Here is a 230,634-nt window from a genome sequence, read left to right as displayed (position 1 = left end):
AGTAGGTGCTATTCTTCCGATTAGTTTATTCTTTCCTGCTGGAGTGTAAGCTTCCTGAGGGCAAGAACCATTTTTATTTTTATTTATTTTTATTTTTTTAAAAGATTTTATTTATTTATTTGACAGGCAGAGATCACAAGCAGGCAGAGAGAGAGGAGGAAGCAGGCTCCCCGCTGAGCAGAGAGCCCCATGCAGGGCTTGATCCCATGACCCTGGGATCATGACCTGAGCCTAAGGCAGAGGCCTTAACCCACTGAGCCACCCAGGCGCCCCAAGAACCATTTTTATTTTATTCAGCATTATATCCTCAGTACCTAACAGTGGTAATCTTTTAGCTGAATGCATTTATGAGGATATAAAAATAAAGTGAACAAACACAATTTCTGCCCTCAAAGAGCTCTCCATCTGGTAAAGGAGACTAGAGGCAGAAGACAATTTGGTGGCTGCTGTTGGGATGACCGTGTAATTTATTGGTGTGAGACAAGTCTGATCATGAAAAGGAGTACCATTCATAATTAGGCTGTGATGGTCGGTGTGAAAAAGGACCATCCCCGGCTGAGCAGGTTGAATGGTCATCCCAGCTATATGGGGTGTTTCATTCATTCATTTAACAAGCATCTGTTGAGAATTCTCTTGTGTGATGTGTTGAAGGAACTATGAGCTGTTTGATTTCTCTAGAAATTGAAGTATGAGGCATTGAGCAGCAACAGATAATCAGGACAAGTGGGGCAAATCACAAAAGGCTATATAGTCTAAGTTAGGGAAAGTGGACTTTATCCTGTAGCTGATGAAAAACCCCTAGAGTGGGGCGCCTGGGTGGCTCAGTGGGTTAAAACTTCTGTCTTCGGCTCGGGTCATGATTCCAGGGTCCTGGGATCGAGCCCCACATCGGACTCTCTGCTCGGCGGGGAGCCTGCTTCCTCCTCTCTGCCTGCTTGTGATCTCTGTCTGTCAAATAAATAAATAAAATCTAAAACCAAAACAAAAAACAAACAAACAAACAAAAAAACCCCTACAGTGTTTTTCAGGGGTATGACATGGTAAGATTTCTGCTCAAAAAGAGTACCAGTTATTGGGTGAGCATGGTGGAGGTTAAACAGGAGGCAGGAAGACCAGTTAAGATGTTTATGACAGGTAAATCATTTGGGATCTGGTAAAGCCTGAATCAAGGTACTGAGGCAGTGTATGGAGAAGAGGGAACACACTGCAGTGAGATCAAAAGGTGGGATCAACAGGATTTAGGGGTGCCTGGCTGGGTTAGTGGGTAGAACATGTGACTCTTGATTTCCGGGTTTAAGTTGGAGCCCCACACTGAGTGTAGAGATTACTTAAAAAAAAAAAATTAAAATTAAAATTAAAAAAAGGCAGGGCCACCTGGGTGGCTCAGTCAGTTAAGCCTCCATCTCTTGATTTCAGCTCAGGTCTTGTTCTCAGGGTCATCAAGAGTTCAAGCTCCCCACCCCCATTTGGCTCCATGCTGGGTGTGGAGTCTATTAAAAAAAAAAAAAAAGACAATAGGATTCAGCCACTTTCTACGGTAGATGAAGCAAAAGACCCTCTATGAATCTGAAATAGCATTTTATTATTTGGAAGACAAGATGCTATCAGTCCTTTTTTTTTGAAGTAGGCAGAGAGACAGACAGAGGAAGGGAAGCAGGCTCCCTGCAGAGCAGAGATCCTGACACAGACCCATCCCAGGACCTCAGGACCACGACCAGAGCAGAAGGCAGAGGCCCCAACCCACTGAGCCACCCAGGCACCCCAGTACTTTAATGTTCATTAGTAGTTAAAGACTTCTTCAGATCAGCTTCTAGAGTTCTCATAAATCCAGTGGACATTCTCACGAGGAGATGATAGCCCTATGTCAATCATCAAACCAAACATTTTTGAAATGCTATCATATTCAGTGCTCTGCACTATGATGCAAGTACTTAAGAATTAGATGAAATAATGAAAAATTAAATCCACAAAATCATAGCAAAAATATATAATGCAAAATTGAATATGTAATACCTCACGAATTCGCGGGTCATTGTCCAGCAACCTCAGCTATCCAAAACACAATGGACCAGGAAATAAGCAAAAAGGGTCCCAGAATAGCCAAAATAAACATTACAAAGTCCTTGCACTAAAGTTAACACATTTTACTCCTAGGAGAATTCCTCAAGCTTTCACTCAGAGCCGATTTACTCTTTCTTAGGTACAATTCTAATAAGCTTGATTATTTGGCTTTCCCATTTACAGCTGATTAAGATTGTCAAATTAAAAGGGGGCAGCCATTAAAAAGAAGGAGATAGACTTGGATGAACTGACACGCAAGGATACCTATTGTATACTGTCAAGTGGGAAGACCAGCAAGTCATATAATAGCATACGTAATATGATTGGATATTTGTATGTACCCAAGTACATACACATATTGACAGAAATGGCCTGTAGGGATATACATTAAACTGCCAACAATAGTTATGCCAGGGAGTGGGAGTGGGAATGTGGGCGGGAGAGGGGAGGGGGGAGCGGGAATAAAGAAGGGGCTTTTTGCTTCAAATGCTTCTGTTTGTTTGTGTTTCGAACATACATTAGTTTTGTAATTTTAATATCCATTAAAAAGCATATAAAAGAAGCAAAGGGCAATGTGGTTAGAGTGAGCACGTTCGCAGCCAGAAGCCGTGACCAATACACAAGAAGCAAGCACTAAAATTTACAAACTAGAAGACGATGGGGTTCTTCAGTGTGGAGGCAAGAAGCCCTATCCCATCAGTGGCCCCAGAGGATGTCACAAATTCCAAACCAGCAAAACCCTAATGCTTGAAGGGCTAAATCATCAAGGAACACATTACGCTTAGTATATTTTACTTAAGAGAGCAAGCAAATATGAAAAACTTAGAAAAATAAATTCCCACCCAAAGCAGATTTTGATGCTTTAGGAAGTCTATTGCATTTGTCTGGAAAATATACATTCATGGAACACACCACTCCCTGAAAATGAGAAGTAAAGGAGATAATATTTTAGGTAAGAGCAGAGCTGATGCAGAATAAGGAATGGTCCGTATAAATAACATTCAACAAGAGTCCACCCCTGCCCTAGAGAAGCTTCCAATTCCAGCAGCAGAGACAAATGAGGAAGCAGCTGGTAAGGAGTGCTATAGAATGTGAGCAGGGCTATAATGGAGATCCTGAGTAAAGGATGACCGGGAGGCATTGGCTCTACCTGGAGCTACTAAGAAAGGAGGCAGGGACTGAAGTGGGTGTTCAAAAAATAACCATTATAAGGGTGCCTGGGTGGCTCCATTGGTTAAGTGTCTGACTGGCTCACGTCATGATTTCAGGGTCCTGGGACCAAGCACCAGGTCTGGCCCCCTGCTCAGTGGGGAGTCTGCTTGTCTCTCTTCCTCTGCCCTTCCCCCTTCTTGTGCTCTCTCTCAAATAAACAAGTAAAATCTAAAAACAAAAACAAAAAACCCCAAACATTATATAGGATGACATTTAAATTGTGTTAAAATGACTATTATGAGGAGGGGGCTCCTCATAATATGGCACAGTCAGTTAAGTATCAGACTCATGATCTCAGAGTCATAAGATGGAGCCCTGCAATGGGCTCTATGCCTGCTTGAGATTCTCTCTCTCCCTCTTCCTCTGCCTTCCCACCCCACCTCCCCCACCCATTCTCTCTCAAAAAAAAAAAAAAAAAAAAGACTATTATGGGATGACATTAAGTAGGACATTGAAGTATAAAGTTTATCTAGGGAGGAGAAGAGTGAGTTTACCTATGGAGAAGAGTGGGATGAGTCCTCTAGGGCAAGGGAACAGCATATGCTAGGGCTCAGAGACATGAAAGTTCTTGGCGCATTCAGATAGTGCATTTCAAACTTTTCTAAAAGAAAGGGGTGATGGTGGATAGTGGTGTCTAAGGGCAAGCCTGAATTTTGCCTTCAACTCCACAAATATATTGTGTTTGAATATAAAACAGTGTTCTCGATGATTTATCAGCTGATAAAACTGATGCTCCAGAAAGATGCACCACATTTGTCTAGTCCGTTCTCATATCACGTGTGTAACACTAAATAATCCAGAGGTTATTTTTTCTCATTTGAAAAACAAAGGCATAGAAGATATAAGAGCGCATTGAGAAAGCAGATCAATGGATTGTGAAGGGGTATTTTTGTCTGTTAAGGATCTAAACGATGCACTATCTAGCCAACTCCTACTCCTACTTCAAGCCTCTGCTTAGGCCTGGTCTCTTCCAGGAAGCTGCACTACCACCAGCCTCTTTTATTCCCAATCCGTGTTATTGGAGCATGCTATGCATTTATCTAAACACTTACCACATGGTGCTGGAATTATCGATTAAATTTTCAGGCACCTCCACTAGACTTTGATCTGCTTGAAAGCAGTTGTTTTGCATAGGACTTAGCACAATAGATACTAGTATCTGTTAGATTGAATTGATTAAAAGATAAGGACAAGATTCAGGAAGTACTATCTGGCTTTCCAAGACAGGACAAGGTGTTCCTCTATACACTCCCACAGAATCGTGTGCTTAAAGTATTAAAATATACTGAAACTGCCTACTTACTTGTCTGCTTGTCTGTCTCCTGGTCTAGACTGCAAGCTTCTTTTATTATTTTTTTTTAAAGATTTTACTTATTTATTTGACAGACAGAGATCACAAGTAGACAGAGAGGCAAGCGGGGGAGGGGGCGAAGCAGGCTCCCTGCTGGACAGAGAGCCTGTGGGGCTGATCCCAGGACGCTGAGCCAAGGCAGAGGCTTAACCCACTGAGCCACCCAGGCGCCCCTAGACTGTAAGCTTCTTAAAGGGAAAGACGGTTTGCTCACCACTGCATCCCAAACACTTAGCAATCATGGTAGGTGATTGATGATTACATAGAATAAATGAATGAATGAATGAATGAATGGCCACTACAAATTCTCATGACAGAAATGACATGATCAGATCAGAGTTTAGAAAAATAGCTTTGGAGGCAATTTTAAATGTAGGCTGGAGAGGGATAAGACTGGAGACAAAGAAATTGGAAAAAATTGAAAAAGAAACATAGGACATACTGGTAAAAGACTGTCCTTTCTTAATAAATGTCTTTCTAATTGGCTAATTTGATTAGATGTTTATATGTATTTTACAAGGCTGACCTCTTTAGTCTCTTAGGATTCCCTAAGGGAGGATATTCAGTTACCTCGTTGAGGAAGCCTTCCCTGACCCCAACCCCCACCGAGTTGGTGCCTTCATGTACATCTGGAGGTCATTGAGGGCAGTGACTACATCTTATTCATCTTAGTATCTCCAATGCCTAGGACATGCCTGCTCAATAAATGTTTGCTGAATGAATGAACACATAAATTGATCTATTAGTATACTGTACTCAAGCTCCGACCAAGACACAGAGGACCTAATGATCCCTAGTGTGCAGGTTTCTGGATACAGGAAACAGAACAAATAAAACAAGACTAGATACAGAGATACACCTATTCCACAGGTAACACAGGGTAAATTTCTCTCTCTGACCCCTCCATCCTCATTCTGAAGAATAACTCTCATTGAGTGAAAATCAATAAAAGTCATTTTAAGGGAAGTAGGTTTAGAAAAAGGCTCTGAAGGAGAGAAAGGAGGAGGGGAACATCAAGTTCAACCAATTTGGGCTTTTTTTTTTTTTTATGAGGACTTGTAAGCTGCAAAAAACCTTTACAAAATAAAAATTCTGCTTTTCTAAAGTCCCTTTCAAAGGAACCCCCCCATACACATACAAACAAATAGTCTCTTTGAGATTCCCAGTTTTAACCAAAAAAGAAAAACAAGATCCACAGCAGAAACAATAATAAATCCTGCATTTCTCAGACTGACTTATCAATAAGAAACTTTCTGAAGTAGTTGAGGACAGTTCTCAGAGACATTCAACCAATATCCATGGTGAGATTGACCCAGCAATCTTAAGCAACAAATACTGACTGCAAGCTATGGACAAGGCACTAGGAAAAAGTTTTAAAAGATATTTAAAAAGGAAGGAAGGAAGGAAGGAGAAAACAAATAAAAGGACATGAGATGTACTTCCCACCCCATAAGAAGCTTGTGGAATTGTGGTGTTAAGTTAAAATCATAAAATAAACCTATCGAAAGTTCAAAAGAAAAGTTAACATTCTCAATTACAATGCAGAAAAAAATTCTTCAAATGAGTAACACAAACTGTTGCAGGATTTTGAAGGACAGAGAGACCATTAGGGTTTGAGGTATCCTGACGTGTTTAGGAAAGAAGTAGGATTTAGACAGGGCATTAATGGCGATAGAATTTGAATCTTGAAGAGAGCGGAATATCACAAGAATAGCGCCCATGGCATGTCAGGGAACATTTTACTCATGACCGCATCATGAAGAGTGTCTATAATGGTTAAAATCTGAGGGCACCTGGGTGGCTTGGTTGGTTGGGTGACTGCTTTCGGCTCAGGTCGTGAACCTGGAGTCCTGGGATCAAGTCCTGCTTCCGGCTTCCAGGTCCATGGGGAGTCTGCCTCTCCCTCTGACCTTCTCCCCTCTTGTGCTCTCTCTCTCTCTCAAGTAAATAAATAAATAAAATCTTTAAAAAATCTGAGATGGATCCATATGGCACTGCAGTTAAGAACAACTGAAGGCATGGGGCACCTGGGTGGCTCAGTGGGTTAAAGCCTCTGCCTTCAGCTCAGATCATGATCCCGGGGTCCTGGGATCGAGCCCCACATTGGGCTCTTTGCTCAGCAGGGAGCCTGCTTCCTCCTCTCTCTCTTTGCCTGCCTCTCTGCCTACTTGTGATCTCTGTCTGTCAAATAAATAAATGAAATCTTTAAAAAAAAAAGAATTAAAAAAAAAAAAAGAAAGAACAACTGAAGGCAGATCTGGGTTTGGATCCTGTTTCTACCACTGAAAGGTTGAGGGGCCTTGTCACATTCATTGTCTCTGAAGCTCAGTTTTCCCCATCTTAAAATGGGGACAGTGTTAATGACACAGACCTCATAAAGTTGACATGAAGATAAAATGAAAGTTACTCTCATTAGTTCTTGGCAAATAAGTGCTCAGTAGGTAATAGTTCTATGCTCTCCCCCCAGAGTCGCAGTTTGTGGTCTGAAACTTCTAGGGATCGAAAAAGAATTTTTAAAATTAAAAATACAGAACAAAACAGACCTGTATAGAACAGGCAGTCAGCCTTTTTGCTTTCCCTTCATTCAACAGAGCAGCGTTATCCCTGCTGATTCCCTTTTGGATCTGACTTTAGCATACTTATTGTTTGATTTTGAAACATCCTTTCTTGAAAGGTATTCTTCCTAAAGGCACTCTTCCTAAAAATATTCTGAATCCTGCTCACCTCCACTATCATCTCCATGTTTTTCTAGACAACAGAATGCTTCTGGAGGAAAACAGAAACTGTGTGGATTTCAGATTTGTGTTACTTGCATTTATTCATTCATCGACTTAATAAATATTTATTGAGTACCTATTTTTGAAAGATGAAAAGCTATCAAGGGGAACTTGCTTCACTTCCCACCTCCTACCTGCACCTGTAATTCCCTTTCTTTGTTCTCTCCTGTTGCAGAAAGGGAAGAAGAGCCCCTCTTCCTTTTAAAAGCTGGACACTCCACCTGTGCTTTGGAGCCCTGGCTTTCATTGGAGGCCTTTGCACTAGTACGGTCTCTTTCCTGTTTCCAACCTCGTCCTCTTTAATGGTTCCTTTCTAGTCAATATTTAAACATACTCAAGTATCCCTCATTAAAAGAAAAAAAAAAAAAAGATAGATCCTCCTTAGTCTTTCATCCACATCCTTCTCCAGCTCTTGTGTTCTCCCTCCCCTCCTTCCCAAAGTATTAGCCCACAGTCTCTGCCTTGATATTATTAACCACGCCTTAGTCCTCAATCCCATCAACCTGGAATTTGTTCCTGCCATTCCTCAAAAACTGTCTCAGTAAGATCATCAATTTTTATTTCTCCTTTTACTTGGCCAGTCTCTGTTTGAAATGCTTTCTTCCTTTAACGTCTATGACATCACACACTTCTGATTTTCTTTTCTCTTCTCTAGATGTTCCTTTTTGACCATCTTACATCTCTTTTGTGCAACCAATAAATGTTTTTCACATTCTGTGCTAATGCACACATTTCTTCCTACTTTGGTTTTTACCTAAGGTAAATGCATTCACTCCCGTGGCTTTTTTTTTTTTTTTTTTTTTTTTTTTTTTACCATTGGCATACCTACAACTCTCAAATCCATAGTTTCACACTCACATACCCAACTGCCTCCATAAGCCCTCTACCTGAATTTTCCACTGGCACCTTAAACTTGGCATATCCAAATCTAGACTTATCATCTTCATTCCCAAACCTGGTCCTCCCCTGGTGTTTCTCAGCTCAGTACATGTTAGTACCAGCTGCTCTGAGAGTCATCTTCGACCATTCCTTCTTCACCATTCATTACAAATCAATGACTGATTTTGTCATTATAGGTTCTAGATATTCTGAAAAACATCTTCTTTTCCATTTTTACCACCAACATCTCTTATCTAAGCTACTGCAATAGTCTTCTTTAAAAAAGGGCTATCACTGTCAGTGCTTATGTGTAATATAATGGTTGTCCATTGACTTTGGGATAAAGTCCAAAATCCTTAATATGGTCTACAAGGTCTTGTAAGTTCTGACCCCCATCTGAGCAACCACCTTCATTCTATGTCCCTTTTCCCACTTCTCTCTACCTAAAGACATGTTCATCTCCCATTAGTGCTTCAATGCATCATCCTGTCTCCTCTTTCACACCTATCTCTCCTCCTCTCTCCTAGCAATCTCTCCCCTTCACCTAACCACTCCTATTCATCTTTTCAGGTTTTGGCTTCAATGAAAGCAGAGTCGGTTAGTTCTCCTTCTATACATTCATATTATGACCCATTCTTACCTTTTCTAACACTCCTCACTTTTGTATGGTCTATCTTCACTAATAGTCTCTAAACTCCAGAGTCCTGCCCTGCCTATCAATCTATTCTTAGTGCATAGCATAGTGTCTAGCAAATTTTGGTAATAAAATATATATTAATATTTTTATAAAGTAAGTGACAGATCAGTTTCAACTTTATTTCTGCAAAGTCTTCCTTGACTCATTCAAGCAGAATCGATAACTTCCATGTTAACATAACCACTATACCAAAGATACTATCTGTATCTCATTTCTCTTTGTATCCCTGGCACTTCACTTGGAGTCTGGAACCAAGTGAATACTCAATATATGCTTATAGAATTGAACTAACAGACTTTGCCAACCAGCTGGATATGAGATCTGAAGGAATAAAAAAAGTCAAAGATAAATTCTGAAGTGTGGGCTATCCTTTAACAGAAATGGAAAACTTGGTAAAGGAAGGTGGTTTAAAAAGTAAATATACGTAGTTCTGAGCATAGGTATTGATAGTCATAGTGACAGAGGGAAGGATTTATACAGAAGGTCAATAAAGCAATGGAGTCCTGAAATGGAAACGTGAAGATAATTCCCATAGTAGGAAGTAGTCTGCTTTAGCCAGGAGAGGGCTAATGGATGGGATACATTCTAATTTGCTTAGGACAATCCCAGTTTACATCTGTTATCCTAGCATAATAATTGATGGTGCTGCCCCCTTGTATGCTTATAGGTGTCCAAATAAATTAGGGGTGCCCAGCTGGCTCAGTTGGTAGAGCATGCAACTCTTGATCTCAGGGTCTTGAGTTTAAGACCCATGTTGGGCATAGAGCTTAGTTTAAAGAAAAAAAAGTGTCCAAATAAATTATATGAGCAGCCAACCAGAAGGCCATATGAATTTGTGAGAATAGTGAGTTAAGGGCAAGAACATTTAGGACAAGAGCATAGCAAGAAATTAGAGTGATTTCAAGTTGCAGACAGTGAAGGAATGTACTGAACTGAATGAGATTTTTTATTTTATTTTATTTTATTTGACAGAGAGAGAGAGAGATCAAGATCACAAGGAGGCAGAGAGTCAGGCAGAGAGAGATGGGGAAGCAGGCTCCCCACTGAGCAGAGAGCCCAATGTGGGGCTCAATCCCAGGACCCTGGAATCATGACCTGAGCCGAAGACAAAGGCAAAACCCACTGAGCCACCCAGGCGCCCCTTGAATGAGATTTTATAAAGAGCTATGAAATGAATGAGCTAGCCGCTTCTGGATGAGCAGTGTCACAAAAACCGCTGATAGGTGGGCATTTTCATCCATATTTTACAGATAAACTAAATGAAGCTTAGATTAAATAGCCCACTCAGAAAGTTAGCTAAAATGTAGCTTATAAAGTAGAACATAGCACCTTTTTCTTGCTCCCAGCCATCTTGGTGGCTGCTCTTGTTTGGGGTCTGCCCACACCTAAGGCATGAAGATGGTGGTTGCAAAGAAGACGAAAAAGGTACTGGAGTCTCTTTACTCTGGGCTCCATCTCATTATGGAAAGTGGAAAGTATGTGCTTGGGTACAAGCAGACTCTGAAAATTATCAGACACAGCAAAGTGAAACTGATCGTCCTTGCCAACAACTGTCCCGCCTTGAGGAAATCTGAAATAGAGTACTATGCCATTTTGGCCAAAACTGGTGTCCATCGGTAGAGTGGCAATACTATTGAATTGGGTTTAGCGTGTGGGAAATACTGTGGGGTATGCACACTGGCTATCGTTGATCCAGGTGATCCTGATATTATTAGAAGCATGCCAGAAGAGATTGGTGAAAAGCAAAACATGCAAAATTCATCTTTAATGAAACTGGCCAGAGCTTGTTTAAAATAAATAAATAAAACATAGCTAGAAAGCTGAACTAACAAACTATAAAAAAGTAATTGAAAAAAAAGTCAAAGGGGGAAATAACTGGAGGTCACGAGAGGTCCCTTCTCTGATAACTTGTAGGCATTTTGAGTGGGAAGGCAGAAATAAGCATCAATATGATGACTTCCCCATAAAAGAAGGCAACCACTACTACAAACATTCTTCACTAAAACTTGCAAAATTAGTGCTCACTAATTTTCTGGAGTCCTGAGCTTTGCTGAAAACCACCCACCCTTTTTTTTTTTTTTTTTTCCAAGAGAGAAGCAATTCCAGGAAGTAACTTTAGTGAGATGAAAAATAGACACCTCTACCCTGGGACACACCTGACTTCAAAACCAGCTTGTAGGTAGAGAAAAATCAAATATTCAGGGGGCAAAAGGAAGTTAATCTTGGCTAAAATGGATGTCAGAGAAGATATCATTGCAATGAAAGCCAAAGCAAGAAAGGGATAACCTAAGGAGAGCCTGGAAATATATGTGTAGGAGTGAAAATTACTCCCAAAGTCAAATCACAGCGAAGCAGTGGAGTGACACCACCGCGGTATGGGCAGAGAAGGTAAAACAAAGGAATATAAACATTTCATGAGGATGACTTAAAGGTTCTAAGTCAGAAAACGAGTTGACACTTGTGATCATACCCACGAAGTGAGTGAAAAATTGCATTTTACCTGTAAATATCCTTCAATCTTTCCCAAGAGCTAAATAAGGTGCTCTTTACTATGTAATAATAGGCGTTTCACTTTTTACAGCCTCCCTCATTGAACGGTGCCTACTAAGCAATTATATTTCAGCGGTGCTGCATCTTTTCCCTTTTCCCCTTCTTCTGAAGACTAGAAAGAGATGAATGCACATAAGCAGTAAGAATTTCACTTTAAGGCTATCAGTTTTAAGAAGCACTTTGCACAAGTGCACTGCATTTAAGAATGCTTTTGATACATCTGTCCTTCCATGGAACAACCCAGCCTGGTGTGAAGAACAAGTACTATAAACCAAGAAACCAATTTAAATAAATTTAGAATTTAGATAAATTTAGGTAAATCTAAAGTTTAAAAAAAGATAAAAAGAACTTAGATAGAATTTAGTTAAACTTCTCTATTATCCATTTTTTAAAGTTTATTTATTTCAGTAATCACTACACCCTATGTGGGGCTCGAACTTACAACCCCAAGATCAAGTGTTGCATGTTCCCACAGCTGAGGCAGCCAGGTACCCCATAAAGTGAGTGGCCTTCTTTTTAAAGTTATCTCTAGGCCCAATGTGGGGTTCAAATTTATGACCCCAAGATCAAGAGTCGCATGCTCTACAGACTGAGACAGCCAGGCATCCCTCTATTATTCTAATAGTCACTTTTTTTCTATATATATCATATGGTTGGTTGTTTTCGTTACTGTTGTTTGGTGACAAATGCTACACAAAAGTAAGGTTAGGTATTGTTAAGGAATGCCTTGTAAATATTAAATCCTTTTAAAAATCATTATAAAGGCAGATAAATTATTATGCTTTTCTTTATTCCTTTCCTCTATTTTTGTAACAACCTAACATTCTCTTGAATAAAAAGACTCATGCAACTTAAAAGTTTGAATAAATGCTGGAGGTCAAGTTAAAATTGGTATTTAAGAAATAATTCAACTTGTACGGCCTCTTCTTAATTTACATATTAGTCAATCAATAAACAAACATTTGTTCAGTGCTTCCTGTGTGTCAGAAATTATGTTAGGCTGTGGGAGGGGAGGGATCATCAAATCAAAGATAGTTTGGATTATAAGAAACACCTCAATTTTCTGAGCTGTTAAAATGTGGAAAAATATGCATCTAAGAAGTGATTTTATATGAGTAAAAAACAATGAGCTTCCACAGTGAAAAAACAGAATCTATCCATAGTCTATCCATATCCAAGTGAGAGCTAGAAACACAAAGCATCTCCAGAAGTTTAGCGCAGTGAGAAGTCCCAAGGAGCTGAGTGAGGGCCCTGTGTATGACATTGGCCTAGTTCTGTTAAAGCATTTTCTACCGATTCTATAAAGGCACTGGCAGGAAAAGAAAAAGTTAAAAACTAAGATTTATACTTTCCCCCCTGAAATGGGACAACTTTAAGTTTTGTTAAGACTCCTGAATTCTATAGTTATACCAACCAGAAACCATGATATCTCTTGTGTTGGAAAATTTAACTTACCAACAATTACGTAAATTATGAATTAAGCAAATACATACTTTGCTAAAATAAGAAGGAAACTTGGGGGAAATGGCCCAAATCATTTCAAATTTGAGCTTGTAATAATGGATGAAAATACTCTGAGATCAGAGTTCTGGAATCATTTCTATGCTGGGAGAGTGAAAATCAAAGTTGTTCTCCAGCGGAAGTTCTAAACTGTATCCGCATTTACAGCTCTAGATTCGTTTCCCAGGCCACTACTAAGTCCCTGTTTCCCCACCTCCACCTGAAGCTATAAGTATCAAGACCTCCAACCTCTGTTCAAAGAGGATCCCAGTTGATGCTACACCGAAGAATTCAATCTTAGGACCACTGTTCATTCCTCCCCTCAAAGAACCTTGAACTTCAAGCTTCTTAGCTCCCACTACTGTCCTCCGCTGCATCTACTGAGACTAATCACACTTCTGCATGAGAACACACTTCTGCATGAGGACGTTCCAGACCACAGCCGACTTTTACTAAACCTTTGTGTCCACTGTTCTCCAGGAGTCAGCTGTGACTAAATCGCCAAGCTTCATTCCACTTTCCATAGGTCAAAGCTCCAAACAGAGTTACCTGATCTCTTCCCAAATTTGTCCTCTATGGAACTGTCGTTCCTAAAATGTTCTACACTTCCTTAAGCCTAGTGTAATCCCTCTCCTCCTTCCCTACACAAACCCTCCATTTACCTTCTGGAATTTCAACTCCTCTACACACTCAATCATTTCCTGGAATGTTCTTTCCACTTTGGTACTTACTTCAACCTGGACTTCTCTAGGCCACTTCCCAGGCTGCTCCCTCCAGTGAGGTCTGTTCATATTTTTCACATCTATTTAGTGTCAGGAGAACAGGATACTCCCCGGTGCTAGTCAGAGTCCACTGCCCCGCACCCTTTTTTTTTTTTTTTTAAAGATTTTATTTATTTGACAGAGATCACAAGTAGGCAGAGAGACAAGCAGAGAGAGAGAGAGAGAGAGAGAAAGAGAGAGAGGAGGCAGCAGGCTCCCTGCCTAGTAGAGAGCCCAATGCAGGACTCGATCCCAGGATCCTGAGGTCATGACCTGAGCAGAAGGCAGAGGCTTAACCCACTGAGCCACCCAGGCAGCCCGCTCCCGCACCCTTTTGTAAAAACCCCTGCCACCCTCTCCCTGATTAGTCACTGTAATCCACCTGTCCTGTGTGGGCTCATTGTTCACAGAAGACACTGGCACTTGGTTACTGTGTTCTCTGGTCTTGCAGGTCCTTCTGTTATCCTAAGTGAGTTCGAGTCCTCATGAAAGACCCACCTAATCGCTGAAGTCCTCCTCCAATACTGTTTGGCCACCTATCCCCCACAATCACTCATCACCTAAAACCCCTCTATTTTCTTTATTTTATTTTATTTTTTAAGATTCTATCCATTCCTTTGACAGACAGAGATCACAGGCAGGCAGAGAAGTAGGCAGAGAAAGAGGAAGGGACGCAGGCTCCCCACCAAGCAGAGAGCCTGACTTGGGGCTCAATCCGAGGACCCTGAGATCACGACTCGAGCCGAAGGCAGAGGCTTCAACCCACTGAGCCATCCAGGTGCCCCTATTTTCTTTATTTCTAAAACCACTAATTATTTTCCCCTCTCCCCTAAAATCACTAATTCTAATAGTCCACTTTCAGTTCAGTTATTACACCAGCCTGATGGCAAATGCCCTTCCCTCTGTTCGAAAAGATTATCGATCACTTCACTTCCTTTCTATCACCCCCTTCCTATTTTTACTTCTCCATTTATCTAGTTTAGTGTTCATGGTCTATCATTTCACTAGCTCTTAGAATTACCCTGACCTCTCTCCTTGAATGCATTCTTTCCTTGTCTTCTAAGACACCACACTCTCCTGGTTTCTCTTGCTTGTCCAGCAGCCTTTCACAGACATTTTTACTGCTTTCTCCCTCCTCTATTACTAAATGTTTAAATGCCAGAGTGTTTCAGGGACCTGTCCTAGGTGCTTTTCTCTTTTCATTCAATACCTTTTCCTTAAGTAATCACAGCTCTTCGAATGGGTTCAATTACTACTACCAGTATGCTTATGCTCTTCAAATTCATACCCGAATTCAGAATTGTTGTTTAAGCTCCAGATTGATGTAACTAACTGCTTACCTGACATCCTCAGATGAATACTTCTAAGGTATCTTCAACTCAGTGTGTTCAAAAGTAAACTCATCACTTTTCCATAAAAGATATTCTTTCCAGAAACCTGAGTCACCTTTGACATCTCACTCTCTTACTTCTCCCCATATTTAAGTAAGATCTGTTAAGTCATTCTCCAAACTATTTCTCAAAATTTGTCCACTTTTCTCCATCCCTACCACCACCTCTCTGGTCCAAGTCATTATCACATACCATGACCAATAAGTGCTAGAATATACAACAGCAAAGGGGTCTCTTGCATGGATCACTTAAATAACTGGTCACATTGAAATCCCTTTTTTCCCTCCAGTCTATTTTCCACTTTGGAAACAAAGATTCATTCTTTTTTTTTTTTTTTTTTTTTTAAGATTGTATTTACTTGTTTATCAGAGAGAGAGTAAAGCAGAGGGAGCAATAAGCAGAAAGAAAAGTAGGCTTTCTGGGGCGCCTGGGTGGCTCAGTGGGTTAAGCCGCTGCCTTCGGCTCAGGTCATGGTCTCAGGGTCCTGGGATCGAGTCCCGCATCGGGCTCTCTGCTCAGCAGGGAGCCTGCTTCCTCCTCTCTCTCTCTCTGCCTGCCTCTCTGCCTACTTGTGATCTCTCTGTCAAATAAATAAAATCTTAAAAAAAAAAAAAAAAAAAGAAAGAAAAAGCAGGCTTTCTGCTGAGTAGGGAGCCTGATTCGAGACTCAATCCCAAAACCCTGAGATCATGACCCCAACTGAAGGCAGATGCTTAACTGACTGAGCCACCCAGGCATCCAAAAACTTTTATTTTGTTTTTTTAATGCAAATCTGATTTTGTCATCTCTTAATGTGTGGATTAAACTAGATTATGCATGTAAAGGACTTAGTGTCTGGCACATGATAGTCAATAAATGTTAATCAGTGGATGTATGTTGAATAGTTCAGTAAATGACTTTGGAATAACTGGCCAGCCATTTAGAAAAAAATACAGCTTTATCCCTACCTCACTCCTTAGACCCAAAGCATGTGGGGGGCAGGGAATGAAACCATAAAAATACTTGAAGAAAACACAGGGAAATAGTTGTATAACCTTGGAGTTGAAGTAAGCTTTTAAAACATGTTCCAAAAGTTAGAAGCCATAAAGAGAAACTAGTAATCCCATACCAGTGTTAACATTCTGCATGGTGAATAAGTGACTCTTAATCTCACGAAACAAACTGTGGGTTGCGGGGGGGAGGGGGGTTGGGAGAAGGGGGGTAGGCTTATGGACATTGGGGAGGGTATGTGCTTTTGGGTAAATTGGAAGGGGAGATGAACCATGAGAGACTATGGACTCTGAAAAACAATCTGAAGGGTTTGAAGTGGCGGGGGGGTGGGAGTTTGGGGTAACAGTGGTGGGTATTGTGGAGGGCACAGCTTGCATGGAGCACTGGGTGTGGTGAGAAAATAATGAATACTGTTTTTCTGAAAATAAATAAATTGGAAAAAAAAAACATTCTGCATGGTGAGAAAGGCCATAAATAAGACTGGAAGACAAATAGCAAATAGTGAAAATATTTATCATACTTAATTAAAAAGAGTAAATAACAAATATCTAACTAGCTCTTATAAATCAACAAGAAAATATTAACAACCCATTAGCAAAAGGTCAAGCTGCATAAATAGAAAATGCACAGTCTAAGATCTACAAGTGTCTAAGAACCTAAAGAAAATATAAGTAAAACAATAAGCTATTACATTTTACCCATAGGTTGGCAGAGATTAGATAGAAAGACTGACTACATTCTGTGGAGGTAAAGAAAATGGGCACTCACCTGCACTTTAACATAAATTTGGACAATCTTTCTGGAAACAGTTTGGCAATGCGGACCATAATATGAAATATGTGTACCTCTTGATACAGTAATCCCACTTGCAGAAATTTACTCTAAAGAGATCATTTAAATGGTTCAAAAATATGTATGCTGAGAATGTTCACTGCATAATTTATAAAATTGGAAATAAATATTTATTGAAACAGCAATGGTCTTCCTTGGCACTCTTCATGATATGGGAGATACAGAAATTACAACGGAGAGATAAAATTCCTTTTCTCATGGAATATACTTCCCAAGGGTTAGAAAGACATTAAACTAATAAACAAATGAGATACTTTCAAGTAGTGACACATGCTTTGAAGACGTAAAACTGGGTGCAAGAACGTGATAAATTAAAAAGGTGTTTTCATCTATAACAAGAGAAATTTTTCCTGATGTGAAGAGCTGAGGAGTACTGAGTCTACACATGAAAAGGACACACTGTGTCATAAGAAAACCAACAAAGAACAATTGAAACCAAGATATATCTTTATTAAGTTCTTCATCTTTCAGAATAAAGGAGGAATTCTTCAGCTATACAGGCAGAAAAAGCAGATCACTTGTAAGAAGGAAGAATCAGGTTGGTCTTAGACTTCTCCATAGTGGCATTTGGTGGCTACAAAGTTTCTAGGGCAATAAAGTGAGCCCAAGAATATAATATCTGGTCAGGTTGTCATTTAAGTCAATAAGCCAATAAGACACACTCTCAAACAAGCAAGAACTTGGGGAGTAAATACAATACAATCCTTTCTGAAAACAAAAAACAAAAAACAAAAAACCAACAACTTCAGATAAAATCAAGCCAACCAAGAGATGAATGAAAATGCTGGACTAAAAGTAGAAAAACAATGGAGCATGACTTCAAGGGTGTGAGGGGAAGCAAATGCAAGCCATGAATTTTATTCTTAGTCAAGTTGTTTTTCAAGTAAGGCATACCCTGTTTTATTGTGCTTCGCTTTATTACATTTCATAGTTTTTTATGAATTGTGGCGACCCTGCATTGAACAAGTCTATTGGCACCATTTTTCCAACAGCATTTGTTCATTTTGTGCTCTGTGTCACATTTTGGTAAAATTTTTTTAAGGTTTATTTTATTTTATTTGAGAGACAGAGAGCTTGAGCAGGAGGGACAAGAGGGGACAGGAGAGAGACTCTCAAGCAGACTTCATGCTGAGCAGGGAGTCTATTGTAGGGCCTGATCCCACAACCAGGAGATCACAACCTGACCTGAAACCAAGAGTCAGATGCTTAACCGACTATGCCACCCAGGAACCCCTCATTTTGGTATTTCTTGCAATATTTTAACCTTTTTCATTACTATTATTTTTCATTTTTTATTAACATATAATGTATTATTTGCCCCAGGGTAAGGTCTGTGAATCGTCAGGTTCACACACTTCACACTTCACAGCACTCACCATATCACATACCCTCCCCACTTTTTCATTATTATTATATTTGTTATGGTGATCTGTGGCCAGTGATCTCAGAGGTTACTATTGTATTTGGGACACCATGAACATTTATTATGGGGTGCTATGAACTGTGCCCATATAAGATGACAAACTTAAACCATAAATGTTTAATGTATTCTAACCACCAACTGGCAGTTCCCCTAGTCTCTCTCCCTCTCCTAGTCCCTGAGACACAAAAATGTTGAAATTAGGCCAGTTAATAACCCTACAGTGGTCTCTAAGTGTTTGAGTAAAAGGAAGAGCTTCACATCCCTCACTTTAAATAAAAAACTAGAAATGATTAAGCATAGTGAGGAAGGCATGTCAAAGGCCGAAATAGGTCAAAATCTACGCCCTTTAAGCCAAATAGCCAAGTTGTGAATGCAAAAGAAAAGTTCCTGAATGAAATCTTAAGGGCTACTCCGGTGAACACATGAATGAAAAGAAAACAAGAGCCTTATGGTTGATATGGAAAAAGTTTGAGAGGTCAAACCAACCATAACACTCCCTTAAGTCAAAACTTAATCCAGAGCAAGGCTCTCACTCTTTTCAATTCTGTGAAGGACAAAGAGGGGAGGAAGATGCAGAAGAAAAGTCAGAAGCTAGGAGGGGTGGGTTCATGCAGTTGGAGGAAAGAAGCCACCTCTGTAACATAAAAGTTCAAGGTGAAGCAGCAAGTGCTAATGTAGAAGCTGCAGCAAGTTCTCCAGAAGATCTGGCTATGAGAATTCATGAAGGTGGCTGCACTAAACAACAGATTTTCAATATAAGCAAAACAGACTTATATTGGAAGAAGATGTCATCTAAAACTTTCATAGTTAGAGAGAAGTCAATGCCTGGCATCAGAGCATCAAAGAGCATCAAACGACTTTTTTGCTAGAGATTAATACAGGTGGAAATTTTAAGTTGAAGCCAATGCTCATTTACTGTTCTGTTTAGAACATGGTTTACCGAATATCTGAGGCCCACTGTTGAGACATCCCACTCAGAAAAAAGATTCCTTCCCAAATATTGCTGCTCTTGATGGTGCACCTGGTCACCCAAGAGCTCTAACGGAGATGGACAATGAGATGAATGCTGTTTTCATGCCTGCTAACATAGCATCCATTCTGCTGCCCAAGGATCAAGGAGTAATTTCAATCTTCAAACTTATTATATTATAAATAATATAAACTGATTTATAAATAATATAAGAATTATATTATTATACAAACTTATTATTTTGTATTTACAAAAGAAATACATTTTGTAAGGTTATAGCTGCCATCGAGAGTGATTCCTCTGAAAAATCTGGGCAAAGTACATTGAAAACTTTATCAAAAGGATTCACTATTCTAGATGCCATTAAAAACATTTGTGGTTCATGGGAAGAGGCCAGAATAGCAACATTAACAGGAATTTGGAGGAAGTTGATTCCAACCTTCCTGGATGATTTTGAGGGGTTCAAGACTTTAGTGGAAGAAGTAGCTGCAGATATGGTAGAAAGAGCAAGAGAACCAGAATTAGAAGGGAGCCTTGAAATGTGCCTGAATTGCTGCCATCTCTTGATAAAACCTGAACCGAAGAGGAGTTACATCTTAGGGATGAATAAAGAAAGTGGTTTCTTGAGATGGACTCTCCTCCTGGTGAAGATGCTGTGAAGATTGTGGAAATGAGGGGCACCTGGGTGGCTCACTGGGTTAAAGCCTCTGCCTTTGGCTCAAGTCATGATCCCAGGGTCCTCGGATTGAGCCCCGCCTCGGGCCCTCTGCTGGGCAGGGAGCCTGCTTCCCTTCCTCTCTCTCTCTGCGTGCCTCTCTGCCTACTTGTGATCTCTGTCTATCAGGTAAATAAATAAAATCTTTAAAAAAAATTGTGGAAATGACAATAAAGGATTTAGGAAATTCCATAAACTTAGTTGATTAAATTTGGAAGGATTAAGTCCAATTTTGAATGAAATTCTACTGTGGGTAAAATGCTATCAAACAGCACTACACGCTATAGAGAAACCTTTTGTGAAAGAAAGAGTCGATCAATGAGACAAACTGTCCTATTGTCTTGAACTTATTGTATTGAACTTGAACCATTCTCAAATGTTTGTGACACATTATTATTAGACATATTTTCTGTAACTTTTCTAATTCATATCCTCTGCCCATTCTTGGGTAGTCTTTCCTTTATTCATTATTAGGTTTTCTTCATATACTGTATCCACAATATATCTTCATCTTCATATATCCACAATATATCGATCAATCCATCCTTTATTATGTAACTTGCCAATACACATAGAATCACATTCTAGTCTATCATGTCTTTCAAGTTTGTTGATAGTGTTTTTCTTTATATAGAAGTTAAGTCTTGTACCTAGTTAAATCTTTTCCTTTATAGATTCTAGATGGTATGTCTTACTTAAAAGGAACATTTCAACCACATGATTAAAAAAATATATATTCAGGGTGCCTGGGTGGCTCAGTCTGTTAAGCATCTGCCTTCGGCTGAGGTTGTGATCCCAGGATCCTGGAATTGAGCCCCGTGTTGGGCTCCCTGCTCATTAGGGAGCCTGCTTCTCCCTTTCCCTCTGCCTGCTGCTCCCCCTGCTTGTGCTCTCTCTCTCTCTCTGTCAAATAAATAAATTTTAAAAGTCTTTTAAAATAAACAAACAAACAAACAAATAAATAAATAAAATAGTCTGCTATATTTTCTCCTGTCTCATAAGTTTCATCTTTTTCACTAAGATATTTACTTTATCAGATTCACATAAACTAAGATTGTCAGACTCACATAAATTGACTGGAATGCTTGAGACCCTGACAGAGGTGCCCTATCTCAATCTGTAAATACCTGAAAAGCAGAATTAGTAAATAAGCAGCCTGATGAGATCGCCAGATCTAGTAATTTAAAACGGGGACTTTTTCATCTAGGAGATCCAAGACGACAAGAATGCTGAGTACCTTTACTGGAGACATGGAAGGGAGGGGGACTTCTCCTGGCCAGAGGAAATAACTAGCCCTGAAGCCTTGAAATGTTCAGGTTCTCCTGTTTCCGGTATCTTTCTTTATCCCATGATCAGTGCTGGATGCATTCAGCTAACATTTATCTCTGCAGCTTTCCTCTATTTTGCATTGTATAGCAGACCACATTGAAGCTTTCTTTCCTTAGATGTGTCCATACCACTGATTAGTAATTAAGTAACTGTTCCCAAGGGCCTAGGAGACCTTGGGTTCTTTTCATCACCTGCCCATTAAGTTAAATTCTCTCAGGGGCAACCTTATTTTCTTTATTTGTAAGTTCTAAGTCCTAACTACAACAGTTTTATCTGGGAAGAGAAGTCTGAATTGAAGAAAGATTGCTGAATAGTTCAAAACAGTATATAACAGAGAACTGTGTAGTGTACGAGTTACTGAAGGTTCTTACACATGGAAATGAAGGAAGTGATGGACAGGTCTGCCACTCACAGGGAGGTGGTCGCTGGACCCAGGGAACTGTGGGGGACAATGAAGCTAGGGACACTAGTTGGGAAGAGGACAATTGTCCAGTTGGACAAGCCAGCTTCAAATTCTAGACCATAGAGTCTCCATCAAATTCCTCTCCGGATTCTTAGCCCTTAGCCCAAAGTGAATTTGAACCTCCAGGTACTTTAAAATATGTTGCACCAGGGGACCTGGGGGGCTCAATTGGTTAAGTGGCTGCCTTCTGCTCAGGTCATGATCCCAGAGTCCTGGGATTGAGTCCCGCATCTGGCTTCTTCAGTGCAGAGCCTGCTTCTCAGTGGAGAGCCTGCTTCTCCCTCTTCCTCCTGCTCTACCTACTTGTACTCTCTATCTCTCTGTCAAATAAAGTCTTTAAAAAAATATGTTGCACCAAAATATTGTCTGTTCTATTAACTTATTAAACCTCTTAATTTGTTTTTTTTTTAATTTTTTTAAAGATTTTATTTATTTATTTATTCGACAGAGATCACTGTAAGCAGAGAGGCAGGCAGAGAGAGAGGAAGGGAAGCAGGCTCCCCACTGAGCAGAGAGCCTGATGTGGGGCTTGATCCCAGGACCCCAAGATCATGACCTGAGCCAAAGGCAGAGGCTTTAACCCACTGAGCCACCCAGGCGCCCCTAAACCTCTTAATTTGACTTAGCAATACCTTCCTTTATAATGACATCAGCCATTTATCAAGGGCCCACATTGTGGACATTTGAACATTTTTCTGTAATCTTATAACAACCATATAACAATTTACAGATAAGCAAAGCAAGGCTCAGGAGTTTTAAGACACTCGTATAAGGTTTCACAGATAGAAAATGACAGTCCACACACCAAATAACATACCATAAATTAAGAGAAGTGAAGTATTATCCCATCACTTTTCTGGAAAACAACAATCATTTTTGACAAAACCTGAGCCACAGATAAGCTGAAATAGTGGTCTCCAAACTTCTTGACCATGCATACTTATCAGTAAAAAAAGCACACCCTCTCCCAATATATGTGTATTTATTTCTGAATTACTATCATCAGCTAATATCTCAAGACACAATATATACTTAGGGCAGAATTCATTATAATGTATGTAAATCCTTACTTCAAATACTCTTCTGAATAATTTCAAAAAGTTTTTGCTGACTTCTTGTCAGATCTGATTAGCTTATGATTGTTTGTATCTGATAATCTGTCTAAGAGCTCCCATAGGAGTAGAAGTGATTGATTGTGCTTGCATTTTTCGGTATCATTTAAAAGTCATGTTTTCTTTGTAGGAATTTTTTAAAGCCTCTGTCCATTCCATGAAGAAATTTAGCCAAAACTAGTTGATATAATTAAATCCCTTAACTGGGTGCACATTAACTGCAACACATCCTAAGAACCTCTGTCAATCCCAAAGTTTATAGCAGCAATGTCCACAATAGCCAAACCATGGAAAGAGCCCAGATGTCCATCGATAGATGAATGGATAAAAAAGATGTGATATATATATATATGAATACTGCTCAGCCATAAAAAAATAAATGAAATCTTGACATTTGCAACAACGTGGGTGAGACTAGAGTGTATTTGCTAAGTGAAATAAGTCAATCAGAGGAAGATAATTATACGATCTCACTCATATGTGGAATTTTTAAAAAATATTTCTTTTTTTAAAGATTTTATTTATTTATTTGACAGAGAGAGAGATCACAAGTAGGCAGTGAGGCAGGCAGAGAGAGAGGGGGAAGCAGGCTCCCTGATGAGCAGAGAGCCCGATGCGGGGCTCGATTCCAGTACCCTGAGATCATGACCTGAGCCGAAGGCAGAGGCTTAATCCACTAAGCCACTCAGGCGCCCCTCATATGTAGAATTTACGAAACAAAATAGAGGATCATAGGGGAAGAGAGGGAAAAATAGAAGATGGAATCAGAGAGGGAGACAAATCATAAGAGACTCTTAATCATAGGAAAAAAAAAACTGAGGGTTGCCAGAGGGGAGGGAGTTGAGGGGCTGGGGTAACTGGGTGATAGACATTAAGGAGGGCATGTGATGTAGTGAGCACTGGGTATTATATAACACTGATGAATCACTGAACTCTACCTCTGAAACTAACAATACACTATCTGTTAATTAATTGAATTTAAATTAAAACAAAACAAAGCCACAAACAAAAGCAGAAGCGACCCATACAGAGCACAAACTGATGGTTACTCAAGGGGAGAAGGATGGGGGTGATGGGCAAAATAGGTGAAGGCAAGGGGGAGATATAGGCTCCCAAACACGGAGTGACTAAGTCACAGGAATTAAAGGTACAGCATAGGCGGGCGCCTGGGTGGCTCAGTGGGTCAAGCCGCGGCCTTCGGCTCAGGTCATGATCTCGGGGTCCTGGGATCGAGTCCCGCGTCGGGCTCTCTGCTCAGCAGGGAGCCTGCTTCCTCCTCTCTCTCTCTCTGCCTGCCTCTCTGCCTACTTGTGATCTCTGTCTGTCAAATAAATAAATAAATAAATCTTTAAAAAAAAAAAACGTACAGCATAGGCAATATAGTTAATGGTATTGTAACAGCGTGTGACGAGGTAGTTACACCTGCGATGAACATAGCATAAGGTATAAACTTGTCCAAATCCTATGTTGTACACCTAAAACTAATGGAATGTTGTATGTCAACCATACTGCAATAAAAAATTCCACTGTGCATATATATAAAGAACCTTTGTTTATCTTCCATATTGTTGAATTCCCTGCTCCCCATCGGGATACATCATTTCTCTTCAGACAGGTGACCAGGTGACCTACCAAGTAGAGAGCACATGGACATCTGGGCCTTTTTGTCCACTTGTATGGTGGGTCGGTCTGGGTCTGGAGTGTGGGGCAGGACCAGGATTTGGCCTATTCCTCTCAGTTTTAAGGTTCCAGAGCTTATCAGTGTCATAGCAAGGCTGTAGAACTCAGGTCTGCTCCCTCATTTTCCTTTCCCGACCACAAACTGAGACAGAATCTCATACAGGCTTGCTGCTGGAAGAGGCTTTTAGGGGAAACTTGTCAGAGACCCCCACCCCCATTACACTTTAGAGGGAGATGTGGGATGAGGTGCCCAAGCCTCCCAACTCCAGGACCCGGCCAAAGGTCAGGTTTCCTTACTTACTGAGCTCATCTCCACCCCATTACCACTCCGGGTCTGGGCCAAGAACCAGGATGTCCTCTTTCCCAGGAGTGGTCACTGCTCCCTCATCCCCCTTGAGTTTCTAAGAGGCCCAGATCCTGGAGGCAGCAGGGAAAGCAGGAGGAGGCCAGCTAATTAGCCGGTCACTGTGATTAGCCATGAGAGCCACTCTCCCTCCAAAATCTGGACAGTAAGGCAGGGGCAGAGCAGCGGTGCAGGGCCACCTGCCCACCGCACAGATGTCCTGTGCCTGGGACAGTCTCTGCAAGCCCACCCCACCCACTCCCCTGGCTGGGCCTGTAACCTCTTTCCTCCCATTCTGTACCACCTTCCACAGGTTTCCTAGACTGTGCTCAGAAAGGCAAGAGAAGAGGCATTCCCCCCACTACTCTTAGGGGTAACATCTAGTTTGGTCAAAGGGGGTTCCAGGCTATCCCTACTCCTTAATGTACACTGTAAGGTTGTGGGTCTTTAATGACCTGGAACCCAGTCCTTTCCCTTCCACGACACCTATAGAGATGGAATTGTCTGGACTTCACCAGGAGTCTACTCAGCACCCCACCATACACACTGTTCCTGCCTAAATCGCGAGTCCCTCTCCTCAACTCCCCTTCACTTTGAATGACTTAGAAATTGACTTTCGAACACCCAGTTTGGGCACCACAGCCACCCCTAGGTGCTCTCAAATCTCTTCCAATAAGTAACAGTAGCTAGTAACTAGTAACCCTCAAAGAGGACTTACTATATGCTCAACACTTTATACAGATTAACTCATTTAATCCTCACAAGTCTGTGGGGTCGGCACTATAGTTACCCACCTTTTATAGATGAGGAAATTAGATCACAGAGAAGTTAAAGTCCTTGCCTAAGGCTACCTCGATGATTCATGGTGAAGCTGAAGTTTGAACCCAAGCAAATACAGATCCAGAGGTCTGCCCTTAACCACTGTACTATGCATCAAGATAAATCTTATATAGACAATTGATATTCTCTCCACTTTTGTAAAGTGTGACCAAAATCATCAGGAAATATTGATCTGCATTGTATAAGCTATACAAATTCAGCTTCAAGTATAGTCCCCCAGCTGCTTTCCAGTCAAATTGCTGCTGCCCCAAAGGCCTTCCTACACAGAAATTCTGGAACTGCTGCTGCAAATGTCCTTCGTTTTGCTCCTTCTTGAGACCCTCGATATCCTGTGGATACCTTCATTGGTGGTCTTTTCTGCTTTCAGTGATATTCCTTTCCACTCCTCAAGGGAACACCTGCAGTGCTCACTAGCTGAATGTTTACTCCTCTTTCTGGAAGGAAGATGAAAGCGAGTAAGGAGAGCTGGGTACACAGACATCCATCAACTGGGCTTTTGATCTCTCTGCCCGGGGAAGCAGATTTCACACCCAAGCCAACTGCAACAAGTTTTACTAGTGAAGTTTCCTGCAATACCCCATCCAGTCTGGAACTGAATCTGCACCGCGGTGAGTCCCTTCAACGCCATACCCCTTCAAGGGCCTAGGGCTGGCTCTGGTGTGGGTGCAGTAAGCTCACCATGGATGATATGACAGGACAAGCCATCGGCTCCTGTGGAGTTTGAGCAGCGTCAGGCCCCAGACTCAGAGTTCCTACTGTGTGCAGAAGCCATCGTGTGTCCATACTTGCCACCACCGCCAGCGTGGGAGAGAGACTTCCCAGACACCAAGGCCAGCCCTGCCCAGGGCTCTTGCCCTTGGGCCCCTGAATTCTGATGCAAGGTCAAGTAGGGAACCTGGGCACAAGGGAAGAAACTGTCTTTCGGCACTCAGACAAAAGAGATTCGGTGAACAGATGGGGGGGGGGTCGCCAGGTGGGACTGCCAGGTGGCGGTTGGAGGGGAAGAGAAGCAGTCAGTGCAGGCAAGAAAGGCAGGGGACCAGCTGTGTGGCAGAGGCCAGACAGCTGGCTGGCCAGAAGAAATGCTTTAGGATGTCATTTGGGCCCGAAACGCGCCCTCGACAGGGGAAGTTATTGCGACTTCCCTGCAAATATAAAGTGCTGTACAAATACTAAATCTAAAATGGCTAATAATTTTGTTATGTTAAAGCATTCATGTCAGGTAATTAATGTACTCATTGTGATCATTTAATTTTATGGCAGGTAGTGTAGGGCTGGACAGAAATAGGGCTCTTTGGCCCAGTCCTCTCATTTCTCGTTAGATAAGCCAGCAGCACAGTCTCCCTGATCTTCTGCACCAAGGGGCTGAAGCTGGGGTTGGGGGTGGGGTTTGTGACACCCGACCTGGGTCTTCAAGCTTCTGGGATTTAACGTGCCTTGGCCCCTGGTGTCTAGAGGCCCTAGTGCCCCCTGGTGGTGCCTGAGGTACCACCATTTCCTCAAAGGAAATTCCTAGCTGAACTGGTGAGGAAAAGAGAATTGTCCTTTCCTAATGGAAACTTCTCTCTTGACAAGTATACCTCCTAGGCTACCAGGTGCTGTGCCCAGTAAAGAGGGAGCTGGCATTGCTATGTGGTGTTCCGTGGGGGGGTGGGGTGGTAGGGGTTTTGTAGCAGTTGGGAGCTCCTGGAGGGAACCAAGAAGCCCACCCTTCTTGCCCCAGAGAGCCCCAAAGGGAAGCGGTTGAGGCTCCAGCCCCCAATGCGGGCCACCATGGAATTCTACGGAGAGAGTAACTCTTGCTGCTCTTTGCTCAGTCTACTGAGGGTCCAGCTTGCGGCAGTGACTCCATCTTCCCTCTGCTCTCTGTATTCCTTCTCCCTGCTCTCACCCCTCTGTCTCCTCAACATACCCTGGGCCAAGGCAACTACTCTCATTCCTTTCCCAAAACCTTTTAGTAATCTCTTCCATGGGGAGCCCTTCCTGGTTAAGCAGGCTCCTAAGAAGAACCTCATCTTCTATCAGTTCTCAGTCCCATTCAGCATGCCAGTCTAGAGTGGGGCTCAGGAGGGTGTAAGGCTGGCTTGCTTTTCTTTGCCCTGAATGAGCCCCCAGTCTCAAACACGCCTACCTCCACATAAATGCACAGAAACCTATCTCCATCTTGACCTTCCCATTGATCCCTGTGTGCTGAGACATGGTGACCAGAAGGCTTCTCCATACTGGAAATATTAAGATTGGCTTGGCTAGATACTGAATTATAACTTACAGAATCCTTGAATCCTTGATTGTGGTCAGTGCACACTCTTGTTTCTCTCGTTCTCTTCTCTCCCCCTATTCTCTGCCAGACTTACCTGCCATTTCAAGAGACTGTGGGTACAGCTTGCCCAATAATTAATATATTTATTGCTGACCCAGAAAGATTTGGGATCTACCCTTCATAGTGGCTTTCTTTGCTAAAATCAGCAGTAGCTGCCTGGATGACCCATAAGGTCCAGGTTACTTGTAACCAGGTGGGCAGGGCCACAGGGAGGACAGCGAGTTCAGCCAGTGGACCATGACCTTGCCAGTCTCAGAATCAGCGTACCCCACTCAGTTGAAGGAAGGATAGGACTACTGCGTTCCAGACCTGTATTTAGCCTAGAGCTCCATGCTCATTAGCATAAGTCTGACAAAGGAAAATCACCATTCTACTCTCACGGAGGCATCACCGCATGCCAGGGACTGTACAAAAGCACTTTATATATATTTTCTCATTTCATGCATCCGAGTTTCCTATGTCATGGGTGCCATCTATGGCTTCATTTTACAGATGCAAGAACTAAGTCTCAGAAAGGTTAAGTGGCTTAAAGTCATATGGTTGCTGGGGGGTAGAGCTGGGGTCTGAACTCAAGCAGTCTTTGGCAGGAATCCACGTGTAAACCACTACTCTGTATCACCTCCTTTCGTGCCATGTCATCTACAAGTCCTGGCCTTCCATTCTGAAATAATTATTGTTGTCTGCTCTATGCTGGGCCCTGTGCTGAGCCCTTAGGAGGGATGGGCATTATCTAAGAATGACTGATTGGTTGAGGTTTCCCATTCCCAAGTCCTTGTTGTAAGTTGTACTGGAGAGTCATCTGTACCAGAGAGTGAACAGTTACCCCATCTACAGATCCTTGCTAGGAGAAGGGGCTCTGCGTGCTTCCTTCTGCAGAGATGACCGTGCTCTGCGTCAAGTGACTTTACTACTCTGACCACAGCTAACTGGGTCAGGGCTGGACATGTGACCCAAAGGCAGCCAATCTATTTGTTGGTCAGGAGTCCATGAAGTGGCCTAGCAAGGAATTCTGCTCAACAGAGTTACGGACTGGGATGTGGCCAAGCCAATTAGATTCTTTTCCTTGGAAAATAGAAACTCACGTTAATTCTAAGTGCTAGGTCCTGCAGAAGCAAGGGCAGAGTACTAAGTGACTATACGGGCGAAAGACAAGATTGGAGATCAATGAATGCTCACTCAGAGGCAGTAATGAAAATACCTCATTTCTAGAATTACACTGTATCCTGAACAACAGTGTTCTCAGAGTTTCTAAGGGCTCTGTGAAGTCTCATGGTGTGGCTATGTCTCAACTTCCTTATTACTTTCTATGTCTTCACAATGATCCCCTATTACCAACACAATCTCAGTGTGTCCTCATGGAATTCACGATTAAGTGGGTAACACAGACAGACAATGAAGCAATTATGGCAGAGTGTGATAAACGCAGCCATGGCGGAAGCCCAGGAGCCTGTGAGAGCACAGAGGAGGCACCAGGAAGAGCACATCTAGTCAGAGACAGTCAGGGAGGGCTTCATAGAGGAAGATGAATTAGATACAGTTGTCATCTTACTCAAAGCACAAATCATCACCCTTAAAATCACCCTACATTATCTGACCCTCACTGCCTTTCCATTTTCTATTTCTGTCATTGTATTCCCCTTTTGCTCATCCTATTCTACCTTCACTGACCTTCTGTGTGCTCCTGAAACACATTGCCTCCTGCCTTAGGATCTTTGCTCTTCTCTTTACCTGGAATGTCTCCAGATACGTACTTGTTCAACTCCCTTACTTCCTTTAAATTTTACTGAAATCTCATCTTCTCAATGAGGCCTACTTTGGCATCTGAGTTAATACTGCCGCCTGTCTGCTAACTCCTGTACCCAGACAGTACTGATCTCCTTACTCCACTCTTTTTCTTCTTCCTTAGAACTTATCATACTTACCATCTTCCAACATACTTGATGATCTACTTACTTATTCATTTATGGTTTTTTCCCCCAGGTCCCCACTTGCCTGCCCCAGAATGTAAGCGCAACATGGATAGAGGTCTTACTTTGTTTATTGACTGTTTCTCCAGAAAGCAGATTTTGAGACAAAGATTAGTATGCAAGATGTTTAGTAGACTGCTCTTGGGATCAGCACCAATAGAGGCAAGCACAATTAGGCAGAGGGAGAAGCTGAACTAGGAAGCTTCTAGGAACTTCTAGGAACTTCTAGAAGCTTCAGAACTAGGAACTAGGAGGCAGTCCCAACAGGACCTCAGCCAGTCCAATAGGAAGCCCTGGAGCTGGGATGATCTTTCAAAATTACCCAGAGTTGGGACAAGTGGATCTTCATGCCCCCGTATAGATGAGTCATTGATGCAACTGCCTTTAGAAAGAGGCAGGACCTTGGGCAAAGAAATTTTCTTCAGCTGAGCCATCCTCCAACAAGGCCAGCCATTGAGGGCTGCTAACAGCGCTCCCAGCAACTGGTGGAATCAGTCCTTCATTCCTGAACAGGGAGCGAGGCAGCAGATGACTGCATTCCCTGCGATCGACCCTGGTACCACTTAGATTCACTTTCTCATACTGGTTCTGAGAGCACCTCCTCCAGGATTTCCGCAGGCCTCTCTTTCCAGGGGAAACTTAGAAGAAGAAGTTTCGAAGAATGAACAGCAGACCCCACTGTTGGATCTGGTCTCAGAGTCGCAGATTAGATCCATTATACTCCTCCTCTGCTCAAAATTTGTAATTCCTTTTGCCCTCAGCTAACGCATGTGTTTGTCTCGATAGCTTAGCTGATGGCATGACGCAGACTCTCATCCTTAGGGGAGATCTCAGATTGTTACTATTCCCTTCTCAGGCTGAGGTTGTTGCACTTGTCCTTATATGATCAAATTAGGAGAAGGGAGTACCAATAGATCAAGTATCAAGTGGATTGCCTGGCTATTCCCATTGTGTAATTGCAGCCCTGCTGTCTCCTGATGATCTGAGCCAATTACCTCTGCCAAGATAGAGTGACTTTTCTTCTTGCCTGTTGTCCATGGCATGGCGAACCTGAAGAACCCAGGCAGCAGTCATAGTATATAGTTTAATGGGCCTCTTGCTGTGTCTTCTAACAGAAGTGTTCCCCTTTGGGTATTAGCTCTTCTAAATTTCCAAAGCCCAGCATGGTATATTTCACACATAGATCACTGGGAGTAATTGTAAATGAGGCTTTGATTTCTGGACCCCACTGGGGACACATCTCCATATAAAGATCTTTGATTTAAAATGTATACTGTGTCCTAAGCGGCACCTGGGTGGCTCAGTCAGTTAAGTGCCTGACTCTTGATTTTGGCTCAGGTCATGATCTCAGGGTTGTGAGATCAAGCCCCACATTAGGATTCATGCTGGGCATGAAGTCTGCTTAAGATTTGCCCCCCCAACTTGCCCTCCTAAAAAATGTACACCATGTCTTAGAACAGAGTTTCTTAATCTTGGTACTATTGACATTTGGGGATGGATAATCCTTTATTTGGGTGTGGGGGGGAGAGACAGAGGTTGTCCTGTGCATTGTAGAATGCACGTCCCTAGCTTCTATCTACTAATTGCCAGTAGCACTACCTCTCCTTCTCCCTTCCTCTAGTTGCAAAAATGAAAAACATCTCCAGATATTACCCAATGTCCCCTAGGGGGCAAAATCATCCCCAGTTGAGAGCCAGTATCCAAAAACATGGTGCCCCGTTCTCAAAGAGTATCATGTCCTAGCTGGTGTTTCAGCTGTGCCTCCAAAGAGCCATTTCATTGTTCAGTTAGGTTAGCAGCTTCTGGGTGCCATAGCATGTGATACAACCAACAGACCGCTTGTTATGGGCTCACTCTTGCACCTCCATTCCTGCAAAGTAGGTCTCTTGGTATAACATGGTAGATAGGATATGAGATTGTATGCTGATGGTTCAGATATTCTGTAAGCCTTCATTTGACGGTGCTGGCTAAAGCTCTAGAGGCAGGAAAGGCAAACTCATATCCAGAATATGTAGCTATTCCTGTCAAAGTGAATTTATACTTCTTCCAAAATGGAAGGACCCAAAATAATCAACTTGCACCTAATGGGTTTATGGATCTCCTCAAAGGATTGTGCCATCTTGGGGACTTAGCATTGGTCTCTGCTACTTCTAGGCTGAACATTGCACAGTGGCAGTGGCTAGATCAGCCTTGGTAAATGGGAACACATGCTATCAGTCCTGTGTGTAACTTCCTTCCACCCTGCCATCATTGTTACTCCATCCATGCATTCATCGTACTGGCGCTGGGGTAGCCAATGACAGAAGCTGGTTGATGTCAACGGGCTGAGTCATTTTATTGACTTGATGGTTTAGTTCCCTTTCCAATGGTGGATATTCACTGGTGGGCCCTAACATGTCATACAAAGATCTTCCCACTTTGTGTTCATTCTCTTATGCCCATTCACGGTCTACTGCCCCAGACCTCCTTGTCCGTGATCTTCCAGTCTTGCCCCTTCCAGCAGCCACAGTCATTACCCACGGTCCTTGAGTCCATAAATATTCTATCCTTGAATCTCCTTTCTTTCCACATAAAGTGGGTGACCAGGGGACTCTGCCCATTGAGAGGATTTTCCCTCACCACTGTTTCAGGGTAGCCACTGTCCATTTCTGCTTGTAATCACACATTGCATCAAGCCATCCATAAACTAAGGTAGGGCTTTTCTCTGCTATTTCCTCATTATAAGGAATCCTTCTATACAAGCTAGGTGTGAGCAGAGGAGAGGCACTGGCACACCAGTGGTAGATGACATGGGATACTACACTGTAGCTTTCTTGTGCACTCCATTTCTGCTCATGCTCGACCTCACATGGAGTTCTTCCATCTTAGGATGGATTCTCACTGGGCCTGCCTAACCCCATGACTCGGTGGATCTCAGAACTCAGTTTTGGTGAAAGGATGAAGTTTTAGGACCTGCCTGAAAAAACATGCAGCAGCAGGGGGAGTATGGGCCCGCAGGGAAGGTTTGAAGAGACACAAAGTGGAGGTGAAGGGAGAATCAAGATATTTTCTCTACTACTGTTTTAATTTTCTCTACTGTTTTAATAGTAATTCTTTCCGTGAGCCAGGCACTATAGTAAGTCCTTCATATGAACTGTTAGGAATTACGCATTTAATCCATACAACATACAAGGTGGACACGATTCTATTATTCACACTGTTATTATTCCCATTTTACTGAGGAAACTAGGTCCTGGCAGGGGTTAAGGAGCACAGAACTGGTAAGTAGTGGAGCAAAGTCTGAATCCCAAGACAATCTGACTCCAAGGCCTAATCTTTAAATAACCACAGTATCAGCCATTCTCTTCAGGCCAGCTGCCTTGAGATAGAATGAAGAAAGAGAGTGTGTGTGTGCATGTGCGTGTGTGTTCTTGTGTGCGTGTGTGTGCATGTGTGTTTATGGATGGTGGCCAGGGAAGATTTTTCTAGCTCTGGCTGTACTCTGCTATGCTGAAGAGCTTCAGGATTTTTACTGGTTCATCCATTCCTTCATCCAACAAACATTCAATGAATACCTAGTTACTACAGAATTATAAGGAGTGAAGGAGATGTCTTGCCACTTGCTACTATACCCTTAGGGAAGGTTCTCCTACATGGGGAGGGTGGCTGCTCAGGACAAGAGTAGAAAAGGGAGGACCGCTACGGGGAAGGCTGTACTCATTGGCCCAGATAGCTCTGAGAGCTCTGAGAGGAATAAGGTGACTTGGCTATTTGGCTCAAAGATGGAAACTGCTTTCCTCTGCTTTAAGAGCTGCCCCTGATGGGCCTGGTCAGAAGTGTTGATGGTCTGGTCTTCAGAGTTCCTTGGTTATAGCCTATGGTTCACCTTCCCTTTCTTGGGGCTCTCAGTCCTGATGTCTCAGCAGCCCCCTGCCCCACCGCATCATTAGAGCGATTGATTACTTTCCATCCCACGGGCCCAAGTTTCTACCTGTTAAGTAACCACCTTTCTGCTTGCTCCCTGCATGCATTCTGGAGCCCCAATCTTACCCTGGCTCAGGTTCTGTTTTTTGTTTCTTTTTCATTCAGCCTAGAAATATTAACTACCAAAATCATCATAATTTACATTTAGTAAGCATGTACTGTGTGCCAAGCCTTGTGCCCAAAGCTCTAGGGATGACATCATTTAACTCTGTGTCAACGCTTTGGGGAGGTCCAGGCCTACTGTTAGAAGTGGAACAGGAGGTCAGCATGTAGAAGGGGCTCTTCTGGCCAGGACTGTGCTGCTCCTGGGCCTGTCCTGCACAGTCAGACCACTACAGGACCACCAGAGCGCCTGGGTCCACCAGCCTCACCCAACACCCAGTGTCCCCAACTGAGCCCTGTGGTGGGGTACACAGGGCTTTTGGCTGGGTTCCGCTTACCCCTTCCATTCCATGAACAGTCATCTCTGCCAGGTCAGCTCCCTTTCCCTTGGTTTCCTTTGTGCTTTTCCTGGCCTTGGCTCATGCTGTTCCTTCTGCCCAGAGTCCCTCTTTTCCTTTTTCTGCCTGGCAAAATCCTTATTTTTCAAGCCTTGCTTTAATGTCATCCTGACCTCCCTGCCCTCCCCTGTCAGAATTAATTGCTCCCTCCTTTTGTGTTGCTCAACAGCACTTATCACAGCGAACTGTAGTTACTTGTTCCGCCACTCAGCCTCAGGGAAAGAGAGGCAGGGGCCCGTTTCCATTCACCTCCCGGTCTCTGGGGCTCAGGGGCCGCCCAGTGTTTGCTGAAGCCCACTGGGACTGGGGCAGGGGGCTGTGAAGCTTGACTGGGGACACCCCCTGGGACGGGACCCGGGTTCTCTCTGAATCCCTGCTGTCTCTCTAACCTCTTTCTCTCTGGCTGGCCCAAACAAGATTTCAGGGACTATAACAGGATCCCCACCCTGAGCAAGAATATGTCCGTCCTCTCTCCCCTCCAGATGACTCCCCTTCTTCAGTGGCCAGCCAGCCTGCCTCCTGGCACCCCCTCTAGCCTGGTGCTCCCCGCTCTCCCCATTTAGCGGCATCTGCGGATTTCATTAACTTGCTACTTAACCCCTCTCGCTCGGATCAGCTCTGAAGATGATAAATCAGGCCCAGGGCTCATCCCTGCAGCGGCCAGCCTCTCCACAGCCCCCTCTAACGAGGCTCTGGCCGCCCCTATTCATCACTGGCCACCCTCCCTTTCTCCTGTGGTTTCACTGCTCTTACCACCCCCCAACCCCCCCACCCCCGTGCAGACAGTGTCAGTAGTGTTACAGCCCAGCCACTTGGGGTTGCATTCTGGAGGTAGATTCAGGACAGACCCTGGAGCTGATGAGCTTCCTAGGCCAGACTGCTCTTGTCCCTGGGGGGCTGTGGGCCTTGGCTTCTCTGGGCAACTGGGGTTAGCCCAAAGGCAGCACCCAGGGGCTGCAGGAGATGGAGGCCCTGGCCTGGAAAAGGATGGGAGGGCTAATGGAGCAGAGGGCTCCCTTCCTAGCTATAGGCCAGCCTTTATTTCTATGTAGGAAGGGGCTGGGGGTGGGGGGCTTAAAGGGATAGACCTGCCTTCTCATTCCTTCCTTTCTTCCACACGACATTCCACTCCTTCCCTGCCTAGATCTTCCCAAGAGCCCTCCTTTCAATGTCCTTCTCTGTGATGCTGCCCATCTCACATGCCCCCCACCCTCTCCTTACATCCTTATAGAGCATGGGTGGGAGGAGGACTGCTGTAGCAGTGACCCCATGGCAGGGTGTGCAGAGCAGCACCCAGAGACTTTTCCAGAGAGCACCCCCACAGTGGCAAAGCTTCCCCTGCTCTGGGACTCCTTTCTCACCCACATCTTTCTAGCACCCCCCCTTATTTCTTGAGGTTCCTCTGCTTATGCTCAACCTGTGACCCCTCTATCCTACCACCACCTGTCACTGAGGCTGCCATTTTGCTCAAGGGATGGATCACCTGTGCCTCCGTGGCTGGCCAGCAGTGTGGTTTTTCTCCATTTAGCAAAACAGCCCTTTCCCTCCCACTCTCCCCCTGGCCGCTTCTCTAAGCCTTGCCTAAATACCATCTTTAATTTTCCTTTCTCTGTACAGTTACCTTTCCCTCTCTCCCTCAGGCCCCAGATCTCTCTTCCTGACTTCTCTCTCCTTCCCTCCCATGACTCTTCTCCTGTTCCCTTCTCCCATTTATAGGCATAGACTCCCTAAAAGGGACGCCCCCAGATTTGTCAGGGGTCTAGCCCTTTTGCAATTCTAATCAGGGTCCTTCTGGTTTTCTCTGCCTTTAGAGATCTCCCTGGGCCCCTTCCTGTCACCTCCATCTGCCCTCATCGTGTCCCCTCCAACCCCCATTCTCATCTTCAGGGGACAGTGTCTTGCCCTCAGCCCCCACCCCCATCCCAGTTCCCTCCCTACCCCTTCCCAGGCCCTGCCATGATCTCCTGTCCTCCTCTCCTTCAGCATTCTTCTTCTGAAGGGGTCAAAGTCATTGGATGTTCACTCAGCAACCCCGCCCCCCACCCCCACGTGTGCTTTTGTCAGGTGCTATTTCTACGATGTCTTCATTACCTCCTAATTGGCCAAATCTCTTTTCTTTATTTTTCTTGTTAAAGACAGATTTAAGGAATGAGTTCAGTAGCTCAGCCATTTTCAGACCATCATTAATTTCCCGCCTTCTTATTTATTAATGGAGCAACTTCCTTGCTGGTATTTCTTGTTCCCCTGGATATCTCTGTAAAAGCCTGCCCAGCTCATGCAGCCCCTGGGACCAGTGCTAACTCACTCTGACTTTGTGCTGCCCTCAGCTGCTCTGGCATTCTCTCCACAGCCCCCCTGCTCCTGCAACCCTCCTTGCTCAAGACCCACGCCCCCCACGTTTAGGCACAGAGCCTTCCCTCCTACACATGGAGAGGCCAGAAACTCCCAGTTCTCTCCTCCACCCCTTCTCCCTTTCCACAGTGTTTCAGGTTCTACTCTAAGCCAAGCAAATGTGTGCATGCTGTCTCGTTGACTCCTCAAGATCTTAAGAATGAAAGAACAGACTAGAGCTCTGGGAGCAACACTGACTCTGGCAAGGTCACTTTGCTCAGAAAGGTAGCGCCAGGATGTGAACCCAGTTTTACCTGGCCTCATGGCTACGGCTTTTCCTCTTTGCCAGCCCACCTCCGGGAAGCCTGCAGAGAAAGGTCGTGTTTAGGGTAAGTGGTGACCCAGAGGGAAATCCCGGGACCAGGTAGAAGGCAGCAGCACGGTGGAAAATAGAAGGCAGTGGCCCAAGCGTTAGCAGGAGTGCGGGCAGCAAGCAGTATCGGGTGAGCGGTCTCCTTCTTCAGGCCCTGACCTCTCTGGGTTCCACTTTCTAAATCTCCCACTCCAGTTAGCTAAAAGACTCGCGTTCTAATGGGGACATTACTAACACGTGGGAGCAGCCATCTGGGGACTCTTTCTATGCCTCTGAGAGCCTTTGCTCTTCTGGAGGCCTTTTGATTCCAGTTCTCCGGGAGCCTCAGCCCTTCTCCAAGGTGAGGGGATTGGTCCAGCTGCCGCCTGCCAACCTCTGCCCATGCGTGGGTGTAGGTGAGAACCAGTAAGCACAGGGCTCCTTGAGCAGACAACTACCACCCTAGAACCCAGGCCCCAGGTCTAAGCATATGCTGACTCCGCCAATGGCTCCTAAGCCTTCTTGAACATGAGAGATGGGGACTTCTGGTATGGTCTTGTTAAGATCTTTCCATAATCAGGAATATTCCTGTAATCCCCTAGGCTCTGAGCCCAGACTCTGGGTGAGGCCCTCGCATGCCCAGGGCTCAGTGGCTAAGGCTGTAGCTGCTTCCACAATGCCAGCGAGAGGTGAGACAGTGATGAGGATGGTGATCCCGAGTCAGGGTGCAGGACTTGAGGACCCCGTGGCTGCAACTAACTGCCAAGTCATTGCTCTTCTCTTTGGAAAAGAAAGCTCTGGGCACATAGCAGGATCCAGGGAAGGAAAAGAAGAGAAAAAACTCAGGGCAGAAACTTCCTGTCCAATCCGGGGCCTCAACTAACCCTCGGGCACCACCGCAGTCATAGCTGGGAGCAGCGGTGTAGGGAAGGAGTCCCCTGAGGCCAAGCCCTGGGAGCCATGTTTTTACACTAAAAGACCTTGTTTCTTGTCTCGTCCTGGTCATAACCCTGCTTAATAGAGACATTAAGATGAATGATTGAAGCTGCCTCTTTCCCTGCAGCCAGAAGGAGGGACAGCCTCGGTGACCCTGTACAGAGGGGACACTGTGTGGGATGGGGTTGGGGTAGGTGGGGATCCACAAAGCATCCCCCTCCGACACAGAGCCTCAGCTTTTGTAGGCTGAAACCTCCTGTCCCAAAGTGTTCCCCAAAGGCTGCCTCCTCCAGCAGCGCTTCTCTGCGATGACTTCCAAGGCTGCCTCTGTCTTCCCAGCATTAAGGAGGGGCTGATGCCAGCAGGAAAAAAACCATCACAGGTGGATAAGGGATGACCGAGACAGAATCTTGTTTATATAGACTTCCGAGAAGGCTTTGATAAGCTTCTAGACACACAGGTTTTCATATTTACAAAATGATGGCTAACAGTGATTGGGTGTTCTCTGTCTGTTTCAGGGGCTGTCATACCGACTCTCACAACAGCCTCGTGATACAGAGAGAATTATTATCCCCAATTTATGGATGAGAAGACTGAAGCTTAGAGACGTTAAGCCACTTGCCCAAGGTCACCCAGCTAATAAGGAGGCGGGCTGGGCTATGAATCCAGACAGTCTGACTTCAGAGCCTGGGCTGGGAGCTGCTGTCATCATATACTGCCTCTAGTCTTAGAAACTGTCATAGTCTGGGAATGGGAGGCGGGCCGGGAGGATTGGGGTTTTTGTATCAGACAGGGAATTGATTTAGAGGTCAGAGACAACCGTTAGGGATAAACAGGCTCATCTATGGATGGGGCTACAGAGGCGGTGGGAGCCCCAGGGAGAACCACTGAGACAGGCCTCATTTACCATGTTTATGACAGGTCTGGCAGAGGGCAGCTCAGGGAAAGCTGCCCCTTCAAGATGATGCCGAACACTTTTGGGCAGGAAAATGTCTTGCTTTTTGTTTTTCCCCAGTCTCCTCCCCCACCCCCCGCATCCCCCTCACCTAGTCCTAAACTGGGCAGGCATGGAGCAAATAAATATTCAATAAATAGCTTCTAAAAGATAGCGGCTACTTAAAAGCAAAGAGCCACAGCAGCCTTGGACCATTTTCCGTGGAAAGGAGAATGCTCTGTGCTTGCAGATGTAAGCAGATGAGTGTTTGGGGAAGGTGGGAAGGTGGGCCAGAGGGATTGCTACTCTGTGTGTGGCCTGAGGGCCAAGAGCAACAGCACCACTGAGGAATTTGTTAGAAATGGAGAATCTGGGGCGCCTGGGTGGCTCAGTGGGTTAAGCCGCTGCCTTCGGCTCAGGTCGTGATCTCAGGGTCCTGGGATCGAGTCCCGCATCGGGCTCTCTGCTCAGCAGGGAGCCTGCTTCCCTCCCTCTCTCTGCCTGCCTCTCTGTCTACTTGTGATCTCTCTGTCAAATAAATAATTAAAATCTTTAAAAAAAAAAAAAAAAGAAATGCAGATTCTGAGGCCTTTCCCAGACCCCATTATCAAAGTTTGCATTTTAACAAGATTCCCAGGTGACTGGAATGCACACTCAAGTTTGAGGAGCAATGATCTAATACAGAACACACCGAGTCACTGCTCTGCTTTAAACCCTTTGGCTCTCTATTGCTCTCAAACTCAAGTCCAAACCCATCAAGAAGGCTCACTTTAAAACTAGGGATGGTTTAACTTTTGCTCCCTTCAAACTTCCCTTTCACCACAGGCTCTGTCACACTTTCTGCTCCAATAGCACTGAGTTTCTTCCCATCCACATGGGAGTCATTTCTTTGCCTCATGGCTTTGCTCAACTTACTCTCTTTGCCTGGACTGGCTTCTCCCCTTCACCATTTTCTCCCTGTCCTCGCCCTTGGCCTGGGAAATTCCTACTCAAAAAACACCTGACTTCAATGCTAAACTTTTCCAGCCATGATCGGTGCCTCCTCTTCGAACTTTCACAGCAATTGGTCTGTCTCTCTGATCACAGTTATCATTCTGAGTGACACACTTCTTTATCAGTGTCTCCCTCATTTCAGTGTAAGCTCTATGAGGGCAGAACTGTGTCTATTGTTCATGATCTTGTCCTGTGCTTTCAAGGAGCCTAGCACAAAGCAGGAATTAAAGAATGTTGTTGAATCTTGAAAAAGTACACACCTTGAGAAGGATGAGCTCAAGCTCTTAGATCAGCTGGGATGCTGAAGGAGATCCCCTGAAGGCTTCAGATGCCTCCTAAAAGCCCTACAGCATTCTCAGGTCCTGGGAGTGCGTATAGTATAAGAATGCTGAGGGGTGCCTGGCTGGCTCAGTTGGTAGAGCACGTGACTCTCCATCTCAGGGTTATGAGTTCAAGCCCCACGTTGGACACAGACTCTACTTTAAAAAAGAAAAAATTCTGAGCAAACCCTTGCCCTATGGATTAGTGAGTGCCACACTGGGCAGGACACACCGATGGGGCTTGGGGACTCAGAGGAGGGAAAGGAACAATCATTTGGGGATCAGGAAGTGCTTCCTGGAGCAGGGCACATTTCTCAGGGAGTTCAATGGTAGAGACGGAAACAGGGAAGGCACTCTTAGTTGAGAGGCTACCACCAGCAAAGAAAGTCTTGGAGGCAGAGAAGTGCAAAGCACCTTGTTGAGTAATAATTAGTTCTTTTGGCCTGTTAGAGAAGGAGAGGTAAAGAACTACTAGGAAGTAAGACTGGAAGTGTAGGTTGAAGCCTGAGTGTAAAGCACTTGAAGGCCGAGTCGAGATCAGGAAGGAGGAACTATGAAATCACAGGGTTCCAGTGGAAGGATGAGGCTGTATTTGTCTGGGAAGGCCAAGGAAAGGGAAAGGAAGTACAAGTTTATTCATTGAAACCTGGGGAGAATATGCTGTAAAATGGGGGTCCTAGTGGGTTGGGCCTGATACTGGGCTACATCCACTATGGGGAATTAGGCAACATCCCCTGACTCTATTTGAATCTACTGTTTTACATGGAGCTACAAAGCCAAACAAATATATTTGAACCAAGCCCGAACCATGCTGGACCAGATATATATCAGCATGATTATGGTGGGGGTGTGTGGACAACCCAGTGGATCCCAGATTGCCAGAAGAGCCAGCAGAGCTTGAGAGAGACAGAGGCCCGATGACAGAGAAGGGAGGAGGCTGGCAGACGAGCCAGTTTCCACAGTAAGGCTAATGGGTGAAGAGGACCACAGCTCTGGTTCAGTATGATGGTTCTTACATAAACTTGCCCAATCCTGGCTACTCTCATGGTAGTGTGTTTGCAGAATGAGAGGAAAGAGGAATGGTTGAGTAAGTGGAGAGAACTGTCTCTGAAACACTTAAGAGCTCAAACACCCGGAGCTGGGCTTCATGTCCTCCTAGCTGAATGTAATACGGAGGGATTCTTCTTACTTTGTGAAAGACTGCTGTGCTCACACTGTCATGGTATCATGAGAATTGAGCACATCAGGCAGAGGCATTCAAGGCCAGCATCTATGATGCACTTAGCGACAGAAGCCAGTGGAGCACCGTAGCTTGGATGGAGCCATGGGCACAACTGTGGCTTTTTAAAGAAATATTGCTGGGGACTGGTATTTCTATAGGAGCAGGTGGAGCTAGCATTAGCAAGACTGGCATAAGAATGTTAACATAAACTCATTGGTACCGCCAGCTGGAAAAGCCTTGCAACAGACAAACTACAAGGCCAGCTAGGGAATAGAAACAGAACCACCAGGAGGCAACACTTTGTGAGTGGGTTTGGAAAAACTGAGGGAGTCCGGCCTGGAGGAGAGAAGACATCAGTACCACTCCAAAGGGTCCAGGTTGAATGCTGGCATTTGATCAGTGATGAGAAGCTCTAATAGGCAAACAGGAGAGAGCTGAACTTGAAGCGGAGATGGGAACAGGCAAAAGGCAGAAGTGGGAGGCTGATGGCCAACCTGAAGAGAAACCTGATGAAGGATATTTGACTCCCTGAGCACATACCTTACGGTGCTTTTTTCGCTTTATTGGTTACACAGATATTATCTCCATTTCTGAGTGGAGGAAACAGGCCAAGGTAAGACGACTTTGCTTATTCATCAAATATACACACTTGGAATATAAAGATGATTAAGACATAGTCCTCTTCTTTGAAGACCACCGAATATTGGGGGTGAGAGATACAGGGGCAGACAAGGGCAGACAGAAGCACGAAGTACAATGACACCACAAAGAGGTTCCCCAAGTCACAGAGTCATTAAGTATCAGAGCCAGGATTCAATTCCTGGTCTGTCTGGATCCAAACCTTAGCACCTGCCACCGCTTTAGCCACATGGCAATAGTTTTAGGCTTAGTCAGAGCCCAAGTTCTGAGGAAGGGTGGGAGCCCATGCTGCTGGCAGGGAAGTTGTAAGAGCAAGACGAGGATATTGGGAATTGGGATGGGACATGTACAGGTGACCCATCAGTAGCTCAAGTCCAGAAGAAGAGATGATGGTGGCCTCAGGGTCACCAGGTCAGGGAGACTTTCCAAGGACAGGACTGATCCCAGCATCTAGAAGTGGCAGTGTGTGGTTCTAGTTATGGGAGCCACTGGAGGCAACAAACCAGACTGGTTCTTAGAGTGGCAGATTGGGACTAGAGAATGGGGAGGAGAGCTCTCAAAAATCAAGTTGGGATTGAGAAGAGAGGCCATATTGGGAGTGGCTAGTGGCCGTGGGGAAATGGGAATGAAATCAGACAATTTGGGAGCTGGAAGAAAAACTTGCCCAGTTTCTTTTTTGCTTCTGTTGAATTCAATAGATCCTGACAGGATTGTCTGTCCTTTTGAAAACAACTCTTTTGCTTTAAAAACGTGTCTTTTCCCTCCCCTCTGAGCCCCAGATTCCAAGAGGTCTGGGGCCCCAGTCTTTTCTAGGGATGCTTTTCCTCTGACTAGAGTGACTGGATAGCCCAAGCCAAGCTTCATAGTTGGGGTGGGGCTTTGAGCCACACCTCTGGGCCATGGGAATCGGCACGTTCTCTGGAACAGTGGACAAGGCAGGGAGAAGTCCGGACGAGAGGTGGGGAGGCTAGGACAGAGAAGGCAGAGTGGAACAGCTTGGGGAAGAGAGCCTCCCTGGGCAGGTGGCTCCATTTGATTTCCGATTTAAAGGGGAGGCTTAGATGGCCAAGAAGAAAAAGGCTAATAAGAAAAATATTAAACTGCAGTGTGTGTGTCCCCAGGGACTTCCTGTTGCCATGACTGACCTCCCGGAGAGCGCCATTCGTCCCCGAGCATGGCAGCTTTATAGGCACTTGTAGGCCTGCAAAGAACACCAATTTGCTGCTGCAGTTTGTTTTGATAACTGAAACTTTCAATAAATCTATATTAAAATCAAAGGGAAAATTAACTAGGCCCCAGTGAGGGGCACGGAGATAAGGGAGCACATTACCACCCTGGCCTCAGCCACCCCACATCCATCTCTTAGTTCAGATTCAGGTCACCAGGGAGATGAATGGCTCAGGCTCATGGGGAACAGCCCTGGGGAAAGCAGGGCAGAGAAGGCATGGCCAGGTCTGGCTCCCACTGCTCTTGCAGCAGAGACTGTGGGGGGGCAGGGCATGGGGGTGTGAGAAGGAGGGGTGGTTGTGGTCATGGCGGGAAGAGGAGTTGGACAGAGGCATGGAGGAGGGGTGAGAATAACAGTAATAACAGCCAATATTTACTGAACTCTTTATGCTGGATGCTATGTTAAGCATGTTTGTATTTAATTCTAATAAGTAGATACTAGTATTATCGCCGCTCCACAGATGAAGAAACGGAGCCTCAGAGAGGTATGTGGCTTGCCTAAGGTCACAGATGGAGTCAGGACCCCAGCCTGAACAGGCTGTCTCTGAGCTCACACTCCTCCTAACTGCATGATGCTGTCTTATGCAGCTTACAGGGATTGTGAATGGCAGAAACATTTTCAGTTCTTAGATAAAATAGTTTTAGACCCAGTCTGGTTTCTCTCAGCTGTGCCAAGTCTAGGGGCTGCCATGCTTGCATTGTCCTTGGGTCCTGGATTCTCTGCCCTTCCAGTGCTGGTTAAGGTACCAGGTTTGCTGGCCATCTTGCTATTTTCTCTTGTGGTTTCACAGGGCAGCAGAACCAACTTGGCCCTCTCTTCAGTTCCTGCTCTGTGTTCACTTTAGCTCAATCACTTAATCCATCAACCAGGGGGCACCTGGATGTCTCAGTTGGTTAAGCGTCTGCCTTCAGTTCAGGTCATGATCCCTGAGGCCTGGGATCAAGCCCCACATTGGGCTCTTTACTCAGTAGGACTGCTTCTCCCTCTCCCTCTGCCTGCTGCCCCCACTGCTTGTGCACACGCTCTCTTTCTCTCTGTGTGTCAAATAAATAAATAAAATCTTAAAAAAAAAATCTATCAAGGGTGGCTCAGCAGGTTAAAGCCTCTGCCTTCAGCTCAGGTCATGGTGTCAGGGTCCTGGGATGGAGTCCCGCACTGGGCTCTCTGCTCAGCGGGGAACCTGCTTCCCCCACCACCTCTCTCTGCCTGCTTCTCTGCCTGCTTCTCTGCCTACTTGCGATCTGTCTGTCAAATAAATAAATAAAATCTTTAAAAAAAAAAAATCCATCAGCCAGGAGGCTGCCCAAGGTATATCTGTGTCTGTGTACCAGACTCAGTTCATCTGCCTCCAAAGATTTACTTGCCCCATTTGTAACCCCACCCTGGGCCTTGGCCACCAGTTTTTTGCACAGCCCAGCTGCCATTACCATCATCTTATCTACTAACACATCTGGTTGTCTTAGCCTCCTCGGGAGAAGGGTTAGGTTTCGACAGAGCTTCCATTGTGCCCACTGTGATGGGACTGCAGTGGGCCTAATTGGCCAAACCAGGGGCTATGACTCCTCTCATCATTTCTAGTCTCAGATGCACTGCTGTGCTTTAGGATGTGGGATCTGGCACCCCCTGTGGCTACTGGTGTGGTGGGGGTAATACAACCTCCTTTTTCCCTTATAAGTGGTGGTTCTTTTTTTTTTTTTTTCTTTTTTTTTAAGATTTTATTTATTTAAGTGATGGTTCTATAATGCCTCAATGACTAGCTGTGTTTTCTATGAAGCTCTGGTCAACTTTATAATATACAACCTTATATTTTCTTCTCTGCCTCACTTCCCTTTACCTTTTCAACTCTTGCTGCCCTGGGATTATATTTCCCAAAGAAGTTTTACCACATAAGCTTACCTCAAGCTCTGTTTTCTACAAAATCAGAAAACAGAGGGAATCACATCAGAGCCAAAGGCTCGAGGGAACCAAATGCTGGGTTAGGCAGCAGTGTAAGGTACCAAATATATATCGATTTCTTTTTTTTTTTTTATATCGATTTCTTAAACTGTTTATTATTTGAATACATTTGGCCTTGTCTTTGTCCAAAAAGAGCTTATATATAATACAGTCTGGTGAGGTCCTGGAAGCTATAGGGGTGAGTTCTAGAGCACCAAGGAGGAAAGAGCACATTTCGGGGAAGTTACGAGCACCATGGAAGGCTCCATGGAGGATATTGGTGCTAGGCCTTAACCTCGAATCCATACAGTGTAGGTTGACTTCATTCTTACAGCCAAAAGGGTTGCTTGTGCCCTATTCCTAGGCCAGACTCAGGACATGTGAAAACCAGGGACAGGAGAGACCATCTCAGAGCCTCTCATTTGTCTAATTTAATTTATCTATTTACTTATTTGTTTATTGTCTGTTCTGCCTCTACCTTCCCCTTCCCAAAATAAAGGCTCCTCAAGGACCAGGTTTTGGGTGCCTTATTCACCAAAGCATCCTTACATCAAAAACAGTTGCTAACACCCAGCCAAGGCACTATAAATATATGTTAACTGATAAATCAACTGGGATTAATGTCTAGATGACATTAATGGGAGGAGGAAGACCCAATTCCAGCCCCAAGAATCAGAGAGGAAGATGCACTTTACTGACCTTGGGTTAAGTGACATCTGTCCCTACTGATCTTTATTTCCTCATTTGTCCACAACCATTTACCAGATTCCTGCTTTATATTCGGAACTGTGCTGGGTATTACTGATACACCATGAAGAATACAGAAATAATGCTTACCTTAAATGAATTTACAGGCCTGGGGGAGAGACAACAAGGAAATACACAATTATAAAACAGTGCAATAAATTCTGTAGGTGCAGAGTAGAATCACCTAGCCCATTACATGGGATTAAAGAAGACATTCCCTAATATGGGTATTACCAGGCATTCCCAGCTCAGGCAGGAAGCATTATGTTAACGTCAGATCTCACAGAAACGGTGGACCCAGAAATGACATCATTTTCTTATGTGAAAACACACAAATGGAAGACAGAGGGCTTGGTGATCAATGCTGGGCCCAGAAGATGGTTCCTGGCTGACTGGGAAGCTGTCAAAACCATCACTGGTTTGGCCAGGGTGGGGGCTTCCCGCCCCAGAACCTGTTACCCATGACTTCCCAACGTGCCATAAACCAGTTGAAGAAACACATTTCTGTCTTTAGCCAGACTTCTCTCCAGATGACAGAATAGACTGTCTGTGGTAGCTCCCTATAGTTGAGGCCAGAATCCTTTCAACTCGGACTTTCCCTCCGGAGCCGACCCAAACAAATCAGTCCCCTCTTATGCAGGAAGCAGAAATCTAAGAATTTTCTTCTTAGCCTAAAATCTGCCTCCTCTCAGCTCTCTCCAGGCCCACCTCTGAGAGTGGATGGTAATAATGACTTGTTGAATGAACAGATCATGAGGAGTTATCTAAATATAACACGTCATCTTATGAGCCTATACTCACCTCATGAGTATATTGGGAGGTGGGAAAACGGAAGTGGGGGACTTGGGTCGCTTTAGGCCTTAGAAAGTTTTCGTTATTTAAAATATTTCTTTCCCAGCTCGGAAGGGGAGCTCCCCCTTCACTTTCTTCTGAGTACGTGCCACCCCAAAACTACAAGTCCCATAAGGCCAGCCGCGGGGAGTCACCATCTTGACACACCTTAGCGCGCATGTCGGCGGTAGAGCGAGCATTTGGGGAGAAGAAGCCCCGCCCCCCTGAAGCCCACTGGTCGAAGGAGCAAGCGGCGGGCTCAGCGGTTGGCCACCGCGCCCGCCCGTCAGTCGCGTCGGTCGGGGTCAGAGTGCGCGGAGGTGAGTCGGTGTGTTGTGGACTCGTGGTGCTGGCTGCCGCTGTTGAGGCGGCCGGGAACGGGCGGTGGGGAGCGGGCGGAGCTGGCCTTGCCTCTGCCTGGCTGGCGCCGCAGTCGGCGCGGGCCGCGCCCGCCGCCGTAAACTGCCCTGAGCGCCTGCTGAGGCCGAGGGAGACGTCGGGGCCTGCACCTGGAGGGAGCCTGCCGCGCTGGCCCCGAGGAGGGGGCGTTGCCATGGCGACAGCCTCTCCCGCCGCTGACGGGGGGCGGGGGCGGCCCTGGGAAGGAGGGCTGGTCTCCTGGCCCCCTGCCCCTCCACTTACTCTCCCCTGGACTTGGATGGGCCCAAGTTGGGGGCAACACCCTGGGGTGGGTGATGCGGAGAGGCCCCCCAGATTGGGCCCTCGTTAATGCATGCGGGGTGAGGGTCGCGGCGCGCAGTTTGTGCAGTCTGGGTGCTAGCCCATGTGCTCACCCTGGATGCATGATCTACTGAGTAACGTTCTGGCCGAGAGGGAACGGGGCAGGGCTTTGCCAGACCGACTGGGTGGGGTGATTAAGGGTACTGACTTTTTACCCGGGATTACTAGGGAAGAGGAAGAGAGGTTTGACCACAGTAGGTACAGAAACTCAGCAAAGAGGTAGTAGATAGAATAACCCCATTCCTCCCTCTCCACATACACAAGGTTAGCGCTTTACCTCCTTGTAAATCTGTAGCAGTGGTAGGAGCAGTGATGGTGGAACGAGTGAGTAAGGGGCCTAACCTAGCTAGCTTTCTGTTTGCTTTTCCTGCAAGTGTTCCAGCAACAGGTGTTCTCTTAAAACAAAAAAGTATGAACTTGAATTGAGGCTTAACTGCGAATTCTTGCATAGTGTAACTTTTCCTGGTTGACTTGGAAGATGGTGCATGTGGCTCCTTCCTGGGGGTTTGGATTCTGCCCTTAGGGCTGGATTTTGCAACGGTTAATGCTCATCATTGTCTCTGCTCTAGGTTTCTGGCCACCTCTATGGGATTAGCTCTTATCAGACATTTTATCAATCTTGGAGCTGAAGGGCAAAAAACCACGAATCCCATTGGCTAAAGACTGTACACTATTTGAACTATAGTAGGTTGTGATTGGCTGAATGATTTTTGATTGTAGAGTTTCTACCAGAAATTGGCTTCATCAAATTCTGCTTTATTCTGACTTTATCATACATGGCATGCCTTGTTTTAGTGGGTTCGTTCCTGGAGCTTAAGTATATTATACCTGAATCCCCTAGCATTTAAAAGCCAATTTATAAACAGGGACTTGGAGTGTGACTCCACTAATGTGTATGTCTGTGATCTTGGTTAGAAACCCACTTGGCTGCCTTTCCTCAGAGAGGTGGGGTGTGGGGGAAGGGAGCTGCCGGGAAGTGATTGATAAGGTTTCCTTTATGGATTCTGTGGTGCTTCACTGGAGCTCAGAGCACTTTGGCAACTTAAGCACTCCAAATTAAAAGCTCATTAACAATTCCTGCCCAAAGATCCTGTAAATAATCGGCTAGCTAGGTCCTAGAGCTTGGCTGAGAGCTCTCCTTCCAACTTGAAATTTCCAAAGTGCCTTTATTCCGTTTCATTTTGAGAAGTGTTTTCTTTGTGGTGGGGTAAGTCTGTAACTGGTCTTTCCCAGGGAATCTGAGTAGCATAAAGTCTTAAATGAGTAGAGTGGCAGACAGGAATAGATTGGTTCCAAACTGAAGTGTTTTCTCTGCACCAGGGGCATTGCTAGCTTACAGGAGCACCTCTGCAACTTCTAGTCTTTTGGAAAATCTGAATTAGGTGATAAATATGATAGGTGTCCATTAATGTTTTGACTTAGGGTTTGGTTACACTTTGACTTTCTTAGGACTTGAGGTAGACCTGGAAGTATACTGTAAGCGTGTAATGGTTTGTTTGGCCATTTTCAATGTGGCCTCTGGGTTTGTGGCAGCCAACCTCTCCCCCAGTCCTGGTCTCAGTTCCTGAGTTCTGAATATTGTCAGCCTTACCAGTGTCTCCTCCTTTTATAAATTTTTTTAAGATTTTATTTATTCATTTGACAGAGAGATCACAAGTAGGCAGAGAGGCAGGCAGAGAGAGAGAGAGCGGTAAGCAGGCACCCTGCTGAGCAGAGAGCCTGATGTGGGGCTTGATCCCAGGGCCCTGAGATCATGACCTGAGCCGAAGGCAGAAGCTTAACCCACTGAGCCACCCAGGCGCCCCACCAGTGTCTACTCCTTGACTAGACTAGGATTCTGGTGTGATCCCGAGAGACACCATTTCACGGCCATCTTTCTTAGGCCAAGCTCAGCTATTATAAATGTTTAGTGTTTCTAGGAGATAACCTCCTTAGGAAGAAAAGTGTGCTATTAGAGAACATGAAATTCATCGTTCCAAAAATATATAGTGCTAGTAGCTTCTGAAAGCTCTGTTTGGGTCTTGTTCTTCCTCATAGGTAACTGTTACCCCAAAGTAGTTTGAGTTTAGGAGTTTGAGGTTTTGGGTGGTCCTAAAATTGTTTCAGATAGCAGCCGTCCCCTGGGGATTTGATCCTTTATACTGAAATAGACTTGTTGCAGAGATGTGTGTTTATCCACAGCATTGGGGGTTTCCAGCTCTCACAGAACCTTCAGCATCCCCAGCTGGCAGTCTTGGCATCTTCGAAGTAAGGAGAGGTGAGAATCTTGTTGCATGGTCAAGTTTGGCTTGACTTCTTTCTTATGAGTATTTGGGTTTAGAGGGTGAAGGGGTGGTGGTTGGTGCAGATTGTGTTTTTCTGTAGTTTTATCTGATTAGACACCATGTACTCAAAGACCAGAGAAATGTACCCAATGTCTATAAAGTGGCAAGGATTAGAGGTGGGGTAGCCATACTCTCAAGTTCTGTTAGGATTTCTTTGTGGGCATTGCACGAGCACCCCACAATAGGTTCAGAAATAGTCCTTCATCCTGAGAAATACACAGCTTAAGATAACAGGAAGAACACATTGATTTGGCTTTTGATAATGCATTTGACCAAGGCCTTTGGGATCTTGGTTTGGTTTGGTTTGGGAGTCACAGTTGGATGGATGGTGAATCCCAGCCTGTCTCCATTTTGCAAGGATCAGGGCTGGCTGAAAAGGCAGACTCTGACTAATTTCCTGGATCTCAGAGGCTGTTTAGTAACAAAGGGCCAGACACTTTGCTGGGACCAGAATTGTAGTGGTGAACAAGACAGCTTCTGTCTCTGATACCACAGGGCTTACAAATTCAGGGGAGAGATGGGTAGTAAAGAAGCAGCTCTGGTACACTCTGGGAGTGCTATAATAAGGTAAATGTAGGTGCTTTGGAAGTATTCAAAAGGGTCCACAACCCAGACTTGTAGGCTCCTCATCTAGAATTAAATGAGGACATTAGGGACCAAGTGTAAAGGTCAGAGTTTTGTTGAGTTTGAGAAACTGAAGTTCAGTGTGATGAAACAGCATATTCAGTGGACAGGGGTTTAGAGAATATGGTGAGAAATGAAGCAGGAGAAGTAAGTAGAGGCCAAGGCCTTATAGGCTCTTAGGATTAGGTTAGACTAGATCTTTTTCTATAAAGGACCAAATTGTAACTGTTTAGGCTTTGTGGTCTCTGTCACAACTATTCAACTCCATTCAACTTTGCTGTTACAGCACGAAAACAGCCATAGTATGAAAATGAATGAGCATAGCTACGATCTAGTAAAACTATATTTATAAAAACCAGTGGCAGCTGGATTTGGCCCATGGAACATAGTTTGCCAACACCTGGATCAGACTATCATAAGAGCAGTAAGAAGCCATTAAAAAGCTTTAAGCTGTGGACTGATAATTAGATTTGTGTTTTAGAACCTTAAGAATGAACTGAGGGGACAATACTGGAGGTAGAAAACAGTTAAAGGAGCTGGTGACCATTGCATGGTAGCATTTTATATTTAACCCTTTGAGGCAGTATTTTGACACTTAAAAATTGAACACAACTGAATTTTTGCATAATGTGTATACTGGTTATCTTTATTAATTTCCCGGCTATTGACTAGAACTTAAAGCATGTTTACCAAAGAATTTGTTGGTAATACCAGCTCCTATTTTACAGACTAGAAAAGATGTAGGAAGGGAAAGTAGGTGTGGAATGAATGAAAAGGTTTGGGGACCTCTTTTCTAATCAAAGAAATAGGGTATAAATGGAGAGCTGGTAAGAATGTTGGTCTTCAGGCTCCTAGCTTAGTGTCAGTTGCTTTAAATGTTTTGAACTATACAAACAGAGGAGGACACATTTTCATAAGTTTTCCAAGGAATTGTCCTCATTCTGTTGCATGCCCTAGTCAGTCTTAACTTTCCTTGCTTGTAGCTACCTGATGACCTTTTTTCTGTTTTGGGTATTGTCTCCTGGTTCAGGTACACCGGTATATGCCAGGCACAGGAGCCAAAGTGTTTGTTGAGTGTCTGATGAATTGTCTTCCTCCTCCTGCAAGCCTGCTTGCCTTGTTGAAGGGAAGTCTATAGGTTTCTGATAACCTGCATTAAGGTGTTTGTGTAACCTTGGGCAAGTGACTTACCTCTCTGACCTTTACTTTCCCATCTGTAAAATGCAGATTATGGGTCTTAAGACGGTCGATTAATGGATTTAATGAGATAATGTATGTAAAGCTCTTAGCACAGTGTTTTAATAACTTTAGTTACTAATATTATTTTACACAATAATTTTTTTTTTAAAAGCAGCCCACAGTTGGGTGAGTTGGCCTTTGCCTTCATATGTTTTTGGGTCCTCACAGTTGCCATGATGGCTGTATGATCGAAACATAATCAATGGGTGAGAGCCAGTAGACAGAAGGGAGTTATAACTAATGGAAAGGGCCACTTTTCATAATGGAAAATTTTCAGCCATCAGGAGTCCAGAAAATCAGAACTTTCTTCAGGGTGGACCTTAGCGCCAGTACCGTCAGTGAAGTGAATTGAATGAGCAGCTGCCCAAAAGAAATTCACCAAAGTGTGACCTGTCATTTCTCCCAATTCGTCAGGGTCATTTATTAGTGTTGCCACCCTTGTGGCCCTACATCTTTGTAAAGTGCCTCTTGAATTTTTTTTTTTTTAATTACTTTTCACCATCACTCTGGGAATGAGTTAGGTAGTCAGTATTATTGTCCCTGCTTAGCCCTGTGAGGAAACTGAGGCCCACAAAGGTTAAGTATGTTGCTCGAGGACACGCTGTGAGGTACCATCGGAGCCAGTGCAGATTTGCCTCCAGAAGAAATTGTGTTTATTGCTGTGATTTCTCTTCCTTTGAGTGAGAGATGTGTCGTCATTGCGGAACTGCAGACTGATGCATGCTTTGTCCAGATGTGCTAGGAGTGATTTGGGTCCCACTTTATCCACTTGGTCCTGTTGGGTTTTAATTGATGATTGCTTGGACCAGGGAAGCAGATTCCCTTTGGGTCATTGTTTTTAGCCCCTCCTCCTTTGGGGACATTCTTGGGGGAGCCTTGGGTTACAAGAGATTGCTTTGATATGTTCAAAATTGTGCCTTGTGCCCCACAGCTACAGGTAAAATCAAAAGGCGGATAATTTATGGGAGTGTCAGAGCTGGCCGCTGGCACCTCAGGAGGCCATTAGTATGCCTGTTCAGACCCTCTGTGTCCTTGCAATTGATTCCTCTTTGCATGAGCTTGATTTGGGAAGCTGTAGATCTGTGGGTAGTGATTGGATGTGACAGTCCAAACACCGGTCCCTAAATTAATCCTTTTAATAGTATTCTAGCACCAAGGCAATGTGGTGTCTTTCTGTCTTTAACTGGGGAGGACAGAATGGGGTGGGCTAGGAAGAAAGAGGGAAAAAAAGAAGCTTTGCTTGGTGCTTAGGGTCTGCTCTGTTCTAACATGTTCTGATTCCAGAGCAGTTGACATTGGGACTTCGGGCATAGTCATTCAGCAAACACTGATTCACACTAACTTTGTGCCTGGCCCTGTGCTGGGTGCTGGGAATACAGAACTGATTAAAATGTGATCCTTGCCCTTAAAGATCTATGGGAATCTCAGTGTTTTTCAGAGTTTATAAGCTCATGCATGTGAAAAATTAATCTGATGCGTTTCTTTAATGCTACTTGAAATTTTAAAATACATCAATGGGTCTTTAAAAGAACAAGACAAAGAAATCATGCTTTTTTTACACACACATGCACACATACCTCTACCTGCTATCTTACAGCTTTCTCACCAAATGCTCTGAAAATTATAGTAGGAGAACTAGATTAAAATTTTAGAATATAGTGAAACAAAAAGTTATGTACAGTATAGTGAGACAAAAAGTTATGACATAGGAATAGAGTGTGTTACACTTAAGTAATTAACTTTCTGATGGAGTATTGGAGAAAGCTACTAAAAGGGAGTTTGGAATTGCATTTTGAAGAAGGAGCCTGGTGAAAATGGAAGTAACATTCCAAAGCAGGGGGAGTAGCATTTGCCAAGGCACAGATTTGTGAAAGGAAACATTACATTTGGGGAAGCATCACATTGGGGACCTGAGCAAGAGCTAGTGTCACCCTGGCTCCTGCTAGTTTCTCTGCTCCTCTGGAATTGTGTTTGAGAAGAGGCTTTGAGTTTCTTGTGCTCCATTTGTTTTAGTCCAAGGCAACCCTTCCTTTTTCTGCTTTTTTGTACCCAGGGCTGCAATTTATTTTTCTTGTTAAAATGTGGTAAATGTATTATGAGAACAGATTTGGGTGATTTGGACAGACCCGATCATTGCTTATGGCTGAGCTATTTTTAGTTAAAGTCACACCTTACCTCAAAGGAAAAACTGAAGTTGATACGTGTTTTTAGCCCTTCAGTGGACAGGGGACTCAATCAAGTGGGGAATGTGGGCCCGCAAACATGGGAGAGAACAGGGCCCTGAAGAGCTAAAGACCTCTGAGGCTTAGTTTTCTTGTGTGTAAAATGGAAATACTGTTCCCCCATTTTGCTTGAGAGTTAGGGGGATGAAATATGTAGATCACTAATACAGTGCCTGGCTTCTGGCTTGTAATTGTGTTTCCCTCTCCTCTTTCTCATGCATTACTGACAGTAGCTCCCTTCCGTTGAGTGCTTAAACTATACAAAGTGCTTTATTTATGTTGTGTGGTTGCACTGAACCCCAAAGAGATAGGTATTGTTATTATAGCTGTTATTATTAAAAATATGTGGTAGAGGGGCTGGCTCAGTTGGTAGAGCATGCAACTCTTGATCTTGGGGTCATGAGTTCAAGTCCCACGCTGGTGTGGAGCCTACTTAAAAAAAAAAAAAAAAAAAGAATATGTGGCAGAGTCAGGATTTGAACCTAGATTTGTCTGATTCCAGTGTTTAAACATCTGGGCTGTGTGACTCCTTGTTTCTATACCAGTTCCATCTTGGAAGCAGGGGAATGGCAGGTTCTTGGTACCTCTCCTCTGGGGTCAGGTGCTGTCTACAAGTGTGAGAGGTGCTTATAAAGGGATAAGAGTACCATGCTCTGCCCTTTGGTCATTTCTGTCCTACTTACGGTGTGTTAGAAACAAACCTTTGTCCTGTCTCACGTGCAATGGACATCACAGCTGACTTGTAGGACATTGCAAAGAGATGTCTCCCAGCTTTGGCCCCTCGAAGGAGTTTGCCCAACTATTGGTGTAGTGATTAGTTAGCAAACAGCAGGCAAATCACAATAATTTCTTTTTAGGTGCTGCCTTGAGCTGCTGAGACGGCTAATTGAAAAGGAGAGTAGGCCTCCTGTGGCCTGTGATGTTGCCATCGGAATATGGTGTTCCCGAAGGTCTTTAGTGACTGTAGCTCTCCTGGTATTTAGGGTTAGCAGCTGCTTCCGATGCTGAGAATGTTCTCCCTCGCTCCACCTTGTAACAGAAGCAGCTGTAGCTACTGGCCAAGGGAGTGACAGGTTGTAGAGAGCAGGAGAGTGTTTTGCTGAGGTGACGACAGCTTTAGAGTTCCTGCTTCCATTCTACTTTGGGGCCATCAGGAAGCTGTGTAGAGAGGTTCCAGGGCATGTCAAGCTTTGTTCTGCCTCAGCCTCTAGCTTTCAGCAGACTAGGCTGAACCCTCAGGCCCCCAGCCTCCACGGTGAGACTGCAGAGAAGCTTGGGACGTGAGCGGTGAGGCCTGCTCCTTGTGTTGGGGCAGTGGTCTGAGACCCTGGTGTGGGAGTCAGGAGCGCTGAGTTCTGTTGTTGCAGTCCTTTACTCTTCTTGGGTCTCCTTTTCCCTGGCTGGCGGTACAGTGTCTCCCCTTAGGTTTTCTTTACCTTTAACAGTCTGTGATTTTCACAGAAAGTGCTCTGGCAGCAAGGATGCATTCATTAGCTGGAAGATGATGACATTTGAAGGCCTGCGGTTTATTTAGATTTTTCCCAGGCCATTTTTAGCTGCCTAATACAGAGCCTGTGACTGAGTGGTTCCAGACACGTATTACTGTGCTCTCTGCTGATGCCTCCGTGCCTCAGGTACCTGAGCTCTTGTGATACTGTCGGTCAGATTGGGTCAGGGACTTGCCCTGGACTGGGACCTCGGGAAGCTGTAGCTCTCTCAAGTGCTTCTAGTTGGCTGGACTCAGAGCCTGCCTCTAGTGCCTTAGAGTTTCTCTGGCGTGTGCTTCTGCCTCCCAGTCTAGTTTTTAATGGAATGGATTGAATCCATGGATGGTACCAGCCTAAACCCTCCCCAGGGATTCCAAGTACGGTTGACCCTTGAACAACATGGGTTTGAACTGCGCAGATCCAACTCACTTGTCGATTTTTTTCAATAAATACAGTACAGTACTGTCAGTGTACTTTCTCAAGATTTTTTTTGACATTTTCTTTTCTCTACCTTTATTGTAAGAATTCAGTGTATAATACATATGTAAGATATGTATTAATTGACTCTATGTTATTGATAAGGCTTCCAGTCAACAGTACTATAAGTAGTTGTTTCTGGAGAGTCAAGAGTTATTGGCAGATTCCTCTCTGTATGGGGGAGTCAGTGGCCCCAACCTCTGTGTTGTTCAAGGGTCAACTGTATGGGCCGTTGGGGAGATGGGGTGGGTGTGGACCCCATATTTCATGATGGCCCTCTCTTCTTTCCTATCCCCCACGTTCCTGTGGTCTGTGTTTGTGGATGTTCAAGGATGGCCCCTCCCTTTGCTCTCTCTTCCTCCCTCAGTAATGGAAGGCTGTAAAATGTCTATTTACCCAAGACACCAGAATGACTCCTCTGTGGTTCCACTAATCTGGTGATTTGGTGCTTCTCTGGTCTCTCAGGTAAATACAGATTGAGGCTTTTTATAAAGGCATATTATTTCCCTCATTAAATGTGTGTTTTGGCACATGCGTTATTTACCTGACCGACAGTAATGGCTGCAGAGGAGCCATTGGTGTCTGTTGTGTAAATACTGTGCACAGAGACCGTCCTCCAGGGGCTGTGGCGCAGGCCTGTTTCTCCAAATTGGACTGGCCCCATGGCAGTCCCTATTTACCTCTCCCCTGTCTCAGTTGGGGGCTGGTCCTTTCATTTTGAGGAGGGAATCATTTATTTTCCTCCTTGCCACGGGCTACTTACTACCTTTAATTGCTAGGAGAAGAAAAAGGGTGTCTGAGAATAAAGGTGTGTAAGTCTTGGTCTCTGATGAAAGATAGCATGCAGAAATACATAGAATCATAAACTGTTCCTTTTGAATTCTGCCCCTTGACTAGATCCTTGAAGTCCCAGTTGATGATACAAGTTATAGGCTTAGAGTCTACAAGCTTGGGACGAAAGTATAAAGCAGCAGTAGGAAAGGGGCATCTCCAAGAGGCCAGAGGGTACAAGGCAGGGAGTGCAGGGCTGTTTCCTGAGAATGGTGGCAGGAATGCCCAGTGAGGAGGCATTGAGTGGGGGCTCTTAGCATTGAGACTTGATGCTTTACGGACTGGCTTTGGCTCTTAAGGTAGACTGTAGGCTGTATGCACAGCCTACCTTTCATGGGCAGTATGGAGAGATTGAGCCCTCATATACCATCTCTTCTCCCGCTCCCTTTCCTCCCCCCACCCCTTTTTAAAACCGCATTGCAGCATATAGATTTAAAAAAATTTTTAAAGATTTTATTTATTTGAGAGAGAGAGAGAGCATGAGAGGGGGAAGGGCAGGAAAAGCAGACCCCCTGATGAGCAGGGATGTGGGGCTTGATCCCAGAACTCCAGTATCATGACCTGAGCTGAAGGCAGTAACTCAACCAACTGAGCCACCCAGGCACCCCTAAAAAAATAATTTTTAGACAGTTTGGAATAGGCCAAATTTACATGCAGGTTGGAATTAAGAGTACAGAGAATTTTTTGTGGAACAATTTGAGAGCTAATGTTAACTTAATGTCCCATCACCCTGAATACTTTGAGTGTATTTCTTACATGCAATGACATTTTCTTACCTAACCATTATACAACCAGTAAAACCAGGAAATTAATATTGCTACCTTACCTCCTTCTAATTCTGAAGTTCCATTCAAGTTTGCCAGTTGTCCCAGTGATGTTTTTTGTAGCAAAATGATCTAGTTCAGAATGTGCATTGCATTTAGTTATCGAGCCCCTTTAGATTTTGCTCAGTAAGTTTTTTGACATTCATGACCTTGATACTTCTGAAGATTATAGGCTTGTTATTATGTAGACTGTCCCTCAATTAGGGTTTGTTGGATATTTTCTCATGATTAGAGTTAGATATGCATCTTTAACAGAAATATCACAGAACTGATGCTTTCTTCTCATGGCCTCCTATCATGTGGTGCATGATTTTGATTTTTCCCATTGTGTTCATTTTGATCACTTGATTAAGGTGATGTCTGCCAGGCTTCTCCATTGTATACTTCCTGTTACAGTTAATAAGCATTCTGTGGGGAGATAGTTTGAAATACGTGAATATCCCTCACCAGACTTTTATTTATTAATTAGTTAGTTAATTTGTGTATTTTAGATTCATGGTTTCCTTTTTTATTCAATGCAGTGTAATCTGTTAATATCATTATTTACTGCCAGTGGGAGCCCCTTCAAACTGGCTTCTGCATCCTTTTGATTAATAATTCCCATCATTCTTTTAGCATTTCCTTGCTTTCTGGCCCCAAAACAAGATGTTCTAGACTCATCATGTACTTTCCCTGCCATAGTTGCAGAATTAGCCATTTCTCCGAAGAGTTCTGGTTCTTCCACTGAAGAATATTATTTAGAAGGCAACGGGTGCTAGGTGTGCTTAGTGCTGCTGGAGTGTTGCTCTGCTCCCTGACCCTTCAATAGAGCTAGAAAACAGATGTGTGTGTGGGTGTGTGTGTGTCCATACTCACAGTTATGTCTAGCTTATTTATTTATTTATTTAAAAAAAGATTTTAGTTATTTATTTGACAGAGACACAGTGAGAGAGGGAACATAAGCAGGGAGAGTAGGAGAGGGAGAAGCAGGCTTCTTGCTGAGCAGGGAGCCCGATGTGGGGCTTGATCTCAGGACCCTGGGATCATGACCTGAGCCGAAGGCAGATGCTTAATGACTGAGCCACCAAGGTGCCCATGTCTAGCTTATATATATTATTATATATATTATATATATATTATATATCAGAAACCATGAGTTCACACTGTTTCCTCCAATTTCAGTTTCACTCCATGTATTTTTTTTCTTCATTCCATATTTTAATTCCATCGTGTTAACAGTGAGAAACCTGGTTCTCATTACCCTTAATATATGCCCTTTGATCAATCCCTCTGTATGTAACCAATCTCCCATTTGTTACCATTGCTCCTTCCCCATCTTGAATGCCTCTTTTACTTTGCCTGTGACTCCCTGCATCAGGCTTGCTCTCCTCCTCCCCATACCCTCCACAGCCCACATGGGCTCTGACTTGCTGCGTCACATCTTCTTGCCTCTATACAGATGCCTTACTTTGCATGGGCTCTGATACCCTCTACCCCCATGGCCAGACTTGTCTGCTCCCCCCCATTTCAACTTGTAGATACTATGTTCCTCTGCCACAACTAATGACTCTAAAGCCATAAGAATAAATTTTTTCAGGAAGGGAAGAGGAAGAGCTGCCCTCTGTTTCTTGACTTGAGTTGAACTTGGTTTTTAGAAGTAGAGGAAGTGTGGAATCCAGTGATTACTGACATGTGGAAGATTGGTCTCCTACTATTGTCTATTCTCAAGATTTCCTGTAAGAGAATTTTTTTGATGTGGGTGAAATCAGTTGTGAAAGCAAGGCCTGCAGGCAAGAGTACTCCTAGTCATCAATGTGTCATTCATGAAAAGGGATAGCACACATATAGTATGCCGTATGGGAGGCCTGGAGCATTCTGGGCATGCAGGAGATTTGGCTGTTATTCTCTGAGATTGCTTTATGCATTAATTGGATATATAGGCTCCAAGTTAGGGGGGTCCAGGCTTGGCCAGGCAGAGGTAGTATAGAATAGTAGTAATAGTAATAATAGTAAGCTATATTGAGCCCCTATGTGCCCAACACTGCTCTTAATGCTTTACATGTGTCCTCTCATTTCATTCTCACTTATGGAATAAGAACTATTGTTGTCATTTTACAGGTGAAGGATGGAAGAACAGAGCTTGGCCAAAGGTGCCATGGCAAATGAGTGGCTCAGCCAGGATGCAAACCTGGAAGGCCTCCTTAATCATGATGCTTAATTGCCGGTAGTGTTTGACAGATGGGATCTGGTTGACTACATATACTATATACTCTCGCTGTGAATATTGACAAATATTAGGACTCTCAAAAGTCCTTATCCATACAGCCTGACTTCAAGGAGTTAGAGGAGCATTCTAAGGCCCTGCGGGACTTTGGGTCCAAACTGTAATGCATAATCTGAACAGAGTGGGTCTCCCATCTCAGCAAGGCTTCCAGTACTGTTCAAGGCCGGGGGACGTGTGTGTGTGTGTGTGTGGGGGGGGTGATGTGAAGTTATTTTGGATTCTGGGTTTCAGAGGGATGTTGGCCCCTTTGCCTTTTCAAGGGATTCCATAGTGAAATCCAAGCCAGCCTTTGTCTACTCTAAGCTGAAGAGTTGGGGCTGCGTTTTTGGCAATGCTGTAAAGCCATGGTGAAAGCAAACACTGTACTCTGTAGGATCCATGAAGAACTTCAAATACTTTTCAGTCTTAGAATCCCCATGGAATCTCACTACGGGGATGGGGAAATCGAGGACCCACATGTGTCCTAGTAAATATGCAGACAAGTTATTGTAGGTCATTCAGTGAGTCAGGGAAGAGCCAGAAGGAAAAGTGATACTTGGCATTGTATACGTCCATTCAGGCAGTGGTCACCTCATTGCCTCTGAGTGTGTCCTGGACTTCACAGGCTGCTACCCCCCTCAGCCCTGCAGGAAGGAGCCAGTGCCTATCTGCAGCCTTTCAGAGGCAAGCTTTTGGCTCTATTAGAATGGGGCTTCGGAAGGCATAAACTATGGCCATTTCTGCATTGAGCAGTGAGATTCCTCTTTTGACTTTGAGGATTAAAGTTGAGGGAATTTGAATATTGGGTTTAAGATGGGTACAAAAAAAAAACAACAAAATTTCTTCTTTGTTCCTCTTTTTTTTTTTTTTTAAAGGAAGCCTGAGTTATTTGTGAGTAAAACTTAGGCTTTGGTTTTTAAATTTTCTTAACCCTCTAAAGAGCAGACATTCTGCAAATTTAAAGGAAAAACTTGAAAAGTGATTTGGATTTTTTTTTTTTTTTTTTGCACATGTTCACTCAGAAAACTTTACTAGACCTTTTTTTCTTTTTCTTTTTCTTTTTTTTTTCTTTAAGCAATGCTCCCATTACTGCCACATCTGGGTTTTCTCTTTTACTTCCCTATTTTAAAAAAATCCCACAGTCATTCAGGTCTCTAGTAGAGAGTGAGTCTAAAGGCAGCAAACGGGAAGGGAAGGCCTGAGGCTGTTGCCAGCTGTGCTCTCCAGGCGTCATTCATTCCCCAGGGTGCCACTTAAGGTATGGGGGCTGGGGAATCACCAGCACATCAGGAGCAAGCTCCCTGGCTGGGCTGTGTTCCATTTCACCTTGGGAGACCAGAGGGAGGGAATGTGGAGGTGTGCCATATGGACTGGAAACCCAGGGGCAAATGGCTTGTCATGAGCTGAGGAGAGAATATTTGGCATTTTCCACTGTTTGAGGCTCCTTAGCTCCCAGGACGGATTGTGTGGCTTGGTCACCTCATGTGACTTTGGGAACCTTAGCTTTACATTAACTGTTGCCACCCGAGAAATGACCACAGAATTTTTCTCTCTCTCTTTTGAACTTTAGAGCTCCATTTAAAGATGAAGGCCAGCGTGGCAGATTGTTCTGAGGATGGTCTTGGAGACTCAGAGCTGTCATAATGCTGCGGGGGCCAGTATTAGGGTCTTGAACTGCAGTCACGAATACTGTTGATTTCGAAAAGGGGTCCAGAAACACTGGGGAGTGGTTCATGTTGTGGGACTATTCCTGAAGACCAGATGGAACAGGGCCACCGTGGGAGGGGAGTAACCCAGGCTCTTTGTTCTTTTTTTGTTTTTTTCTTTTCTTTTTCTTTCTTTTTTTTTTTTTTTAAACTTTCCTCCCCTAAGTTTTAGATGCTTCTGGATGTTCAATGCTAGCACCTTTACAGACTGGAGCAGCTCGATTTTCTTCATATTTACTTTCAAGAGCAAGAAAAGTGCTGGGCTCCCACTTATTTTCTCCCTGTGGTGTCCCGGAGTTCTGTTCCATATCCACCAGAAAACTGGCGGCCCACGGCTTTGGCGCATCCATGGCGGCAATGGTGCCCTTCCCTCCCCAGAGGTATCACTACTTTTTAGTGCTGGACTTTGAGGCCACGTGCGACAAGCCACAGATTCATCCTCAGGTAACTGTTGCATCATTGCTTCAGAAAAGTGGGGGGCGGGCAAGGAGGGAGGGAGGCTAGTCTTGCTTTCTGGGTTCCAGAGGAACTTTCTCATGTCTTCCTGGCTTCTAGCTACTCATTGGGAATTCCTGCCTAGGAAGCTGGACTTGGTTCAGGCATGCTTTAGGGTAAGGTAGACCTGACAAGTCTCTGGAGAGAATTGGGCATATTGTTTCTTGGCCTTTGGAAATTGAAATATTTCCTTATGTCCCATCCTTCCTCTCTCCTTTCCCTTCCCTCCTTCCTTCTGCTATTGCTGCATGTTATTTTGTGGAAGTCAGCCCCCAAGATGGCACCCAGTGACCCTTGCCTCCTGAGATTCCTAACCCTTGGTAGTTTTTCTCCCACACTGAATTGGGTTAGCCTTGTATAACCAATAGAATAGAGAGGAAAAGCCATAGTGGGATTTCTGAGGCTGAGTCATAAAAAGCGCTATGGTTTGCCTTGCTCTTTTGGATCACTTGCTCTGGATCACTTGCCACCATGCATCAAGGGCTCTCAAACGGCCTGGGGAGAGAGGCATGCATCTATAGGAACTGAGTTTCTTAGCTAAAAACCAGTACCAGTGCCATTCATGTTTCTTGGTGCTGTCTCAGAAGTGAATCTGCCAGCCCCAGTGACATCTGACTTCACCTCAGGAGAAACCCTGAGCCAGGCTGGTCCGCAGAGCCACTCCTTCCTGGCTGGCAAAAACTGTGAGTTAAGAAGTGATTATTGATGTTTTAAGCCACTAAGTTTGGGGATGATGTGTTTTGCAGCATTCAAGAACCTGAAAAAGTACAACTGTTGGTTTGTTGGAAAGGAAAATTTCTTTGCTTGCTTTTTTTCCTGTCATCAACTGAGTTCAGAGACCTTTTACCTTTTAAGGTAGTTCTACTAGGAGGTTTGGATTAGCAGCACAGAGGCACCTGTGCTTAGAGATATTGGCATGCTTGGTGTCTCTTTGGGGGGAACGATTGGGGGCTGATGTGGCAGTTCATTGTGCTGTGGGGACCTTTAGAATGCCCAGCTCTAGGACTGTTACTCTTCCCTGTGGGCCTGGGTTATTAGGAGTGTAATTTTGGGATGTGTAGACATGTTAGTCTGGAGCAGCATTCAGTGTTAGGGAGGAGGGGGAAAAGGGGAGGATGGTAGCATCAGGCACTTGGGAGACAGGGAGGAGTGTGGTCCATTCAAAGATGAACTGGGTTCATTTCTCATGGTTGTTTTTTTTTTCCCATGAAGAGGTTCTGTCTTTAGAATAGTAGATTATTTTCCATAAAGCAGATGCCACCACCCTTTTACCTTCCTCCTTCTCTCTCTTTTTTTCCTGTTCTCCCTTCAAGTAGTGGTCTATCTTTGAGAGCATTGGAATTAGGCCTATGGAGGTTTGGGAAGACAGGAGCAAGATGAGGAGAAGGTTCCGAGGGGAGGAATTTTGGATAAAAGGAATATAGCTTGGGTGCTGCCTGAGCCACACTTATTTTCTCAGCCTCTTGCTCCTGCCCATTCTCTAGAGTCTTCTCTGCCTCCCCAAACTATTAGAGACTCTTTGCTGGCTGTTTCTGGGTGGTGGGTGGGAATTTTGGTTTTGTAGATTCTCCCAGCTTAGGAATCAAGCATCCAAATCATAACATACCATATTATTTCCCTTACTGATGTAGATTTCAGTTATTGAGTAAGCCCTAGTGGACCTGAGTCTAAGATCCAACACATCCCGATTGCCTATGATTCATCCCTCTCTGAACTCTTGTAATCACTTGGCACCTCCTTTGTGGCATTTTCTTTCTGGCATATGCTTGTATATGCTTATTTCTGAACTTTTCAGTTAGACTGTAAGCTCAGATAATTTTGTAACTCTGTCCTACAGAGAGTCCCATCAGTGTTGCTGAAGGTGAAGCTTGATTCATGTCTCAATTTGGTCTGTCAGGATCACCTTCCATCTCTCTTTGAAGGGCATTGTTCTTTTTAGTTATTTATTGCAATGCTAAAGATATAATGCAATACAGATTTAAATCACTTGTATGACCAACTTCCCCCCCAGACTTAGGCACCAAGGCCTTCCTGACCTAGGCCGAGGTAGGACTTCTTGCTGTTTACCAGGTTCTGGGCCTGATTGAAGATTATCTCCAGAGTCAATGAACCCTGATGATGTGATTCCAAGGGCACTTAAAGAATTGGCTGCCCTGGTTCATTATTAGGAAGCATTAGCTGTTGCTTTAGAGAACTCAGGAAGAAGCATTTGCTGTCTTGCTTATCTTTAAAAGGGGAATACGAATGATCTTGGAAATTACAGACCCGTTAGTTTACTGTGATTCCAGAAAAGATACTTGACCTGATCGTCAGATAATCAATCAGCAAACAGCTAGAAGAGCATAGGGTACTGAGTAATAACTTACATGGGTTTGCGAAGAAGAACAAATCCTGTCAGATCAATCTAACTTCTTGCTGTGACACAGTGATGGATTTGAGTGGATCTGGGGTAAGTGATAAATGTAATGCATCTCTACTTCATTAAGCCTCCACAATGCTGTGATCAACAGGTGGGAAGGTGAGTTGGGGCCAGGCAGCTCTGTTGGACTACCCATTGGATCATTCTCAGGAAAAGGATGGGTAGCTCAGGAGTGATTTGAGACTTGTTTGTGGCAACTTAAAGCCTATCTCTCTTTGAAAAAAAAAAATCTTCTCTAAAGTTTGCAAGTAGCAGGATCCTGACAGGATTCTGAGGAATCTTAGAAGATGGTTTGGAGAATTTGTCAGTCCCACGTAGGCTAGCGTCCTTCCACTGAGGTTATCATAGTCATGTTGTCATTAGAGCCTCTGGGCTGTGTAGGTCTTCCAGTCAGCAGGGGCAGTGGAGAAATTGGAAAAGCTCAGGATAAGAGGGGGAAAAAAATCATGAGGGGTACAAAAATAGGACTTAGAAGAGAGGAGAAATTGAATATGGTTTTAGTGACTTATTTCTTCACATGGGAGGTGTTCCAAGGAGTATACTAATAACTTGCTCTTCATTTTAATAAGGATAAAAAAAGAAATGAATTTAAATGGAAACAGATTGGGATTTGGGATGAGAATGAACTTTTAGAAGAGACTGGAAAAGATGGGCTGCTAGCTGAATCCAGCCCTCCCTGTTGCTCTCTCAGAATAGCTTACTGGCTGTCCACTCGACAGAGATGCTTTATAGGCAAGGTCTCTGTGCCTCCTGGGGATGAGCTTGGGACTGTGAATCAGCCTTCCTCCTCCCTGGCTCCCAGTTGCTTTGAATACTCAAGGCATCTACACAGTACATTTCCAGTCCTTATGAGAGTGTGCCGTTACCCCTTGGGGGTGGGGTGTAGGAGGGAGAAATAAGTTTGGGTCCAGGATCTATCTGAAGGCTTGTTACAGGGTTCATTTTTCTGATCCATCTTTGGTCTTCAGAAGTTCCCGAGTCAGCTTATTGAGACTGTTCTTAAGGAATGGCACCGTGAAAATGAACACATATAAGCTCTGTTTTACTTGGGTGAGTAACAGTATTGGTTATAAATGTGGTAAAATATCTGGTATATTCCATTTGTCATCATTTTTGCTGTTTATTCTTGTACTTTGTTCAGCTAGGTGTAGCTGGAGTGGTTGGTTTACCAGTGATAGGCTTCACTTTTTTGGGTTTTGCACTCATTTTGATTTACATTTTAATTCAGATTAATATGGTAGATATTGGCAGAATACGAGACTTTCACATTTGAAAACCTTTTTCTGCTTAAATGTTAATTTAGATGGTTTAAATTGCTTTAGAGACTCTAAGTTTGAGGAATAGGATTCCTTTCTTACTTTAGGAGTTGTTTCCTGATAGGTAAGTAGGTTTTTATCTGGTTTAGGAGAATCCTGAGTCCTTTCTCCTGGTTAGCAGGAGTTCATGTGCTCATTTTGGTGTGGATGTACATCGAATAATGGTGGTTGTGACCCTGAGGCCCAGGGAGCAGCCTGAAAGCTTTGGTGGGATCTTTAATTGTCCATCTTTAACCTGGGGGCAAGTTCTCTCACCACCTCACTGTTTAGAAAGGAACAAAGCAAATGTGAGGACAGTGAGGTGTAGGCCTTAGCCCACGAGGAGAAGGAAGCCATCCGAATGGCCAGGGAGAGGGCCGCCCTGCTCTCCTTGTCTGTGGAGCAAAGTCCTGGCCACTGCCTGCCCTCCCTCCCTGAGTTCCCTCTCGCCATCCATGAGGCTTCTGGGTATGGTCTTTTTCTCACTGCTCTGCAGCAGCCTTCTGACTGTTTTCCTTCTCATCTGTATTCAAGTGCCCATAACTTTGGAGAAAAATGACCTTTGGGGTTGAGGTTTTCTAGTGTTTGGTCTTTGTCCACAGGGGCCAGCCTTTCTTTCTTTCTTTCTTTCTTTCTTTCTTTCTTTCTTTCTTTCTTTTTAAAAGAAACCTTGAAGAAACTCCATCTGCATTTTGAGTTAGAACTATGAGTAAAGGGGTTTCTCTTTTATAGAAAATTGTCCAGATGCTGGGTTATTTTGGGAGGGTAGGTGGAGGAAGGTTAATGGTGACAGGAGAAGGAATAATACGGAAGAGAGGCATTTGGAGGATTTCAGTATGACTTAGAATTGGTATATCATTATTAGTCTTCTGTGAGAAAGACATTTTGAGAAACTTTACAGGAAATTGTTAAGCTCCCTACAAATCAAACTATATTGATTCCCTTATCCATTCAGGGCTAAAAAGCAGGATCCCCCAGTCCTTTCCCCCTGCTCCCAAACAGTGTGCACACACATACTATCTTCCTATGTAGTCACCTTTCCTTCTCCCTGCTCTTGGTTTCTGCACCCTCCAACTGGACGGAAAGGCAGTTCTCTAGAGAAAGAACCCACCCTTCCTGCCCCATTCACTTGTCCCAGTCCCAGCTCCTTCAAGTAGGAGGGGTGCAGCCAGGCTTTCTGTTGGGAGGGCCCAATTGTTGGGTTGTGGGCCATCTGCCTGTGGCCCCAGTCAGCCTGCACTTTTTTTCTCTACAGACAGGCGAAGGCGCTGACGCTATTCTTCTAAACTGGGAAATGAAATGCAAAACCGACGTTAATGTAACATTATGGTTGAGATTAAATGCACCAAAATCAGGAAATTCAAAGTTATGCTTCCCACAGCAACTATAATTCAGCCTCATCTGGCGTGTGTAGTATTTTGTGTTAGTGCGGATGGTGTTATATGTTAAGACATTAAAGTTAACACCATAAGCAGAGCACAAAATGCTTGAGGGGGCTGAGTTATGACGACTGTGTGAGCTGTAAGTGTTCTTGCACAGGCTCCTGACTCCTGGTATAATTTTTCCCCTGCCCATCAGACCAATTATTGCCTTTCTTTTTAGTTATATTTCTGCTTTAACACATCTCTTTTTCCAGGGTCACCATAAATGAATTCCTCTATTGGTGGCCAGTGATGGTGGTGGGAGTGGGACAGCCCACTAGGCGCTTTTGTCCTTTTTGTTGCTGCCTCCATAAAAGTGGTGCTTCCCCCTCCACCTCCAAAACCCCCCCTCCTTCACAGACGGCTGTTTCCTGGTGGTCCCTTACAGGGATCCCCACCCCCAACCCCCACCATCCCTTCCCTCTGACCGTCACTGTGGCTCCTCACAACTGCTCCCTGAATGGGAACAAGCATTTGCTGTGTCCGGGTCTTGGCCTTGTAACTTCACGTGAAAGCCGAAGGGCCCTTCTTTATTTGGAGCAGACATAGCAATGTCGAAGTAAAATATACATCCCCGGGAGTGGAGCACCGATGCGTGGTGGTGCTGCCTTATGTGTTTGGCATAGCAGAGGCAGAGATCGAAGTGGGTTTATTTGCTCTATTCACACTGCTTCTCTATCTTCCCCAGGGTTTATACCTTTAAGCTGCTGTGGTGTGTAGTTAGGGCTGTGGAGTCGCCTGGGGGTGGGACCAGGAACTTTCCTTGGGGAGCACTGGGTCATTGGTAACAAAATCACCACATAATTTAGTACAAATCAGGAAACCTCCCCCTAGCCTCTTATTATCCTGGTGGCCTCCCCAGGGCTGAGACAGCTGTTGGAATGCAGATTTTGTTAGACACTGGGCTAAGGTTGGTGGTGGGGAAGAGCTGTAAAGAATAGGGCCATTGATAAATGATGAATGAAATCAGGGACTGTAAACGAACAGTGACACTGAGCTGCCTTTTAAAGTTTTTGTTAGATACGACAAAACCAACCAAGTAAGCAAAGGAATGGGGAGGACCTCATTGTAACTACCTTAGAGGCAATGAAAAGGCCTCTTTTTACGCTTTGGATAGCAACTTCAAGCTCCTTGTTAGATGCTGGGAACATAGAAACAAGAAACATTCCCTACCCTCAAGGAGCTGGTAGTCGAGGATAGACCTGCATGTAACCACTGTTAAGCATTTGATTATATCCTGTAGATAAGTACTTGGTGCAGTGGGGGCTCAAAGGAGGGGAAAGATCAACTCTGCTCATAGTGTGGAGGAGGGGTCACATAGGCCTGATGTTAGTTAGAGAAGTTTAGGAGATCCACAAGAGCCAAGTCAGCCTATGGCCTCTAGAATTGTTGTAGCAGGTGTGAAAGAGGGTGCTCACAGAGTAAGCCAGGATGAATTGACCTGAGTCTGAAAAACTGACATGGATTGCAGGGTTTTTTGTGGAAATGTTGAAAATGAGGAAGAGATAGAGTAAAGGCTTTGAATGTGACAAATATTTCACTGGTTTTTTAGTAGGATTATCTGTGTTGGTTATATGTTATTTCTCATATTCAACTGAGAAGGTAGTTTTTGTTTGTTTTGTTTTTGGAACAAAAACAGGGCAGAGAGCCTGATGTGGGTCTCCATCCCAGGATCCTGGGACCATGACCTGAGCTGAAGGCAGACACTTAACGGACTGAGCTACCCAGGCGCCCTGCAAGCTAGAAGGTCTTAGTGGGATCTCTGAGAGTATGAAGTCTAGCAGAGGTTTGAGAGAATTTTAGCCAATAAAGTGTGAGCAAAAACATAAGGATCAACAAAAAAATATGTAAGCTGAAGCCTTGAAGCATTGCTGGGGAGGGCTAATCGGATACCCCGGTGCTATTTAAGGTAGCACGGGGTTGGGCTACTAGGCCTTCGGGGAAAAAGAAGGGCTAGAGAATGACACAGCGGCTCCCTCTGACCCCCCAAAGTACTGGCAGTTTGGATCTGGATTTGCGAGACATCCCTTGGGAAGAAGCTACCTTCCTTAGACCGGATCCATCAAACGGATAAGCTGGCTGACTAACACCGAGAGATTCGATGGAAGGGTTAAGGAAGAGGCAGGCAGGCCTGGGTAACAAGAGAAAATGTGCTAGAGAAGAAGTGTCGAGATGGGGGTAAGCTCTCCCTCTGAGCAGGAGCAACAGGTACACAGCCATAGAAAGAAAATAAGTAGTTTGGGATGGGGGTAGTGAAATGAAATCCAGAGGCGTATTTAGCTAAGTCTGTAGGCTTCACTTCTTCCTGCCTCCATCCTGTCTTGTTTTTTCTTCTTTCCGGTATTGATTACATTTCTTATTTTGTAGACTGATCTCAGTTGTTTGACATGAGAAAACTGATACTAGGAGATGCTTTCTCCATCCCTTTATCTTGTTGGGGAAAAGGATCCTGCATCATTTTGATTAAGATGCCACTGGAGTGATTATTTTTTATTTTCTTAATGCTGGGTGTTCACAATACTTAAAAAAAAAAGAAAAACAAAAACCCCACAGCTATACATTTATGTGATGAGTTTTGAGCTCTAGCTGTGAAAATTGAGTCATAGCCTAAAAGCCTGAAACAAGAGTGTTTTCAGATTGACACTAACACCCCACCCCACCCCCCCACCGGCCGGCAGGTCTGCAGCGGAAGGGTGAGCAGGCTGGGACAGGCAGACTAGGGTTTGTGAGTGTAGAGTGCTGCCATGGGCGAAGCCCCATACATTGCTGAGAGAATCAAAAAGGAGGTAAGTGGACCCTGGAGGGAGAGACAAACATCAGCAAAGCTTTTAATCTGATGTGCAGGTACCTTGGAATAGCCTGCTGTTTTGGTCCTATCCCTGTATGTAGTGGCCAGTGGATGATCCTGGTTTGTGGGCAGGAAAACACATCTGTTATGTGATCAGTCCACTTCTGTTCCAGTACTGTGCTCGGTGTCTAGTCCTAGGGAGGCCTTTCCCAGCCAAGGGTTGGCCTGAAGGTTGAATGCTGGCAGAGGCTCTTATTTGAAGATGCTGATGTTGCTGAAAGGAAGGGAGCATACAGGGTCCCACAGTGAGGCTGGGGCAAAGATGGTGAGCCAGAAGAGAAAGTGTGAAGGTGTTATTGAATGGAGTAGAAGAAAACAGGAGGAGATGTTGCAAGCCAGAGTTCATGGGAATGGTGGGGAAGGTGTTCGAAGGTTTTATATAGAAATGGACGTGGGGAACCTGATTAGGAGGCATTATTTGAAAGAGTTGTTCATAGGTTGGATTAAGGGTAGTGATGGTGGAGTTGGAGAGAAAAAGTTATGTGTTATAGCTTTTAGATGTGCTGGGAAAGAAGTGAGCTTGAGAACCATGCTTTAAAGTAGCCGGTGGCTTCTTTGGATACTGGTGGGCCCCTGATCAGTGGCACTGAGATTTGGCAAGGAGTAAAAGTGGAACCTATGGTGGTTGTAAAAGGGGTGCTCCGAACTGAAGAGTCCTATCAGGGAGCACCGATAAGCTGAGTTCCTTAGTGGTGTTGCAAGTAGGATCTTTTTGATGAGCCATTTGGCCAGAAGCCTAGGGGAGGTAGGTAGTGATGATTAGGTAGATAGGATGATAACTGGAAAGAAAGCTTGGAATCTTGCTCTCCAGAAGTGTGATAGAAACTGAGTCATGGGGCACCTAGGTGGCTCAGTGGGTTAAAGCCTCTGCCTTCGGCTCAGGTCATGATCCAGGGTCCTGGGATTCAGCCCTGCGTCGGGTTTTCGGCTCAGCGGGGAACCTGCTTCCTCCTCTCTCTCTCTGCCTGCCTCTGCCTACTTATGCTCTCTCTCTGTCAAATAAATAAATAAAATCTTAAAAAAAAAAAAAAAGAAAGAAAGAAACTGAGAATCACGGCTTGAGATTGTGGTGTTTTGAAAGTGGAGTTCCAGGGAGTCTGTCTGAATTGTTCATGGGTTGCTTTTTTTTCTTTCCCCAGTCTTAGCAGCATCGAATGGAAGGCCAACTGATAGACTGAAAGGGATTGGTAGTTAAATGGGACAGAGGAGGTAGGCATTGAAGAATGGGTATGAAACATGCCATTTTGATAAAGTCTGCTTTCACTGGAAGGGTAAGTGGCTAGAGAAGCAAGTCCAGGGGTAGACCTTAAAAGGGACTTCATGATGATGGTGTTGAATGTAGCAGTTGGTTGATGTTGGTGAGGAATCCCCAGCTTGGGGGACCCTGTTCCGGATCTGTGCCCACAGTTAGGTATTTCTCAAGAAATCTTCATTAGAGAAGGATCCAGAGCTGCTTATTAATTCATTTGGATAGAAGGAAGGTGTTTTTTTCTGGAGAGGAGCACGTATTGTCATGAAAAAAGACCTCTTGTTGGCTCTCTAGCAGAGAATTGCCAGCTTGCTCAGTAGAGCTCTGGGGTGTGACTTGCCAGTTTTTCTCCCCTGGATTGTGGCAGCAAGGAGAATGAAATGTCTGATGGCTAGAGCCAGGAGTGGTTGGCAGATCTAAAGGGCTTTTCCCAAGTGCTTAAAAGTGGGCCAAGTAAGGGTTTGCTCTAAGAAAGGAACTAAGACTTGTGGCACAGATTCTCACTTGGTCAGTATAAGGAGATAATCTCATAGATGTTCTAGACTCTACCTTTGTTTGTCAGTGTGGTGGGAGAATTAGCAGCATCCTCATCATGTAGGAGCCTGTTAGAAATGCTATTAGAATATCAGGCCCTACTCCAGCACTAAATAGAATCTGTAATTTGACAAGATCTTTGGGTAATTTGAAGTCTGAGAGACACTGCTCTAGTCTAGACCAGTGGTTCTTAAACTTAGTCAGAATAGTGATCAGAATTAACCTGGAGAGCTGGTTAAAACATGGATTATTGTCCTAACCTCAGGGTTTCTGATCCAGAGTCTGGGGTAGAGGCTAGAAATTTGCATTTCTGGTAAATTCCCTGGTGATGGGATGCTCCCTGTGAGGGAACATGCTTTGAGGCCCACTGACCTCCCAGGCTTTTTCGTCTATAAAATAGGTCAGCGATTCCTGCCTGGCTTACAGAGATGTAAGATCAAATGAGCCAATGTGTGACAAAAGTGTTCCATGCATTGTAGGCAGGATGTCAGTCTGTGTATTGCTTGCTCCATGGTCAGTGATTTTAAAAACCTGCTGTCATGCCAGCACAACAGTTTTCCTGTCCTGGCTTCTGGCCAGCAGCTTTGTACAGAGAACAGGGAATCTATGAAGCACCCTATGGAACTAAGTCTTCTGTGAAGAGACCAGTAGCCCTTTCAGGAGCAGAGCCTCCTGAAGCCCAGCCAGTTTCTCTGGTCTCCTGCCCAAGTTGTCTGGCCAGGACCTCTGTCTGCCTGAGTGGGCCTGGGCCTCTCCCGATCACCTGTTACCCCAAAGTACTGGATCTTTGGTGCAGTATTTGCACTGATTGGGAAAACACGGTCTTTGACTAACCAAGCCTCTGATTCGTCTTGTGATCCTGAGCATGTTACATGACTTTTCCTCACCTTACTGGTTGAGTAAATGAACAGTCATTGGCTGCATGTGCCAAAGTCCCAGAATGTGGACTTTGGATCCCCAAAGTGAGGGAAACTGAGGGAGAGGCTATTCTGATGAGAAGTAATACAAGGTAATGGTTCGGAGCATAGATTGCAGAACTAGACTCTGGATTTGAGCCCAGTCTCCACCACTTACTAATGGTATGACTTGCCTTGGGCAAGTTACTTATACTCTTCATGCTTCAGTTGCCCTACTGGCAAAAAGGGGTTAATAATAGCACCAGTCTCATAGGACTGTTGGAAGGATAAAGTGTAAGTGCTTAGAACAGTGCTTTACATGTCATAGCGATAGGAGTTAGCTTTTCCTAGTGGAATTAGTACTAGTAGTCTTCTTAATCATGGTATCATTGCTGGGTATTGAGATAGAACAGGTGGCTGGGAAGAAGGCCCTTCTGGAAGCATAGAGAAAGCCTTTAGGCCTTCTATCAACATAGTGGGTAGAGCTGAGGCACTACCTAGAGATATTTTTTTTTTCCTGTACTGGAATGGTAAGTTGGACTTGGAACCCTTCCATTTCCATGCCCTCCCTTAGTCCTGCCTCTGGGGGGCCTCTCCTGCACACAACCCCGAGATTTGCTTAAATTAATTTTATGACCAATACGTATACAGGTAGCTACAAAGGAATCATTTGGTTGTTTGCTGCCCTGGAGGGTTAGCTTCAAAGAGGCCACTAATATCTGCAGTTATTTACAATTGAGTATGTAAAAATGCTTGAACTGAGGTGGATCCAGAGTCACATGAAGGTAGACACAGGCAGGCACACTCCTGGGTGAGGATGCAGTTTTGAAAACTTTTGGGCCCCTTCATTTATTGGTATTATTATTTTTTTAAATTCACATTATAGTAAAAGTGAATTATAAATCATTCTGCACACCGCCCCCTGCCCCCCCCCCCAATAAAGAATAGCACTGTCTATTTTCAGCCTCTTTTCTACATTTTAATTGCTTTGGGGTCTGTAGGGATAGTGAAAACGGACATATAGGTGAAAAACCAGTCTTTTAAAGCTCCAATTTTTTACCCTTCCTTGTCCTGAAACTTCGAGCATCAGCTCTCATCTGTCAAAGTGTAAATCAGCAATTAAAACCCAAACAGCCAAATGCCAAAGATGACCTGAAGCACAAAGCAACTGACAAACAAGTCCGGACAAATCGACGGGTAATTTATAAGCTTTGCCCTAAAATCTAATTATTTGGCAATTCGAATTTGCAGCCAGCCAGGGCTCGGCAATAAATTTAACCCGCCATAAATTATTTAGGAGCAGGCTGTGGTGTAAATCAAAACCACGAGTGTTTGTTTAAGAAATAAGCTCCTTGTGCATAAAATGTCTTTTTTTTTTCCCCCCAAGGGAGAAACTGTTAAGCAAACCGTGCCCTGTTCGTTGCCCAGTGCAGCTCTCACTTTCCCGTCTCAACTTCCCCTCTTCCCTGTGGCCAGGAGGCTCCTCAATCCCTTGAGGAAGGGCCTGCCTTTGCATGGGACCTGTCGGCAAAACCCAAGTATTTGCAGAAAACTCATGTTTTTGCCATGTACTGCTTTCTCTACCTTGTGGTGCGATGTCGCTTTTGGATTTATCAAACCTTTCCTTGCAGGGGTGTTGCACAGTTTGGTATTTTATTCTGAGGCTGGAGGGAAGGGGTAGGTTAGTTGTTACCATCTCTAAATTGAAGGAATGCCAGTTCCTGGGTTGAGAGAAGGAAGCCATGAAAAATGATTTGCTGATTCCCTTATTTCAGACAGGATCATAGAGCCATCAGCTCAGGCAAAGGAGAATCTGTGCTTTGGAGAAAAGGTCTATAAGAACGTGACACTATTAAATCTTCTGTCCCATTGTCAAGAAATTCCAGCAGTCTAACCTAAGTCCCTTCTCCTTAAAAATCCTTTTGTTATTGTTGTTCTATCTTCAAATACAATCTTATCACTGAAGACACATTAGTTGAAAGGAGTTTGAATACCCTGAAAGCAACCTACACATTTATTTCTTATAATCTGCTGATTGTAGGTGTGAAATTTCACTTGAGATGCTATTACACTTTTGTCCTCAGTTAATCAAGACAATCTCTGGTATTCCTCGTTGAGCAACTAGAAAGCAGTTCTGTCTAAAACCTTTGCTCCAACTTATACCTCTGCTCACTTAAGAGTATTTACTTAGTTCTTCCTTTTTATCTGTCTTCTCTCCCCTTAAAAAAACAAAGAAAGGTTTGCTGCTGGCATTTTATTGAGGGAGACAACAGACACAGTAGGTTTGGAACCCTGGATACTTTGAACAATTCAAGTTCTGAGGCTTTTGTCCTGAGTTGTCAAGTTGTGGCTAATTCCCATCCACCATCAGCAGACCAGCTTTTGGGGACTATTATGCTCTATCCTTGGACAACCTAATGGTCCAGGTAGCTTGTGGATAGTGAAGGGTGACCAGCTGTCCCAGTTTTAGCTCTGAAAGTTCTGTGTTCCAGGGAACCCTGGGTCTGGACAGACAGAAAGCTGGATGCTGGTGGTTTGTAGCAGTTGAGGGAGGATGAGAAGCCGCTTAAAGATGAGAGACAAGGTGCTTTGGGGTGTTCTGTGTCTGCATTTGAATCCTGGCTCCACCACCACCTTCACCCTGTTCGTCACCTTCAGTAGATCACTTCATCTCCCTGACCTGTGGGGAGCTGTGTAAAAGCTGAGATGTTTCTCTTAGAGCCAAGTGCTTGGCTTCTGCCTCGCCATTTACGGCCCCCTCTGGTGTTACTCATCAGAAGTGGAGAGAGTGAGGTCTGTGTGCCAGGACAGAGCTGGGTGCTGGAGATGCAGACCTAAGGCTCTGGGTTCCCACTGTCCCTGCCCTCAGAGCATAGTGCCATCTGTGTCACTGAGTAGCAGTGGTCCTCCAGGACTTTCTGCCCAGGGAGGCTACCTTCTGTGCTCTGGTAACTCGAGAGCAGCCTCTCTTCCGAGGAGATAGCAGGCCAAGCCTCCTAAAGACAGCCTTTCAGCCTGGAAGAATCATCTCTTGACCTGTCAGATTCTGAAAGCTGGGAGTCCTGTTCTCTTAAGTCTCCTTTCCCCATTTGGAGTCCCAGCTCTGCCCCTTACAAGGAGTATAACCTCGAGCAAAGCACCACTTCTTTTTGGGCCCGAGTTTATCTGTAAAATAAAGATCTTAGCGATTCCCACCTCCTGAGTTGTTAGGAAGCTTCAATGAGGTCATTCCTGTTAAGCATCTGGTGGAGGGTCTGCCATGTAGTAAACAACAAATGGAAGGAATGAAATGATTCCATTTTCCACGTGGCCCTGAGGGCGTTGGGGCCAGCTTCTCTCTATCCTTTGCCCAGACTCCAAGCCCCTCAGACAGAGGAGGAACATCTCCTTATATTTGTTTCTATGTCCACACCCAGCCCCTGCCTGGTAAATAGTACGTGCTTAATAGTGTTAGTTTATGAGCTGCTGCTGCCGCTGATATAACCTGTCTTCCAGGATTAATAAGGGTAAGATAAGAAAATGTATTTGCAAGCACACCTGTAAGTTGAAAGTCCTAACACTCAGTATGTCCCTCCACTAAGATATTTATCGTAGTGCGTTGTTCATTAGTTGTTCAGTATCTTCTCTGCTCACTAGTCTGTGCACTTCTCCAAAGCAGAGGCTACATCTTCCCTCTAAATCCCACTCCCAACACCCGTACAGTGCTCCCAGTAGATGCTGCCCAGGTAGTTAAATTGAATGCACATGACCTACGGATATAAGGAATTGGGAAACTGTTAGAGGAGGAAGAGAGGGCTGGTGAACACACACTGGTTCTTTCCTTCCTGGTGCTACCGCTGCGTTAGCAGACACTCAACTACTCCTAAAAACTTCCTCCCAGGAGAATGAGGAGATTGAGGGAGGGAAAAGGAGAAGGGGCAGGAATAACAGTTTCATCATCATCAGAGCGCCTGCCTCCCAAAGCTAGCATGGAGGCACAGCTTCCTAAGCTCCTGGTTGGAATTAATGTGATCAACCTGTAACTTTGGTGTTACCTTTCTGATCCTTATGAGCCAAAAACTGTTGGCCTGCTATGGTTGCACTGGCTGCAGAGTCATGCCCCCTTAGTTGAGATTAGGGTTCCTCTCCCATGAATGGGCTAATGGGGCCAGGATTTTGCGGTTCTGGGCTTGGATGGGTAATATGCGAAGGTAAGAAGTACCTAAGTGAAATCCCTTGTGCTCTGACTGCCCAGAGAGTCTTCTATCAGAAGCTCTTCTTTCCATCCTCATTGGCTTAAATGAGTATGCCAGTGTGCAAGGTTATTGACAACAGCAGCCGCTGATGGTCCTGAGAAGGGGCGCATGCAAAGTCGTGTTCTGAGATTGGCTCTTGGAAGTCCCTCTTCTTGGGCTTGGGGAGAAGGCCTGGTTGATGGACCTTTGGAGAGGTATGTTTAGGATAGGTCCAGTTTGCTGTGTCCCTGGCCCCCAGGTATCTCTGGGATCTCCCTTCTCAGTTTGCTTAGAGCTGAGGCTAGCTGCTGCTTCATCCCTGGAAGGGTACTACTGAGTGTGAGCACAGGTTAGCTCCATTTCCCTCGGGGTGAGGGAGCCAGCAGCAGGAGAGGTGGAAGAGCAAGCTGCAGTGGGGAAACCCAAAGGCCATTTTTAGAGAATCTACCGGGGATGCCGACTTGGGGCTGGTCAGAGCAGGAGCTGAAGCGCTTACTATTTTATAATAAATACTAATGAAATTCTAGATCTGTAATAACATTTCAGATATCTAAAACAAACCATGTGCTTGTAAAAAAGTGGAAAGAGATCAACTTTAAGCCATAAATTCTTGGTAATAGAGGGTTTTTTTCTATTTATGTTTGATAGATATTTTTGTTTCCAGAGGAATGTCAACTCCTAATTTCATAATGTATCATGGGCTTAAGAAAATTGAATTTAATAAAAGCCAGAGATGAATGGCATCCTTAAAGGTCCCAACACTTGTCTTTATTAGCAGGACAAACTGCAGGTCTCCAAACACTGCTTCTCTCCAAATGAAAGTTTAAATGAAAAGTACAGTTGTGTCACAGGTTCAATTTCATTGTGGGCCAAGCTAACATTGTTAGTGAGGAACTGGCTGTATTTGTTTCTTTAGACACCAGGGCAGCCAAACTCACCAGGCTTTGGAGCTCCTTCTGGGGAAGTGCTGCTTCTCTGTAGCAGGAGAAGCAGGATACATCAGAAATTGGGGCATCCGGTGAGCCCCGCTTCAGAGGGAGTGCTTGGAAATCTTGGCTGTCTGGTTTTTCAGGGGGACCAGTATGTATTTTTGTGTATGTGTGCCTCCATTTTATTTTTCAGCACAAAACTGTCTTCTGCCAGGTCTGCTAAAGAGTGTTTTGTGAGGAGTGAGAAAGGCCCCGGGGTACTGGGGGAGTCTCCTCGTCTCAAGTTGGGAGGAAAGATATCACCTAACCTAAGCAAAAGCTGGGGCCTCCTTGCCATTGCCCCCTCTGCCTCAGCCTTGTTGCCCTTCCTATCTCAGGGGGCTCCTGTCAGCTTCCCCATTTGGGGGGATCAGCTGGGGAGGCCAGGCAAATAGAACCTCTGGGTTTTTCTGTCATGAAATCTCACTGCCTTGATTGGGTCTTCAGACCAGCTTTAAGGTATTGGGTAAAAATAGATGCTTTAAAAACAAGCCCGATATCACAGGTGCGTTTGAGGGAGAGGCTGCCTGGCTGCCCTGCGACATCAAGGAGATTGGCCATTTCTCCCATCTTCCCACTCGTCCACGTCCTGCACACAGTCAGGTGTCAACAGCTTCCGTGCTGCTCCTCCAGGCTGTCCCTGGAGAGAACCAGTTTGCCTTGATTTTAGTGATACTAGAAAGCTCCCCTCCAGGACTGGGAACCTGGGGTAGGGATTACGCTGGAGCTGACTACTGGGGGCACGGAGTGGGCAAAGCCCCCCTTCGCTCTCTGCAGTGGAGGCCTTTTCCACATGCTAATTTTACTCGGAGGATTTTGCTTTTATTTATTTTTTTTATTATTTCCTATTTGTCTCTTCCAGATGTTTTCAGGGCAGTTTTTTTGTGTTGTAAACTAATTCCATTCATGTTTTAAAAATTTATGAAAGCGCTAATAAAAATGTCAAAGTGGTAAAAATGTTAGCTTTTCCTCTGCTTTGATTAAATTTTGCAAACTGTTTTTGAATATTAAAAAGCAATAATTTTTTTTATTCTCTCTCTTCGCTTTCCCTTTTCTCTCTGGTGCGTGTGTGCTCTCCTGCCCTCTCCCCCCTCTGGTGCATTCCTCCCTTCCCAGGAGCGATGTGGGAGGCGTGCTGCACAGCCAGCATTCTGCAAGCCTGTTTGCACACCAGGACCTTGGTGCTGTGCATCTCTATTAAATAACGGAGACAAATTAATCTTAGAGACACCAAACAAATTGTCACTCCTCCTCCTTCTCTTCCATTACGTTCCAGTGGACTGGGAAGGGCTGGCTAAGTGATTGGGGGGAGCATGCTGGGGGAGGGTGTACTGCCTGAAAGAAAGGTGGGAAGCACTAGCTCCTATTACTCTTACTCAGTTTTCTGCTTCTCTTTAGTATCCCCTTTGGCTTTATTTATTATTTATCTTTTTTTTTTTTTTTTTTGAAAAACGAATGAAGAAACTCATCGGTTCTGCTTAAACTTCAAATGCAGAAGGCTCTGATTGGTCTTATGGCTGGTTGTCTAGGTGACTGGAGTTCCAGGCCCATCCAGGGCAGAGGCCTGGGCAAGTGGAAGCAGTGGGGCTACTTTTGTGGGCTCCGGTAAATAGGCCTCTGGCAGAGAACCAGTTGGGGAAACTGGGGCAGCTTGTAGTACTGTCTTCTTTCCTCTTTCCAGAGGCAGTGGGAGTCGGGTGTGTGTCTAGTCCCTGCCACCTGTGAGGGTAGTGATAGTGGGAAGGTTAGGATGGAAACTGAGCTGGTGCCATTTCAGTCTTGGGTCTGTTCTGTCAGGAGTTCAGGAGTCCAAGACAGTCCCTCATTCTTGAGTTCCTTGAAATGGTTGGTTAAAAAAGTGTATTCTTCTTTTTCTGTGCCTTTGCCATTCCAGGAAATCATCGAGTTCCCCATCCTGAAGCTAAATGGTCGGACCATGGAGATTGAGTCTACCTTTCACATGTATGTCCAGCCCGTAGTCCATCCACAGCTTACTCCCTTCTGTACAGAGGTAAGGGCCCTGGAGTGGGGCAGCCCGGGCTGCTGGGACAGGAGTTTTGGGTCACTGGTACACTGTCCCTGCTGCTTAGGGGCAGCTTGGGTCTTACTGCTGGTTAAGGCAGGTAAGCATGGGACCCAGCCAAGCAGCTGGCATTTTACAAAGTCTGCCACTCCACTTGCACTGCTGTGGTCACTGGGGACCCAAGAAGTGGCACAATCTGTCCCCAGCCTTTTCCCTCCAGCTTCCCCAGCCTTTTCCCTCCCTTATTGTCCTTATTGTCCCTACCCCTCCTGGTGACCAGCACTTGGAGTGCTGCCCCACTCGAGCGTGGTGCTTCCGGGGTTCAGTTTCTCTTCAGTTCCATTTCCCTTGGGGCCTCTTGACAAGAAGTAAAGATTTCAGCTTCTTGGAAGGAGAGGTTATGTTAAGGCTCTCTTAGCTTCTGGTGATATTTTTCTGTTCTAGAGCAAAGTGGCCCTGCTTGAGGTTGTGGGAAGCACAACCCTATCGTTGAGGAAAGAGAAGGGTGGTCTAAGTGGTATATGAGGCTGAAATGGCCTTACCCTTATGCTCTGCTGGTGTTGGACTCAGCCACTTTGCCAGCAGGTTAGTATTGGCCCCGTTCTGCAGATTGTGAAACTGGGCTAACTTGAGATCTTGTTGCTTGCTAGAGGCTTAAAAGAGCTAATAGCGGAGAACAGGTGCCTTTGCAGAGTTCTTACTCTGAGGATCTTCTGTGACTGGTTTCCCCTGTGACATGTCATGTTTTGCACTCTGTGGTAGCCACGGGCTTTAGTGGAATCATGGGCCATGTATGTGTGGCAGCAGATGTAATGGGAAAACATGAGTGTTTCTGGAATCTTTTTTTAAAGAATTTGGGTCTGGGATATATTCAAGATAGTGTGCCTTTGTTTAGAGATCTACTTTCTGCATATAAGTGAAACATGAGGAAAAAAGTTCTTGAGTGATCCTAAAACCATTGTTTTGGTGTGGGGAATGCTGGGAAAGGGGCTGCCTGCCACTGGTTGGAGGGCCCTATGGACTCTGAGATTGACTCAGCCCAGATACAAAGTTTCGGGGGGTCGCTACTGGGCTTGATGCCAGTGTTTCACGCTCAACCCAGATAAGCCTTTTGGTGCAGGCATCCATCTCCCAAGGTGTGTAGTCTCTCACCCCCTTTGTTGTTCCCACTAATGATGATTCTTGCTCCCTCTGGAATCGTGGTGGTTTTTTTTCCCCCCTTGTCCCCTGGAAATTACCTGTACCACCAGGGGGCGCTAATCTGTTCTTTTTGCCCCTTTTGGGGGAAAAAAGTCACCATTTTAATGGTGAAGATCCCCTTCCTTGTGGAAAGGGAAAATTTTCCTTAAGCAAGCCACTGGCCTGAAAATGCAGTATCCTCTTGTCCTTCTCTTCCTTCTGTCTGTGTGCAGACTCCCCATGGGTGTTCCAGCTGCAGCTAGGCTACCTGGCACAGCTGGGCAGGCCCAAATTTGGGAAAGGTTACTCTTGTTTTGGCATGGAACAGTGCTTTTGGAGCTCAGCCCTGGGCAGGAGTGGGTATCTGAGAGTATTGGGAAAAGGGATCTTTTTGAGATCAGGGCTGCTGCTCCTGCTTTTGGGGGGTATGGGGAGGAGGGATTGTGAGACTATGATGAGAGCTATTCTTCTTTTTTCTGGAAAGTTTCACCCCAGGACACACACACATAATTTGGAGGGCAGGAGGCATGGTGAGGTTGGGACCCTTGTCCTGAAGCCTTATCTGAAAGTGAAGATGTGAGTGAGCTGTGGCACCAAGGGTGCGATTTCGCCTCAGGCTTCTGGAGTCTCCAACTCTCCTTGACCTGGTCCTGGCCTTTTGTCCAGCCTCACATCTTCCTGCTTAATGCCCCGCACTTTGCTCACCTAAGGTCGCCCCCTCACCGTCTCCCTGTGCACGTGATGCTCTTGCCTTTACGCTGCTCCCACTCTTGTTCTCCCCCTCCCCACCCCCAACACTTTTCCTCTAGGACTTTGCTCAGGGTCACCTTCTCTGGGGAGCCTTCCCTGAGCCCATGGCTGGTGCCACCACCCAAAGACCTGAGCAGAGGCATTATACTGTATTTACTTATGTGTCTCCCCACTAGACCGTGCATTCCTTGAGGGAAGAACCTAGGTCTGATCTATCTCTGGCCCATCATTGGAGCCTAGTGCCAAGTAAGCACTTGACACGTGTTCCTTAAATGAGTGAATATTGTCAAAAGAGTATTCAACCACACCTTGCTGCCCGCTGCCCTGCCCCTGCCCCTAAGTAACTGTCCTGCTCACTCGGTCTTTTCGAGCAAGTGAAGTCTTCTTTGGAAAACCTCAGATCATCTAAATATTGCCCTATTTCCATTCCAAATGGAGTTGGAATGTGGAGAGAGGCATGGGCACAGGGTGTAGGCCGTCATTGTGCGACCTTGTCCTGTGTGGCAGTGGGCTGCCTTTGGGGCAGAGAGAGAGATCATCACGGTCAGAGAGGATCTTTCTTCAGTAAGGATTGTGCCTAAGCATCTCCTCCAGTAGGATTCCCTCTTGTGCACAAGAAGTTCTTAAGAACCCTGACCTGTGTGTGTATGTGTGTGCACACACATCATGACACATAAGTACACATATGAGCACATGCTCGTGCAGGGAGAGACAGGCTCAGTGTTGGGCAGCCAAGAAGAGGGATGCTGCCTTGAGTGGGTCTGTGACCCACATACAGACACTTTTACTGCTCTCTGTAATGGGCATGTTAGTAGCCTTCTTCACATCCTTTCTTCATTCCAGTTCATAGTCTGACTTGTTTCTAACAGAGACAGGATGGGATAAGTTTCATTCCTTCCCAAGCCCTTTCTCTCCCACATCTAGAATCTGCTCCAACCTGTCAGATCTCTGCTTCTAGCAGCTGGGCTGCTGCCATAGTCCCTGACCATGTGTAGCCTTTTTTGTTGTTGTTGTCATTGTCTTGGAAAAAAAAATAAAACCTAGAAAAAAATACCAATTTTGCTAAATGCCAGTAAAGGGCTTTGTCTTGCACCTGTACTTATAAAGGGTGAGATTTATTGGTCTCTTTGTCTGAGGAGAAAGAGTGGGTCTGATTATCAGATTGTACACCAGAGACAAGTGCTTATGTAATCAACAAACTGTCTTGGTGTCAGAATACGATTGTGTTGGAGATAAACTGTGAAAGGAGAAAGCGCTGGATGCTGACATGCTATTGGCATTGAGTGTCCTGGGCTGCTTCCTGTAGTGGCTAGTGTTTGTGATGAAGCCAGCTCATTCCCGGACAAAGCCCTTGTGAGGGTAGGGGATCTCAGTAACCAGTCATGTTATCAGTCAGGGTCAAAAGCCCCTCGCCTTGTGGTTTCCGAGTCTGGAGAAGCGGGAGTTAATCTGTAATCCCTTGGTGAAAGGAGCCATAGAGCACACATTAATTCTTCCTCTCACCTCTCCAGCTTTAAGTGGTTAAGGTCTTTGAGCTCTGTTTAGCCTGTGAGCCCTGGTTCTCAGCTTAATAATACTTGGCTTTGCTCTAGTACCTTTCATTGTGAGGATGTAAAAGCTTTTTACGAATATATATTAACCCAAGTGGGATTGGGTTCAAACTGCAGCATGAAGGACTTAAGTTATGCCTAAGGTAGAACTTTCCAGTATTTATTAAATTTATTAAACTAGCTTTCATGGCTTCTGTTGTAAGTCTTAGAGATGTCTTAGGTTGTATCAGATACAGGGACTGATTTCTTAATTTCACACTCTTCTTCAACTAGTGCCTTGGTCGAGCCAGTAAGATGTAGTCTGTCCTTGGAAGGATTCATACAGGGGAGTGAGGGCTTCCCCTGGAAGGGTGCCTCTAGCTGAACCAATAGTGCAAGCCCATGTGTCTCTGGAGGTTGAGTTCAAGCCCTTTAGGAGGTCAGCTGTAAGCTGTGTCTGGCTGAACCGCGAGTGGTCTAGGAAGCATGGAGAGAGAGAGGGAGATGGGCTCGCTGGGCCTCTCCTAGGCTGATGATTCCAGGCTTGCTGACCGCTGGACAGGAGTGTGAGAAAGCCCCAGGACCCTGCCCTACCGCCTACCACCAGGGTGGAAAAGGCGGGCCTAGTCTGTAGTGAGAGGTTGTGCAGAGCAGTGCCCTGGTTTTCCTTTATAGTGCAGTGACTTTCTCTCCCCACATTAGTGATTTTCCGGGGGCCAAGAACAGGTGCTTGTGGAGTACATAGATGCTGACCCAAGACCCATCGCCAAGGAGGGAGGTCTCTTGACAAGGGTGCCAGTGGTTTTTTCTGTGAGTGAGCCTTTCTGGAAACCCTTCAGTGCTCAGCTCATCTCAGTGACCCTGAGTGTAAGGAGTCAAGAGAAAGACCTAACCTTGCCCCAGAAGACTCAGATGAGACATGGGAATGTCTCACACAGACCACCCCCCCCCCAGAGCTTTCTAAGAAGCACAAGTGGCTAAAGGTTTTCTAGGATAGTCCTTACTTAGCTCCAAGCTTGGGGGTATGGATTGGTCCAGGAAGAATGAAGCAGGAGAGAAGCGGGGCCAGGAAGAGCAGTGGTGGGTGCTCGTTAGTCACCTGGGTATTGCACCTAGAGTCAGCAACAAGCCCACTCTGGACTCTGGACTCTGTGTGCCTGAGACAAAACACAGGGCTGCTGCCAGCTCAGGGTGTGCTCTGGAAGGTGTGCAGGCTCTGGGTGCTGGCAGGGCTGGGCCTAGAAGGGGCTGCCAAGAAGAGTGCAGATTCCATGAGGGCAGGGATTTCAGTTTTTCCTCATGGCTGGATCCCTAGTTCCTGGAATGGGGCCCAGTACATTGTAGGCTGTCCATGTAGTTGTTGACTAAATGAAAGGAGGAGTGTTAGCCCTCGAAGATTAAAGCTGCTGACCCAGAGGTCTTCCTCACCCCTCACCCCCCCAGCCCCACCCCTAGCCCTCAGTGGACCAACTTGCCTTCTCTTTGGCTCAGGCCCTCCCTCTGCTGGGCAGTTCTTCGGTCTTCCAAGCAAGGAAAGGGTGTGGAGGGGCCAGCCGGGCGGGCCTGCTGTGGGTTAAAGCCTTGCGAAACAACAGTGTAGTTAATCTTTCTAATTTATTTTCCTTTTAGACCATGGGAAGTCTGTAGGCAGCAGCTGTTACCCAATTAAAATACAGATTAATATAAAAACAGTTTCTGGAATATAAAATAGAGTGGCTGTGTCCTTACACTTCCTTAAAATACCACCTAATAATGACTTGATGAACTACAGAAACCCACCTAGAGGAACTCAGCGTTCTTAAAATGAAAATTTCTTCCCTAAAAGGTGTGTATTACCATTCCATGTAAGTCGCTATGAGAAAATAACCTTCCTTCTTAGAGCCAGCGGTTCCTGTGAGTTGGGTATTTGATATTCATTAAATGTAATTATAGTTTAATTGGAGTTTAATCCCCCCCCCAACACTTTAAAAAAAGGAAGAAGAAGTTCCCCAGCAAGCCTGAGATGCAGCTCTCTGTAGAAGTAGCCCCGGGCACATTGGGCATAGTGATTTCCAGCAAGGTCCAGGTCTGTGGATAGGGGCCTCCTGCCTCAGATCCCTGAGGCAGTCTGTCCTCCTCTGTGTTCTAAGGATATTTTCACCTTAAAACAAAACAAAGCAAAGCAACAAGCCTGTTTGAACCTAGGTCTGAAGTGGGTGGAGCATAGACCTGTGAGTCAGAAATTCTCTAGACCAGGTTCCTTTATTAGGCCTTTGCATCTGTGTTTCCCTGTCAGTTAAAGATGTCTGTTTCTTGCTTGCCTAGTTGGTTTCGAGGACCCAGGTGTTCAGGGTAAAGGGTAGATGCCTGTGGGGTTCCCCTGGCTCTTCTCTGATGTTAGAGGGGAAAATGCTGGACATTGAGACCCAGAGAAGGGGTGGACTTGAACCCAGGTGTGGCTGTCCTGTGTGAGTATTCCTCAAGGTCTACAAGAACTTCCGTGAAGCTTGGAGGTAAATGTATTTTAGATTATAATTTGTAGGGATTTATTGGAGTTTATTGAATACAAGACACATAAAATCTTTTTCCTTTTTTTTTTTTTTTTTTTTTTTTTTCTTTTCAAAGTGAAAGTTGAAATAGGTATGAAACATACCCTGTGGTCAGCATGTGGTTGTGTTTCCCCCTCTTGGGGCAGGATGTTGTGGAGAAAGTTCACCTTATGTCCTGGGACTGTATTCCCAAGGCCTCTGGCAGGTTCTGAGCCAAAAGCAGTGCAGGCCAGTCTTTTATGGCAGGAGAAAGGAGAGGATCCAGTCCGGCTTTGAGACCCTGTGTCCTGCTGTTTCACCTATTGGCTATTTCTCTTTCTTTCAGCTCACCGGGATTATTCAAGCCATGGTGGATGGTCAGCCGAGCCTGCAGCAAGTGCTGGAGGTAGGTTGAGTGACCTTTAATTCCTGACCTCTGACCCTTTCCCGCTGCCTTTCTCTCCCTCCCCTCCTGAGAATGTAGCCGTGTAATTTGACTATGATTATGGCTTGATTAGAATAACATTTGCTGTCACATCAGTGACATGCTGTTGAGAGTATTGAACCATTGATCTGTCATCTCCAGCTGTTCCCGTCAGGGTTACTGGCAAGATGTCCGAGTGCTGCCCTGAGTTCCACGCGGGGTCCCCGCCCCCTCCTGGCCCCTGGCCCTGGGCTGGGCAGCACGGGCAGCCGGCGCTGGGCGCATCGGGGAGGAGGGGAGCCGAGCCGTGGCACCACAGGGCTGGCCCTGGAGACTGAAGGTGTTTTTGTTTAGCTTTAGTGTTGGCTTCTTGTGGCATGTGAGCACTTCATTAACTCACCCAGAACTCCCCGTCGATGGCTTTTGTTTGCTGTCAGCTCCTCCAGGAGGTGCGGCTGGGCCCGCCTGCCCCACTGCAGCTTGCCGCTGGATGCACTGTGCCTGTCAGGGGTGCAGAGGCTGCACTGGGTAATGGTTCCTAATCAGAATAATTACAACAATTGCCTATGTGAGGGAAATCAAATTAAAGGCTTTAGAACCCTTGGCAGAGACCACACTTCTAGGATGTTCTCCTCAGGGAGCTGGAAAAGGTTAAGATGCTGCTGCTTGTGCTCCAGCCTGAGGGAATAAGCAAGGGCTGTGCTTGGCCTCAGCTTTTCTCCCACCCCTTCTGGCCTGGGGGAGGTAGAAGGTCCCTTTCCCCCCTTCCTCCTCTCTAGGGGGAGGGGAGAAGAGAAAAAGCCATGGATCTTATTAGGTGCTTTATCTTTAAGACCAGTAAACCCAAAGCTCAGCCCCTATCGAAGCACAGGAGGAAGCAGAGTTGGGGGTGGGTAGCAGGGCACGTCTACATTGGAAGTAGTCAGCCTAGAGGAAGCTGGGGGGTAGCCTGGGGAGGGAAGATCTAGAGGCCCTGTCCCATGGGAGAGAGAGATACAGACTGAATTTCCTGGGATTCCTCAGGATGGAGGCCGGGTGGCCGGTATGCTCCCTGTCCCTGGGAGTATACAAGCCTGGGTTCTCTGATCAGTCAAGCTCTGGGTTGGGTCAGTGTTAGGGTACCTGCAGTAGGTTGGGAGAAGAGAAGATGAACTGTGAGGTGTCTCACAGCCCCACTGACCCTCTTTTTTTGAGGGGAGATTTGCTCCTATGATTGAGGGGGCACCTCAGCATTGATGCTCCCTATAAGACCAGACTCATGGAGAAAGAGGGGACCAACCTATCCTTTCCTGTGTCCCAGCCAGGGCCTAGCCCCTGAGGGAGGCCACACAGTTATTTCCTGGAACGTCTCCGGCCAGGATCCTAGAAGGAAGACGCCTGCTGTAGTCCAGCATCGAACCAGAGCTATTGAGGTTATGGGATTTTTTTTCCCTCAGTGGTGCTGGTTGAGGGAGCTAATGGTCTTCAGGAGGCTTCCTCCTGCTAATCTCAGGCCAGCCTGGAGCAGAATGCTAGGGGGGATTCTGAGTTTTATCCATGAGGCTACTTTCTGCTACTTCAGCATACTTTGTGGGTGAAAAGGGAAGACACCTGGCATCAGCCTGAAAAGGGAGTCTCTGGCCAGGAGACCAGAATGGTCTCTGCTTTGTCTCATTAGGCCTGAGTTGGTCAAATAGCTATAGCTTGTCCTAACCAAGGCCCTGAGCTAGTGGTCAGCTAGATGTTTGTCTGACTAGTTTGGTTCAGGTAGGACTCATGCTAGACCTTCAGTAGCTGGGAGGGTGGCCACAGCTGATTGGGGATTGTCTTGGTAATTCCTCTAACTCTTCGTCCATTTAAGCAGAGAAGGGAAGGAAAAAGACAGACTTTATTCCAAATATAGTATCACTTCCCTGGACAGCTCACCCTAAAAGGTTCTCACTAAATATCTGTTGCACCAGTGAATGGGCTGGGTCCTAAGCTTCCAGGGAATAACCCCATGGAATAGTAAGTGCTTCTCATGGGGAAGGTCCTGCTGGGCACTGGCTCCTGACAATCCTGTCTTGCTATCTTTTCCAAGACCACTGTGGAGGAGTTGGGGCATTGGGAGCCCCACCAGCAGATAGGGCACTTACCTTGGGGATATAAGGCCAGTGACCTAGAGCAAGGTTGGATGACACAGGCAGCCCTAGGATTGCCTTACTTCCTTTCTTACATAAAGTCTTGGGAAAGGATACATGAGTGTGAATGTGTACATGTCCTCTGTGCAAGTGGGCCATGGAGGCTGGGGAAACAAGCCATTCAGCAGTGGAAGTTCCAGAATTTAGCTTGCTTGGGAGACTCTTTGGCTGAGGGGAATTCTTTGGTGTGCAGACTGTGAGAAGGGTCTGCACAATCTGGCTCAAGGAGCAGCCCTGACCCCCTGAGAGGTAGGACCACTCTAGCCAGAGAATGATCTAGGACCTTTGGCCCTACTCAAAGACTGCTTTGGCGTGGACCAGGCCTCCAGTATCTCTGAGATGTCCCAGGGAGCCAGCCTACACCTGCTAAGAGTTAACTTCCTTCATGATTTCAGTGGGCTCTCCATTACCCACTGGAGTCTTCACAGTCTGGCCCATGTATCCCCCAGTGTCATATCCTGTCCTTCCTTTCTACACACTGGACTTTGGTCACACTATTCCCTACTCATGTTTTAGTGAATCAGCAGGAATCTGTTGAGAGGACCCTGCTGGGTTAAGGATTTACACAGTGAATAAGATGAATGAAAGTCCCTGCTTCACGGTGCTTCTAGTCTGTTGGGGGAAGCAGATACCGAGCACACAACTGCTTCTCAGATACAAAATGATTGCGCCTGTGCTTTCCTTTGCTCTGCTCCACCCCATCATGCAAACCCAGCCACCAGGTCCCCTAGTTGGGAGTGGCATCTTTGTGAAGCCTTCCTTTCTGACTCCTTTCTCTGTCAAAGGTAGAGCTGGTCACCTCCTCCTCTTGGTCCTATAGCATTCTGGTCGCTTCTCCGTGGCTGGATCTATTTTATTGTATTCAGATGATTTGCCTTTCTCGCCTTCTCAGCCTACTGTCTGTTTTGTGGTAGGCACTTAATACATTATTACATTTAATTCTCAAAACAACCCCGTAAGGTTAGTCATGCTACCTCGTTTTATAGATGAAGGAAGCTGAAGTTCACAGAGGTTAAATGACTTTTAAATGACTTCCCATCAGTGACACAGCCAGGATATGGAAGAGCCAAGGTTAGCACCCAGATGTGTCTGACTTTCAATCCTGCATTTGTAGCGACTTTGCAATGTAGCCTTTAAAAACGAATCCTTCTGTGTGAGTGGCACGGTGGTCATCTGCTGTACTCCCACCCCATGCCTGGATCTTCTGAAAAATAGGCAATGCTTCAGGAGCGCTTTATGATAATTATCTCAGTATATACTGATTTTAGTATCTGTACTTCCCATGTGAGTGCAAATGCTGAAACGGATTAAAGGGATGAAGGGAAAGAAATACTTAAAGTGTGTTTAGGAGCAGTTTTTAATCCCTGTCTAGGCATTGAGCTCAGCTTTGAAAAGATTCTCCTGAATCTGAATTTGAATCCTCAACCAGGAGAGGAGAAACGTAAAATGTGGGGCCAGTTTATGAGCTTTCAAGAGACCGAAGTGGGCAGTGCCACCCCAGGGATCAAGGTGGAGTTCCAGCCCAGCAAGGGAGCTTTTTCTGCTAAACTCACAGTGAATATTAACTTCATCCTCACTTGGGAAATTCATAAATTTGGCTAATAAGCCTTTGGTGGGAGGGTGAAATGAACAGGTGAATGAATGAACCTGTGGATTGGAGTCCCTGCCTGGGGCCTCCTTCCCGCCTGTCCTCATGGCCCAGGGCATCCTGTGCCTTGCTAGGCTTTGCTTTTGAGGACCAACTTATTGGGATATGTCCTTATCCCGTCTGGGGTTAGGTTGCCAGGCATCAGGGCAGTGGAGGGACTCCCTTCCTCCACTCATTCAGGTTTGTGGATCTTCCCTGCAGGGATCACCCTCCCGCTGCCCCCACAGCCCTGAGCCAAGGCTGAGAGCCCAGAGCAGAGCCATGGCCAGATAAGATTACATTTTTCTTCTGCTCTGATTACAAGCAGTTTATCTGCATTTCTTTGGTGTGGCTCTTCACAGACTTGGGAAGAAAAAAAAAGGAAAATCTCATCTGTTCTTGTTGTGTACTTTTCAGAGGGTCGATGAGTGGATGGCGAAAGAAGGCCTCTTAGATCCAAACGTCAAGTCAATTTTTGTCACCTGTGGAGACTGGGACTTGAAAGTCATGTGAGTATGAGAAGGACTGCTTTACTGGCAGGGCTTGGAAACTATGGGACCAGGTCATGCCTTTCACAGGCCAACACGTCCAAGCCTACAGGGCAGCTGGCTCAGCGAGTCCCTGGATCTTTGGGGCTGCCATGGTGCGAAGAGGGCTGGGAACCCCGCCTTCTGACTCTGGAGCTGGGAGTAGACCAATCAAGGACCCTACTGGGACTGCAGTTGTCTGGACCTTCCTGCCTTTGCCAGGTCCCACTGCTCAGGACAGCCCTTCTAGTTGTGGGGCTGCATGTTACTGCCCTGGAAGGAAGGAATTAAAAGAAGATCCTTTTTTTTCCCTTACCAAATGTAATGTATTTCCCCTACCAAATGCTTTAGAAATAGTCATTTGTTTAATAAACCTTGGTACTTTTATTCCTGTTTTATAGATAAGGGAATTAAGGCACAGAGAGGTTAAGTAACTTGCCCAAGAACACACAGAGCCAGGATTCAAACCCAGGCAATCTGGCTCCAGGGTCCTATCTCTTAACCATTCTGCTATGCCACCCTTTTATCTGGGGTACAAGGCCCTGATGATTCAACTGCAGGCCCATTGGTGGGATGAGAGAGGGCTGCTTCTAGGGAGCTACCCAGTTCCCCAGCCTCCTCGTCCCTCCTTTGTCTGCACTACTTTTTCTCCTCTGTCTCCGGGTCTTGCCCTGGTCATGGAAGGCAGAACTAGTTCCGTTGCTGGGTTGACACTTGTGCCTCTTGTCTGTCCTCATGGATACCTGGCTTCAGACAGCCCCAAGGGAGCTAAAGCGGGGTGGAGGTGGTGGGGGCACTGTTTGCTGAGGATTGATAGAATCGATACCTCTGTGTTCTTTGTGACCAAAGGCAGCTGCAGGCATTCTGGGAGTGTGTGTGTTTGTGTGTGTGTGTGTGTGTGTGTGTGCGTGCACACTTGTGCGCATACTTGGGGTGTTGGTGTGGGGTGAGGAATAGTGGCTCTGGAGTGACATTTCCTACCAAATTACGCATGATCTTCTCACCAAGGTCCTTTTTTATGCCTTTTGGATGCTGGGTATTGAGGTGAAGTTACAACTCAGGTGGATATCAAGCCTGCTGCTGGACACTGACTTGAGACAGGAGGAGAAGCAAATCCAAAGCACATAAACACCCACGCACCTCATGTCCACATCCCTCAGGTCATGTACACACACTGACTGGATACCTCTAGGTGTATGCACAGGACTCCCAGAGCTCCAGAGGATCTGTTCCCACGACACTCATGGGGCAGAGAAATTACAGAGACTGGATCTGGAAGCAGATATGAATCAGGGGGAAGGTTCTGTGGGGAAGGTGAGGAGGAAGAAGGCTGTAGCTCTTATTTATGGCATCTGGGCCACTCTGAGTGCCTGAAGCAGAGAAGGGATTTAGGTGGAGCTCTGCAGCCTAAGAGAAGCTGTTTGGGGTGGGCACGGTTCAGGCCATACCCAGCATCTGGAGCTCATGTAACCCAGTCCAGAGGCCCAGTTTCTCCAGATAGCCTCCCAGGACTCCCACTCTTCCAGGTGGATTTTGCTCTTTGGTGTATTCATATCCCAGACACCCATATTCCAGAATCTTCTGCATTAACTGGGAATGGCATGTACGTGTGTGTGTATGAAAACGTCCCTGTGCATCCCTGTGGGGACTGTTTGGCCAGGTCTCCTCAGTTGGTTTCTCCATGAGACAAAGAAGGAATTTCAGAGGGTGTTCTCTTGGGTCTGGCCATTCTGACCTGTAGCACCAGATCAGATTTATTTTAAAGAGAGAAAGACAGCATGAGCTGGCGTTGGGGGCTGGGGGGGCGGGGCGGACAGCAGACTATACACTGAACACAGAGCCTGAGATGTGGCTCCATCCCAGGACCCTGAGATCATGACCTGAGCCAAAACCAAGAGTCAGTTGCTTAATCAATTGTACCACCAGCCACACTGAAACCAAATTTTAATGAGCATGTACCATATTTCATTCGGTCCTCCTAATTATATTCCCTTTCATAGAGGGAAAAAACAAAACAGAATTCGAAACCGAGGCCTAAACTGGTAGACTCGTAACTAGACAAAATTGAATTCTAAGACCATGTTGCTTCTAAAAGAGAGGGATTGGGCAGACTTTGGTAGCTGGTTTGGGTTAGTATTGAAAAGACCAGTGAAGCTCTGAAAAAGAATATGCAAGAAGGAAGCAGATGTCAGGTGGTAGGGACTGGAGGAGGAGAGCTTTGTGGCTGCCTTTTAGAAGCAGGACTCCGCATAACTGCTGGGAAGGCTCTTAATTAAATGTGTAACAAAATAAAAACAGCCAGAGAGGAAACCTAAGTAGTGTTTCGTGACAGTGCACAGCTTATCCGTGTTCCTGGAACCTCTCATCAGATGGCTCTCGTCAGAGCCATCACCTTTTTATGCGCCCAGTAAAGGCTGCTGAGGAACCTGACAAGGGTGGTGGTAAATTGACACCCGCAACTTGTTAGTATGGGGCTCGCTTCTTATTCTGACATCCATTTTCAGATTTAACTAAGTCTAAGGAATTCAGCAAATATTTTCATTTCCCACTCTAGTTTCCTGGAGCCATGGCTTTTTCTCATTGCTGCTCTTCCCCTCTCTCCCAACACCCACCCCCAGCCAGCTTCCCATCACTTTCATTGGAAAGGGCCTGATTAGTGAGGCACTGAGAAATGGGAACTGAAGTGGCAGCAGAAATCCCACTGGAGAAAAGAAATCTGCTCCGGTCCCGACAGAATCATTTTGTGTCCATCTTTTGTCAAAGCCAGATGAGTTGATACTCTGTGGGCTTTTGATGCTGTAGTCACAGATCCTGCCGAGGTGGGCTTTAATTTAGTGGGCACGGATTTAATTTTCCTTCTCAACTTGTTTAAGAAATGACACTTGTTAGGGCTTTGGCCCTTGGTCGGCTTCCTCCCCTACCTGACCCACCTTTCCTTTGCCTTACCTCATGGTTCTTGAAGCTCTTCATGACGTTTAGTATTCTTTTTCCAATTTTCTCTCTTCTCTGCCTACCCAGGCAGGGAATGTCTCTGTAAAGGGGTTCCATCTTTGACATGGCAGCAGAGATCCTGCTGGGAAAAAGCAGTCTGCCTTATCTTCCAGCTGAACTCCAAGCTTTGACATCCAACTACCTATTCTGTATCTCCACCTGAATGCTTAAAGTTCAGGTGTCCTCCTTCTCCCAACACTTAGTCCTCCAACTTGCTCTCAAGTTGTGACTGGAACCAGTCTGGTAGTTCTGTCAGAAACCCGAGACTCATCCTTGATGCCTATTCTCTAGCCACAACCAATTAACTGCCAAATCTTGTTGATTCTTCTTGCCAGAGGTTTCTCAAAGCCTTTGTCTTCTTTCCATCCCCGCTACGGCTGCTGTAGTTCAGGTCACCAGGTGCTACCTTTTTTTTTTTTTTTTTGATTTATTTATGTGAGAGAGTGAGAGTGCAAGCAGGGGGAGGGGCAGAGGGAGAAGAAGAGAATCTCAAACAGACTCAGCGAAGCATGGAGCCTGACACAGGGCTCGATTCCACAGCCCTGAGATCACAACCTGAGCCAAAACTAAGAGTCAGACTCTCAACCGACTGAGCCACCCAGGTGCCCCTCAGGTCAACATATTCTTCTTGGATTACAAAAGTCTTCTAAGTCGTCTCTCTGACTCTAGTTTTACCTCCTTGCCATTCTGACTATAGCAAATTATGTCACATGCCCGCAAAACACTCTCAAGGCTTCCTCTTGCCCTCAAGGCAAAGTCATGTTGCTTAATGGGTCCCTTGCATACTTCTCGAACCTCATCTTTTAATACTTTCTGTGCACCCCCAACCCCAGCCAGGTGCTCTAGCTGGCCAGTTCCTCATGATCCTTCAGAACATCAATTTCTAGCTGCCTTCCTGTGTGTTTCTGGAGTACATGTACTTATCTATACGTGAAATTGTATTGTGTCTGCCTCTACTTGTCTGTCCGTCTCACTAGACTGTGGGCACCGTTATAATCCTGAACAACATTTGGTATGTAGTAGTTGTTCAATAAATGCATGTTGAATAAATGACAGCTCAGGAATGGAGTAGGCCTGTGGAATCTGTACTCAGGAAGAATGACAGAGATCAGTGGAAGGTAGATTCAGGGAGAATGGAACAGAAAAGGAAATCTTGGGCCTTCCTGCACCAGGCTGAGTATGAAGGGTTGGAGAACTATGCTGCTAATGCCAGGAAGCTCCTGGATTTTCTCACTGCCAGCACAGGGTGTTGGGTCTTCCTTCCATGGTGGGTACTGGGTGAGATGGCCCACAAGCCTGGGCCATGGAGGAATTTGGTCCTAGGAGCTGGCTGAAGGGCTCTCTCAGAGTTTATGCCTTCTAAGACTGAGGGCTGGGATTGCTCTGGAGACATTTACATTAGTTAATAAAGATAGCCAGCATGTATCAGGCATGTATTACATACCAGGAGTCCTGCTGTTCTATTTACACATTATCTCACTTAATTCTGCCACAGTTCTATGAAATAAATTCATTTTATAATTTTTTTAATAAAATAAGTGATGAGGAAACTGGCGTCCAGAGAGGTAAGTAATTTGTCAAGGGCACACAACCAGTTTGTGGTGGGGATTTGAACTTAGACATTCTGGCTCGAGAACCTGTGTGTTTAACCACTGTGCCATCTGCCCTTCATGGCCGATGGCTTTGTGATACGGTGGGGATTCCCTTCCCTCTTTCCTTTGTTTGCAATGAGTGGCAGGTGTTCTCTGACACCCTGGGCTGCTGGTACCTGGTATTGGTGGAGGTCTGGACTGTTAGGTTTATTTTGATATGGGGGCATGGTTGGCCAGGAGTTGTGAGGGATGGTTTGGGGTGTCCAAGAGCTTCCTCCATGAGCTACAAATGAATGAGTCCTCTAATGTGTTCTAAGGAAAACACTGCCAGTGTCATTTTGGGTACTTCTTTCCTATAGTATGTTTGGAAGCATGTAGGGGATCTCATCATGTCACCAAGCTCATGAAAGCCTTGCCCCTTGCCCATGGGTGTGCCAGTTGGTCCCAGTTCTGAGCTGCATCACCTCTGATTAGCAGCCTGCTGGGGGAAGGGCCTTGAGTAAGAACTCCCCGGCAGTCCTGACTTGTCTCATTTCCCGATACTTTTATCTGTCACTGCAAGTGCTTGGGCTCTCCTCCTGAACTAATTAAGTTTGCATGTGTTTAGACACATTGCCAAATAGGGCTTAGCAAAGCGGAACTGAGCTACATCTCTTTCCGAGTAGGGAAGGAAGGGTAAATGAATGCTCTTCCACAAGGGCCAGGGAGAAGCGTGGATGACATGGAGTGGGTGTGTGTACAGATGATAGGCATACTGCCTTGGCCTTCCTAGGGATGTGGCAGGCTTGCGGAGCAGCCTTCTGATTGGCTGGCAGGGGCAGGTGAGGGTCCACTCTCCAGCTCTCTTAGTGAATTGGGCATTTCTGAGAGGGCTAAGGATGGTTAGAGGACAGGCTCTGATGTATGATTTTTATCCCAAGCACAAGAAAGACTGGATGTCAAATTCAGTGGGATTTACAGGGCGGGTTTGTAGGGCTGTGTGCTGTTTGCTGCCAACCTGAACCTACCTAGCCCCCAGGCCTAGAACCACCTGTGTGAATAGCAGCATGCAGGGTAGACTTCTGAGTCTCTGAGTATGCTGGACATATGGATACCCTTTTGCCCTGAAGACCCCACGTCCTCGTGCTCAGTCTTGTGATCCCTGTGAGACGGCCTCAGAGGGAGGTGGAGACGAGCAGTTTTGTACAGAATCTCCCCACCTTGGACGCTTGGTGAGGTGATAGCCGACAGCATGTTTTAGTGTCAGACCAATGCCTGCCTTTTCCCTGGGGCTGGGTAGCCTGAGGTCTGAGATGCCCTATGGCAGAATGTTCTTGGATCCTGTCCAGATAGCAGATATGGGGGCATTACTATGTTGTGCACTTGTCCTCTGAAGTAGGGAGGGAGGGTGTTTCCTACACAAAGTAGTTAGGAAAGCCAGCCGCGGGCAGCCCTCTAGCTCGCAGGCCAGTATGTCAGCTTCCTGGCTGTGCAGAGGCTCTCAGTGGGCAAGGCGAGCTCAGAGTCAGGCCAGGCTCCCAGTGTGTGTGTGTGGTGGTTGGGGAGGGGGTTCTGGAGGTTGTATAGGAATTCTGGGCCTTCGAGCTATAGCCTAAGCCCAGAGAGAACAAGAATCAGACCTTCTGCCCTCCCTTCAGCTTCCCTAGAGCCCTCTCGTCAGCAGAGGTGCATCGGGTTAGCCCCAAGAAGGCAGCTGGAGTTGATGGGGTCATGTTTCAGCTGCAGCTAATCCAAGTCACTCGATATAAATCTCTCCCCGCTGCCTCTCCCCTCCCTCCCTCCCATCCCCAGCCCACAGACAGGGAAATGAATCCTGGCCCTCGCCCTGAATACATCATGGCAGGCCTGCCTCTAATGAGAGAGGGCCATTCATTGTAGGGTGAAGCTCCCTGCAGAGCCTGGGATGCCATTAATTAAAGAAGAGCCACCTGAAGCCAGTCGTGCGGTGCAGCCTGCCATGCTCAGATGGAGTGGCGGTGGGGTAGCCTCGTTAGCCTGACAGCTCCTTGGGCCGAGAGTTCTTGGGCTCCGAGGAGCGAGGGGTGCCCCGCCTCCCCCTGAGAGCCTGCAGGCCTCTGGAGCCAGCCTACTCACAGACACGTGAGACATCCCTCTGGCACATGTCCTAGTGTCCAGCACTAGTGGTAAAGGGGCTCCTGAGTGTGGGCTTGGGATTATCCCCTTTTCTGTGGGTGGGTCCTAGGGCAGGAGCAGGTTTCTCTGGAGTGCCCAGGGGACTCCTAGGTCCCTGCCCAAACCCCCTTTCCATTCTTCTCCATGTGGTCCTGGAGCCGCATGTCAGCAGGCATTTCAGCCCGTGTCCTTACCTGGGAGCCTGAGTTTGGGGCAGTTGGTCTGGTCTGGAAGGATTTTGGACCTGGAGGGGCACTGGGGAGAAGTTCTGTTGTCTGATCAATAAGTTCGGCCCCTCCTTGGCAGGCAGAGCATCTGGTGATCCACTTTCTGGGCACTTTTCGGCCCATTGGTGGGACTGTAATGTTGGCCTCCTCTCCTCATCTGCTAGGAAGGTGTCCGAGGATCTAAAAGCACTCTGGTGATTTTTTGGAACCCCTGGAATGGAAGGTTTGCTTGGCTAAAATCCCGATAAAAGATAAAGACATTTGTGTGGTAAGTGATGAGGCTCTGAGGTGTGTGTGGTCAGGGGAGCCTCGTGCTGCTGCTGGGCCGCTGACTGGAGGATGGCTCTTAGCTGCTTCAATGGTCCTGAGGCAAGAGCTGCTGCTTAAGTACTGGCCCCGAGTTACACTCCCCTTGACCATCTGTGAGGGTCTTACCACCTCCTCCTCCCTGGCAGTAGGGGCTGTAGGAATTGAGACCTTTGCGTAACCCAGAGTTGGGGTAGCTCAGCCAGTGTCTGCCTGGCTTGTCAGGAAGACAAATTGGTCTTGTGGCTCTTGGAGACTGTCTCTGGAAGTCTGGTTCTATCCTTTGTGGCAGTCTCTGACAGGCTGCTTCAGAGAGCCTCAGAACCAGCTGGAGCCGTGGCTTGACCATATGTTCCCTCTCTGCTTCCCTGAAGCTCACCTGGTATGGAATAGAGGCTGTTACTACCTCCTGGGCTGGGGACTCGGGCTGCATTCCTTTGTGTTTTCAGTATTTCTGAACCTTCCCAGGCCTTGCCCATTTGGGCTCCTCTGTCCTCTGGCAGCTAGAGAGTGAAGGCTGGAGGGCCTATCCCCTGAATTCCCAAGAAGGAGACACTCTTGCTCCTGGAAAATGTTTTACTCTGGGTGAGATATTTCTGTGTTTTAAAAACAACAACACAACTCTGTGTGACTCTTGAGACCTAACCTTTTTTTTTCCCTAATATTTTTCGAAATCTTGGTATGAAATAGGCACAGTATGGTACATAAAGCATACAAATGTGAAATGTACAGCTCCATAGGTTTTTTTGTTTTTTTGTTTTTTTTTAAAGATTTTATTTATTTATTTGACAGAGAGAGATCACAGTAGGCAGAGAGAGGGGAAGGGAAGCAGGCCCCCTGCTGAGCAGAGAGCCCGATGCGGGACTCGATCCCAGGACCCTGAGATCATGACCTGAGCTGAAGGCAGCGGCTTAACCCACTGAGCCACCCAGGCGCCCAGCTCCATAGGTTTTTATGCAAATACACCCCTGTGCAGCCACCATCCAGCTCAAGAATAAAAAAAAAACCTTTCCATCATCCTAGAAATCCCCTTGTGCCACTTCTCAGTAATGCCCTTTGCTGTTAGGTACCACTGTTCTGACTTCTGTTACTTTTGGTTCGTTTTGCCTGTTCTTGACTTCCGGTGAGTAGAATCCTACAGAATGTAGTCTTTTATGTCTGACTTCCTTTGCTCAACATAACATATAAGAGTCTTCCACAGCAGTTCAGCCTTTTCATTGCCGTATAGTGTCCCCTTGTATTTCTGTACTGTACTTTATCCCTTCTCCTTTTGTTGGACTACATACCTTCTTTAGCCCTTCGGTACATGGTTGTCAAATGAGTATGGGAATGTTCAGTTCGTTATGAGAATCTCCCAAGGCCTATCCAAATCTCCCTCATCTTTTAAAACCTAACGCCAGTCCTTTGGATATGTGGCCTCCCTGTCTCTTCTGGAATCTGCACTGGCTTCCCTCTTCTCTGAGGGAGAGGCTGGCCCCAGACCTGTGAAAGTGGACTTGGAGCCATACTGACCCATTTCGTTATTCTTTCAGCAGATGTTGATTAAATACCCACTCTGTCTCACACTATTCTAGGTGAGGAGCAAAGTTAGGAGATAAAACTTCTAAAACATTCTGCCTTCATAGAGTTTACATTCCAGTGCATGCAGCCAGCCCTGCCCTCTGCCCTTTGGACCCTGGTGCCAGACGAATCTTGATTTTGCCCAGGCTCCTCTATCCTTTGGGGCTCCAAGGGAGCTGGGTGGCAATGGCCCTTGCCAGCTTGACAAGGCCTCTGTATGGCTTTTGTCTCCCTCTCCTGCTGTTACTGCTTGGCAGTGAAAGGGTTTCTCAGTATTGGTGCTTCCCTTCCACTGTCCAGGAGTCTGATTCCCTCCGTGAGAGGAGAGAATTAATCTCCAACTTTCCATGCCCGTAAGGTGAGTGACCTCTGTTTTGTCAGCGCTTGCCAATCTGTCCTCTAATTCCCAGCCAGGGTAATGGAGACATTACTCTGTGCTAAAGCAAACCACCAATTCTTGTGTGGATACCGGACCGATCCAGGCACTAGGAATGAGGGACAGTCTGTGGGGATCTCCTCACAGGTGCACAGGCGTCTAGAGACTGCAGGGGCATTGACACCGGAGCAGCTTTGGTCCTGAACTGTGGTTGGCAGGTTCAAGGAGGGGAGATGCCCTGCCATCGTATTCTCTTTAACCACTCTCAATGCCAGGGGGGCAGCTGCTTCACTTTGGTCTGAAGTAGGTTTCCTGTGTTGGGCTCCTAACAGCACATGAGAGGCTGCAAACACCCCATTGGGGGAGAGGAGTCAGGAGGCAAGGGTCTTGGAAGATGAAGGCTGGGGAAGTTGAAGCTGCATCTGGCGTAATGGCCTAGGCCTGTATGATCTGTGGACTTCGGGGGCTTAACTCAGGAGGCCTTGAGAGAGATGGCTGTGAGTAGGTGGGGTAAATTTTCAGTGTCCCTGGCTAAAGGGTGACATACTCAGACTTGATAGTTCTATAAAACTGTTTCTTCCTAAGCCTGCAAGGATGTTGGTTTGGGGAAGAAAGCCAGCCAGCCCAGAGAATCCCGGGAGCCTGACAGGCCTTTTTCTCTGCGATTCTTTCTTGCAGGCAGCCTGAGGCAGCCTGTCTCTTTGTTAACAGAGTGACAGCAATGTGACACCATGGAAATAATTACTAACAAATCACGGTGCTGACTGCAAACAGCTCTCTGTCTTCAGAGGCATGTCAGGGTGCATTAGAGCAGGACTGGAGGAGTGAAACATGTGGGGGCCGAGGCGCAGCCTGCACTCAGATGCCCTCCTCTTCTTCCCCAGCCTGACCCCTTTCTGCTGTGGCTGACTCTCCTGCCTGTGGCCTTTTCCTAGAGGTCAGCTGAGGAACCCGCTGGATGAGTGACAATGTGGCTAGTCCCATGTCCTCTGGGCAGGTTGCTAGGACTCCCATCTTTGCTAAGGAACACCTGGGTAGTGATGAGATCCAGGAGTTTTTCAATTAGAAAGCCCCCAAAAGATGGAGCGAGACACCATTTCTGATTTACTCTGCCAGTTGGGACCAGCTTCTCCTGCCATTGGTCTTGGGGTGTTGGGAAATATTTGCTCCAGCCGGACCCAGAATGTGGGGGAAGCCTTGCATCTCAGTGTTGGCTCAGCTCCCTTCCCCCACAGCCCTGGTTTCTTCTTCAATTGCCATAGTCAATTTTTGGTAAGTCGACTTTGTCCATTCCCTCTTGGTTAGCAGAGTGATTGCTCTGACTGTCAGGGCTGTAAATAATGTTCCTGGTGTGTGTGGCTGGAGGCAGCCGTGTGGGGTGGGGAACAGAGTGGAAGGAGGAGCAGCGCTCTGAGGGCTCCCTCGCTTTCCCCCCTCCCCTCTCATACAATATTTATCCAGGGATGGGAGTCAGATGCAGCGACCTCAGGGGTCACCCAGTTAAATAGCTTCTGAACCTCCCTGCATTCTAATTGCTGCAGTTGTCCTTTGCTCTGGAGACTTCTCCTCCCCATTGTCTGCTGAGGCACACACTAATGGCTCTCTTCCCTGGCCCTGCTGGGAGGCATATTGGGGGGGGGTGGCGTGCAAGGGAGAGGGCTCATTGCTACCTTCCTTTCCCCGGGGATAAGGGAATCTAGGCCCTTTAACAAGTGGCTTTAGCTAGGAGGAGCACAGACCCCTGCCTCCCTTCTGCCCCTTCCCCAGAGCTGGCTGGAGGAGGTCAGGCAGTGGGGTTGGTTTATGGGGCCAAGGGGCTTCACCCATTTCCAGTGCTACAAGCAGAATTGTGGGACTAGTGACTCTTTTCCAAGGCCACAGACCCCGAGTACTCAGCTGATGAGCATCATCTTGTGTTTCCATGGATGGTCTCACATTCATGGTTTGGAAACTTCTAATGAGTGATATTTCCTGTTGGAATGTCTGCATTTTGCCTAAAGATTAGCCATTTGTGAAAGTCTCTTTGGTTCCCCCAAAGGTCGATTTGGGTGATCAATGATGGTAGTGGGTGTGTCCCACGTGGTGATTTAAGAGTGACATATGCCACGTGTGAGTGTCACCTTCTTTGTGAGTGTCTGTCATCCTCCACTGCAGCTCTTTTTCAGAGAAGTCTTTCAGAAACTGCCCCTGAAGGTGCTGGCCACTGTGTCTGCTGCAAGTGCTGGTATTCCAGCAACAGCCCAGAGTCAGCCCCCGCTGAGAGCCGCTCCAGCCGGAAAGTCGGGAAGTCCTGTGCTGGGGACCGTCAGCAGCACAGGTGGTCGGGACAGAACGTGGCATGCGGGTGACTAACTATAGGCTGAGTGAGTGGAGGATGGGAACGCTACAGAGAAGATACAGAACAAATGCCGTGAGAGCCGACAGGTGCACAGTAGAGAGACTGAAGGAGTAGTAGTTTTTAGCAGGAAACCTTTTTTAAAAAACAAATATTAAAGAAATCCCAATATTACAAAGTGTATAAAAGTTGAACTGCTCTGGTTGAAGCTAGGGCAAGACCCTGTCCTCCTTCCTCCTGTTTCCCCAGTCCACAGAGTTGCCTCATGTGCCCTCTAGAGTCCTAGAACCCCATTGAGCACAGTTTAAAAACCGCTAGCCTGGTCTTATGCCCACCCAGAAGTGCGACTCTGTGTAGGCCGAGTGGTTACCTGTTTTAAGGGAGCCAGGGGAGCTGGGATCAGGGCAGAGATCAGCCAGAGGGTAAGGGGAAGAGCTGTGTCCTTGTGTATCACAGCAGAGATCAGTCTACATCCCGGAATCTGGCCTCTTGCAGGATGCCTCTCCATGGAGCCTCCAGAGGGCATTGTAGGCCACACAAAAGCAGCCCAGGCAAAGGGTCAAGATGGCCACAGGCCAGGTGGAGACTGTAGTGGGGGGCAAGTGAGATGTCTTGGAAACAGCTCAAACTGCTAAGGAGCTCTTGATTTCCTTGGCCAAAAAAGAGAATAGTTCATCAGCTGAGACACTGACCAAAGTGCCCTGGAAACCTCCTATCACCTGCTCCCCCTCCTCCCTCTGCCCTCTTCCCTGCTGCCTGCTGGGGCCATTCCATCCGGGAGAGGGCTCTAGCCAGGACCTGGTGGCAGCTCTGACACTTCCCATAGTCACAACAGGTGGGGCGGAACTGGCCTTGGCTCCCCAAGGCCAGTTCCTTGGAGGAACTCCAAGGAACTCCAGGCCTGCCGTCCTGCTCTATGGGCCAGTTCCTTGGAGGAACTGGCCTTGGGGAGACCCTGGAGGGATGCTTGTCTTATTGTTTCATTGGAGAGGGGGTGGGGAGATAGAAGGTATTTGACTTCCTGAACTGTTTGTGGCACAGGGAAGTGCATGTTATACTTCATATACATCTTAAACACCACGGGTGCGTGTGGCGCTTGTGGCACTTGTGGCACTTGTGTGCTTGTGGTCATTTCTGTGGGCTCTGTGGGGGAGAAGTGGTGGGCCAGTGGGCCAGCAAGCAGCAGAGCTGGGAGGGGTTGTTTATGTATCAGTGCCTTTGGAGGCTTTGAGCAACTGCTTGGCAATGGGGATTTGAGGTTGGTTTTCTCAGGGATGACCAGCAGCCTGGCCTATGGGGTGTCCCTCTGCTCTGCCTGTGTTCTGGTTTCTGTTTGGGAACTCTCCAGAGCAGCATGTCTGGGAACACTTCCAGCTGTGCCGCCAGACCCAGACGCAGGTGACGGCCTTTCGTCTGTACCATAGGGAAACCAAGAGGAAATTAAATGTCATTTGCCCCCTGCACAGCAGGTCGCTGCCAGATCTGACTCTGCTGATCAGAGCTGTGCAGAGGGTACCCAAGGGAAGGCTTAGGCCTGCAGCCATGCCCTCTGAGCTGTGGAGACTCCCAGGTGATGGCCTGGCTCGCTCCCAGGGCTTTCTCTGCCAGGCTGGGTTCACCTTGGCCTGGAGCCCAGCCCTGTGCTACATAGCAGCTGCGGCCTATGCCAGGCCAAAGGTGCATGTGTACCAGTGGGAGGGAGTGGCGGGGCCTGGGAATAGAGGAGACACAAGAGGCCATGAGGTGATTGGCCCTTCCTCAGAGAACCTGCATAGTGCTGTGGAAAGAGATGGGCCTTTAGAATTAAGAGACCTGGGTTCGAGTCCTGACTCCATTACTTAGTAATTGTAGGATCTTGGGAAAGTCACATTCCCAGTCAACTTCCATGTCCTCATCTATAAAATGGAGATTACGATAAGCTCTGGATCCTGCCACCTATGGGGGAATACTTCCTGTTGGGACTGGTGCCAGAGTTTCCTCCCCCACCTTCCCTCGATCTAGGAGATCTAGAAGCCCCAGCAGTTCCTTGCCCATGGGCCTCCCTGTGAAATGAGGTAGCTAAAGTTGATGGGGAGTGGGGTAGACAGTAATTCTGGCCTGGAAGACACAGCTGGTGATCTCCCCCAACCTGAGGCCTTTCCTTCCTGTCCTGGTCCTCTGAGCTAGGCAGCCCAAGGCCTTTATAAGATGAGCATGGGTCATGGTGGTCACCCTCCCAATTTGCAGAGCCCAGCTGGCCCCCTCCAGCCTCACACTTGGCATTCTCCTTCTGTTGGGAGGACCTTAGGGCTTGTCACTACCCCTCCCTTGCCTTGAAGTCCTAGTGGTAGGCCGCAGTTCTCGGCTCTGCAGTGACATTTATTAACAGGGCTTTGGGAAAAGATGTTTTAATACTGCGAGGTTCTCCCTAGAAAACTCCCCACCCCCACCACATCCCCCCTCCCAATCTGAAGCATGGCTGCTGGTGGTGAAATTCATTAGTGTTCCCTGACAGGCAGTGGCGACAGAGGCGCTCGCTGTCTGCTTCCCGCTCCCTCGCTCTCGTGCTCCTGCTTCACGCACACTGATATTTAAAGCTGATGGGCTGCTTAGAGACTTCTTGTACCATGACAAGTTTGGGGAGGGGGGTGGGGGAGGAAGAGACAGACAAGGAGCCAGCTGTCACGCTGGTATTTCAAACAGTACTCTCTCCTGACCCTTTGCAGGCTCCAGCAAGTGTATCATCTTTCTAAAGCCTGTGGTTGGAATTGTAACCTGCAGCTGTCCCAGAGGATGGGAGCAAGTGTGGGAGCAAAGTGGGCTGAGAAGTAGGCACTCTCCCAGGGCTGTGGCCAGGCAGAGAAGAATGAATGGAGGGAGGGAGGGAGGGAGGGAGAGAGAGAGAGAGGGACACTGTGTGTGTGTGTGTGTGTGTGTGTGTGTGTGTGTGTGTTCTAACAGGGGACTAAAGCGGAGTGTTTGTAAGTGCTCCCCAGCAATGCTCTCCCATCACCAAAAATAGGATGGCCCTTTCTGTCATCTTTCCTGGAGTGATCATTAGGTTTCATGTTGTGATTATCTTCTGGGTGGTCTTAGAAGCTCCCTGAGTCTAGGAATCAGGCTTGATTGGCATCTGCCCTTGAGGGTCCTGGGTCTCAGTGATACCCTTAAGTCTGTAGTGTCAGTTGAGGTAGAATGTTCTTCAATTTTGTGTCTAGACTGTGGCCTTGATTTTTGTTCCCTCCTATTTGTGTGCTGATTCTTTGGATTTGGAGAATGAGTCCCAAGGTGCCTCCTTCCTTCATCCCCAAATGAATTCTTGGAATTCATTTTTTGAAATTGTTCAGTGGTTTTAGAATGTCCCCTTTCTGTGTCATCCCTAGCAGAGCTTCTCTGGGGTATTTTTCCTGAGTAAGGTGCTGTCTTCTCGAGGCTGGTAGCCTGGAAGGCTCTCCAAAGGCTATTGCAGGTTTGGTCACAGCTGACCTCTTTATAGCCAGATTCCCTTGTACAAGTGCTTATGTAGGAACGTGTTTCCCTTGGCTGGCTCCTACAACCTTCATAGAGCAGGGTGTGAGGGTAATGTAACTTGCTCGAGGACATGTGGGCACTTGACCAAGTTGTCTCCTCATGCAGCCATGGGCTGGCTGGGGATTGTGCTGCCCTCTCCTGTCCCCCTGTCCCCTTCTAGCTCCAGGGTCTGCAGTGGGGGAGCCACTGGGGAATGGGCCTGACTCCTCTATTCCTGCTCTTTTAGCCTTGTCATTGCCATCAGTGCTGCCTTTGGCTTCCTCAATTTCAGCACAACTCTGTATGTGTGTGTGTCTTATCTGTCTGGGGTGCAGAGAGGGGTTACAGGACACCCCTCTTAAAGCACCTTGGATGTTGGGTGGAGAGTGGAGCCAGAATGCTGCTTCTGTCTGAAGTATATTCTTGAATTGTCCAGAATCATCTTTAATGTGATTACCTTCTACTGCCCCTTTCCCTGGCCTGCATCCTTCACCCCACCCTGCACTCTATCCTCTAGGCTTCTTCTTCTTTTTAGATTTTATTTATTTGGCAGAGAGAGAAAGAGAAACTGAAAGAGGGAATACAAGCAGGAGGAGTGGGAGAAGGAGAAGGAGGCTTCCTGCCAATTAGGGAGCCTGGTGTGGGGCTCGATCCCAGGACCGTGAGATCATGACCTAAACCGAAAGTACACCCTTAATGACTGAGCCACCCAGCATCTCTATCATGTAGGCTTCTAGAAGGGGTCGTTGGCATGGGGCTGCTGTCTTGCGCAGCACTGTTGTCTGCCTTCCTGACCCTGCTGATTCCCACATGGTCTTAAAGCACTAGAAGCTCATCCTGCAAGGGTGGCCTAGATTCATGTCTTTTGCCATAGTGCGTCTCGCAGGTGAGATGGAAACTAGCCGGCTTTGATAAGTAGGAGGCTCCAGCATTCATTTTTTTAAACATCAGCAGTGGCCAAGTGAGTGAATTCAGTTATGAGTCTGCTTTCTGTCCACCCTCCTCCTTCCAATGTGGTGGTTCAGAGCAGAGACTAAGGAACCTGTTGAAATGAGAAAACCCTATTTCCTGGCTTGACCCCTTCACTAATTCGGGTTAAATTGCTTCGCTGTTGCAGTGGTGACACATTGTGCCTGCCTCTGTTTGTACAAGAGGATGCGGTGGGGGAGGAAGGACCAATTTGCACAGAGATAAAGGTGTCGTGGCAGATAACTAACGTCCCAGCCTTGTGCCCGCTCTCATTGTAGCTCAATTTGCTCTGTGTGGAAGCCCAGCCTTCCCCTCTTTCTTCCTTCCCTCCCCTTGCTCATATTTTACCTCGATGCCACAGTGTAATGATGCCCTGCGTAGTGGGGGAGGAGATAGGCACCTCTGGCTGACAGCCCTTCCCGATAACCAAATTCCAGCCCATCCATCACTAGCTACTCTTCTCAACTTGAGGAAAAGTGATCGTGAAAGGCGGGCCGTTTATCACCCAGGGTCTGTTTATCTCCTCTGGTTGGGGGGACTGGAAACAGGAGAGACAAAGAGCTGTGTCCCTGGCTAAGTGCTGCCTCGCCTATAGCCTGCCTGTGCTGGATGCAGACTCATCACCCTGGCCGTGAAGTCTCCTAATGGGTGCACTTCCCCGACTGGGATCCGCTGGGAATGGGACCTTTCCCAAGGCCTCAGAAACATGGCAATTCTGGAACGCAGGACAGCCAGCATGACAACACTCCACGTGCACGTTTGTATCAGAATGAGCAAGCGTAGAGACCTCACATGGAAGCAAGCCCCACTCCCCCTCCAATGTGTCACTTTGGCAGGAGCACCCACCTGGCTGATTAGCTTTGTCTGTTGGCCTACCCCTTGCTAGGCTGGGCCTTCCGTCCCTCTCTGGCACAACTGTGGCTTGGGAGAAGACCGAGCCTTTCTCCCTACTCTTCCCTTTGCCCCTCAGTACCCACCCCCCCATTTCTGCATATCAGATGGGACAAAACAGTGTGCCTTTGCAGGTGAGCAGTGTGTGTCTCCTCGAGCTTTTGGACGCCAGGACAGACGGCCTACATTACTTCAAGATCTGGGTCTCACGGCCTTCCTAGAGAGGCAAAAAGGGATTGCATGAGGCTCCAGATCTGGCTGGCCTCCTGCTCTTTCAGGGCTCAGGTCTGCTAAAAGTGTGAGTGACCTGTATCTCCCTCATGTGGAGTTGCTCCTTAGAGAGAAAAGCACAGAAGGAATTCCGTGCATAACCTTTGCCAGCACTGGTGCCTGTGCTCCTGCTCATCGTGGCTGTTGGTGTCTGTCCGACCTCCGCAAATGTTGCTGGCCTCCTCAACTCAAGCCTAGCAGTTCTAGCAGAGCCCCCAGCTCTGCTTCACCTAATCTTCAAAGCTGAGCGACTGTTCACAATGGCTTCATCCTGCCCTTACCCATTAGCGAGGGTGGTGTTCCCTTAATGAGCTAGTCCCCTGCCTTGGCTGGCGCCGAGCTGGTCACACCTGTTTGCCATCAGGGCTGTCTGGGCCCAGCCCAAGCACTGGGCTGCAGGTGGTGGGGCTGGATGAGAGGTGGGTGGGGAGGGCTGGGTTCCTTATGCTTTGTGCCCTATGCTTATTGGAGGGGGCAGTTTCTTATACCCCTCTTCCTCCCACACTGTTCTTTCTAAGTGGGGGAGGGCTCTCTGCTTTCTCTTTTGTTATTTGAAAGGAGTAATAAGGGAACTTGAAGAATACCTCATCTTTAACTCCTGCCTGAAGTTTGAAGTAGTGAGGAGCTAATCAGGCATCTTTGAGGAGAGTTTGATGTTCTGTGCTGATGACCCCAGGTCCCAGTGTGATAGGAGCATTGTCACATGGTGAATGCGGAAGGTGTAGCCCTTTTCCAGCCCTAGGCCCCACAGTATTTGGAAAGCAATCGTAATCCCTCGGTTTAGAGCCCACGGCAGGACTGGGGGGCCCTTCCTTAAAGGGGGCCCCTTGCATTCATGAAGCTGAAGGAAGTTTTGATTTGGTTGAAAAAATCTCATTCCTTTTTATGGCCTGGACATAATTGGTTCTTTTCTATTGGCCATCAGTGATGTCATTCCGACCCTCATAAAGAAGGGGAAATCACACCTGTGGACTCGGTGCATAAAATTTCATTGGGCAACAGTAATAAGCATGGCCAGATGATGTTTGGGCAGTTGAGGAGCTCTGTGCCCAGTGATTCCAGCTGCACGGAGACCTGGGCACCATAAACCTGCCTGCACGTTCATGCCCGCAGGCTAGTCCAGGGCCCACTGCCAGTGGCTCTTTTCCTGGGATCAGTATCTGGTAGGAACTCACGGCTTTCAGACCATTTATGCCAGGGGGACTTTTGCCCTCTTCCTTTCCAAATTCGTGGAACCATGTACCCCCTGTTACCCATGGACTGTAGCCTTAGGCTCCGTGAGCCCTCCTAAGAACCCTGGAGCCAGATGTGACCTTGAGCAGTAACCACCATGCTTACCATGCTATCTGCCTCTCTCAGGCTCCAGCACTGGCCTTCTTAGGGACTGTAAAGAACTCCATGTGCATGTGCGTGACTGATGCCTTGTGTAGTCGGAAGCCTGAGGTCCTACTTTTTTTTCTCCCCTTGGCTTGTTTTGTGATCAAGCAAATCCTTTTTCTTCTTTGGGCATCACTTTCCTATTTTATATAGGGGATGACAACTGCTCTGACCTACCTTTCTCACCCAGTTTCTCTTGGTGCTCTCTCTGAGCTAGAAATGTGTGGCTGTCTTCCCATGAGGTAACTGGAAGTTCAGGTTCTGGCATTTGGCTCTGTGTCTCTTGTGGACATGGGCCTGGACGCTGCTGCATCTCAACTGCTTGTGCCTTGGAGTCACAGGGCTAGGACCAGCCACAGACTGAAGGACTCCGCAACCTGAGTGCCTGTGAGTCTGCAGACTGCATGTAGACCTGCAAGTCCTGGAGCCTGAGCGAGAATTATAGTCCCATCGTCCCCTGCCTCAGTCAGCCATGGGTACAGATAACGTGCAGGGCTGCTGCTGAGCTGTATCAGAGGCTGACCAACCTGCCCAACGGTCTGTCTAGTCTGTCTTTGATGCGGCCTGTCTGATACAGACCCTCCTCCAAGAGGGTCAGGTCGGATTCTACTGTGCCAGACCTTCCTAGACCTGGGTAGAAATGTCTACCTTTGAGATCTTGCTGAAGAGGGAGCCACCACCCCACGAGCCCTCCCTGCGCCCCCCACCAGTGTAAGCCACAGCCAGTAGGACTCCTGGTCCATGTCATCCAAAAGAATCAGGGCACTGGGAATGGCTAAGGGAGAATATGATAGGTAGCTCAGGACCCCTGCCTTTGGCTGGCTGGTGCCCTTGACCTAGTCCTTTGCAGATTCTGCTGCTTCTGGTGGCCCCTTCACTTACAGACTAATGTGGCTTTTCAAAAATAGCTGAGCTCAGCAAACATTTTCACAAATAACAAGGATAAGGAACATAAAAGAAAAATGGAAGGAAATGAGAAAGTTATCCAAACAATACAGTTCTCCTTAAGCAATCACATTGTAGCTCCTAAGGCTATCTTTCAGCCTTCAAAACCTTTCCTAGTATCCTTATATTCTTGGTCCTCGGTTCCCATGTGGGGACGGTCTGTGTGGATACTCCTTCATCATGGTCTCAGCCAGAACTTACTTTCTGGGAAATTGACTGATTGTAGTTAATGTTCCTGTGCCACCTGGATATTTGAGAGGAATCTCCCCTTCAAGTAAGATATCTCAGGTCTTAGAAAAGCGAATTCTTACTGTACTGCCCTAAACATGGGTATCAGTTTCCTCTCAGTGTCTGCCAAACAATGGAGTAATGGAGGGGAGGCTGGACTGCCCTGGAACTTTCTGGGCTGGAACCAGTCATCCTAACTGGAATCTTAACCAGATTTCCTCAGAAAGGACTTTACACTGTGGTCTCCACTTTTTTTTCTCTTACTCACCTTTGGACATGTTGCATGCTACCTTTTGCTCCCACCAACCCGCTGATGCCAGATTCATTGGATTTTTCTCAGCTGTCATTTTGCTTGACCACTCTGTGGCATTTGACACTAATGACCTGTAATTTAAGCTCGAAAATCAGTTATATATATTCCAGAAAAGGGAAATGTGCTTTTAGGTTGTTTAGGTTGACCACAGGTTGACACAAATTGAGGTCAAAAGTACATGTGTAACTCTGGGTATCTGGTACCTGAAAAAGGTCCAGGAGCTCTGCCCTCTAGAAGGAGGGTTGATTGGGTGAGTCCTGATTCATGGTACATTACCTGCTGTGGAATTCTGGAAGGGCTGAGAAGGGATCTCTGGGGGAGGAGGCTTCCTGGGCCCTCAGATCTTGGGAGTATTCTGTAAGGAAGAGATGGAAGTCTTTCTGTCCAGTTTCTAAAGACTCATGGGCAGAAGTTAGAACTAAGAGAGATCTTAGTTCAGTATCAAGAAAGGATGTTCTAGAATTGAAGTTCAAAACTAGAGCTGATTGCTACGTAAAGTAGTGAGTTCCATGTGTGTGGTGGTGATCTCCTGGGGAGACCTGATTGCATATTTGCTCAGTAACACTTTCGAGACATTAGCCTGGGCCCTCTGCTTATCCTACTCCATACTCTTCCCTGTTGATCTATTCTCGTGGCTTTAATTTCATTTAAATTACATTAATGATTCAGCAGTTTATATCTCCAGTCCAGACATCTGCTCAAAACTGGATATGCGGCCACCTCTGTAGATATCATTTGCCTGCCACATACCTCATGGGCACTTTGAACTCAGCAGACACTGAGTACCCACCATGTACCATACATGTACGTAAGCTGCATTCCCAAATTTGTGCCTCCTTCCAGCAGTGCATCAGGGGTGAGGCAGTAAGCAGTGCACCGTGATTTGGGTAGAGAATTTAGAAACAGCCGTAAAATTTACAAAAATGCTGATTTGCTCTGGGTGTCTGATAGCCTCTCTCTCCCCTTGCCTCCCTCTCTCTATCTGATTCAGAGAGTAGCATGAAGCTAGCCAGGCCACAAACCTTTGAATTGGGCTCTAGACCACTTCCTCTCATTGGGCCCCACATCCCATTTGTTGCCAAGGCCTCCTTCACATCTCATGTCTGTTCCTTGCTCGTTGTTTCTACAGCCTCTGTCTAGCTCTCGGCTACTATCCAGCTTTTTCAGGGTATTGTTTTTGTCGTCCCCAGATAAATCATTGTAAATCACAACTCTTCAGAGGCTCTCCATTGCCTAAGGCCAAGCTCTTCTTTTAGCAAGAAAATCCTGTGTTCTGTCCCAGCTAATATTTCTGGTATCTTCCTCCATGTTTTCATGTATCCCAGTGCTCCAACTTAAGGCTGTTTAGTCTGTTTCTTTTATTGTCCATCTCACTGAACAGATTGTGAGCCCCTTAGGGGCAGGGGCTGAGACTTTTGCTCTGAGCCCTAGGTGCCTATCTATTATTAAACTTCAGTAAATGATTGGTTGAATGGATTTATGCAGGCACAACATCCTATTTACAATGAAAGACCATTTATAAGTGACAAGGAAAAGTAAAAACGGGCTTTTGGTTTAAATTCTGACCTTTTATCCTTTTGCACGGTCTCTTCTCTGTCGGCAGAAAACCTCTTGCTAGAGACTTAACGTGAACTGGAGCCCCTGTCCAGTTATCACCAACTCACATGCTCCTTCTTTCTCTCCTCCCATCTTAGATGCCTGCATCTCTGCTGTAACAAAACAACTGCAAACTGGTACACTGGAAAGAACATAGGCTTTGGGGTGAGATAGACCTGGGTTCAGTTCTTGGCACTGTCAGTTTTTAGCTGTGGGACCTTCGGTGACCCCTCTGAATTTCATTTTCTCATCTGTAAAAGGTAGGCAATGGTACCTCCTAGCGCCATGCTGAAGAATCACGTGCCAATGCAAGTAAGAGCCTTAGCATTCTACAGGCCATCAGAAAATAGTGGCTGCTTGTGTTAGTTTGAATAGAGGCTCCAGGTGCTCACATGTAGATCTGCAGCCCAGTGTCCGGGGTGCTAGAGGTGGGGTGCCTTTCCTGGGCAGGGTGGGACCCATGGCTAATGGGTTAGCCTTCTGAGGAGGTGTGTTTGCATTTCCTAGATTCACAGTCCATACCTGGGACATGGATATTCCCAACTTGTTCTCTTTTCCCTTTCTTGTAGGCTCCCAGGCCAGTGCCAATACTTGGGCTTGCCGGTGGCGGATTACTTCAAGCAGTGGATTAATCTGAAAAAGGTACTGTGTCTGAGCCCCATTCGGGTGCTTCCTCTGGGTCTCCTGTGCCTTAGATCCCCTCCCCCCTTGCTTTCTTTATTCTACTCATCTCTGTTCTCTTTTTGTTGTCACCTTTTTCCTTTTCTTTTTGTTCTCTTTTCTCAACATCCCTCCTTCCTCTTTCCTAGCTAACATGCACTGGAAGTGGACCTTTCTGGAAGTGGGGAGCTGTTTGGGGTAGAGTATAACATTGTCCTATGGCCGTGTCATCCTGATGTGCAGAGAAGTCGCAACGAAGGGGACTTTCTCAGTTCTTGCTCAGAACTGAATCACTGGGCTGAGCCACATTGTCTTTAGGAGAGGTGTGGTGCTAGCTGACCGTCTGGGAAAGTATCCTGCTTTGATGTGATCATGAGTATGGCCTCTGACCATTCTAAATGGCCCTGGTATCTCCCTCTGGTTGGGAAGTAGAATTGGTTCAGGCTAGCTTTGGTCCTGCCTCACCCCAGCAGAGCCTTGCTCATGTGAGAAGGACCGTGGAAGCTGGAGCCCAATTCCCTTCGAGTATGAGGAAGGAGTCTGGCCCTAATATAGCACCAAGTACCTGGGGAGTGCATGCTGGGGCTATGGGCTGGGAGGGAACCCCAAGTGGCTACAAAATTAGAGCCTGGCAGAGAATGAATTACCCAGAAAACTGTACTTTTCTAATACGTGCTATACTTCTCAGGTAAGCAGAAGAAAGGAGATGTAGGAATAGACTCCTAAGATAGGGATTCCCATCACTCTTTTTGATTGCTTCCTCCCGGAGCCCCAGTCTGCTAGAGAGACTCACCCCCATAATTCTCAAGTAAGGGCAACAGCCCTGGAGCAGCCTCAAGAACCCCATGCCACTGATCAGCTTAGTGACCTCCAGGAAATCAGAGAAGAGAGAAGACACCAGGGGTCAGAGTAGTGGCTCCCAGGGGGTCTTAGAGAAGAGAGAGGTCATTGAAGGGTAAGACTAGGTATTGTAAGGATTTGGATCATGAACTGGGCATTCAAGGCAGGTGGAATATGAATCTGAAGAGGAAAGAAGACTTTCCATGTGAGGGGAACAGCATGCTTTTGATGTGTGTGTGTGTGGACTGGAGCTGAGTGAACATGTAGGGGAACAGTAGAGGAGAATGATCCTGGACTTGATTCCATCAATCTCGGGGCAGCCATTCTTTGTGGCATCATTTGTGAACTCCTTTGCTTTCCTCTGGTACTCAGGTCCTTTACCCTTGGTCCTTGTTTATATTTTGACCTTCACCCACCTCTCCAGCTGACCTCCCTTGGACCTGAGCAGTAGCTACTTAACTGCCTTCCATCTGTGGGTGAGGGGCCAGGCTCTGTCCTACCTTCAGGTCTTGGCCTGTGGCCTTATCTCTGCCTGAAGCGCCCCTGGTCACCTTCATAAAGTGCATTTGCTATTCTTGAGGATTCAGCTCAGGCATCATCTCTTCTGAGAGGTCAGCAGTTAGTCTCTAGTCTTGAGACCTCTTGGCCCTTTGGATATCAGTGACTTTTGAGTATTGAAACCGAGTCCCTCTGTGTTTCCTCACAGACCTGTCCATCTGGAGCACAGAGACTGAGGCTGCTTCCTCTCTGTGTCCAAGGCGCCCAGGCCAGGGCTAGGTACAGAGTACATGCTCAGCAAATAGTGGCTGGCTGGCTGGTTGATCTTTGAGAGCTGCCTCCACAGGCCCTCTCACGCAGGGCTTGGCGGGGCTCTGCACGAGGGTGTGGCTGGGTCTGCACTCCTGAAAGACAGCGTGCCAGCTGTCAGCGCGCATCTGAGGCTGCTTGCTGGCCTCAGCAAATGCAATGTGAAGGCCCGGCCAGGCGAAGTGGGCGCTGACCATGAACAATTGCTCTGTGAAGTTCACTAGATTTTTTAGTGTCCAGATAGGTCCCTGCCTCCAGGTTCCTTGGCAGAGAGGCAGGAAAAGAGCCGACCCGTGTGTTAACATTGCCACTCAAGGCTGCCTTGATGCTGCTGGGGTTGGAGGAAAGCTGTCCTGAGCCTGTTCAGCGTGGTTCTCTTCGGGCTGTGCCAAGCTATAAGAGGGACATGGGTACCAGTGGACACTGGAGACCCTGTTCCCAGTTGGCCTTGTGATTGTGTTAGGAAAACTAAGCAGGTCTAGGAAAAACAAGAGTGGCATAAAGCAAGTGGCATTAGAGAGGCCTAATCCCTTCCTCTCTGTCCTCTAGCCACGTCATGTTCCAGATGTACCTGAGAGCCCAGCGGGAGAGATGACTCAGTTCCAGACTTTGGGCCTGTCTTTGCCAGCAGCCATTCCAGACAGAGAGGCTGCAGGGTCCTGGAGTTCCAGGGGCATGTTGATCTTTCTGACCTTTTACAGCATGAGTTAGTGCAGGCTGCACAAAGATTCCTGCTCCCTTAAAAATAGTAACAATAAGAGCCAGCCAGAGAGGTCATAGCCAGGGTTGTGTGGATATTGTGCAACGTATTACTCTGTGCCCTTCTTTCCTTGTGTGTGACCAGGCCCTGACTGTCTCCAGGGCCCTCTCCTGTCCTTGATCTGACTCTTTCCTCCGCACTTTCCTTCCTTTTCCTCTCCTCCTCAACTCCACAAGCAGAACTTTTTACCCATGGAAAAAGTAGAGGGGGAGGGATCGTGGTCTGTTTGGCTGCCAAGACTTAGCCATTGAGTGAACTGGGACTGAATTCACCATCCCCCTTTCCTAAAGCCTCTCCTGTCCAGAAATGGTGTGTACTGTGTCAGGGAAGAGCAGGTTCTCAGTGGCCAGGCTGCCACACTGCCCGCCTCCACCCACTTCCCCTGTAGCAGAGTGAAGCAAGCCAGTGTTTGCTGACATTTGGAGTGTCATTGAATGATCTTACACTCTTATTGAACTGTCAGCTTCGAGAAGACTTGGGGCCCTGCTCCCAGCTCCCTCCAGGAGGTCAGAGCTGTCACTGAGGAGCCAGAAGAACACACACACACACACACACACACACGTGCATGAATATACACGTGTTTACTCAAGTGAATGAATATACCCAAGTAGGCATATCCAAAATTGTATGTATGTTTCCATTCATACATATGGGTATAAATATATAGTTATATATTCACCCTCAGAAATATATGGAAATATAACACAGGCATGAATGTTTATACATACATATTCATAAAGCATGAAGACATGTGTGTGTGTATATATATATATATATATATATATATATATATAAACATATATATATATAAACATACACATCACATACACATCTTCATCAGTAAACACATATTACTGAGTGCCCTCTGTGTTCCAGGTACTGTACTAGGCCTGAAGATACAACAGAAAAGATGGATATTAAATAATTCTAATTGTGTTGTAACACAGATAAGATCCAGAGTCATGGCATCATTTCATAAGGGGGCCTGACTTAGGGAGGCAGAGAATGGTTCCCTGAGGAAGGGTGTCTAAGCTGAGATCTGAAGGATGAGTAGGAATTCGCTAAGAAGCGTGTGGCAAGGCCCTGAGGTAAGGAGAAGCCTGGGAGCTTCATGGAACTAGAATGTGAATTCCATGAGAGTGGAGAATTTTTGTCTCCTCTGTTCACTGTTCTGTCCTCATCATTTTGAATAGTTCCTGGCACACAATGATGTTTAGTCATTATTTGTTGAATGAATGACTGCCTGGAGCATAGTGAATGTGGGGAAGAGAGGAGAGTGGTGAGGGATGAAGCTGGAAGGGGAGATTTTTTTTTTTTTTTTTAAAGATTTTATTTATTTATTTGCGAGAGAGAGACAGTGAGAGAGAGCATGAGCGAGGAGAAGGTCAGAGAGCGAAGCAGACTCCCCATGGAGCTGGGAGCCCGATGTGGGACTCGATCCCGGGACTCCAGGATCACGCCCTGAGCCGAAGGCAGTCGTCCAACCAACTGCGCCACCCAGGCGTCCCTGGAAGGGGAGATTTTAATCCTTGAGATCACACTTGAGATTTTGATCCTTATCCTTAGGGTAAGGGGAAGCCATTAAAGGCTACTAAATATAGGAGAGGTGTCATCTGATGTGGATTTTGAAAAAGCTCTTTCTGGCTACAGTGTAGAGAGAGCTGAGTGTTGATATGGGGGGATCAGTACTGATTTTTCTAAATGGGTCTATAGTTGGCATCTTGGGGTGGGAGAAATTATGGACAGCATTGCTGAACTTGTAGCATTCTTGTCCTGCTAGTAGTGCCTTGCTCCAAGTTGTTGCTCCAACCAAAAGTGCTTTGTCCACCATATGCACATACATTTCCAGTGGCCTAGACAAGAGTAGGAGTGGGGAGGTCTTGTCCCTGGTTGAGAACCACAGAATTAGACCATTGCTACAGTCCAGGTAAAAGACTATAGTCACCAGGATTGAACTGATAGGAGTGGAAATGTAGAAAAATGGATTGATTCTAGAGGGTTAAATGGTACAGTCAGTTCTGCTATAAAGCAACATAGACCTTCTTAAAAATCACCATGCTATGAAAAGTTGTAATAAAAAGTTGCAATAAAAATGGGGTTAGGAGCACAATACTCAGAAACTTCATCAGTGACGTATGAAAAAAGATAAGAACCTAATAAAAATGGTAGCATAATTTTACACATGTTAAATGGCTAAGAAATACGTAAATACTACAAAAGATATGGCACTCTACTTGAAAAAACCATGAAGTTTGCTTGGCAGTAGGCATGAGAAAGGTTGCAGCTTGTGAGTTATTGCGAAGTGGTAGAAGGAGAGTTCTCTGGAATTGGTTGGAAAGTTGGAGCCAGGGGCGCCTGGGTGGCTCAGTGGGTTAAGCCGCTGCCTTCAGCTCAGGTCATGATCTCAGGGTCCTGGGATCGAGTCCCGCATCGGGCTCTCTGCTCGGCAGGGAGCCTGCTTCCCTCTCTCTCTCTCTGCCTGCCTCTCCATCTACTTGTGATTTCTCTCTGTCAAATAAATAAATAAAATCTTTAAAAAAAAAAAAAAAGCAATATAATTTATAAAAAAAAAAAAAAAGAAAGAAAGAAAGTTGGAGCCAGATGGATGCATGTAGTGTTCCAGGAAGCTATGATAAGTTTGAAGTGTAAGCGTGTGTGCATTCTGCATATTCTTACACAGCTCTCTTCAGCTGGGTATACTTTCCTGTGCCTATCTGATATTGATTATGGACAAAATCACACATAAACAAAGGTAAAATTCACATTCTGCCAGACTGTTTTCCTAATATATTGACTGCATTGAAATGAATGGGCTCTTGCAAAAACGGTTATTATAGTAGAACAGACTGTACCATGGACAGGAAAGAGTGACTGATTGGTTGTGACGGTTGATGATGAAGGAGGAAGCCACAGTGACTCTTAAAGTTTATGATTTGAGCAACTGATGAAATGGAAGGAGGAGATTAGAGGAGAAGATCAATTGGGACACAAAGAATTTAGATGCTTTCAGATGTTCTTGTGAAACCACAGAGTAGTTGAATACATAGGTCCAGGGCTCAGGGATAGGGTCTGAATAAGAGCTACAGATTCAGGGGAGTTGTTGGTATAGGAATGCTCACCGAAGCCATGGGAGTGTAGAATATACAGGGCGAGAAGGAAAGAGGGCCTAGGATGAGCACTGAGAAACGCCAGTACTTAATAGAGGAGAAAGAGTCAGACTAGAGAAGGAGTGGTCACTGGTAGTAGTGGTAGAAATTCTCATTTATTGATTGCATTTTGTGTACTCTACCTGTATTGTCCATTATAGTTGCCATTTTTTTTCTCATTTTAAAAGTTTAGTTAACTTTTATGTAAATAAACTTTCTTGAAGAACTTCTTTTAAGTACATTTAGAACAACCTCTGTTGGTGAGTTTACATTTTCAGTTGTTAGCTGCTTAAAATCTAAATAGAGATCTAATATTTCTAATGAAGACTTAGCATCTGAATTGATATACTTTTTTTTTAAAGATTTTTTAAATTTATTTAACAGAGATCACAAGTAGTCAGAGAGGCAGACAGAGAGAGAGGAGGAAGGGGGCTCCCCACTGAGCAGAGAGCCCAATATGGGGCTCGATCCCAGGACCCTGGGATCATGACCTGAGCCAAAGGCAGAGGCTTTAACACACTGAGCCTCCCAGGCGCCCCCTGAATTGATATACATTTTAAGTATAAGTTACATACTTAAATACAAAATAGTTTATTAATTTTTTGTTCGTTAGTAATTTTTATATTGATTACTTCTTGAAGTCATCTGTTATTATTTGCATATCTCTATTTTTCATGTTTTAAGGTTGAGAAAACAGGTACTACCTTGTTGAGAAAACAAGGGAGTGAGGATGCAACTTGCTCAGTGTCCCACATTGATACCTGGTAGGGGTAGAACTGAAATTTAGTTTTTCCTAACCTTTTGTGCCAAAGAGAGGGTAAAAATGAGAGAGTAAAGAGTGGTAGAAAAGGGGTAGACCAGATGTGGTGCCACAAAAGCCACAGAAACAAAAGAATTTTCAGAACAAGAGGACCAGTCGGGTCACAGGGAGCCACATAACAGAAAAACTGAACCCTGAGCGCCTAGGATGGAAGAGCTCGGCGACCTTGGTAAAAACTCAATGGTGAGAGAGGAACTGGAGCCAAACTGGAGCGAATTGGGGAGTAAATGAGCTGACAGAGATATTTTAACCTTTTCAGAAACACAGCTTTGAAGGAGAGAGAAAGGATGAGAACTGGGATGGGGCAAGCGTGGGCTTGAAGCAGGTGGCGTGTCCTAAGATGGGAGATGTGCTTGGTTGTAGGCACTGTTAGAGAAGGAAAGTTTAAAAATACAGGAGTGAGAGAGGTCTCTGAGAGGATGAGGAGGAGAAGGGGTGGAGAAAAGGATGGAAATCAGCTCTCTGCAGGAGGAGGACCATTCTTTTGCCACGAGGGGGAAGGGAAAGGTGGGTGCGACAGAGGCAGAAGGCATGCGGATTTGACGGCAAGGTGAAGTAATTCCCTTCTGATGGTTCGTTTCCTCTATGAAGTAGATGAGCCACTTGCTAATAGTGGAGGACTGGGAAGGTTTGTGGAAAGGATTGCTGTAGTTTTAGCAAAGAGTAAAGAGTAGAAGTTTGAGCCAGCTTGAGAAACAGAGTAGGATTTCTTGACAGTATTGAGGGTCTCTTCGAGGTTGATGGCATTTATCCATGGTGGAACCACTCTCTTCTGCTGTAGGACTTGTCTTTAGAGAGTTCAGCTGCCTGGTTGTAGGCATACCGGCAGCAGACACTTAATTCATCCAGGGTGAAGACTTTCCCGGGGGAGTATGATGAACAAAGGAGTTGAAAATACTGGCAAGACGGTGGTTGCCAAGATGGACTAGGAGATCTCAGCTGGATACTGAGGAGAAGGAAGACAGTAGGGGCCTGATGGATATGGAAGAAGTAGCTAGGTCCTAGTAAGGCAAGGAAACGTATGTCAGGTTTAGTTGAGCATGCCACATGGAGAGATAAGAGATTATGGTTAGCATAGGGTGTGTGATTTAGTGATTTCAGACATGGGCCAGTTCTCCATGTTGGCAGGTTCCAAGGTGTGCCCATGGGAGTGAGTAGCTAAGATTGGGTGGAAGAAAATATTACTGTAAGCAAGAGGTTAACAAAGGGATAGGTCAGATGCAACTTCCATAAGGAAGTGAGTATGTGGACACACACACACACACATCATGTATATATTCTCTCTGCATACGTATGGACGCAGAGGAATAAATGTATATACAAAGATATGCCCATATGTATGCATATACAGTTCACGTACATTCAGACCAAGCCAGGTAGGTGCATGCACATACGCTCACAGATGGTCTGGAATTCCCTCTGGGCCTGTTTAGACGGGGTTTGGGGGAAGCAGGCAGGAGTCTTAGGAGGATTCTGAGCACTGACACACAGGGCTCAACCAATCACACTCAGAAGTTGTAGGGAGGGAGTCACCTAAAATTTAACAGACCCAGATGTGCCAGAGTGTGAAGACTGTTGTTCCACTTTGCCTGTGCCATCTGTGCTCTCCACCCTGCTGTAATTTCTGGGTGCTCTGAAAAGGGTGGGGTTGGGGCCAGCTGTGAAAGAGAGAATAAGGAGGAGGAGACCTTTTTGGGTCCCTCCAAGAAGCATTTCTATCTCCCCCTCCCCTGGGAGTGGACAGCAGGAAAGACTGCTGAAGGGGAGGTTGGTGTCTACGATTGAGCACGACTTTTCCTGACCTTGGAGCATTCAGAGTCCCAATCAGTGCAGTAATAAATTAAGGGCTTATGGAGGAATAAATTCTTGGCCTTAATGAAGTTCTTTGCTGGGGGCCATAGGCAGGTCAGCAGGTCGGAGTGATGCAGATTGGAGGCCCCAGCGAGTAGGCTCAGCTAGCTGGGAAGCCATCAGGAGTGAAAAGATCTGAAACTCTGTTGGTCAGGTCACTATTTTGGAGCTCTGGGAATTAAGCTACTCAAGTGATAGGCAGCCTAACAGAGGCTGGGACTCTATAGAATGGTGGCCACATGGTGCCTCCTGCAGAGTCCCTCCATTGGGGTTATTCACAAGCTAATTTGGAAAAAACAGACCAAACAGAACTGAAAACTGAGAGAGGGGTATGAAGATATAGGGGCCCTGCAAGGTGTTTTATTTTGGAGGGCCGAGAGGATTTGCATCAAGACAGATGCTTCTGGACCACTCGGTGGTCAGAACCAGATGGGCTGTGGTCCACGTCTTTGGCATCATCCAGAGTACAGAGCATTGTGTGGGGCAGTTATGGGCCACTATCCTGGTGGGAGCCAGCTCTGAGGCCAGGGCCTCTGGCTGTGTTGGGGAAGAAATATGTACACAGAGGACAGGACACAGAGCATCAGGTATAAATGAGGGAGAAGTGGGGGCACAGGCATGGGACAAGGAGGGGGCGAGTGAGAAAACAACCTGGAGCTTTTGCGGCTGGGTTTGATGCTGAAGCCCTGGAAAGAGCCAATCTTGGGGGTGGGCGGCTCCTGGATTGTAGAGCTGAAACTAGAACCCAGGCCTCAAGATTCCATGTGCTGAGCTCTTTCTCCTTTCATCCCACCCTCTGCAATGTCTGCCCTTGGGCATGAGTTCTTGGGATGTGGTCCAGAAGTAGCAGAGGGAACAGTGCTGTGTTTGGAATCGGGGCAGCTGGAGCTGAAGAGAATGTCTCCTTTCTTCGCATCTCCCTGCCCCCATGGTGTAGTGCCCTGCCCGGCTTTTCCTTTAAATATGTCTTACAGCTGTCTGAACTCTGAAATTTCTTTCACTCCTTCCCTCGCCTTGTTAACATGTGTTGCCTTTGGGGTAATCAGGGAAAAAATATTATGTCCTTTTACAATTACCGGGTTTTGGAATATTAAAATGTCTCGCTGCATCGGCACTGTTATTTTGATTGGTATTCTAACCTTTGACTAGCCCATAAAGCGCGCCGCTCCTGAAGCCAATATTGCAGGACTGAAATTTAATTCCGAAATGATTCCAGATAATAGGGAGACAGATAATATATGCATGAAGGATATTATGTTTGGACTAACTGCAGCAGGGCCAGGGCTGGGGAGCTGAATAATAGCCCAGAGTGAGTTATAATCTGTGGGACAGAAATGCCTTACTGTCAGGGCCAGGAGAGGAACTCTTAAATCAAAGGCACAGGAAAGGGTGCGATTGCAGTGTGCATGTTTTGACAGGAAAAGCACTGGAGCCAAGAGGGTAGGTATGGAAAGCTGTGGCCCATTCTTTCTCTTGAGCAAAGTACCCAAGGCCCTTTGCAGCATCCCTAGCTTCGTCTCTCCTGTCCCTCTAACATTCTGACCATATCAAACTTCTTGCCATTCTTCAAATACACTCTTCAAAGGGACTGTTTCACTTCCCTTTGCTCGTTCTGTTCCCTTTGCCTACCTTGCCTTTCCCCTTTTAGTATGTTGAGAAAACTCCTGTTCATCCTTCAAAACCCTCTTCTGTGAAGGCTTCTCTGACCTGACCCCTGGTAGAAATAGTCAATCACCTCCTCCTTTGGATGGTTTCACACTTTATAATGAGTGTATTGCATGCTCTTGCAATTATCTGCTCATACATTTGTATTTTCTAGTAGACTGTGAGCACTTTGAGGCCTACATGCCACCCATCTTTGTATTTCTGGTACTCAGCACTGGATGGGACACACACTGGGCATCAACAAGAACTACTTGAAGCCACACTGAATATCGGGCTGGACTAATGAGCTCAGGAGTCCATGCCTAGTCCCTTGCCAGATCTCTCAGACAAATAGGCTTGGAGAAGTTAAGTAACCTGTCTGAGGGCACATAGCCAGGAAGAGGTAAAGCTAGGATTTGAGCCTGGGTGAGGTGCTCTTTTCCCTGACCATATAACTTAGGCAGGTGGGCAGGGAAGGAGTTGGAAGCCAGAGTTGGAAAGACAGACTCACTTCTTTGACTCCTTCCTTCCTTTCCTAGCTCCAGACTTGAGTCCCCTTTGCTAGAGATGGCATTGGTTCTTAGCATTCATGTCTCAAGTCCTTGAAGGGATTGTGCCTCCTGTCACTGCTAAGGACCTTTGGACAGTTACTCCATACAAAAGACTCTTCTCTACTGTGTGCTTGTAACTAAGGATGGGGAAAAGTGCCTTGACAAAGTGCCTGCCTGCGGTTGCAGAGAGCTCTTAAGTTGGTAAGCAGGCAGAGTACCTGGAGCTGTTAGTAATGTTGGAAAACTTCACAGGCATTCTTCCCTTCCTACTCCCCTCAGCACTTGGTGGAACTGATGTTTTGGGTGTTTAAAGATAAGATAAGGAAAGTACTAATGGAAAAAGCTACAGTGAATGGATTTGTATTGTTAATTACAACGTTATCTGCATAAACCTACCTAAATACCAGGCCTGGCTACATGTAAAATGGACCCTTCACTTAGTCTTCAGGTGATGCTTGGTGTGGACACTGGTCGCTGGGGACGTTGCTCACAGGCTGGAGACCATTTGTGCAAGAAAAGGAGCTTTAGAATCAGATGAGTCTGGCTCAGACTTCTAACATTGCTCCCAACTAGCTCTGTGATCTGAAGCAAATTCCTGAACCTTCCTGAACCTGTAAAAGACAACTAATACCACAGAAACAGGCTCCAGAGTCCAGTAGGCTTGATTTAGAATCTTGACTGCACTTACTAGCTGTGGGGCTTCAGGAAAGTCTCTTCTTTAAGCTTCAGTATCATTCTTTATAGAAGAAGAAAAACAATACCATCACTCCTAGAGTTGTCTTGGACGTGAAATGTCCTCCCCTGTCCTTGTACTGGCCACTAGGGCCGAGGTGACTAGATGTGGGGGATAAAGGAGAGAGGAGCTCAAGGCAGACTTTGTGTGTAGGAGCTAGGAGAAAGAGGCCCCTTGGCAGAATTCGTCGGGGTACAGGGAGGAGGAGCCTCATGCCATCTGTGGACGAGCTCACCCTGCGTGTGAAGGTAGTGAACGGAGCTGTCCATCTCCTCTTCTTGGTTCCAGCTGCCATCAGCGTGGCTGGTGTATAGTGGAGTGCATGTTCACATTTACCTTCAGACGATCCCTGGCTCTGTCACTACCTGCATTATGACCTTGGACAAGTTACTTCCCTTCTCAGAATCTTGGTTTCCTCCTTTGTAAATAAAGTAGAGGTAATTAATAAAAATGAAGAGGTACTGGTCTAAATGCTGTCTATGAATTAGGTCCCTAGTCCCCCATTCTAAGAGCTAAGCACTGGTATTGGCATCTTACAGAGACAAAGATCCAGAGAGGCAGAGCACCTGGCACAGGGTTCACCTGCTAACGAGAGCCGGAGCAGCCTCCGAGTTTAGGCGGCAGGCTCCGAGACTGTGCTTTTACTGCTCTTTTGTCTCCAGCGCAGAGGAGGGAAGAGTCGTTTTCATCTGGGGGCAGGAAAGAAAGTAAAAAAAGATTTCATGGGAATATTTGACTTGGGCCTTGAAAGTGTTGGGGAGATAGGGTGGGAAGGGCATTCCAGGTGGAGGCAGCAATGTCCACAGAGGCCTGGAGGAGTGCAGCAACTTCTCGAATTGGGGACCTGCAAAGTAGTTTACAGGGTTTTTAAGCTACTGATGTGGGCCAGCCATGTGTATGCCTTCTCCCAGAGAAGCTGGGAGAGTAAGGACAGGCAGGTACCATTGCCCAGTGTCTCAGTGGAGCTAGCCTAAGCTTCCTTCTAAGAATGGGGCAGTAGCTCCAGAAAAATGCCACATTTATGTCCATGTGTGGGAAGAAAGAGTCCATGGGCGCAGGATAGCAGGATGGGAAAGAGGGCACCATGCCTTGTAGCATTATTGGCTCTGGGCAGTCTTAACACTGCTGTGCTAGAGGACCTCCATATCCTTCCAGTAGAAGGTGGCAGATTACAGTGAGGAACCGGGGTGCCTACTGGCTCAGTTACTTACGCATCCAACTCTTGCTTCTGGCTCAGGTCAGGATTTTAGGGTTGTGAGATCAAGCCTCGCCACCATGCCCTGCTTAAGATACTTCTCTTGCTCTTCCTCTGCCGCGCCTCCCCACTCTCTCTCTCTTTCTTAAGAAAAAAAAAATGCAGTACAGTGTGAGGAATCAATTAGGTGATGTGTGTAAATCTTTTAGCATGTGCTGGCACTTGGTGTGTGATTGGCCAGCCTAGCACACTCGCAGCTAAGGGGCCATCCCTCCTTGTTCTGCCTCCCCCATGAGTGTGGCCACAAGGGGAAACTGAACGAATGAGGGAGTCCGCTCAAGCCAGCTAGGATTCCTTCTCCCTCCATGAGGGAACAAGCAACTCTGCCCTGGAGTTGCTTGCAGTGGCCTCCATGGCAGGTCTTTGCAATGAGGCCCACCTCATGGTCTGCCTCTTGCTGGCCGTGGCTCAGAGTCTGTGTTCTGTCAGGTGATGCCACCTCTATCTCCTGGTTCCACTCTGTAGCTCCTCTGTCTTTCTCTTGTGTCCTTAAGGAAGTGAATCCTGAGAACAGGGGAGCGTGTGAGCTCTCCTGGATCTATGTGGGGCTTGGATTTAAGCCTAGGCATCCTGACTATCAGCCTGTACTGTAACCCTCAGGCTATCCTCTAGGTTATTTTGCAGTGTAACCCAAGGGCCATGCCTCTTGGTTATTTTTTTTTTTTTTAAAGATTTTATTTATTTATTTGACAGAGAGAAATCACAAGTAGATGGAGAGGCAGGCAGAGAGAGAGAGGGAAGCAGGCTCCCTGCTGAGCAGAGAGCCCGATGCGGGCCTCGATCCCAGGACCCCGAGATCATGACCTGAGCCGAAGGCAGCGGCTTAACCCACTGAGCCACCCAGGCGCCCGCCTCTTGGTTATTTTATGTGGCCTGGTCTGTCCCTGTGCAGGACCATGAGTCGCTCAAGCATAGGGACTAGATCTCATTCTTGAATCCATCAGAATTCTTGATCCACAGAACTAGGCCAACAGAGGAGATGTCAGGAAGACCCTGTGGAAGAGCTGAGGGCGACTAGGGAGAGAGGCGAGGTAAGGGAGAGGTTGACTCATCTACACTCCGTGATAAGTCGAGAGAAGTAAGGGAACTGAGCTACTCTGCCTTCTCCCAAGTTTTTGTTTCATTTTTTTTTTTCTTTTTGTGTTTTGTTTTGCTTTGTTGTTATTGTTACTGCTACTCTGGACCCTAGAAACCAAAAGGAGTTACAGAAAAGGAGAGAAAAGGATAAGGGAACTTTCTTGAAGGCAGGAGGCACAGCCCTGCCTGCCTCCCTTGTCCCTCCCCGGTTGCCCTGCTGCCACTTTGGAAAAGCAGGGCTGACCACGTCTGTCACTGTCAATAACAGAGCACCAACGTTTGGAGCCCCAGTTGGTGCCAGCCTCCGTACTTGGTGCCTTACATACGTTCATTCGTTTCATCTTCACAACTATGCGGCAAGGGAGGGCTGTTGTCCCTGTGCTATGGGTGCTGAAGTAGAGACTCAGAGAAACTAAGCTTGCCCAAGGCCCCATGACCAGGATGTAAATTCAGCTTCTCTCCTTTCATGGCCTCTTTCTTGTCACTTGTCCTGTAACAGATACCACCTAAAGGCAGTTCCTCTGGTCTGGCCTGGTTGGAACAGGAGCCTAGGGCAAACACATAGCTGGCCATTACTGGTTGTATGGTCAGTGAAAGGCAGTGACTGGGGAAGGATAGGGATTGGCCTCATGATCCAAGTCTCTTGAGAGTGGCACTTACTTAATGGGGATCTATATGTGTATGTATGGGGTGTGCCCAGGTATACGTGGATATCTATCTGTATTTAAAGAATTGTATTTGTCCATGTGGGAGGCTTGTGTCTATGTATACTCGGGTACTTGCACATGCCCACATGTAGGGATATGGAAAGTATGTAAATAAGGGTTCTGTGGAAATACATGTGCACCTGAAGGTGAACAGATGAGGCCCTTACCTCTGGAGGACAACATGGAACAATACAAAGACTCCTGGGCCGAACTTGAAGCTGGAAGATTAAAGACTCTGGTGTTGGGTCTGGTGTTGGCTGGGCTCTGGTGTTGGGTCACTTGCCTTTTCTGAGCCCATAGTTTCCTCATCTAACAAATAAGGGGGCCAGAGAAGGCAATCTCTTCTCCCTTTGTTTCTTCTTTTTTATTCTCAGTAAAAAATGAGACAGATGTAAGGAAGGTGAGAGAAGTTTCCCTTAAACCCCTACCTACTTTGATCTCCAGCCTTGGGACTCTTCCACTATCCCACTGGGAGAAGTTGAGGGTCCAGGGAAGGCAGAGCATTGCCTGGCATCCGCTCAGAAGGGCTGGGGTTCAGGTATTGGATAGCTGTTCCTGTCACAGTTTGGGATGGCCTGGACTGGAGTTGAGTGCTGTGGAGGCTTTGGACTTCTCCATGAGAACATGGGGTGAGGTGAAGCTTGTTGTCTCCCTGTCTTCCTGCTTCTTTGCGGGGGGTGGTGGGAAGGGGGCCTCTCGATACCTTTAAAGGCAGGTGCAGCCCAGGCCTTTCCTCTGGCCTTTGATCCCCATTGTTAATTGTCCTGGCAGGTGCAGAGAGACAGTCAGGTAGAGACCAGAACAAAGAGCTGGATGTGTGTTCACCTTCATATGGAACTTGCTGGTTCAACCCATAGCCTTTGTGTGAGCTCACTTGGCCTGCTCTCAGCTCTTTTGGGGGAAGAGTGGCTTAGGGTTGGGTGCTTTAATTTCCCCTGACTGATTCCTCAAAGCTGATTAGGGTGGCTTCGAAATATGGGACCTTTGGCCATCTCGGTCTTCAGATGGGATTATAGCAGGGGTTTGTCTATTCTGTCCCATGAATTAGCCACCAGCTCCCTGAAATTTCTGAAATTGACTGGCTGGGTGGTCACTAGAGAAGGAACAGGCATTGTGTAGACTCACAGTGAGGTGTCCTCGGTGCTGGGAGGACGTTTATCTGTAAGCTAAGCTTAGATCAGCCTGAACCTGGTGACCTGTGCCCTGCCTGCACCAGGACCTCTGCATTCACATTGAGCCACCAGTCACTCTCTAAAGCCCTGTGTATTGGGCATTTAGACTCTGAGATGAATCAGGTCTAGTCTTTACCTATACAGGGTTCCCAGTCTGGCAGGGAAAATGGGGAAATACACAATAGAGGTAGTTAAGTACAATAATAGGAATTATGTGTATGGTATGTTTAGGTGTGCTTTTAAAAATAATTTATTTTGAATTCAGCTTTGTACGAGTTAGAATGCACAAGAGAGAGAATCCATGTAGGCATGTCTTTGTGTATATATGTCCTTTGCCTGTGTGACTCAGTAAGCTCAGAGCTACCCAGGTGAGCTCATCCCAGTTGCATCTGGGCCAGTGACTTTTTCAGGGGCCTTAATGCAGGGCCCCAGGAGACGGTAGGCTGCCCTATGTGGTAAAGAGGAGTGGTCCTTCTGGGAAGATGAGGTCCAGGCTAGCTGCTTGGGAGGTACTTCTGTATGGGTGCAGACAGCTGTGGCTGTGAGTGCATGGGCATGAGCCCAAGTGTGCATAGGGCAGCAGCCAGGGGCCCATCTTCAGCACCACGACCAGGGCTTATGGCACTAGGCCTGGGCTTTGCACCTACTTGGCTGCTGGCAGGAGGACAGGCTGCAGGCAGATCCCAGGGCAACCCTGAGGCCTCCCCAGTGGTGTGTTTGCTGTGCCTAATTACCCGGCAGTTGTTTAACTATGCAAGCTGCATGCCTGCCTTTATTGCGCTGTGATTGCCGAGCTGCCTATGGGGAGTGTCATAAAAAGATATAAAATGCCCATTATCTGTCTGACGCCCTCCTCCTGGACTGTGGGTGTTTGTGTTTTATTTTATTTTTATGGCTCAAGGGAAGCTCTGCAGGAAGGAAAGGGAGGGAAGAACAGGGAGGGGAGGGGGAGGCCCTACAGGAATTGGGGGCTGGGAGACTGAGGAGCCCCCTTCATACTGTGGTCAGCCGTGAGCTGAAGGGTTCTCCTGACCGGAGGAGAGAAGTTGAAATGGCCGACCTCTGGGGTCAGGACAGGTGCTCAGGAAGTAAGGCCAGACCTTCTCCTCCTCATCTACCTGCACACCCCACAGCTTATGTTCCCAACTTACGTCTGTGCTGGCCCCCGCCCTGCTTGGGGGCCTTGGGTGCAGGGTAGTTTGCAGAGGATTCTGTGAATTCCCACTCAGGTCCTCACGGGTTTTGATAACTGGAATTGCCTGCTAGCTTCCTAGAGCGCATGGCTTGCTGTGGGACAGATACCTTGGGTACCACTACCTGCTCCTGAAGCCTTGTACCCCAACAACTTCAGGTCACCTTTTATTGCCCACCACCACAGTGTGTTTGTGCCACACCTATTCAAGAGTCACTGCGCCTGAGGGAAACCTCCCAGACCAGGAGAGGGAGAGGAATTAATACAATTCAAACACTTGCCCCGTTCCAAACAAACTGTGAGTCACTGAGGCAGAGATTAGACAGGGACCCTGCCCACGAAGAGCTCACACTGCATAACCAGTGCGAACTTTGCAGTAGATGGTAAATCAATGTTTGTCAAATGGGACTGGATTCAACATATTCATTCATTCACTTTCATTCAGTAAACAGCTGTTGACCACCTACTAGGTCAGGCACTCTGCCAAGCACTGGGAATAAAATAGCAAGCAAAATAGACAAAATTCCAGCCCTCATTGGTCATTCGAGTTTATTGGGAGAAAAATTGAAGGATTTAAATGCTGGACATGTGACTCCAGAAACCATGGCCTTTCACCTGCAACATGTTGTTTCCCGCCTAAACAATCAAAGCCCAAGCTATTCCTGTACTACTCTTGAAAAATCTTGGCTGCTAGGTATAGTACAAGCTCTCTAGCCTATCTCTTGAAACCCCTTTGGGTTTTTAGCTGTGCAAAGACCGCCTGCATGGTCACTCGCAGGTCTTATTCATACTTGTGTTCTATTTATCTAGAATGCCCTTTGCTGCATTTCTGCCTCGTGAACTTCTACCTACCCTTCAAGACCTAACCCCTTTATGTGCTCTTTGAAGACTTGTGTTTCCCATTGGCAACTTCTGCTCTTTCACACACGTATTCATTAAGTGCCTATGTACTGTGGTAGAGCTTTCTGGTTTTGTTTACTTAGGTGAGCCTGCTGTGGGCTCTTGGCACTTCTTCTGTGGTAGTGCTAAAAATATATATATATATTGTTGCGCTGTAATTCACATACCACACAATTTTCACATTTAGAGTGTACCATTCAGTCTTCCTTAGTATATTCTTAGGGTTGTGTGGCCATCATCCCCATCTGAGTTTAGAACATTTTTGCCCCCAACATTTCCCATTTCCCCAAAATGCCCCCACCCTAGTCAACCACTAATCTACTTTCAGTCTATGAATTTGCCTATTCTTGCAGTTCTGGGAATTTTTTATATGTGGTCTTTTGTGACTGGCTTCTTTCACTTAGCATCATTTCCAGCGTTCATCCATGTTGCACCGTGAATCAGCACTTCATTTCTTTTCATTACCGACTAATACTCCGTTGCATGGATATATCACATTTTATTCATCCATTCATCAGTTGGTGGACATTCAGATTGTTTCCACTTTTTGGCTGTTACAAATAATGCCGCTATGAATATTCGTGTACAAGTTCACTTTATTATTTTTGCATTTTGGTGTTTTGTTTGTTTGTGTTACACCTGTCTTTCAAGTAGATTGTGAGCGCCTCAGAGTAAGGGTCACTCCTGTATTAATTGCTGTATCCCCACCACTTAGGCGTGGTTAGCTCTCAGTAAATATCAGTGAATGAGTACATGCATGCCTTCTAATTCTCTTCCCTCTTGAGATGTGATAGCAGTTCCCCAAGCCGCTCTGTCCCCTGTATCTGTATTCGCCTATCTGCCACCCACACTGAGGTGTAAGCTCATTCATCAGTGTCCCAGACCATGCCCTTCTCATTTCCACTGTTGGCCTCTCTGGTGTAAGTTCATTGCCCAACAACAGCTAGTCTGAGAAGCTTTCCTGAGTTGCCCCCTTGATGGCAAGTAAGGTCAATAAGGTCTCTGGCTAGCTCAACACTGATGAAGAGGCTGACTGTACCCCCTCCTCTCCCTCTTCTCCTGAGGGGCCCCAGATTGTTTTGTACAGGGAGGGTAGGATCTGTGGAAAGGCCCTGGAGGGGCTTTTAAGCTGGGTGGCCTCCTGGCTCTAGACCAGGCTGGCTTTGTGACAGCTCCAGAAACCTGGATATCTGAGGAGAGGAGGTTGCCTCTGCCATTTTAGTCAGTAGCCCATATGAACCAGGTCTATAAAAGAAAAGGAATTTCTAGAACCAATAGCCTCTGAGAGATTGGTAAAACCAATATTTCTCTTTTCTTTGCATTTACTCACCCTAATAGTTTGAGCCCATAATTAGAATTGGGCTTTATTAGGCTAATTAGGAGGTAGGAATGATGGCAGGAGGGCATGTGGAGATGCATCAGGGTGCTGGGCAGTAAATCTAGGGTTTTAATAGGCTTGCTCCATAATCAGGTGGTCTGAAAGGCTGAGTGGGTGGCTGGGCCCCCTCCCCTCCCTTCCTTCTATTCCCATCACTCCTTGAAGTGGCCTTCACACTTTGCCGTCCTTGTCCTCGATACTGGCAGGAGCGCTGGGATATGGGGAACTCAGGAGGGAGGGAGGAGACCCCACCCGGAGCTTCATTGCCTATGCACGCGCCGTCCAGCCTGGCGGCATGATTACCTTGCTGAGAAATCCGTCCAGGCGCAGGGCTGCTGATAGCAATCATTGATTAAGAGGGTAATTGTCCTGAAAATTCAGATTGATCAGAAGGCAGAAATGATAACTTGTGTAACTGTGTTTAAAGCCACGTCCTGTCAATAGACGAGACTGAGATGTATCGCGCCAAGAGGGGGGCAGAACGGATGGGTGTGTGCGGGCGGGCAGGCACTGCCATCCTTCTCTCAGGGCTGAGCAGGATGTTTCTTGTCAGTAACCTGGACTATTGGAGATTCAATCACTTTTATCTCCCCCTCTCTCTCAATCCAAATGCCTTTTCATATTAGGAAATTAGAATCGGCCCTGCTCATGCAAGATTTATTAGCTCTGCTGAGCAGTCACACCGAAGAGTAAATGATTTTGCTTTGCTGGAGCTTTTTACACATTAGGACCCAACTTCTTCCTGCTCTGTGCCACTGGCTGCCTGGAGGAGTGGGCTCTAGAACTGGAAACTTCGGGGGTGAATTCTCCAAGTCCGGTTCAGAGGAAAAGCATCACTGGGATCTAGTTTCTTGACCTGACAGAGACCCTGTTGTGTCTGCTGACGTCCTTCTATATGCTCCTCAGACAGGTCCCTGACTGGGATCTAGGTTGTCCCTCTCAGTTGAAGGAGTCAACCCCCCTGAAGGAATGAGGTTCATCCCTCAGAGTTGGGTGCGTTGGGGCAGAGTCTTACCTACAGGGGTGGCAGTGAGACTGTGTATTGAATAAGGATTGGCAGCAGAAGCAGAGGATGGAAGGGCTGCCATGACTTGACTTCTCAGACTCTGGGGTTGTCTTTCTGTCTGGGATGGGGCTGCAGCAGCTAGAGCATCTTGCTGAGCCCCTGGGAAAGTTGTCCAGGAGGTTGCCTGGGAATTTAGAGCATGGGAGCTGATTAGAGCAAGTTTAGGGGTGTCTGGACCTGCTGGTTGCCTGTGACTAGAGGGCTGCAGGGGCGTTGACTGGCTAAGGCTCTCTGATCTGCCAGTAATGTGGACTCTTAGGGAAGGGAGGTGCCAAGTTCCTTATTTCTGGAATTCTCCTGTGGCCTTGGGTTTGAAAGCAGTATGGGCCTGTGTGCCAGCTGCACCTAGCCTGCTCCAGAGTTCAAGGTATAAGTGGGCTAGGTTGGTTGTAGGGAGGACCATTCTCCTTCACTGAGACTGTATGATTCCCCCTCTTACCCAACTCCTTGGGTCACTTGGACCCATGGACAAATGTCAGTCGCTATCATTCCTTCACCCTGTCTATTGTAGGTGTCTGATCTTAGAGGTCTGGTGGCACAGGTGAGTGCGGAGAGTTCTGATACAGGGCTGAAGGAAGGTTAACAGATTCTCTGGGGTTTTTTTTTGTGAGAGGGATATGATCCCAAGGACTACCCTTTGCCTACTTGTTTCTTTTACTTAGCCCTGTGAAGCCTCCAGTTCTCCAGTTCTTTGAGCTTTTTCAAGTTCCCCAAACCTGAGGGTTGGAGTTAGAAGTAACGGGGTCTCCGGGAATGAATGGTGGGGGTAGGTAGCAGCCATTTTGATCCAAAAGCAGGGCTGTGTTTGGGAGCAGGGGATAGGGGGAGGCTTTTTAGAGTAAAGTAGCTGACAAGTGTCTGCAGGATATTTCCTAGATAGGACTTGTCTCTAAGCAGACCACAAGGCCACCATCTTTTTACTGAGGCTCTGCTTCTCTCTACCACCAACCTCCATCCTTGGAGAAGCCTTGACTTCCTTGGACAGCTTCTCATACTAGGCTGGGTTGGGCAAGACAGGCCTTTGTTCTGTGCACACACCTCCCACGTCCCACCATAAGAGTATACTAAGGGATTGAGAAATCTGAGGAGCTTAATGTAAAAAATTTCTTCAAATAGATAAAATGTATGTGGTACAGACATAAAGTTTTCTTTGTAAAAAATTCTGTACAGCTTTCTGTAAATATTGATTCTCATGTGGCATATTCTAATCAGGTTTAAGTCATTAAAATCTTTGGATTATTTTTTTAAAAATCCACATTGTCCCGTCTGGTGAGTTGTGAAAGAAGTGGGTACTCAGAGCCGAGAGAGCTTCCCAGGGCTGAATGCCTCTGCCCCTGCCTCTCAGCTAGGCCTGTGAACTCCCTAGGAATACTGTGCAGTCCAGAGGGAGGGTCAGCTCTTGTTTGGCTTAGTTTTCTGCTAGGGCTAGTTTGGGCAAAGTCAAGAAAGAGCGCAAGTGCCATGGGTAGCTTGCACCTCGGAACAGAGAACTCAAAATGCTGAAAGACTCCCAGTGGAGTGAGGGAGACATTCACTACAGGGTGATGTAAATGGTGTTGCTTTCCAGAGCCCAGAAGAGGGAGTGGCTGAATTCTCCTTGAAGAGCTCAGACTGGCATCCAGAAGCCGGGGTCATGGGAAGAAGGGGGGCTCTTGAAATCAGTCTGTGAGGAGGATGGGGAGTATGCTATGGAGACAAGTGTGGGCGAGCCTCTGGGCAGAGAGAACAAGGAGAATCGTCACAGATCAGTTGTGTTAGGACTAGCGCTGGGACCCAGTGGGATTTGTTTTCCCAGCACACTTCTCCATCATAATTTGATTGTGGGCCACACCTCAGTTTTAGCAAGCCTTCATGAGGCCTACTTCCACCATCTAGCTGGGACTGGGCTGCTGGGGGCTAGGAGCCTTGGATTGGACCAGCCAGAGCTTTAGGTCAGAGAACTGTATAGGACAGAGCCTTAGGAAATGGACCCCGGAGCCTCCCTCTCCTCTGTTTCCTCTCCTGGTCAGCCTAAAGTGAAGGCAGGGGGCCCGGCTAAGGCAACAGCTCTGGGGAAGCTTTAGGCCAGCTTACCCCTCCCTTGCTAAACCCATTCCAGCCCTGCCTGTGCCTAGATCCAGCCCTGCTGCCAGGGGCCCGATTGGTTCCCTGGGCCTGGTAGGGAGGCTGGGAGGAGCCCGGGAAACCGCGAGACTCATTTTCACTAGAATTTGACCTAAAGCAGGATTGGAAGGGAAGAAAAGAATCTGAACAAAAGTGCAGGCAGGAAGGAGCTGTTAACGAGCCTTTCTTTCTCTTCAGGGACGGAGCGCAGCGCATAGCGGGGCGCAGCGGCCCGCTCTCCTCAGCGGCTCTCTGAGGTAGCTGTAGTCTCCGGCCGCTGCCTGCTCTCGCTCGCTCTCCTTTTTTCCCTCTCCTCTTTCTCGGCTCTCTCTATTATGGGGACTTGCTCCAGCTCTTTCTCTCTCTTCTGTCTCTCCTTTTGTTCTCTCTTTGTCTATTTATCACACTGTGAAGGTTGAAAGAGATGTTATTAATCTGGGAGAATGAAGGCAGGATTAGTGGTATGAATCGGATTTTGAGAGGTGTAATGATAGAAAGACTCGCTCGGCTGGCGGCCTGCGTGAGCTTGATAAATGGGGAGCACTCCAGACTGACTCGCGCCTTCCCCGCGCTGTGCGCCCTGCCCGCTGGGGCGTGCCGCGCTCTCAGATCTGCCAGCCGGCCCACCCCGCTCCTACCTGAACCGGAGCAAAAAGCCAAGGGTAAAGCAGACACAAATATCTCCCATCGCACTTGGAGACATCATTGCTTTTAGCACCCTTTTCAAGTGGAGGCCTGTCGAGTTCTCAAAGGACTATGGGCAGAGGGAGTGGGGACCCAGACTTCTGCCTGCCTCTAGGGCCTGCAAGAGTGGAGCTCCCCTCCTGCCTCTGAAATGGATGTCAGGGGTCGGGGAGAGACAAGACAGTCCCCAGACCAGTTGAGTAAGAGAACCAGACCCCTGTGATATGTAATTAAGCAAACTGCTGTAGGGAGAACCATAGTATGAACTGTGGAGGTCAGGTGGGACATGGGGGAGGGAAGAAGAGAAATCCTGACAGGCTTCCTGAAAGTGGTGTCCTGGCAGACAAGCAGGATTTGGAGAGGGTGGAAGGCGGCCAGTGTTTTGGAGGTAAAATGGTGTAAGCAAAGACGTGGGATCAGAAATAAACCTGACTTTTGTGGGAGTTTCACCTCAGATCCAGTGAAGTCAAGTAATTAAGCCCCTCACTTTCCAAAGCGAAGACAGGGCAGGGGACTAGCATTGCCTGAATCATGTCCTGGAATGATTTCCTATTTAAGCCCTATTGCTTCTTCTAAAGGTGCCCCTTGCATCATCCTAGGATGATACAGTGATCCTTTCCCTCCTCTGTAGCTTTGGTCACATCCTTCTAATTTGTGCAATCAGAAGATCCTGGCTTAAGTTCATTGCTGCTTGGTATCCAGCCCTTTCCTGGGATCCTTGGCTCAGGGTCCTCCTTACACTGCCCAGTGTGCAGTCTGTGTGGGAGTGCTTGTCCCAGCCAGCCAGCTGCTGCTTGCAGTGAGGAGAGGACCAGGAGGCAGCACACAGATTCCGGGCTCCAGATGCCTCTGGGCCTAAGCACTTTCCTCCTTCGTAACGCTCTTGCAATTCTCACTGATCACTTTGTCACAGTGACTGGGCGCTTCATGGCATCTGTATTCATTTTCCTGGGAAGGACTGTGAGTTCTTGAGGGCAGGGTATACATGGGATTCAGTTGAGGTGCCAGGGTCTGGCAGGCCTTCAGTGACTGTATGAGTCTTCAGTGAATAAATGAATGAGTTCAGCTGCTTGTGCAGTTTCTCCCTCTCCTTTCAGAAGAAAATGGTCTTGGTTCTCTATTAGCTTTTCCCGGGCCTGACTGCCCTTAGGAATGGGGAAGGAATGGGGAGGGGTAGGTGTGCACAGCAACTAACTTTTGACTTTGGTATAGCACCCTAACATCACATCACATGACAGTGGTAGACCCTCGGGTGGCTTCCCATCACCTTAGGAAACAATAATGAAGCTCTTTATTGTGTCCTCTGAGGCCCTGCATATCTGGGCATCCCCTGTCTTCCTCATCAGTCGCATCTCATACTTGTCTCCTGTGCTCCAGAGATAACCAAGTGTTTGATTCCTTCCAAGTGCTGTTACCCTTTGCCCAAAGGCCCTAGCATGCATCATACCCTTGACCGCAAACACCTCTCCCTCCAGTCCATCAGTTTCTGCTTCCCTGTCCTCAGGGAAGTGTTCCCCATCTAGGTCAGGTTTCCATCTTCTGCCCTGTCTTAACAGCCTACCTTTCTTCTTTGAGTCCTTACTGTAAGTCCTTAGTGGTTATTTACATTGCTCTTTATTTAACGTCCGCTTTTTCCAATAGACTGAAGCTCTCTGAGGACAGTACTGTGTCTCTATTGCTAATGTATGCATGTGACCTCGCATACGATAGGCTGTCCATAAATGTTTGTCATGAGCGAGTCAGTGTGATTGCAGAGCCTGCAGTCCTTCATTGAACCACATCTAGGCAGAGCAAAGGTGGCAGTGACAAGAGCCTACAGGGGACAGGGTGGTGGGCGTGTCCAGAGAGGAGGCTCTTTGGATCAGTCCGAGAGGCTTTAGGGTTTCAGCCTTCCATCTCTCAGCCTTTCTCCTTTCTGTCCAAACATCAAAGAAGAGAGGGCCTCTTGTGACCCTCAAAGGTTTTTTATTCTCTTTCTGGGTGATCTTAACCTACTCAGTTTCAAGTGCTGCCCCTACACATTCTTAGAACTTTCTTGTCTCAGCTCAGACCTCTGAACTGAGCTCTAGGCCCACATGTCCACCATGTCCACCTTCTCTAGGCACCCTGCCTTGGATGTCCTACGGAAGGCCACATCAGTCTTCTAGCTGATTTCCCTCCAGGCCTGGTTAGGGTTTCTGCCTCTTGTTACAGGATCTAAGCTCCCCCTACCACTGCATGTAAATTTCTGTGTTTCTTCTTCTAACTTGGACACTCCTTGAAGGCAGTGGCTTAGTCCACTTGATCTTTGTGTCTCCAGCACCTAGCACAGAGCTTGGCACGTGGTCATTGCTCAGTAAGTGTGTGTTATATGAGCAAGCCAATGAAGATGCAGAGAGCTCTGAGGTGAAGGTTTTGAACACCCTTTTTTTCATTTTTCCCAGGGAGAAGGAAAGCGAAGGTGTACGTGCTATGTGCAAGCAGGCACATGCTTTCGTGTGTGAGGGGTTGGTGGTCGTGGTGGTGGTGTCACATGCTCAATAAAGGATTATATTTTAATTTGGAAAGCACTTTAGAAACTTAAAGTGCTTTGCCTAAGTGCTGACTGCTATTAGTGTCTCCTTTTTATTAGGAAAAAGGACATGATTTTTCTCTTTTATCTTCAGGCCTGTCCAACTTCTGAGAGTCAAACTTAGCAAAATGCCTGCCCCTCACTGAGGACTAGTTACATGCCAAGTTCAAAGCTTTGGACTTGAAACACAGAATTCTGCTTTGCAGACTGGTTCTGACACCCCTGAGGGGATTAGCCCTAACAGCTCAGTATCAGGAAGGGGGGGAGGAAGGTGGGAGAGACAGGGTCATTTGACATAGTTCAAGCTGTAGTCCCAGGCCCCTCCCCTCTCCATATAGGTCTGGGTGGGAGGACGTAAGAACCTGGACCATTCTGGGGGATGGGGGAACAACCCCAGTGGTTATCAAAAACCCCACTTGTCATGCAATATGAAGGGACAGGCTTCAGAGAAAGAATTGGGGAGGAATGGACCCAGGGCAAATTTGGTTTTTCAGCTCAGGGATTTTAGGACCAAGAGGTAGCGACATCACAGCTGCTGGACCTGGTGATATTAAGAGCTGCCACCACAGTGGGCCAGGTCAGAGAGAGGGAATGTATGTAGCAGTAGCAAGAGGAATTCTGATCTAGGAGACCATGAGGCAGGAATTTGCCTTGTGCCTTGCAAGCACCTTTGAGAACCTTGCTGGTTGGAAGGAAAGGTAACACCCCTCCCCATGGAGAAGATTTGGTGATGCAGGAACAGGAGGTCTAGAAGGCCCAGCTGAGCCTCATCACTGGGCCTCTCTGTGTGGCCTCCACCCCAGGCTCTTTTCTGAGCGTCTGCAAGATGCTCCTGGTCTCAGTCTGTCCTATCTCTGCCAGCCCTGGATGCTAAAGGCTCTGCCCATGGCCAAGGCACTGGGAGGTGGAAGCTTTGGCCCATCATGTTGGTGCCCTGCAGTTCCCAGCTCCTAATCGGGCCCTAATCTGGGGAAGCTAGGGCATGGATGGGGTGAGGGGAGTACATTGAGCCTTCTGCCTTAACTGAATTTCCATACCTCCTGTTGTTAATTATAGAGATGTAATAATGCGATTAGTGCACGATTAAAAAAAATCCCTGATATGATTACCATGGATTTAATATCACATGATATATCATTATATCGTTATGCAGTGACAGATGTAATTGAAATACACTTATTGGAGCCGGGGGTGGTGTTTCATTCAATCCCCAGCACCCCGGGGAGGAGAGGGCTGGCTAAAAAGAAGCAATGGGAGAGGAAATTGTAATGAAAACAAAGAAAATTCACAAGGTAGCTCTCACCCTGGGCAGCTGGCTGAGACCTGCTGCCTTTGACTCTGTGACAGTGCGTGTGGGGCCCCAGAGAGGCCAGCCTCTTCTGTGGGGGCTCAGGCAGCGTGGCTCAGGAGCTCCTTATCTGGTTCTCACCTCAGAAACCTCGGTGTCCCCAAGTCCCCTCTGACTCAGCAGTGAAGCAAAGGCTCTGGATTACTCCACCTGAAAATAGACTCAGGACCCTCATGGGATCCAGCTAAGTTGGCAGCTGTCCTCCCAGTGCTGCAGCCCCAGCCTTTGCTGTAGTGGTGGTCCAGCTCGCTGGAGGCAGCCGTCCTGCTGTGGGCCGTGTGGAGGAAGATTAAGTACACAGAGACAATAATCATCCCACTCAAGGTCTGTTGATGGGATGGACAGAGGCGGCGACAGCTCTGGGACCCCTGACCAGGGAACACTGTGGACATACTATCCACCAGACCTAGAGAGGATGGGATGTGTCAGCTGATGTGAATGTCCATCCTCTTGCTGCTCTGCTGGGTAACGGGAATGGAGTAGGAGCTACCCGTAAAGCCAAAGAGCTCAGAAAAAGAGAAGGAGGGACAGGAACAGTCTCCCCCTCTCTCCTAACACAGACAGCCGAGCCCCCAGTTCTAAGGTTGGCTATGGGGGCATTGCTAGTCTGCTGGGCAAGAACAGCAGTGGTTCTCGAAAGAGACCAGATAGGGTCAACAGGAGCAGCAACTCTGAAAACCAGGCTTTCCTGTTTGGCAAAATTAGGCCCAAAGAGAGGTCTTACTTTCCCTTCCCCTCGATGAAGACCATATGGAGAAATAGCAGAGCCAACCCCTGACCTTCAGAATCTCCCAGCACCGTTGTGGGGTAACAGTTATATGAACAAATCTGGTGTTACAGATGCTCTTCAGAGTGTGGATGGGTTTAAAGAAGGGACAAGTCAAGGAGGACTTGGTAAAGACTTTGAGTCAGCGGTGAAAGAAGAATACAGAAGAATACGTGTTTACTAGGACAAAAAGTGGGAGAAGGCCCAGGGGCATTCTAGGCAGGCTGAAGGAATTGCTCAAGTCAAGTCTTGGAGGCATGAAACAGCAATCCCAGGACTCAGGGTGCAGTAAAGAAGAAAAAGGACTTCTGATAGACCACAGAAATGATAATGGCTTTCACTGGGATTTGGGAACCCAAGAGAAGGATAACTTGGGAGAGGAGATGTTGGAACAGGTTTTTTTAGTTTGGGGTTTTTTGTTTGAGAATGAAGTACCTGGCTGAAATCCAGGTAGAAATGTCAGGTAGGCAATAGAAAATATGTGTTTTTACTCAAGTAGTGGCAAAGAGTATCGATTTGGAAGGTGGAGAGTTGGAAGACAGGAAGTTGAAAAAGTCATTCGGAGAGAGGGTAGGTAGGTAGAGTGTAGACAAAGACAGGAAGCGAGAAGACCTGAGGGTATGAGGAGGATGGTCTGCACGCAGAGGGGACTACAGGGAGAGTATGAGGAAAGTGGCGGGGCAGAGAGGTAAGAGAACTCAAAGAGAACCAAAGAAGAGTGTAAAAGCTGAAGCAGGCCACAGAGAGGCGGGGACAGCAAAGCTCTGAAACCGTCCCTAGGTGTGGGCAGCGTGAGGAGGACTGTTGGCTTTAGCAGGAGCTGAATGACACTGGTCAGGCCAGAAGGCAGACTGCAGGGGTGAAGGAGCAACAGGGGAGGTAAGTGGAGGCGAGTGGAGATAACCTCGAGAAGTTTGGTTATTAACAGGAAAACAGTCAGTTGCCAGGTGGGGACCTGGAGTAAATGGAGGGCTTTAAAAATAATAATCTAATAGTGACATAAATTTAAGAGGGCTGGGCATTGTTTTAAACATTTTACACATAATAATTCATTTAATCCTCCCATCAGTTCTATGTGATAGAAACTGTTATTACCCCCATTTTATAAAGAGGAACCTGAGACACAAATTCTATAAAGTTGATAGAGATTCAGGCATTTGCTAGAATGCTAGTGGTAAGGAACCAGCAGAGAGGGGGGAGGTTAAAGATTAGAAAGAAAGGGGATCCCAGATGGAGGAGGACCAAGCAGGCAGGAGAAGGGTGAGAGGTCAAGCACAAGTACCAGATTGGCCTTAGACAAGAAGCGAGGTGTCCCTTCTGTTGCAACAGCATTGATGGAGGAGCAGGTAGGGAAGGGTACAGACGCATCTGTAGACGAGGGGCATGCAGTTGAAAGAGTTCTGCGCCACAGCTTTTATGAGCTTTGTGAAAGTCAGAGAAGAGTAGGAGTGTTGCATACCACTGAGAATTGCTCAGTTTGTGATCTTGGACCCACTGTGGCCACTTTCTATGCATCAGAGTAACTTTCTGGCATCGTTTAGCTCAGGTACAAGTGTGGAGAAATGGAGTCACCATTGGGTTTTCTCAGGGAAGGTGTACTTGGATAAGTGGGCAGGGGGCTTGAAGACCGTGAAGTGGGTGCTTGAACTGGTAGATCCTGGGGCCTTGTTATCAACCAGAACTGCTCTCCCTCAGAAATCTTACAATGACAGATTCCACTCTGACCCCCATCCTCCTATCCTGCCAGCTTCTGTACCTTCTCTTGCTCTTTTCCTAGTCTGTCCATTCCCTTCTGGTCTTGATCCTCTGTCTACCAGGCCTGGAGCCCTGGGATCTACCACTTCAAGCACCCACTCCCTATGGATGGCTGAAATAGGTAGAGGAGAAGGTCATTAGAACACAGAAGTTGAGAAACTGAAAGGCCAGGTTCATGGCTGGGCTGTCCTGTAGATACTAAAGTTACCCAGTATGATGATGATCTGGAATGGAGTCCCAGAGGGAGGGGAGGAATAGTCTCAAAGCAGCAAGAAGTTGAAGGGGTATTGGCAGAGTATATCCAGAATTACGTAGGTACTGGTTTTCTAGCTAGTATTGCTACATAAATAGTCACCCCCAAATTTAGTGACTTAACACAATAGCTGTCTGATTTTATCTCATGGTTTCTATGGGTCAGGAATTTAGGAGGGGCTCAGTAAATAGGTTCTGGCTCAGCTTCTCTCATTCATTTGTAGTTGGTCCTTGGAGCTGGCACAGGGTGTGATTGGATCAGCTGGGAGCTGGCTGCGGGCAGCTCTCTTTCCTTGCCTATTCTCATGGCTTCTGTATGTGGTCTCTGCACAGACTAGTGTGGGCTTCCTCACAAGATGGCTGCCCTGGCTATGTACAGAGCCGCACAGGGCTCCCCAGCAAGTGTTCCAGTGAATGAGGAGGAAGCTGCCTCCTCTATTTCTGAAATCGCCTTGAAGTCACATAGCATTACTTCTGCATTACTCTGCTAGTTGAAATAGTCCCAACAGCCTACGCTGTTTCAAAGAGAGGGGCATAGACTCCCTCTCTTGATAACAGGGGAGTCAAAGTCACACTGGAAGAAGAGCATATGAGGTGGGAGATGGTGTTGCAGCCATCCCTGGAAAACACAGTCTGCCACAACTGGTGCTTGCCTGAGCCCAGGAAAGGGAGAGGGAACCGCATTCTCAAAGGCATTTCAGGTGACAGCACCAAGAATATCTGGGAGTGGATGTTCTGAGTGACCTCAGGTATACCCGGAGAAAGAACTGTCCTCCCATGTTATAGTATAGGGGACTGAGGCTCAGAGACATTTGGTAACTCCTCCCAAGTGACAGTGCTAATAACTGGCAGACTGGGAACTGAATTCATGCTTGTCTGACTCCTGAGCCCAACCACACTGCCTTTCTCCGAGGCTGGGCTGCTGGGTCTGCCACCCTTGTGTTTACCTCTGTCCTTGGTACTTGGTTCACCAGCTAGAGAAGTGCTGGCCAATTAGATAAGGACTTAAGTAGTAGTTGTGTCTGTCAGGTTTTCTCTTTCCCATCGTCCAGAGCATCCCCCTTACAGCTTCATCTGTTGGGTGTTCGTGGGAATGGCAGGTGATTTGATTGGCTTCCTCATCTTGGGAAATGACCCATCAGCCTTGGGTCCACCAGGTGACATGTCACCCAGAGGTCTGGTTAAAGGCCTGCTCCTCCCCCCATCATGAGGAAGCTGGGTAGGTCCCACGTGCTGGTTGCAGCTTGGAAGCTCTGGGTTTTCCGGAAGTTACAGAGCCGCCTGTGCTTCTGTGTGCAGTCTGAGCTGGGTTCTAACCCCGCCACTGCCCTGCCCACTCAGTGGCCACCCCCCTTCAGGGCCCTGGCAGGTAGTGAATGGGTGGGCAGAGGCACCCTCGCAGCCATCGATGCCTCTTCCTTCCTCTTTGAAGGATCTGATGCTGCTGCCGATGAGGGCTACTTCATCTATTAAACCCAATACACTTGTCGCAGCTGCTAAGCCCCCGTAAGCCGCCGGGCGCCGTGTTTGTGATGGGACTGACAGTGCATGGAGGAGGCTGATTATACACGATTCCATTTCGCGGGCCCAGCAATGTAATTTCACAGGGCGATCAGCGTTTGCATGTAATAGCAGGCTGTGCTGAGGTGTCAGAATATTAAAGGCGCTAATGGCAAAGCTCCCTGTTACACAGGGGGCCACCCGCCGCGCCTACAGCAGGGCTGCGCGGCAGGCCCGTCGCAGATGGCTGGCCACTAAGCTAATGGGGCAGCAGCCAAGGCGGGCAGAGCCGCGAGAGAGAAGAGCCAGCCGGGAGCAGCTCGGCACCTGCTTCCCTGCGCATGGAAATTACAGCAGCCCAGGGGATGGGAAGTGTGTGTGCCTGTCTGGCACAGGGCTGCGGTGGGGTGGTTTGGTAGACCCAGCATCTTTCACCCCAGCTCCACCTGCCCCACTCTTTGGCCAGGAAGCCACAGCTGGGCAGGTGGGTCCTGGTGGCCAGGAGAGGGGCAGCTGGGGAAGTGGCACCCCAAGAATTTGGAACCAGTATGGAAAAGGGGCTTGGGCACAGGCTCTTGGTGAGAGCTCTTAAAACATTTTCCCACCCCTTGCTGACTGAGGTCAGAAAACTCCTAGGTCCTTGCAGGCTGGCAGGAGAGAAGGAGGGAGCAGGGAAAAGGAGCAGGCGGAAAAAAGAGGATGGACAAGTAATAGGGTCCCTTGATTGATGCCAGTGTTGCCATTGGAACACAGAGCTGGGAGGCAGCACCTGAAGATGGGGCTCTTTCTGTCCTTGTGGGCAGCCCCAGCCACACCCAAGCCCTGGTCTGTGCTCTCACCAAGCCTGCTCCTGCCATTCTCCTTTGTCCTTGCTGTGTCTCCTGCCTGGAGTGCTGTCAAACCCCTGCCCAGCCCTCCACTACCACTCCCTCCAGGAAGTTTTCCTAGCTGCTTCCAACCTCACACAGGCCTGCTTCTCTCCAGTGCCCCTGTGGGCAGCCGCAGGGGATAGCCTCCCTGATTCTCCTGTTCTCCTGGTTCCATAGGTCCCAGCCTTGACTTCTCAGTCAGAATCTCCGAGACACAACCCACATCCCCTTGTCCTGAGTGGGGCTCCTGGGAAGGCTCTGCTCAGATTCACAGCTGGATGTAATCTTGGGGAGGATGTCCGGAGGGAGTGGGGAGTGGAAGGATGCACCAAGTAACCCAAGGGAGAGTTTGGTTCCTGTGCGGGTGTGCGCACTTGAGGGTCTATGTATCTGGCAGCGAGAGACTTTAGAAGTGAGTGCTGGGGCTGGTGGGCATGTGGGTACAGGTGTAGAAGGGTAGCAGGTGTGAGGATCCAGACCACACGAGTAGGAACACAGATTGCTGAAGGACCCTGTGTTCTCTGGGTGGCTTTCGCATCTGCTGGCTGTGGCTGAGGGGTACCTCAGATGGCAGGAGTTGGAGGGAGCTTGTGAGACTGTGCCCTGGGACTGTGCCTGTGGGGGTTCCTTGAGGCTGGTGGTCACTTCTGAAGGTACAGCTCTGCAGGGTGTGTGACAGTACCTGGGGGAGACATGCCAGGGTTCTCAGCAGGGGCAGCAGGGGGAGAGCCCAGGCTGAAGGAGAGCAGTTTTAATTAACCGTTTTTAATATCATTTTGGACTTTGGCTGATATGTGAAGGCCCCGCTGGAAGCAGCATTTGTAAAAATTAAATCCCTCTTATTAGGAGCTTGGCAGACCCATGTGCACGTGCTGCCCCCTTCCTCCCGCCTGTGCCCCCCTGAGGAAGTACTGGATGAGGCCATGTCACGGCAGCAATTGGTTATCATGCCTTATCTGGGAGTATGAAACTGTGCGCGTGATACCCGCGGCCACGCTGGAGACGCCAATTCATCTCGCCCTCGCTCTGACAAGCTAGGCTGCCCTTCCTGAAAGGCATCCGTCAGGAGGGACCGGGGCCGCTGCCTCGCCTGTTACCTCTGCTTCCCTGCCCGGGTTTTCGGCTTGCCCTCGTCCAGCCAGGCTCAGGCCGGTCTGCCACCCCCCTTCCACATGTCCCAGTCTAGGGGAGATCTTGGGGAGTCATAATTATTATAATAATCTAATCACTGTGACGCGTCGGGGCAAGCGTTATCTGAAGTGGTCTTCCCGCTGAGCTGCGATAAGACCCGGGGTGACGGGCAGATAACGGAGCTGCCCTGTCCCCAAGCCGCGAACAGAGCAGAGGGGCCTCCGCAGCCCGCTGCCCGCCCGCCGCTTTAAGCCGGGAAGCGGCAGCACCTGCTAATGCAAGTGTTTAATATTTGATGGGCTGGGATAAAGCAGGATCACCTTCGAATTGAATTGAGTGTCAGCCGAGAATCTATTACTGAAATTCGGGTGTGATTTGACAGCAAAGTAGACGATGTTATTCTTCACTAGTTACTGCAATCTTCTCCCCGACATCACTTAAATATTTTTTTCTTTGCTTGAGTAAACACACATTATCCTTCTTTTTTCCCCCTTCCTTCCCTTTTTCCTTTTTAGAGGGGGAAAAAAACCCATCCAGCTCGCCTTCTCCAGGCTGATAGGGTAGATTGTTATTTCTTTATTTGTCCTATTAAATGGAATTTCTGATCGTTTAATCCGGCCTTTGTAAGTGATTTTAAAGTACTTGAAAGCCGGCCCGCCACTGCTCTCTGGCCCACTGCGCTCCAGCCATGGCCCTGACCAGGCTCAGCAGCTCATCCAACTGTGCACCACCCACCGGCTACTTCCCTCACTGCCTGCCTTCCCCCGGCTCTGCCCTGGCCACAAGCCAGTGTTCTCTCCCCTGCCCTTGAGCCTCACACTCAGCCCCTGATTTGGGGGTCCAGCTGTTGCCTGGGAAGGTGTGGAAGGGTTGGCTGGGACGTTGAATTGTGGCTGGTACCTCTGTGGTCAAGGAAAGCGGCTCCAGAGGGCGCTCAGGTTGAAGGACTCTCAGGACCAGGGCTTGGTTCCTGTAGCTGGGAAAGAAGGGTACCAGCCCCTTGGCCTCAGCACGGACTCTGTGTCCAGCTTCCTGTCTTTGGTTTTTGACCCCATGTTAGGCCCTCCTTGCTGTGAGGGAGTCTCTAGTGGGATGGGGACCTCCAGGCCCGGGCGTGTGTGGGGACACCGCAGTGCCCTTAGTTCGCCTTGTGGTCTCCGCACTGAGCTTCTGGGAACTCCCCCAGGCGACACTCCTGTTGACCACATCCCATATGCTTCCTGCCACTGGGAGCAGGGAAGCCTGGGTTCCAGGACTTAAAAGGTGAGGGGATGGGTAATGTCTGAAGGCCAGCCAGCTACACAAGCCCCCTGGTAGAAGCCCAGGACTTCGCTAGCAGGTGGAGCAGGAATTCAGTTCACACTAGGCCACTTAATAGCATTCTGACCCTTGCAATTCTCTTCTTTCTGGGCCTCAGTTTCCTCATCTGTGATGTCAAGTCTGTTGTGCCTGTAAGGGATTGTGAAAGAAAAGTGCCATCCCTCGTCCTGCCATGTACCGCCCCCCCTCACCATGGAGGTTGGTGGCGGCCAGGTGGCGCGAGCAGGGGATGGAGGGGGGCAATGAAGTGCTAGGGGCCTGAGCAGATCGATGCCCCCAGCACTTCCTTCCCCAACCCCAGGAAAACAATTAAGTACAGATCGATGGGTGGCCGCTTTGAATATGCATAAGTGAGCACTTGACCTTCAGCAGAGATCTGTTCCCCCTACCACACACACATTCTGGTGTGCACGCGCACACACACACACACACACACACACACTCTCTCTCTTCATGTGTTCCCCTCACAGCTGCTTGAGTCGACCAGGTGACCTTAGCCCTCCTCTGTTGAGTCCACGCATGGCATTCAGGCTTCTACAGCCTGGCCTGCCTCTCGGTCTAAAGCAAACAGACCAAGGGCAGGTGGTCAGCCCCCTCCTGCTTCAGTTTTCCTATACAGAGTGCAGTTTGCATATGTTGGTCTCCAAGTACTTCCTGACACCAGGCTTTGTGACCAGCAGTACTGTGGAGAGGGACCCAGCACAGTGCTGGGTACCCTAGGAGGGTTATCTAACAGGGCTGCCTGGTGAAGGGGGTGCCCTGATGACACGATGGTCCTGGGAAGGAGGGTCTTAGTAAATGGGAGCTCTCTAGAGGAGCCTGGCAAGGGGGTATCCGTTGGGGGCTGGAGGTCTCTGATGGGGAGATGCCTAGGACAAAAGGACCCCTGAAAGAGGAAGGGATTTTCTGGTGGGGGCCCTGGTGGAAATGGGACCTAGTGCAGAGACTCTCATGAAATGACATAATGAGAGTAAGCCCTTAGGGGGAAGATTTGGCTGGAGGGTGGAGGTGGTGAGTCCTGGGGGTCAGGGCCTCTGTTAACCATTCTTGCCTCCTGTCTTCCAGGCTTACAGCTTCGCCATGGGCTGCTGGCCCAAGAATGGACTTCTAGACATGAACAAGGGCCTCAGCCTTCAACACATAGGCCGGCCCCACAGCGGCATTGGTCAGTCCCTGCACATATACCCCCCTGGCAGCTCAGTCAGCCCCCTGCCCGCATGCCCCAGTCCCCTGGCACACAGAGGGGTTCTGTGGCTCATCGTGTGCTCTAACAGGGTGCTTTCTATAGCTGGGGGGAGTGGGGAAGGAGGGTGGTGTACCGGAAAATGGAACCAGACCACTGGAAAAGATCTCTCAAAACACTGTTTAGGAGGAGATTGGGGTCTGGGCTTTGGGTGGGTCACAGGTGGCCTTGGATTCAGGGAAAGATGTCCCCAAACCTGCCTGCATCTCTGGTGGGTGATGTCCTCAGAGGGGTGGGCACATGTCAGCTTCCCCACCCCCGTGGAGCTAGAGGAGGCTGTTTAATATTGTTTCAAGTCTGTGGCTACTAAACTGGGCGATCAATGGGAGTTAAGGAGATGAATTATTTAAACCTCACCAGCTTTTAATTAGTCGGGGTCCTTCTGACCGATGGCTCCGTCCACAGGGTATTGACTCCCCCGCAGGAGCAGCAGCCTCCATTGAGCGGTGCCTGGGTTGGGAGGGGCCACTTGGGGTACCAGGCGGGGGTGCATCCTCAGAGGGATCCCTGCTTAGAGGGGGCTGGAGTGGCTGTGGTTCTAGGCATTGGAGGATCTGCTAACTTCGGATATATCAGTATTGGGCGGGGGTGTGAGTGAGTGTAATGATATATCTGGGTTGATTTTCCTGAGGGCATTGGTCTGTATATGGAAGCGACCATCAACCTGTATGTGTATCCACCCGAAAGTGTGTCTGTTCATTTCTGTGTATCTGATTTTCTGTGTGTGAGCACACATCATGCAAATGCTTTCAAGCGGGGTACTTGACAAGCACAGGCTTTTGTTCCTGTGGGGAGGAGCAGGGGCGGGGGGTGGTACTTCTGGGAGGTGGTATATTCATAACCTGTGTACCTGTAGGGAGCTATGGTGGCAGAAGGCACCAGCAACATACACCAAAAGGACCTAGTCACCTGTCACAAACTAGCCCTTCATCCTTTGCACGGAAATCACTGGTACCTAGGGGGTGCTGGGCATGCTGAGTGGAGACGCTTGTCCTCAAGGAGGTCACATCCTAGGATGAGATGGAGACTGAACTGGATACTAAGGGCTGTAATAGGAGCACCTAGGCTGTCCCAAGGGAGGATTCCCCTGTCTTCAGGGGCCAAAGTGACTTCTGCTAATTTATGTACATCTCACTGACTTCAGGGATGCCGTGTATCATTCTTGTTGGGATACCCCAAGGCCCCTCTGGGATTCAGGGTGGGGGGAAAGAGGAATCAGTCAACAGCTCTAAGGAATTAGGGGTACCCCACAGCAGCTGCTATTCCCTTCCATAGGAGTTATCCCATACAACCTGGAGGAGACCCCAAACCTAGCAAGGTCATATGTGTGGGAGCTCAGCAGGGAGTTTCCTAGAGAAGAAAGACTTCTGAGTCAGGAGACCCTTGCAGGATGATCAGGAGTCAGCACGCACTGCCAGTAGCTGAGTCTCGCTGCTAGAGGGATCATGGGGCTGGGTCGGCCTTGAGCTAGGTGCCCTGTGTCTGCGGATGTGCCCCAGGGTGTGTCTGTGAGAGGAAGAGCTTCCTCCTCCCTCTCTGTTAGGACTCCTGAGGTGTTCCATCTCTAGGGAAGAAGGTTTTTCCACCTGGCTGGGCCACAGGGGGCAGCCCACAGTTACAAGTTACAAGTGGAACTAGGAGTAGTTCTGGCTCTGCCACCCAGAGCCCTGTGACCTCAGACAAGGGACAGTGCGGTGCCTCTCAGGGCTGTTGGGGAGGTTCTGTGAAGCTGCCTGTCTAAAGGGCTGTGCTGTGTCTGGCCCGGCACACAGTAGGTGCTCAAGCAGCTCCCCCTCCCCCATTGCCCTGCCAGCACCGTGGTCTCCCCAGGGCCTGTGGGGTTCCTTACACTGGGTCTTTGTATCTCTGAGCACAGAGGGCTGCCCTGCCAGCTCCCAGCTGGCTCCGAGGTGTGGGTGAGGGTGTTTGGAGGGGAGGGAGGATGCAGGGCATTAATTGGGCTGGGAGAGGCGGGGAGGGGAGGCCTTGGTTTTGAGCAGTGAGGTTAATGGCCCTCGCGCCAAAGAGACAGCTTTAATGAGCTTCAGCTGGCGGTGCCCCGAGTTACTGTGCGTGCTAAAAGGGTCGCGCTGTAAGAGTTTGATGTGGACTGTTTCCCAGCCCTGGGGTCAAGGGTCAGCTCCTGTCACTGGCCACTCAGGCTGGTCCTCAGTGACATAGTGCTAATTAACTGCGTGAGGAGCTGCCAGCCTGAAGGGGGGAGTGGTATGCATATTGGGTGGGGCGGCATTGGTGATGGGGGCCAAGGGTTCCACAGATCCCACAGCTTAGCCATCTCTGGGATCCGCTTGGCTCTCCCATGATGCAGTGTGGGGGTGGGTAGACAGTTTCTCTGTGTGCAAATCACTGATGATCCTAGGACCTACTTGGGCCTCTTTCTAAGGTATGGGTGGCAGGGGCAGTTTGTGGGCCTACCTGGGTGGGCTGAGTGTCCGGTTTCGTGGTGCTGAGAGAGCAAGGGGCAGGCATGCTAGAGGTTTGGGCGGCCAGCCTGGGGCTGGACGGTAGGCTATAGAAGGGGAGAGGGCCCGCTGGGATGAATGTGCATGGCTGAACTGTTTGCAGGGGAGCCGGGGGGCATCCTGGAAGAGCAGTGGCCTGGTCAGAGTTGGGCTGCAATTCGAGCAGTCTGAGAGGTTTCACGGGGAGGACTAGCAAGAAGAAACTGCAGAGGGGGTGGTTTTGTAAGGTTCATGGAGGCGATGGTTAATTCAGAGCCAGCAGGAGCTGTGGGAATGGAGGCAGAAGACCCATCAGTGAATGTTTACCTTGCACCTGTTATATGTGTCAAGAGCCGTGATAGGTGTATTGGTGAGGATGTCAGAGTGCCCTGCCCCCACGGAGCTCAGGTACAGTCGTCAGCACAGGTCCAGTTGGCCCTGGCTGCGGAGGGAGAGGTGGTGGAGCTCCAGGCAGACAGGGTTGTCAGGGGCTGTCTGCATGGCCTCTGAGTCAGGAGAGGGACATGTCCTTCTTGGTTGGTGGATTTGGCCTTGTGAGCCCCATGAACAGCGTGGTGTAGAGCGGGGTGTGGGTGAAGAGGGACCACATGTGGGGGACTGCTGACGCCTGGCAGTCCGCGGACTCAGTCTGCACCCTTGCTGTGGACCAAAGGCTTCGGGGCAGGGCGGCCTCCGCAGGTGGCTTCGGAGCGCTGTGCAGTGCTTCCCGTGTTTCTGCAAAGAGTCAGCAAGTATTTGGGGGGGTGCTCTTTATTAACTAATGTAATTTTCACATCAGTTTTATGGAAGGCAGGCATTAGCATTCCCGTTTTATAGACTAGGAAGTTGAGGTCACAGCTGGTTGAATTGAAGAGCAGGGCTCAAACCCAGGTCCATCTGAGTGCAGGTTCTATGTTCTTACTGCTGTGCTGAACTAGGAGGCACCTTTTTGGTGTTGGGCTTTGTGCTACCAACAGAGACATGAGGAAGAACACAGGCTCACTTCCCTCATTTTCCTCAATCAGTGTGAACAGACAGGCCTTGACAAAGCCTTGTCAAGGAAGAAAGGAAAGGAGGCATTGCCACCCTTTCACGCCTGCTACAGTTGCCCTCAGAGCCAGAGCCCGGCAACTCTTGGCTTCTGACCTCTTTCTGGCTCTGACAGTTCTTACTCTGATTTGTTTGCTCTCCACCTCATTGACCAGGAAAATCCTGCCCGTTTTCCAGGGGCCACCTCTTCTGGGAATCTAGTCTGGACTTCCCAGTGTGCATGTACAAAATACATCCTTGGGCCGCACTCACAGTTTGTCAGAGGTGATATTCAGGCCCTCCATACTTGAAATCTCTAACAGCAGGTCCCAGAAATCTGCACAGGAAACGTCAGTAAAATCTCACCTGTTTTGGGGACATGGAGGCCCCACAGACTACTGATTTCAGCCGACTAGGAGAGTAACTGGAAACATCCTGATGCCGACTGGGTGGTCCTGCCCTGGTTCCTTAGCTCCTCTGCTCAGGGCCCGAGGAGGGTCCCTCTGAGGCTCATGGTAAGGAGGAACAGCCAGACACCAAGTGCACTCTGAGGAGGTCGTTGCCCAGCGTGGTTTGGCAAAAAGAGCTGGGCTGGCAGGAGGCAAGGTGGGAACCTGGCCCCAGGGGGGCAGTACTGGCCTGTGGTCTCCCCTGAAGGAGTAGGGTGTCTATCAAGAGTCCAGTCAGAGCGCATTAGCTCTGTGACACGGATCTCATTAGCTCCCGTGAGAGGTGTCACTGCAGGAGAATCGTCGGCTCAGGGAGATGCTTGTACCAAAAGGAAGAAAGGACAGTGACAGCCTTTTCTCTGCCGCCTCTGCCGCCACGCTCCCTGGGCCGCCCGCCCTCCTCCTCGTGGGGGTGTGGGGGTGCTGGCTAATGAGCTCGTCTACAGTACAGCTTTGCTTTCCCCTCCTTGAAGTTCCCCAGGTCCCTCTGAAGACCTCAGGCCCGGGATTAGCACACACCAAACGCCAGCCCCCCTCTTGCCCAGCAGGGAGTTCCTTCTGATCACCCTGCTCTGCTGCCATCGGCAAGGGAAAGGAGGTGGGGCCAAGACAGAGCCACTGTGGCTGTCAGGGAGGGGGTTTTCACCCTTGGAAGGCTCAGGCCCCTCTTCCTCCCTTGACAGAGTGACCATGTTCACTTCTGTGCAGTGGGTTCTTTCTTTCCAAAGTTGCGGTCTTACCTTCCCCTCCCCCTTACCATTGACATCTATCCAGGCAGTGCCCCGTCCCTATGGGGCACCCTTCTCCCAAGGCACGGAAGAATGTGGGGACAGTGGCCGAGGGTTGAGCGGGTAACATTTAGATCTGGTCTGATCTAAGGCTTTCTGGCTGAGCTAAGGGCCTTCAGAATCAGCTAAAAACCAGTCTGGGCTTTGGAAGACCTGAGGGTGGTGAGTATTGATATAAGGCCCCTGCGGACCTAGTAGCCCTCTCCCTGGCTATCCCAGAGAGGCAGAAAGGTGCTGCTCAGGCCACCCCCGAGTCCCTCCACTTTGGCCGTCTTCAGGTTGGGTTCAGGAGGGGGCAGAGAGAGCTTGAGTATGTGCTTCCTTGGCTCCACCCCCAATCCCCACTTCGTCTACTTGTTTCTGGTGTGGCCCAGAGAAAATGAGCAGCTGGGGATGGGTGGCTATGGGAAGGGATAGCTCTCTAGGCATCGATGGGCTCCACTGGCCTGCCTGGAGGCAGTGTCCCCCCTGGAGGGGTACTCCTTCCTTCCTGAGCTGGTGCCTTCAGAGCCCCGGGGACGTCTGAGGAATGGGTCCTTGCCAAACACCAGGCTCTGGTCTTCAGTAGCAACCACAGGTGGAAAAATGGCTGGACAGATGGACAAGTGGACTGCTGGATGGATGGGGGGAAGGTTCTGGTATATGTGTGTATGTGTTGTGTGTGTGTGATGCACTGGGAAGTATAATCTTTGTTTCCCTACCTTCCTAGCCCCGGCCCGGCCTGGCCTCCCCTTGTCTCTCTCTGTATCTCCTGTCAAACCGTCGCACACGTAAATGACAAAGAAATCAGAAAGACAGATCAATGCCGGCCAAATTAGCACTTGCAGATAGACTGTGCGGGGATGTCAGCGCCCTGACCCCTGGTGATCTTGCAGCCTCCGCTGCTGATATTATGCAAATTGCATCCATCTGGCAGGACCTGCGTGCTGGCGGCTCCTACTCAGAGGAGTAATGGGCTGGGGGTGGGTGGGAGTGTTGGAGCAAGAGTCGGTGGAGTGAGTGTGTGCGTGTATGTGCATGTGTGAGCATGTGTTTGAGTGTGTGTGAGGGTGTGTGGTGCCCACTGAGCACTGGGCGGTGATGGAGTGATTGACAGGGCAGATAAGGGGCTGCATTGGATTCCTTTGGGCTGGGGGATTAGGAGCAGCCACAGATGGGAGATAACTGGACTTCATTTCAGTTTATTTTCCTCCTTATCCCCGCTCCCCACCTTCACTCCCCGAAAAACACAATCTCTCTAGTTTGCGTTTTCATCAATATTTGCAAGTCATTACCACAGGTTTAAGGTGAGAGACAATGTCAGGGCCCAGACCAGGCCAGCCCCTCCCCTGATTGCATCCAGGTCTGGTACCCTGGAAATGAGTGCCATGTGTAGCCAGACCGCCTTCATTCTGGTGGTGTTCACGGCGTGCCTCCTCCCAGGCTCTCAGTACTCCTGGGTGGGGCCAGGCCTCGTGGACCAGCCCCAGACCCACTTAGCTGACCTAATGCCCCCCAACAGTCCTTAAACTGGGCCCTGACCTTGCCACCTGAAGCCTCTGTGTGACATCCCTGCCCCCAAGCTTCCAGCATCGGGTGCTTCTAACCCTGGTATTAGCCCCTTGCCCACAGTTCCTCCTTGACACCTTGTGACCAGGGCCCAGACCCCACCTGGGTGGGGCTTTGGCCTGTAGATGGGGCAACTTGATCTAAATCGCCTTCCAACACCGGTACCCCACATTTACTGAGCCCCTGATATAGTACAGAGGAGTTCCCAGCTGTCATCTCATTCCCAAACCCTGTGAGCTAAGGGCTGTCCGCGCTAGCATACGTGAGCACACTGGAGCTCAGGAAGGTTCCCGTTCACCCCAGGCAGCAGAGCAGGGATGTGGGAGAGCCAGAATTTAAGCATGTATCTAAGGCCAGAGCTCGAAACCACCAAGTTCTGTGGCTTCCCTGCTGTGGCAGCAGACCCAGACACTCCACAAATCAGCATGCCTGGGCCTGTGGAAGGGAGCCACCCTTGTAGAGTGGGCAGACACGTTCCTTCCGCTCCCAGCCTCTGAACACAGACCCTGACCCAGACCAGAACCCCTGCCGGGCTGAACCAGACCAAAAGGGACAGGATTCAAACACATGCCGCCCTCAGGAGCAGTGTGTCTGAGACAGTCGGTCTGTAGCAAGAAGGACGCACAGAGGACAGAACGCACCCAGCAGCTGAGCCAGCCCCAGGATATGTCACCGCATGTGGCATCGAGGCCCCTGCAGCTCAAGAAGAGGGGCTGAGCATCTCGGTCCAGGCAGCTGTGGTGGCGGAGGGTAGAGCTGTCCCAGGGGCCCCTCCAAAACTGGGTCCCCACTGTACCCTCCCACCAGGCAGGGTTGGAAGCCGAGAGTGCTGGGGACATGTCCGGGGACACGTGTGCAAGGGGAGCTTGTCCTAATGAGGAGAACATGGCTGCTAGTTAGGCGAGGGGCGGGCGGGGAGCCGCAGAGCTGATTGAAGGCAGGGGCAGGGGTCAGACAATTAGGCCCAGATCCGGCCGTTTGATGTGAGTTCTGAGGCCTCAAAGCCTCCCTTCAGCCCGCTCCCTCCACTCCCTCCTCTCCCTCCTCTTTCCTTTCTTCTTCTGCCCAAAGGCAGGAAGGATGGAAACGCTTACTCTCACTGTTACTATTATTAAACTCTGCGGCAGGCCAGCCAAACCCCAGGACTCCTGCCCACAGGGGGCACCCCAGGCCCCCAGGAGGCTTCTTGGGCCCCAGGGGGCATCTGGCCAGAGGCCAAGACCAACCTGAGGGCAGGGATGAGCTGAGCTCCCAGCACAGGGTAACCTTGCTCCCTTTCTTGCTTCTGAGGCAGGAATGAATAGGGCTGCCCAGTGGAGATTTGGGCCTAGGGCTGCTTTGACCATCACCTCCTGCAACCACCTAGTTCTTGTCTGTTCTGTCTGGGGTTTGAGGGTGAGGGTGTGGTTCATTCACACGCACGCCCCATCACACAAATAGTTGTCTGCAGCAGTCACACCAAAACCCTGCTCTGCAAGGTAGAGCAACATAGAGCCGCACAGCCCCACTGTACTGTCACACTCACACATCGAAGTAGAGTGTCTCTCCGACCCTCCCCCCATGTCATAGTCACACATACCATCACAGGGACCCTCACTTTCATCACACCCAAGGTCTTGCACAAAACCCCTGTCTCCTGCAGCAGGGTCCTTGGAGCTGAGCCCCCCCTAGAGTGTCTGGGAACAATAGTCAGATCCTGTGTCCGGGGTGGGTGGGAGCTGGGCCCTTCCAGTCCCCATCCTAGGAAATAAACCTAGAGAGCAGGTACTGACCAGAGAGTGGGAGGAAGCCAGATTGGGGGGGCAGTGGGGAGAGGGAGGGTGGGAGCAGAGATAAATGTTAGCTCATTTCTTCCGTAATTAGTTACTCCCTCATCCCCGCGTTGTAATTGTGAACAAGCTGTAATGTTTAATTAGTCTGTAAATGAAACCCCAATTTCATAATGGCCTGGCTGACAGGGCTAAGTGAGCAGGGGAGGAGGCAGCGGGGAGGTAATAGGAGGGGTCTGTGGGGGGGGAGCGGTGTTGGGGGGCTTTCAGTGGGGAATGGCTTGCAGGATTACCTCCTCTTCAGCCCCAGCCTGGGTCTAGGGCTTGCCCTCCCCAACCCTTACCCCACACCAAGGTGCTGTCCTCCAGCCCTCCTTACAAGAGAAAAGAGGAGCAGGGAAGAGGCTGGCACCCTCCTTCCCCACTCCCTGTCTGCCCTCCAGTTCTCTGTGGGGTTACCACAGTCACAGCCAACCTATGTGCTTCTGGTTGGAGAAGCTGGCTCTGGGGCCCAGGCCTTGTGACTCTAGCAAGCACGATGCTGCCTCCCTCGGTCCAATTTTCTTCCTCCTGAGAGGCCTTTGCCCCGCACCTGGACCTCAGGATCTGGTCCTCCACCTGAAGGAGGCAGTGTTGGCAGGGGATAGGCCCCTCCTTGTCCAGTCCTGCGGCTAGGCGGAATCCAACACCTGTGCCAGGCTTTCACCCCAGCCAAGACCTTGCTCTCCGCGGGTCTCACCGCAGACTGTGATAAGCTGGAGCTGCCGCAGGGGGGAGCCCCCGGCCCCACCGCCGGCTCATCGGTCTCCCTGTCTCCCCCACAACATCCTCACCGCCTGCACACGCCCCCGCCCCGCCTGCTGCAGCCATAAATCTCAATTTACGAGGGCGGCTCTGGTGGGGGAGGGAGGCAGCGCCGCTAATGATGGCTCCTCAGCCGGATTTTTCATGTTGCACAGTCATAAATTTTTAAGAACAGCATGGGCAGCACGTTAGCAAGTTATCGAGGCTGCCTCCGTGCTGGCTGCCTAGCTCCAAGAGATTGGAGAAGCAGGCAGGGCGGAGGCAGCATTTGGGGCAGGGGTGGGGCCCAGCAGCCGGACTTGTCTGCAGGCAAGGGTACTGTGGGGCCCAGCAGGTAGGCCAGCGTGAGCCTTTGCGCGGGGCCGGCTAGTTCTGCCCGAGCGGCCGGGAGCCAAGGACAGGCACAGGGTGGGAAGAGGTGTGTGGGCACACAGACCATGGCGTCGGGAAGTGCTGATGGATGCCTCTGATCCAGGACTTGACACCGTGATGTACAGGGAGCCTGGAGACATATGGATTTTCAAAGTGGCCACTTTGAATAGAATTACAAACCCTGACCATGTGCACAGTGAAGCCTCTGCCCTGGCAGAGCTACATTTGGTTCAAAAATGAGGTGGGGCCATTTGGGGATCATTCTTGAGAACTAGGGTCCCTGAAGCCACCAAGGGATCTCTGGGGAAATGCCCACAGAGGGGCAGACCTATGGATGTGCTGGGGCCTAGATCCTAGAAACAGGATGTCCTTGTTCTGGTCAAGACTCACCACTTCCAGGTTGTGTGGTCCTGGATATGTCATTCACCACTCTGGGCCTCTGTCTCTTCTTCTTTAAAGTGGGGTTGATGGTGACTCCAACCTCCCAGGCTTACTATGAGGAGAAAGGAGGTAATGCATTTGAAAATACTGTAGACCACCCCACCCTCCCTGCCCACTGAGTACCAGTTAGCTCATTTGTCTATTTTAGATCTCTGTAAAAGTTCTGAGGAGAGTATCTGAGGGAAAGATCTTTGTGGGGAATTGTGGGGCTTTCATTCAGTCCTGAGCAGTTCAGTCATTCATTCAGAAGATGTTTGCTGAGGTCTTCTGGGGGCCCAGGCCAGTGCTGGCTTTCAGAGGTGAGGAAGGTTCCTTGCAGGGAGGTGATGTGAGCACTTGTGGCTGAGGCAGCTCAGGGTTCCCAGCCCTGTGCCTGGTCCCCATGTAGAGTCAGTGGGCCAGATCCAGCCTGGTCCTGCCAAGGGCACACCTAAGCTTCAGGCTGCTGAGGGGCCCACAGAGGCCTTCACATAAGCCCCAGGTTGAATGCCCACCTGTGTTTCCTAATCGGTGCAGTTGAGGAGTAATGATCATGACCATCTCAGAAGCCACAAGCAGAAGGTCAAGAAATCGGATGTTTCTCACGTCAGCAAAGGTGGTGTGAGTGTGCATATCAGGTGTTCAGGATATGTCCATGGCCGTCCACCAGGAACAAATGCTGGTCGTGTAGGGAGAAGAGCATCCCCAAGCTGGGCCTTGTCGCCCAGTCCCCTACCCCTTCTCAAGTCTCTATCCTCATGCCCTCTGCACTCCAGCACAGGACCCTCCCCCATTTTCTGGAAACTGCCATTCCTTCTCTCACCTCAAGGCCTTCCCACATGGCTTTATGGTCCTTAGGAGCCCCCCATTCCCATCCCTTGGCCTGATTAACTCCTGCCCATCCTTCAGAGAGCAGCTCAAAGTTTGCTTCCCCAGGGAAGCCTACCCTGACTCTTAGACTCGGTCAGGTCCACCCCTGGGCACACCTGCGTACCACCCAGCACTTGCCCTGCTCGGCCTTTCCTCACAATCCTAATTAATAGTCCTTTAACACCTCTCTCCTCAGCTGGATTGTAAGTTCCCTGAGGGCAGGAACTGACGCCTGTTTGTTCACCTTGTATCCCCAAAGGGTAAGCTTGTGTCTGGCTCGTGTAGGCAGATAGTAAATAAAATGTGTTGTTTTGAATGAAGTTGAGCTGAGGTGGCCGTGGCCCACCCCTGGGTGCCAGGGCAGGGGGAGGCGGCGAGGGCAGTGCCTGGAGCTGAGGTGCTTCCCATTAGTCCTCATGATTAATTCACAGCCACACTGTGATGGAGTGGGCTTGTCCCCAGTCAGCGCCTCCGCTGGGGCCCACCTGTTAGCGACAAACAAACAAAGGGGATAAATAATGCATTGGGAGCTGAGCCAGGCAAGGCGGCGGTATTGAAATTAATAGGGATTAGCTGAGCAGCTTGAGGATGAAATATTTACCAGGTGGGACCGGGCTTCAGGGAGGCAGCCCCCCTCGCAGAGTCCCCAGGCAGAGCCAGGCCCTTCCCCAGGGCATCACTGCTAGGACTGGGGAGTCCCACCACTGATAACTGCTGCCCCCAGGTGCATCAGTTTTCTGGACAGACTTGTGGCCAGACTGCTGAGAGCTCAGGTCCCAGCCAGTGTCCCGGCCCAGCAGGTCTTGGGGAAATCAAGATACTAGGAAGGAGGGGAGGTGGGGAAGGGGCCCAGCCCCCAGCACTTTGGAAGCTGAGGACAAGGACCTTGACTCATTTTCAGGGCCCCGGCACGTCTAAGTTTCGGGCAACAGATGTCAGGGCTGTAATAGGTTTGCCTATGATTTTGCCTCCTAGCCTTCCCTCTTTCTTTTCTTCCAGTTCTTCCTTTTTTCCACTTAGCATGTGTTTACTGAGGGCGTCTACACAGGTAACATTAGTGCCCATCGGGTTTGGGATCTAGCAGGAGGTGACAGAGAAGGATCTGTAACACAAACATGAGGGCCCAGGTAAGACGCATGAGGAAATGATAGCAAGGGGCGGAGCTTTCCAGCAGAAGGAGGGCGTGCCGAGAAGCAAAAGAGCCTGAACTCCTGGATCCAGCAAGAGAGTGGGGAAGACGAGGCCCAAGGGGGAAGCTGGGCAGATCCCCAGAACTGTATAAAGAAGTCTGGACGCTGTCCTGAGAGCAGTGAAGTGCTATTGGAATGGTGGTGGTGATTTTAATGATCAACTCTTAAGCTTTTTACTTTGAACCAATTTTACTTGCAGAGAAGTTTTCTATACATCTCTCAACGAGCTTTCTCTCATGTTGGCATCTGACATAATTGCAGCAGTTATCAGCACGAGGAAACAAAAGTGGCTACTATATTGTGCCCTACACTGGAGGGCTTCCTTGGATTTCAGCAGTGTCGCCAATGCTGTCCTTTTTCTGTTCCAGGATCATTGAAGGGTTTTAAGACAGGGAGTGAAATGACCAGATTTGTGGCTTAGAAGGACACCTTGGAGGAGATTGACGGGGGCAATGCAGTCTCCTAGGTGAGAGGTGGTGGTGCCCTTGACCAGGGTGGTGGTAGTGTGAATATGGGGTTAGAAATCACTGGGATATCTATGGTGGATAAGGCTCAGGGCTAGATGGAGAGTGAGAAGGGGGCCAGTGGCAGCTCTAAGCAATACCTGCTCTGTAAGGACAATCAGAAGAAAGACACGTACAAAGAAGCGGAAGGAGTTGGGGAGGGAGGGAAGATGCTGTCACCGTAGCCCCGGGAGAAGAGCTTCAGGACACGAGTTAGTCCACTGGGGTGATCTAAACCACTGGACTTGAGCCCTGTGAGGTTGGAGGAATCATTCGAGAAAGTGGTTCAGTAGGACGAAGGTGGGGAAATCAGGTTGTAGGGCGGGAAATGGGGGAAGGAGGCCTTGAGTGTTGACTGGGAAGTTTGGCTATGAAAGGGAGGAGAGGTTGGGTACCAGTCACGGGGAAAAGAAGTTAAGACGAGGTTGTTTTTAAAGATGGGAGAGATTTGATATGTTTACATGCTTATGTTAAGGAAGCAGTGCAGAAAAACCATTGCGGCTCTATCAGAGAAAAAGGGGCTTGCTTAGCATGGAATGCCCCCCAAAAGGAAGTATGGTGGAGAACCCAGGTAGAGTGAGGGCAGGCTTTAGAAGTGCCATCAGGACGCACCCTCTCCTCTCCCTCTGTAGCAGGTAAGAGAAGAGCGTCCCCTATGTCTCCTGTGAAGTAGGTGACCAAACTGTGGGAGAGGGGTCGGGGTGGGGGACTTGAGAATGGGGGAAGTAGAGAAAACGCGACATTGCTGCCAGGGAGAAAGGGAGAGAGCGTGCACGCTGATCAGGAACATAGGAGGCCGGCTGGGTGGCTTTATACAACCAGGTAAGCTTGCGGACTGATTGTAAGGGGCACAGATCTGTATGGTTGCCATGTTCTCTAGTCACCCTCCGCCCAGATGCAAGCAGAGAGAAGGCAGTCTGGGTTTTTCCAGGCAAGGGTGATGGGAAGAAAAGGGAGCAAGAGAGTTGAGAATATTGGCAAGAAAGGACTGAGATGATCACCCATGGAAGGCCGGCTCCTGTGTGAGGTGCGTTGGTCATGTTGCTAGGATGGGAACTGCTTGGTACATACCCGATAGCCATTGTCTTCCTTCCTCACTAAATGGAGCCCTTGTATCACTAGGGGCAGCAGCGTGTGCCCAGTTAAAACACCACTTATTTGGGTGCCTGGGTGGCTCAGTGGGTTGAGCCGCTGCCTTCGGCTCGGGTCATGATCTCAGGGTCCTGGGATCGAGCCCCGCATCGGGCTCTCTGCTCAGCGGGGAGCCTGCTTCCTCCTCTCTCTCTCTCTCTCTGCCTGCCTCTCTGCCTGCTTGTGATCTCTCTCTGTCAAATAAATAGATAGAATCTTTAAAAAAAAAAAAAAAAAAAACCCACTTATTTTAGTTCCTTGTGCAGCTAGATAACGGTTACATCCCTGAGTTCTGGCCAGTGAGGTAAAAAGAAAAGCATGCGAGACCTTTAGGAATGATACTTTTAAAAGGAAGTGACTCAGCCAGGAAGTACATTGTTTTGCTGTTCCTGTCTTCCTCTTTCCTGAAATGTGGGTGTGATGCTTGGAGCTCCTGAAGCCATTTTGGACCAGGAGGTAACCTGGAAATTGGAAGCAACATGCTGAAAAGGGCAGAAAGAAGTAGTCTAAGCCCCTCGTGGCTTTATGGAGCCACGGGGCTTTCAGGCAACTTAGATCACAAACCATAGACATAAACAGTTTTTCTTCATTCAGCTGCATTTTTTTCCCTCTCCGTTTTCATGTGGGTTCCCGTCAAAACCTTACTCTTTTAGCCTTTCTAGTGGAACATGGCCTGTGTCTTGCGTTATAGCAGGAAACAATTTGGTCAGATGTTTCAAGAGAGCATAACAAGAGTTACCAGCTTCCTGGCTCGAAATAACAGCACCCTCATTGCCCTTTGCTCCTCCGCCCTTCAGCCAAGTTTATGTTATAGGGCCCATTTGTTCTGTCATTCTCTCCTGTCCTTACATTCTGGATCAGTTGGTATGCTTCTGGCTACAAGAAAAAAAAAACTCAATGCAAGGTATCTTAAATAATTGGATTTATTGGAGTGCCTGAGTGACTCAGTGGGTTAAGCCTCTGCCTTCGGCTTGGGTCATGATTCCAGGGTCCTGGGATCGAGCCCCACATCCGGGGGGGGGTGTCTCTGCTCAGTGGGGAGTCTGCTTCCCCACCCCCCGTCTGCCTCTCTGCCTCCTTGTGGGCTCTCCCTGTCAAATAAACAAATAAAATCTTTTTAAAAATAGGATTTATTAGCTCACAAAAGTTTGGAGATAAGGTGATCCTAGGATTAGTTAATTCAGCATCTCAGCAATGTCATAAAGGACCCAGACGTTTCCCATTTTTCTGTTCTGTTATCTTCAGCATGTTCTTCACAGGCTAACTCCTCTAATGGTTGGAAGATGGCTTCTGCAGTCCCAGACATTATATGCAGACATGAAAACATCCGGCAGAATATAAAGGACTATTTCCTCCCCGTGTTTCTCTTCATAAGAGTGAAGTTTTCCGTGCAGGTCCTTCAGCAAACTTACCCGCATTCTCACTAGCCAGAATACACGGCCACCCCTATACCAATGACCCACAAGGGGGCAGGGATCACCACAGGTGGCTCAGACCCAAGGGACTCACCCCTGGTCCCATGAGCGAGGAGTGGGCTCTGCCAGGCTGGCAGCAAGAGAATGACTGTTGGGTAAGCAGTCACAAGTATACGGGGGAGAAAGTAGACAGGAGGCAGGTGGTGTATCCGGAGAGAGCAGAGGTATTCATGTTTCAAGGTTCCAGTGAGATGAAAGAAAAGTGTATTATTGCCAGTAACTAGGGAGATTTGAATTTAATATTTCAAAGGAAGAGCAGTGGAGGATGTTAGAAAGGTAGAAGGTGTAACTGTGGAAATGAGTAGAAATGGGATACAGCGGAAACGGTCGTTAGTGCTGAGGTCAAAGATCCCAAGAGGCTGGCTGCAAGTTTCTCTAAGGACAGGTGGTAGAGGCTGTGGCAGGCAGGTCTCTTGGGAAGGAGGTGGTCAGGGTCTGGATTGCCAGCACATGCTTCTGAGAAAGGCCTTAGGCTGCTAGCACATGGGTCTGGGGACAGGTCACAGGTGCCTGGGGCAGTGCAGGCAAGTGGCCTAACCTGTCTGTATCCAGTGTTGGCATTTTGGAAAAAATCTACCCTGGTTGGTCAGGCCATTCTGGAAGGGGGTAAGGCCCCTTCCTTTTGGAGCCACTCGGGTACCCTCAGAAGATAGTGCCACGGGAGACCCCTAGGGACAGGGTAAGGTGGAATGGGGCAGAGGTGCTCAGCTCTGCTCCTCACCCCACTCCTGGCCCGGTCCCCTTCACTCGGCCTTGAGTTATCTCGCTAACCTCTGGCTCTTCTAGCTGTAATATCCCAGAGTCAGGAGGAGGAGGGCGAGCCTTCTCAGCCCCTCTACCTGGATGGGGCCTTGGCTGGGAATGAGTGGGGGAGGCGGGCACCCGTTGTAATGGCCAGAGCAGCCGCCCTGTTACTACGGCGTATTTCACTTTTAATTCTGACATATAATGTAATGATCTTTTTTAAGGCCCGATGATATTATCTGCCTGACTAGATTATTGAGTCTTCATCATCTCCAGATAAATTTATGGCCAGGACGAGGCTCAGGATTTATCATCAGTCAATAGAGCTCGATACTCTAACAAGGCGTGTAATAAGATATACATATTTAATGATCCAAGGGGAGGAGCGCTAATGGGAGCCCAGAGTGAGTGGTCCACAGGGCCAGGGCTCTGCCCTAGAGCTGCCATAGCTGTAGGGGCTATGGTGCCCCATGGTCCCTAACCCTGGCTTTTCTCCTGACCATCTCAGTGTCCTTCTTGTTAACATCCAGAGGAAGAGGAGGCAATAGGGAAAGGGTTGGAGCTGGGGCCTGGGCCTCTTCAGCCCAAAGAGTGTAGAGATACCCCGCCAGGGAAGTCCTTTCCCTGCTTCTGGGCCTGGGATGGGGGTGGAGGGTAGTGGTGTCCTTAGACCTGTACACCCAGGCCCCTGAGCGTTAGGGCGGGCCCACAAGGGGAGGGAGTGCTGGGGCTGCGTACCCAGGCCGCGCTGATGGTGACGGATGGTTTTTCATTACAGCCTCTCAGGTCCTGCCCGCGCCCTGTGTGGAAATTCTATTTATTCCCTAATTTGTAAAAATTCCCTCTTTATCTGATCCCAATCAGGGCGGGGTAATTGGCTCTCTGGGGCAGCGGCTGGGGTCCTTGATGAAGAGCTATGTGGATGTACCCAGCCCGGCCCCCGCCCAGCCCGCCACCAGGGCCCACAATTAATAATGATTTGCAAATGGCAGACAAGCAATAACACAGAAAGATGTGGCGTCCGCGCTGCCTCTTCATTTCCTCCCCTCGCAGATATAAATGGCCACAGAACAAAAACCCAGCACTATAAATTCTGGAATTAGTTATTCACTGGGATAAATGGGGCCTGGAGCCACCGGCCCCTCTCCCACCACCCTTCTTGTCTGCTTTCCCTGATCCAGGTGTGTTTGCGGGCCTGACCCCTGGCTCCTCTGTACCTTTGGCTTTTGGTTCAGTTCCACAGTTCCCTCCTAGACCCTTCTCCTCCAGCAGTAGCTAGCCCTTCCTGTGTGGCCCAGAGTTGGGAGCGGTCACCTGCTCAGGATCTGTGACTTTCTCAGCCTCCGCCTCCACTCATTGACCTCTTTTGGCTGCCTAAGCTGGCTTCTGTCCCCTTCAGCACTAGGGTCTAAATGGAGGTGACAGGTCCTGCCCAGCTTGGGAGTCTAGTTCAGGATTGGTCTTGGGTGTCTTCTTTGGCATTTGGGACCGCTCCGGTCATTTGTGTGGCCAAGTCTGAGTTGGGTTTCTGGTGACCAAATGCGATGTGAGTGACTTATAAGGCTTTGACGCCTGCTCGCCGGCCAGGCCGTTGCGGGCTGTTGGCATAGGCGTTTCCGGGCACTATGCCCTCTCGGCCGGGCACATCCTCTCCCCGCCCCCCAAGTGGCTGTGAGCTGGCGGGTAATGGGCGTGTAATGGCCTCATTTCCATGCCCGGCCTCCAGGAGCGGCGGTAAGTGTTTGATTGCCTTAATTTCCAAACACATCATTATCCCAGCTTTACCAGCGCTTAATAAACACTTTATGAGGATTTTTTTAAAAACATCTTCGGTCCGCATACTTCTCTGAAGTGATAAACTCTAATTAAGTCTAATATTTAAAAATATGGTAATGGTGAGTTGTTTGAATAAGTGGACTGCATTTCTGTAATTTCATTATTACGTAAAACACGCTAATTATTTGGAGCGCGCTTATTACGGAGAGAGAAATCGCCTGCTAATCAAGATGAAATTGCCTTTTCTCCTTATTGTGGAACCACCGTCATCCTTCACCATCAGCCCTGTGGCACCTCCAGGCACCTCGGTGGGGTGGAGGGGGCGGAGGGGAGGGGCTAGAAGAAGGGGTCACTTTGGAGTTGAGATTATAAGGGCCCTGACTGGAGGGGAGCAGACGGAGCTGTGGGAGCTGTGTCTGGGAACAGGGGTCTGTATCTGGGGGTGGTGTTAGGTGGGCCAGGGTAGCCCTGTCTGGGCACCCAGGGGACTGCCTGGGCCATGTCTGGGACAAGGAATAGGGGCTTGTGGGATATCAGGGTATTACTCCTGGAATAATGTTGTTATTGGATATTATTGGAATAGCAACCATAATAATAATCACTAACCCAGCCACTGTTTTAAGCACTTCACAAATAAAAACTCATTTCATCTTTCAACAACCCTTTGAGGGAAGTAGTTGCTATAATTATCATTATCATTCCCATTTTAGAAGAGAAGAAACCAAGACACAGAGAGGTGAAATAAGACCATAACTTGCTCAAGTTCATAGTTACCAAGTGATGGAGTTTGGATTCGAACCCAGAATCTCAGGATATCCAGGGCCCTCTGCTGGTTCAGTCCTAAATCCACTGCCTTGGCTCCTGTCTTCCTTCTGAGTTACCCTGTGCTGCTGTACCCTGAGTTGTACCCAGTGTAGCTTGAGATGCTGGCCCCCAGCATAGAGTTGCCCAGTTAGAAAAATAGAGGGCACCAGTTAAATTTAAATGTCAGCCAAAGAACAAATAACTTTTTTTTAAGATTTTATTATTTATTTAACAGAGAGAGACAGCGAGAGAGGGAACACAACCGGGGGAGTAGGAAAGGGAGAAGCAGGCTCCCCACTGAGCAGGGAGCCCAATGTGGGGCTCAATCCCAGGACCCCAGGATCGCAACCGGAGCCAAAGGCAGATACTTAGCCACTGAGCCACCCAAGCGCCCAGAACAAATAATTTTTTAGTATAAGTATGTCCCCTCTGGAGCTGGGGACTTAATAATATGTCAGTCCTCTGTCAAGCAGGCCCAGCATTGACCCACTGGCCCTTTGCTCTCGGGCACGATGCTGCCCAGATGTGCTAACAGACAGAAAGATGTAGCAGCAAAATGAGGTTCTAGAATGTCAACACATCAGGGTTCTTGCTCTTCCGTCCTTGCCAAGGTTCCTGCTCCCAGTGGAGCTGTTCCACCCCTTCTTTCCTGGCTCTTGCTCCATGGGCTCTGGCCCCCATTCCTCACCAGCTCCTGGAGATCACTAAGAAAGTGTGCTTACCAGGCTGAGCTTTTGAGACAGAAGGCCTCCTGTTTGTCTGAATCTTCCTTTAGGCCACACTGCCTTGCAGTCAGTGACCCATAAAGTCAGCAGCATGTCACCCTTCTGCCCCTGATGTCTCCCAGTCCAGTTTGTCTCTTTGATCATTTCATGTTCATTCTCTTTCCTCACTCCAACAGATGCATGTATGGGAATTGTATATATAATGGAGGCATCATTTCAGAAGGGTGGGGAAAGTGTGGACAGTTCAATCAATGGTGATAGGACAGTGGCCATCCACTGGGGGAAAAAAGTAAAGTTGGATCTTCTATTTCTCACCATATATGAAAATAAATTCCAGACAGATTAAAAAGTTAAATATAAAAACAAAAGTATTAGAAGGAAATGTATGATAGTTTTCTTTTCTTCTAAAGATTTTATTCATTTATTTGACAGAGATCACAAGTAGGCAGAGAGACAGACAGAGAGAGGGAGGAAGCAGGTTCCCTGCTGAGCAGAGAGCCCGATGTGGGGCTCGATCCCAGGACCCTGAGATCATGACCTGAGCCGAAGGCAGAGGCTCAATCCACTGAGCCACCCAGGCGCCCCAATATATGATAGTTTTCTAATAGCACTGGGATAAGGAAGCCCTTTTTCAGTGAGATACAAAGCCTAGAAGCTGTAAGGGAAATGCCTGATATGTTGACCTGTCCCATAGGAACCTCGAGATTTAACACTAAGGTCAACACTGCCCCAAACCTATACCACCTCAGGTTTGCCTTACCTCTGTGGGTGGTGCTAAGATCCTAGACTCACCCCCACCCATAGCCCCACACTCTGTCTGCCTCCAATAAGCCTTGCTCATTCTGTTCTAAAAGCTCTTGCCTCTGTCCATGTCTCTGCATCATCCGTACATCCCCACCTCCGTCTCCACCGCCACTGGGCCGGTTCTGGGCCACTGTTTCTGGCCTGGATCATGGGATAGTCTGCTAATCGGTGTCTGTGCCTTCAGGGTTAACCCCTTCAATCCTTGAGTGATTGTTATGAAATGCGGATGTGGTTCTGTCTTGTCCCTCCTCACCTAGGTTAGCGTCTCCCTGCCATTCCCGGAGTAGTAAGCTCTGAAACTCCTTAGCTTGGCATCCCGTCTGCAGGGCTTCCTCTGGCCAGTCACTGCCGGCCTGTCCAGCTTCGTCTCTCGCCGCGCACCTGCCTCTTACTCTTCAGCACCCCCACTGCCTGCTAGACTTAAGTACTTGTTTCTGGACGCACTACATTTCCCCTTCAGCCAGGTGCCCGTGTGCTATTCACTATGCCAGGGTCACCTCCCCACTCCAAGCCCAGCTTGCTGGCAGGCCCCCTCCCACATGCCCTTAGACTTCTGCTTGGCTTTGTCCCTGGGGACCCCTTTCCCCATTCTCAGTGCCTTTTCTGTGCTGACTTTTCCCAAAGCACTGCTCACACCGCACCTCTGACGGGTCTGCAGCCAGGCCCTTGACCCGGCTTGGCCCGTGTGTGCGCAGCGCGCAGAGGTGTCCGTGTGTGTTTGCTGAATGAAGGCATGCACGAATAAATGATTCTCTAAGAGTTTCCTTGGGCCCTTTCCCTCCTGAGGGTGGCCCTCACCCAGGCCCTGCTTCCCGGAAGCCCTCTACTGTTCGGTTCCCAGACAAGTGCTCCTAACTGGCCCGTGTCAGCCTCAGGTCATGGTCCTGTGTAAGCCCTCACTGGGTGTCCTCTGTGGTCTGAGCCCTCCTTCTGCTAGCAGCTTTGCCAAGCAGATATTTGACTACCCTTGGGCCCGGCCAACAAGCTTATCCTTTGTCAGGTGCTAGCCCCACTCACCTCTCTGATAGATTTAAGCAGCTGCACATCTCCCATTATGGAGTTGGCAATATAAAAATATTTCCAATGTTAAGAATATTAATGCCCCAAACAGAAGAGTGTCATCTTGTCACAAGCTGATAACCCTTTAAGAACATAAAGTCATGCTAGTCTTCTAGAATTTGAAGGTAAGGAAGACCTACCTGGGAGGCCTCTTTGTGGGCAAGAGGCTGTGTGCCTCCTGCCCCTCACCTTCTACACCACGCCAGCATCAGGCTGGCCTCGTTAGTTCAGTGGGAGATTCCAGAAGGGGGAGCTGCTGACCATGTGGCCCCTGGGCTTTAAGCAGAGGACTCTCCCAGAGGCCATGTTGTCACCAGCCTCCCCCTGCTGCTCTCGCTGAACTTGTGGCCTGTTAAAAGGCCCAGATTTGTCTCTTCACTTCTGCTCCATTTCCTCATCTAACCATACCATTGACTTTTTAACCGGCTTAGTAGGTTGCACTGACTCACGAGGTTTCCGGGGCTAGGAAAAGAGCCTTGGCTGGAAGCCCACAACTGCCATACCGCGGACTTGGGGAACTGAAGCAGCTGTCTTCCCCAGCCTGGGTCTTTGTTGTAGTGGACTAGTTACAACAAGTTAGACTCCAGAATGCTCAGTAAACAGGATCAGTAGTCAGTGTGAGCTTGTGCAGTGAATACCAGTTGGTCTCAGCAGTGTGCTGGCCTCTCTGTCATCTGCGCCATAGATTGTACGGGATTTACCTGCTCGCCGTCGGGTCACCGGGAAAACTAGCATCCTTGCCTTCCCTCCAAAAAGAGGAAGTACTCCAAACTTAAAAGTACCGACAAAGACGGGGTGTGGAGGGGTGTCACCTGCTCAGTGCTCACAGTTAACACAGGTAGCATCCCTGATCACCCCTAGTGGAGGAATCTGAACTTCAAAGAAACTTAAGCACTTGCCACAAGCACACAGCCAGTGGGCAAAGACTAGAAATGGGTCTTTGTCATTTTCAGAAAACAGTGGTTGGAACACAGGGATTGGGGGTAGAGAATGGCAGAGGTGAGACCAGAGAGAGCAGGGACCTGTTTTTTATAGGGCCTTTACCTTTAAGTTATATTAGCAAGTATAGCCTTGAACCTGAGGGCAGCAGGAGCCATTGAAAGGATTTAAAGAGACAAGGATGTGATCAGATTTGTGTAAGAAAGATCACTTGGGCTACAAGAGAATGGATTAGAGGGAGAAGAAAGAGGATAGGCTGTGTAAGAGCAAGAGATGATGGGGTCTGCCCTGGGCGGTGGGGGTGGGGGGGGGTGCTGCCAGAATGAAAGGAAGTAGATGATTAAACAGTAAGAAGATAAAATTCACAGTTGATGCTTGAGAACTGGGGAGGGAGAGGGCAAAGTGTCAAGCCCGATTCTCAGGCTTCTTTGGGAGCACTTGAGGTGCTGTTCATTGGGATGGAGAACACTGGGTAGTGAAGACACGTGGGAAGGACATTGGTGCACTATTGGATGTTTGGAGTTTACATGATCTAGAAAGAGATGTTCCAGAGCTCAGGAGAGGTGCAGGCAGGAGACGGCGATCTTCAGGGCTCGCTGAAGCTCAGGGCGTGGACGAAGCCAGCCAGTGTGTCCAGTGAGGAGCGGTCAAGGACTGACTGGGGCCAGGCACAGGTGGGAGGTCAGTGCTGGCTCTCTGGATGGCTGGTGGCCTGGGGGGAGGGGCTGGGCACATTCACTTGGACCAGGGGAGGCAGATTGAGCGATTTGTCCAGCAATGAGGGAGGAGCCAGATGAAGTCAATAGAAAACTAATTTTCTTTTCTGCTGGAAGAAATGAGGTGTGTGGCCGCTGGGTAATTGCAGATAACGAGGGGACTTATTCTTAATATGCACAGCGGCCATGGTCCCCAGAGTGCAGGAGACAGGAAGGATTGGAGGTGCCCTGACAAGGCCAGACATCTTTGGGAAGAAAATCACCCTATCGTAGCACCTTTTGATGGTGCCATCACAGCCTCTGGACCCTATCATAAACCTTCCTGCTCCCAGGGCCCTTCCTGCCCCATCTCCAGCCTGCCCCTCCTACACAGATCTTCCTGCCCCCTTCTCCTTCCTGTCAGCTGCCTCACTCCTGTCGCAGCCCCCTCCCTCCACCTTCTACCCCCACAGCACAGGCATACACACTAAGGGAGACAAATGACGGGGCCTCAGCTGAGCGGGGTGCGTGTCCGGCCCATAAACCACGGGGACGGGTCACGTCTGGAGTTGCCATGGCCGCCACTACCCACCCATCTGTCTTCCCACTGTCCTGCCTCAGAGCAGCCCTCGTGGCCTCCTGAGTCCCTGGAGGAAAAGGGTGTCCCCGTGTCTGGGTCCTGTATCACTTTTACATGTCCATATCCGCTTTGAGTATGTTCATGTTGAGGTCGGCTAAAGAGGACCGTGTGCGACTGGTCTGCCCTAATCAGGGCTCACAGTCGTGTCTGGCTAATGACATGGGACCTGGGACGGCCGACTCCCGCTCACAGCCCTTCTCTAGCTCTGTTGGGCCCTGTTTCCTAGTCTAAGGTTCTAGCAAGGGCAGGCTGGAGGGCTCAGTGGAAAGAGTTGGCCCTTGACAGATGCAGAGGCCTCCTGACCCCACCTTGACCTTACTACCACCCCACACCTGATTAGGACATCGAAGTATAATGCTTCTGCAATCACAGCATCGATCCCATGAGGGCTGGTAGCGGCTGAGGTCCTGGTTATGGCCCAGGAGCATCTGTAGGAGGTGGGAGAGGGATGGGAGGAGAGGCAGGCGAAGCGATGGGGAGTGGGCTGGTGGTGGTGGAACAGAAAAACTCTGGGCACTTGGGTATTTCCGTCCTTGGCTTTCTGTAGAGGGACAAGAGTTGGGCAGCTGCACCTCCTGCTGGTGGCATTAGAACAAGTCCTGACTGGTGTCCATGATACTGAAGGACCAGAGTACCTGCTCCTGCAGCCGCCAGGGTTCCAGGAGTTTCTCACAGGGATCAGTACTGGAGAAACTGCCGTGACAGGGTCTGGCAGGAGCAGATGTACTTAGATACAGCCAGAGACAGGACTACTGAAGCCTGACTGGCACCAGCTTCGAGCCTAGTGGGGTGGGAGAGGCAGAGCTTAGCCTGAGCACACAGGCACGTCTAGTGGAGGATTGCTGGCCAGGGTGTGGGAGGACTGCAGACCTGGGCCCTCTCCACTGCTCTGGGTTCCACAGAAGGGGCCCAGGCAGGCTGCTGTTGGGAGTGCACAAGCCTGGGGCCCAGAGCAGGCTTCCCAGGCTCCCGGCCCAAAAGTGCCAAGGCCTGTGCTTCGTTACCAGCCATTATGGCCTGGGCCACATCTCTCTCTCTCTCTCTCTCTCTCCCACACACACACACACACACACACGCAAGTGCCGGCAAAGTCACCCTGGCCGTGGGCGTGATGAATGGCCGCACAGTAATGAAATGGAGACATCAAGGCGGGTGGCGGGAAGACGGAGTGTGGCGGACGGGCCGTCCCCACGCGGCGGCAACAAGAAGGATCGCCCAGCGGCCGGGGGCCGTCAAGGGAGAAATTACACATTTACTCTGCCTTTTTCTTACTGCGACGGCGCCCATACATCACCGCTGGGGCTGGGGCGGGACATGCCGGCCAATTTCCAGCATGAATTATGGGACCGAGCAGCACTGAGACCGTGCTTCCTGCTGGCCCGGCCTCATCCAGCCCAACGTGAGGCTGGAGAAGCCGCCACCAGGGGACAGGACACCCTGGTTAAGAGCCTGTGGCTCCTGAATCTGACCCTGCTCCCCTTCCCCAGCCATGTAAGAGCACCTGTGGCCACAGAGGGGAAGGATCTAGGCCCCATCTAAATGTCCTCTCTTTCTCTTCTCAGATGACTGCAAGAACATTGCCAACATCATGAAGACACTTGCGTATCAAGGCTTCATCTTCAAGCAGACATCAAAGCCGTTCTGATTGGCCGAGGACGGGATGGGGCAGGACAGGGTAGCTGCTTGGCCCAGCCCAGAACCCTCCTTTCCCTCACCAGAGGGGAAAAGGGAGAGTGGCACAGCTCTACATCCAGAGCGTCCCCCAGCCTGCCCTGTGGGCTTGCGCCCTGGGTAAGGGCTTGGCCACTCGGCCCCTCTGGAGCAGACACTTTGTGCCCCCCACCCCAATCCCTCAACCTCAGCCCAGTATTAGCCCCTCCCATTGTGGGCCTGGGCTAGGGGGACCCAGGCACTCACCGCCTCTTCCCTGGTACACAGGCTTCTGCTGGGGCCACCAAGCCCCCCTGTGCCCCCTCCCATCTGTAGTGCATGGTGTGTGGTGCCCCCAGGGCTCCAGGACAGATCAGGCCCCACCTTGTGTCTACCCCCATCCCCGCTGTGAACGTGCCACTGAATAAAGTCGGGGAAACGAGGCTGTGGGTGTGTGTGGACCGGACACTGCTGTGCCTGATGCCGTCCAAGGTGTACAGGGGTAAGCGCGTGTTCCGGGCTGCTCTGGGGCTGAAGACCACCAGAGTGGCTGGCAGTCACTGGAGCACCTGTGAGAACCTCCCTGAATAAGCACAGGGCCACGGGCACTGTCTAAGCACAAGGCAGCGTCTGAAACCACCACTATGTGTGAACCATCTTGAGAGCAGAACCAAGTACAGATGTTTGGGCAACACTGGCAGTGGTGAGAAGGCTGCTCAGGGCATCCACGCAGGCAGGTCCCAAGGCCACCCCTGTGGAGTGGGTGTGGTGACTGCGCCCCCCGCCCCCCCTCGCCAGGGGTGGGAAGGAAAAGGAAGCAGCCCAGTCCAACTCAGCAGCTCTATTTACACAGCAGCACCCGCACCCACTGTGGCCTCTCATGGCTTCTTGGCCTTCTTCACAGAAGAGGAACTGGAGGCTGATTCCCGTCGCTTCCTCTGAGAAGACACAGAAGGCAATGGAGTCAATGGCCCCCCCAAGCTCTGCTCAGGCTCAGTGCATGCGTTTCATACTCAGGGCGGGTGATCCCACGGCCACCCAGTCCTGCCCTCAGTCTCAGAACCCTGTCACAGTAACTGCGGGCACTGGAGGGAGCAGGGCCAGCCGTTCGCACTCCCCCTGCCCAACTGGGCTCTTACCGAATTGGGCGTGAGGGGCGCGCCCACCACATCAATGATGGTGTCCTTGGTGGGGTCGGGGCCAAGACCAGGGTCAGGCACTGCCGGCTCCACAGAGGCTGGGGCTGGGCCGGACGCGGGCGTGGCGGGGCCCCCAAGCACACCAGCCCGGGCCAGGGCCTCGTGCCGGTGCCGCAGCATCTGTAGCTCGTACTCGCAGTTGGCGCAGGCCTGCTTGAGCTCGTAGAGCAGCACCAGGTCACTCCGCAGCTCGTTGAACATGTGCACCAGCTCCTCCGTGGGCGTCGGGCTCAGCTCTGCAGGCGGTAGGTGGAGGGCGCAGGCAGAGCCAGGGTGTGCAGGAAGGCCAGCAATGCAAAGTGCCCTCCCCAGCCCAGCCTTGATCGTGAGCTGCAGACGGCCAGGTCCCGTGGGCCCAGTCCCCACTCACCCACACCAAGCTCCAGCAGCATCTGCTCCAGGGCCTTGATCTTCTTCTGTCCCACGGAGCTTGGCAGCTTCATCTGCAATGACCCAAAATACTTAGCCCTCTCCCCGACAAGTGGTTAAGGACAACAGGGACCAAAGGCAAGGGGAACGGGAGAGAAGTGAACCCCTCGAGGGAGCTCTGTGGAACAGAACAAGAGCTTTGACTTCAGCCCGGCCACACCCCCAAGACCTCTCTCTGAAGCACATGGCACGCACCCTCCCGGTGCTCCAGGGCCACGGCTGCCACACACAGGCTGCGGGGAGCCCAGGGCCCCAGCACGGCAATGGAGGCGACACGTACCCGCTGGCTCCGCAGGGTGACACCGGCAGACTTGAAGTCTGGGAACTTGATGCCTGCAGTCTCGGGAACAGCCTGGGGGAGAAGAAGTTATGGAGACCGAGGCACAGTGGCAGGAGGGCCCAGAGTTAGTCCCGACGCCCTGCCAGCTCTGAGTGCCCTCGGAGCTCTGCACCCTGAACTGGGCTGACTCAGTCTCCGCACCGGCTTCTCCGCCTCCTTTTTCTGGGGTAGCTTCTTCTTGGGGGCCTTGCGCTCGGTGCGCCGCTGCTCCGCGGTGGTGTCTGCTGCCGTTATCAGCTTCTGCAGGTCCTGGCTGCGCTTCTCCCGCTCCTTCTTCCGGGCCTCAATCTTGCGCAGCTCCTGCAGCAGATACTCCTCCTCTGCTACCTGGGAAAGCGAGACACCCCAAATGTGCGGACGCATGGCGGGGGGGGGGTTGTGGCGAGGCAGATGGGGAGCTGTAGTCTGTCCGTGAGCCACACCAAGAGGCAAGGGACCACGAGGGAGGGGGAGGGCTGTGGAGTGGGGAGAGTGGCTAGCAAGGAAGGACTAGGCGGGGCGGCAGGGGAACCGGGAAGGGAGGAAACTGCAAGCCTGCGGGATGAAAGCAGAAGGCTTCAGGAACTGACCTGCTCCGGGGTCCGGTTGTAGAGACGCTCCAGCTGCTCCTTCCGCCGTCGCTCATGCCCAGCATCAAACACCGGTATCTTGAGATCTGTGCCTGGCACAGCCCGCACATTGGCAAGTTTGGCACAGATGTGATAGTACCGCTCCTTCAAGTCCTCCACAGAACGCTTCTAAGGATAAAGACAAGGTGGGAACGGACAGTGAGTGCCCAGAGGCACAGGGACGGGGTCGCATGAAGGAAGGGGCCCGGTAAGGCACGGGGGGGCACACATGCAAATGCGTAACACCAGCTCACCTTGAACTGCTGGTGGTCATAGCGGTCATGGATTACTACAAAACGTAAGTCAAAGCGGCGGCTGAGATCAAAGAGATGGTCCGTCTCTGCCTTAGTCCAGGCATCGTCGTGGAGGTACAGCTGGTACTCCTGCTCTGAGTACACGGGAACCTGCACAGTCTACTGGCACAGAGGGACAGAGTAGGGGCGCACCATGTCATGGCCAGCGGGCTTCAGCCCCCTGTGGTCACAGCCTGTGATCTGTGTACCATCCACTCCTAGGCGGGACCAAAGCAAACCCTCTGCCTAGGGCCCTGCAGATTGCAACCTGGAAACGATGTTTCCAGGTGAGGAAACACTCTGCTTGCCCAGAGACCCCAGCAAGCTAGGACCACAGCCTGCCTCTGGATTGGGCCCAGGGGCAATGTGACCATGCCTTCAGCTCCAGAGCCTCAGTAACAGGATACATGCTCCTGTCCCCAGGGTTAAGGTGAGGGGCTCACATGTAAGGGCTTCTGTGGAGTCCAAAGGTTAACTCTGGAGTAGAGCAGATGGCTAAATACGGGAGAAAGGCCCAGGATGCCAGAGTCTGTAGAACCCTTCTCTGAAGCACTGCTGCCACCCAGTGGTGACAATGAGACTTGCAGCTCCCCAGTGCAGGCCAAAGTCTCATCTCTCTACAGAAAAGGGGCCTGAATCCTACTTCCAGAACATGCACCCCTGCACACATCCCTGCCTCCCTCCTGCCATGCCCCAAACCCCAGACCCTCCTCGGGGAGAAAAAGCACCACCACCAACTGAGCCAGTCAGTCAGAAACCCCAGGAAGGAGTCAATGTTAGGCTAGACTAGGGAAGTTCCTTTTCTCTATCAAAGACCACACTGGGGCGCCTGGGTGGCTCAGTGTGGTAAGCCGCTGCCTTCGGCTTGGGTCATGATCTCAGAGTCCTGGGATAGAGTCCAGCATCGGGCTCTCTGCTCAGCAGGGAGCCTGCTTCCCTTCCTCTCTCTCTGCCTGCCTCTCTGCCTACTTGTGATCTCTCTCTGTCAAATAAATAAATAAAATCTTTAAAAAAAAAACAAAAAAGACCACACTGGTTCTAAACCTGCTCTCAAGACCCTGTTTCTAGCTGCCTTCCTGGACTACTGGAGGTCCCACATACACCTCAAACTTAATATGCTCAGGTGACAGATGTTAACCAGACTTATTGTGGTGATCATTTTGCAATATACACAAATATGAACCTGAAACAATATTGTATGTTGATTATACCTCAAAAGAAATATATGTGTGTATGTTCAGTACTGAGCTCATCACCCTCCCTCAAACTTCTAGCTCTTTCAGGTCGATTCTCAAGTCAATGTCACCATTAGCCAACACAGGTGCCCAAGCCAGAAGACTAGAAAGCATCTTTAAGCATCTTTAACTCCTACCTTTACCTTTGACCCCTCCCCTTCCACAAAGCTGGGGTTTTACCCCCAGGATCTCTAACTCTACCTGTCACATCCCAGTCCAGACCATCACCACCACTGCCTGCATCAGAGAAACAGCCTCCCCACCATCCTCTCTGTCTCCATTTGATCCCACTCCAAACAATTCTCCATCTGCATCCAAGATGTGATCTCTCTGACCAGTACTACTACCTAAAGGACAGCCTGTAGACCACTGCTGTTTGCAAACTGGTACCAGTGGTCTATGTTAAGTATGGAAAGTAAGAGTAGGCATTTAGAAACCTTTATGGCAATTTCACAGTAATCACATCCTACTGAATTGAATATGAAGAAACACACGGGTTGGGGGGCACCTGGGTGGTTTAGGTCGTGATCCTGGGGTCCTGGGATCAAACCCCGTGTCGGGATCCCTGCTCAGTGGGGAGTCTGCCTCTCCCTCACCTCTGCCCCTCCACCAACCTTGCTCTCTCTCTAATAAGTAAAGTTTAAAAAAAAAAACCCCACGGACTTGTATTTTGTCTTTTCTTGTCACCTTACTGTCAGTCTCTGATGGACTGGAAATTATTTTTTTAAAGCCCTTCATCACAGATAATTTGTGAATAAATATAGAATAAATCTATATAATAATATATACATTATATATATAATAAATATAGAATAATTCTATAAAATCTAGAATAAATATCTGATCACGTCACCCATCTCTTCCTAAACCCCTCAGTTCTCTACTACACTAAAAGTGTCTTCTAGCTAATTCACAAACTCCTCAAAAGCACAGGTCAGCACAGGGACAGGACACTCTAAGGGTCAATGAATATTTACAGAATCAACCAATGAACACAGGGGTGGATGACCCAGCCTCTCTGCAGCCACACCCTCAGGTGCCTCAGGTTCCAAACAAATGACTAGCAGTGCTGGGAACTCACTAGGCTCCCCTCAGCCTTTGTTGTTCTTGCCTAAAGTGCATTTCCACTTCCACATTCCTTCCTCTACATAGGTTAACTTCTCATCCTTTTGGCCTCTTACAGGAATCAGCTCCTCTTGGAAGTCTCTCTGGTTTCCCAGTCTTGGTTAAGTATACCTTCCAAGTATTTCAATTCCATTTAATTAAGGAAAAAAAAAAAAAAAAGCTTAGGACCTGTATAGCCAGTTCTGCTCTCAAGGGCCCTACAGTCAAGTGAGGGAGACATTCATTCATTCAACATACATTTATCGTGGGCCTGCCAGACCTATGCTGAGAACACCAGTGCTGAATGCCGAGTAAGACAGACAGTGGCCTTACCTTCTCAGAGCTCAGATTCTGCTGAAAAAATAATTTAGTTCAGTGTGGCGAGTTTGATGCCAACGGTACACCTAAGGGTGTAACAAGTGACACCTGATCCAGCCTGGGGACAAGGGTTGGTCAGGGAAGAGGTGACAGGAAACAGTAAGGTTACTTTGAAAGAGAAGAGTGAAATGATCATGATTCTCTTTTATAAAGACCACCCTGGCAGCAGTAAGGACAGATGAGGGGAAACAAGAGCCTGGGAGGCCAGTTGGCAGGTTTTAGAAACAATCCAGGTGAGAAGTGAAGAGGCCTCAACTAAAACCGCACCAGTGGAAGGTAGGGAACAGGGCACAGACCTAATTTTGGGTTAAAACCACAAGTCTTGGCCCCTGGACATAAGGGGTGAAAGAAGACACCATCACAGGTGACCCCTGTGTCTCAGGCTTGAGCAAGAGAGCAGCTGGGGAGCCACAGACTGAGAGTGGGGCCCCAGGAACCAGCAGTACTGGAAGGAAGATCATTAGTTCACCTTTCTCCGACTTCATTCTCCACCTGCAGTCACCACGATCCTTCTAAGACTCAAATTGGATCCTGACAGTACTCTATTTAAAAATCTGTCAGTTGCTACCCAAAGACAGTAGGGCCAAGCCCAGATTCCTGAGCCGGGCTGCCAAGCCCTGCCTGACTAGACCCTGCTGACCTCTTGGGCCTCACCTTGCACCATGTCCTACCCCGGGTTTAGGCTTCATCAGGAGAGAAACGCCTGCAGCACACCATACATGTGACTGGTTTTCTATCTATGCCTTTGTTCCTGCTGGGCCCTCTGCCTGAAAAAGTCATACACTTTGTTCCTAACATTGCCTGGTGACATACTTTAGGACACAACTCCAGCTCTACCTGCTCCAGGAAGCTTCCATGGCCTTCAAGTCCTCCCCAAACAGCATGCATCCTACTGGACTGTAATTACCTGTGCCTTTCCCCACTCCCTCCCCAACAATATGGAGAGTTTCTTGAGGGTAGTTATTGTTGCTGGTGTAATTCTGTGTTCTGAATACCCAAGTTTTGACTTGACATGAAGCAGCTATTACCAATACAAAATGAACATTTTTTCGTCTTCTCAAATTGTCTCATTCAACCTTCCCTCTCATCTCAACACCTCACCTCTTGGTTGTCCCTTCTCAATCCTGTACCTCCAGCTTTCTCCCTCCACTGGAACTTAGGGGGTCTGAGGATGGTGGTGAGATGGAGGAAAACCAGGTCTCTCCGAAATGAGGGAGCATGATGGGTCACACCCGGATGTGCTCAGTCCGGGAAGCCTGTGAGCCACCCAGGCAGAGCAGTGCAGGTACAGCTGGCTACACTGGGCTGAGGGGGGAAAAGTCAGGACTTGAAGCCTTGGGATCAGGGCCCAGTGTTTTTGGCCTCCAAGTCAAGGCTGCTCCAGGCTGTAGGGACACCATATCATATAATGGCTTGAACAACAGCCTAGGAAATCCTAGCCTAGTCCAGCTCTGCCTCTCACTGGCTGGAGGAGTGTGGGTAAGGCCCTGCTCTGTCTGAGCCTTAGTAATCTAGACCAGAGATGATTCAGCTCGGACCAGGGTGCTGGCACAGGGAATGAAGAACAAAGGCAGATGTGGTTTATTATGGAAACAGAATCAGTGGACTCAATGATTCGATGTATCGCTGAGATTTAGTTCAAATGCCACCTTCTCACAGAGGCCCATCCTAACCACATGATCTGAATTAGGCCTCCCCTATGGCCTACGAGTTCACTCTTTTAACTCATTTCATATTCCATTCATATCCTGGTTTCATTTTACCTTTTACTTTTTACTTTTCATTTCAGATAAGATGGCTCTTATCTGAAAAAGAGTTCTATTTGTTTGCTTACATTTTTGTCATCTATCCTTCCCTGCCTTCTTGGTCCTATTGTTGAATGAAATAATTAGAGACTACAGGAGAAGTGACGTCAAGGATGATTCCCATGTTTCTGGTTTGAGTAGCTGGGTGGACAGAGGTACCATTCACTGATATGGGTGAGGAAGAGAGGGAACAGATGTGTTCTGCTCAGGGGTACCTACTTGAAGTTCTTGTGGGGCCTTCCCAAAGAGACATTAAGTAAATGATTGAAGATATTAGTAGGGTCACTTAATGCCTTGCATATAGCAGGCAACCGAAGCTACAGAGAAAATGAGACCCACTAGGGAGAAAGTACAGAGAGACAGGGACACAGCTCTGAGGAACAGCAACATTTGAAGGGCCAAGAGAAACCACCAAAAACCAGACCAGGCCCAGGAAAGGACAGGATCCCATGGGCAGATGAGACCCATGAAGTCTCACCCTGCAGGTATCTGCCATGTGGACTGAGTGAGTAACCGTGGTTGACACAAAGACTGACCGTGCCTCTGAAGCCAACCCCAGGAGCCTGAGAGCTCCCAGGGGTAGCTCTGAGTGGCTGAGCTACGTTGGCCTATGTCCAAATGGTGATGGCTCACCTTATTGAACCTGGCGAAGGGGTAGTCCTTGCCCTCCTCAGCTGCCCGTCGCCAGTGGAAGAACATAGCTCCATCCTTACGGGCTGGGTTGGTGAACGGCATCCACTTCCAGGGCCGCACCTTCTTGGAGCCTAACTTGGCTTTCACTGTGCGGTAGCCTTGACCAGTGTCACTGGGCAGCAGTGGGGGTGCATCCCTGACAGAAGAGTTTGGAGAGATGAGAGGTTAGAGTCAGAGGTGTGCAGAAAGCCTTTGGGCCCAGGCTGATCTACCCTGGAGCAAGGAAGTCACATCCTGGAATGAGAGGTCTGAGCTCCTCCTACATCCTACTAGGCAAGCAGGAGCCCCGACTGGGCAGAGCAGCAGGGAGAGAAGTGGCAGAGAAAACCAGGAGATAGGGACATGCAGACTGGTCAGGGACCAGAACCTAGGGCGCTTGGGATTTTAGTACTTGCTTCTTGTCAGAGTAGAGCAGTGCATAGACCTCTCGGTGCATGCCCTCGGGCCTCTTGAAGGTCAATGTCTCGGAGGACTTCTTGGACTTTTTCTGAGAAGAGAAACCACAGGATAGGAACCACAGCCTAGACTCCCTTCCCTGAAAATTCTCTAGCCCAGCCTAATCCCTGAACAAAACAGCACCTACAGGTACAATGATAACGCCTACATATTTGACACATAACAACACACCAGGAAGGCCCACTCACAGGGAAACCTCTAGTTGGAGCAGGTCATTCCTGCCCAACCCCACCTCGCTGGGTAGAGCCCTGACCTGTCAGGGTAGAAGATAGTTTTCCACCATCTCTGAGAACGTCACACCGACCTGGTGCCACCCTGCCCCAATATCCTACAAGAGTCTCACTCTTTTGGTACTCTCATCTCTTAGGAATATCACACTCTCTTGGTCCCCACCATTTCCCATGGGTGTCCCACCACCTCCATCCCATCTCATCAAGGTAACACTGTCTGTCCCATTATGTCACACCTTTTATCGCCCATCTCTCTAGGAGCGCAGCACCGGCCCCCTTCTCCCCCTCTCTCTCCCATTGTCACTGCTCCGCACTTCACTCCCAGTACCCAAGGCTCTCGGGCGGCCCCGCTACCTTGTCCGGGTTGATAATGTCCTTTTTGCTGATGGTCCCGGCAGCTGCATCCCCCTCTGGACCTCCGAGTTCTAGTATGTCCCGCACATCCGCGCCTGTGGCCATCGCGCCTGATGGGGGAGCGCCCCGAGGTCAAGGGTCAGTGCCTGAGAAGGGACCAGGCTCAGGCCGGGGGGCGGAGCCACTTCTGCCCCAACTGAGGCGGGGTGAAGAGGCAGACCGCTACGAGGAGGGCAGTCCAGATGTGGTCGGAGTTCGGCCTGTTTCCCACCGTTTGAGTCTCCCTAACTGCCCCGTCTGCCTCCTAAACCACAGCGCCTCGGCACCCGGATTCTGACTGCAGGGTCCACCGCTCCCCTATCCCCGCAAAGCCGCGGACAGAAACTTCCGGTCGTGCGCACTCGAAATGAGGCCGGCAGGAACACTTCCGGTCCGTGCTGCGCGGAAATGGAGCCGGCTGGCAACCCAGTGCGAAGGCGGCTGACTGTGGTGAGCTCGTGGCAGGGTTTGGCTCCCACCCGCTCGCCGACGTTCGGGTGCTGCCTGCTTTCTGGCATTTCCGCCCTACGTTGCTCTCTTGCATCTCGGGCAATAAAAACAGCGCAGAGTTTTGGAAGTCTCCTCTGAGGCCGTTTCATTTATGAAATGGAAATTGTAATGGCACCTGCCTTAAGTGAAGGACCGATAATCCATGCAAAACGTTAGCAAATTGCCTGGCACGTTTACTTTTTTTATTAAATAAATTAGTGGTATTAACGGCCCCTGTTCATTAAACGTTAAGTGTGTGCCAGGCACTGTACTAAGCGTCGGAGGTGAAGAGATGAAGTAGTCAAAGCGGAGCATCCCAGGATGGCTGCCAGGATGGAGTGAGGCCTGCACCCTCACTTACAGCTTCTCTGAGGGAGCTCCTCCTCCCATGGGGCTTTCCTGGAACTAAACTGGCCTGGGAGCTAACGGCGATAGTGTGGGTTACACAGAGGCCCAAGAACACAGCCCAGAGCAGGGAGCAGCCAGAAGAAGTCTCAAAGGAAGAAATTTATTAATCTCCCTGGAGAGAGAAACGTCTGGAACAGGAGGTCCGGAGGAAGCGCAGAGGGACAAGGAATGCAGCTCCCAACTTCAGTTTCTGCATACCATCCCACAAATATGGAAGACGTAGCCATTGAGCATGAAGTGAGGGCTTGGCAAGGCCCTGAGGAAACTAGACCCCAGGCTGCCAAAGAACCAAGCAGGGACTTGAGGAGCACACAGCCTGCACAAGTTAGAGATCAATGTTGTAGCCTGCTTTGGCTTGGAGGGGACAGGGACGCAGCAGCTGCAGCTGCCAGCCTACCTAGATCCCAAAACTTTGAAGAACTGGATCTGGAGGTAGAAATCTTGCGCTTCTGCAGAGACCTGATTTCTGGGTGAATCCTCTGGTCTCTAAATAGTTTCTAGGCAAAGCCAGGGTCTCCTGCAGAAATTGCCCTCAGGGTAAAGGAATGGTCCTTGGAGCCAGAAGAGGACAGAGCAATGGGAAAGAGTCCTGCACCTGTGCCTCAAACACTTGACTCTACTTGTAGTTAGTTGTGTAATTATGTGTTTTATATCTATCTCTGCTGATAGACTTTTTTTGGAAATTTATTGTTTTGTTTTCTTTTTGAGAAAGAGCGAGCACATATGAGTGGGGGTATGGGGTGGGGGAGCAGGGGAAGAAGGAGAGAGAGAATCTTAAGCAGGCTCCATGCCCAGTGCAGAACCCAATGCTGGCTCAGTCTCACACCCCTGAGATCATGACCTGAGCTGAAATCAAGAGTCGGATACTTAGTCAACAGAGCCATCCAGGTGCCCCTCCGCTGATGTATTTATTTCTTTGAGGATTATGATACATAAATGTAGGTATGTATCAGGCATTGTTCTAGGCTCTGGGGATGCAGTAGGTGAATGAGATACAAATGTCCCTTGGTGGAAAAAGAGAAACTCAGCAATAAAACAATGTTAGTTTTTATGGTGACAAGAGCTATGAAAAAAATAAAATAGGGTAATAGGATAGGGGACTACTTTACATAGTGTGGTCAGGGAAACCTTCCCTGAAATCTGAGCTGAGGCTTAAATGATGGAAGCAGCCACAGACTACGTGGGGAAAGAATGTTTCAGACAGGAGGAATAATAAGCACAAAATCCCTAAGATGGAAGGAACTCTCCATATTAAAGGCACATAAAGAAAAAAGGCCAGTGTGGCCAGTGGTGAGTGAGGAAGGGGAGAATAGAAAGACTTGAGATCAGAGGCAGGTATAGAGGGCCATGGTAAAGAGTTTGGGTTTTACCCAATGAGCAATTAGATGGTATCGTTTCTTGGCCACAGTCTAGATTCTATCCTCATCCTTGGAGGGTACCACTGTAGCTGCCGTCATTGGGAAATTCCCCAAATGTATGGTCCAGAGCTTCTCTTCCCTTGGGAAAACTGAGTCCAGGGATTGGGAAAAGGGAACAAGAGAAGGATGCCTCCCTTGACCCATCTGAGGCGCCACTGCCCACACTTCCTCAACCAGACTGCAGGTGGCACCAGTTCCACTGTCCACCCAGAGAGAGGCTTGTTCTGCAACACCCATCAGATCCTCTGTGGGAACACAACATCACTTCTGGAGAGACTCTTCACTACAGTGACTTATTGCGGAGCCAGGAAGAGGGACTTCAGGCCAGGACACTCTGGGGCTGCAGAGCCAACCTTAAAGGAATTTTTGTTTATCTCTAAGAGCAGTATGAAGCCACTGAAATGCATGTGGGAGTGGCCATGACAGCCTGCCAGTTGGGGGGTGGGAGGGGAAGCTGGAGGAGAAGAACCAGGTGGGAAGCAGTGGTAGCATCCCCTGGAATTAGGAACATGCGTGACTGCGTGTGGATACAGAAAACAGAATTTAAGAGGGACCCAGAAACCCGTCCCTCCTCAGCTTGTCTATTCACATCTGGGCCCAGAAATAGTACACTGGGGCTCCCAAGGACCGGGCCTGGCTCTTCCCTTCCTTGCTTCTTCTCCCTTCTCCCTCTCCCCGCTACCTCCTCACCCTCCACTCTGCTCCTCACCAAGACTATGCTCTCCTTAGCAGCAGCAGCAGATCTCCTCACCCCCGGAGCTCTCCCCGCACAAGGTGCCCACAGGCTTTATATGCATGAGGCTCCTTAGAACCTGTGGGAAAGGGGAGGCAATCTGTACGTGCTGTGCTCAAGATCCAGAGCCTCTCACTCTGACCTGGTCTTGCTCGGCTTAATTATCAGGAACAACTTCCGACGAACGAGGACAGATTTCCCACTTTTCAAAATGGGCAAAGAGCGTGATTAGGAAAGTGCTACAGCCAACACATGTTCAGGTAAACAAGCAGCATCACCTGATGAAAGAAGTGAAATGAAATGAGAAATAAGTAAATTGATGAAAGGAAATGGAGAAATTGAAAACGATAATGAGATATCAGTGTTTGTCTTATTGGGTAGGTGAAAACTAAAATAACAGTTGTGATACCCATTCTCAGCAAGAGTAATTCTGCCCTAGTCTCCAGCCTCCTGGGTTGATGAGAATGTCAAATGATGGGATTTTGATCATTAGTTCACTCAACAAATTGTTTAGCACTTACTGTAGTCACTTAGAAGTGTGGCATTTGGGGTGCCTGGTTGCCTCAGTCAGTGAAGCATGTGACTTATGATCTCTGGGTCATGAGTTCGAGCCCCAGGTTGGGTGTAGAGGTTAGGTAAATAAATTTTGTTTTAAAAGAGGAAGAAGCCTCGCACTCTATGCCAAGCATTGCACTAGTCCTGAGTATACAGCAGTAAAGACAAACACCATCGCGGCCTCCAGCAGGGATCTTGGGCACTTTATCTTAAGAAGTAGACTGGGAAAGTTATTCCTCAATAAGAAGAAACAAGTAAATGGAGGGGAGCTTCTGATTGGTCCCGATCAAGATGGCCCCTCCCCAAGGCCCGGAGACTTCCAGGTGGAGCCCCTGGGGGAAGAGCCCATAGGGAGCTGGCTGCGATCAGGAAGTCCTGGGCAAGAAGCTGGGGGTAGGGGCTTTGAGGAGGCTTGTATGGGCCCTGATTAGTTTTGGGATCAAGAAGGATGAAGCCCTTTTCCGGAAACGACTGAAGGACACAGGCCGCGCCAGCAGCCAGTTGTCTGAGAGTGGGGCAAGGCCTTCTTGGGGGGCTCTCTGGGCTGCTACCAACCCCCAGCACTGAGTCTCCAGACATGCAGCGCAGTAGACACTCCTCCCCTATCGGCCACAGAGGAAAAGCTTGCTGTTGGTCCCCTCACCTCTGCCTACTTCAGGGTCTCTTGGGTGTTCTGTACCGCCCCTCATTTCAACCTTTCTGGAATTCTCTCTCTCCCTTCTTAAAAGACTTATTTATTCGAGAGAGCATGAGAAAGAGGGCATGAGAGGAGAGGTCAGTGGGAGGAGCAGACTCCCTGCTGAGCAGGGAGTCTGATGTGGGACTCAATCCGGGGACTCCAGGATCATGACCTGCGCTGAAGGCAGTCACTTAACTGAGACACCCAGGGGTCCCTGGAATTCTCTCTCTGGCATACATCGCTGTTCTTCCCCTGCCAGTGTCCTTTTGACAGTTACCAGCTTTCCAGAATGGATTCCTGGCTCCTGCCCTCACCCCCCTCACCCCACCCTCACCTCCTGACTATCTTATGCCATGTGGCTCCTTTTTTTTTTTTTTTCCTTTGCAGAGCCGTCTTCCCAGCTGCCAGAACCATGATCCGGTAAGTTTCTATTGTTTAAGCCACCCAGTCTGTAGGAGTTCTGCTGGAACAGCTTGAACTGAGATATTTTTCATTTTTTTTCTTTTTTAAAAGATTTTATTTATTTATTTATTTATTTATTTATTTATTCGACAGACAGAGATCACAGGCAGGCAGAGAGAGAGGAAGGGAAGCAGGCTCTCCGGGGAGCAGAGAGCCCAGGGCTCAATCCCAGCATGACTGGAGCTGAAGGCAGAGGCTTAACCCACCCAGGTGCCCTGAGATATTTTTCTTTTAAATACATGTTCATCTTTGGCGAGCCACTCCTTCTAAAGTCTGGAGTCCCTTATAAAACTTTTTTGCAACTCAATTCTCTTGCTTTTCTAAATTAACCAAATAAATAAAAATCAAAGTCAGAGGTGAGACCTTGCACCTTGTACCATCCACCCCAAAGAAAGTGTTAGAAAGCTCAGTGGCCTTCTTTGGGGTTGGAGTCCACATGTCCAAGATCCAGGCCTGCTGCACTGACCCATTTACGGGGTAACCTGTAAGGTCAGAGAGGAGTTTGGCTCAAAAAGGGGTTCCCCAGTAGGTCCAGGTTGCAGTGCAAGCTATGTTAGTAATTTGGCCTGATGAGCCAGCAGACCCGATGGTCTGGGAAGATTCTGTGTGTGACAAGGATCTTATACATACCCGCAGGTAGTCCCAAGGGGAGAGTCACAGCACAAGCACCCAGGAGGCAAACAAGCAGCCATCACTTGAAAAGCAGTTTCTGGCTTACAGCTGGACCCAGTAGAAACTGAATGCCTGACCATGAGACACTAAGTATGAGACTCAAGCTCCCGAACATGAGCTGAGAATTATTCTACCCCCTAAGCCATCAAGATAGAGATGCAAGTCAGCATCCCATGCTAAAATGTAAGGGGTATGTAGATCTTCCTTCTTTTCCATTATAAATACTTAATGCTCTAAGTTTCACCATAATCACTGCTTTCGCTGCATCCTGCAAATTATGTTACGTTTTCATTATCATTCTAATTTCCCTGTGATTGCTTCTTTGATCCATGGGTTATTTAGAACTATGTGGCTCACTATATTTTTTAAATATTTGAGAGTTTTCTAGGTATCTGATAATCATTGATATCTAATTTAATTTCACTGTGGCCAGAGAACATGTTCTATATCATTTCAATTCTTTTAAATTTATTGAGAATTTATTAAATTTATTGAGAGCCCTTTTATGGCCCCGCATATGGTCCATTGGTGAATATACCAGGTACACTTGAAAAAAATGTGTGTCCCACAGTTTAGTATGGAGTTCTAGAAATACCAGTTAGGTCAATATGATTGACAGTATTGTTCATAAAATCTCCTTTATTGATTTTTTTTTTGTCTATTATATCAATTGCTGAAGAGGGTTTAAAATCTCCAACTATGATTGTGGAATCATCTGTTTCTTCCTTTAATTCTGTCCATTTTTGTTCCATATATTTTGAAGCTCTGTTATTATTATAATTATTATAGCTTCCTGGTGAATTGACCCATTAATTATTGTTATCTATCTATCTTTATCTCTGGCAATAGTCTTTGTCTTGAAGTATACTTCAGTTGATAGTAATAGCGACTCCAGCTTTCACAAGCTTGCTGTTTGCATGGTGTATCTTTTTCCTTCCATTTTCTTTCATCTTTTTGGTATGTTTACATTTTAAGTGTTTCTGTTATACATGTTTGAGTTTTACTCTTTTTCATCCATTTGGACAACCTCTGCCTCTTGAGACCATAGGTGTTGGATGGGTAGCAAAAAAGAACAAGCTTAGGCCTTCCCACATGTGGATCCTTTCTTCTTGATGATGAGTGCTATTGGACACTGCAGACATTGTAGTGGACCCAATAACTTGCAGGCAGTGTTGGGCAGTTCAGTTTGCAAGGTCACGTGGTTGTCCCATGGATAAGCAGTCAGTCTCCACCAGGGGCCCAACATAAGATAAAGCTCTTTCTCAAAGGGAGATGAGTTATTTGCCAAACAGGGCACAGCTTTCTTCCTAAATTCCAGGGGCTTCTTCTGCATTGTTCCTCCTTGGCTTGCTATAGACTCCATCAACATGGGACATGAACATGATCGGATCTGGGGGGGGGTCATGAGACCGAGTGGCCTGTCTATTTACTTGGCAGCCTCGACCAACGGGGCAGTTTTCCTTTGTTCTGAATTCCTCTCAAAGCAGACAGCCTTTCAGGTGACTCAGTAAATGAGTGGGGAGCCAGATACCCAAATATAGTGTATACTCCTCAAAAATCCAAGAAAACCACCAATACCACATTTCCACTAATCTAAGTCACCATCGACTACAAAGCACACCTTCATTTATATTCCACCATGAAGAATTTTTAAAAGCACTAGCAGTTCAGCCATAATATACCATTAATTGTAAGAAGAATTTCATGTCAGAGATGTTAAAATGTGAAGAAAAAACATTTTGAATGTACAAAGCACCACTGAATTGTTCAGGTTAAAATAGTTAATGTTATGGTATGTGAATTTTAATTTTTTTTATTAATTTTTTTTTGGTATGTGAATTTTTAATTATTTTTAATGTGAACCAATGAGATGATCTTCTGGCCCTTTCATATGATAGGAGGGTGTAAGGTGAGTTAACATGTATATAAGACAGGCACTTCCTCCAGACATGCCCCTGCTGTCTATTTCCACAGGGTTTGCTTTATTTCATTGAATCTAGGATGCTGTGATCCTGGCACATTCTTTTTTAAAAAATTAATTTATTTATTTTAGAGAAAGAGAGAGCACAGCGGGAGGAGCAGAGGGAGAGGGAGAGAGATCTCAAGCAGAATCAGTGCCGAGTGCAAAGCTTAACGCCAGCTCGATCTCAAGACCCTGAGATCATGCCGTGAGCGGAAACCAAGAGTCAGACGCTTAATGGACCACACCACTCAGGCGTCCCCTGGTGCATTCTTGATTTACGAGAAGGTGTCAATAGAAGACTTTGACAGAAATTATGTCACAGCTCCCGCCTGCTGACAGGGATGGTCAGGAGTCACTCATTAACCTCCACAGAGGAAGAAAGAGGAACTTCTGCCAGCAAGGGAAGTTCAAGGGGGTAAAATTTTGGATGCTCCAAGTCGTCTGAATGCTTTCTTTTCTGATCAGTGCTCTAATATTACATAAGGGACATGGCAAGGCTGTCATTTTACTTGATATTATACTATGACAATCCTCAGTATCACGCTTTACTTTTTTTTAAGTTTTTCTTTTCTTTCTTTCTTTTTTTTTTTTTTTTAAAGATTTTGCTTATTTATCTGACAGAGAGAGAGGGAACACAAGCAGGGGAAGTAGGGGAAGGAGAAGCAGGCTTCCTGCTGAGCGGGGAGCCTGATGATCCCAGGCCCCTGGGATCATGACCTGAGCCAAAGGCAGACGCTTAAGTGACGGAGCCACCCAGGTGTCCTTTGGTATCACACTTTAGATTTGATTTTCAATTATACTCAGCCCCATGACTGCAAGAGATACGTTATTTTTTTTTAAGACTTTATTTATTTATTTGACAGAGACCACAAGTAGGCAGAGAGAGAGGAGGAAGCAGGCTCCCTGCCGAGCAGAGAGCCCGACACAGGGCTCGATCCCAGCACGCTGGGATCATGACCTGAGCCGAAGGCAGAGGCTTAGCCCACTGAGCCACCCAGGCGCCCCAAGAGATACGTTATTTTTATCATAGACTTAGAAAGTCGATGGTTTGGGACTTGTCTTGAGCCAAAATTTCAGAATATTCAGATTGACATTCTTTTTCTTTACTCTGTCCAGAAAGAAACCCCTCTTCACTGCAGTTCCCAAAGCCCCCTGCCCTCATGCTGCTCTGTACAGAGGCCATTTGGTTCCCCAAGGCTTTGCATTCGGTGCAACTTTCATTCAGGCAGTAATCTATTAGTAGCAGGCCCTGGGCTGCCTTTGATATTAGCTGGGTTTTTACTGTCCAAAAATAAATACAAATTCACGACTATTCTGATATCAACTTGTTTATCAGTTAAAGGCATAATTTTTAGTTATGTTTTCTAACAAAAACAAGCAGCCAAAATTGTTCCAAGAAGAATTAGGAGACTAAATAGAGCAATAAGCAAGAAAAACTCAAAATATTGTTATTGAGCTACAATTTTAAAAGGTAGCAGGTTGAAAATTACAAAGAGAAAAGTTCTAGTTGACCTTCAAGGAACAGAAGTTTCCTCATTTATTCAAATTGACTTTAGAGCATATAAGAAATTGAAATTTTTCTCAATTCAAATTACGAAAATGGCACAATATCAGAACGTAAGAGGGGAATGCATTGAAAAATAGATAATTCTCTGCGGTACCTGGGTGGCTCAGTGGGTTAAGCCTCTGCCTTCGGCTCAGGTCATGATCTTAGGGTCCTGGGATCAAGCCCCACATCAGGCTCTCTGCTTAGCAGGGAGCCTGCTTCCCCCCTGCCCCTGCCTGCCTCTCTGTCTACTTGAGACCTCTCTCTGTCAAATAAATAAATAAATTTTTTTTTTAAAAAGAGAAAATTCTCACCTTATGTAAACAATTTAAGGAAATAAGAAAAGGCTGAACATTCTGCTCCCTGGTCAGGGCACATGGGGGCAGAGCTGGAGGGTGGGAAATGCAAGCTACACCAGAGGTTGGAAGAACCATGTCAGGCAAAGAACTTGCATCAAGACCAGGAATGAAATACATTCATGTGGGTGATTTAGCCCAAGAAGTGTAATCACTGGATGTCGTGGAGTCTGGTGAGATGGCTTCTCCCAAGAGTATGCCAAGAGGCACAGACAATGGCTAAAACCCTGAAGGAGATGTGGGTTACAGAATGTGAGGCAAGAATTATAAATCAGGTGTTGGAATCTGCCTTACAATTTAGGGGCACCTGCGTGGCTCAGTCAGTTCAGTGTCTGACTCTTGATTTCAGCTCAGGTCATGATCTCAGGGTAATGAGACTGAGCCTGGCCTTGGGCTGTACTGGCACGGAGCCTGCTTAAGATTCTCTCTCCCTTTCCTCTGCCCCTCCTCCTGTGCTTTCTCTCTCTCTCTCTCTCTCAAATAAATAAATAAATCTAGAAAAAAAAAAAAGAGGAAGAAGAAGAATGTGCCAGGATCATAGCACCTTCGACTCAATGAGCATGCTCTCTCTCGCTCTCTCTCTCTCTCTATATATATATATATTCACACACAAACTTTAAAAAATATATATATCAATTTAACTTACTATATTAATAATTTTAAATGTTTAAATATGGGGCACCTGGGTGGCTCAGTGGGTTAAACCTCTGTCTTTGGCTCAGATCACAATCTCAGGGGCCTGGGATGGAGCCCCGCAGCGGGCTGTCTGCTCAGCAGGGAGCCTGCTTCCCCCTCTCCCTGCCTGCCTCTCTGTCTACTTGTGATCTCTCTGTTAAATAAAAAAATAAAATACTTTTAAAAAGAATGTTTAAATATGACGGTCTTTTTTTTTAAAGATTTTTTTTTTTTATTTGACAGAGAGAGATCACAAGCAGGCAGAGAGGCAGGCAGAGAGAGAGGAGGAAGCAGGTTCCCTGCTGAGCAGAGAGCCCGATGCGGGCCTCGATCCCAGGACCCTGAGATCATGACCTGAGCCGAAGGCAGCGGCTTAACCCACTGAGCCACCCAGGCGCCCTAAATATGATGGTCTTAATAAATTCTATACCCATTAATGATCTAAAAGAAAAAATATCCTAGCAAACTAGGAAAAGAATAGTCTTAATTTGATACACTATTTGTGGTGTTTTTTTTTTTTTGAGGGCATATACACTATTTGTTTTTGATAAAGCAGAGATAAAAGCCTATAGCAAATGGTTGCACCTGGATGGCACAATTGGTTAAGCATCCGGCTCTTGGTTTGGGCTAGGTCATGATCTCAGGGGTAGTGAGATGAAGCCCCTGTCTGGCTCCTTGCTCAGTGTGGAGTCGGCTTTGGATTCTCCCTCTCCCCCTCCCTCTCTCTGTCTCTAAAAATAAATAAAATCTAAAAAAAAAAACAAACCAACAACAACAATAAGATGAACAACAACAACAAAACCCACAGCAAATGCCACACTTACTGGTGAAACAATAGACACATTCCAACTGAAGTCAAGAGTAAGACAAGAATGACCTTTATCACCATTACCATTCAAACTGGTGTCAGATGTTCTCTCCAATTCAAAAAGGGAAGAAGAATAATAAGACACATAAACGTTAGAAAAGCAAGAGGCAAGTTGTGATTATTTGAAGATGACACTATTGCTTACATAGAAAAACCTAAAAAAATCAATTGACAAAGTATTAGAACGAATTAGAGAATTCAACAAGGGGACCACATACAAGATCGAAGTGCAAAAATCAATAGCCTTCCTATATACCAGCAATAACCAATTAGAAAATGTAATAGCAAATAAGATGACATTCACAATAGCAACAAAAACTATTAACCACCTAAGAATAAACCTAAAAAATAGAATTTATTTCAGGCCCTTAAGGATAGTACAAAATTGGGAAATCCATCAACCTAATTAATCACATTAATAAAATCAAATTGAAAGCTATACAATTATATTACATAGCAGCTGAGAAAATTCAAGAACCATTTCTGGAAAAAACCCTAAGTAAAACAAGAGGCACCAGACATTTCTTAACTATGATAAAGAGTTAGTCTATTTTCCTTTTCTAAGACACTAAGAGCAAACATCATATCAAATGGCTAAATGCACTGCCATTAAAGTCAGGAACAGGGAAGGCAGCAATCATTGCTGTCCCTCAAAATTGGTTTCGTGTAAAAATGAAACAGGATTTGAAAATGGGAGTAACAGGAGCACGTGGGTGGTTCAGTCTGTTAAGGGTCCAGCTCTTAAAAAAAAAATTAAATAAATAAATAAATAAATAAATAAATACAGGGTCCAGCTCTTGGTTTTGGCTCAGGTCATCATCTCATCAGTTTTGGAAGAGCCTGCATTGGGCTCTGTGCTCCGTGAGGAGTCTTTGATATTCTCTCCCTCTGCCCTTCCCCAACACACACACACACGTGTGTGTGTGTGTTTGTAGGTATGTGCGTGTGCACACGCTCTCTCTCTCTCTTGCACTCTCAAATAAATAAATAAATCTTAAAAAAAGAAAGAGAAAAATGGGAGTAACAACTTCATATAGCAGATCTCATTCCAGAGTCCACCAGAATGTAGAGGGGAATGCCCCCTCTGTAAACAAGACTGCTTTGATTTCATATTATACAAATAGGATGGAAATTGAGACCAATACTGACCAAAGGGTCTTACTTTGTGTTTTTTATTTTGATTTTTCATTTTTGATTGTCCTTAAAGATTTTATTTATTTGAGAGAGAGAGAGCAGGGAGAAGAGTAGAGGGAGAAGCAGACTCCCCTGCTGAGCAGGGAACCCAGTGTTGGGACCCTGGGACTATAACCTGAGCTGAACACAAGCACTTAACGAACTGAGCCTCCCAGGTGTCCCAAAAGGATCTTACTTTCTTTTTTTCCTATTAAAGCCATTGCCAAGCACTATCCAGATTTTATTCATACTGTTCCTGTCCTCTGTTTGAAGGAAAGAGTTTTAAATTATCCAAACAGTCCTAAAACCCAGAGCCGGTTTTGGCAGTGGGGGTGATGGGGGTAATGGGGACCGGTGGCAGGAAGGAGGGTCTGAAGTGCAGCCAAGCCTCAAGGGTGCAAATGCTGTCAAACCAGTGGAGGTGGGTTCTGGCACCTTTCACTACTCTCCTCATGCTCATGTGGCACCTTTTGATATCCTATCTCAATTTTACCTTGTTTTAGATACTCAAGTCTAGGTTTATTCCTTTTTTATTAATTTTAGACAGAGACAAAGTGAGTGGGGGTGGGTAGAGGGAGAGAGAGAGAGAGAGAATCTTAAGCAGACTCCAGGCTGAGCATGGAGCCCAATGCAGGACTTGACCTCACAACCCTGACATCATGACCTGAGCTGAAATCAAGAGTCAGATGCTTAACCAACTGAGCCACTCAAGTACCTCAATTCCTTTGGTTTTTGTTGTTGTTGTTGTTGTTGTTTTTTAAGAAGGAGAAAGGAAACCCGACCAAGATGGGTTCTAAACAAATTGGGGGTTGGGGCTTTTAAGCAGGGGGTTTACTGAAGCTTTCCACCTCTAAGAAAGACCAAACGTAGGTTGCATTAGAGCAAAAGAACAGTGTCAGTTGGAGGTGTGATCAGGGGCTGTTTTGATTCATGCAAACATTACTGTGGGTTAAAGTCCTTGAGAAACGTACTCTGAAACATAGATATCATGATATCTGTTAAACAGGTACTCTTGGTACCAATATCTATAGAGGGAAAGGGGAAAAGCAGGTCTGGGTTTTTATATTATTAACATTATTGTATTAGTTCAAGGGAGAAGTTGGACTGTGATAAAATCCCAGCAAGACCTCAGTTGGCCCCAAAAGATGCTCTGAAGGTGAGATGACCCTTCCGAGTTGTCTCTAGATGGAGTGAGGAAACCAGGCCCTTGCATTCCCATCCCAGCTGGTCATCAATGTGGGCTATCCTGGGGAGGGGAACGACCTGAGTGAGGCAAGAACACTGAATTACTTATAAATGAAAGGATATCAGTTTTGCATCAGTGTTTTCCACCAAAATACTTTATACCAGAAGACAATAAAGTAACATCCTTAAAATACTCAAGAAAATATGGCCCAAGCATTTTATATCCAGCTAAAATGACCAGAAAGTATAAAGGCCATAGACAAGTTGTTATGAACATGTGAAAGTTTAGCAAATGTTGTTCCCATGAGATCGTTCCTGAGGAATCTACTAGAAAATGGCCTTTAAACAACCATGAGATAACTAGAAAAACTTCAACACGAGGATTGGCAGTAAACACTGAATTTATTTAGTTGTAGAACTAAAAGCAAATGTCAAAATTAAGGGTGACAGAATGGCATGTACTTGTTATGTGCTCTGACAATGTAGATAAAGTGCATATCAAAAATGAGGGAAAGGAAAATTTTTTTTTAATTTTTTTAAAAATGGGGAAAGGGAGAATATATGAAAAACAGGATAAGCTCACCAATTGCCTGATAGTTATTAAGAGTGAATAATAATATAGCGCTTTAACTAAATTTCAGGGAGATGAAGCAGAAGGTGAAGAATTTGTAACTTGTTAATTTTAATATTGCTCAAAGTAGGGACCAGTGGACTATTACCTAAAAAGGGAAGGAAATAGTGTTTTGCAAAGGTATTATTATGAAAGTAACAATTAGAACAAAATATAGAACTCCTTATCCAAAAGAAATCGTTTTTGAAGCTCAAAAGAAAAGGAGAGAGGAAAAAAAAACAGGTGACCATATTGTGAGATATTTCAAATTGAAAAAAAAAACATGTTGGTCTTTATCAACAATATAAATGAGGCAAAATCACATATCAAATGAAAGTATTTTCAAATCCTCAAACCAAGCAAAGTCTAACCCTGTTACATATTAGACACACCAAAAACAAAGAGACCGAGACTGTTTAAAAATAAAAGGATGGACAGACACATATATACTAGGCAAAATATAAAACACAGAAAATGCAAGGTTCATGTTTATCTGTCAAGTTAGAATTCTGACCAAGAAGCATTAAAAAGGAAAAGAAGGGCTTCTTATAATTCTACTGGCTAATCTAACAATGGAGGTAGATATCTGCTTTATAACACAGCAATCAACTTTTGGGCAGTAAAAACTACAGGAGATGTAGATGAACTAGAAACACATCAACAAGAGGAAAGTTCAACACTTTACTCTCAGTTGAAGACAAATCAAGTGGACAAAACCAAAATGAATAAGGATTTAGGAAACCTAATCCAGTGCTACTGAAAATGTGGTCAGAGGTGGGTGACAGTTCATGAACCGTGCTTACCAGATGCAGTGAGATTGGCAGCTTGCCCCAGAATATAAATCAATGCACCACTTCCTTCATGGAGAAAGTCTTGCTACTGAAGTGGGGAGATCAGCTGAACTATTATGAGCTTTTAGTGACACAGTAGACCAGCTTCTATGAATTGCATTGACCTAACAACATAATCAATATGGTAACTCTTACAATACACATCAGACTCTGAATCCCAATATTAGAGAATATACCTCTCTTTGACGTGCACATGGAATGTCCTTATGGATATCTCAGGCCAGAAAGAAAAACTGCGACAAAATGCAAATAACACAAACAGTGCTGTCTAACTACAATGTTAGAAACTGATAGTGCTAATAACCAAATTTCTTCTACTTGGATTTTTTTTTTTGAAAAAAATTTTTTTTTAAAGATTTATTTATTTATTTGACAGACAGAGATCACAAGTAGGCAGAGAGGCAGACAGAGAAAGAAGAGGAAGCAGGCTCCCTGCGGAGCAGAGAGCCCGATGCGGGGCTCGATCCCAGGACCCTGAGACCATGACCTGAGCCGAAGGCAGAGGCTTAACCCACTGAGGCACCCAGGCGCCCCTTGAAAAAAAAATTTTTTTTTAATGCACATACTTTTAAGTGATTCCTGCAGAAAAAAAAAATAGGATTTCTTGGAAATACTACTATTAATAATGAAATCATCCCATCAGAATAAATGATCTACAGTAAAAATCATTATCAGAGGAAAATTCTTACAGTAGATATGCCTGTCAGTGAAATGAAGGTAAATAAGTGAAACATTGGCTAGAAAAAGCTCAAAGGAAAGTATAAGGAAGGAATTATTAAGATAAGAGTGAAAAATTTGTGAATTAAAAAACAGAAACAGAGCAAAAATAGTACATACATAAGAAGACTTAGTGTTTGAAAACACTAATACTGTACACAAACTATTAGACAACTTTTTCTTGAGAGAAAGAACAAATATACAAGCTAAATGATAAGGGACATGTGGCCCCAAAACATAGCCTACTAATTTGTATGATTTTGTGCAAATAAATTAAAAAACTCAAAGAAATAGATAACTTTTGAAGTAAATAAAATTTACCAAAGTTGAACCCAGTAGACACATAAAGTCTCAACAGATAGAATTATGTAGAAATGCAATTTTGTAAAAACAGAAACCCAACAAAAAAAGTATCAGACCAAGATGGCTTCACAGAGGATTTATACTAAATCTTTAAAGCAAAGGTCATCTGAAAGTTGCTTCAACAATTCTGGAGCATAGAAGGTGAAGAAATACTTCTCATTTCTTTTTTGTGAAACAAAGTATAATATTGATAGTAAATGAATAAAACAGATAAAGCATTAGCAATCATAAACCAGCAAATTAAATAAATATATAACCAAGTGGGGTTTATTTCAGGAATACAAAGATAATTTAATAATAGGAAATCTGTTAACATAACGTATCAAATTTATACACGTAAGGAAAAAATGAACAGATAACCTCCACAGACCCTGAAAAGGCATTTGACAAATTCAAAGCCCATACATGTTAAAGACTCAATGAAATAGAAATTGAGGGATATTTCCATTACATATCTCAACCCCAAATATATCATTAATATTAATGGGCAAACACTAGATAGAGTCTTTCCTGTTTGTGATATAATAAAAAATAAATTTGGGGTTTTGTTCCAGGTTCCTGGCACAGAACTTTAAAAACCCTTGAAATTGGGGCGCCTGAGTGACTCAGTGGGTTAAGCCTCTGCCTTCGGCTCAGGTCATGATCCCAGAGTCCTGGGATCGAGCCCCGCATCGGGCTCTCTGCTCCGCGGGGAGCCTGCTTCCCCCTCTCTCTCTGCCTGCTTCTCTGCCTGCTTGTGATCTCTGTCAAATAAATAAATAAAATCTAAACAAACAAACCCCTTGAAATTTCCCGAATGATAGGAATGTCTTGTTATTCATGAGTTCCTTGATACTTGAGTTTATAAACTCAATACTTTATCAACTCAATACTCGAGTTCATGCTAATAAAATGATTCATGCAATGATTCACAGGCAGAGGGATCTGATTGCTTCAGGTTGGGGGCTAAGGCCAGAGGAACAAACCATGCTATTAGAAGGTTGGAAATCTCAACAACCTCCCACACAACACGCACACATACCAACCTCGGGGAAAGGGAGAGGGACTGGGGATAGAGTTCATTCATGAAGAATGTGATTTAATAATCTTGGAGCACAAGGGAACTTCCCCATTTGGTGAACACCTTGATGGGCTCAGAGGGCAGCCGTCTCAGATTCTGTAAGGAGAGGGCACGGAAACTCTGTGGCCCAATGTAGGCCAAAGACTCTGTGGCCTCAAGATCTTACTCATGTACATTTCACTTAGCTGTTCATTAGTATCCTTTATAACAAAATTGTAACTGTCAATAGTGAATTACTAACCTGAGGAGGTTGTAAGAGGACCCCAGTTTGTAGCCAGCAAGGCAGAAGTACTAATGGCTTAAGGATTTTCAACCAACATTCCACATGGGGCCAGTCTTGTGGAACTGAGAACCTTTCCCTGTGGGGGTCTTCACAGACCCCCTGTGGGTAGTTATTGTCAGAACTGAACTGAATTGTTGAACACTCAGTTGGTATCAGATAATTGGCTTGGAACTCATTGCAAAAATCAGAAACAAGAAGAGGATGTCCACTATTTTAATACAAGAAGAGGCAATTAGAGGCATAAGAATTTAAAAAGAAGAGATAAGATTACATACATGTGCAGATGATATGTTTTGAGGAACCTTATAATGAATGAAGACCTCCTATGAATAGTAAAAGCATTTTGCAAAGTAGCAAGATAAAAAATTACATACGGAAATAGTTTTCATAACCACTTGGAAGAAGCAGTAACAACAGTAACCGCTCGGAAGAAATAATGGAAAAGAAAGTCACAGATCCCATTTACAATAGCATAAGCAAAATAAATGTAGGGACAAATGTAGGCGCAAATTTAATGAAAATTGTGTAAAACCGACATGAGAAAAACCATAAAACAATCTTACAGGACAAAAAGTAGACTTGAACAAATGGAAGAAGATGCCTTATTTTTTATCAGAAGAATCAATACCAGAAAGATACCAATTTTCTTCAAGTTAAAATTTACAAATTTAATGTGATCCCAATAAAAATATCCAAGTTACTAAATTTTTTTTCCTGGAGCCAGACAAGTTAATTATTGTTATTTTGAAAAATAAATACAAGACTAGCCAGGAATCAGGGCACCTCTGTGGCTCAGGGGGCTAAGCCTCTGCCTTCGGCTCACGTCATGATCTCAGGGTCTTGGGATTGAGCCCCGCATCAGGCTCTCTGCTCAGCAGGGGGCCTGCTTCCCCCCTCTCTCTGCCTGCCTCTCTGACTACTTGTGCTCTCTCCATCTCTGTCAAATAAATTAAAAAAAAAAAAAAGTGGCATTTCCCATTTTAAAAAAAATCTCTCCCTTGCCCTTTCCCCCCCTAAAATAGCAATGGGGAAATTACCCATACATTGAAACATTTATAAAGCCCCTGTAATTAAAACATTATGCTATTGGTGCATAAGTAGACAGATGACTAAGGGAAGAGAATATAAAATCCAAAGATGGACCCCAAAGGCATATGGAAATTTAATGTTTGATAAACAAACGGTTTATCCTCTGATAGCCATGTGGATAAAAATAAAACTGGATTCATTCCTCATACCTTATACTAGGATAAGTTCGAAATGGATCAAATACCTAAATGAGAAAAAATTGAGTCATACAAATATTTGAGGAAAGTATAAGTCAGTTTCTTTATGACGTAGGAAGGAGGACAACTTTCTTAACTGTGATTCTATACCTGGAACCAATAAAGGAAAATGGATAAATTTATCTATCTAAAATTTAAAAAAAATTAAATGCCGGCCCAAAACACCATCAGCAATGTCAAAAGTTAAATTAAAAAATGTAACAAATGACAAAATTGTAACTAATATCTCAAAGGCCAAGATCTCTAATATATGCAAATTTTCTAAATATTAAAAAGAAATTCAAATCCTTGTCTAACAACCCAGTAGAAAAATGGGAAAATTATAGAAAAATAAATGCAAGGTGCCTGGGTGGATCAGTTGGTTAAGCGTCTGCCTTCAGCTCAGGTCATGGTCCTGGGGTCCTGGGATCAAGCCCCACATCAGGCTCCCTGCTCAGTTGGGAGTCTGCTTCTCCCTCTGCCCCAGCTCATGCTCTCTCTCTCATCCTCTCTCTCAAATAAACAAAGTCTTAAAAAGAGAGAGAGAGAAAAATATTGACTACAAAGAATGAATCATATGGAATATATAAACGTCCATGAGTTCTAATAACAATTTTTCAAAACCTCATTGTTACATGTTAATCCTTTTTGACTCATTGTTTTGAATACCTACTGCTGCATAATAAGCTCACCACAAAATGCAGCGGCTTAAAAAAACTCCAAAACCTCATGATACATATGACCATGTAATGACTCATTGACCACCTCTGGACATTGCTAGAGTATGATCTCATTATTCCAAAAGTTGATTTTTTTTTTTAAGGGAAGGATCCAGGGGCCTCTCCTGAATATCTTGTATTTTAGGGTATTGAAATCAATGATAAGAGAAAGTAATTTATAGAAAAACCACAGCTAATAAAGCAAAAAAAAAAAAAGTGGAAACAGAAATTTTTTTTTCTGTTTCACACTCCTTTATGAAATAATGGATCTAGGCAATGATCATCAATTATAAATAAAAGTTGTGGATGGGGGACACATGGGTGGCTCAGTCAGTTAAGTATCTGCCTTAGGCTCAGGTTGTAATCCCAGGGTCCTGGGGTCAAATCCCACATCAGGCTCCTTGCTCAGGAGGCAGCCTGCTTCTCACTCTGCCTGCAGCTCCCCCTGCTTGTGCTCTCTCTCTCTCTGTCAAATAAATAAATAAAACCTTTAAAAAAATTAAAATAAAATAAGAGTTTTGGGTGGAAGTTGATGACAAACTTTAAAGGAGGCTGGAAACTCCTGACCTCACTGATTAATTTCAACCTCATTACAAGCTGGCTGTGCCTCCTGACCTGATGTGGTAGAACCTGTAGCACCACTTACCAAGTACTCACGACAAAAACAAAAATCATCAAGCCTCTAGTTGCAGGTATCAGTTTATAAAGAATACGGAGGATAGAAAAATATGTTAAATGACATCACAAAATTACAAATCCAAATCCATAATGTGGGAAATCCCACATGCCAAAGCACCCGGTTTCTCGATAAATAAATTGCATAAAACAAAACCAAAATGAAACCAGTAGCAAAGAAAGAGTGGCCATTCTATTGATTGAAAGAGACTTAAGAGTGGCAAAGTTCAGGCCCAGCAAGATGGCGGCCCCCTTGGAGCTCAGCTGCTGGGGAAGTGGTGGTGGTGGTAAGGGGTTCCCATTGTACATGGTGAGTCCCTGGTGGTGATGTTTTATGACAAATTTTATGGTGCACTCTTGAACATCAGCATCATACATGATACACAGAGAGGTTCAAGAGGGGAAGTAGCAATTTTGATCACTGATGACATTATTTCTCAGCTGGAAAAACACTAAATTTTTTAAGAACACAAATGCAGATAGGACTATGAACTCTGGGCAATGCAGGGGACAGGTACACTGGCTTACATTGCTCTTCTAGAAAAGAAGCTGCTTCTAGCAGTTTTTCCACATTCTTGGATGACTGAGAATTCTTGACTGTGACAAAATTCTTGGGTTTGCTTCCTAAATTCCTTTTTTTTCCGGTTTGATCCTGCCTGGAAAAATGCCTTGGGGAGTATTAAGCATCGCATTCTCCTGATCAGAAGACAGCCTCCCCTCTTCCACCTCTGAGAAGCGGAACACATAAACACAGACAAGCCAAGGGGTGCCTAAACCTTCTGGCAAACAGATTGGGAACATCTCTGTTTTTCTTTGGAGATATGCCTACTTTGGGTGCCTGTGTGTTTGGTTTTCTTGCACCTCTTTACAAAGTGAGCTTTCCCAAAGTTCAGTTATAAGAACATTTGAAACAGCTCTCCAGGCTATGTCGCTTTTGTGATGACATCCTAAACAGTCATTTTAGGAGCCCCTGGGTGGCTCAATCATTAAGGGTCTGCCTTCAGCTCAGGTCATGATCCCAGTGTCCTGGGATGGAGCCCTGCAGCGGCCTCCCTGCTCGGTGGGAAGCCTGCTTCTCTCTCTCCCACTTCCCCTGCTTGTGTTCCCTCATCCACTCTGTCTGTCTCTGTCAAATAAATAAATGGAATCCTTAAAAATGTAAAAAAAAAAATCATTGTAGACTTGGCCTTGGAGATGAATGACAATCTTTGCCAAAGCCTTCCACTTCCTCCTAGGAAACTGGCAGCACGCGAGCAGCTTCTCGCACAGGAAGAGAGCAGTTCCTTACGATGGCCATCATCCTGCTCTGTGACCAAGTGTTTGCCCTGGAGTCATGTGATTTTGCAGTAATGTCTTACACTAAAGTATGTGAAGGCAAATAGGAAACACTTCTTGTGTATGGATGAGAAAGACATTTTTTTGTATAAGACTTTAAAACCAAAAGGAACGTTCTATGTCATCTTTTTTTTTTTATTATTATTATTGCATGAAATACCCACTAACCTTTTAAATTGTATTTAAAAGCTTGTATTCTAGTTTGGTAATGCAGTTTATTAATATCAAGATGAATACTACATGAACTTGAAGGGAAACAAAGAAAACACATTGTGTGTGTGAGAATAAAGATTATTTATTTATTTATTTGTCAGAGAAAGAGAGTGCAGGAGCACAAACAGGGGGAGCAGCAGGCAGGGGAAAAGCAGGTTCCCACCTGAGCAGGGAGCCCAGTATGGGACCAGATCCCAGGACTCTAGGATCATGACCTGAGCTAAAGGCAGACGCCCAATGACTGAGCCACCCAGGCGTCCCTATTTTTTAAAAAGTGAGAAAAGATTCCTCCTCTTCAAGGAGGTGACCTTGCAGTCCTTTGTGCAGACCCTAGCCGGCAAGACAGTCCCCTCGAGGTGGACCGCAGCGGCACCACTAAGAAGGTCAAAGCCGAAACACAAGGCAAGGAGGGCATCCCGCCCGCCTAGCAGCGTCGGATTTTTGCGGGCGAACTGCGGGAGGATGACCCCGCGGTGTCAGACTACAATAACCAGAAAGAGTCCACCCTGCACGTGGTGCTTCGCCAGCGTGGTGGCCCCATGGGGCCTTCCCTCCCCTCACTGGCCCAGAAACACAACTGCGACAAATGATCGGCCCAAGTGTGATGCTCCCCCGCACCCAGGCGCTGTCCCCCAGCCTCCAGAAATGCACCCACGCCAGCAAATAAGAAGGTCAAATAAGGCCCCTGCTCCCTCTCTTCCTTGGCTGGGGGCCTGGAGGGCGGCCTCCAGCCCGAGCCCCAAGGCCCTGGGGCCTCAGTCAAGTTTTCCTTTCATTGACTGGAGCAGTAAACGATCAATAAATAAATAGCAGTGAAAAACCTGCCTTCATCTTGGCAGGTTTTTGCCTTTGGTTCTGGGGTCTCTAACTAAAAGCTGTAGTTCTGTTCTGAATGTGCACCTTAATTTATTCAAATCCATTTATTCATTTATCGTTTTTCCTAGACCAGTCTGAATGTCTCATACAAGGCTCTTCAGTGAAGGCTTTTTTGTTCTGTTTAGAAATGTGATGTCTAGGGGCGCCTGGGTGGCTCAGTGGGTTAAGCCGCTGCCTTCGGCTCAGGTCATGATCTCAGAGTCCTGGGATCGAGTCCCGCATCGGGCTCTCTGCTCGGCAGGGAGCCTGCTTCCCCCTCTCTCTCTCTGCCTGCCTCTCTGCCTACTTGTGATTTCTCTCTGTCAAATAAATAAATAAAATCTTTAAAAAAAAAAAAAGAAATGTGATGTCTATTTTAGGAATTAGGAAGGAAATACAAATTACTTCAATAGAAAGCCTGTATTTTACTTTTTTAAAAAAGCCTTTCTAAAAAGACTAAAGATACCTACCAAACAAACGCAATATGTAGATTTTGTTTCAATCCTGATTTAAATAAGCCAACTATAAAAATACATTTTGAGACAATTGGGGAAAACTGAACATGGACTGATTTTTAGATGAATTAAGGGATTATTAATTTTGCTGTGTGTGATAAAATTATGGTCCTGTTCTGGTTATAAAATCAGTCTGTATTTGTTAAGAGATTTTTACCCAAGTATTTACAAGTGAAATGATATGATGTCTTGGATTGTTTTAAAGTACTCTAGCAAGGGGCGTCTGGGTGGCTCAGTCCTTAAGCATCTGCCTTCAGCTCAGGTCCTGATCCCAGAGTCCTGGGATGGAGCCCCGCATCGGGCTCCCTGCTTGGTGGGAAGCCTGTTTCTCCCTCTCCCACTTCGCCTGCTTGTGTTCCCTCTCTCCCTGTGTCTCTCTCTGTCAAATAATTAAATAAAATCCTTAAAAGAATAAATAAAAATAAAATAAAATACTTTAGCAGAAGAAAAAATATCTAGGGGGGAGAAGGACAAATTATAAATAAGAGGAATAGGGTGTTGATAACCATTGACACTGGGTAATGGGTGCATGGAGGCTCAGGATTCCATTCTCTCTATGTATGTTTGAAACTTTCCGTAATAAAAAGGTATGAATTCCCTCACTCACATCTCTCCTGGTGAAGCCATTGAACTCAAAAGAGCAAGATCAAGTGTTAGATCAAATAAAAGTTTTATAATATAAATTGCTTTCTTTAAGTTGCTTTCTTTGGTCTTGAAAGGCTTTTAACAGTTAGAAGTTAAAATATTATGGAAAAATAAAAGACCATTGTCACAGTCTGTTAATCCCATATGCTCCCCGTGAGAAGGATAAATACTTACATGGCAGTTTTATGGGACCCAGAGCCCAATATAGGAAAATTTCCCAAAGGACTCTCTAACCCACCATCCTTATTATTATTTCTTCTCCTTCTTCTTCTTCTTCTTCTAATCATCAGTGGATAGGGGAGCAGGTAGGGGAAAATTGAGGCATGAGGTAATCTCTTATTTGACCAGTTAGAGCAAAGTAAAGATGGGGGCCAGTGGCCTTTAGTTTGAGATGCACTGGTGTGCTAGAGACATATGCATTAAGGCCAGGAGGGCAATCATTTGAAATTGCCAGGTGAAGCTAGCTTTGCTCTCATTAAGTATCATTTGGAAAGCATCTCCAGTAAATGGCTCTTTTGAGAACTAGCACCTGGCTTGCTACTGGAGGCCAGAACAGTATAAAAACACTTAACCATAAAATATTTGGTGACTATACAGCCCAGACTGGTCCCAAACCATAAACTAGAGGGCACGTCATCCATTAATTAAAAATGGTACTTACAGGATCAGGCCCAAGTCTGAACATACATGTAAGTTGCATGAGCTGTTTCCGTCCCCAGTATGGCCACTCCTGTCATATGTCATCCATGTTCAGCCTATATCTAGGACCTCACAGAGAGCTTCCTGTGATCAGCGAGCTAAGAAGGAAAGCTTTTAGCCTTTATAGACTACTTGGCACAGGACACTGGCAGTGGCCAAACATATACTATTGTGCTATATGTGCCACTATATTATATTCAGAGTGTCCTTGAAGGACTGTAGAGAAGAAAACTCTGGGTTTTCTTCAGGTAACACATCTTTTCTTTTTTTTTTTTTTTTAAGATTATTTATTTATTTGACAGACAGATCACAAGTAGGCAGAAGAGGCAGGCAGATAGAGGGGAGGGGGGAAGCAGGCCCCCTGCAGAGCAGGCAGCCAGATGCAGGGCTCCATCCCAGGATCCCAGGATTATGACCTGAGCCAAAGGTGGAGGCTTTAACCCACTGAGCTACCCAGGCGCCCCAGGTAACACATCTTTTTGTCCACTTTCCCTATTAGGGAAGCTGACCTGAGATAAGGTCCTACAGTGATACAAAAAGGGTGGCAAATTGTTAGCTATAGGGTCAGGAACTTGGAAGGGGCAAGAAAAGAAAATGGATGACAAGGAAGATGGGAGAAGAGGTCTGTAGATGGATTCAAGATCCTCTGAAAATGGTCCAGACTATAAACATTTATGCATCTTGTGAATCTTCAAAATGGAGGAGACTTACCACACTCTGGAAGACAAGAGGACCTGTTCTCTGGGGGTTGGTCAGCCTCCTCTCCCAGTCACCCCAGAACTTGCTCAATGGATTCATAAATAAAATGGGCTCGATGGCATGGACTTTCCCTTACCAAGGTTGAGCAGGCTTGCTGCCATTGTCGTTGCCCAATGCGCCAGCAAGGTGACTAACCTTTAGCCACATGCACTTGGGGACAGGTAGGCACCCTGGGGCAGTTTGTTCACATCAGAAAGTGGTAGTGATTTGACCCCAATGGCATAGACACTTGTTCTGATTTTGATTTGTTTCCCCATCTCACCACGTCTCTGGAAGCACCACCCACCAAGGCTTGTTAAGTGCTGTGTGCAATTCTAGTATCCATACTTACAAAAAATGTTCACTTCAGGGGCGCTTGGGTGTCTCAGTGGGTTAAAGCCTCTGCCTTCAGCTCAGGTCATGATCCCAGGGTCCTGGGATCGAGCCCCGCATCAGGCTCTCTGCTCAGTGGGGAGCCTGCTCCCGCCCCCCATCCCCCGCCTGCCTCTCTGCCTACTTGTGATCTCTGTCAAATAAATAAATAAAATCTTTTTTAAAAAGTTCACTTCAATGCAAAAAAAATTTGAATATGGAATTCCATTAGTCATAGCTTTCTCTTATTTTTATTCATGAAAGGAAAAGGGAATGTTTCCAATAAAGAGTACATCTGTGAAATTGTAGTGTGTCTGGATTTCTCGAAAATAACTGTTTGTTGGGTGTGGTAGAGATGCTGTTCCATACTTAGATATTATGTTCCAGGTAGTGGACCCCGGGCACCAGAACTGTGGAAAGATGGCTATTCTTTTTTTTTTTTTTTTTTTTTTTTTAGAGATTTTATTTATTTATTTGACAGAGAGAGATCACAAGCAGGCAGAGAGAGAGGAGGAAGCAGGCTCCCCGCCGAGCAGAGAGCCCGATGCGGGCCTCCATCCCAGGACCCTGAGATCATGACCCGAGCCGAAGGCAGCGGCTTAACCCACTGAGCCACCCAGGCGCCCGGAAAGATGGCTATTCTGTTTGAGGGCATCTACTGAAGGAAGGAAGAGCAATCGATCACCATTATGTTGAATGAGGCTAAGCAACCAGAAAACATAATATTATTTAAAACTTTTTAAAACATTTGGTGAAACAGATAGGCCTTGGAATGTTTTATACGTAGACTGGAACAACGAAGGTAGGATCTAAGTCTGCAATTATGGAATACTTAGCAGTAGCTGGCATGTTGGACCAAACATGGCTGAATGAGGGGCAAGTGGAAGCAAAATCATTTCATTCACCAAGTAGAAATACTGAATCAAAATATAAGTATTTTTACTAATTTTGTGGTCTTCCTAGAAGGTATCCAGGTACAAAAGCACTCTTGTTTGAATTTATTTTTATTTTTTTATTTATTGCTTTAAAAGTGGTATAATTACAGAAGGGACGCCTTCTGCTTTGGTTGCTAAGGATGCTAAGGATGCTTTGGCTTGCTAGGGCTGCTGTAGCAGACTGGGTGGCTTAAACAACAGAGGTCTGTTTTCTCACAGTTCCAGAAGTTGGAAATCTGATTTCAAGGTGTTGTCAGGACTGGTTTCTTCTGAAACCCCTCTCCTGGGCGTGTAGATGTCTGTCTTCTCCCTGGGTCTTCCAGGATCTTCTCTGCCTATCTGTGTGTGTCAAAATCTCCTCCTTATAAAGGTACCAGTCAGATTGGATTAGGGCTCATCCTAACGTCCTCATTTTAACTCAATTACCTCTTCAAAGACTAGTCTCCAAATACAGTCATATTCTGAGGTACTGGGGGTCAGGAATTCAGCATATGAACCCGAGAGGGACACAATTCAGCCCATAACAGGTGCTTTGAGAATAGATTCATCTGCAGGAATTGGTTCCTGCAGGGCTCCCCGGGCCCATGCTCTCAGTTCTGCTTTATCAGCTCTGTGCACCCTTCCTCCACCTCCTGTTCGCTGCTAAAAGCTAACACTTGCAACACTCTGAGGATTGCCCTTGGGCACTGGACTCCTGCTGCCCCTCCCCTTCCCCCACCCCCATGTGCCATTACACCCCACCCACCATGCAGAGGGTTGGAAGTGCCTGGGAGTCTTACAAGACCACTTGACCTCCCACCCCAGCCTGCCCTTAACCAGTCATTGGCTAGAAGTACAAAAGCCTATGTCTTGGGGAGCCTGGGTGGCTCAGTCGGTTATGTGTCTGCCTTCAGCTCAGGTCATGATCCCAGGGTCCTGGTAGTGAGCCCCACATCAGGCTTCCTGCTCCACCGAGAGCCTGCTTCTCCCTCTCCCTCTGCCCCTACCCCTCCATCCCCATCCCCCAACCCCAACCCCTGCTTGTGTTCATATGCTCTTTCTATCCCAAACAAATAAAATCTTAAAAAAACAAAAAACAAAAAAATAAAAAAAAACCTCGCCTGTCTTTAGGACAGACCAAACTCTGAAGCCTAATTATTGCCCTAGAGCTCCCAGCAGGACCAGGTGTATCAGAGACATCACAAGCAACCTCACTCTTGCCTGGTTCCTGCCCCTTTAGGAATCTGGTTCACCATTCCCTCACTGGTTCTCCTGAGAACTTTCCTTAATAAGCCACTTCATATGGGCCCTAGCCTCAGAGAGAACTTCTGGAAGAATCCTACCCAAAACCTATTTTTGCTGGTGAAACACACAAATAATTCAACCTCTGTCAAGACCAGAAGGAAAGAGGCATAGAAGGAATAATTCTTGTTGTTTAAAGACCACTGAAACAGGGACGCCTGGGTGGCGCAGTTGGTTGGACGACTGCCTCCGGCTCAGGGCGTGATCCTGGAGTCCCGGGATCGAGTCCCACATCGGGCTCCCAGCTCCATGGGGAGTCTGCTTCGCTCTCTGACCTTCTCCTCGCTCATTCTCTCTCTCACTGTCTCTCTCTCTCAAATAAATTAAAAAAAAAAAAAATCTTTAAAAAAAAAAAAAAAAAGACCACTGAAACAGGGTTTTTAGAAGTAGACACCGGAGATTTAGTCAGAGCTACTAGCACAGAAGCCTCCTGCCCTGGGATTGTGGTTTGTCCTCTAGAAATTCTCCACCAGGTCTCCTGAGGGAGATTTTTAAAGGGAATTATGACTGAATGGGATGACAGTAAAGGAAGGATTTAAGTAAAAGCAAAGTGACCCTGAGGTAACATTTGCATTGGGAGAGGTAGTCACAATTTTTTTTAAAAGATTTTATTTATTTTATTTATTTGACAGAGAGAGATCACAGTAGGCAGAGAGGCAGGCAGAGAGAGGGGAAGGGAAGCAGGCTCCCCGCTGAGCAGAGAGCCCGATGCGGGACTCAGTCCCAGGACCCTGAGATCATGACCTGAGCCGAAGGCAGCGGCTTAACCCACTGAGCCACCCAGCCGCCCCAGGTAGTCACAATTTAATTAGAAATTCTCATAGCATTGAATTTTTCTGAAGACGGACTTGTCAAAACTTATCAGAAATGGAACCTGGCGACAGTTCCTTGACTTAGGTGACACCTAGAGTGGGGAAGACATGAAGACCACGGTGACCTAAGGGTTCTGACATGTGGAAATGACCTTTCAAATAAGCAGACCCAATTCATCCACAATTTTTTAAAAAGATTTTATTTATTTATTTATTTGAGAGAGACCGTGAGAGTGTCAGAAGTGGGGGAGCAGAGGGGGAGGGACAAGCAGACTCTGCACTGAGCCTGGAGCCCAGTGTGGGGCTCGATCCTACAACCCTGTGATCATGATGTGAGCCAAAATCAAGAGCCAGATGTTTAACTGACTGAGCCACCCAGGCACCCCTCATCCATGATTTTAAAAGATACGTTCATGGGGCGCCTACGTGGCTCAGTTGGTTAAATAACTGCCTTTGTCATCCAACATCAGGGTCCCTGCTCTGCTCTCTCAAATAATAAATAAATAAAATCTTTAAAAAATAAAATAAAAAATATACTAAGAATAGAAATATGATTTTAAAAAAGAAAAAAAGAAGAAATATGATTACACATTCCATCCTGAAACTAAAAGAAAAAAACACCTATATTATATACTTTACCCATGAATTTTCCACCAGAATAGGTAGTTTCATACCAATGAAGAAAGGCAACATATTTCTTTTTTCCTTTTTAAAAAGTTTTTATTTTTTATTATTAACATATAGCATATTATTTGTTTCAGGGGTCCAGGTCTGTGATTCATCAGTCTTACACAATCCACAGTGCTCACCACAAAACGTACCATCCCCAGTGTCCATCATCCAACCTCACCCCCCAACCCCACTCCCCTCCAGCAGTACTCAGTTTGTTTCCTGAGATTAAGTGTCTCTTATGGTTTGTCTCCCTCTCTGGTTTCTTCTTATTTCATTTGTTCCTCTCTTCCCTATGATCCTCTGCCTTGTTTCTTAAATTCCACATATCAGTGACATCATATGATAATTGTCTTTCTCTGACTGACTTATTTTGCTTAGCACAATAACCTCTGGTTCTATCCACATTGTTGCAGATGGCAAGATTTCTTTTTTTTTTTTTTGATGGCTGCATAACATTCCATTCCATAACCACATCTTATTTATCTATTTATCTGTTGATGGACATATGGGCTCTTTCCATAGTTTGACTACTATAGACATTACTGCTATAAACATGGGAATGCAGGTGCCCCAAAGGATTACTACATTTATATCTTCAGGGTAAATACCCTGTAATGCAATTGCTGGGTCCTAGGGTAGTTATATTTTCAACTTTTTGAGGAAACTCGATATTGTTTTCCAGAGTGGCTGCACCAGCTTGCATTCCCACCAACAGTGTAGGAGGGTTCCCCTTGCTCCTCATCCTTGCCAACACCTGTCATTTCCTGACTTGTTAATTTTAGCCATTCTGACTGGTGTGAGGTGATATCTCATTGTGGTTTTGATTTGTATTTCCCTGATGCTGAGTGATGTTGAGCACTTTTTCATGTGTCTGTTGGCCACCTGGATGTCTTCTTTGCAGAAATGTCTGTTCATGTCTTCTACCCATTTCTTGATTGGGTCATTTGTTCTTTGGGTGTTGAGTTTGATAACTTCTTTATAGATATTGGATACTAGCCCTTTATCTGATAAGACAGTTGTAATTATTTTCTCCCATTCTGCCAGTTGTCTTTTGGTTTTGTTGACTGTTTCCTTTGCTGTGCAAAAGCTTTTTACCTTGATGAAGTTCCAGTAATTCATTTTTGCTTTTGTTTCCCTTGTCTTTGGAAACATGTCTAGCAAGAAGTTGCTGTAGACAAAGTCACAAGGGACATTCTCTGCCTGTGTTCTTCTCTAGGATTTTGATGGATTCCTGCTTCACATTTAGGTCTTTCATCCATTTTGAGTCTATTTTTGTGCATGGTGTAAGGAAATGGTCCAGTTTCATTCTTCTGCATGTGGCTGTCCAGTTTTCCCAACACCATTTGTTGAAGAGACTGTCTTTTTTCCATTGGATAGTCTTTCCTGCAAATAAATTGATTGTAGAGTTGTGGGTCCATTTCTGGGCTCTCTATTCTGTTCCATTGATCTATGTGTCTGTTTTTGTGCCAGTACCATACTGTCTTGATGACAGCTTTGTAACTGAGCTTGAAGTCTGGAATTGTGATGCCACCAGCTTTAGTTTTCTTTTTCAACATTCCTTTGGCCATTTGGGGTCTTTTCTGGTTCCATACAAATTTTAGGATTATTTGTTCCACTTCTGTGAAAAAAGTTGATGGTATTTTGATAGGATTGCCTTGGATGTGTAGATTGCTCTGGTTACCATAGACATTTTAACAATATCTGCTTTTCCAATCCATGAGCATGGAACGTTTTTCCATTTCTTTGTGTCTTCCTCAATTTCTTTACAGATCCTTTGCCTCTTAGGTTAGATTTATTCCTTAGTATCTTATGGTTTTGGGTACAATTGTAAATGGTATTGATTCCTTAATTTCTCTTTCTTCTGTCTTGTTGGTGTATAGAAATGCAACTTATTTCATTTCTATGCATTGATTTTATATCCTGCCACTTTACTGAATTCCTATATGAGTTCTAGCAATTTGGGGGTAGAGTCTTTTGGGTTTTTGACATTAAAGTATCATATCATCTGCAAAGAGTGAGAGTTTGACTTCTTTGCTGATTCAGATGACTTATTTCTTTTTGCTGTCTTATTGCTGAGGCTAGGACTTCTAGTACTACATTGAACACCAGTGGTGATAATGGACATCCCTGCCATGTTCCTGATCTTAGGGGGAAAGCTCTCAGTTTTTGCCCATTGAGAATGATACTTGCTGTGGGGTTTCCATAGACAGCTTTTATGATATTGATGTACGTACCCTCTATCCCTACACTGTGAAGAATTCTAATCAAGAAAGGATGATGTGGGGCACCTGGCTGGCTCAGTCAGTTAAGCGTCTGCCTTCAGCTCAGGTCATGATCCCAGGGTCCTGGGATTGAGCCCCACATTGGGCTCCTTGCTCAGCAGGAAGCCTGCATTGCCCTCTCCCTCTGCCTGCCAGTCCCCCTGCTTTCTCTCTCTGTGTGTCAGTCAGTCAAATAAATAAATAAGATATTTAAACATCAAATAGAAAATTGAGAGCAAATAAAAATACCCAGAACTTATCCTCAGAGTATAACTCACAAACAGGAAAGACTACACATTCCAATTTAAGAGAATGAGAAGGAGATAAATGCCAGAGACTAGCAGAATTGTTGCTGGAGCCCACACAGATGTGGCTATGCAAGAGTAAAGAATCTAGGTGGTCCGACCAGTGGCAGAACATAGGTAATATCAACAAGATTCCCTCCTCAGAGGAGAGGAACCCACCCTGAAGGGAACTACTGAGAGCAGGTCTGAGAGAAGTCATGGGAAGTGGCTTGGGAAGTGCCTGTGATCTTTGGAAGGTACTACTTTTAAGGGAGAGAAAAAGAGGCACCCTGCAAGATAGCAGTGGCCCCAGAAGGCCTCAGTAGATGATGAAGAAAAGGAAAGAAGTAGCTCAGGATAAGGATTCTTCTTAAATAGATGAGATCTAAGGATCAGAGAAAATTTGACCAGAAATAAAGTTACCCTACAATAAAGAAAAAGCCTTATATTATGGCAATGGAAGAGGGACCTCTTGAGATGAACATTAGTAAAAATACTTAAACCTTCCTTCTTTATCCTCCAGAAATTCCTCCTTCAAATTATTGGGGTCTGTTATCAAAGGAACGAGACTGAGACAAAGTGAAAGTTATGCAAAGTTTTATTCTATGCCAAGCATTAGAAGTCAGACTGAACAGCCAGGGCCGCCTCCAAAGACAGCGACCCCGTCCTGATCTCACAGGCTGGTTTTATAGGGCATAACTGCAGACCTCAAGGTAGGTGGCTTCTATTGTTAAGGCATTTACTCTTGGAGTCAATACCTGGAACTGATACCAGGAACTACTGGGGCATTAATTCCTGGAATGAAGTCCGTGGATGTAAATAACAATATGGCTACCTAGGCAATATGGAGTCACCCTAGCTAAGAAGGCCCTAATAGTTAAACAGGTTTCAACATTAAATCAGTCCTAACACAAATAAATGGTCCAGAAAAACCCAACACATTCCAAATACTAATGAAAAAAAAATATTAAAATCAAGCATACATACAAAGATACAGTAAGTGTTAAAAATGAAAATCAATTATGCATTTTCAGATGAAAACACTCAGAAACATTTCTATCATATAGCAGAGGAAAATCGTAAAACAATGATTTGAATTGTTGTTTCAACTGAATCTAGAATACTTTAACCTGAATTTAGAATACTTTAAAAAGCAATTGTAGGGGCACCTGGGTGGCTCAGTGGGTTAAAGCCTCTGCCTTCGTCTCAGGTCGTGATCCCAGGGTCCTGGGATCAAGCCCCGCATCGGGCTCTCTGCTCAGCAGGGAGCCTGCTTCCTCCTCTCTCTCTGCTTGCCTCTCTGCCTGCCTGTGATCTCTGTCTGTCAAATAAATAAATAAATAAATCTTTAAAAAAAAAAAAAGCAATTGTAGATATGGCTGGGGGTGGGGTGGGGCATGGGTCACAAGAAACAGAAATGAAAAAAAATACAAAATGGATCAAACCAGAGGATGATGTAAAATGGAGTTGATTAGCTCAGGAAAGAGACTGAAAAAGGTAAAATTATCTCAGAAATGAAGATTAAATTACAGGATGTCCAAGGGAGAATAAATTAGCTGCAAATACAGTAAAGGATATAGAGAATATACATGAAAAGAGCCAAGAAAATGATTCAAAAATAAAAAGTTTTTTTAAAGATCAGAAAGTTAAATTAAAAATGTTTGAAAGTCCAAACATAATAAATAAAAAGATCAGAAAGTGATCAATCCAGAATATAGGCAAGGAGGAGCAACAGATGTATAATTGGAGTTTCTGAGAAAGAAAAGCAGTGGAGTGGAACTAATTTTTAAATTCTAATTTAAAAAATGGTTTGACATTAAATAGGATCCAAATGTATGTATTTTATTATATTTTAAAAGCACCACATCTGGGGCACCTGGGTAGCTCAGTGAGTTAAGCCTCTGCCTTCGGCTCAGGTCATGATCTCAGGGTCCTGGGATCAAGCCCCGCATCGGGTTCTCTGTTCAGCAGGGAGACTGCTTCCTCCTCTCTCTCTGCCTGCCTCTCTGCCTGCTTGTGAACTCTGTCTGTCAAATAAATAAATAAAATCTTAAAAAAAAAAAGCACCACATCTGCTTGGAGAAATCAACTCAGGACAGGTAGAATTACTAGACTTAAAAAAAAAAAGAATTATTAGACTTTAAAGATTAAAAAAAAAAAAAACCTTACGGATTTTAGGAAGAAAGACCAAGTCATTTTACAAAAGGAAAATCAGTACAACATTATGTTCCTGACATAAACATTCAGGACAAGACAACAGCAGAATAGTACCTATAAAAGGAGAGATACTGTGAGACAGTTTGCCTGTAATACCAAGGCTGTAGGAAAGCAATTTTTTAAAAAAGATTTTATTTATTTATTTGACAGAGAGAAATCACAAGTAGATGGAGAGGCAGGCAGAGAGAGAGAGAGAGGGAATCAGGCTCCCTGCTGAGCAGAGAGCCCGACGTGGAACTCGATCCCAGGACCCCGAGATCATGACCTGAGCTGAATGCAGCAGCTTAACCCACTGAGCCACCCAGGCGCCCCTAGGAAAGCAATTTTAAACATGCCCCAACTCAGGCAACATTGTTCTCATTAGCTCTTCCTGAAAGGGGAATGGAGTTGCATAGGAGCTCAGTTTTTTTTTTTTTTAATAACTTCTTTTTTTTTTTTTAAGATTCTAATTATTTATTTGACACAGAGAGAGAGACAGCGAGGGAGGGAACACAAGTTGGGGGAGTGGGAGAGGGAGAAGCAGGCTCCCTGCTGAGCAGAGAGCCCAGCATGGGGCTCCATCCTAGGACTTTGGGATCATGACCTGAACTGAAGGCAGACACTTAACCAACCGAGTGACCCAGAGACCCAGGTGCCCAGGAGCTCAGTTTTTATATGCTATTAAAGTTAAGCTGGTATAAATTCAAATTAGAGCATTAAAGCTTTGTGGTATTAAGGATAGTTCCCATGGTAGCCACGAAGAAAATTCCTATACAATATATGCAAAAGGAAACGAGAAAGAAATGAAAACCTATTTAAAAATCAACTCAATACAAAAGAAGACAGTAGTGCAGGAAATGCGGTGGGGGGGGTAGCATGGGGAACAATGCTGTAAGGCATATAGAAAACAAATAGCAAAATGGTAGAATTAAATCCCTTCTTGTCAGTAATTAGGTTAAATGTAAATGTGTTAAACTCTCCAAAGACAGAGATTAGTAGTAGAATGGATTTAAAACACATGATCCAACTACATACTGTGTATAAGAAGCTCACTTTAGATCCAAAGACCCAAATAGGTTGAAAGTGAAAGAACAAAACAGAAAGGGGCACCTGGGTGGGCTCAGTGGACTAAGAATCTGCCCTGACTCAGGTCATAATCCCAGGGTCCTGGGATGGAGCCCCACATTAGGCTCCCTGCTCAGCCAAGAGTCTGCTTCTCCCTCTCCCTTTGCACCTCCCCCACCACTTGTGCACTTTCTCTCTCTCTCAAATAAATGAATAAAATCTTAAAAAGTAAAAAAGAAAAGAAAACAATAAAAGATAGATATTAAAAAAAAAAAAAAAGATAGATATTTTTCTGTTACAAAATAGATACAGATACAGATAGTAGCCAAGAGGGAGGGGAAGTTGCTAAACTAATATCAGACAAAGCAGACTTTAAATCAAGATGGGATGCCTAGGTGACCCAGTCAGTTGGGTGTCCAGTCTTTATCTCCGCTCAGGCACTGATCTCAGGGTCCTGAGTTCAAGCCCAAGTTGGGCTCCATGGTTACAAGAGACAAAGAAGGATGTTATGCATTCCTAAAATATTTACTACACGAAGAAAATATAACAGTTACAAACATTTATTTATGTATGTAATACTAAGTCAAGATATATAAAGCAAAAACTGAAAAATTGAAGGGAGAAATACAGTTCTATAATAATGGCTGAATAATATTCCATTGTAGGTGTATGCCACACCTTCTTTATCCATTCATCTATTGATGAACACTTAGGTTGCTTCCATCTAAAAGTACTATGTATTTAAATTATAATTCAACTTAATTGTACACCTGGGTTTACATTTATAATTCTTACATATTGGTGTAAATAATAATAAACTATATGCCTCGTAAGGCAATTTTAAGGAATTTAGGTGATTCTTTTAATCTAGCCTTTTTATTGAAATCAAATCCAAAGCCTTAGATAAATTAAACTGTTTGCATGTTTATTTATCACATAAGTAAAATCTAGAAGTCATACAGTCATCGTTTAAACCCCAGATTTAGGTGTCTGGGTGGCTCAGTCCATTGAGCAACTAACTACCTTTGGCTCAGGTCATGATCCTGGATCATGACCTGATGAGTCATGCTCCCTGCTCAGTGGGGAGCCTGCTTCTTCCTCTGCCCCTACCTCCCCGCTTATGCTCTCTCTCAAATAAATAAATAAAATCTTAAAAATATATATATATACCCAGGGTGCCTGGGTGGCTCAGTGGGTTAAGCCTCTGCCTTCAGCTCAGGTCATGATCTCAGGGTCCCAGGATTGAGTCCCGCATCAGGCTCTCTGCTTGGCAAGGAGCCTGCTTCTTCCTCTCTCTCTCTGCCTGCCTCTCTGCCTACTTGTGATCTCTGTCTGTCAAATAAATAAATAAAATCTTAAAAAAAAAAAAAGTCTCCTAGATAGTGAGAAAAAAAAAAAAAATACCCAGGCTCCCCAAACAATTTATCAAAGTGTATTAATTAATATTGATGAAATTTCAATTTTCTTGATTTCATTTACTTTCTGAATATCAGTTAAAAGTCTTAGTACAGAGGCACCTGGCTAGCTCAGTCGGTAGAGCATGTGACTCTTGATCTCAGGGTTGTGAGTTCAAGCCTCACACTGGGTTCAGAGCCTACTTAATAAAAAAGTTTTGGTACAAAAGAGTTCCTTAAAACCTTTTTTATGACTAGTAATTGTTGATTTGCTGTCAACTTGCACGTCTTCATTCTGTATCTCCATCCCAGCAGTGACATGGATGCCACCAATCAAGGGCTTTTCTTTTATCAAACATACCCTTCAGACAAAGGAATTAGGTGAATACTATTTAAAATGCTTCTAGGGGTGCCTGGGCAGCTCAGTCATTAAGTGTCTGCCTTTGGCTCAGGTCATGATCCCAAGGTCCTCGGATGGAGGCCCGCTTCAGGCTCCCTGCTCAGCAACAGGCCTGCTTCTTCCTCTCCCACTCCCCAAGCTTGTATTCCCTCTCTCGCTTTGACTCTTTCTGTCAAATAAATAGGTGAAATCTTTTTTTTTTTTTTTTTAATGTTTCTAAATACCAGGGGCGCCTGGGTGGTTCAATTGGTTAAGCAGCTTCCTTCCACTAAGGTCATGACCCCGGCATCCTGGGATGGAGCCCCACAGCTGCTCTCTGTGGTCCACGGAGAGCCTGCTTCTTTCTCTGGCTCTCCACCCCCCCTGCAGCTCCCCCTACTGGTGCACATGCACACTCTCCCTCTGTCAAATAAAATCTTTAAACAAAATAAAATGCTTTCAGTAACCTAGTTGTTTACAGTTATTTACATGAAGTTCAAAATTTAAAAAAAAAAAGATTCTACCTATTTATTTGAGAGAGACAGCATGGGGGGGGAGGGTTGGAGGGAGAAGCCGACCCCCTGCTGAGCAGGGATCCATCCCAGGACTCCAGGTTCATGACCTGAGCAGAAGGCAGTTGCTCAACCAACTGAGCCACCCAGGAGCCCTGAAGTTCTAAATTTTTATTAGAGTGTGATGTTTACCTTTTAACCAAAGTTTTAGAACACATTCTAGTCCAATTTATTTTTTTCACTTGCCACATCCTTTTTTTCCCCTCAGAGATTTAAGAGATTAAGATCCAGAGTATGAAAGACTAATTTCTTCAAAGTATTTACTGTACTCCTTTAATAGATCGATATAAATTCAATCAGCAGCACTGTTGTTGAGGGGCTTGCGCCCTTGACTTTCCATGCATCTGTGAAAGACGACTGGCGTTCCTTATTTAAAGGTCATTTCCCGACTTCTTCAACAGTAACCTGCAGAAAAACCGACTTTCCTTTACCCTGGTGGTGTGGTCACACTAAAAGCTTCCCTACTTGCCTTGCTTCAAAATCAGAAAAGCCGGTCTCTCCTAGGGACCCTGAGACACCTCAGCGGCCCCTCCTCATTTCTGTTCATACAAGGGACAAAAGCAGCAGTTAAAAGGCTGATTCCCTAACCACATGAATGGTTGTCAAGACATAACATCCAGTGAAAAGAGGTAAATTTCGGAATAAACGGTGGATAATGACACTTACTATGAATTTATTTTTTTTTAACATTTTATTTATTTATTGGATAGAAAGAAAGCACAACCAGGGGGAGGAGCAGAGGGAGAGGGAGAAGCCGGCTCCCCGCTGGGCAGGACGCGCGATGCGGAACCGGGGCTGGATCCCAGGACCTGGCGATTATGACCTGAACCCAAGGCAGAGGCTTAACCGCCTAAACCACCCAGGCACCCCCATTTAAGTGAATTTAAAAGCACATAAAAACATTAGTAGGGAGAAAGCAGGTGAGAACTTGCCGGGAGATGGAATGGTGGGAGCGAGATACCAATATGGATTATAAATTTATCCCATGATGGCAGCTCCTCAGCGAGGCCTTCCAGCCGCTGAGAGCCGGAGCCAGTGCCTGGGAGTCCCTGCGGCCCGTCTCCCCTCACCTCTCAACCCATCTCAGGCCCCAGGCAAAGGGGCGTAGGCGACTTGCATTAAAATTTTTAGAGACCCGAGGCTGGAGAGGGGGTGGCCCTCAGGCGGGACTTTCTGGGAATCGCTAAAGCCCCAAGGCTAGTTGGTGACGGCTGGGCCATCGGTGGTGGGGACCCAACGGAGACCTGGAGCAGAGTCCAGAGGAGGTGGAAGTCACTCGTGCAACCCCAGGCGTGAGTGCTTTTACGGGGGTGAAACAGTCTCGGGACCTGAGGCGGGGGGGAGGGAGAAGGGCATCAAGAATGACCATTCTCATTTCTAGGTGACCTGACCGAATCCAGAGCTTTCCTCTGTCCGTTAATTTGATTAAATTTGCAGCAAAGAGGTGGACTCAAACTCAGTGGCTGATTGGATTTAGGGTTGAAGCCTCGTCTGTTTCGGGACAGACTCCACTTGCAAAGCCATTTGACTTTAAATCTAGTTCTGATCTCCGCGGTCGATTTTCTTTTTAATCCCAGCGAATGACTTAACCTCTCTGAGCTTCACTTTTCACATAGTAAAATGCCAACGACAAAATCCACCTCGCGGCACCGTCGTGGGGACGAATGGGCTAATGCGTGCGCATCACTCCCTCGCCCAGTGAGAACACTCGGGAATCGATTGCGACGACCTCCAGAGGCGCCTCGCAGGTAACGCGATCAGCCGCTGTCCTGTCGTGGCTGCACAGGTGGCGGGATGGGTGCCCGGGGCTCCGCCCAGAAGGGCGTGGCCGACCGAAGGCGCGAATCTGTGAGCCGCGCGCATCCGGCCGGGCCCTATATGAAGCCAGGCCCTGCGCCTGGCCTCCCAGAGCGGCTTCGCCCTGGCCCACGACCGCACGCTCTGTGCCCGCGCTCTGGAGCCAGTTATGGTGAGTCTGGCCCTTCCCACGCAGGGGCAAAAGTCCTGGGGCAAAAAAAGGGAGTGGGAGGTCCGACGGTCTTCTGGTGAACGGTCTGGGGTCCTGGCCCCTCATGGGGAGGAGGGGGTCGAAACATTCGAAATGGTTCATTTCTTGGGGGATATGTTTCCTGAGCCCTCCACCCTCACCCCTGCGTGCCTGCCCTGCCCGAGGGGGTGCCCTCCTCCTCCAGACAGACGGACGCGGCCTGCCGAGGAGACGTGGTCGGGGATGGGCCTGCTGGTTGCTGTCCCTGAAGTATCGGGGCATGTCCGCTCCCTGCCTGGTGCGCTGGAGGTCCCCAGACTACCGCCCTGGCTCTGGGCGACTGCACACATCGTGGAAGGGATGGAAGGATGGGCAGAACGCAAGGCAGATGAGGCACAGGGGCCTGGGGTGGATTCGGTTAAAAATTAGCTAGCATCTGGAGACAGAGCCATGGGGGGGATGCGGGGTGGGAGGCGGGGGGGGGGGGGGGAATGATTCCTTCTTTCTCTCTCTCCCTTCCCGCCATCCTTCCTTCTCCCCCCCCTTTTTTTTTCTTTAAGGAAAATCTTTTTTTTAATTTCCCCCAATTTTATGGAAGTCAGTTGGCAAACTTGAATTTATCCAAAGTGTACAACACGACGATTTGATGTGTGTATACTTTGTGAAATGACCACTGCAATCAAGGTGATTAACACATCTATCACCTCACGTGGTCACCTTTTTGTGTAGGTGAGAATACTTAAGACCTACTGCCTTAGCAAATTTCGGTAATTTCAGCATTATTAGCAGCCATCACCAGGCCGTACATTAGATCTTGAACTTCTTCAGCTTTTAACTACAAGTCTGTACCCTTTGACCAACCTCTCCTCTACTCTCTGAGTTCAGACTTTTCTTTTGTATATTCCACATCAAAGTGATGCAGTATTTGTCTTTCTCCATCAGACCTATATCACATAGCATGATGTCCTTCAGGTTCACACATGTTGTCACAAATGACAGAATTTCCTTCTTTTTAATGGCTGAATAATATTCCATTGTGTGTATTATACACCCCCATTGTCCTTTTTTTTTTTTTTTTTAAAGATTTAAATTATTTAAGGGGTACCTGGGTGGCTCAGTGGGTTAAAGCCTCTGCCTTCGGCTCAGGTCATGATCCCAGGGTCCTGGGATCAAGCCCCAAGTCGGGCTCTCTGCTCAGCAGGGAGCCTGCTTCCCCCCAACCCAACCCAGCCTGCCTCTCTACCTACTTGTGGTCTCTGTCTGTCAAATAAATAAAGATTTTATTTATTTAAATAAAAGATTTATTTATTTGACAGATCACAAGTAGGCAGAGAGGCAGGCAGAGAGGGGGGGGGAAGCAGTCTCCCCACTGAGCAGAAAGTCCCATGCAGAGCTCAGATCCTAGGACCCTGGGATCATGACCAAAGCTGAAGGCAGAGGCTTAACCCACTGAGCCACTCAGGCACCCCCTGTGTTGTCTTTATTTATCCAATCGTCCTGTCAACCGACACTTAGGTTGTTTCCATATCTTGGCCATTGTGAATGATGCTGCAGTGAGGTGTGCAGCTATCCCTGAGATCCTGGTTATATTTCCCTCAGATAAACATACAGAAGAGGAACAGCTGAATTGTAGTTCTACTGTTTTATTTTTGGAGGAACTTTCATACCATTTTCCCTGACTGTACCAGATTATGAATTCCAACAACAGTGCACAAGGGTTCCTCCAACTGTGGGATCTCCTGTCTTTTCAATAATAGCTATTCTACAGTTAATGACGTGCTAGCTTGTTGTGGTTTATATTTGCATTTCCTGATCATTAGTGATGGTCAGCACCTTTTCCTATACCATCAGCCATCTGTCTATCTTCTTTGGAGAAATGTCTATTCAGGTGTTTTGTCCATTTTTCAGTGGAATTGTTTGGTTTTTTGCTATTAAGTTGTATGACTTTCTCATATATTTAGATATTAACTTCTTATCAGACAGATGGCTTGCAAGTATTTTTCTCCCAGTCCACAGGTTGCTTTTTACTTTGTTGCTAATTTCCTTCTGCTGTACAGAAGCTTATGGATTTTATGTATTTATTTCAAACAGAGAGCCAGCACAAGCATAAGCCAGGGGGAGGGGCAGAGAGAGAAACAGGCTCCAGGCTAAGCAGGCATCCCTGTGCCTGGCTTGATCATGACCTGAGCGGAAGGCAGACACTTAACTGACTAAGCCACTGAGGTGCCCCAGTCTTTAATCCATTTTAAGTAAATTTTGCAAGTGTTATAAGGGATCTACTGTCATTCTTTTGCACGTGCATATCCATTTTTCCCACCATTGTGGAAGAAACTATCTTTTCCCCTGTGTGTTCTTGGCACCCTTGTCAAAGATTAGTTGACCTATATGTGTGGGTTAATCTCTGTGCACTCAATTCTGTTTTGTTGGCCTATGTGTCTGTTTCTATGGTGGTGCTATATTATTTTGATTACTAAAGCTTTGTAACATCATTTGAAATCAGAAATGGTGATCCCTCCAGCTATGTTCTTCTCTCTCAAGATTACTTTTGTTATTTTAAATCTTTTGTGGTTTGATTTGAATTTTAGAACTGTTTTTTTCTATTTTTGTGAAAAATTGCTTTGGAATATTGTTAGGGATTACTTTGAATGTGTAGATCATTTTGGATAGGGTGGACATTATAACAATAATCTTTTCAATCCAAGAATAGGTGATAGCTTTCTGTTTGGGTCTTCTGTTTTTTCCTTCAGTGTCTTACAGTTTTCAGAATACAAGTTTTTCACCTCGTTAAATTTATTCCCAAGAATTTTATTGTTTTTCATGTTTTTGTAAATGGGATTTAAAAATTTTTTTTTCAATAGTTTGTTGCTAGCATATAGAAACACAACTGATTTTTGTGTATTGATTTTTCATCCTTCAACTTGACTGAATTTATTTATTAGTTCTAACAGTTTTTTGGGGGGAATCTGTAGGGTTTTCTATATATAAGATCATATCATCTGTACACAAGGAAAATTTTACTTCTTCTTATCTGATTTGGGTACCATTTATTTCTTTTTCTTGCCTAAGTGCTCTGGGTAAGACTTCCAGCACCGTGATGAAAAGGAGTGTGAGAATGAGCACCCTTGTCTTGTTCTTATCTTAGAGGAAAAGCTTTCAGCCCTTCATCCTTCAGTATGATGTTAGCTGTGACCTTGTCATATCTGGCCTTCATTATGTTGTGCTTGTTCCTTCTTATTTCAGACTCAGGAAGACCAGCTGAGAGGCAACTGCAGGGGTTTAGACAAGAGATGATGGTGGGGTAGACTAGGATAGGATCAGCAAAGATGGAGAGGAAGGGTTTATAGAATTGGAATTAGAGCTGGGTGAGACCCTTGAACTTCTAACTTTTTTTCAGGATCCCACAATGGAAGATCCAGTTCAGTTATCCAGCAATAGCAAAGAGACTTCCACAGACTCCTTCCTTCAAACAGTTGAGGAAATTGAAGAGTTTCTGAAGGATGTCTCTGAGACATATAAGGCAAGAACCTCAGCTGCACCAGAACAGCAGCTTGATAAACCTCCGACTGCCCATGGTGAGGACAACCAACAGGAGTCAACCCAGAGGGTGATGACTCCTTTGACATCCACAATGATGATTTCTGCATGTTCTAACATCCCTAGGACAGACCTAATTCAAAACTCAATAATACCCACCGCTAAAGCCCTTGATATGCCCCCTGAAGACCTAGATGAAACTTTTTCCATGAACCCAAAGGTGGCCTTCTTTGATGAGAGAAAACCCACACCAACCTCTTGGATGACAGATACTACTGACAACCCCAAAACATTCACTGAATGCCAAAAGGTAACTATCACTGCAAACAAGATAGCAATCCCCAGTGAAGGTAGCCAGATGAAGATGATGACCAGTGACGACCAGATCCTCTATGAAAGACCAGGGATAACTCTTAAAGAGGGCCATGTGATGACCGTTAGTGGTAACCAGACCTTCACTGAGGGCCATACAATGACTTCCAGTAGTGACCATAGCCTGAATTGGAACCAAAGGACAGCACTGTGTGAAGAGCCGATACAGACCCTCAGTGGTGACCAGACCCTCTATGGAGGCCAGATTACCTTCAGTGTGGGCCAGACCCCGTGTGGGGGCCAGATGAAGACACTTTGTGATGATCAGACCCCTTATGGAGGACAGATGGCCTTCAGTGGGGACCAGATCTTCTATGGAGGCCAGACGACAACTCTTAAAGGGGGCTATACAATGACCTTCACTGGTGACCAGACCTTCACTGGGGGCCAGATGACAATATACAGTGGTGACCAGACCCCCTATGGAAATCAGATGATGACCCTTAAGGAGGATCATATGACAACCTTTGCTGATGACCACACTCTCTATGGAGGCCATATGATGCCACATCAATCACCATCACTGCCATATCCGGGGTTCCTGTATCTTTCAAGTTCCCATTTGATCCAAGGACAATCCTTAGAAAAGCAGAAGTGCAACATCAAGACCCAGAGTCGTCAATTCCAGAAGAATTCTGGGACTTTGAAGACCTATCCTTGCACATACCAGGACTGTGGGAAATCATATACTAAGCCTTCCCACCTCCGCATCCATGAGCGCAAACACACTGGTGAGTGAAGGCTAAGGGACTGGGAAGTGCCTTTATAAAACTTTGGGATCGTTTGAGATTGTTGTCACCTCTCTCTAAGTCTGGGACCTCAGAAGTCTAGAAAAAGTTGGTCTATTTGAAAGGGTATATAAAGCAGTCCCAGAAACAGACTACATAGTTCTGGGCCAGAGTCAATCTGGCTGCAGCCTTTTGCGTTGTTACCTGTGCCTGGGATGATGGAAATAAGTGGAAGGCTTTGTTTGCCCTCCTGTGGTTGGTTTTGACCCTACCTCTACTGGGACTGACACTACATGGACCTCTCCTGAGGCCCAACAGATAGGTATCCCTGACCTTATTTCCTCACTGACTTTCCTGCTGACCTTTGCTTTGCCTATTTCTCTTCCTTTCCCTCCTTCACAATTTTTCTCTTGTCCTTCCAGCTCACACTGCCTTTCTTGTTTTCCTCTTTCACTTACCACCTCTGGTCTCCTCTCCTCTCACACTCTCTCTCCCACTCCAACACACTCAAGCCCTTTATCTTCTCTTTTCTCTTTCTACTTCCTTGTCCCATGCTACCCGGAAGCATGACAAATCTCTCTCTTTTTCTGGTCCAGGGGAGAAGCCATACAAATGCAATGTGAAGGGATGCACATGGAAATTCCCCCGTTCCGATGAGCTCAACAGACACAAGAGGAGGCATAGCGGGGAGCGACCCTACCTATGTACTAAATGCAACCGGAATTTTGCACGATCGGATCACCTGAAGCAGCATCAGAGAATCCATCGATAATACTCGCCCATGACTACAAACTCATCAGAACAAGAGAAAATGAGTTCAGCTGAAAGATTCTCTCTACTAAGTCTTTGTTTGCTCTGTACCTGGCACTGTGCCAGCATGTAGTAAGGGCTTGATATTATTTGTAAGTTTTTAAGGTTTTTTTTTTTTTTTTTTTTTCAGAAGCATACAAGGAATTCATCTGTGCATTTCAATAGGCTCAGAAGTGCTTTTCATTCACTTCCCATTCCAAGGGTTACTTTTGATCCTGTGCTATTGGTCCTTCTAGATCTTGCTCTGTGCCTTTGCCTCTATGTGTACCAGTAAAGATGTATATATGTAGATGATTGAAATTTATACATAGTTCCAGTGTGCAAAGAATGTAGCATTCTGTATCTAAGCTCATGTTTCTCTGGGTCTCCATTTCTATGCAGTTAAGAGGAGGGAGACACTTGGTCACATCTTGTGTAAAAAGCTCTAAAAGTAAATGGAATTCATTTGGATGAGTACTAAACCTATTCAAAAGTTGAACTTCCTGTCATGGCTGTTTCTTTTCTCAGGCAAGGTGTCTCTTTCCTGCCCTACCTTCTCCATATGCTGTCAGGATACAGAGAGTGATCGCACTGGAACAGGGGTGGTCATGGGATGGCTGCCAGGGGAAGGATCTATCCTTGCCACTGGGCTCTGGGCCCTTTGCTCATTGCTTCTGCAGGCGGGGTGACCTGCAGTTTGTTGGTCTTTGCCTGGGCATGATTTGACAACTGCTTCAGAGAAGCTCTGCCATCTTTCCTTGCTGACTAGGTCCTCTTCCAGCTCTGAAAAGATTTTTCCCTCTTTGGGCTTGGCTCTTGTCCAAACCCCAGCTTATATAATATCCTCCTGGCAAAAAAGGCTGGGAAAAGTCAAGGATGTGATCTATCCCACTCCTCATTTCCAAAGGGAGCACTTTGAAAAGCTCTTTCCACCTGGAGCCTAAAAGGGGAGTGGACCACAAACACCAGGGCTTCAATCAGCTCTGCTGCATTTGAAGCGCTTTTGACCCACACACTTTCACCTCACCCCCCGACACTAGATCCCTGAGTCTTTAAGGGATTCAGACAGCATTTTAAAAATCCTGTCTTGGGGCGCCTGGGTGGCTCAGTGGGTTGAAGCCTGCCTTCAGCTCCGGTCGTGATCCCAGGGTCCTGGGATCAAGTCCTACATCTGGCTCTCTGCTCAGCAGGGAGCCTGCTTCCCCCTCTCTCTGTTACTGCCTGCCTCTCTGCCTACTTGTGATATCTGTCAAATAAATAAATAAAATCTTTTTTAAAAATCCTATCTTAATGTTGTATTTGGCATTATATGAAATAGTCCATATAAATTAGAAGTATAAACAAGTGAACATTTGTGGGAGCCCATCACCCTATGGTGCACAGGCAGGTGTCAAGACGGCCAGTTAGGACAATGAGCCAAACTGAAAACAATCAAGTCTTGCTTCCGGCTATAGAGAAAGCAGGATGCAAAGAGAAGAGGCACCAGCTCTTCAATGTTGCATCTTTCCCCATGAAAGGACACCAGGCTAGGGTTAAGGGGCATGTAGTGAGGACAGGGAAAGTCTCACACTGCCCTAAGTAAAAAGATTCTCCTACCTTTTCATGGAAGGGATAACAGAAGGAGGAATAGGGGAAAATGCTAGGATTGGAAAAGTACTGAGTCAGTTAGAGAAAAAAAAAATATCTCAGCAGGTTCCCCAGTGAAGAGAGGCTTCTGAATGGAGGTGCCCAGGCTGGGAATGCAGATACGCAGATACGCATATGAGCAGAGCTGGCCTGTGGAGTGACTTCTTGACAATAGCTCTGTTCAGAAAATTGTGGTGCACCTGCTGGGCACCAAGTCTGGTGTGGAGAGAGCAGCTTTTTCCCACGAGGACTGGCAGGCAAGGTCTTGTAATTAATTACCTACGGTTGGGCCTGAAAGATCACAAACAGGATTTTGGCCTGGAGCTGGACTCCTCAATTTCACTCCTTGATCCTTCAGGGCCTGAGCGAGAAGCATAGTCTGCTCCATGAGGGACTCAGATGAGCCAGACATTGCAATAAGTCTGATTAATCAGTCTGACGGCCATGGTCAAAGTCACTCTAAGTAGAATATCAGGCCAGCCCAGAAGAGTGAATATAACTGCGAGCCCCAACTTCTGCCAAGCCAGACAAAGATACAAAGCTCTTTAGCATCTATCCTAGAGAGCCAGGAGCCCTTCTATCTAAGCCACCTAATGGACCGTCCTGTTGCCAGATTCATTGATCCAAGTTGTTGGCCATTACACAGACCCTCCTCAGTTGGCCAGCAGGAAGCCAAGGACTCTGCGGTTAGCCAACAGTACTTGGGCCAAGGAGTTGAGGCTGGGATAGGATTATTAACAATCTCAGTGGAAGAGCAAGGACAGATAAGTGTAGGACTTTCTCTCTCTCTCTCTCTCTCTTTTTTTTTTGGTACAACCTTTTCTAATTGGAGGACAATGAGAATAACCACAGAGCCTCTGTAGGGCAGGAGTGAATGGAGGGAAGGAGGCCACCACCACTGTAGCCAAAACAGCTCTGATGGAAGACCCTGCACTGCTCTCCCAGATGTTCTGGTTGCCTCTTTCTCTCCCAGGAGTGAGTTTACAGTTAGGGAGCTGTTTTGCTCCTGTAGAATCCAGTAGTGGCAATGTGTTGTGTCCACACTAAGTTGGTGCACTTGAGGTACCAGAAAGACCCTAAGAGACCAGTAATTGCCTCTCAAAGAATGTGTACCTTTCAGCCAACTCCAGGGGTTTATGGATTCAAAAACCGGGTGGTACGACTAGCTCATGGCACAGCTCTGTCATAGCTGCGCTTCGTGAACTCAGAGTTCGCTGAAACTTGTAGCTCAAAGGGAAATGTGGATTTGTGGGAACCAGGGGAAGGTCAGCCAGGGTGGCCCATTGGAGAGCCTCCAGGTATTTTGTTAAAAGCCCCACTCTAGGGGCGCCTGGGTGGCTCAGTGGGTTAAAGCCTCTGCCTTCGGCTTGGGTCGTGATCTCAGGGTCCTGGAATCAAGCCCTGAGTGGGGCTCTCTGCTCAGCAGGGAGCCTGCTTCCTCCTCTCTCTCTGCCTGCCTCTCTGCCTGCCTCTCTGCCTACTTGTAATCTCTGCCTGTCAAATAAATAAATAAAATCTTTAAAAAAAAAAAAAAGCCCCACTCTAAGGGAGCTGTCTTTCTGGTAACCCAATAGATGGATGCCCCCAATATTCCTACATTGATTATATGAGAGTGCCAATAGCCAGAGCACCCCACTAATCACTAGGCCTCCCTAATGTCTATCAGGGCAGTCATCTCTGGAATGAGACATCACACCCTTTCCAAGATAATGCCTAAGAGTTTCACTGGGCACTAGGTCATTGTGCCCTCCTTGTGTTAACGACCCACTTTTGTGTTGCTTGGTGGCCAATAGAGCATCCCGTTCGTGTGGGCTGGTGCCCTTTTGTGGGCCCACTAGGAGGATGTTATCAATATAAACAAAGGCTAGTGCTCCTTCTGGGAGCAGAACTTTTTCCAGGTCACACTGATGGCAAAGAGCTGGAAAATTTAGGTAGCCTTGTAATAGGACATGAAAGGTGTATTGCAATGCATTGCATGTAAAGATGAATTTGATCCTGATCATCTGGCTAGAGAGGGGTTGCTAGAAAAAACATTTTTTTAAAAGATTTCATTTATTTACTTCACAGACAGAAATCACAAGTAGGCAAAGAGGCAGGCAGAGAGGTGGAGGCAGGCTCCCTGCCGAGCAGAAAGCCTGATGTGGGGCTCGATCCCAGGACCAGATCCTAGGAAGCCGAAAGCAGAGGCTTTAACCCACTGAGTTACCCAGGCACCCCTAGAAAAAAAACATTTTTAATAGCAGTTGCTACATACCAGGTTTCTTCAG

At 47.1% G+C, this 230,634-nt stretch overlaps 2 protein-coding genes, 1 non-coding gene and 2 pseudogenes across 8 annotated transcripts; 4 read left to right on the top strand and 1 right to left on the bottom strand.

Moving 5' to 3' along the window:
* The first annotated feature begins 10,375 nt into the window (after window positions 1–10,375).
* LOC122899107 lies at window positions 10,376–10,774 on the top strand (annotated as a pseudogene).
* A 36,599-nt stretch (window positions 10,775–47,373) lies between these two features.
* On the top strand, window positions 47,374–173,663 carry ERI3 (ERI1 exoribonuclease family member 3). Of its 6 annotated transcripts, none has more exons than XM_044238066.1 (9): window positions 47,380–47,434; window positions 50,037–50,112; window positions 61,998–62,275; window positions 80,065–80,181; window positions 86,505–86,564; window positions 90,786–90,877; window positions 113,063–113,135; window positions 148,397–148,496; window positions 173,133–173,663. In XM_044238066.1, the coding sequence occupies exons 3-9, from the start codon at window positions 62,021–62,023 to the stop codon at window positions 173,213–173,215; spliced, it is 780 nt and encodes a 259-aa protein (XP_044094001.1). In that variant the 5' UTR covers window positions 47,380–47,434; window positions 50,037–50,112; window positions 61,998–62,020; the 3' UTR covers window positions 173,216–173,663. The 6 variants fall into 6 exon arrangements, with proteins under 6 accessions (XP_044094005.1, XP_044094001.1, XP_044094002.1 ...); XM_044238069.1 differs by lacking the exon at window positions 47,380–47,434 and adding an exon at window positions 47,474–47,802; XM_044238070.1 differs by lacking the exon at window positions 61,998–62,275 and having other exon boundaries at window positions 47,374–47,434.
* Window positions 173,664–173,862: 199 nt separating this feature from the next.
* On the bottom strand, window positions 173,863–182,728 carry DMAP1 (DNA methyltransferase 1 associated protein 1). The gene is made up of 10 exons (XM_044238063.1): window positions 182,345–182,728; window positions 181,700–181,791; window positions 181,245–181,440; window positions 176,051–176,209; window positions 175,758–175,925; window positions 175,330–175,515; window positions 175,129–175,200; window positions 174,790–174,862; window positions 174,360–174,655; window positions 173,863–174,158 (listed from the first exon to the last, which is right to left on the bottom strand). The coding sequence occupies exons 1-10, from the start codon at window positions 182,447–182,449 to the stop codon at window positions 174,099–174,101; spliced, it is 1,407 nt and encodes a 468-aa protein (XP_044093998.1). The 5' UTR covers window positions 182,450–182,728; the 3' UTR covers window positions 173,863–174,098.
* A 19,621-nt stretch (window positions 182,729–202,349) lies between these two features.
* Window positions 202,350–204,246, top strand: LOC122899106 (annotated as a pseudogene).
* A 14,255-nt stretch (window positions 204,247–218,501) lies between these two features.
* Window positions 218,502–218,574, top strand: TRNAK-CUU. The gene has a single exon. It is a non-coding gene; the product is annotated as a tRNA-Lys (tRNA).
* The last annotated feature ends 12,060 nt before the right edge of the window (window positions 218,575–230,634 follow it).

Source organism: Neovison vison, chromosome 2 (assembly GCF_020171115.1).
Source record: "Neovison vison isolate M4711 chromosome 2, ASM_NN_V1, whole genome shotgun sequence".
Classification (NCBI taxonomy): Eukaryota; Metazoa; Chordata; class Mammalia; order Carnivora; family Mustelidae; genus Neogale; species Neogale vison.
Note: the sequence above shows the minus strand (reverse complement) of the source record. Positions and strands in the feature narration are given on the sequence as shown.

Excerpts from the sequence above, each read along its gene's own strand:
- ERI3 (XM_044238069.1), top strand. The coding sequence starts at position 47,668 with ATGGCGACAGCCTCTCCCGCCGCTGACGGGGGGCGGGGGCGGCCCTGG. Across the intron at positions 47,803-50,036 it reads GTTGGGGGCAACACCCTGGG|CATTGGGGGTTTCCAGCTCT; the intron begins GTGGGTGATGCG and ends GTTTATCCACAG. Across the intron at positions 86,565-90,785 it reads GCCTGCAGCAAGTGCTGGAG|AGGGTCGATGAGTGGATGGC; the intron begins GTAGGTTGAGTG and ends TGTACTTTTCAG.
- DMAP1 (XM_044238063.1), bottom strand. The coding sequence starts at position 182,449 with ATGGCCACAGGCGCGGATGTGCGGGACATACTAGAACTCGGAGGTCCA. Across the intron at positions 175,926-176,050 it reads ATGACCACCAGCAGTTCAAG|AAGCGTTCTGTGGAGGACTT; the intron begins GTGAGCTGGTGT and ends CTTTATCCTTAG. Across the intron at positions 175,516-175,757 it reads ACAACCGGACCCCGGAGCAG|GTAGCAGAGGAGGAGTATCT; the intron begins GTCAGTTCCTGA and ends TCGCTTTCCCAG.